The sequence below is a fragment of the Nyctereutes procyonoides genome, unplaced genomic scaffold (assembly GCF_905146905.1).
Source record: "Nyctereutes procyonoides isolate TBG_1078 unplaced genomic scaffold, NYPRO_anot_genome, whole genome shotgun sequence".
Lineage (NCBI taxonomy): Eukaryota > Metazoa > Chordata > Mammalia > Carnivora > Canidae > Nyctereutes > Nyctereutes procyonoides.
This window is the reverse complement of record NW_026575029.1, coordinates 3,837,345-4,125,702: the sequence shown is the minus strand read 5'-3', so window position 1 is coordinate 4,125,702 and position 288,358 is coordinate 3,837,345. Positions and strand designations below refer to the sequence as shown.

The window sequence follows — 288,358 nt, the reverse complement described above, 5'->3', positions numbered from 1 at the left end:
AAGGAAGGAAGGAAGGAAGGAAGGAAGGAAGGAAGGAAGGAAGGAAGAAAGAAAGAAAGAAAGAAAGAAAGAAAGAAAGAAAGAAAGAAAGAGACTTAATCAAGGTCATGGAGTTATCAAGTGGAAGTCCAAACTACAACTCTTGTCACCCAAGTTACCTGAAAACCCAGTCCAGGAGCTTTTACCCCACACCACCAGGTAATTCATATGATCATCCTATCTGACAGATGAGCTGGACAGCAATTAATCAGTGAATTTAAGAAGAAATTAGAAAAACAGCCTTTACCATTAAAGGAAATAACGCATGTAAAGTTCTTAGCATGATTTGGGCACATTTTAAATACTTGTTAAATGGAACTACTCTTGCTATAATATAATTCAGAGCTGCAATGTGGAGTAGTAGAAAGCCTGTGAATTTTCAAATCAGAGGGTCCTGGGTTTAACTGGCAGTGTTCACTCATGGGCTTATGTAATCTGGGCAAGTTACTTAAACTATCTATACATCAGTTTTCTCACAAGCGAAATGGGAATAATAAAGAGATAAGGCATGTCAAATATCAGATAAGTAGAGGTATTTGTTAATATTAATAATGAAGTTACGGTCTGTTATTTGGTAACCTGAATCAAGAATATAAAGAATTAAAAGAGCTGTCTCCTGTCATTAATGCACCCACCTAAAATCGAAGGGAGTAGGCCAGGCTCACATCAACTCTATCTTCAGTACCCCTCTACCTCGTTTGTTGGCCACCTCACACTGCCACCTCACCCCATTGGTCTGGCACTGATGACTCAGCCTAAGAGCCCTCATGCTGCTGCTGCCCTCTGGGCATTCAGGAAACCCCCCTGCTGCTGTTTCTATTTCTCAATAGGCTCCCCTATTTTTAATAACTCTCCTGTCCTTCACTTCATTCTCTCAAACATCTGATCCTGACTTTATAAGGTAAAGAATACTTAGTAAGATTAACTTATCTAACTAAGGCACCACTCCCAAATCATTTTCTGTGGAACACTAGCCTCTAAGATGCCTCTTGAATAAGTTAGAGCAATGCTATAGACTAAATTCCACTACAGCAGATGCCTACTTTTGGATAAGGCCTACCAGTATCTCCTCAGCACTCGTGGTTCCCTTTTACACTGAGGGCTTTCTAGTGCAAGCACCTCTGACTCAGCCAGAGGACATTCTGACCGGAAGCTTACTCTGGCGGCTTCGGTGCACAGCCAGAGTGTTTACAAAGCCAAGAGTAGCACTCAACCAATGGCAGGGGGGAGCTGATGGGTAGGTCTACCCTAGCTTCCTTGTCCTCAACTGGCACAGCCTTGAGATGGGTTCTATGCAGTTTTCCAGAGGTCCTTGTCAGGAGAACATCCAGATGCCCACACCAATAACTCGCTCATTAATGTGTCACATCTATATTGGCTTTCTCCTCTTCTCTGGCTCATTTCCCTGATACCTCACCAGTATTTCATGGGACCATCTTTGAAATAAACTGCTTGTTTTAGGATCTGTTTTTCTTTCTTCGAAGTTTGTGACACATGCTAGCAATACTAAAGGCTATGTGAAATCTTTTGGGAAAAGAATTTATTTAGCCATATTTAATCAGAAACTTTATTTAATAAGTTTCTCAAACTTATTTGGCCATGGGAACCTTTTTAAGGGTAAGAGTTCTAATCCAATGAAACCAGTGTTCCTCTCAGAGATATACTTTAGGAAATACTAAATAGGGCAGCCCTGGTGGTGCAGTGGTTTAGCACCGCCTGCAGCCCGGGGTGTGATCCTGGAGACCCGGGACTGAGTCCCACATGGGGTTCCCTGCATGGGGCCTGCTTCTCCCTCTACCTGTGTCTCTGCCTCTCTCTCTATATATATATATATATCTATGAATAAATAAATAAAATCTTAAAAAAAAGGAAATACTAAATGAAGCATTAATGACTGACAAAGTATTATCCTTCTCAGTGATATCAGTATCTTAACAGCTTCTGCAAATCAGTACTTTCTGACTCAAAGAACTGGGTGCCTTTAGATGAGAAATTCAGGCTCTAAGATAGATGTGATGGAAAATAATTTTGGAAGGGTGTGTCTTGTCAAGCCCTTCAAACCAAATCAGATTGGTAATGGTCTACTCTGTAATTAAGAACTAAAAGGAAATTATGGATGGGTGTCTTGGTTCAAGAGTATAGTCCTGAGACTTGGAGGACAGAGGACGCTACAGGCAGGAGGTATATGGGATAAAGGCAGTTATTTCTTAAAATTGCTCTGGAGAAAATAAGTATCATTAGAAATAAGGAGTCCACTTTTCAGTGGTCACAGCTCAAAACATCAGATGCCTAGGACTGCAATATCCTTTAAGATATTTCAGGAACAAAACAGTCAATATTGATCAAAATTTTAAATACTTAAGACTTGAACTACTCTGTAAACTCCATAAAAAGAGGTTCCATTACAGAGAAATACAGATTGGGAATGTTCTGGAAAGTGGTCTTGCTCTGACTTTAGCACAACCACTGGCAACAGCCACGTACTCACTCTACTGTCCAGGATGTACCCCACTGGAAGGAAGTGGTAAGAAGCCTTGTGAATGGATAGTACTTGGGAGGTAAGTGAGGAGGTAAAAGGCCAGTGTGTGCGGGAGCATTTCAGCACGAATTGGGGTAGTTCCTCTCCATAGTCTGACTTCTGCCACTCACAGCAGCTTTCTTCCCAACTTTGCAACATGATTTATAGTCTCTTTGTCATTTCAGTCACACTACCCCCTATCATGGCCATTTTCCAGATGTTGAGATATTAAATATTTTTAAATGACCTGCCATGGATCGACATTAAAACATGTCACTTTTTTTGGTCAACACTGTTAGGCCGAAAATCCCTCTCGCTTATAAAACATGAATAAGTGAGCTACAGATCAATAAAGAGAAATTTCAAATAATCTTAATTCTCCTAGGGCTCCATTCCCTGTACTGAAAAAACAAAACAAAACAAACAAAAAAACAAACAAACCAAGAAGAGACTACTGCACAGCGAGAAAATGTGGAAAAGGAGTCCCAAGAGTCCAAGATGGCCACGCACCAGAGGTGTCTGACATTTCCATCTTCATCAAGGGCGTTTCTGTCAAGTAGCAACTCAGACTCTTCACCAGTAATCTCCAGACCAAACCTGAAATGAACAGCAGTTAGCATCAGTCACCCCCGAGTTCACATCTGGGTCACCCGCACCCACAATACCCGAAGCATATGGCTGCCATTACCGCTTTGTTACTGCTGCAGTCCTCAAGATCAAGAGCACCACGTGAATATCAGAGGTTAATCAGGGTGTTGATCGCCTCAGCCTTCTCAAAGAAAGAGATTCTAGCACAGAATCCCCGCATTGGTGGTGCACAGAAATAGAAATACCGGCATGTGGAATTGTGTGTGATTGTCCTCTATAAAAAGTTATTCATTACGCTAAAACACTGGTATTGCTTCAACAAGTTAACTCTGAAAGGCCTTTCAATTGGACTGCTTAGCATGAAAGAAAAGGTAGAGAAAAAAAAGTGCCTTTCGAAAAACAGCTTCCTAATGCTCTTGCAAAGCATTCCATAATGGCTTTAAAGACATTTTGCATACAAATATTTAAAAAGTGGCAGTGTTTATTCATCAGCAAGAAAGTGTTTTCATCTCTCAAGAACAATCAAAACATAATCCTTGAATTACTGGCATAAATAAGAATGACTTAAGCAATAATAATGAACAAGGCATTCATTCATCATTTTGCAAAGCTGATAAGACCCAGCTGACTTTTGGAAAAGAGGGGGAATAGATTTGCTTTCAGCAATGCAATGAAAGAATAACACAAGAAAGGGGTTCCCCCTCCCATTTTCATGATTACTTCCTTGAGAATTATAAAACAAAACGTATACACCATGAAGAATAAAACAAAAATCACTTTTCCATAGGGTACAAAGAAGGAAGTTATCACATATGTGTGTTTCAAGAGTACTTGAATGTGAATAGTGCCTCAGAGGCTTTGCAGTTGGATGTCCTTTTTTCATTTGCATAAAATTAGGAAAAAAGGAATGGAATCAATTATTTAATGAGACATCTAACACTTTTTCTCTTCTTCCCTGTTATTCTCTTTTCTTTTTCATTTCCTAGTAATGAAGTTATCAGTACTAATGAATAAATCTTTGGCGTTTTCCTGAGAAGTTAAAACTAATTCTCAGGTTTTATTTGCACTCAAATCCTTAAACACAGAACTTAAAAAAAAATAAACAGGTTTTTTCCAGGCATACTGGAAAAAATGCCAGACAAAAAGTCAAGAGAATTGGTATATCTACCATTATACAGCTATGTAATCACAGTACAATCATTTGTCAGATTTCAGTTTTCTCAATTCTCAAGGGGTCTATATAAGTTCTCTGCATCTTACATAGTAGTCACAGGATTATGAGAGAATGAAAATAAAAGTGCCTTGAAAAACAGGAGAATATCATAAAAATATCATGTATTGTGAAAAAAATATTGTCTATTGTGTATCAATATAGAATACAGTTTCAAAAATCCTCAATAAAAGGGCTCCTTGGGGCAGCCCCAGTGGCTCAGCGGTTTAGTGCCGCCTTCAGCCCAGGGCATGATCCTGGAGACCCGGGATCAAGTCCCATGTCAGGCTCCCTGCATGGAGACCGTTTCTCCCTCTGCCTGTGTCTGTGCCTCTCTCTGTGTGTCTCTCATGAGTAAATAAATAAAATCTTTTTAAAAAGGGAGGTGGTGGGGTCCTCGGTGGTGCAGTTGGTTAACCATCCAACTCTTGATTTTGGCTGAGGTCTTGAGATCAAGCTCTGCATGGGGCTCTGTGCTCAGTGAGGAGTCTGCTTAATGTTCTCTCTCCCTCTGCTGTTCATACTCTCTCTCTAAAATAAATAAATCTTTTTAAAAAATCTTCAAAAAATACTTGAATTTATTGCTTAAACCTAACAGTGACAAGTAGCCATTTTTCTCCAGAGGCCTTCTGAGAAGAATATGACATTATTGGGTGCCTGAGTTACTCAGACGGTTAAGCGTCTGCCTTTGGCTTGGGTCATGGTCCTGGGATTGAGCTCCACATCAGGGTCTCTGCTCAGCCGGGACCCTGCTTCTCCCTCTCCTCTGCCTCTCCCCCTGCTTATGCTGAATAAATAAAATCTTTAAAAAATTAAAAAAGAAAAAAAGAATATGACATTGTGGAGAAAGCATGGGTTTAGGATTAACTGGACCAACATTTGAATCCCAGCTCTGCCACTAAGCTGTATGTAGCCTTGGGCAAGTTACTTAATTCCCAGGGCCTCAGTTGCTCTATCCATAAAAAGAAAGGATATGAAGAAAGTTTTTAAAGTTAATATATATAATATGCACATACTCTCTTTAAAGATTTTATTTGACAGAGAGAAAGAGAACGAGAGCACAAGGAGGGGGAGTGGCAGGCAGAGGGAGAAGGAGAAGTGGACTCCCCATGGAGCAGGGAGCCTAATGCAGGTCATGATCCCAGGGTCCTGGGATCCCCAGAGACAGACACCTAACCAGCTGAGTCACCCAAGTACCTCATAATACCCTCTTTAATGGTAAATGTATTTGGGGGGGGGGTGTATTTTCTTAACAGTTAAACTACCCTCCTTTCATTGATGGATGAAATGAGGCTTTCTCTAACCACTTTACTTCACTCTCCCTTCAGTGAGCTAGTTACTATCATATCATGTTATTTTTATTATTATTTTCCTTATCACTGGAAATTATTCTTATTGCTTTATTGACTTCCAGGTATTGTTTGCCTTATGTCTGCACTTCTCATGTAAACTACATGAAAATAGGTACCTTACCTGTCATGCTCACCGCTGTATCCCTTGAACTTATAACAATGACCAGAAAGTGCTCAACATTTAATATATGAATAACTCATGACTCCTATAAGATGATATTTATTCATAGAAAGAAGAACCTTTAAAAGCTACTATTCCATTATCCATTCTAATAGAAGGTAGCTTGGTGACCCACTACAGTGAAAAATTAAAGTCAGACATGTTTGCCTTGGAAAACGTTTTACACTTCTAATTAAGTGTGGATATCCTATACTCGCAAATTTAACCAGATTTCTAATAAAATAACAAATCTATATTTATTCATCCTCTGGTTATTCAACAAATACTTAGGGACCACCTACTATGTATTAGGCAGTATATTAAATGCTTGGAATATAGGGATAAGACATACCTTCCAATAGAGCAAGGAAGACAACAAACAATTGCAATAAAATGTGAAGAATATTATGATAGAAGAAATATAGGATTTTAAGAGAGCTTTTAACAATATGATCTAACTCAGACTAAAGGTGAGAAAAGGCCTCCTAAGAATGACCTGCAAGGTAGCTAGGTAGAGAAGAAAAGAGAAAGAACATTATAGGTAGAGCTTAGGTACATTCCAGAAATGAAAGGATCTCAATCTCCCTAAAGCACAGGAAGATGAACACCAAGTTGTACAGGCATTACAGTAGCCCTCTCTTATCTCTAGGGGATGCACTCTAAGATCACCAGTGGATGCCTTAAATGGCAGACAGTACTGAACCCTAGATACACGGTGTTTTTTCCATACGTACATCCCTATGATAAAGTTCAACTTACATATTAGGCATAGTGAGAGATTAACAATAATATAATAAAATAGAACAATTATAACAATATGCTGTAATAAACGTTCTGTGATATTTTGCTCTCAAAATATCTTATTGTACTGTTCTCACCCTTCTACTTCTTGTGATGCTGTGAGGTAAGATGCCTATGTGATGAGAGGAAGTGAGGTGAAGGATGTAAGCACTGGGACATAGTGTTAGGCTACTACAGACCTTCTGACATAGGACCATGGCTGACACCTGGTAATTGAAACCAGGGAAAATGAAACCACAGATAAGGCGGGACTACTGTCCGTGCAGCCACTATTAAGTATGGGCTTTATTTGAAAGGTGTGAAAAACTATTTGTGATGGCCTTTTCAATGTGTCAACTTGGGTAGGCTAATAGTCCCCAGTTATTCAATTAAACACTAAGCGTTGCCATGAAGGTATTTTGCAAATATAACTAACGTCCATAATCAGTTGACTTTAAGATTACCCCAGATAGTCTGGCTGGACTTGATTCAATCAGTTGAAAACCCTTAAAAGCAGAACCAACTACTCCCTGAAGAAGAAATTCTACCTATATACAGCAACGTCAGCCCATACCCAAGAATTCCAGCCAGCCCTTCCTGAGAGCCTGCCCTTATGGCATTTAGACTTGCCTCAACCAGCGTAAACCAATTCTTTGCAACAAATCTCTTGGTACATATCTATGGGCCTGTTTCTCTGATTGAACCCTAACTAAAATACTATTAAAGGATTTAAAGCTTACAGTAACAACCAAATTTGTGTTTTTAAAAGCACACTTTCTGAAGTGAGAGGGATTTGACAGAGAGCAGTATTTAGATCCTTCAGAAGGAGGCTGTTGAAATAATTCACTTTAGAGAGCTGGTAGTTTGATTAAGACAATAAAAGTATGAATGAGAGAAACAATGGGTTGGGGTTGGGGGTAGTTTGGAAGTAAAAGATACAAGACTTGATTTTTTTAGTTGGATATAGAAAGTGAGAGAGAAGTCAAGGATAATTTCTAGATTTCTGGCTTGGAAGTAGAAAGTGAGGGAGAAGTCAAGGATAATTTCTAGATTTCTGGCTTGGGTAGCTAATTGAGATGAAGGAACCCTGGAAGAGAAATAGGTTGTGCTGGTGCAAGTGAAGATTATGAGTTCAGTTTTAAACATGTTGAGTTTGGGCTGTAGACATCCAAGAGGTGTCCAATAGGCAGTTAGAGATATGGGTCCGAAGCTCAGGAGAGCCTCTGGCTGTAAATCTAAATGCGGGAGTCACTGCTATATAAAGGTGATATGAAATTATAGGATCAGATGAGATTAAAAAGGAAAATACATACAGTGAGTTGAGAAGAGGACACAGGACAGAGACCCTACTTAAGAAATGAACAGGAAGAGGTGCTAGCAAGATAACCTAAGAAGTCATGAAAAAAATGGCAGAAAGGAAGTCAAGAACACAGAGGGCTGTGAAAAGGGGGCAACGGTCAGTCATTTCAAAGCTGCCAAGAGGTCAAGCAAACTGTGCATTTCTACTGCATTTAGAAATAAAAAGCCAAAGACCCTTGTGAGAGCAGTTCTAGTAGAGTGATGGGGTCCACAGCCTTATTGTAGTGGGTTGAAGAGTGAGTGGAACTTGAGGGAAGAGACACAGAATATACATCTCCTTCAAGAACCTTAGATAGGAAGGGAAAAGGAAAAGAAAGCAAACAGGTAGGAAAAGGTGAATTCAAGGGAGCTTTTTTTTTTTTAAGATGAGTAATATGAGCACTGTTAAATACTGACGGGGCAGTATCAAGGCAGAGGTTGAAATCAGAGAAAGAGAGGAAATTACTGATAGATCCTATGAAAGAAAGATCAAGGGGCACTTGGGTGGCACAACTGATTGGATGTCTCACTCTTGGTTTTGACTAGGGTCATGATTAGGGTCATGAGACTGAGACCCACATCAGGCTTTAGGCTCAGCATGAAGTCTTTCAGATTCTCTCTCCCACTTGCTCTGCCCCTTCTACTAGTGCATATGCATTTACCCTCTCTCTCTCTCTCTCTCTCATAAATAAATCAGAAGGAAGGAAGGAAGGCCGGCCAACTGACCATAGGTAGACAGGACAAAGAATACCGCTTTCACTGAAACAGGAGGAAATAAGGAAACAATGGGTTTATAGGATTTGAAATATCAGGAGCTCCCCCTTATCTAATTTGACTTTGAAGATGCAAGTCTATTTTACTAAGAGTGGGGCAAGGAGGAAGGTAAGTGAGAGGGCATGTGTTTGAAGACATTGGGGAAGCTTTGAAATATGCAGAGTGGAGATGGGATACCGAGTTGACCGAGAGAACACAGTAGGGAGTGAAAGAGAAAGCTGAGAGCCCACCTGAGGTTGGTGACAATGAATTCATAATGATGCAAATCTACTCAGCAGTCTGATTTTCCCCAGTAACCTGGTACAGGTAAAGATAAGATGGACAGTTGGACTCATCTATGTCTGGGAATCTGCAGATGTGACTGGATGTGAATGAAAGAAAACAAGACAGTTTATGATCTTGGCAAGAAAACGTCAAACATGTGGGAGAACAGAGTCTAAGCTGTGCTCTAGCTCAGAGAAGGAGGAAAGCCAATGGACTAGAACAGATAGAAGATACTAGTCGGAGGCCAAAAGTATGATTTCATAGGCGTAGTCATTTCAGATGATGACACACACTTTTGGGAGAGTCGGGTAGACATAGAGTAAATAATATTTACTGAGAGTTTAATATGTAGCACTGTGCTGAGCATTTTACATGCAATGTCCCTGTATATTCCCGACAACTATCAATTAAATATCACAATCACCCGCATCGTTCTGATGTATCAGTGAGACCTCTGAGGTGCCTGAAGAAGACAGGAGGGAAATGGTCTGGAAATGACACTGAAGAGTGAGGACAATGAGCTCCTGAAAGGGCTTCTGGGGAAGCAGTGTCCTCAGTGGAGAACCAGACTTGGTTAAACTAGATTGTAACGTTTCGAAGAAGTCAAGAACATAGTAGGGTTAATGCCTCCTGCATTGGAAATCCTGCCAGGCACAGTGGGAGGATGTCAGAAGGAGAGGAGTGAGAGTCTGGAAGAAGGAAGAAGCCCAGATAAACATTAGGATAGGAGAGCACTGAAAGGGTACATAGGTTAGACAGTGGAGGGGTTTACATTATGGGTAGTATAATAAAGAAAATGGGTATGAGCCACATGGGTTTCTAGTAGAAACCTGCAAACATAACCATCCAGTCCCTGTTTTTTAAGATTTTATTTTTAAGTAATCCCTACACCTAACGTGGAGCTTGAACTCACAGCCTTGAGATCAGGAGTCACATGCTCTACCGACTGAGCTGGCCAGGTACCCCTACAGTCTCTATTTTCCTTTCATCATTCACTCATTCTGTTCCTACAGGCAATAGGTAAATAGCTTAAACTCTCAGACAGTAGTAGCCAATATTTATTGACCAATTGCTACATGTCAGAAGTTACATGTATGAATTTCTTTCATCTTAATACTATTATCATCTCCATTGTACAATGAACCCTTACATCATTAGTATCTGGTAGAACTTGAACTTGAGCCAGGCTAGCTGACTCTGGAGCCCTAAAGCTGGCCATTTAGCTATTCTTACCATTTGATAGGGCTGTCCTTTCTCTCCCTACAATCATCTTTCCCACATTGTACACTTTCTCTAGCAGAAAAAGGTCCCCCCACGATCCTTCCAGAGAAACTTAAGTGCTAATGTTTAATAAGATGATGATAATGTCAGTACATCCATAGCCAACCTTTAACACTATGCTCCATAAGTGGATCTTGAAATAAGGACAGTTCATCTTGGACTTTATCCAAGAGAACTCACATTCTTAAGTACCCAAAAGACCTCCTTTACCTAGAAGTTAGTCCTGGGACACCTGGGTGACTCAGTCCATTAAGCATCTGACTCTTGGTTTCAGCTGCTGTGAGACTCAGCCTGGCATCTGGCTCTGTGCTCAGGACGGAGTCTACTGGAGATTGTCTCCCATTTCCTCTTCCTCTCCCTCCCGCCTCCCCTGCACCCCCCTCCCCCCACATGTGTGCCCACAAACTCTCTCTCTCTAAAGTAAATAAGTAAAATACTTAAAAAAGAAGGTAGTCTTAAGGCATATAGCCCAAAGATAGTATTTTAGTACCAAACTACTGTTTAAAAAAAAAAATCTTTTGTCACACAGTAACTTTATTTGGTCCTCAGGATGGAAACCAATCTCTGATATTTCTCCTTGAGGACAAAAAAAAAAAAAAAAAAAGTTACTGTCAGGCTTATTTTTTTAAAAGATTTATTTATTTATTTATTTATTTATTTATTTATTTATTTATTTATTTATTTATTTATTTATGATAGAGAGAGAGAGAGAGAGAGATAGAGACAGGAGGAGGAAGAAGCAGGCTCCATGCAGGGAGCCTGACGTGGGACTCGATCCCGGGACTCCAGGATCGCACCCTGGGCCAAAGGCAGGCGCTAAACCACTGAGCCACCCAGGGATTCCCTACTGTCAGGCTTATTACTTTCAATTCCATAACAGACAATATCTCAGGTATTCTTTTAGCTCCATACATTTTTTTCTGTATATAATACAGAAACAAGTAACGTGATTTTCCTACATATAAAGCAAGCAGAAATCCCATTTTGGAAATTCCCCCTTTCTGCTACTTAATGGTTTTAAAATATCAAAGCACAGTGTTTGTATATAGAATGCAAGAAGTAACAAAAAATAGAAACACAGCAAAGAGAAAAACCATAGCTGGATTCTATTTTAATACTGATTTAGCAATCAGATTTTTCTTTTAATGGGCAATAGTTCCAAAACATCCAAAAGAATTAGAAAAAAAAAAAAAGATGTGGTATAAGGCCTCACTTGTAATGAAGGTCTTTTATTTATTCCAACAGGAAACTACAATGAGAAAGCTTAAAGTTGAAGTGTTTATATATTAATTATTTTTTAGCTCTTCACTAAGGACTTCGTAAATGGCATTCTTCAGAAACAAAAAAATACAATGTATATTAACTAAATACTGTTTCAAAACAGAGATAATACTATGTCTGCTATAATAAATTTGGGTCTGTTTCATTAAATTTTAGTACTGATTCTTCAGCCAAATCCCTGGAGATAGGACCATATATTTTCCTGATCAATCTATGTTTAGCTGGATACTTAGATTATTTTAATGTGTTATTAAATCATATTAAACATTCAAAAAGTGTTTAAGAATGATCTCTTTTCTCTAAAGAAGTATTTGGGGCTTGTTTTAAGACTTTCTTTAATATCCTGTATTAAGCTTTTTTCCCAACTAGACCACTTTATTTTTAAAATATAGACGAGGATATACAGTGCAGGCTAAACACTATTTTTCATCACCTCTGTTCGCTTCATTATTGTAGAAATCTTTACTACTATGCTCTCTCAGAAAACATCTGGGTACTATCAGAAAATAAATTCTCAGGCTCGGAAAAAAGGGGTTTTCTGCCTTTATTTCGGAATAGAGAAATAATTGAAGCTAATGTTTCAGGACTGTACATTTCTAACATCATTAGATGTTAAAAACAAAGAACAATGCCAAAAAACAAAAACAAAAAAACACTGATCAAACCCAAGATGATGGAAAACCCACTAACCCAGATCACATTTGTCAGATCTCTCGGCAGATGACAAACCTGTGACCTCTCCTGAGTAACACGTCTTGTCTTCATCCTGGGCTCCAAAGTCAGGCAGAAATTACCCTAGGAGATCCATAGGCTTGGGTTTGGAGGGTCCCAAAGGGGCCAGCTGGAGCCAAACCCAAGAAGGGAGAACTACAGTGTAACCCTGGTGAACCAGAGAGTAGTCCAGGGTTACTCCAGACTCCCAGCTGCCTTTTGGACCATATCGCCTGGAGATATCTGTACACATATACACATATGAGATAAATATATACATATATATGTACACACACATAGAGATACATACCCACACATATGTAAATATATGTGCATATAGGGCATCTTTGTTGTTTTATTTATTTTTTAATTAGTTACCCTTAAAAAGAGAAGGATATTATAGGGTAGTCATTCCCTTATGCTAACCAAAATGCACTCAAGCAAAAGGCTTTGAATAACAGTGGTGTTTGTTTGTTTGTTTGTTTGTTTTAAGAAATTCTTAGCATGAGTAAAAAATGGGAGGTCCTGGGTTTGAGTCCTCACTTCTGCCACAAGTCTTAAGATATAAAACTTAAGCAAGTCTCTTAAATCTCTCACAGATGGTTTCTTCATCTGTAAAACCAGCAAGATATCACACTTCACCTACCAAGCTACAGGATTATTTTTAGGGTTGAGGTGCTTAATAAACATATGAACTATTACATATAAATTCTAAGGCAGTCTCTTCATGTCAGGTGTTAGTAATATTAACAACACAATTGGGTAAAGTTTGCATTCACATCAACGTTAACTGAAAAAAAAAAAAAGTGGGTGGCTCGCTTCCTCACACTCCCTTTGCATTTTGTTCCTCCAGGCGTAGTAAATTAAGTTTCTGCAGACTATGATTAAATTTGTTAGTGGGAAACAAAGCAATTAGACAATGAATAATAGCCCAGAGAGGATACAGCTGAAGATTTGTGCAAAAGACTCATGAGGGCAGGTTTGATGCTGAGCAGGTGTTCTCTCTAATTGTCTAACGTGAGGTTGATTGACTTTGGGGAACTACAGCTTATTCCCAGGTGGGTGAGACTTAGGGCCATTGGTTATTCGAGATTTGGAAGGACGCAGGAGATCTGTGGGAGGAGGGTAGGGAGATTTTCCAAGCATTAAGGTAGAGAGCTTACCTTGAATAAGTCTTATTCCTGCACACAAGCCCCTTCCTTATCCCCGCTAGGGGATGCCAGCCTGCGCTGGAGCAGCCCGAGATGGTGAACCGACAGCCCCCGGGAGAGCCTGCTGTAGGTGTGGCAGCGGGGCGTGCCAGGATGGGGAGGGGCGTGCCAGGTGGAGGGGGGCGTGCCGGGGCGGGGAGGGGCGTACACGGTGTGGAGGGGGGCGTTCCCGGGTCGGAGGGGGTGTGCCCGTGGTGGAGAGGGGTGCCGGGTGGAGAGGGGTGTGCCCGGGCTGGAGGTGGCCGTGCTCGGGGCGGAGGGGGCGTGCCCGGGGCGGAGGGGGCGTGTCCGGGCTGGAGGGGGCGTGTCCGGGGCGGAGTGGGGCGTGCCCGGGCTGGAGGGGGCGTGTCTAGGCTGGAGGGGGCGTGTCTGGGGGCGGAGTGGGGCGTGCCCGGGCTGGAGGGGGCGTGTCTGGGGCGGAGTGGGGCGTGTCCGGGCTGGAGGGGGCGTGTCCGGCTGGAGGGGCGTGTCCTGGGCGGAGCAGGGCATGCTGGGAAGCCCCATGGCAGGCCCGGCGGCGGGCGCGTGGCGGTTTCCGAGGAGGAAGGTGGCGCCGGGTGCCGCGTTGAGCTCTCCGGGAAGTGGCCTTGCCCGCTGGTGTCCACTGTGGAGCTGTTCCTACGCGACAGGGCAGCTTGGTCGTTTACAACCGGCATCTCTCCTCCAAAGAGGCGTTTCCTGGTTGGTGGCCGGGGCCTGCGCGACCTGGGCCGCCCCCGGCGCCTGGCCCTGAGCCGCCCCTGCTGGGCCCCAGCTCAGCGCGGCGGGGACGGAGCCCCGAAGATTTACTTCTCTCCCCCTGGCGTAACGACCGGCCCGCACCAGTGCCGAGGCGTGTCTCCAATCCCCGTGTTAACGGCGTTTCCTCTCCGACCAGTCCGAGGGATGCTTGCCTTGACACCAGGCCTCAGCCCCGCGTGAGCGGATCATGGATGAAGTCCTGGAAAACACACTCGGACCCGGCCGCAGCACGCAGATTGGAACCTAGCTTCCGTCGTCTCCCACAACAAAGGATTTACGCTTTTTCTTCTCTTTTTGATGTGACTGGCTGGGATTTGACGCTGCACTATTTAGATTCTTGGTCGGATTTCACACTGGAGGTTTTCCCAAATGATAAGTGGAAAAATCTCCTAACTCCCAGGTGGAATGATCATTCCTGTGCATTTCATATGTAACCTGATCCCGCTAGGCTCAAAATTGAGGGCAAGTAGGTCCATCTGTGCAAACTGTTACTTCCAAACCCTGCTATTTTCTGAAGGTCTGATTTTAAATATTCGGTGAAGTGCATTTCAGTGTATTTGTGAAATTTTCTTGTTCTCCCTATTTTGTGATCCTCTCGTGGGAAGGACCGTCGGTAAATCAAAAGCAATTGGGAGTTGCCTCATGAGATTCACGAAATAGAAGAGCTGAAGGGAAGGATTCCAGTTACTCAAAAGAAAATACTTAATCGTTGGAAAAATACTACATCGATAGCCAAGGAATGTTGTTATTGTGGATCACGTTTAGTGTTCTAGGTCAGAGCAAATACAGTACAAAATTCAGAACCCGTTTATGACCAAAATCATCACCTGTTAAGGGTGTCTACTTGTGTCATTTTAAGCTAACGAACATTTTTAAATGAAATTAAGACTTTTGCTTTGGGAATCACTTCATAAAGATAGAGCTACAGACACAGGTACAGATATAGACACACTTCTGTGTCGATTACTTCAATGCTACGTTTCAATGCAGAGAAATAAATTTTTCTTTTTTCAACTTTATTGTATCTACTTGACAATATAACTCATTTCCATCCTTGTTATTGACTCTTTTTCCTTAAAACACAATGGAAATTATATGAGTTTTACCAAAAAAAATGTGTTGAATAACATAAAAATGTGTAATAGAAATCATAACCCCCTTCCACAATGACTGCTCCCTCCATCCCCCCAAAATAACTACCTTTGGCTGCTTGATGCTTCATCCTTTAGATTTTTTTCATATATGCATACACTAACATGTATTATTATTTTACAATAAAGGGACATTTGAAAAGTTATTCTGTCATTTTATTTTTTCACTAAGTTGATCTTAGATATGCTGTGCTAATATTTGTGTACTTAATTCTTTTTAAAAAGCTATATGAAAAAAAAAAAGAAAAAAGCTGTCTGGTAGTCCACCGTGTGGATGTACCACCATTCACATAACCAACCCTTACTAATGTGTATATTGGTTTTGTCCAATTTCTCTTTACAGTTTTGCTTCTTGAACTCTTGAACTTTTTTCCCCCCTTTTCATTGCCTCTCTACCACTACCAATTTGGTGTTTTCTAGTGACCCAGGGCCACTTTACTCCTTTTTCATTTAGCCTATTTTCCAAAATGCTTTTCTGACTTTTAAGTCTTGTCCTTTCCTTTTGAATCTTGTCTTTTCATACTCTTTATTCCCCCCCCCCCCCATAAAGGACAAAGGTCCTCTTACACAAAATCTCTCCTCTCTGGTACAAGTGTGAGCTCCTCACCCTCTTTCCAACCCCAGCGGTGAAGAGAAAGAGGCAGGGAGTATTACATTTCTGATAAGAAACAAGAGGAGAGGCTGCTACTGGCAGGGAGCCTTGTCAAGATCTCCCTCATTCTGAGCACTCCATTCCCACGTGAACAACAATGAATGGAGATTTCACCCGCCCACCCCACATTGTTCAAGCTGTCCTTTGCCCTTTCTGTCAAATCTTGGCACCCAGGAGACAGCAGAACATGTTCTGAATTCAACCCTGGGGAGCCACCGATCAATATCACTTGACTCTTCTTACCCATTAGTTGTTCTCTTTCTATGCCTGACGTGGAGTGATGCCTAAGCTATTCTTTGTCATGGCCCCTGCTCAGTTGGCCCAGCTAACCTCTATAGGGTGGGATGGCCCTCTCCATCCCCTAGGCAGAGTGCCACAGGCGGGGAGTAGAGCATGGACAAAGTCTTAGGACATAGGTTCTCTTACTGCTTCAGCTGAAGGCTCAGGGGCTGTGGAGAGTTACTATATTTTACCTCTTTCTGATCTTAATTACCAAATACCAAGAATATTAACTGTCCACTTAACTAATGGAATACTATAAAAATGAAAATTTATAAAAGCTTTGGAAGTCAGATTCTGCAGCCCCCCCCCCAAAAAATGAGGACCTGTCTGCATCCTCACAAGAAAAAAAAGTTTACTATTTTACATGTCTCCGCTCCTTTTTTTGATACATATATTACAATTGATTTCCCTTTTCTTCCCTTTCCTCCATTCTGTTTTTCTCCGTCACCTACCTATTCCTTCCCATGAATTAGTTCTAATTTATGGAGCACATACAATATATGTATACTTGTCTCCAATGAGACCTTCTTACGGCAGAGTTGTTTTTTGTTTGTTTGTTTGTTTGAGGGGGTGGGGTGGGTTCAGAGAGGAAGAAAGACAGGACTGCTGTCATTTTTTTTAAATCCTAATTTTTTTTTTAAGTTGCTCAAATTTCTTTTGTACCTGAAACATTCTCTGGAATGTTTTTTATGATTATCAAGGCCTTCATTCTAAGCGGCAACATTCAAATAAGCAGAAAAATCCAAAGGGAGACTTAATTAATTCCTGTCTTATTTTAAGTACTTAGAAAATTACTTTCTTCTGAGCCATAGATAACTTGGCAAGGAAACCAAATGAAATCCCTAAACCAACTCAGTGTTTGATTGACTCTGACCAATGTCTTTATTTCTCTATATTTGAATCTTCCAACTTTACTATTCATGGAACTTTGATGCCAAATGCCCATTATCTTCTAATAATTAGATAGCAGATTATAGGTTGACCAAAACAAATCTGACCATGTCACTGAACTCCTCAAGAGAAAGGTGTTTTAGATATTTTCGAGTTTAAAGCTAAGAAATATTTTAGGAGCTTAAATAGGTCAAAATTTCAGAAAATTGCCGATCTCATCTCCTGTCATAGTTCATGGCAAAAGAAAAGCATGAGAAATTCTATTTTAATGGTTGTGAAGATATATTTTTCAATTATAAAAAGAGCCTTGGCCTATGTATAGAAGTTTTTTTTTTCCTTGGTTGAAAATGGCCCATCTCTAAGCACGTATTACTGTCTCTTCCTCTCCAGTTTAGTTCTTCCTTCCCAAATGCATTTTAATACCATACCTGTGAATTCCAAAATTAGGTTACTGTTTTGGCCCTTGGTTCTTGAAGAAGGAGAAAAAAAGGCAAATTTCTCTTTTTATTAATTAGTGCATAACTTCAAACAGATTGTATACAATCTCATAACTCATGTCAGCCTGAATATTCAACATCATTTGGATTTTCAAATACAACACATAACTGAAATGAAAGAAAGTCTGAAGACTCAGAATTCAGTAGAATTATACAATGGTGGGCATCATATTGCTGATTAAAGTGATATAATTTAATGATCTCACTGGGCATTTCATCTTTGCTGCACAAAGGACAGAGATTCAGGCCACCAAGTAGAAGGAAAGACCTTAGAATATGTAACTAGTAATGTGAGACTGCCAATGTCCCAAGTTTACAGCTTAACTTAACTAAAGGCACTTCACGCCCGCCAAGTTGAAACATAACAGATGGCTTTAATGACGAGATCTGACATAAGTAGTAACAACAAAAGTATTGGTTAAATATAAAATTATAGAACAAGGCTTCGCATCATTGAGATTTGAGGAAGTCACTGTAACATTTTTTAACAAAAAGAGGATCTTATAAAATGCTGGCAGAGCCATTCGGTAAACCAAATTGTCTGCTAATTGTTAGATTATCTGATTTGTATTTATGTTGGTCCAATTTGGCTTGATTACCCTAGACCCTCTATAAAGTTACTCTGTATAAGGGATTGGGAACGGAAAGTGTGAACAGCCACTGCCAAAATAAGCCCCAGACCTAATCTCTTTCCTCCATGCCCTTCCCCTAGCCCCTGCTCTCTCCACAACCTGCCAAAAATCTATATTCAATATATCTAAAATTGATGAATCCAGAATATGTACAGAGAATTAATGAAGAGCATGAATTTTAGAGTTAGCTTGGAAGCCCACCTCAGCTGCTTACTAGCTATGTCATCTTGGTCAAGATATTTAATTTCTCTGAATCTCACTTTCTTCATCTGAATATCTAAGTAATGAGGACAAAAATATCTGCTTCACAGTCACAGTGAGGATTAGTTATCTTTCGCCCAGGGTCTGAATGTAGCAGCCAAAAGAAAGTACCAGTAGTAGTACCGTTAAGTTTCTTAACTAGTCTCTACATGTCTGCTATGTCAAGAAAAAACAAAATAGAAGATAGAGTTAATACCTAATTCTCAGAAAATATCCACCCCTCCCACCAAAGAAGGACTTTGTGGATGATGACATTTGAGATACTGTGTAAAATTACTAGTAATACCACCTTACTTAATTTGAGAAAAAGGCTTTGAAAGTGGACACATTCTCAAAACTCATCAGTTGCCAGTTGGATAGCATATGTAGAATTTTGGGATGGCAGCAAAACAGCCATAAAAATAGTTGGGGTTCACAACACAATTTAAAATGTGTTCTTCTCAGTTTCATGAAAATTAAAACTTCTACTTTTCAAAAGGTATCATTAAGAAATGAAAACGCAGGGGTGCCTGGGTGGCTCAGTTGGCTAAGTGTCCGATTCTTGATTTCGGCTCAGATCACCATCTCAGGGTTAGGGGATCAAGCCCATGTTAGGCTCCCCACTCAGTGGGGAGTCTGTTTGAGATTCTTTCCCCTCTGTCCTGCCCCCTGCTCACACACTCTCTCACTCTTAAATAAATCTTAAAAAGAAAAAAAAAGAAAAAGAAAAAGCAAGCCGCAAACATACATGTTTGCAAAAGGACTTATATTAAAAATACATAAAGAAGTCTTATACCTCAATAAGAAGATAGACAATCCAATTAAAAATGGGCAAAGAGTTTATCAGATTCACAAAAGAAGACAGCTGAATGGCCAATAAACTTGTGAAAAGACTTCAGCTTCCTAAATCATTAGGGAAATGCAAATTAAAAACACAATGAGTAATGACTCTACACAACCATTAAAGTGGCTAAAATTGGAAAGATTGGCAATAACAAGTGTTGGAGAGGCCGCAAAGCTATGGATTCTCATACACTGCTGGTAGGAATGCAAAATATCACAACCATTCTGGAAAACAGCTTGGCAGTTTCTTTTAAGTCTCATCCAATCCAACAATTCTACTCTTAGGTTATTTATCCAGAAGACAGGAAAATACATGTCTACACAGAGATCTATATACAGAAAGACCAGCAGATCTGTCCACAACAACTCTACACTGAAAACAACCCAAATGTTCATTAGCAGGTGAATGGATAGACAAATTATGGCCTATGCATAAAGCGAAATAGTATCCAGCCCCAACAAACTACTGACACGCTATGGGTAAATCTTAGGAACATGCCGAGTGAAAGAAGACAGACACCAAATAAAACATACTGTATGTTTCCATATACACGTATGAAATGCTAACAACAGGAAATCAGCTGGAGCATAGAGGGAATTGATGACAAGGGAACATGAAAGAACTTTCTAGAGAGAAGGAAATGTCCTCTATCCTGACTGAGATGGTAGTTACACTGATGTACACATTTGTCAAAATTCAATGAACTCTATACTTCAAATGGGTGGCTTTTATTGTATATATGTGTATCCTGTAGTAAAGAATTTAACTTCACCCAAAAAGGGGTCTAGCCTTGTCCTTCTGTTTCTGGGAGGTAACCTCTAAGCCCTTGGAATGTCACATGTGATAGGTGTGTCTTTGTTTACCTGGGGGCCTTGGATTATGTTCGTAGTCTAACAATGTGATATAGGGTTAGAGCTGGCCACATCACATAGTATTTAAGGTGGATGCTGATCACACACAGAAAGACCAACAATTTGAAGTAGGGTGGGAGTTTGGGTTACACAGTATCAGTTTTAGGGGATGGAACCTAGAGAATGAAATTAGCACACGGGCAACCAATCATGCCTACCAAATGGAATCTCAATAAAATTCTGAACCCGGAGGCACAGGTGAACTTCTCTAGTGGTCAATATTCCATGTTTTAGACACAGATAGAGGAAAAAGAACACATCTAAGACTCCATGGGAGAAAACATTGAAAGTTCCATATTTAGTTCTTTTCCTGGGTTCTGCTCTGTGCAATTCTTCCCTTGGCTGATTGTAATCCGTATCCTTTCCCATAATAGAGGGTAGCTATGAGTAGAATAACGTTCAGTGTGTTCTGTGAGTCTGCTAGTAAATTATCAAACCTCCAGATAGTTTGGGGAAGCCCTTGAACACGCAACTGGTATCAGAAGTGAGGGTGGTCTTATAGAGTAACAGTGTTCCCATTAACTTTGCAGTTTCCTAAACTCCTTGAGACTTAGCTCCAAACTTTAGCAATATCATATCTCAATAAATATAATTTTTAACAAATGTATATGTGTGTGTCTGTACACACACATCCCCAGTGAAACACTGCTTTAAATGCTAGGAAAGAAAGAATCTCTTAAAAATTTTGAAGGTGCTTTAATATTTTGTGCCCCAAATTTTAAAGAAATAGATCTTTATAGGTTTAGGAAAAAACATGAAAGAATGGGCCTCAACTCACAGAAGTTATCTGGCCAAAGTGGGAAGAGACAAGCAAACCAGGGGTTATCATTTATTATTCTCTATAAGCATTACTCAGGTGGCACAATTAAGGGTCACTTTTTTCAAAAAATTTAATTTTTTTTTAATTTATTCATGAAAGACACAGAGAGGCAGAGACATAGGCAGAGGGAGAAGCAGGCTCCCTGTGGGATACAGGACTCAATCCCAGGACCGGGGGATCACAACCTGAGCCACCCAGGTGCCCCAAGGGTCATTTTTATCTCTTAACATTTTTCAGGATTTTTCAAATTATTGAAAAAAATAAATGTATACTGGGCAAATTTAAAAATATATACTAATATATGTAAGAAATTCAGAAATTTCAAAATATGACAGAGCCTTATGGTCACTGGAAATACAAAACATCTGACTTCATTTATACACAGACTTTTGTTGCAGAGAAGAAGAATAATGTGGTCAAAGCTTTTAAGCGTAAAACATCTTATATTAATATAAAATTCTGTAGAGGAAATAAAATGGAAAATAAGATGTAATGGAGAAAAAAGGAGTGATGTAAAGTATCCAATGTAAAAGATGAGCTGGTTTTGGAATTTTTAAAAATAGATGATGTTTGTTATCAAAGCCCTTCGGTGTTTTGCATTCAATTAGATTCGTTTAGAAGTGAGATAATTTTATTTTAAAATTTCGCTATTTATAGTATGCCAGAAGTTACATCTCTTCGATTACTTTCGTTGAATAATTTATACATAAACTTAGGAGTTTGTGGCTCATGCGTATATTTTCAAAATTATTTTAGGGGTACATGAGTAAAAGGTTTAAGGGTGACCCGCATTAGCTGTAAACTCCATTTGGCAATCAGTGGAAAAATGTAATATTCCATCTAAGCCAAGGACACTCTGCCACCTGGTGGTTTAGAAATTTTCATGGTCACTAAGCAGAAATAAAAGACTGTTCTTAAATGAGGCGTGATGATGAACTAATTCATAATATATAGAATCAAGGATGTGAATTACTTGATTACAAGACATATGGATACAAAGAAATAAAATGGTTAATTCTGAATATTATCATTGCAAATCCAGGAAATTATCATTGGTACTTTTTACAGGGTAGGAAAAATATCTAAAATTCCTCACCTAAGATCAATTAATTTCAGAAATTCTTAAAATGATAGAAATGTAGTTTTCTTTCTGAATTTATATAAAAGCAGCTTTTAGTTGGCATTTTATTGTGGAAAAAAAGAAAAAAATTGATAGACTAGGTGCACTGTATAAAAGTGAAATCACCAAAGATTCCATCATGCATAGTACTTTATTGAAAAGGTGTAATATGTAAATCCTTATTATCTGTTTTCAATACCTGTTTGAAATTCCTGTTGGCTAATGATTTTTTTTTAAATTTATCAAACTTTCTGTCAAAAAATAAGAAAATGTGGACCTTGTCATAGTAAGCCTGGTAGCTATATTTCTAACTTACTGAAAATCATTCAACAACTCCTCAAACTTACAAGTAATAGAACTTAAAAACAGTCCCATTTCTAGGATGTGTGATTTGAACTTATATGTGTATTCTCTTACCACATTCTCTAGATAACTTGGAAAAAAAGGAGGAGAAAACATATTTTCAGGATGCAGCTTCACAAGCTTCAGAGTTATTGATAACCTACAGATCAAACTGCAGACAACTTCAAAACTCTCGGTCCCTTTCATAGAAGCGCCAATGGAAGTTATTTCTCTCATATCCCTGTCCAAAAACATTTTCAGTTTAATTGTTACCGTAACCAATGGCTGGTTTTGTAATTCCCTTAAGAGGAGAAAGTACCCAATAGAGAAATAAAGATAAAAACAAAAGTGGAACACCCACCTTGATTAAAGTCTTACTTGAAAGTGGTCAAAGGTAAGAGAAAATCAAATTGAAATAAATTTGCCAATTTGACTTCCATTCCAATTAAAATGGAACTGATTCTTCTCTAAACACAAATCTATTTTAAAAATGTAACATAAAATTATCATCATGTCTTAGGTTGAAAAGTGGACATGGTGTCAGGAATTCAGTGTCAGCTTTTTTCTCTGTTACTCTTAATTTAAAACCTTGTGCTTTTTTTGTTTGTTTGTTTGTTTTCTTGTTTGTTTCCTTGCTTTACTTTGATTAGTTTTCCCACTGTTTGGATTTCTTTTTTTTTTATTTTTTTATTTTTTTATTTTATTTTTTTTTACCTTTTGGATTTCTTAATGAAAACAAGAACTCTCTTCTAGAAGTTGGAGGGGTTCTTTTGTTTGGTTGGTTGGTTTTGTTTTTGGCTTCTATTATGGATGATCCTTAAAAGAAAAGGCCCAATTTATTTACATATATTATGTTAAAATGACATATGAATGTATGCGTATATGGGAGTAAGGGGGTGTATCCCCCTTACTGCATCCAGAGCAGGGCTCATGTTGATATTAGCCACTCTGAGCATCAGCTATTAGACAGCCTACCCAAGGAAGGTATCATATCTTTTTTCTTTTGTTGTTCTTACTAAGCCTGTCACCACACCTTGAATTCAGTAGATACTCAATAAACAAATATACTTAATAAAATGAATAAACAAGATTATGCCCAAACTAGCTGAAGAAGTTATTATATTTCATTTTGTTTGCCCTTGGTAATATTGCATTATCCAACAAAATTTTAAATATAGCTTTTTCTGAGCTGTCTTGCTTTATAGTGTAGAGACCGAGAAAAATCAAGGCCATCCCACCTAAAGTTTAGCATTAGCACAAGTACAGCCATCTTAGGCCCCTGTGAATAAGAGCTGAACTTTACAGGAAAAACTGCAGAATGTCCTCGGCAGGGAATCCGATATCAGAAAGAAAACAGAGCTCAGAATTGCCCTAGGCAGAGAATCCTATATCAGAAAGACAACAGAGCCCACTCCTGTGGTAGAAAGTCCCATATTAGAATGAGAACAGAGCTCAATGCCCTTGAAAGCCCCATATCAGAATGTAAAGAGAACTTGAGAAATTCCTCCACCCCTTCTGAAAATCCCCTAGACAAGCCTATAAAAAACCCAGCTGTGACCCACTTCTGGGGTCCAAGTCCCTGCTCCGCTGTGTTGGGTATACTTGGACCCAAGCTCCAGCTTGCTAATAAACCCTCGTGTCCTTGGTGGTTTCTCGGATTTGCAATCTTGGGCACAACAATAGCTAGCTATTTTGCTTATCATTTGGTTTAGTCAACTGAAAATAATAGTCTACAGTAAAAATATATACAATAATTTAAATATAATAATTTTTAATGGTGACATATTAGGTTAATTCAGAGCCCACACTCATAACCTATGGGTGGCATCTGGCCTGCAGATATGTTTAATATTAACCTTTTTTTAATAAACAGATGCGGGTCCTTTTTAATGAACTTTTTTTTTTAAGGTTTTATTTACTTATTCATGAAAGACACAGAGAAAGGCAGAGACACAGGGAGGGGGAGAAGTAGGAAGTAGTGGGGAGCCTGGTTTGAGACTCGATCCCAGGACCCCAGGATCACGCCTTGAGCTGAAGGCAAACACTCAATCATTGAGCCACCCAGGTGCTTCCATGAACTCTTTTCTTAAGTATAATAGGCAAGTTCTGGATGTCAGCAAAATTGGAGTGATGTCTTCAGTTAGTCACAAATTGAGTGTGGCTTTGACCAAGAACTTAATTTTACCGATTAAAAAAACTGAAAGAGAATGATGAAGAGTCAGGTGAGAATCCTAAAGGGCTCTTCCCCATAACAAAAACAAAACCAAACCCTCCTCAAAAACTTTTATTAATATTAACATTGTAAATAAGAAAATTTCATATAAAATCTGGTTTCCTAGTTCTTCTGTAAAAGTCAAAAGATGTGTCAATATCTATAAATCCTTAGTAACAACAAAATTGGCTATGGCTGCATGGCCACTGCTCTCTTTAAAAGAAACATATTTGTCATGATCCACACTATTCTTTCCCTGAAACTGAGGCCAGTTTTCAGGTGCCACTTACCATCCACTTAGTAGTAGAGAAATATTTCTCTGTTGCCATTTTTCTATCAAAAGAAATTAAAAGGACCGCATAGTTCAAGAAAAAGAAAATACATGAAAGATTATTTCTTTGTGGAAATTAAGAATGTTCCTACCTGTTTAATCTTCGGACTATAGCCTGCTTTGTTTACAGGACTTGCCTGGCCTATGTGGGCATTTGAAATTGTGACCCCCTGTGATAGCTAATAAAAGGAATGTTGTCAACTGTCAAGCACATAATTCTAGATAAATGTATATGTGTGTTTAAATATGAATATAAACAAGCTTCTAAGGCATAGTTCAGCTCTAAATGGGGCTCACATTTCACAAATACACCTGCAAAAACAACTAAGCAAGTTTTGAAGAGTAGTAAAGATGACTAGCCCCTCCGCATAGGGAAACAAAATTACAGTAATTAAAAGTATCAAATTGGGTATTATACTATATGCTGATGAATTAAATTTAAATAAAAATTTTTTTAAAGTGCCATACTTCACGCAACTAGCCACCTTAGCAACTCCAGAAATAGAGCGCAGGACATGTGGAATTTAGAGTATGATAAAGTTGGCCTTGTTGAGTGAAAAGAGCAAAGTGCAAAAAAAATGTATTAGCACATATCCATTTGTGTATGTGCTGCTATATATAGGGGATATTTTTAAATTATGGGTGGGTTTTTCTTTTTTGGGTTTCTGAGTGCAAGGCTTGAGCACTTAAGGCATCAATCTGCCGAAGGAGAAAGACTGGAATGTGTTTCATGTGGTAGATGCTATCGCTGACTCAGTCAACAACCCTTACTGTTCCATGGCGGCAGATATTCCCACCAAAGATGCTGGGGAAATGCCTGACACCTTGTTTCCTTGTCTTCCTTCCAGCTGTGGCTATCCATGTGACACGGGTATGGATAAAGTGAAAACCAGACTCCTAAAGAGAGTCTGGGTTGGCTCCTGAAGAGATTTCTCACCCTGATACAAAGGACAGAGACCCAAAGAGATGTCTCTCCACCCCGAAATCTCCCCTTCGGGGTGAGCCTTTGAACAAGGCTGTCTGATGAAGTGAGGCCCAGAGCAGCGGTGACCCTGAGGTGAAGAGACAGAATGACAAGTCTTCCTACAAATGGCAGAGCGCAAGGGTCTGGGCCCCTGGTGGCATTATGGTGTTGCCAAAACAACTCTGGAGCCCTTCACTCCCAGAGTTGTTATCTTGCAAAAACATCAAATGCCCTTATTGCTTAAGCCACATTTCGTTAGGTATCATCACCAGGACCCCAAATCATTCTAGCTGCTACATTACAGAAAGAATGTCTAAAGGAGGGCGGAGGTAATGTTGGGGTGCCTGGGTAGCTCAATGGTTGAGCCTCTGCCTTCGGCTGAGGGTGCAATCCTGGGGTCCTAGGGTCGAGTCCCACACCAGGCTCCCCACAGGGTGCCTGCTTCTCCCTCTGCCTGTGTCTCACCTCTGTCTCTGTGTCTCTCATGAATAGATAAATATTAAAAAAAAAGAACAGTATTATCGAGAAAAGGATTATTCTAACCCCTGTGCGTCCCTTGAATTTATCAGCATCCAAGCCAGAGAACCCACGCTCACTGGGTTCCCTCATGGAGTAGAGAAGATGGCAACCTTGTGAGTGACAATCAGCCATGTTGTATTTGTCTTTCAATACATGACAGCTGGTGGGGGTGCAGGTGGCTGAGGGCTTTTGGAGAAGTGGACCCCCTTCTGCAGCTGCTCTGTCTGGGTTCTGGGCGGGTGACCTCTCAGGGGGAGTCCCAGTACGGGTAGGATAAGCAGGTATGCACCGTGGTCAGCTGGAAGATCTAACCCAGCTTTAGCTCTCGGCAGCCACATGTGCTGGGCTCCTGTTGACAGGCCCCAGAAGTAACTAAGAGCCCTGGCGAGCTCTTCACCAGAGGCAGCTGCATGGCAAGGGCAAACTGGCTCTGTGGAGAACGACCCCCTGGGCAGGGTTAACTGGGCATTTCAGCCAAATTCTGAAGGGTGACAGGGCCATCAGACGCCAGGCTGAGGTCACGTCAGTCAGGGAGAACCACCAGGAGCGTTGCACTAACAACGCACCACTGGCCCTCCACACTCAATTTGTGCACCAGAGGTCTGCAGGGCATCCATGACCTGACGGATGAAGAGTATTGCCCAGAGGCCGGTGGAGCCAGAGGGTAGCAGATGCACACCAAGTGGGCCTAAGAATTGTGGCTCAAGGTCACATAAACTGCACTCCTTCCCTCCCTCTGTTATTGAAAGGAGAGAGGCGAAGGACAGCATCTGTGGGAGACTGACCCTCTCATCCAAGTCAGCCTGAGTCCCGTCCCAAGAGACAACTGAACCTACCAGGTAGACTGAGGTTTATTTTATTTTATTTTTAATTTATTTTTAATTTTTTTTTCAGACTGAGGTTTAAACGAGACTGGAAACTGGATTAAAATTTTTTTAAAGATAATTAATAATTGTTTCTTTTTTTAAGATTTTATTTATTTATTTTAGAGAGAGTGTGCAGCCTGCTTCTCCCTCTGCCTGTGTCTCTGCCTCTGTGTCTCTCGTGAATAAATAAAAAATTGGTAGGTAGGAGAAACAAATCTAAAAGGGTGAGGTAATGAGCTGGTTACACAGGTGAGTCCTGACACCAGACTGGTTTGAATCCCAGTTGCCACTTACTAGCTGGTGAGTTCAGGGAAGTTACGTAGCCTCTCTTTGCCTCAATTTCCTCATATCAGTCGAGAAGGTTTTCGTAAAGATTCAATGTAAACACTCAGAATTGTTCCTGGTATACAGTAAGCACTCAGCTATGACTTATTTCTGGAATTAACTGAAAGAAAAAAAGGCACTCAGTCTTTCGAGTTCTAAGCTCAGAGAACCACCATCTCTTGGAACCAGCCACCACCCCAAAGAGGCCAGTCTACACAACAGGCATAGACGCTCTCCTCTTTCCTCAACTCTGGCCCCAGTCAATATGGCAGAACTTGATCAAGAAAAGCATAGTGTTCGCAAAGAAAGGCTATCCCTGTCACTCATCTCTCCTACCCTGCAGACAAGGGGCAGTGGCATGGGTGGGTGGCCAGGAAAATAACATGTCAAGCTGCGGAGGTCCAGAAGCAGGGGATCCTGACATCTCATTTCCTGGCGAGACAGCTGCTTGGCCCTGGAACTTGCGAGTGAAGGGAAGAGATGACGTGGTGGGACAATTTGGGAAAGGGAGCAGGACACACATTTCCCGGCTCTGTGGAATGAAAGATAGGTTCTGCTCATGCCTCCAGACCCCATACCTAGGAGCTATAGAAAGTATGTAAAATTAGGAGCGTAATCACCCTATGCACCCTGATGAATATGAAACACTAATTGGAAAAATTAAAGAAAAATGTGTAAATCCAATATGAACACACCAGGCCAAAAATGCATTGTCTTTGAGGAGTGTATAATTCAAACACAGTTATAATGAGCTATATGACGGGTTTTATGAGAGAACTACAAGAACACAGAGGAGGCGATCTAAATCAGATAGGAGGAGCCAAAAAGGCTTCCTGGAGGAGGTGACACTTCAACTGAAGTTAAAAAATTAATATTAACTAACTAGAAAAAAAGGGGATGGGGAAAGTTATTTCAAGAACAGCACATGAAGAGAGGTGGAGGTAAGAAATCTTGGAACTTACCCATGCTGTGGAGTGGCCGAGACAGACGTGGATGTGGGGAGTGACAGCAGGTGAGGCAAGAGAGGAAGGCCATATGCAGATAATGCAAGACCTGGCCTGCAAAAACTACAAGGATTTAACTTTAAGTTGGGGGGGGGGGATGACAGATTGTACACAGGAGAGCGACATGATGACCTCCGCAGATTAGAAGGGCCATCCATGCAGCCGTGTGTGCGGGTCCAGGGAGAGGCGGGCAGCCTGGAGGCAGGTAGGCCAGCTTGGAGGACCTGCCACAGGCTGGGCGAGGGGAAACTGCCCTGTCAAAGGCACAGAGGATGGCGGGAGCAGATGGGAGAGACGATCAACAAGTAGCCTCTACACTCCTCGGTGACCGACTAAGTCTGAGATGAGAAAGAATGGGAGTCTGGGACGCTCTTTGGTTATCTGATTTGGACAGAGGCTGAGAGATAGCAGACCTAGGAGGTGGAGCAGATGTTCAATATGGTAAGTTTGAGGTGGAGCATATAGCAGCACATGGATGCATCTGATGCTCAAGCCAAAGAGGTCCAAGTTAGATAGGTAGATGTGAGAGTCATCCCCCCGGAGATGATAGGGAAGCTGTGGGTGTGCAGGAACGTGACCCTAAGACCTACAAATGAGAATAGCATCTGGGCAGTGTTGGCACATAAGGAGTAAGACACAAAGAACCCACCAAGGAACCCATCAAGGAGCAGCCAGAGAGAAGAGTGGAAAAGCAAACGAATGTGACATCATACAATAAAGCCAAGAATAAATACAGATTTAGGAAGCAGTGGGTGTTGGGTAGAGGTAAATGTTCCAGAGAAGTCAGATAAGCCAAGGACTGGAGAACGTGCATTTCGTTGGTTCCATGAAGGTCCCGAGAGGCCTCAGCAAGAGGAACTCCAAAGGCAAGGAGAGCCAGCCAGCGGACTGCCCTGGGAACGAGCCAGTGGGAAGAGGAAAGGGCACTTCAGAAAGAGTTTGCCAGAAGTAGAAAGATGCCAGAAAAGAACATGTTTGCAGGCGAGGTTTTTGCAATGTTTACCCAGAACCCTGGCACATAAGCAAACACAGCAGGGTGCAACCACAGAAGCAAATTGTGCTGAAGTTGACTTCTGAATTAAAATCGAGAGTTAGACAGTAAGTGCCGGCCAAGGCTCTCCCTCCTTTGAGGTCACCAATCAGAGCTCTGTGACCACTCATTTGTCTTCCGGGGACACTTATTAAAAGGGCCTTAGTCATTCGCTTCCTGTCCTCTTGCTCACCCACTGTAACTTGGTGGGTTGATTTTTCACTGAGTGTGCCAGACTGGGACACTGGGTTTCCCAGTCTCCACGTTGTAAGTGAGAAGTCTGTGTCAGCTTTTACCTCTGGAGAGAGGACAGTCCGGCAAACAGGGACCTGATGGGTACCTAATGCAGTTTGGAATCCATCCGATGACCCCAAGACTGAGAAGCACAGGACTTCTGATCATCAACATTTTGGGAAGCAACACAGAAAATTTCCGCCCAATGGAGAAGAATTTTAGGTGATTCTGAACCTACATCTGTTGAGGGATTGTGGAAGGTGACAGGGACCCCGCAGCACTGAGGCCTGTCTCTGGCTTGCATTACTTTAAGTACCTGGATCCATAGCACTAGCTACAGTATACATTTCCTGAAGATAATTTACATAAATGTAAACACATTCCACATTACTATGCATGCTCTGCATCCTAGTATTGGGGTATTTGTTGTTGTTGTTCAAAGAATAGTATTACTTGGGCTCTTGAAATGCTATAGAATAAAGCATCCTAATGATATAGTTTTTTCCTACATTCCGGAGAAATGCAATTATTTACTTATACATGTATTCACTAAGCTTCACATCCATAATATAAACTTATAAAAAGTCATAAAGTAGTACAAAGTGCTAAGCATCCTACCATATAGTAAAAACAAAGTTATTTTCACAGTGTTTTAGAATACTCTGAGGGCGAATTACAGTAAAGTATTTGGGAGTCTCTTTCCTCGCAAATCCTAACATAAAATGGGGTGTTTATGTTAGAAGGACTCCCAAAATGTACTGCAACCTCACACTTGGACACAAGCGACCTCCTATCTTCCAGTCATAAACAAAACCAAAAGCACCAAGCAAAAGATCCCTCCCTCCCTAAAAGCAGGTTTTTAGTCATTGTTTCCCATAAACCAAGGCACATACATTGTATATCACAGGGCGGCCCAGTCTCAGCTGGGGTTTGGAATTTCCTTTCTTGGTACTACCTATTGGAGGGAAGAAAAATAATCCCTTCAATGTCAGAACACACTGTCAAGCCATTCTAAATCACTAAGGGCTAGAAATCTCCCTAGTTTTCTCCTCATGATTCAACACCAGTGCAGATATTCAGACAAGGCTGAAAATCATGTTGACAATTTGGAAAAAAGAATAAAATGTTAATAAAGAGCAAGCTGAGCAAGAGTCTCTGTGTCCTTCTTCAAAGCAAGCCTGCATAGGATCCAGGAGGTTTGTGATGTCCTCGTTGGCCCGGAGGTCAGAAGCAGGCATCCCAAATTCCAGTTTGACTCTAGCTGTTTGACTCTGGGTCCCTCTCTGAGCTTTGGTCTCTCACATATAAAATGAGGGGATGTGACTACAGGATTGCTAAGAACCCTCCCTCTTAGCTTTGAAAATCCCTGATTCTTAATTTTTTTTTCCCAATCAGAAAATATGTGTCTCCACATAACAACAAGGCACATAGTGGACTCATAATACATTTGAACTAATTGTAATTAACTAGTTTGGACACTGAGAACAAGAGGACCTTCTTTAGTGATTATTTGATAAGCTGTAGCTTATGAGATCTCTTTCAGAGTAGAAGGAGAGAAAGTTACAGCAGGACTAAAATAATTCTGATTCTTTCCTGGTGACTCCAGCCCTGTTAGATTTGCATGGCTCAAAAGTCAAAATCCTTCCAAAACCTAAGGAATCGTTTTATTCTCAATTCCAACAGGATCCCCATGCCCAGAATGCAAAATCTGGACTACCTGGGGAATGCATTTTACAGCCCAAATTGCATAAGTGCAATCCCTAACAAAAAGAACCACAGTGTACCTTCTGAACCAGAAATAACCTAGGCAGATGATTTTCATTTCAGATATGCAACGGAAAATAGGAAATAAAATAATATTTGAACAGATAACGTTGAGCAGAAAATAAAAGCATAGCACGTGCTGTAAATTGTGTGAGAGAAACATTGACTTCTATTACTTATTTTTATATTTGTGCAGCCCATTTTCACCATTATTAAACCTTTCACCTTGGACAAGTTAATTTTCTATTTTTGGCGTTCTCATCTAGAGGAAAAGTTGGGGGTGGGGAAAATTGGTCCAGATAAATTCTAGAGTCATCCCTAGCTCTTATGATTCTAAATAATACTCCTTTTCTAGTTAGAGAGGTCACAGAGTTCATATCACAAATTTGTTTTAACACAGATGAACCTCGAGGACATTACACTAAGCCAAAGAAGCCAGTCACCAAAGAACAAATACTGTATGATTCCTCTCATATGAAGTATCTAAAATCATAGCAACAAAAAGTAGAAAAGTGATCACCAAGGGTGGTGGAAAGGGGCGAGAGAATTAGTGCTCAGTGGTTATAGAGTTTTGGTTTTGCAAGATGAAAATGTTCTAGAGATTGGTAGCACGGCAATACAAACATACTTAACACTACCAAGTTGTACACTGAAAAATCGTTAAGATGGCAAATTTTAGGTTATGCATTTTTTTCCACAATAAAGAAAAATTTTGCCTTAGTATGAAACAGAAGAACAAATATAAAACCATCCCCAATTCAACCACTTAGAGAAAATTTCTATTAACTGGCTGATACTTGTGGGCCAGATATGTTCACTATTTATGTTTCAACAGTTGATGAGTACCTACCCCATGATGCTGTCTGCTGGGAACAAAATAATGGACGTGACATAGACCTGGCTCTCATGGGTAAGGAAAGTAGCAATTAGGTCAAAGGGCAGTAAGTTCTAGAAGAAGGGGACACACAGAGAGTCATGGAAGCATAGAGAAGGAGCAAGCAAGGCAGGGTAGGGATGAGGAAGAGCTTCCCATCTGAGATGTAAAGGATGACAAGATATCAAGGCAAAGAGAAGGTAACAGCATTCTAGTCAGAAAGCACCAGAGGTGGAAGTCCTGTCAGCGCCAAGAACAGTGCCTCAGACGGGGAAGAGGCCACCAGAGAGGAGGTGCTGAAGAGCACCAGTGGCAGGATTACCAAGGGCGCTGGACCCTGTGTTCATGAGCTGGAGCATTTTCTAGAGACTGTTGCCCCCCTCGTTGGTGAGCGTTAAGTGTGGAATGGACAAGAGTAGATTTGAATTTTGAAAAGACCTCTCTAGCTTTGATGAGGAGGACGGACTGCAGGGGTCACGCCTAGATGAGGGAGCCCACTGGGGGAGCTGTCGAGCAAGCATGGTGACACAAAGGCACAGCCACCATCTCCATTTGTAGTTTGGGGCTTAAGTTTTCCTCACTTAATATTCCATAATTAGCATTTTCCCATTTCAATAAAAAATCTGAGCAATCCTTTCAACTGGCTGCATGGCATTTCATTGTATGGAAAGTCCATGACTGGCCAATTGGTCTTCTATTTTTGAACGCTGTTTCCAAGCTTTTGTTATTCTAAGAAAATCGAGATGATTCTTTTGGTACAAGATCCTTACCCACATTTTAAAAATATTTTCATAAAGGGGCACCTGGGTGGCCCAGTCAGTTGAGTGTCTGACACTTGATTTCAGCTCAGGTCACGATCTCAGGGTCCTGCGATGAGGTCCTGGGTTGGACTCCATGCTCAGTGAGGAGTCTGCTTCTCTCTCCCTCCCTCCCCTGCTGCCCCTCCTCCTACTTGCACACACACACTCTCTCTCAATCTCTCTCTCTCTCTTTATATTTGATAAAGAAATCTTTAAGAAAATATCTTTATAAATGTTGATTATATTAATCTTTTATAGCAGATGGCAGAAGAGACACAAACGAAATGACTATAATCCAGGCATGCAAGGCAATGTTACGAAAGGGTGCGTGTGTGTGTGTGTGTGTGTGTGTGTGTGTGTGTACAGCTTCACTTTGTCCTAAAAGACCATTCAGGATTGCAGTCTTCCAAAGAAGGTATAATCTAACATCCCTTGTGTTGCACAGGACAGGGAAGGCTGTGGGTTTGAGCTCCTGAGTACACTGCTCTATCCCGGCAAAAGGTCAAGTGCTGCAGAAGGCCAGAGCTAAAAATAAAGTGTGGCAGTGGGAACATTAAGGAGTTGTTTGGAACATAAAGGGGGAAGTGAGTCATACCAAATTAGAACTTCAGTATGCTCCCAAGACGCTGGGTAACCTCCTCAGCCAGGGAAGGTAGACCAATTCTTATATGAAAGTTTTTATTTTATTTTATTATTTTATTTTTTAAAAGATTTTATTTATTTTTTCATGAAAGACACACACACACACACACACACAGAGAGAGGGCAGAGACGCAGGCAGAGGGAGAAGCAGAATCCATGCAGTAAGCCCGACGCGGGACTTGATCCCAGGACTCCAGGATCACATCCTGGGCCGAAGACAGGGGCTAAACCGCTAAGCCACCCAGGAATCCCTATATGAAAGTAATTTTAATAATAATTGTAATAATTTTATTAATCACACAGAGGAGTTTCATTCCTGTAGCACCTTTGTTGCCAAAGGCCAAGTTCTCACGGACCACGTATGAATCAGGCTGCCCCACGTCCATTGACACAGGTCTCCAGGGAGGCACAGCACCAGGAGGTGGGGAATCTGAGGAGGAATCTGAGTCTGCCTGCAAGTTTATCAGTGGTTAGTGGATTCGAATATCATAGCCACGTGGAGGGTCTGTACAGCCTGTGCATGGACCTGGAGAGGATTTTGTACACAGTCCCCTCGTCATTGCAATCCTGGAAGTTTCTCAGGAAATCCAAATAATTAATACCAGTTGGACTGCTTATGAGATTGCATCTCTTCAGGAAATCACCAAAAGATTCCTCCTCCAGGGGCACCGAGGTGGCTCAGTTGGTTAAGCTGTTGGGCGTCGGGGTCTAGATTTCGACTCAGGCCTTGATCTCTGGGTGGTCAGACTGAGTTTCAAGTTGGGCTCTGTGCTGAGCGTGGAGCCTGCTTAAGATTCTCTCTCTTTCTCCCTCTGCCCCTCCATCCCACTGCTTCAGTGCACACACTCCCTTCTCTAGTGCTCACTCTCTCTCTCATTCCTCATTCTCTCTCTCTCTCTTAAAAAAAAAAAAAAGTAAAAGAGGGACACACCCGGTGGGTGGCTCAGGGCTCAGTGGTCGAGCGTCTGCCTTCAGCTCAGGGCATGATCCTGGGCTCCTGGGATGGAGTCCTGCATCAGGCTCCCTGCAGGTAGCCTGCTTCTCCCTCCGCCAGTGTCTCTGCCTCTCTCTGTGTCTCTCATGAATAAATAAATAAATAAAATCTTTAAAAAATTTATTCATAAAATGATAAAAGAATTTATAAAAACAAATGTTTCACATCTAGATCAAGTATCTTTTCTAATTAGATAACTTGATAGGTTCATTCTCAGTCTTCATTACCTCAGCTGATTCATCCCTTTGGCAGAACCAAAAACCAAAGTGAATTAGGTTGACTTTGTATTTTGCCTACACTATGTCCCCACCTTGTCTAGATATACTGGGATTTTTAGGAATCCGTGAAATGCTTTTCAAGGACTCATAGCAAAAGAAGAAAAAAAAGCAGAAAGCCTTGATAAACTGCAAACTGGGTAATTTCAGTCAGGGAATTACTTACATGAATGATAGCTACGTCCCTAACAAATTTCAAGATTAAGAAAAACGACTTTAAAAAGTATTTTGGTAATAAGAATTTTAACCAGGCAAAGCTAATAGAACCTATTGGCCTCTTTGTCTTCAAGTTGGTTTAAAAAATGCAATTCAAAAATAATTATTTCCTAAATGTCAACTATGGTTTCCCAGTGGGGCTTACAAAGATTAGTAAAACAAGGGCCCTAACTTCAAGAACTGCTATCTAGTAGGGAAAAACAGACATCCCAACACAGGTCAAATGACACAAGATCATTTACAAACATTCAGTTGATTTTTAAAACCATCAAGATTTATAAACCCAAGTGTTGCTAAGTATTAGAGGCTGAACTGTGTCCCCCAAAATTCATATATTGATGTTGTAAGCCCCAGGACCTCAGAATATAACTGTATTTGGAAATAGGACCTTTAAAAGGGTAATTAAGGTGGGATGCCTGGGTGGCTCGGCAGTTGTGTTTGCCTTCGTCTCAGGGCATGATCCCAGGGTACTGAGATCAAGTCCCACATCAGACTCTCCGTCTGTGTTTCTGCCTCTCTCTCTCTCTCTGTCTCTCATGAATAAATAAATAAAATCTTAAAAAATAAATAAATAAAGGTAATTAAGCTAAAATGAGGTCCCATGAATGGGCTCTAATCCAGTAAGACTAGTGTCCCTATAAGAAGAGATCAGGACACAGACACAGAGGCAAGACCATGTGAGGAGACGGGGAGAAGATGGTTCTCTATCAGCCAGGGAGAGAGGCCTCAGAAGAAACCAACCTACCAACACTTTGATCTTGAACTTCTAGTCTTCAGAATTATGAGAACATAAATTTCTGTTGTTTAGGCCACCCAGTCTGTTACTCAGCAAAGGCAGTCCTAGCAAGTTCATAGCAAAAATATTGGCACCACAGAAAATGCTCAACATTGCTGGCCAGTAGACTGCCATGACCATTTTGGAGAGGCATGAGCACCGGTAGCCAACAACATCACTTGAGGTGTCTACTCTAGAGAAATATGCCCAAGAAAACATGTAGAAGGCTGTTCAGTGTAGCATTACCTTTAATTGAGAAGAACTTGAAACCAAATAACCGTTTTTCATAGGAAAAGAAACTGGTTTATTTCATTCCTACAATGGAATGCTACAGAGGAGTTAAGCTGAATTAATGTATGTGTATCTATCAACATGGAGAAAGCTTGAAGCCAGTGTTCAGTGAAAAAAAGAAAATTGCCAAATTATTTGTATGTATATCATTTGTGTCTAATTTTAAAACATCATATATATTGTTTAGGGATACATACATATGTTTAAAGTACAAATATGTACATGGGCATAAGAGGCATATGAGATAAGATTATGGTTAAGAACATGGATTGTGGGACTCCCTTGCTTGCCAGTTATATAACCTTTGATAACTTCAATTGCCCTGTGCCTCAGTTTCCTCATCTGTAAAATGAGGTTAATAATAGTGCCTGCCTTATTGAGTTGTTGGGAAGACTACATGGGAAAATGTATATAAAATGCTTAGCTCGGTGCCCAGCTCATAGAAATGCTCAATATGTATTAGCTTACCAGATAAAATATTAACTTAGTAAACAAACACACGTTCAACTATACAGGTAACCAAATATAAACAAAGCAAAATAAAACTGAATGGTTACTTTTGGTCAAGCTTTATCTTGAAATGAAAACACTACATAAGGCAATATGCTGTGATAGGCAGTCTCTAGATCTTGGTATGGATGCCCTTGAATAATCCCCTCCTCCTGAGTGTGGCCTGCACCTGCTGTAATAAAAAGAATATGGCAACATGATGGGACTTACTTTCAAAATGAAGTTATAGGGGCACCTGGGTGGCTCAGTCTGTTAAGCAACCAATTCTTGATCTCGACTCAAGTCTTGATCTCAGAGTCATGAGTTGAAGCCCCACACTGGGCTCCACATTGGGCTTGGAGCCTACTTTAAAAAAAAAAAAGAAAAAAGAAGTTATAAAAGACCGAGGCTTCCTTCTCGGGTACTCTCTTTCCCTTGCTTACTTGCTCTGAGGGAAACCAGCTGCTTGCTATGTGGTGAACTGCCCTATTAAGTGGCCCATATGACAAGGAACAAATGTGTCTGGCCACCAGCCAGTGAGTGAACTTGGAAGTGGATCCTCCTCAAGTTGACCCTTGATTCATCAGTCCTGGCCAACAGCTGAACTGCAGTCTCACGAGAACCCCTAAGTCAGAAACACCCAGCTCAGATCCCTGACCAGCAGAAACTGTGAGACAATATATGTTCATTGTTTTCAGCTGACAAATTTTAAGGGCTACTTTATTAACCTGTAATAGATAAGTAATATGCCCAATGTAGGCCAGGGTGAAAACTAATGCTATGTATATATATAGTGTTAGTGATATAGTGAATTGGTATAAATTTCTTGAGAGAAATTTTGGCAATATTCCTGAAGATATTTTAAAAATTTTTCACCCTAGGAAAAAAAGTACACAAAAAATTGAGATGTATTCTTTAAAGTATTAAATAACAAATATAATAGTGAATAACTGGTAACAACTTAACACTGATTAGGAAATTGTGATATTGTGATATAATAAGAAATACATTAATTTTAGTCTTTAACCTTGGCTCCTGGCCAGAGTTCCTAAAGCCTTTAGAATTTCCTAAGTAATAAAGATTCTAGGAGAATCTTCTGATATTTGGTCTTTGACTCCAGTTCCTGATATAGAGCTTCACAATCCTTTAAAATTTCCTGAGTGATACAAGAGTTTCTTGTTCTAATGAGGCAAATCTTGGTGGGCTCCTGGAGCTTCAGGTCACTAGAAAGAACAAGCCATGGTTAGAAGCTTGGAATGTTCAGCCCCACCTCCTATCCTTAGGCTTGGGCCTGGAGATTAAGTTAATAATCTATCACACCTGTATGATGAAGCCTCCATAGAATTCCTAAAGTATGGGGTTTGGAGAGCCTCTGAGTTGGTAAACACGGGGAGGTGCTGGGGGAGGTGGCACGTGCTCAGACAGAGCATGGAAGCTCTGAATCCCTTCTCCCCATTCCTTGTCTTGTGCATTTCTTCCATCTGCCTGTTCCTGAGTCATATCCTTTTATAATAAACCAGTAAACTGGCAAGTAAACTGTTTTCCTGAGGCCTGTGAGCCATTCTAGCAATTACTAAACCCAAGAAGGGATCGTGAAAACCCAAGTTATAGCTGGTTGATCAGAAGCACGGGTGACAACCTGTGATTGGGGTCTGAAGCTGGGGGATTAGTCTTGGGAGACTGAGGCCTTAACCTGTGGGACCTGATGTTAACGCCAATTATATGTGAATTAAATGGTAGGACACCCAGTTGGTGGTGCCCAAAGAGAATTAGATAATTGTTTGATATGGGAAAAAACCCATATGCATTCACACAGAAAGTGAAATATCGAGTGGAGAGTGTTGAGAGTAAAGCAGAAAAAAAATGAAACTTTTTCCTTTCAGGGATGGTTAAATAAATTATGGTGTATCATTTGATAAAATCTTAAGCAGACATTAAAATTCATGTTAAAGTTCTAGTTAATTATTTGTTGAAATATTCACAATATAATTACAATTATATATAGAAAATAAAAATAATTGAGGATGACCTTATAAATTTTTATTGTTTAATTTTTAAAAGACTAGATAGAACTATACCAACATGATCATAGTAATGATCTCCAAGTGATTTTTCAGTGATTTACATTTTCTCAGGTATATTTTTCTATGGGTTCTAATTTTTATATAATGAATATGTATTACTTTTTATTTTGAAAAATCTTTAAGTATAAAATAATTAAATGTGGGCCTGCTAGATTCTTTTTGGAGAGAGAGAGAAAAAAAAAGAGAGAGAGAGAACAGGCATGTGCAAGAGGTGGGGAGGGGCAGAGGAGAGGAAGAGAATCCTAATCCCATTTAAAATTGCACCCAAAAATAAATAAGTAAATAAAATTGCACCAAAAAGAATGAAATATCTGGGAATTGGTTTAAACAAGGAGGAGGTAAAAGACCTGTACCCAGAAAACTATAAAACACTGATCAAAGAAATGAAGCTGACACAAACAAATGGGAAGATATACCATGCTCATGGATTGGATGAATTCATATTGTTAAAATGTCCATACTACTCAAAGCAATCTACAGATTCAATGCAATCTCTATTAAAATGTCAATAGTATTTTCCACAGAACTAGAACAAACAATCCAAAAATGTATATGGAACCACAAAAGACCCCGGATAACCAAGCCACCTTGAGAAAGAAAACAAAGATGGAGGTACTACAATTCCAGATTTCAAGATATGCTATAAAGCTTTTGTAAGCAAAACAGTATTGCACTGGCACACAGACACATAAATCAAGAAAACAGAATAGTGAGCCCAGAAATGAACCCATGTATATATGGTCAATTAATCTACAGCAAAGGAGGCAAGAATATACAACAGGAAAAAGACAATCTCATGATACACAAAAATAAACTTTAAATGGACTGAAGACCTAACTGTGAAGCCTGAAACCATAAAACTCCTAAAAGAAAATACAGGCAGTAATCTCTTGGACATTGGCCTAAGCAACCTATTTATGCATCTGTCTCCTTAGGCAAGGGAAACAAAGGCAAAAACAAACTATTGGGACACACCAAAATAAAAAGCTTTTGCACAGTGAAGGAAACCATGACCACAATGAAAAGGCAACCTAGTGAATGGGAAAAGATAATTTGCCAATATCAGATATATCCAATAAGGAGTTAATATTCAAAGTATATTTTACAACACCAAAAAAATATTTGTTAAAGATAAGCAGAGCACCTGAGTGGACATTTTTCCAATGAAGACATACAGATGGCCAACAAACACATGAGAAAACACCCAACATCACTAACCATCAGGAAACCGCAAATCAAAACCACAGTAAGATACAACCACACACCAGTCAGAATGGCTACATCAAAAAGACAAAAAGTAACAGGTGTTGGTAAGAATGTGGAGAAAAAGGAACCCTTGTGCACTATCTGTGGGAATGTAAATTGGTGCAATCAGTGTGGAAACAGTATGGAGGCCCTCAAAAAATTAAAAATAGAAATATCATATGATCCGGTAATTTCACTACTGTGTATTTTGCCACGGAAATTGAAAACATTGATTTAAAAAGATATATGCACCCCGATGTTTATTGCAGCATTAATGTACAATGGCCAAGATAAGGAAGCAACCCAAGTGTCCATTCATAGATGAGTGGGTAAAGAAGAGGTAGTGTGTGTGTATATATATATGTATATATATGAATATTACTCAGCCATAAAAAAGAATGAACTCTTGCCATTTGCAACAACATGTATCAACCTAGAAAGTATTAAACTAGGTGAAATAAAAATAAGTAAGACAGAGAAAGACAAATATCGTATGATTTCACTTATATGTGGAATCTAAAAAACAAAACAAGTGAACAAACAAACAAATAGACACTTAAATACAGAGAAGGAATTGCTGGTTGCCAGAAAGGAAGGGAGTGGGGGGATGGGCATATAGGTGAAGGGAATTAAGAGGTATAAGCTTCTAGTCATAAAATAAGTAAGTCACAAAAAAAAATAAGTAAGTCACTAAGATAAAAAGTACAGCATAAGGGATATAGTCCATAACCTTGTAATAATGTTGTATGGTGACAGATGGTAATTAAACTTATCAAGAGAACAGTGAGTAATGTACAGAATTGTCCAATCACTACGTTGTGTATCTGAAACTAATATAACATTGCATACTTCAATATACAATACTTCAATAGTAAATGTTTTCAATTATATAAAATCTCAAAAAAGGTAATTAGGATTGACTCTTTCCATAGAGTATCATTTTACTTTAGGAAATCAAGATTTAAGCTTACATAAAAATCCAAGATGAGGGCAGCCCAGGTGGCTCAGCAGTTTAGCACCGCCTTCAGCCCAGGGCGTGATCCTGGAGACCCAGGATCGAGTCCCACATCAGGCTCCCCTCTGCCTGTGTCTCTGCCTCTCTCTCTGTGTGTGTCTCTATGAATAAATAAATAAATAAATAAATAAATCTTTAAAAAAAAATCCAAGTTGCATTTATTTAGGTCAGAATCTTTTAACCCAGGGTCCATGAACATCTGAGGCTCACAAATGTATTTCGAGTTGCAATTCATGAAATTGTATGCAACATATCAAGTGTATGTGGATATTCCTAAAGAAAGAGTTCACAGTTAAATTAGGTTCCCATTTGGGTCTGTAATTAGGGTCACAACCATTCTGGCTCACCCAGTACTGTTCTTTTTAGCACAGAAAGCCCTGAGTCCTGGGAACTCCTCCATCCCAAAAAACTGGGATATGTGCTCACTCTTTCTTCAATCCAAGAAAGATCAATGAAAAATAATTCAAAAAGTTAATTGAAACTCAATTGAAGGTATAAGTAAAAATTAGAAGATTACCTCTTAAGTCGTAGGATGCTGCTATTTCTTCTTATTTAACCTATGTCTTGAGAATTATTTTCTATATAAACCAAAACTAATGGTATCTTTCCTAGTGTCTCGGCTAACTGCAATTTGTAAATGATTCTCTCGTTACAGTGAACGTTTACCTTTTGTCATGTGTATTTGGTGGCTGTTGCATTACTAGACTGAGATGTGACCACCCCAGCAAGAGGACTCCTCATATCAGTCCAACAGGGAGGACGCATGTCACCCCGTAAGAATCCTGATTTGTGGTATGATAGGGAACTCAGGTGTTCTCACTTGGCTTTGGTGTCAGCGAGGGGACTTCCAAATGGTGTGCATTGAACTAATTTCTGCCCTCACTAGAGCAGGCTAGAAGTTAGAACAGCTGCAGGAGAGGCCTCTCCATTTTCCCAACATTCCGTGTGGAGAAGAATGAGGCCTGTGCACTCCCGGGAGAAGCCCTATCTCCTAAGGCACGCTCGAATTATGGTATGTCATTTGATTTCTATTTTTTAATCCCCTGGCCTTTGGTAAGGACTTGAAAAGCCTACTTTGTCTCAGCGGTGCCACAGAGCCTCGCAGGAGGACATTTAGGCCACCACTGGTGAGCAGTCCTCATGCTGGGTGTGGTGGTGGCAGCAAGAATTCATGAGGCTCCAAGGCAAAAGTGCATCTCAGGGGAACAGAGAGGAAGGAAAAGGGGAAACATCGAGACATATTCAATATACTAATAGAAGATCATAGTTCTATTCCAGCAAACATAACAACCAGATTCCCTTCCCAAAATGTTTACCCTTTTTAGCTCAGATATTATGTTTTAGCTTTTAAGATGTTGTTTTGGGGTCACCTGGGTGGCTCAGTGGTTGAGCATCTGCCTTCGGCTCAGGTTGTGATCCTGGAGTCCTGGGATCGAGTCCCATGTTGGGCGTCCTGCTCAGTGGGGAACCTGCTTCTCCCTCTGCCCCTCCCTGCTCGTGCTCTCTCTCTCTCTCTAAAATAAAACAATAAAATCTAAAAAAAAAAAAAAAGTCTTGAATTTTACAATTTTATTCTGGTGGATGTGGAAGAGAATTAGTAATTTAAATTAAAATGTAAAGTGAAGACACCAGACTTTGAAACAAAGATTACCAGTCATTAAGTAACTTCTTCATAAACATATGTTGTGTGTATTTGGAAAAGAGAGGAGAGAGAGAGAGAGAGAGAGACAGGGGACCAATTGTAACGCTGCTCGTCTATATGGCAGGGTTGGGGTTTGTGTTGTACTGTGGTAGGAGTCAGATTGTAGAAGACAGAAAGACAGATTGACAGCAGGGAAGCATTCCTGATTCCTCTGACACCTGTGCTGCCAGCGGAGCCCTGTCCCACCTGCACAGCCCTCAGCCCTCGCTTCCTTCGCTCTGACTCCGTGTGGACTCAATACCAGGCCCCATGTCAGGTGACACACCTGTGCAGGGGTTGTTGACGCTGCTTGAGACAGATATATTTTCTCATAACTTTACACATCACCATGAGAAGCGTGGAATTTAAGGAGCCATGGGAACAAAAGATATGGTGACAAGGAAAGAAGAATGGGGGGCACCTGAGGGGCTCAATAAGTTAAGCATCTGCCTGGCTCAGGTCATGATCCTGGGGTTCTGAGATAGAGCCCCATGTTTGGCTCAGTGGGGAGTCTGCTTCTCCCTCTCTCCTCCTGCCTGCTGCTCCCCGTGCTTGTGCTCTCTCTCTCTCTCTCCATGTGTGTCAAATAAATAAATAAAATCTTTAAAAGAGAGAGAGAAAAGAAGAGTGGTTGGCATTATTGATCATTGATGGTACTGGGATTTATTTCCATCATAGAAATGGCATGACCTTCCACCTTTGTCATCTTTCCCCCATCTTCTCCTTCTGGATCCTGTTTAATTAATTCACAAATTCAATAAAAATTGTACTGAGGAGCACTTACCAAACACTGGGATCCAAAGGTCATGAAGACATGGTCTCTGCTACCACAAATGTTGGTCTAGCTGGGGACAGAAGTAAATCATGATTAGTGCTGAGAGCAGGGTACAGAAGCTAGAAGGACCGAAAACAGCCACTTGAATCAGGATGAAGGCTTAGGGAAGGAATGTGTGTCAGAGAAGATTACCCAGAAAAGACAATGCTTGGGGTGAATTTTGAAGGATGAACAGCAGTTGAGTGGGCAAAAAGTGTGTGGGTGTGAGTGTGGGTGTGTATGTTTGTGGGGGTGGGGGTGACCAGGAGGTGGGGAGTTGGACAGAAGCCATGTAAGGAAACAGCTGAAAAAGAAGGTGAGAGAAAGCTAGATGTGTGCTGGGGTGGGGGGTGCAGGTGGATCATAGGGCTGCGTGGCCAATGTGTGGAGGTGTGGGGAGACCCTGGAAAGACAGCAGGCCAGAGAGGTGAGTGGGGTCAGGCTGCTAGAGCCCTTAAGTAGCAGCTTCAGGAACAGAAACAGGTAAGGAACCACTTTGCACCCCAAGGGCTGTAGAGCACCACGGGAGGACTGTAAGCAGAGGAGAAGCCAAGTCACACTGATGTATGGGACGTGGCTTGGGTGGCAGGGAAGTCACTGGCCCAGCACAGGGCCAGGCTGGAGGCAGGGTAAAGAGCTGAGAGTTCTTGATGGAATCTGGGTGAGGGCTGACAAGTGGTGGTGTAGACAGGAGGGGACAGGCAGGGCCAAGTAAAAATGTTTAAGGATTCCTCTCCACCCTCTTCACAGAGCCACCTCCAGCCCCGTCCAGGAGCTCTGGCCCTCTTGGAGTCTGAGAAACACACTCTGCAAACGGAGCGGAGCCAGGTCCCCTAAACCCTTGAGTGTGACTTCAACTCCTGACTGTTTTTGCTGGTTTGCTGCTTTTATTTATTTATTTATTTTTTATGATCAACATTAAATTCAGGTTTCCGACCCTCCCCCTCCACCCCTCCACTAATCTCAGGAGGTTGGTCATCTTTCCTGGCATAAGAGCCAGGAGGACCTAGTCTGAGTTTGTTTGTTTGTTTTTTTTAAAAGATTTTATTTATTTATTCATGAGAGACCCAGAGAGAGAGGCAGAGACACAGGCAGAGAGAGAAGCAGGCTCCCTGCAGGGAGCCCGATGCGGGACTGGATCCCAGGACCCTGGGGTCACGCCCTGAGCCCAAGGCAGGCGCTTAACTGATGAGCCCCCCAGGTGCCCCACCTGGTCTGAGTTTTGATGCTCTGAGTACCCCCTGGGAGTATCAGCAGGACGCTGCAAGAGACAGGTCCCAGCCCTTTATGCTGTATATGATTTTGGAAGCTATTTCCTCTTAGCCAGGCCTGGACACAATAGGTAATCCTTACAGATAAAAGTTAAAATTTTAAAAATAAAAACCAATTCAATTAAAAGTCAAAGAAAAAAGTAATTAATATAATTATGCTGCCCAAAGATAATCGCTGCTAACATTCTGGTGTTCGGTGTTCATGTTCTTTTCCTGTGTGTATTATTAACATAGCTGAGATTATTATTATATAGTTCTATACAGATAGATCCTAATATCTTGTCCTTTTCACCTAACCTTATTATATGCATATTTCTCATGGTATTACAAACTTTTGGGGACGGGTTATTTTACCAACTGTGTGATATTTCCTCATGTGAAAGTTCCACACTGCATTATCTACTTAGCCATTTCCCTCATGGTGGTTATTAGAGTCATTCCAGGTTCTATTATGAATAACTCTGTAAAGAAGAATTTTATGCAGCCAGCTTCTCTCCATATTTTCAATGATTTTCTTAATGTAACTTTCCATTAGTAGAATAATTGAGTCAAAGAAAATCAATATTTAATGTCGATAGAATTACCTTTACCAGGTCTACCAATGGGTACTCTCTCCATCAATGTGGAAGAGTGTCAAGGGGCGCCTGGGGGGCTCAGACCGTGAGGTGTCTGCCTTCTGCTCGGGTCATGATCTCAGGGTCCTGGGATCGAGCCCTGTGTTAGGGCTGCCTGCTCATGGGGGGGTTCTGCTTCTCCCTCTCCCTCTGCTCATGCTCTCTCTCTCTCTCACTTTCTCTCTCTCTCTCTCAGATACATAAATACAATCTTTTTTTTTTAAGATTTTATTTATTTATTCATGAGAGACAAAGAGGGAGAGAGTCAGAGGGAGAAGCAGGGAGAAGCAGGCTCCATGCAGGGAGCCCGACGGGGGATTCGATCCTGGGTCTCCAGGATTAGGCCCTGGGCTGAAGACAGTGCTAAACTGCTGAGCCACCCAGGCTGCCCAATACAATCTTTTTTTTTTTTTTTTTTTTTTTTAAAGGGTGCCAAGATGCGAGTTTGAAGCTAATGCTGCCTCTTATTGACTGAATTATTTGGGGCAAGTGATGATTTAACCTCGCTGAGTCTCAGCTGTGTTATCTGTAAAATGGAGATGGCTACCTCCCAGAATTATGAGATTTAAAGGATGAAGCATGTAACTTGGCACAAGTTCTGGTGCATGCTAAGTGTTCCACCTCAATATTAGTTCCCTCTTCCCTTCCGCTATTCTTTTTTCCACTGGTGAGTAAAAAGGAAATCAACTTCAGGATTGTTCCAGTTCCTACTTGTCAGGCATTTAGATCACGGTTGAAACATCTTAACCACAAGGCACGCGAAGCAGATAACCGCGCAGTACAGGCCCGTTGCTTGTACTTGGCCTACAGAGCTCACTAGATAACACGTCATTGAATTGGTAGTAAATATTTGGTGCTTTTGTTACCGTTTTGCTGCACTAACACAGAGTTAGTGTTATATATTTTTTTAAGATTTTATTTATTTATTCATGAGAGACCCAGAGAGAGGCAGAGACACAGGCAGAGGGAGAAGCAGGCTCCATGCAGGGAGCCCAACGTGGGACTTGATCCTGGGTCCCCAGGATCACATCCTGAGCCAAAGGCGGTGCTAAACCACTGAGCCACCCGGGCTGCCCAAACAGAGTTAGAGTTTTGTATATTTTTCTATTTTATCCTTATGCAAATTGTTTACCAACTCTGCTCTCGGCTTCCCCATCAGAAAAAAAATAAGGATAATACCTGTCCTATCTTTTTGTGTAATGAAAGCATTTCTTGCAAACTGTCAAGCGTTTTCCTCACAGACTAGCTACCTACGTACCGAGCAACATATAGCGAGAATTAGCCACACATGTCAGAGAGACATGGAAGGGAAGAGAAAAGAAGAAACTAGCCTTTACCCAAAGCCTCTATTTTACACACATTAATTACACACACACACGTGCACACACAATCGTCAGAGGTGCTTCACAGGTACTCAGATTTTACAGACAGGGAAACAAATTCAGCAAGCCTCAGCAGCTTCGTCCAGTTGCCAAGACACAACACGAAACCATATCCTGAAATGGAGAAGGACACTCTTCTGTTTTATTGGCTTAGTCATTATTAGCACTGTTGGGGAGTTGAACAATTAATTGTTTTACTAACTTGCACTCTGTTGCTTAGAGAGAAAAGCACAAGGTAATTTCATCTAGGAAATTTATTTTATTAGTTCTGCTCAAAGGATCTCATTAAAGGATACTGCATTGAGCGTGCCTGGGTGGCTCAGTCGGTTGAGTGTCTGCCCTCAGTTCAGTTTATGATCCCAGGGTCCTGGAATCGAGTCCCGCAACCTGCTTCCTGCACAGTGGGGAGTCTACTCCTCTCCCTGTTCCTATACACCTCCCCCCTACTCATTTTCTCTCTCTCTCTTTCAAATAAATACAATCTTAAAAAAAAAAGGAAGCTGCATTGATAACTATCATAAATCAATGAACCCAGAAGAATTGTGATATGTGTGTGGTGAGGGGCAGGAAGAGTTAAAGAGATTTCATGATCCCTTAGTTCCATTTGTTTTCAGATTATAAAATATCTGAGCAAACTCCATTGGAAAACAGGTCAATGAATATGCTAAGGGCTGAGTATGATCTCTGGGCAGGCAACATGTCCCTGTGACCGTGTGTAGCCAACACGAATCTCCTGCTGAGATGACAGTCGTGTGCAATTCTTGGACAGGAGAGGCACAGAAGGTAAAGGCTTCTTGTGTCACCGAGAGCTCCCTCGCAGAAATATTCTTAGGACCAGTCAGAATACCCCCCACCCCACTCCCCAAAAGAAATAAAGATGCAGGCAAAAAATTGGCCAAGAGTGTAAACCAAAAAACTATTCTTTCTATTAGGTGAAACTACACAAAATTGCAGTTTTGTAGGCCCGAATCAGCCAATATCATTTTCATTCGTTTCAACAATATGTGCGACACGGTTCCGTAAGTCGAGAGAGCTGTTTCTGGGAACTGACTTCTAAAGTGCCCCTTGGTAGTTAGGGTTTTGGTGAGCTAGTGCCTTTAAATTATAGCCATCACTTTTTAAATGGAACTCGGAAATATTTTGACAGATATTTCAAACTCCGCAAAAGAAAAATAACTTAATTACAACTGAATCTGTCTTCCAAGTCCCATGCCTCTTTCATGTCCCAACCTAAAAAAAATAACATGTATAATAGGTAGAGGGGCTCTGCGTCTATTTTGGTGGCCAAATCTGTAATCCTGTATAGGAATATCTTCCTTACTCCAGCTATGGGAGAGAGCATTAACAGAAGGGGCTGGAAGCCCTGCAGCCTACTGATCGTATGCAAAGCTTGGGCAAAGCTGCTCGCCCTATCTGGACTTCACTTTACATCTACCTAAAACAAAGATAATAACTTGCCTCATGGGATAATTTGTGAGCATGACAGGAAATGTAATAAAGTGAGAGACCTTTATAATTATGAAGTGTCACAAAATTATAAATGGTGACTGTATGTCAATAAAGAATAATGCTGTGGATCACTGAGCATTATATCTCTGGTTCGAAAGAAGCTTAGATTGTTTTCAGTTCCCTTTGCAGGGTAAGGGGAGAGCCACCTACAAAGACAGGCTTCTCTTGATCCCCAACACCACCCCAAGGGCGATGAGTCTGTGCTCCTGTTGACCAACGTGGTTGCTGTCACAGGCTATCTCCCAGCTGGGGCCCTGTAAGATTATTCTGTGGGCCTAAATGATGCAAATAGGCTTCACACAGGGATCGGATTGATCGGGTGATTACGAAGTGCCCATTTTATGATTCCAGTTGAGGGGACAAACAGCTGAAAATCGGCTAGTTTCCTAGATTTTACCTATTTGCACATTCGGTGCACTCTGGCAATGCCACTTGAGCAAGTAGCAAGCAATCTCAGGTGATGTCCCTGCGCACAGCCCCAGGCCAAAGACGTGGCCACTGCCTTCCGGGGCCTGCCCCCCTGCACCTGGGCACCAGCCAGGTGACTTACAATGCCGTGGTAGACAGCAGAGAAGACTAGAAAGGCTGCAGGGAAAGGGTGTAGGGAGAGACCAACCCCAGCAGAGGCAGTTTATCAGGAAGCTTTGTTGAGAAGGAGGAACTAAGTAAAACTGGGTGGCTAGGAAGGAAAAATGTTCAAGTAGATGGACTGGTTGATGCAAGAAACCAGGAGTCCAGGTACAGTTCCGTGGAAGCTAAAGGGGGAAAGTGACTGGAGAAAGGAAGGAGTGAGAGAGCTCTGAAAGCCAGCCAGGAACTGGGGCTGTGGAGTTTATTCTGCAGGAAGCAGGGAGACACCCTAAAGGCTGCCAGGCGGGAAGCAACACAAACCTGGAGGGAGGTCAGCTCTCTAATGCAAGGGCAGGTGGGGAGACTGAGGAACTTTCACTTCACAGTGACACTGGACAGCCCTAAAAGGAGACAATGTGACCCAAACTGTAAGTTCTTTGAAGGGAGGAAGGGCCTCAGTCATTTCCTTTTTTTTTTTTTTTGAAATATTTAATTAATTAATTAATTAATTTTTTTATTTATTCATGAGAGACAGAGAGAGAGGCAGAGACACAGGCAGAGGGAGAAGCAGGCTCCATGCAGGGAGCCCGACGTGGAACTCGATCCCAGGACCCCAGGATCATGACCTGAACCTGAGCCAGAGGCAGATGCTCAACCCCTGAGCCATCCAGGGGCCCATGTTAGTTTCCTTGCTGTCAAGCACTATGCCTGGTGATTATAAAAGAAAAGACAGGGAGGAGGGAGGGCGAGAGGAAGAAAATGTGCTGAATGAATGAATTCTCCCAGAGGTAGGAGTGGTGGCGCTTTCAAAAGCTGCTCTCCTGAGTGGGCTGAGGCCGCCCCAGCTGGGAGGAGTCAGACCCAGCCAGGGCCTCCTACCAGCCTCTCAAAATACGGAGGGGACATGGTGGGATGGGCACTGGGTGTTATACTATATGTTGGCAAATTGAATTTAAATAAAATATTGTTTAAAATAAATTAAAATCTTTAAAAAACAATAAAAAAATAGGGGCGGGGGCAGACCTGGGTCCTACAGGGAGGTAGGAATGAAGGGGCCCCGAAGGCCGGAGGGCGCTGGGTTTAGTGAGGAGGCAGGGAAGCAGGACCAGCCCCCCAGGCCCCCACTGCGCCCAGGCCCCCCAGCCCCAGGCCACCCAGTCCTCCAGCCCCCGACCCCCAAGCCCCCCCAGGGCTCCCAGCCTCCCAGCCCCCTCAGGCCCCCCAGTTCCCCCAGGGCTCCCAGGCCGCCAGCACCCCCAGGCCCCCCAGACCCCCAGCCCCCAGTCCTCCAGCAGCCCCCCCGCATTGCCCCAGGCCCTCCAGCCCCCCAGGCCCCCCCAGGCCCCCAGCCCCCCAGGGCTCCCAGCCCTCCAGCCCCCCAGGCCCCCCAGTCCTCCAGCCCCCCCCCGCATCCCCCAGGCCCTCCAGCCCCCCAGCCCCCCCAGGCCCCCAGGCCCCCAGGTCCCCCCACCCGGCCCCAGCGCACCCCGCGCCCTGTTCCCGGGTTCCTGCGGCGGCGGGGTGGGGGGCGCGGCCGACAAGGGGCACCGAGGCTGCCGAGCGCGGCGGTCAGAGCTCCCCCCCCCGCCCCTGCTCACTCCGGCGGCCGCGGCCTCGCCTCTGTCCCCGCAGCCCCCCTTCGCGGCCCGGGGGAGGCGCGTCCCGCTCGAGCCCGAGCCCCGGGCACAGCAGGCCCTCCCCACGGCGCCTCTCCGGGACCCGCGGGGACAGCCGGGGACACCCACCTCAGCCGCACCCGGGGCGCCGCTGCCACCCCAGGGCCCGAGCTGCCCCCGGAGGCGGGGGGGGGGTGCAGAGTGCGAGCCGGGGCCTGCGGGCGCGGGGATCCGTGGCGCAGCGCGGTCGGTGGCCGGGGTTGGAGACTGCGCCCGAGGCCGCGGTCCCCTGAACCCCAGGAATGGGCCTCGCTGGAGAAGGTAACTGCAAGAAAGGAATGAATCTGAAGGTTGCTCCATTCTTGTTCCTTCTGTATTAAGCAGATCATCCCGCTGCGCTCCGGGTAAATCAGAAAACAACCAGGATTCACGGCGTTCGGCGGCAGGTCCTGCTTCAAACACCCTAGAACCTGCCTCCCTCGGTGCTTGCTCAGAACAGCCGCTCCTACACAGTTGTACCTGTGCACCTCGCTACGCAGCCTCTCGGGGAAGCGGGAGTCCTTGAGCAGGTCTCCTTACCGGGGCGTTCCACGAGCATTCCGTGTTCTTTGCATTTCCGCATCAACCTTAGAATCAGTTTGTCAATTCCTAGCCACCCCCCCCCCTGCCCCAAAAGAACTTGCAGAGATTTTGGACAGGGTTGCCTTGAATCTATTTTGTCAAATTTGTTCCTTAGTGTTTCATTTTTTTGATGCTATTGTAAAAGCAATTTCTCTCTCTCTCTTTTTTTAAAGATTTTATTTATTAATTTAGACAGACTCCCAGATTTCCAGACTGAGCTGGAGCAGGACCATGAGATCAGGACCTGAGGGGCGTCAAGAGGCTGTCCTTTAACCAGTGAGCCACCCAGGTGCCCCGTAAGCGTTATTTCTTAATTCAATTTCCCAGTGTTTAATAATAGTATTTAGAAATACAATTGATTTTTTGTACATTGATCTCTTATTCTACTAAGTCTTGACATTGGATTTCTAGCTCCCAGAACTGGGAGAGAATAAAGTTTGGCCCTGTTAAACCACACATTTTGTGGAAATTTGTTACAGCAGCCCTTAGGAAATGAATACAAAGACACTGCAATCCCTAACTGTAATTGTGGATTTGTCTCTTTCTCCTGGCAATTATGTCAAATTTTTGCGTCATGTATCTTAGAGCTCTGTTTTTAGATGAATAAACATATAGGATTGCCATGTCCTCTTGAGAAACCAACTCCTTTCTCTTTATGAAATGCCCTTCTTCACCCCTAATAACATTCTGTTAGAGCTTTTTTTTTTTTTAGTTTTTATTTTTAGAGCTTTTTCTATATTTTTACTTTTAACCTATATGTGTCCTTTGTTTATTTTTTTAATTTTTAATTATTTATGATAGTCACACACAGCGAGAGAGAGAGAGGCAGAGACAGGCAGAGGGAGAAGCAGGCTCCATGCACCGGGAGCCCGACGTGGGATTCGATCCCGGGTCTCCAGGATCGCGCCCTGGGCCAAAGGCAGGCGCCAAACCCCTGCGCCACCCAGGGATCCTGTGTCCTTTGTTTAAAGAGCATTTCTGGTGGCAGGCATGTCTTGCTTTCATATGACAGTCACTGCTTTGACTTCATTATTTTTGTCTAGTATTTTGAGGCTTCACTTGTATGTCTTTTTAAAAGTAAGGGGCTTTTTTCCCCCCTTAGTTTCATATCCTACTGACAGGTTTTTAGTAAAAATCAGAGACCCAGCATAGCTACATATGATCTCCCTCTAGTGGCCACGGTGAAGAATATTACGAAACTCAATTCCTCTAGAGCACAACTTCTCCGTGGCAAACTGTGGCTACCGGACAGTTGTGTCACCTCTTATTAATTTGGCTTTAGTGTTGCCGGCAACAGTGAATAAACTCCTCATGGTCCCAAGAGATGCCTGGTGCTTAAACAGGCCAAGAAGAAAACTTGGCAATTTTGAAAACTGATAGTATTATAGCCACGCAAAATAATTAATTAATAGCCATTATGATGCTATTAACACCTTAACAAGTAATCAGAAAATATATAATGGTTGACATAGGGTAGTCATGGAAAATAAGGAATGAAAATGATGACTTTCAAAAACAGAAGGCAAATGGAAGGCATAAAATGAAGGGACAGAAATCAACATTTTAAATATATGTAGTAATTCCTTTGTAACTTCCTTTGAGTCTACAACTATTTCCACATAAAATTTAAAACATATCAGTGATCACAATAAGTGGAAATGGATTTAAACTCTCTAGATAAAAGAATAAAAGTATCAACTTTTTAAAAAAAGATAAAATATATATAAGTTTACAGGGAGCATACATAAAACATAGAGAATGGTTAAAAGTAGAAAGTTATAAAAAGATAAACTAGGAGAATACAGACCAAGTGACGGTAGGTCCTCTGTTCCCTTAGGGGAAAAGACTTTAAGGTGAAAGCATTACTGCAGATTAAGAAGACCACGATTTAAGAATTAAAAGTCAGAGGAACCTGGGTGGCTTAGTGGTTGAGAATCTGCCTTTGGCTCAGGTCGTAATCCGAGGTCCTGGGATCCAGTCCCACATCAGAGTCTGTGTCTCTGCCTCTCTCCGTGTCTCTTGGGAATAAATAAATAAAATCTTTTAAAAAATAATTAAAAGTTAAAATTACCAAGAAGGCATAACCATTCAAATCATATATGCCTTTAAAATTAAAGCCCTAGGGATCCCTGGGTGGCGCAGCGGTTTGGCGCCTGCCTTTGGCCCAGGGCGCGATCCTGGAGACCCAGGATCGAATCCCACGTCGGGCTCCCGGTGCATGGAGCCTGCTTCTCCCTCTGCCTGTGTCTCTGCCTCTCTCTCTCTCTCTCTCTCTCTCTCTCTCTTACTGTGTGCCTATCATAAATAAATAAAAAATAAAATAAAAAATAAAATTAAAGCCCTAAAACATGTAAAGGAAAAGTTGACAGAGCTGCAAGTAGAGATTGAGAAACCAACCATTAACGTGGCTACAATTCTATTGCTGCTAGTATAATTACTCCTACTTTATGTGATGAAATTCCAGATTTCATCCTGCTCCACCAAACCTATGCTGGGTTACTTGCGCTCCACTACTGGAAAGAGCTGAGAACTATCGCACTAGAAATCGAGGCACGGGGATCCCTGGGTGGCGCAGGGGTTTGGCGCCTGCCTTTGGCCCAGGGCGCGATCCTGGAGACTCGGGATCGAATCCCACGTCAGGCTCCCGGTGCATGGAGCCTGCTTCTCCCTCTGCCTATGTCTCTGCCTCTCTCTCTCTCTCTCTCTCTGTGTGTGTGATTATCATAAAAAAAAAAGAAATCGAAGCACGTTATTTCCTATTGATTCAGCAGCATTTACTACTGACTATTATGTTTAAGATATCATGGTATCTTTTATATGCTAAAAGATGAAGTTGCTGTACTTATTTATTTTATTTATTGTATTTTTTTTGTACTTATTTATTTTAGCCATTTAAAAAATGCCTAAGCTGGGGGCTCCTGGGCGGCCGAGTCAGTTAAAGCAGTTAAGCATCCATCTCTTGATTTTGGCTCAGGTGGTGCAGCTCGGTGCTGAGGGTAGAGCCTGCTTAGGGTTCCGGCTCCCTCTGGTCTGCCCCCCCCAACCCCTCCAGCTCCTGCTCTCTTTCTCTCTCTCTCTCTCTCTCTCTCTCTCTCCAACAACAACAAAACAAAACAAAAAGACAAACCATAAGCTGGAATTTCATAGAGCACTATAGGGAAAATGATAGTTTTCTGTAACTTTACTTATAGCCCTGAAGTCCCTCCCTCCTCCATCTCTCATTGTCAAGTAAGTCTGTGTCTCCTTCTTAAATAAATAAATGTGCTTGATGGAACAACCAACAGCAAAGAATTTCCAAAATTATGATATGTCTTTGGCATGTATATATTTTAAGACTAAGAAAATGCTATAGCAAGTACAGATATTGGCCCAGAAATTCTACTGGGCGAGGCAACTTAATTTCCATTGAGAGACTTCCTTCTGCCACGTGGTGAAGATAATTTGGGTCCCTTTTCCTCTTTCTTTTTGGCAATGGTTTACGTATAAATTCCAGGGATTTCTCTAGTACTATGAATGGGAAGGGGCCTATGGTCTGGATCTTCATCTATCCATGCTGGCATCAGCTTGAGGTCCTAACCGAACCCTTCTGGTCTCCATCAAGGCCATTCTGGACACTTGCCTCATTTCCAACCATGAGGCTCCTCAGGTCTGGCTTGTTTTCAGCCAACTTGGTTGTCCTTGGATACAAAATTCTCTTCTGCTGCTCCTACGCCATGCTGGGGGCCCGAGAAACTAATGGGGGCTCCCCAGGGTCCTTCACACCGGTGGACTAACCTATAGATACTGGACTTTGTCCTCCTGCTCCCTTATTAGACTGGGGTGGGTTCTGGAAGGCTGTCTCTGACCTGTGCACTAAAACATCACCTAGTCACTGACCTCCTGGCCTCCCGCTGCCTCCCTGAGCTGGGAGAGAGTACACACCCCCTGTTTCTCAAGGATCCACACTAACATCTCACTCCTCGCTTTTCCCGAACATACTTCCTTTCTCCCCAGTTTCGGAAAACTTGATGTAATCTTTGGAAATATGGGGTGGGCAGGAAAATTCGCTTTCCTTCAGGTACTCTACTAAATCTACTGTTGATCCTCGAAATCTTTCTCTTCTGGAAATTCTCATGCCAGGAATAGTTTTTTTTTTTTAATTTTCTCTACTTTCTGAATGTTTTCTTTTTCTGAAGCAATGACAGAGAATGTCTCTAAGGCATGAGAAAAGGGTCATGGGATAAAGGTAAGCATATAGGGGAAAACCTCATGCATTAAGATAGCAAAATATTGTTATCTAATAGCATAGAGGAGCAAAGATGGTCTCACTGGTAACATTTATTAAACATTGATTTTAATAGTTAACAGGGATTATCCTGTTGATGAAATGAAAGCAGAGGAGCCCCTGAATCATAAAAAAGGTGGTGTGGGGTTTTAGTATACAGGTCAGAGACAGATTTACAGCATTCATTGAAGTGTTTTTGAAAATGACTGGTAGGGGCACCTGGGTGGCCCAGTGGCCTTTGGCTCAGGTCATGATCCCAGGGTCCTGGGATGGATTCCCCCATCAGGCTCCTCACATGGAGCCTGCTTCTCCCTCTGCCTATGTCTTTGCCTCTCTCTGTGTGTCTCTCATGAATAAATAAATAAATAATTTGTTTAAAAAATAAAAATGATTGATAGGGGGCTACCTGGCTGGCTCAGTTGAAAGAGCAGGTGACTCTTAATCCTGGGTCATGAGTTCAAGCCCCACATTGGGTGTAGAGATTACTTAAATAGAACTTAAAAAAATTTGCTGGTAAGTTGTATGACGCACTAAATACTAGCGAAGTCAGTTCAAAAGATACTTAAAAATCAATCAAGTCAACTCCGGTGATTAATGGCTTCATTCACAGAGAATGCAAGTCAGAGACCAGAAGTGTCAACATGGAAGGTAGATAGTTAAAAAAAAAAAAAAGGAAGATAGATAGTTCTAGTCGGAGGCATTCTTACTACCCATAAAATTAAACTTAATTATGCAACAAAATACTGAATATGCTTGTTGAAGTCTTGGATAAAGTAAAGAGGAGATGCTAATATTATGAATGGCAGAGAAGTTATGAACTCTCTTCAGCAAGAGGGGGTCTACCTGGGTTAATTGGGGGCGGTTTGTAGGGGCTGGAGAGTGCCCTGGCTACCTTGCTCCAGCCACCACTGAGCCAATGTCTCCAGGGATCAGAGCCTTTCAAAAGAAGTCTGACTTTCTTTCTTTCTTTCTTTCTTTCTTTCTTTCTTTCTTTCTTTCTTTCTTTCTTTCTTTCTTTCTTTCTTTTTCTTTCTTTTCTTTCTTTCTTCTTTCTTTCTTTCTTTCTTTCTTTTTCTTTCTTTCTATGATTCAGGGGCTCCTTGGCCCCCAGAAATCACAGCCTTTAAATAAGTGACTAAAATCTTTCCAACAAAACTTTGTTTCGTAAGCATGCATAAAATGTTAAAAATACAAACTCTCACTGACGTAACACACCTAAAGCCATTCACCTGGGAGTACAACCGGAGCCCCAGTTGGACCCTGTCACACACACTGCACCAGGATAGCCATGTAGACACCAGAAGCAGGTGTGTTCCTACATAAGCATCTCTAGGATGATAATCTTACCTTTCTGATCTTCCTATCACCAGTACCCTATGAAGTTTTCAGTGTCTAAACTGTGGATCCAATAATGCTTGTTGAAAGATGAAAAAGAAAAAAGTGAATGAATGAATGAATGAATGAATTGGGTATTAGTGGTTCAGATAATTTCTGTTTCAGTATGGAAAAGTAGGAGGAAAATGCATACCAAAGTAGCAGATCACTAAAGGTGAGAAGGGTCTAAAATGAACAATGGGTTTTTTTTAAAAAGACACATTTTGTAGTTTCATAGTTTTGCTTGGAATTAGCTAAAATACGAACCAGTAGTTGGAGCATTTTGAAGGAATACTCCTGACTTCTAAAGGTATGTGGTGTGGATGTGCACTTTTCTATATATCCTGGCACCTGATTATAAAGAATTTGTTATTAAGGTATTGTTCTTATTAGTAAGCTACTCTGAGCAAGGACTACGGAGAAGAGAAATACTGCATTTATTTTGTTTCACCGTTTTGAAAGCAATGCATCAATGTGAAGGTGTCTATTAATACCTTTGAATGAAATTCAGAAATTCATATGTGGTCTTGCGTGATCAAAAAATTAATGAAATTTTCAACCACTGGATGGCTCAGGGGTTAAGCGTTTGCCTTCAGCTCAGGGCATGATCCCAGGTTCCAGCTTCTTCCTCTGCCTATGTCTGCTTCTCTCTCTCTCTCCCCCCCCCCCCTCTCTCTCTCCTCTGTGTGTGTCTCTCATGAAAAAATAAATAAAATTTTTTTAAAAATTTCAGAATTCATTCCTCTTCGCTTAATGATGAAATTTAACCATGTGAACAAATAGTAATGGTATGTTCTAATTAGGAACAGTTTTAGGTCTATACCTATACACATTATCACCACTTTCAACAAATCCTTAAGTGGTTTTTTTTAATTATTATTTCTTGTGTCTTTTACTCTTTTGCAGATCCTGTTTTCTATTCTCAACTTGGTAAGAGATTTAGATTGTGTAAAAGTTTCTACTAAAAATAAAAAAAAGTTAGCTCAATACCCTCCTCTCATTTCTAGATAGCCCTCACCCCCCCACCCCACGCCCCAGCCTGCAGGATGCCATGCCACATCTGAAAGCAGAGTTTTCTCTCTGGGTTCCCAGATGCCTTGTCCATTCTCATGCTGGCAGGATGCCACTGAGTGCTGGGCACATGTAGACACTGTTCTGCTGAGCGCCATTCTCTCCCCTGCCTGTGTAATTGATACCTGGATCTTGTGATCACAGGCAGCTCATGCTCCGGAGGGCATCTGAGGTCTCTTTTCTGAGAAAGTCCTTGGAGGGAGACGACTATGTATAGATTTCCGTGGAAAACCTCTTGTCAAGGATTCCAGCTATAGGGTGCCCTACGTGACAGGATAATTGGACAGAAGCCAAGGAGAAATATGATATCATCCATTTAGAACATTTTATTTTATTTTATTTTTATAATTTTTATTTATTTATGATAGTCACAGAGAGAGAGAGAGGCAGAGACACAGGCAGAGGGAGAAGCAGGCTCCATGCACCGGGAGCCCGATGTGGGATTTGATCCCGGGTCTCCAGGATCGCGCCCTGGGCCAAAGGCAGGCGCCAAACCGCTGCGCCACCCAGGGATCCCCATTTAGAACATTTTAAAAAATTGTGACTAGTAAAATCAAGTGCAACAAAGATGATAACACTTCCTGGATTAATATGTTGATATTTAGTTTAATTTTAATATCTGTTCAAAAAATCTTCTAGTGACATTTAACTAATTGGGCAACTTGATAGTGAAAACAAATCCAGATGTTGAAGCAGACAAAACTTCTTGTTTTTTAAAGTAATTATAGAATCACATGTAAGTTATCCTTTTTTTAAAGATCAATGATCAAATAAATGAGTCATGGTATGGTGATTTCATTAATTAAAGCTATTATAAGAACTTAAAAATGACAAACTGGAATTAGGAATCCAAGACAAATAGCAGAGAAAAGAAAATATCTACTTAAGAATTAGAGTTGGGGGGTGTCTGGGTGGCTCGGTAGGTTAAGCATCCAACTCTTGGTTTTGGCTCAGATCATGAGTTTGGGGTCGTGAAATTGAGCCCTGCATTGGGCTCAGCACAAAGTGTATTTCAGATTCTCTCTCCCCCTACTCTGGTCTTCCCCCAATTCAAGCATGTGCGGGCACACTCTCTCTGTCAAATAAATAAATAAATAAAAACTAAAAAAAAAAAAAAGAATTAGTGTTAGGATACCTGAAAATGGTGTGGTATGAAATTAGATCAAAAGAAGTAGAAGGAAATAGGCTAGTAGGGCAAATGGACCATTATATCTACAAAAGGGATACATTTACATCAGAACATGGAGTATAGCATCATATGGATCTGTTCATATGTAAATAAGTTACACTGTTAGAACAATGTGATAACAGTATCAAAAGAAAAATAACAAAATGACTGTATCCTTTGTGCAAAAGCTTCTTATCTTGAAGTCCTAATAGTTCATTTTTGCTTTTGTTTCCTTTGCCTTTGTGGATGTATCTTGCAAGAAGTTACTGTGGCAGAGTTCAAAAAGGGTGTTGCCTGTGTTCTCCTCTAGGATTTTGATGGAGTCTTGTCTCACATTTAGATCTTTCATCCATTTTGAGTTTATCTTTGTGTATGGTGCAAGAGAGTGGTCTAGTTTCATTCTTCTGCGTGTGGATGTCCAATTTTCCCAGCACCATTTATTGAAGAGACTGTCTTTTTTTCCAGTGGGTAGTCTTTCCTCCTTTGTCGAATATTAGTTGACCATAGAGTTGAGGGTCCACTTCTGGATTCTCTATTCTGTTCCATTGATCTATGTGTCTGTTTTTGTGCCAGGACCACACTGTTTTGATGGCCACAGCTTTGTAGTACAACCCGAAATCTGGCATTGTGATGCCCCCAGATATGGTTTTCTTTTTTAAAATTCCCCTGGCTATTCGGGGTCTTTTCTGATTCCACACAAATCTTAAAATAATTTGTTCTAACTCTCTGAAGAAAGTCCATGGTATTTTGATAGGGATTGCATTAAACGTGTAAATTGCCCTGGGTAACATTGACATTTTCACAATATTAATTCTCCCAATCCATGAGCATGGAATATTTTTCCATCCCTTTGTGACTTCCTCAATTTCTTTCAGGAAGACACAAAAACTGTGTGGAGGTTCCTCAAAGAGTTAAAAATAGACCTGCCCTACGACCCAGTACTGTTGGGGATTTACCCCAAAGATACAGATGCAATGAAACGCCGAGACACCTGCACCCCGATGTTTCCAGCAGCAATGTCCACAATAGCCAAACTGGAAGGAGCCTCGGTGTCGATCGAAAGATGAATGGATAAAGAAGATGTGGATTATGTATACAATGGAATATTACTCAGCCATCAGAAATGACAAATACCCACCATTTGCTTCGACGTGGATGGAATTGGAGAGTATTATGCTGAGTGAAGTCAATCGGAGAAGGACAAACATTATATGGTCCCATTCATTTGGGGAATATAAATAATAGTGAAAGGGAATAGAAGGGAAGGGAGAAGAAATGTGCGGGAAATATCAGAAAGGGAGACAGAACATAAAGACTCCTAACTCTGGGAAACGAACTAGGGGTGGTGGAGGGGGAGGAGGGCAGGGGGTGGGGGTGACTGGGTGACGGGCACTGAGGGGGGCACTTGACAGGATGAGCACTGGGTATTATTCTGTATGTTGGCAAATTGAACACCAATAAAAAATAAATTTATTATTAAAATAATAAATCTTACCCCCCCCAAAAAAAGAAAAATAACAAAATGAAAGTGCCTAACACCTACTTATTGCTCTAAACATATACAGAATTATAAATATTCTGCTTTCACAGCATAGGTAGTTAAGGAAGATTAAAAATTTATAACAAAAGAAAACCCTGACAAACTAAATTGAATTGTATGAGATACATGCAGTTTGATAGCAATGAAAGAGGTGCAAATTAGAATTCATAAAACGACACAAATAACTAAAAGATGCTTTTTTTTTTAAGACAGTGTTGGAGGAGGATCTATAGCCCATTTTACTGCTGGTGGGCTGCGTTATTTCTGAAGAGCAACTTCTCAGTGTGTAGCAAGAGCTAAAACGTCTTTAAAACATTTAATCTACCCTTTCCACTTTACAAAAGAGAAAAGAGAAGGAAACGTCAAAAAAGGGAAAAATGAAATTTATGCAAAGTATGTAGCAGCATTGTTTTTTTTGCAGTAGAAATATGAAACATCTCTAATGCACAAAAGAGAACGGCTTAGGGAACTGCTCAATATTAACAGAATGGAATACAGCGCACAATTATGTGGATTAGGTTAACCCATGAAAATCTATATGTGAAGCTGTAATAAATAAAGCTGAATAAGTGACGCATATGTCCACCGCTAAACTGAGTTTCTTGGGAGACTGAACCATCTTTTATTCATACTGAATCTGCAGGGCCAAACTTTGTTCCTGGTACACAACAAATGCTCAGAGTCCTTGTTCAATGAAAGCACAAATGGCTTTTCTTTTCTTTTTTTTTTTTTTTAAGATTTTATTTATCTACTCATGAGAGACACAGAGAGAGGCTGAGACACAGAGGGAGAAGCAGGCTCCATGCAGGGAGCCTGACTCTCGGGACTCGATCCAGGGTCCCCAGGATCACACCCTGGGCCGAAGGTGGCGCCAAACCGCTGAGCCACCCAGGCTGCCCACAAATGGCTTTGCTATTCATGCTGAATTCCTGACCTCCTGCCTGCTATGACCTTGGTAAACTTGCATTTGCTAGCTTTCACACTGCTCACCTAGATTTCCGGACTCTGGCCTGCCCAACCTCAGATAAACGCATACCATTTGTGGTCCTGGCACCCGACTGACTAGTGACCTCTACTCTACTGAAGTCTCCATACCCAGGGCTGCAGAAGGCTGCAGTTCAATCAACACCTAACACGAAGTCTGCATTCATCAGCAGGCTTGTGAATAAGACGCATAAACTGTCAAACGTACAAAATTGGGAAGAAACTTGAGTGAAGGGTTTGGAGTTAAAAACTACTTGCAGTCATTCTAGGGCATGGAACAGCTGTATTTGAAAACCTGCATGACTGTGTGAACTGCCTACAAAAAAAAAAAAAGGTAAGGAAAAGCAAAGTTCATAGGAATGCATAAAACAAAAACAAAACCAATGCAGAGTTGCAATCACTTCCCTAAGAGTAGAGAGCATACGTCACCCCCATGCCCAGTGCCTATTAAAAAGAGGCAAATACAGACAAGGATTTGACCTTCCCTTGCTTGTAATCCCCGTCACCCAGCTCCTCCGATGGGAAAGCTAACAGTAACAGCACTGACCCTCCAGAAGCCGCCAGCTGCCAGAGAACATTCTGCCCAGAATATGCCCTGAGATTCCGCGGACGACAGAGCAGCACATGAAGCCCTTAAGGGGTTTGCAAAAGAAGTGTCCTAGGGACACCTGGGTGGCTCAGTGGGTTGAGCTGGTGACTTCAGCTCAGGTGCTGAGCCCGGGGTCCTGGGATGCAGCCTGCATTAGGCTCCCTGCTCAGCCGAGAGCCTGCTTCTCCGTCTCCCTCTGCCACTTTCCTGCTTGCAGGCGTGCTCTCTTCCTAAAATTAAAAAAAAAAAGGCCCCTATTGTTAGAGTCCCCTCTGCCCTCGAGCTCCCCCCTTTCCCGGTTGCACTGAACGCCAGCCACAGAGGCATCTCAGGGTAGAATAACGACTGAATGGAGGGAAGAGGAGGGGGAGGGGGTGGGGGTGGGGGGATTCGGCAGGTTGCCAGATGATGACGTAATCGCAGCATCCAGTGACGTTAGCATTTATTCTGGAGGATCTTCGTTTATTTGCGGAGAGCGCGCAACTCCGAAGAGGCCCCAGTCAATCCCAGCGGCGAGCGCGGTGAGGGACGCCGTTACACGGAGGGCGATGGAAAAAAAAAAAAAAATCCCCAAACCCAAGCGGAACCCCACGCACGGCCTGGGGCGGGCCCGGCGGGCCCGAGGGTGAAGCCAGCCCCGCTCGAGGCGTCGGCCCCGGGTCGGCCCCGGCCTCACCCTCCTTGTGCTATAAATACCGCGGCCCACATGCCGCGGAGACACCGTGTTCCCTCCGCTCGCCCGGACCGATAACACGCATTTGCCCTTTAAACGTCCCAAGGCGCGGGCACAGCCCCCGGCCCACCCCGGCCTCCCGGAAGCGCCCTCGCCCCGGGTGCCCTCTGCCGCGGAGGGGGCGGGGCGGCGACGGGGTAGGGGCGGGCCCCCGGCCCAGCCAATGCGCGCGGCGCGCGCGGCCCCGGGGCCCCGCCCCCTCTCGCGAGAGGCCGCGCGGGGCATATAAGGAGGGCTGCGGGGCGAGCCGAGCGGCCCCTTCGCGTCGCGCAGGGACGGAGAGCGGGTGGCCGAGCCTGGCCGCGCGGAGGCTGTGTGCGCCCGGCTGTCACCATGAGCGATCACGCCTTGAGCTTCCTGAAGGATTTCCTGGCCGGCGGCGTCGCCGCTGCCGTGTCCAAGACCGCGGTCGCCCCCATCGAGAGGGTGAAACTGCTGCTGCAGGTGAGGGCGGGGCGCGGGCGGCGCGGGCGCGGGCGGCGGGGGCGCGGGCGGCGGGGGCGCGGGCGGGGCGCGCGGGGGCGCGCGGGGGCGGCCCGGGCCGCGGCGGCTCGGTGCTGCGGGCCCCAGGCCCCGGGCGGCCTGCGCGAGCGGGAAGGTGCCCTCTGCGGAGAGGCAGGTCGAGCGTCAGTAGCGGATTCCTGGTGTCGGGTGGCGCCCTGCGTGCGGGTGTCTATATATGGAAACCCACCCCGAGTGGGGCGCAGCCAGCCAGGTCCTGCTCCCGGGACGCCTCCGAGGTCGGCCTCACCTTCCGGCCGTCGGGCCCCCCGCGCCCCGCGCCCCCGCGCCCCCTGGGCCGGTGCACACCCCCGGAGTCTCGCCGGCCGGGTGTCGCGCGCCGGGCAGTCGGCCCACCTGCACCTGCCTCCGCACAGCCTCTGTAAGACAGCGGCGTTATTCCCCCGGTTTGACAGCCCATCAACACCGGTTTTGAGAGATTAAGACACAGTTCTCGGAATAGAGTCCGACGGTCTTGCCGCGTGTGTCCCCCGCATCTTTAACCCTGCAGTCGGCTCTCTGGCTTGTCATCATCATCATCATCATCATCGGCGTCCCGTTTTTCCCTCTGCTTGCTCCCAAAAGGCAAGGGCCCCTCAGTGAGAAACGGGGCCTCCTCACTTTGGGAGTCAAGATTATCATAAAGGAAAACCCCAACATATTGCTCGCTCACAGCAACAAACCCCCAATAATCAATTACTTGGATAATCTACTTGAACATTTTCAGGCCCTAATACCTAGTGGATTTATTCTCCTCCTCCTGTGAGAGTATCTACTCCGCAGAGATCCTGGTCTCCAGAAATCGCGATCTCCTGCCTGCCCATCGGGTCTGTTAAATCAGAGCAGGTGCTTTAGGACGGGGCTCTCCCAACATTTCTACCTCCCGCTAAGCCCCTCGTGTAGTTCTGGCACCTACGGAAAAGGCAATGCATAAATGCCTCTTTGCAATGCAGCCTTTTCAGTTTATCTTTGGAAGAACCTTTTCTCTCAAGTGCCCTGATAATTGAGGCAAAGTGGAAGGTTTTTTTTGCCTTCGTTATCCAAGTAGCCAACATACTTATTTAGATTTAGTCAATATCTGCTTGATATCCCATATAAATATATAAATAAATTATTATTATTATTATTTTTTTAAGAAAGAAAACAAAGGAGTTGTAGAGGTGCATTTGCTCCCGTCCTCTTTCGTCCTCTTTTCTTCTCCCTCTGCTGCCGCCATCCTCACCAATTCCTCCCCCCCCTCCTCCCCCCACAGGTCCAGCATGCCAGCAAACAGATCAGTGCCGAGAAGCAGTACAAAGGGATCATTGATTGTGTGGTGAGAATCCCCAAGGAGCAGGGCTTTCTCTCCTTCTGGAGGGGTAACCTGGCCAACGTGATCCGTTACTTCCCCACCCAAGCTCTCAACTTCGCCTTCAAGGACAAATACAAGCAGATCTTCCTGGGGGGCGTGGACCGGCATAAGCAATTCTGGCGTTACTTTGCCGGTAACCTGGCTTCCGGTGGGGCAGCTGGGGCCACCTCTCTCTGCTTTGTCTACCCGCTGGACTTTGCTAGGACCAGGTTGGCTGCCGATGTGGGCAAGGGTGCCGCCCAGCGTGAGTTCAGTGGTCTGGGTGACTGTCTCACCAAGATCTTCAAGTCTGATGGCCTGAGGGGTCTCTACCAGGGATTCAGCGTCTCTGTCCAGGGCATCATTATCTACAGAGCTGCCTACTTTGGAGTCTATGATACTGCCAAGGGTGAGAGGGGCCTCAGGGGGTGTGGAGTGGGGAGGGGGAAGGTCCCCGGGGGTCTGTAACTCACCAAGGACCTTCTCTTTATTAATCTTGGTTTTGTTCCTAGTCCCTGGGCTAACCTGATGCTTCGGAATGAGGAGGTGGTATGATGTAGATAAATAGCTACAGGGCCCTCCTTGCCCCCTACTGAAATAAGCTCTGGCCTTGAGTTACTGAGAGAGGAGGAAGGGGGCCCCTCCCACCCCCCATTGCCACAGCTCTGGCAGGGACTGAGCTGAACTTGGAGCCACTCCAACAGGCCCTGTGTCCTGGGCACAGCTCTGGCTTCCCTGGATCTAGACAGCAGCTCCCAGCCTTGGTTGGTTGCCTGGTTATTTGTGAGGCACCCACAGGGGGCAGGTCCTTTGGGGGGGGGGGAGGAGAAGGGCAGGGCCTGGAGTTGCAGGGATGGTAGCCTCTTTGCCATGCCTACTTTAAAAGCTCCCGGCTGAGCTGCTGGGAGAAATCACTTCACAGCCACTTGGCTTCTTGCCTCTGCTCACAGGGATGTTGCCTGACCCCAAGAATGTGCACATTATTGTGAGCTGGATGATTGCCCAAAGCGTGACAGCGGTTGCAGGGCTGGTGTCCTACCCTTTTGACACTGTCCGCCGTAGGATGATGATGCAGTCTGGCCGGAAAGGGGGTAAGCCTGACACCTGCTGATCTCCGATCCCTCTGCCCAAGGAGAACATTGTTCAGCGCTCTTTCTAGTCTTCACTGTTAAAAATTATGTGGTAAGAACTTAGGAAAGACTTTACGGTCAGCCCCCCAACACTATCAGCTGTTCCTTTAGAGAAAGGAATGTGTTTCTATCAGAGATAAGAACATCAAAAATGAGATCTTTAGAGGTGAACTTAATATAGAGGCTGTAGGTCCTTTTCCCCTAGAGTCTAGGTACAGAAATACAGGAAACAAATTAGCTAATTTACTTAAAAATAATTCTTGCTTTTGTTATCTAGCTCTTACTACAAGTGTTAGTGGGAGAGGGTGCTTTTGTTGGGTGACATGGCCCGAAACTGTCTTGGTTTCTGTAGGTTGAAACATGAAATTGCCATTTTTTACCATCAAAAAGTCAAATATTCTGTATGTTTCAACCTAATAGTTGTATCTCTTTTAACTGTGTTATCTTGGGCAGTATAATTTGAGACTCTGCCCATAAATTTTTTTATTCTCTAGAAAAAGGGGGAATAACCCAGCTTATTAGTACTTCCGCTCCGCCCCATCCCCTCCTGTTTCACAGTTTGACCATGTGTGTGAGAGTTAGCTGGTTAACTGCCCAAGTTCTTCACCTGATCTTGGGTGGAAGGAGTAGGATTGACAAGAGACGCTGCCTGACAGTTATGCAAGGAAGGTTTGTGTCTAGGTGGATCCCACATAGAGGTTGGGCTCAGCTCAAGTGACTGACTTTCTAACAGTGTGGAGAGGTCTTTCAGAGGAAAAGCCTCTCCTCCAGAATTACAGAGCTCTTAACCAACATTTGTTTCCACAGCTGATATTATGTACACGGGGACGGTGGACTGCTGGAGGAAGATTGCAAAAGATGAAGGAGCCAAGGCTTTCTTCAAAGGTGCCTGGTCCAATGTGTTGAGAGGCATGGGTGGAGCTTTTGTACTGGTGTTATATGATGAGATCAAAAAATACGTCTAATGTAGTTAAAACTCAAGATCATTGGCTCCAGATCCATTGTGTGGTTTAATAGACTTTTCCTATGGGAAGTAAAAAGAAAGATCTGGGATAAAACCAGACTGAAAGGAATACCTCAGAAAAAAAAGCTTCACTGAGTGTTCATTAAACCACAAATGTATTTTGTATTTATTTTACATTTAAATTCCCACGTCAGACATAAAATAACTTATCATACTTGTACAATTAACTGAACTGATAATGAAGATAACCGAATGTGAAATCTCAATAAAGACCACTTAATGCACCATGTTTTTTTGAATTCTTACTGCTACGTGGATTTAAACGTAAGACCAGAAATGCACGTTTTCAGGCAGGACTCATTTATAACTCACTGGCCCAGCTTCTGAATGTCAGATACTCTACTTTATATCATAGGAGTACCTACAATGCTTAAAGTCTTGGTTTTCAAACTCTGCAGCTTTTACCCATTTGTTTTTATCTTACCTCATGCCCTGGTGCTGGGGGCTCCAAAGTGGTGGCTTAGATCAACGCTTTCATAATCCCACCTGATTTTATGCACTTTCATGCAATCTTGAGGAACTCTTGAGATTCCACTAAAGATTCAGGAGTTTTGTGAGATTAGGAAATGTTCTGTTTTAGTGCCTGTAGAGAATTGATACTTAGAATTTTATGACAAGTGGGCAGTTTTCATTGACAGTCGGCCAGCAAGCTAGTATTTGGTACCTGTTAGGCTCTGTGGAAGTTACAGACAGGAACCCATTCTGAAAGCTTGCATGTGGTTAGGAGAGAGGACTGAAATGGCCATTATTATATAATGTAATGTCTAATATAATCTTGGTTGAGTAGGACTAGAAGGGGGACATGAAATGTAGGCAGTGGTAGGAGGTAGACCTCAAAGAATAGCTAAAATTAGACACATAGGCATAGAAAGTATCTGCCAGCACTTCTTTTTAGTAACAATTTATCCAAACCTAGAGGCAAAGTTAGTTTGGGATTTAACTCTCATAAATTAGTAAGAGAAGAGTAATTACAGTTTCTAGTTGGAAACTACTTTTGGTCCAGAAGATCAAACAGTTCATGTAGCACAAGCCTGTTACGTGATTTGGGGGAAACCAGTCCCTAGACCCCAGGCAAAGCTTAAAAGGCACATGTGTGTTACGTTTTTCCTGATGGGTGGTTTGAGGGGCACAGTGCCTCTGTGCCTCCTGTTCTGTACCCTCCTTCCCGAGCTCTTTCACTGACTCACTCTTACCTTCCCAGTAAAAAGATGGGCTGCTTTGTTTTACCACAATAACCAGAGTTCCCTCTGTCCTGGTGTAGAGGAGGTCTATGCCAATGGAAAAGGTTAAGGCGCTAAAAGTTTCTCCATCCCGCGGCAAGGCCAGGTCCCAAACATGTCCTGTTAGGGGCCTCCTGGATACATCATCCTCATGCTGCTTTCCATCCCCAGGATGATATGGATGGTCCAAATTCTGTTGCTGGTGGGGAGGAAAGACAAGCAGGGCAGACCAGGAGGGCAGATAATTTCGTGGAGCGGATCTTAAAGGCCAGCAGCCCGGTCAGGGTTTTGAAACCTAAGAGGTGAGGGAGGAGCCACGCAAAGCAGCTGGGAACTGAAAGCATGAATGGACCGTGGGTTCTTCCAGCCCAACCAAGAACCAGAACTGTCTTCCAGTCTTTGACTGGGTCCTCGGTGGCTGGAACAGGAAATGGTGACGTCAACACTCATTAAATAGCACACATTATCTGCCTTGTGCGCATGACCCAGAGGTCAGCCTCCCCGCTCTGCTAGGGTTACCTCGACCACACTGGGGAAAGGGCCCCGCTGACTCAGCTCCTCGCCACCTACTTCATTCACCAGCAGCTCCGACACCTAAGCCTCTGTCAGGGAGCCGTCATCTGGCCAGGGACATCCTATCTTTACATCCTGTCTTTCACGCGGGTGAGAGGCCATACACGTGTGACATCTGCCACAAGGCCTTCCAGAGGCAAGGTCATCTGCAGGATCACAGGCATACCCATTCCAAAGAAGAACCGCTCGAATGTCAGGAGTGTGGGAAAGGATTTTGTCCGTCCAGAACTCTAGCGGTTCACAAAACTTTCCAAATGCAGACATCGAGCCCTATAGCCGGCAGTGTGGCAAAGTGTTCAGGCCAAACTGGGACCTGCGGCAGCACAGCCTGACTCCCTTCTAGAGAAGCCCAGGATGCGTCCTGTGCTGCCCCTGGTTCCCTCCCCAGACGCCGCTCCATGCCTCCCACCCAGGGTCGCACCCCCAACACCTTACTGACCACAGCCTCCCTGCTGCAGCCACACCTGCAGCTCCAGGGAGTTAACTCTTCTTGAGAACCGAGAACTGTAGAAGGACACACAAGTATATCCCTTCACAAAGAGCTTACATATGCTGGTTTCTGGTAGATATTCACAGCTCATTTTAGAGCTCTACATGTCGTGGGTCTGTTTTGTTGCTTTTGTATCTTGTTGGATGCACCTTAGGGAAAATGGAAGCCAAATTTATCTTTAAAGAGTATTTTCAAAATAAAACTTTTTGTTTTGAAAAAAAAAAAAAACAGCTGTCACATTTGAAGGTCTGGGAAGATGGAAAAAGTTTACATAAAAACAACTGAGGACTGAGCAAGCATTCTGCCCTCAGGAATCTCTTACCAGCCCCCTCTCCTGGAAAGCCCTCTCCCTAAGTGCAGCCCTCCTCTTACCATGTCAATCCCCTACCCCCCCAAAAAAAGTCTTTTCATTTTTTATGTTTTTCTCCCTTAAAGCCTCACCTAGAAGTTTCTTCTTTTTTTAGCTATCTTATATTTTGAGTCTATGAGGAAAACCATGGAGAATGAGAGGTTAGTCCAGAATGGGAACTGAGCATTAAAACTGGTTTCAACTGCTTGTGTTTAAATCTTAACTATTTCCTTTCTATTTTACTTTGTGTACAATACATGATATGGCTCGTGTGGAGGCAAAATTACAAACATCTACAAAGTGCAAGGCTGTGAAGTAAGGGAAGCTCTCGAGGGCAGTGGTTCTTATTTGTCACTGCCGTGTGCCTGGAGCCCAGAACGGTGACTAGGACACAGGCAGGGTTTAATGTTTACTGAATCAAGAATAAGTGGGGAAAAAAACGTTCACGCACAACCCAGAGACAGAACCAGGAGGATATTTGGGGAAAGGCAAGTCCTCTAGTTTGGTGGAACCTTGAACATACAAAGGGTATTGAGTACTGAGGGAACAAGCATGTTGGGGCACAGAACGTAATGGATGAACATTTTTGGCTGCTTTACATTCAAGTCTTTAAAAAGACAATTTTACAAAATCTATCATGCCATGAATTCCTTCTAGTTTTCTGCTTCTCTTGAATTACCAATTTTTCATCAATCCATGATGAAGCGGACCCTCACTGGCAGATTGCGTATTTGCAAACTGGGCTCCTCTTTAAGATTTTATTTCTAACCCCTTTGTGTTCGTTCTTGAGTATGCGCAGAGTGGTGAAAAAAGTTGCCTGATATACCACCTGAGGTCAAGCAAGGCCAGGCAGGATCTGCCCCCTTGTATCAGCTGTCATACTCTAAAAAAGAGGCCTTCAACTTTTTGTTGGTGGTTTCAGGGTTTAAAATGGCACCCCCCCAGCACAGTGCTGAAGTGATGTCTAGGGTGCCTAAATGCAAGAAGGCAATGATGGGCCCTACGGAGAAAATATGTGTTAGATAAGCTTCCTTCAGGCATGAGATGCATACAACAACCTATATAAAGAGCTGCTGAAGGGGGGTACCTGGTGGCTCCATGGGTAGAGCATATGACTCAACCTCAGGGTTGTAAGTTCAGGCCTCATGTTGGCCGTGGAGCCTACTTAAAGAGTCACTGAACTTTTTAAGCAGGGAAATGTCATGATCAAATTCCCATTTTAGCACTTTGGTAGCAGTGTGGAGAATGGACTGCGGGCAAGGAGATAAGAGTAGAAACAGCAGTAGCAGCAGGACCACTTGAGAACTAAGGGACTTGGAGTGGGGTTAAAAGGGGCAGGAGACCAGGCTTACTCTCAGGCTTCTGTCTTTGGTGTGAAAAGACAAACGGATCACGTTAATCACCATCCCCAAACCTGGTAAGGACACAGTGGGGAAGAGAAAATTGGGTGGCTCCACTTGACAGCTGCCCAAACATGTACAGGTTCAAGATGAGCACAACTCATTTGGCAGTTTCACTGTAAGATCTAGGAATTCTCGTCAAAAACAAAGTGTATTTGTGGTTTATAAAGCATTTCCATATTGGCAGACTAGGTAATGCAAACCAATGCTCCCCCTGAAAACAGCTAGGAAAGGGGTTCAAACTATTTAAAAAGAAATCTGCTTGAAGGCACTGGGAAGCTAATAAGGCATGTGAAATTAAGGGGCCAAGGCTACGATTTGGAGGAAGACAACTCTGAGAAGTAAGCCTAGTATTTGAGGGTCAGTTTTCCCCATGAGGTATCTTCAATATGTGGAAAATACAGCAGCACAGCTGAGAAAGTAGAAACAGTGTGAAAACCTCTTGGGGAAGATGTGACAAAAAAACAGAATCCAGGGCCTTTCAAGGAAGGGGAGCCCTGGTAAGCATCCGTGTGTGGACTGGGACCCCAAAGGGCAACCCAAGGGTAACAATAAGAGAGAAGTGGAAATATAGTCCTTGTGGTCACTGATGCGCACTCAATCTGTTTTCATACAATTTGAGACTCCAAGCACCCTCACTGCCTGCTAGAAGCAAAAGTAAATCCTTTCTGGAAGAAAACACTATCCACGGCAGGGGTGAACAAACTCCTTCTCCGAAGGACAAGACGGTAAATATTTTAGGCTTTGTTGGCCAGATGGTCTTTGACACAACACAGCTTTGCCATATTGCAAAAGCAGCCTTGGACAAGAAAAATGAAGGAGGCATGGCTGTTTTTGTAAAACATGTACAAACACTGAAATGCGAATTTCGTTCTATAGTCACATGTCACAAATATTTCTTCTGATTTAAAAAAAAAAACATTTAAAGAGATAAAAGCCACAAAACAGACAGTAGCTCACGGGCTGTAAACTCCTAGAGTTTTAAGTTTTTTTCTGCAATTTTTCATATAAACCAAAACACAATCATAACTTTAAAACATTCTTTTTTTTAAGATTTTATTTATTTAGAGAGAGAGAGAGAGAGAGAGAGAGAGAGAGAGAGAGAGAGAGAGAGAGGCAGAGACAGAAGAAGCAGGCTCCATGCAGGGAGCCCGACATGGGACTCGATCCCGGGTCTCCAGGATCACACCTCAGGCTGCAGGTGGCGCTAAACCGCTGCACCACAGGGGCTGCCCACTTTAAAACATTCTATTAACAATATATTCTAGGAGCGCCTGGCTGGCTCAGTCAGTTACACATCTAACTCAATTTCAGCTCAGGTCATGATTTTAGGGTTGTGTGATTGAGCCTCCTGTTGGGCTCCGCACTGAGCGTGATGGAACCTTAAAATTCTCCCTCTCCTTGTCCCCACCTCCATCCATCTCCACCATGCTCACGGGCATGCTCTCTCTTAAGTATATATATTTTAAAGAGTCCATGGGTTAAAAGTAGAAATCATAGTGGAAACTTGAAAATATTTTGCACTTAATGAAAATAAAAATACCATGCTATTCAAACTGTGGGAAACAGCTAAAGCTATGCTCAGAAGAAATTTACAGCCTTCAATGCATCTACTGGAAAAGGAGAAAGGTTGGGGTCTGGGTGACGGGAGAGCATGCAACTCTCAATCTTGGGGTTGTGAGCTTGAGCCTCACATTGGGCACAGAGTTTACTTTAAAAAAAGCTCAAAATCAGTAAACTGCACATCTATTTCAAGGAATTAGAAAAGCAATAGCAAATTAAGTCCGAAGAATAAAGCTGGAAGCCAGTAATTTAGGTAATGGCATCATTCATGAAAAAGAGACAATCAATAATGCCAAGTGAATGGCCTAACTAAATATGAAAGACAAAACTTCTGGAAAATAGCATAAAAGAATATCATCATGCAAAAAAAAAAAAAAAGAATATCATCATGCACTTTGTAAATGAAAATTTCATAAAATCCAATATTAGGGCAGCCCTGGTGGCTCAGCGATTTAGCGCCGCCTTCAGCCCAGGGCGTGATCCTGGAGACCCAGGATCGAGTCCCATGTTGGGTTCCCTGTATGGAGCCTGCTTCTCCCTCTGTGTCTCTGCCTCTCTCTGTGTGTGTCTCTTGTGAATAAATAAATAAAATCTTTAAAAAAGTACTATGATAATATTGATAAAGTAGACTAAAGTAAAATTAAGCATTTCTGTTCACAGACATCATTTATAGTGAAAAAGCAAGCCAGACTGGGAGAAAATATTTCTAACATAACTCACACTGGGATTGTACTATATCCATAACATGTACATGTTCCCACACGTACAAATCAATAAGAAAAGGACAGTCAACCCATAGGAAAATAGGCAAAAAGCTTGCAAAGGCACTTCCACAAAAGATATCCCAATGGCCAATAAACATGAAAAGGTGTTTAATCTCATTATTCATCAGAGGAGTGTGACTAAATCACGAGATAACACGGTGCACCCACCCAAATGGTTAACCTGAAACGACCAACACTGTTAATGAGGACATGGAGCAACAGGAACTAGTTAGTACACTTCTGTTGGGAGAGTACTCGTACACTTGTGCTGGAAAACTCTAACTACATGAACTCTATAACCCAACAATTCCATTCCTAAGTACGTGCCAACCAAATGCACGTACACGTAATTAAGACACATCTACAGAAAATCTTCATGTTAGCATTACTTGTAATAACCAAAAACCTGGAAACCGCCTCAAAGGTCCATCAACCACAGAATGGATAAATACTGGTATAGTCATACGCTAGAATATTATACAGAAATGAGAGCAAATGAATTACAGCTACATGCAACACTTGAAAGAATGTCAGAAACAAGTATGTTCAGCAAAAGCAGGCAAACACAATTCTATTTGTATGACAATAAAAAACAGGCAAAACTACACAAGGGTATTAGAAGTTTAGATAGTAGTTACCTTTTGGCAGACAAAAAGCATTATGATGAGGAGGGAGTCCCCAGGGATCTTGTGAGTCCTGGCAATATTCCAACTCTGGATCTGGTTAGTGGTGACGCAGATGTTTGCTTTGTAACAATATATGAAGTGTACATTTATCTTTGGAAGGCCATTCTCATTTCCCTCTCACATTCCCCAAAATAAAATTAAATCTTCTCAAGTTAATGGTGGATTTAGGTTTTTCTAGTCAGTATACATAACTACATGCAAAGAAGATATATTTACTTAGTACTAGGTATTTACCTCATGAAATAAAACATTCTAAGAATGAAATAAAGAAAAAAACCCACAAAGCATACTTCAAACTTGGAGTTCAGTTATAATTTCCAATACATGAAATAAATGTGATTTTTGGTGAAGGCCATCATTGTAATAATATAAATTAGTGGAAGAATTTGGAACCATGGTTTTCAATAGTTTTTTGGGGACTATCTTAATTTTTTTAATAGCAGATGTGAAACTAGGTTCCTAGGAAAAAACCCCATGTCTCGTTAAAGTAAACTAATGACATGTTACCTCTTAAGTTTTACTTTGTAAAATAGTAAATAAAACCTTAAAAACATCATCTAGAACAAATAGTGCAACTTACCCAAACTTACAAAGCAAACTTTGAAAGAAGCTCAGAATATGAAGACTGTATCATCCCAAAAATATCTCCCAGTGTCTTAAAAAATAGTCACCAGAATTTTAAAATTCAATAAAACTTTCTGCTATGATGTAATCTTATTTGCTATAAGCACCCTTGAAGTTCGAAGTTGGGAGTTCAATATACTACTGCTGGAACTACTCAGTGATTTACTTCAATGGCATCATTATTAAACCCTCATCAAAAAATTTTCTAAACTGATGTTTAGCACAGAGTTTTAAAAAGGGTATTTCTTATCACTCATGATGCATATGAAATGCTCATGTGGACACTTGGAAAAAAAAAACATTCCATGAGGCTGTAAGAGTATCCAACGCACCATCAAAGCAGGTTTAGAGAACAAATTAGATGGATATGGTTTGAAGAGATGATGACCAACAATGTAATTATAAGCAAACTCTTTCCCATATAAATGTCATACTTTCAAAGATATAAATAGCTAATATCCTCCTTCCAACTTCATTCTAATTCTTAGGCTTGTGAGGCACATAAAATTATTATTCTAATTTTTAAAATGGGAAAAAGAAAATGCATTTGACACTTACGGGATAATAAAGGAAAATTCATTTGAGAGATGGGGTATAGTATCAAAACTAAGTTATCTTTAATTCTTTTATTTCTTTCTTCACTATGTCAAGCTAATTCTTCAGGCCTAAAATACATAACATATTGGGAAATTAAAAAAAAAGATGTGGATTTTTAAGTTTACTACTAATTTTATTCATGGAAATAAAGTAGCCATTACCATTATAAACATTTTTTAGGATGGTATACAATAAGGCATAGCTTAAGATTTTTGGCATTTAAAATAGTAAACATTTAATGAATTTAATTAAAATGTAATAAATTCAACTTGTATCTCCAACTTTATATTGGTCATACTTTTCATAGTGTGCAGTATTTGAATCTGAAGATGAGAAGCACACAAGCATCACAATGACCTCTTTTTAAAGTTGTCTAGATATCCACTTTTTAGACATTGGGGTTAATGGTTTGAAAACAACTGCGTTACACTACATTTAAAAGCAGACCAGAAAAATTTTATTTGTAGTAGCCAAGAATGCAGTTTTTTAATGGAGATTGAAAAAAGTAGGGAAAGTGTGAGATAACAGTTATCCCTTAGGAAATAATAGTTCAAAATCCTTCATAACATCTTATTAAAATGGAGGCAACATTAGTTTAGCATTTGACAGATACGAAAATAATTCTCAATAAGAATCTTGCCTAATAATTTTAGATCTTGGATTAGTATAATTTCTAGTTGCAGACGTAAATCTTCAAAGTATATCCATTAGGTCCAAGTGAACTAAATATATAGTAGTGCTAGATGATCCTTTACCTTTTTAAAGTTCTTGAAAATGAAAACAGTATACTTATGATTCCTTCATAAAAGCATCCCTTAAACCGTTAACAACTTCCAAGTACCTTGACTTAATCAGAGAATAGCATATTCAACTCCTATTCTTCTATTTTTACTTACCATATAGAGTAATAATTACAACAGAATTGTAAATTTTGCTTTGAAAAGAGTATTGTTGTTCTTCCCAAGTTGAATCCCTGCTATCAGCAATACTTAGATGAAACCCCCACCTCCCCGCCCTGGTCAAAGCTGTAAAAACTAAAGGCATTAAATTAGTATCTAAAATCAAAGTATAGCTTTATCTATAAAATTATGTGTTATACACTGACATAGGACAGCAAAGGCTGTATAAAATATATTAAGAGACTAATGTCATTATGAACATAAAAGGTTCTCAAGTTTTCATATATATATATATATTTCCCTAACAACTTAAAACTCAATTTTTAAAAACTGGCTTACAGTATCAGGCAGATGTCCAAATGCTGAGTTTTAAATTCAGCATTATCTTATCTCTTCTTAAAGATAAGCTATATTATACAAACATCAAAAGTGCAGTAAGCTAAAAACACAACCAAACAAAATACCCTTGGGTTTAGTATAACTAATGTTAATAAATAAAGCAGAGCACTAAAAGATCTAAGAACTTGGTCACAAGAACAGAGCATCAAATAACAATGAATGAACATCACAGCATAAAGAAAGCAGCAAAAAAAAAAAAAAAACCCTCATAGCCAGGCTGTGTTCACATGAGTTTTCTTTAACAGCACTGTTCCCACACTTTACAGGCCCTATCCTAGACAAAATCTATCAATATCAACTTAAGACCAAGAAATTCTGAACTGATAGTTAGCAAAATGCAGTTTGGTTTACTGCCCAAGGTGGTGAGAAAGGTAAGTTCAGCAAACATGCAATAACGCTTGAGCTAATCTGGAAAAATAAAACAACAAATATTGTGGCTACTGATCAAGAATTCCTATTAAAAAAAGATTCAGCATTTAATATGGAAACTTTCTGATACATTCTAAAGGTACAATGAAAAGGCCGTAATGAACAAGTGATGACTAAGACAACAGAAGCAATCACAACTGAGATACACTTTGTTGTACGAAATGACAGCCCAGAGACTGACAGAAAAATACTCTAATTTCAGAAGTCAACTCTGACACCCTATTCACCATTACTAATCCCATGAAGATTAATTACTAGGATTTCAAAAATGGGATTGGCAAAAATGGTACTTCCAAGATTCAACCCAAAACCCCAAACCAAACAATAAAATTAGATGACATTTAAAGTAGCCTCCACAAATGTGTAATATTTCTCCCTTTACCATTCATATTTTGTTTCTTCCTCAGCCCTTAAAAACAGTAGTTGGAATTTCTAAAGCTTCAAGACCATTTCTTTCTTATTTATCTTCTCTCTTAATACAGTAAACACTAAACATAACACAACTGTTAACAGTATCACTTAAAACACTGTTCTGACATAAATCAGGATTTGCTTCTTGGCTTTTCAAACTGGTGATGTTATTTTGCTCAACAAATATTTGCTTTTGCTTACGGTGATCTGGTCCTTGGCCAACCTATTTATAATGTAGTGGACTATAGCTCCAAAGTCTACCTCATTTCTCAGAATCATTAGTGGTATTTTACCTGAATGTGTAAGAATATGAAAGAGGGTCTTCCTAGTTGAACTTTCAAATACTCACAGTCTGAAATGGTCTGGAATGGCTGATCACATTTTTAAGATCTAACTCAGCACACTTATACAGAGGTAGTACATGCCTTTGGTGAATCACAAGGACTGCCCTAGTACAAGCTTCTTTCAATCTGCTCAACAAATCTAAATCAGTTCCACCAATGAAAACAAATTTCAAGTTTTGTTTCATAATAAGAAAGTGTATGATCAAGTCTTACAATCAAATTATGAGTTATACCACCTAAATTCTAGAGCAAAGTGAAAACAAAGTCAAATTTAGGAGCTATGCTCATGGTTTAAAGCTTATAAAAAAAACACATAAAACAAGAATATAGTTAACTTCTTGGGTCCAAAGTGCAGTGATATTATCACAACTGTTTTGTCAGGATAAGAGCTGAGTCAATTTCTATGCTGAGAAAATATACATGTATACTACCATTTCTCTATCAAATACATATATACCTCACAGAAATACATCCTCATAGGAAACACTGATTTTACATTAAATTGCCTTTTTGAAAACAATTTTGCACTGAATTACAATAAAATTACAAGTCGTTTTAGATCTTAAATTAGAGATGTTTACACAGAGAATTATAGTAATATACAAGAGCACTTCAATAAGAACTGGATGAACAATGCTTAAAGTAAAAAGTTTTTATAACCAAGCCGTACGAACATTAGGGGGCTTAGGTCTTAGCAACAGGCCACTGGATGTGTCAAAAACTGGTCGCTCACTCTTACAACTGAGACCACTGGTAGCACTGGATGTTCTAGAAGCTCCTCCTGAAAAGATATGAAGAAATAACTTTATTTAAACTAAATACATACATCATCACCTGATAAACATCCTCTCCTAAAGTCCAGGATAAAATTTTCTCCCCTATCTCACATGCATTTTTACTAGTCTAATGTAATTCTCAACCAGGAATGCACCTCAGAATTCCTTGTGGAAATTAAAAATATTTTAATAAACATGCCCAGACCCTATAGTAGGGGATTTTGATTCAACAGGTTTGGGATGAGAATAAAGGTTTTAAAAAGCTGTTCAAATGATTCAAGTGAAAAAACAAAAAGAAAACTCTGTATAAATTTATAAATTTATTATACATTTATAAATTTATTATACATTTATAAATTTATTCAACAAATAATTTACCACATTCAAGGCATAGTGCTAATAAGTATGAATTACTGGAACAAGACCATATCTTAGCCACTAACTATACCAAGGAAGTGATGCTTGAAGAATGAAATGAATGAATGGAATTACCAGTCACATGAGCATGTAAGACTCACATGAGCACTGGGAAGTTGGGACATTTTAAGTGGCTCCAACTTTCCTCTAATATTGGCTTCTCTTTTTTGTAGTTTAGAATGCACACATGAAGTGGCAGCACAGACTTCTGTACATAAGAATGTCTCGCCTTTCTGTGTGTCCCATACCCTAGCACTCAGTGGCCACTGCATATTACATTCTTTGGGATACATCACCAGCTGGGTGTGTGCTGATCAGAGATCAAATGTTAAGAGGGATTATATCTGAGAACGCAACAGATGAATTCCTGTTTTAGTTATCCAGTGAGGAAGACAAAGTACATATAAGGGCTGGAAGATACTACCAATAATCTTAACTGGTTGGGGAAATGTTTCAACAACTTTTAAACAGCATTATCTACTCATTTCTTCCTTTAATAAATGTAATGAAATTAAGTCTCTCCATTATTGAAGACACTACTGATATTTTCAATAGTTTTATCTCCTTCTTTCCTAAGCGGCCATTATAAGCTGTAAGTGAAGACTGAAATTAAGTGAACAAGACAAAGCATGCCAATGAAAAATAACAGAATGCATTCCAGAAGTCATCTATTTTAAACTCTGTCCAAAACACAAACATAAGTACAAAATAATTCTGAATATGCTTACTCAAGGGGCTATACTGGCCAAGAGTTGATCTCACTCTTCTTGAGGACGGTAATGAACTGAGATAACCCATATTGCGATGATAGTCCATCAGCTGTTCAGAGCGTTTCATACCAACTGTTGGTTTCACAGCTTCAAGCCTTTTCAATAAAGCCTTCATTTAAAGACAATCAATTTGAAAGTCAATGTTAGGTAAGTATCAATAAACAGTAAGTTATAGTAATAACTTAGTAAAATAGCAGCAGTAAGTTTTTAAAAAGGCAAATACTTTTTTAAAAAATTTAATTCCTGTATAGTTAATACAGTGTTCTATTAGTTTCAGGTGTACAATATAGTGATTCATCAATTTTATACGTTATTCATGTGCTCATCATGATAAATGTACTCTTAATCTCCTCTTCACCTATTTCATCCATCTCCCCACCTCCCTTCTGGTAGCCATCTGTTTTTTTGGTTCTTTTTTTTTTTTTTAAGATTTTATTTATATATTCATGAGAGAGAGAGAGAGAGAGGCAGAGACACAGGCAGAGCGAGAAGCAGGCTCCATGCAAGGAGCCTGATGTGGGACTCGATCCCCAGACTCAAGGATCACTCCCTGAGCCGAAGGCTGGCACCAAACCGCTGAGCCACCCAGGGATCCTGCCATCTGTTTTTTTTCTTGTCTTTTTTTCCTTTGTTTATTTTCTTTATTAAATTCCACATATGACTGAAATCATATAGTATTTGTCTTTCTGACTTCACTTAGCAATATACTCTCTAGATCCATCTACATTGTTGCAAATGGCAAGATTTCATTCCTTTTAATGGCTGAATAATATTCCACTATATATACACCACATCTTTTTTATCCATTCAACTAACAGTGGACACTTGGGCTACTTCTATAGTTTAGTTACTATAAATAATACTGTGATAAACATTAAGAGTGCATACAGATATCCCTCCAAATTAGTGTTAAATAGGCAAATACTTGATATAATTTGAAATTTATGAAATAAGGATTTTAAATCACTTTCTTAATACCATATGAAAACATATAAAGTAATTATGATCAAAATCACTTTTGAAATAATGTGACAATAAGGCAAAGAATAAACCCATTCTGTTGTCCTGATATGTCAGTACCCAAGTTTATATACAGAAACTTGGAAATAAGAGAGGTATCAATGCTACCCAAACCACATGAAACATATCATGTTATGTATCAGTTTGTGTGTCTCCTAGGACTGTAACAAGCTAAGCAAAAGCTAAGAGATGATGTCAAGTAGAAATAGCTCTTGCTTATAGACTATCAAAATATGAAGTACTGATTATAGTATAAACCTTAAAATAAATCAACATTTTCAGGATGCCTGGGTGGCTCAGTGGTTGAGCATCTGCCTTTAGCCCAAGGTGTGATCCTGGAGTCCTGGGATAGAGTCCCACTTCGGTTCCTTGCATGGGGCCTGCTTCTCTCTGCCTATGTCTCTGCCCTCTCTCTCTCTCTCTCTCTCTCTCATGAATAAATAGAATCTTAAAGAAAAAAAAAACACATTTAAATTGAGTCAATAGTTAAGAACTTCTAGGTAAAACTTAAAAATGACAGTTCAAATATTTTAACACTTGTACTAGAGTGACCAAAAATGTAAGTTATCTGGTCAGAAAGACCTGGATTTAAACCTTGGCTCTGCCAGTGATTAGAGACAACATGACTTGATATGGATATTAACAACGAAATAATCTTCAAGCGTTAGTTTTAAGCAGTAAGTGAGATAATACATATAGATTGTTCACAGTATCTGGCACACGGTTATTAAATACTGATGCTATCATTAAAACTGTTTTATAAAAAGAAAACTGTTTTGGGATCCCTGGGTGGCGCAGCGGTTTAGCGCCTGCCTTTGGCCCAGGGTGCGATCCTGGAGACCCGGGATCGAATCCCACGTCGGGCTCCCGGTGCATGGAGCCTGCTTCTCCCTCTGCCTGTGTCTCTGCCTCTCTCTCTCTGTGTGACTATCATAAATAAATAAAAATTAAAAAAAAAAAATTAAAAAAAAAAAAAGAAAACTGTTTTGTATATTTTCCAGTTGATATGCAATAGAATTACCTTCCTAGCTAAATTTATAAATTATATGACAGAGCAATATTTTATATATATTTTTATATTCTTTCCAGCATCTTTACATAGTTCATAGTAGACATTAAACAAATATCTCATCAATTGAGAAATGGTAAGAATGGTTACTTATATTCCAATTTGTGGCTTACAAAATCTTAGAACTGCTACTCAAATAAGATTCTAACAATGAATCCCAAAATACTTTATCCGAATATTTCCTTTCTATTTGAGAAGTATTCTTTTTGGAAAGAAAGCTAACACAGCTTAAATCCTGTCCTCTTTGGAAATAGAAAAGTTAAGGCAAATGAATGAATAATATGTTATTTCTGCAGTGGTCAACAGAGGAGAGGTGCTTTATTGTTTCTGAAGTGATAAAGCAAAGACCCTGAAGGACATTAAAGAGTAACAAGCCTTCTACAGTCAGGGAAAACCAGGACTGTTCTTATTTTTCTACAACTAAAGTCCTACTTAGTTATCATTAGCTTTTCCTCTATGAAAGGAGACACACACAATAACCAGAGAAGGAGGAAAACCAGACTGAGTGAACTAGAAATGATTTCAAGATCTTAGAGCTAAAGTACTGATTAATGAACACACACACCTGAATCCTTACAATAGAGATGGGATATACTATAAATTTTCATCTTTTTGTGACAACATATCACTCTCCCTTTAAATTTTTTTTAATTTATTTATTTATGATAGTCACAGAGAGAGAGAGAGAGAGAGAGAGAGAGAGAGAGGCAGAGACACAGGCAGAGGGAGAAGCAGGCTCCATGCACCAGGAGCCCGACATGGGACTCGATCCCGGGTCTCCAGGATCGCGCCCTGGGCCAAAGGCAGGCGCCAAACCGCTGCGCCACCCAGGGATCCCTCACTCTCCCTTTAAATTGCTTTCTATTTAAGAAGTCTCAAGTTCCTCTTCTGGACTAGCAAAGAACAAAAGATGGAAGGGGGATTTTTTCATTTAATGTTTTTAAGAATGGTCTGAATTGGGCAGCCCCAGTGGCTCAGCGGTTTAGTGCCACCTTGGGCCCAGGGTATGATCCTGGAGACCCAGGATTGAGTCCCACGTCAGGCTCCCTGCATGGAGCCTGCTTCTCCCTCTGCCTGTGTCTCTGTCTCTCTCTCCTGTCTCTCATGAATAAATAAATAAAATCTTTAAAAAAAAAAAAAAGAATGGTCTGATTCTTCTCAATTTATATATGCATTACTTTTATTTTTTAAAAGATTTATTTATTTATTCATGAGAGAGAGAGAGAGAGAGGGAGGGAGAGAGAGAGAGAGGCAGAGACACAGGAGGAGGGAGAAGCAGGCTCCATGCCGGGAGCCCGACGCGGGACTCGATCCCGGGACTCCAGGATCGCCCGCCCTGGGTCAAAGGCAGGCGCCAAACCACTGAGCCACCCAGGGATCCCCCATTACTTTTATTTTAAAAATATTAAAAAATATATATATTTTAACAGAGGAACTCCTGAGTGGAAAGATTATGTTCTACTTTATTGTCTACATATTTTTATTTCTCTGAATTTAAAATTGACAAATTACATACATGTAATATGTGTATATGCATATATATTTTCAGAAAGTAAAAAAAAAAATTAAAACATTAGCTCCATTTGAACTCTAGACTCTAAACAGATTCCTTCAGGAATCTTATGTCTCTTCCTGATCTTGCTTCAATTACTCTTCACTCTCTTCTTTCACAGCTCAGGAAACTGATGTACATTTAAAATAACTGAAATAATCTCATTTCGTTTAGACAGTAAAGTGAAATATAAACTAACTACCCTCACTGACCTGACCCCCTTGCCTTCTGCGAAGATTATTCTGGTGCTCTTTCATGAAAATAAGATTCATATTATATTGAAGTGAAGATAAGGAAGTATGCTTTAACAAGAATATTTCAAAATTCATGAATTAAAGAATGAGTCCTCCTTCTGGAAATTAACAAGTTCTGAGTCTTTATGTAGCAAGCACGCCCTCTATTGGATAAAACTTATTCTTTATTCCTTATTTATTTCCCTTGTGAATGAGAAGGAAAGGTAATTATTTGCCTCTTGAAACATATAATGAAGATTGTGAACCTTGGGCAGCCCCGGTGGCTCAGTGGTTTAGCGCCACCTTCAGCCGAGGGCCTGGTCCTGGAGATCCAGGATCGAGTCCCACATCAGGCTCCCTGCATGGAGCCTGCTTCTCCCTCTGCCTGTGTCTCTGCCTCTCTCTCTCTCTCTGTATCTATCATGAATAAAAATAAAAAATAAAAAAAAAATAAAAAAAAAGATTGTGAACCTTACCAGAAAAAGCACAGCACATTCACTTCTTTACAGTATCTCTGCTCTCCTTTTCTACCTACCAATCATAGAACTATTTCTTTGTCTTGAGTTGTCATCTAAACAGCCCCTGGATAGCTTGTTAGCTATTGTTAGTACTGAAACAGAACTGCTTTAGTCATCATGCCTGTCAGCCATCTGCACTGGTCTCTATCACTAGAGATGGAGTAAATGAAGGAATACAAATCATAAACATTTAAAGGAATGGACCCTGCTTGTACAGCACATCTGACACATAAAAAAATGCTTGTGTGTGTGTACGTGTGTGTGCATGCATGGGTAAGTTTATGAACAGGTCAGTACACATTAAAAAGAGTATCAGGGATGCCTGGGTGGCTCAGCAGTTGAGTATCTGCCTTTGGCTCAGGTCATGATCCCAGGATCTGGGATCGAATCCCACAACAGGCTACCTGCATGGAGTCTGCTTCTCCCTCTGCCTACGTCTCTGCTTCTCTGTGTCTCTCATGAATAAATAAAATCTTAAAAAAAAATAAAAAAATAAAAGAGTATCAGCTCATACAGAGGAGCTATTTGAGTTAATGTGGATCTAAATAAGGATTTGGTAGGTTGACCTTCTTAATATGACTACCAGAAAATTATAAATCACACACGTGGGCTCACATTATATTTCTACTGGTCTCAAGTACACCAATTAAGATCTTACTATCAAATGGGAAAAATTATTGCTCACACATACAAACTACTAAGCATGCAAAGTAAAAAGAATAAAACAGTAGTAATTTTCCACTGTTTATTTAAAGAGCTGAAATGTACACCTGATTTGAGGGATGACAGTAGCTGTAAACAGAAGCTGCTAACAGGTTTCATTCTAGTCATATAGGATAGCCACTATATATTAATGGTTTCAACTGTTCAAAAATAAACCCAGTTTCCTCAAAAAGACAAACACAGAATTACCATATGATCTGGCAATTTCACTCTTAGGTATGCACTCACAGGAACTGAAAGCAGGGACTTGAACAGATACTTATACATCAGTGTTCACTACAAAATTACTCACAAGTAGCCAAAAGGTGGAAATCACTCAAGTGTCCATCGACAGATGAATGCATGTTCAAAATATGGTGCATACATATAATGGAATATTATTCAGCCAGAAAAAGGAATGAGGCTCGGATACGGGCTACAACATGAATGAACTGTTAAAACATTACGCTATGTGAAATAAGCCCAACATAAAACAACAAATATTGTTATTATTCCATTTATATGAAACCTAGAATAGGCAAATTCATAGACACAGAAAGCACAGGTTACTTGAGGGGAAGGGGGGAAAAGAGAGTTATTATTAATAGGTACAGGGTTTCCATATGGGTGATGAAAAGAGTTTTAGAAATACTGATGGTGCTGAACTGACTGACTTACATAAGTTAAAATAGCAAATTTTACAAATTTTACAATTTTTATACGTTTTACTATAACTTAAGATTACACCAGAACCCACTGAATTTTATACCTTCCGTGGTTACAGTATGTGTATTAGATCTCAAAAAGCTGTTAAATAACAACAAAAAAATAACCCCAAAGCTAGGTTACTTGCATATGCTTCTGCTACCTGCTAGTTGTCTGACCTTGAACAAGACCCTGTGTCCCACTCAGTGTCTCATTTTCTCCTCCATTACAACAATAACTATGTTTTTTTTTTTTAAACATTCTTTTTTTTTTAATTTTTTTTATTTATTTACGATAGTCATACAGAGAGAGAGAGAGAGGCAGAGACACAGGCAGAGGGAGAGCAGGCTCCATGCACCGGGAGCCTGACGTGGGATTCGATCCCGGGTCTCCAGGATCGCGCCCCGGGCCAAAGGCAGGCGCCAAACCGCTGCGCCACCCAGGGATCCCAACAATAACTATGTTATCAGATTGCTATGAGGATTAAATGACCTAAAATTTGTAAACTAGTATATACTATATAATTGCTTATTAAATAAAATAGGCTCCAGAGTCCTGTGGAAGAGTAAAAGTAGACAAGGTAAACCCAAATGTTTATGACATAATTTCAAATTTTCAAAAACATGAATGAATTTTGAAAAAACTGCTATAGTCATAATATGCAGAAAGCTAGCCTGCTGCTCACTACCCACCAACCTCATTTCAACTTGCCTTGCTGTTTCCTACTCGTTCCCACATGCAGGGTAACCCTCCTGAAGGTTTAAGACTTTACTGTTTTTTTGTAAATAGGCCTTCCAGCTTCCCACCTCTTGAAATAGTGATGGTGATAACAACTTTTACAAGAGTTGGTGCAAGCTGGAGTAGGCACATGGTCAAACAGGACTGTACTAGTGATGAGAATGATGGGGATGAATTCTGGACACTGTTTCAGTCATCTTAATAACAGTTTTACCAATTATTTCAGCTCTGAATTTATGTGTTTATTAGGGTCTGATATTTATTTTTAAGATTTTATTTATTTATTCATGAGAGACAGAGTCAGAGAGAGAGAAGCAGAGACACAACACAGGCAGAGGGAGAAGCAAACTCCATGCAGGAAGCCCGATGTGGGACTCGATCCCGGGTCTCCAGGATCATGCCCTGGGCTGCAGGCAGCACTAAACCGCTGAGCCACCGGTGCTGCCCATAGGGTCTGATTTTAATCTAAGGCACTACCACCTGTGTTTATTTTATTTTATTTTTTTTTTAAATGTGAGTTTTTTTTTTTTTAATTTTTATTTATTTATGATAGTCACACAGAGAAAGAGAGAGAGGCAGAGACATAGGCAGAGGGAGAAGCAGGCTCCATGCACCGGGAGCCCAACGTGGGATTCGATCCCGGGTCTCCAGGATCGCGCCCTGGGCCAAAGGCAGGCGCCAAACCGCTGCGCCACCCAGGGATCCCCCCACCTGTGTTTAAAGTCTTGGCTCAGCCCTTTACTCATGAGCTCTGTGTCCCTGGGCTCATTACCTCTCCCCTTCAGTCTGTTACTCCCTCAGGAAGACAGGGAAGAACAGCACCCATCAGAAAGAAGTACTGTCAGGATTCAGTAAGCTAATATTTGGAGATGCTCAGGACAATGGCATTTAGTTTAGAGCCCAGTAAACACCAGCAATTATTATGAATGCAATTTTATGAAGAAAATGATATACTATGAAGAATAGTTCTTAATGTAAAGATTTTCAACAGTCTATATATCCCTTAGAAAACTGAAGAGTAGCTTTATGATTTTTAATAATCAATGTCTTTCATACATTCAAGTAGCAGACCAACAAGGATACAATACAGTGAAACAGATTAGCTAGTGACTGAATACCTCACAGAAGATACACATACCTGACCCTTGGCATTTCCTATACTATTGTCTGACTTAACACACCTAGCCAAATAAGAGAGTTTTCAGTGTCTTTATCTAATGTTCCCCTAAAATATAGTTTGATGATGAAAAAGGGCACATACTGTACTTCCAGCTCATAGCTCATTATGTATTTATTCCATACCATACTTATCTATACTTACTTTTAAATAATTAAATTTGAAAAAATGACTGTATCTGGTTTCCTAGAAGTTGGCCTTACAAATCATTACAGTTCATTTTTTTTGATGACTAAAAAATTTTAGTTACTTACCAAATTTTCTCTTTCAATCCTTTGTTGTTCCCTCTGTCTGTTGAGGGCACTATGATATAACTTAGGGGGATGAACAATAGATCTTCTAGGAATCGTACTTTTGCTTCCTGATTTTTCAGCCTGTCTTGAGAGTTCTTTCAAAAGCCTCTGATTTTCCCTATCAATCTGTCTCACCTCCTCTCTTGTGAAAGAGTAGTTTTTCCTTGGTGCTACTGAAGGCTGATCAAAGTGATGTTTTTGTGGTCCTTTTTTATCTAATTGCAGAAAAGCTAAGAAGAGAACAAGAAAAGGAAAAATGACTAAATAAGAAACACAGCAAAATGATGCTATGTGCTGACACTTAACTCTTAAAAACAGTATTAGTTCATGAAAAGGTATATATGCAATAGTGTTAATGGCATCCAGACTACAACTATGTAAAGAGAAAATCAGAGGCAGCTTAGAGTTTTATGTTCTGTCAGCTTCTTTGGGAAAAAAAGCTATATACTAAACAGTGAAAATATTTTAATAACAGATGTAGATGATACAAGTTCTAAAACAGGTATAATTTGTGGAAAATGTCCTTGTCACGTCCATTTTGTTTCCCTGAGGCAGCTTAGTAGTTGGGGAGGTTAGAAACCTCTGGTTGAGTGCATAAATACATTAATTCTTCAATTTAGATAGTTTTTGTTAGTTGGAAGGCATACCTAAAATATAAAATGTCCTCAACAATGACTGATGGAAACAAGGGTTAAAAACTGGCAAAAACAAATCTGGAATATTCTGAAACTTTCAACCTAATCTGAAAATACTTTATGGTCTTAGTATTAACATGAAAACAAATACTTCTACAGTAAAGGTAAAATATTTTATTCCTAATTAAACATAAGCCAAAATGAATACATCATATAAAAATTTAAAAAACAATATTTTGCACATGATTATCAAATGAAATTTCATTAACATGCTTAATTTTTAAAGTTCTGTAATAATTTTTAGTAAGTCACAATTATTACTAAGCATTTGCTAAAAGTTTCTATAAATATTAATTAAGCCTGCTCAATGTTTCAGCTTAACTCTGTACTAAAGATGAGTACATAATATCAGATTAACTGACTAGAACATTTGTTTTTGACATATTTTTTAAAGTAACTGTTACTTGTTTTTACCTGAGCATCTTTAATTCTTTTACTTGTTTAGTGTTTTATGCTGTTAAAAGCACAGTGGTATAAGGGGAAGAGACATTTTTAACCACAATTTTAAAATGTAACTGGTGTAGAAAAGTTAAATCATTTGAACAAGGTTTAAAAGACTATCAAAGATAACAGAAACTTAAAAAAAAAATTAAAAGAGTTGCTGATAGGAAAAGTGAGGGAATTAATGGCTAGTAATTTGTTGAAAATCATACCAGTTAATGGTGAAACCTGAAGAACACCATTTAGAAAGATAGAGGTGACCTGTACAAAATTATCTTGCTTCCAAGAAATGCACATTTTATAGACTTCAGTAAAGTTTCTAGATTAAATTTAGTCGCAAATGAAAGCCTTTAAAACTAAATTTTAAAGGGAATTCAAAACTATTTTCCTAATGGTATTTTTTTTAATTTTTTTTTATTTATGATAGTCACATAGAGAGAGAGAGAGAGAGAGGCAGAGACATAGGCAGAGGGAGAAGCAGGCTCCATGCACTGGGAGCCCGACGTGGGACTCGATCCCGGGTCTCCAGGATCGTGCCCTGGGCCAAAGGCAGGCGCTAAACCGCTGTGCCACCCAGGGATCCCCCCTAATGGTATTTTTTTTTTCCTAATGGTATTTTTAACAAAGTTTTTAGAAGTAAAATAAGGCAACAGCAAAGAAATAAAGGAAGTTCAATCTAATTCATTTAAAAAAAAAAGGATTCTCCAAATCGAACTCCAATAGAAAAATATACCATAAAAAAAAAAAAAAGCTCTCTAACTTTCCATGACGTAAAAAGTATATGGAGGGCTTATATACTGATACCAAACATTGCTTTGCTTTGCTTCTAAAGTATGCTTTAGGGCAGCCTGGGTGGCTCAGCGGTTTAAGCGCCTGCCTTCCGCCCAGGGCGTGATCCTGGAGTCTCAGGATGGAGTCTCATGTCAGACTCCCTGCATGGAGCCTGCTCCTCCCTCTGCCTGTGTCTCTGACTCTCTATCATGAATAAATAGATAAAATCTTAAAAAAAAAAAAAAAGTTTGCTTTAATATGAGGCAACCTCAAATACTTGATCTTTTAGTATTTGATCTAAAAGATCTAAAAAAAATTTTTCACTTAAGATCTAAAAAAATTTTTAACTTGAGAAAACTTTCAGGAATACAAACATTTATATAAATACATACGTATACATTTAAATTCACATATTTAAGAAACATTGTTTTTCCTAATTTTCTTTAATGAAACAATTTTGTCCCAACTATTTACAGTATTTCCGAGTCATGCCCATCATCACTAGAGCCACTTACTGAATCAGTCATCTAACACAAATCATTAGAGGTATCAGCCTTACTTTCACCTAGGCTAGTGAGACAGACAGTATTTTAAACATTTACATGTTATGTTATCACAGGAAATTTTATTCCAGGCCATATTATGTCCTTATATTACGTCTCATATAATATTAGTTCTTTTAATAAAATCCATCCTGTAGGCATATTCATGATCCCTGTATATTAAAAAAAACAAACAAAAATCAATGGGATCAGTTATTTTTTAAAGGTTTAAAGAAAAAAATCCAACATTTGTAGTTGAGAGGCTACAATTCAAGGAATAACAATCAAATTTACTAGATTTCTTTTCCTTCTTTATAAACGACCTATCAGATGAGAAATTCTGTGCCATTGTTCTGGACCCCTTTCTTTGCATCTGGGCAGGTTTGTGACTGTGTGGACCAAAATGACACAGCCAGAAGTGTGATTTTCTAGGCTGGGCAAAGGAGGAGATGCAGCCGCCCCCCACCGTCCCACCTGGTTTGCTGGAGGACTTGTGCTTGGGGCCCTGAGCCATCCTCTGTATTGGACTAGCTAGAGGCTGCCACACCGTGAGATCAAACCACATAAATGCCACGCCGTGAGGAGATCAAACCACATAAAAGGGCCATGTGTAGCAGGCATTACGATCCTAGTCTTCTGAGTAATCCTAGTTTGCTGCTTTACAAATCTTTACAAAGTTTTATATTTTGTTATCGGAGGAATAGTAACTAATACAAAATCTGGTACCAGGAGTTAGGGTACTACTGTAACAAAAATCTAAAATACATGGTACTAGCTTTGAGACCAGGTGGCAGCAGAACTGGAAGGGTCTGGAGGAAACTATTGATATAGAGGATGAAATGGCAGCATTTTAGCAAAACTGTTAGCTGTGGTGACAAGGAAAATGGGAAAAACACCTGCCACCGGTAGATTTGGCTAAATAGATATCCATGCAGAATGCTGAAAGGATCAATGGCTTATTTTATCTATAATAAAGAAAGAGGAGAGCAATAAGCTTTAAAAAAAGGGAACTGATTAGTCAAAATATAGAGAACATAAAAGAACTAGGGCTTACATGGCTCAAAAATATATTACTCCTTCCTAACCTCTCCTTGCAGAAAACCATCCAAATACTCAAAGAGGTATGACTGAGAAACCATGAGTGAAGAGGTCCAGCTGCACCTGGACCTGGTTTAGACCCTGGACAGCAAGGTTGGGTGGGGCAGGGCCAGGCTGGCAATGGGATCTTTGGAAAGGGGGACTGTTTTTGCCTCTGAAGGAATGTAAATCAATGTGTGGTCACAGGTTGAAGAAGTTGTGAAACCTATCCATAAACTACGTGACAGTCCTTCTATTAGGATGGAGGATATGTGTCCCTCCTTCTTAAGTCTGGGAAGGTTTATCAACTGTTTAAACTAATATACTATGGAAGAAATGATGCTATGTGACTGACATGTCACATTCTGAGGCTAGGTCATAAAAGGTGATGAGGTTTCTACCTTGTTTCCTTGAACACTGTACTTGGAGCCCTGGGCCATCCTGTTAAGAAATCTGGCTAAGGCAGCCATATGTGAAGAAGCCACAACACATGGAGAAGCCACACATGGGCCCTCTGCTTAGCAGTCCTGGTCTTTAAGTCACAATCCCAGACATCTGACATGACAATAAACCAGCACTCAGGTGACTCCAGTCCATGCTGTCAAGTCAGCCCTGTCTGAGTCTCTCCATACCCCAAATGTTGGGGTAATTTGTTTTGGAGGAACAGTAACTGGCATTTCATCACTAAAAAAAATATTGTGTTAACAGACAAAATCACCTATGGACCATGCATAGGCAGTTAATTTTGGTGTGTTTAATGTAATTATTGATCAGTTTTCTAGTGATTATGGCTTTACCCATTTCATGATCTAGTTCTGTTTTGCTTTTTATCACACATTTCAAATCAATGGCTGTTCATTTTGGTCAGCTTATTAAAGTAAAACAATTCTCTGTTCCTTTTGTGTTTTTCACATGTTGAATTCTACTTTGATACTTCTATTTTCTCCTTGTTATTACCTGCATTGCTTATCTTTTTTCAAGCCTTTATTTTTGTTCTTCCTATACTATTTAAAATGTCTTTTAAATTGATTTGATTTACATTCTTACAAAGATGCTCTGATAATATCATCTAATAGGTTAAAACCATCTACTTATACTGTTTGACCTCTTTCTACAATTTTCCTTTTTTTAAATTTTTTTTTGTTATTTTTTCCCATTTTTACTCCTTTAGAAAGACTGACGTTATTAAACTTTTTATTTCTAATACACTGCAAATGAAATATTCTAATTCTACTCTCCTAGAAGTTCTTACATTTCTTGGTCTCAGGACCCTTTTTGTACATACCTAAAGATTACTGAGGACCCCAAAGAATGTTTATGTGAGTTACATTTATCAGTATTTACCACGTTAGAAATTAAAAGTAAAAAAAATTTAAAGATATTGGGCAGCCCTGGTGGCTCAGCAGTTTAGCGCCGCCTTTGGCCCAGGACATGATCCTGGAGACCCGGGATCAAATCCCACATCAGATTCCCTGCATGGAACCTGCTTCTCCCTCTACCTGTGTCTCTGCCTCTTTCTTTCTCTGTGTCTCTCATGAATAAATAAATAAAATCTTTTTTAAAAAAATTTAAAGATATTAATTCGTCTGAAAATAATAGACCGATATGTTAACATCTTTTTTTATAAAAAAACAAAAAATTAGAATAATGGCAGAGTTTAGTACTTTTTCAAGTATTTAATGCCTGGCTTAATAGAAGACTGCTGGATCCTCACATCTGCTTCTGAATTCACTGTAGTGTGCTGTCATTGTAGTGCAGCCTCTGGAAAATCCACTATGCACATGTGACAGGAGAATGTAAGAGGCAAATCATGCCTTAGTTTTATCAGTGGAAATAATGTTGTCCTTGCAGCTCCTCTCTAAAATCACTGAGTCCTATTTCAAGATTAAGTTCTTTATCTGTAAGTCTGGTGCCTCTGTTGATTTTAGCTTTTCTCAAAAGTTGAGTAACACATTAGTAGTGAGTTGAGGATATCTGAGATTTCCTACTCACCTAATCGAATCCTGTTTGCTGTAGCCTGCCAGTAAAAAGGATAGGATGTGCTGCTAGGAAGGATAGGGTAGGAGCCAAACTCAGGAAGGCAGCCTCTTCTTTATGGAGTGGAACAGGGTCCATACCCTCCCCTCGAATTAGGCACTTCGCTTCATGCCCTCCTGTATTGGTGGTGTCAGGTTAGTAGTTAAGTTTAATCACTTTCTTTACTCATCAGTGCTTCCTTAATCTCATTTCTTTCTCATATTAGTTTTTCTTCTCAGAATATGTCTCTAATGATGTGTCTATTTCATACAGAATCAAGGTTGTAAAATTTTAGGGGGTACATTTCTAAAATGCATCTATTTTGCCCTCTAGATTCTTCCTAAACTGACTTAATCGTACCTATACAATGAATGAGACATACCTTCAAATCTAGTCATGTCAATTTATTTCTCCAAATATGAGACTCATGACATAATCCAAGTAAAGTTTTGTTTACTCCACTACTCCATTTTTAAAACATCCTCTCTGCTTGCCTATTCAGTGCTTTACAGCCCAAGGCTAAAGCACTAATTCTAACCACATCTTTTCAACATTTATATAGCAAAGGCAGGCTTGGGGTGAGGGTGGGAAGTCCCCCAAATCAGCAATCTTATTGAGCTAAAAGAGGCTACAATACTTAGAAATTCTACTAAACTTTCAAGATCTACTTGAAAGTCAGATATCAGATAAAGTTAAATACCTAATAATGTTAGTTTACACTAATCTTCAGACAATTTTCACAGAAGCCCAGAACTCTGAGTTTAGAATATACTTTAGCAACCTATTATCAGCTGCCTCATCCTACAGATGAAGAAACTGGGGCACAAAAGAGTTACTGTTTGTCTACAGTCACATGGATAGCAACTAGAAGCCAAAAGTCTTCTGATTCCACTTCTTGAATTTTCTTCAACTTACTATGTAAGTAACCAAATTCAATAATCTGGCCTATAATTGGGATACCTGATTTTACATTCTTTGATTAACCTTTGTTTCAAAGGCTTAATGTTTTATAGTTCAAATTTACAAACTTGTTAACAAGTTATCTTAAACTGATAAATAACATTAACATTGTTAGCTGTACAACCATCCCTCACCATCTGAATTCTGGCCCAATACTTGGCTCTAATAACTAATTTTTTTTTTACTCAAAACAATAAACTGTTCTAATGTATCTTTGCACTTAATATGGTAACAGTGTTTAAGCTGAGAGGGTGTAGAGTATGCTGTATTCCTACCTTAGCTGTTTTCTGATAGGATCACATCTCCTGCTTATAATTTTTAAGATGTGTTACGCACTATCACCACTGTCTTCTTCACGTTGTGGAAAAGGTTGTGAAGAGATTAGTTGAGCCATAGAGGCCTACAACGGCCCATAGAGAAGAAGTTGAAAGTGATAAAGTGTACTGAGAAATGAATGCAAAAAAGGAATGGCTTGGCCAAGCACCCATCTCCCTCTCACCAGGTCCAGTGGTTTAATTTTTGGGGGAAAACAATGAAAACTTACGAAAATATTCTTTGATTTGAAAAACAGTGGGTCAATCAAGCAAGAACAATTTTGAAAAACTAAACAAAGAAATGCTTTATGCAATAAACCAATAGCTATAATTAGTGTTTAAAATCTTTTGCTGTTATAAAGAAATTTTTATGGATTGTTATATTAAGGACTTCAGTAACAGATGTACTACCAAGTAGCAAAATGCCACCTTTGTTCCTATGCCTTTAAAAGCTCTGAGAAAAAAAAAAAAAACAAGCTCTGAGCAGTACTTACAATCAGGTCACTCAGATCAGATCAGGGCTCCCTAGTGTGCAGAAGTACGAATAAATTTTCCTTCTATATTTGGCTTGGTTTGTGTTGAAACAGTATTTCAGTGCTTCAATTAGACTTGGACAAACTGTTTAGGGATTTTTGGATGGGAAAAATATTTAGGCTTTCCATATCCAACTAATTTTCAAAAATGAATTAGGATAATGAGGGATACCTGTATTTATTTTCAGTCAAACAAAATAGATATTTAGTGTCTTGAAACTCAACACTATGGTTCTTGAATCAGCATTAGTATCACCACCGGGCTGACTAGAAATGTAGCTCCTAGAGCTCTGGATTTAATGAAGTAGAATCTGCATTTTAAGAGGCTAAGCGACTTGTATGCAATTTTTTTTTTTTTTTGGAAAGAGAGGGAAATGGACATAGAGTATCTTAAGCAGGCTCCTTGCTCAGCACAGAGCTAGATGTGGGGCTTGATGACATGACCGAGATCCTGACCTGACCCAAAATTGAGTCTTATGCTTAACAACCAACTGAGCCACCTAGGTGTTCCTATATGCAATGCAGTTGAGAAACTCTGGCCTAGTAGACAAAGTTGGTTGCTCAATTAACATACATTTCTACTTTCCTCCTTCCTATTTCTTAACAAATCTCCCCACTCTCTTTTAAAAACACCTACTTATCTCTTTCCCATGAAGCCCTGTCCTTAAGGGGAAGCTGACCTCCCTTCTCCTGATTTCCACCTCTAACTTCAGGGTGAGTCTGACTGGTCCATAATAATCCTATTCTTCTTGCACTGAGCATCATACAAGTAGGAATATTACTCAATTCTGGGCAATGAGACATACGGGAGTCAGTTGAGAGTGCTTCTTCAAAGTTTCCTCCATTCTGAGAGAGCCAAGGGAAGAGATGGTTTCCCTTTCTCTGGACATTCTCATGTCTGGATGTGAATACTAAAAATTGCTGCAGCCATCTCCTACTGGCATAAGAATGACATCAACACCACAGCTGGGGGAACACAGTGGTAGAACCTGGGTCCCTGAGGATATTTTTGAGCCATTGAAGTGGTCAGCCCTCAAGCCTGGTCTACCTCTGGAATTCTTGTTAGGTGAGAAACATTGTTTCATTAGGAATGCATCCAAAATCATCCTAATCCAAAGAGATGATCATTAATAGTCCTAAACAAAAAACTCAGATATCACAAACTATTTTCCATTAGATGGCTTTTTAAAATCTGACAATTCCAAAAGAGTCAGGTGTTCTCTTCCTAAAAGAAGCTTTTTATTGGATGTGTCCCCTCACACTCATTCCTAGGATAGAGTGGCCCTTATAATGGAATCAAAAAGTACTTACAAAAATAAAAAACGGAGGGTGGACCCTTAAATGCAAATTATAATTTAGTCAAATAGTATTAAAAAAAACACAAAACTTGCAAGTCTTATTATGCATTTTCATTAATTTTCTGTATATTTTTCAATATCCATTTGTACTTGCTTTCAACCTAATTTTGAAGAAAAAAATTTTTAAAGATTTTAATTTATTTATTTGAGAGAGAGAGCTCACGTGCACACGTGGGGGTGGGGTGGGTAGGAGCAGAGAAAAGGACAAGCAGACTCCACACCGAGGGCTCCAAATCATTCATAACCTTGAGATGGTACCTGGAACCAAAATCAAGAAGCTAATGCTTAATAAACTGAGCCACCTAGGTGCACCCTTAAAGAAAATCTTATGATATTTAATATGTCAAATGTTAGACTGCTACTTTTATTTTTATTTTATTTTTTTATTTTTTAAAGATTTTATTTATTTATTCATGAGAAACAGGGGGAGAGAGAGGCAGAGACACAGGCAGAGGCAGAAACAGGCTCTATGCAGGGAGCCCAACGTGGGACTTGGTCCGGGGTCTCCAGGATCACATCCTGGGCTGAAGGCGGCGCTAAACCACTGAGCCACCCGGGCTGCCCAGGCTGCTACTTTTAAACATGTATAAATCATATTAGAAATTAAGAACAATGAAGCACTAGAAATAACACAGAAGGAAAAAAGCAAATATATTAAGATGTACATTATTAATATAAAGCATTAGTCTGCACTATCTCATCAGATAAATTTTCATGATTTAATTTCAAATACTTTGCAATTTTGTATTACAAATATAATTTTTAAAAACAATTCTGTCAGGGTGTCTGGCTGGCTCAGTTTATAGAGCTGTGACTCTTGATCTCAGGGTTGTGAGTTCAAGTTCCACATTGGGTAGAGAGATTCCTTTAAAAATTAAAAAAATAAAATTAATCATTTCTGTCAATTTCAAGGAAAACAACTGACAGTATTTTTGGTGATAATAAAATCTGAGTGTTTTAGTAAAAATTTTAAGTTTTGGAAAACTTGAGTTTGAAAGCTCAAAAGCCTTCTGATGAGACTGGTAATGATATTAACAACTATAATTTCTATATAATGTATTATGAAATACATCATTTGTAAGCTCAATGGACCAGTATTTTCCAAATAACCTACACATCCTGTTACAAAACCATACAAGAGTAAAAGACACATTCAAAATGTAAGATTAGAGACACCTGGGTGGTGCAGCGGTTGAGAGTCCACCTTTGGCTCCCGGCATGATCCCGGGGTCTGAGATCGAGTCCCACATCAGGCTCCTGGCAGGTAGCCTGCTTCTCCCTCTGCCTGTGTCTCTACCTCTCTCTCAATCTGTGTCTCTCATGAATAAATAAATAAAATCTTAAAAAAAATCAGTTATAAAATAAATCAAGTTATAAAATAATAGACTATGAATCAATTAGTCTCAAATTTCACATTGTAACTAACATTTAAGAAACTAATACCTGTGGAATCTTGGTGTGGCATCAAAGAATATCTAAAATTAACTGAAAAGGGCATAAAATACTCCTCCATTTTCTAAACATATCTGTGTGAGGCCGGTTTTTCTTCATGTACTTTAACCAAAATAACAAATCACAACAGTTGTATGTAGAAGCTGATATAAGAATCCAGCTATCTTCTAGTGCCAGGCCTTACCCCGGGATGCCTGGGTGACCCAGTGATTGAGTGTCTGCCTTCAGCTCAGCGCATGATCCCAAGATCCGGGATCAAGTCCCACATTGGGCTCCTTGCAGGAAGCCTGCTTCTCCCTCTGCCTGTGTCTCTGCCATTCTCTCTCTTGAATAAATAAAATCTTAAAAAAAAAAAAAGGAAAAACTATCTCTCAGGAGGTGATATATAAACCAAGACTTGAGAAACAGAAGCTGCCTATGAAAAGAAAAAGAGCAGAGCAAATGGAAATGTACAGTCACTGGAGCAAGGTAATAAGAGATTAAAAAAAAATGGAGATGCAGGCAATATCCACATGATGTAGAGTAATGGTTTTCATCAACTTTATAGCCTATTAAATTAACTGTACCAATATTCTTGTGCAGCCCAGGCATCAATATTTGTTTTGTATTTATAATTTAATAGTCTTCCAGGTGACACTAATATACTGCCTTATATGGCATCATTGATTGAGTTTGTTAGACTACAATAAGGAATTTGGTTTTTATTTTTAACATAAGAATAAACTCACTGAAGAGTTAAGAAGGCAACCAGTAAGGTTGATTTTTTTTAAAAGATCACTCTGGTTGTTAGGAGAAGCAACAAAGGGGCAAGAATAAAAAAACTCAATCCTATAAGTTTTAAGAGACTGAATGGAAGGTTAACAACCAGATGGTGATGGCCAATTCCAAGAACCTGATTTTTCAGACACACTAAACAATCAATGGGTACAATTAGAGCAAAGAAAAAATCTACAAAAAGGGGACAAGTGCAAACTCCTCGAAAATATTTTATCCATCTGTGAATCATCTGATTACACAAGGGATTTGTCCTTACTCCTACATTACCACCATATGTAAATTATGTACCTAAAGACTTATTCTTTCAATTGCATTTCATACAAAGAATACTATTTAAAGTCTAAAAATGTTATCTTCAACTGCCCTAACCTGCAAACCTAGCATTTACAATTATATTAACTAGTGTAAAGTTTCAAGTTGTTTTTATTTCATCTGGAAAAAATAGTTTCTTTCTCACTAAATAATAAATTGATATGTCAAAAATAATAAGTTGATATGGAAATACAGCAATAAAGATTTTTTCTAATTAAAAAAATTATATGACAAGATATGTGATGTTCATGGATTAGAAGATTAATATTCTTAAAATGTCATACTACCCAAAATAATCTATAGATTCAGTGCACTCCCCATCAAAATACCAATGACATTTTTCACAGAGCTGGAACAAAGCATCCTAAAATTTGTATGAAATAACAAAAGGCCCCAAATAGCAAAAACAATATTGAGAAAGAATTTTAAAAATGAGGTATTACACTTCCCATTTCAAACTATACTACAAAGCTATAGTAATCAAAACAGTATGGACTGGCACAAAAACAGACACACAGATCAAGGGAATAGAACAGAGAGCCCAGAAATAAGCACATACCTACGACAAAGAACACAAGATTATACAATGGGGTAAAGACAGTCTCTTCAATAGTGTTAGAAACACTGGACAGCTACATGCAAAAAAATGAAACTGGACCATCTCAAACCACATCCAAAAATAAACTCAAAATGGATTAAAGATTTGAATGTAAGATCTGAAACTATAAACTCCTAGAAGAAAACATAGGAATAAGCTCTCTGACATCAGTCTTTGCAATAGTTTTTGGACAAGTCACCTCAGGGAAGGGTAATAAAAGCTAAAATAAACAAATAGGATTATATCAAACTAAGAAGCTTTTGCAGTGGAGAAAATCATCAACAAAATGAAAAGGCAATCTACTGAATGGGAGAAGGTATTTGAATCATACATCTGATAAGGAGTTAATATCCAACATACATAAAGAACTTATACTCTCAAAAACTATCAAAAAATAACCTGATTAATAAATGGGCAGCAGACCTAAGCAGATCACAATGAAATATTATACCTCATACCTGTCAGAATGGCAAAAATCAAAAAGACAAGAAATAACAAGTGTTGGTGAGGACGTGGAGAAAAAGAACCCCTCATGCAGTGTTGACAGGGATGCAAACTGGTGTAGCCAATGTAGGAAACAGTAGGAGGTTCCTCAAAAAATTAAAAATAGAAATAGCATATAATCTAGTAATTCCACTACTAAGTATTTATCAAAGAAATAAAAAAACACGAATTCATGGGGCGCCTGGGTGGCTCAGTCAGTTAAACTTCCAAATCTTGATCTCAGCTCAGGTCTTTTTTTTTTTTTAAGATTTTTTTTATTTATTATTCCCACAGGGAGCCTGATCCTGGACCTGATCCAAGGACCCTGGAATCACAACCTGAGCCAAGGGCAGACACTCAACCACTGAGCCATCCAAGTGCCCCTCAGCTCAGGTCTTGATCTCAGTCAGGGTCATGAGTTCAAGCCCAGCATTGGGCTCCATGCTGGGTGTGGAATCTACTTAAAAACAAACAAACACACACTAATTTGAAAAGATACATGCACCCCTATGTTTACTGATTATTTACAGCAACCCAAGTGCCCATAAATAGATGAAAAAGAAGATGTGCCATATATGTACAATGGAATATTACTCAGCCATAAAAACAAATGAGATCTTGTCATTTGCAACAACTTGGATGGACCTAGAGGATATAATGATAAGAAATAAGTCAGAGAAAGACAAACGTATGGTTTCTAAAATTCCACATGAGTGAAATCAAACAAGACAAAAGAGACCAACAACAACAACAAAAGGAGTCTTAAATACAGAGTACAAACTGGTGGTTGCCAGAGGGGAGGTGGGTAGGGGGATGAGTGAAATAACTAAACGGGATTAAGAATACACTTGTCATGAAGAGCACTGAGTACTGTATAGAATTGCTGAATCATGGGCAGCCTGGGTGGCTCAGTGGTTTAGCACCTGCCTTCGGCCCAGGGCCTGATCCTGGGGATCCAGGATCGAGTCCCACGTTGGGCTCCCTGTGGGGGGCCTGCTTCTCCCTCTGCCTGTGTCTCTGCCCCTCTCTCTCTCTATCTCATGAATAAATAAATAAAATCTTAAAAAAAAAAGAATTGTTGAATCATTACATTGTACACTGAAACTAGTAACAGTTATTAGTACTTTAATTAAAAACAAAGGCAGAGACCTGAATAGACATTTTTCTGAAGTTGACCAAACAAAGATGACCAACAGGTACATTAAAAGATGCTTAACATAATCCTCAGGGAAACACAAATCAAAACACAAAGAAGTATCACCTCACACCTACTGAATGGCTAATATGAACAACACAAAAAAACAGCAGGTATTGGTGAGGATATAGAAAAAAAGGGAATCTTCTTATACTGTTGGGAATGTAAATGGTGCAGCCACTACAGAAAATAGAATGAAAGTTCCTCAAAAAATTAAAAACAGGAATGCCATATGATCCAGCAATCTACTTTTGGGTATTTATCCAAAGAAAATGAAAACACCAATTAGAAGAGATACATGCACCCCTAAGTTCACTGCAGCATTATTTACCATAATCAAGATATGGAAGCAATCTAAGTATCCATCAACAGATGAATGCATAAAGATGTGGTGTATATATACAATGGAATATTATTCAGTCATCAAAAAGATCTTATCATTTGTGGCAACATGGACCTAGAGGGTATGATGCTAAGTGAAATAAGTAAGATGCAGACAAACATACCATATTTGTCTTTCCCTCATATCTGGAACCTACCTAAAAATCAAAACAAATGAACAAACAAAACAGACTCACAGATATAGGAAACAAACTGCTGTTGACCAGAGGGGGGGGAAGGGTGATGAAATAGGTGAAGGGGATTAAGAGGTACAAAGTTCGAGTTATAAAATAAATTAAGTCACAGGGATGTAATGTACAGCACAAGGAATACAGTCAATATTGTAATAATTTTGTATGGTGACAGATGTTAACTAGCCTTATCATGGGGATCTTTTAATTATATATAAAAGTATCAAATCACTGTTATATATACCTGAAACCAACAGAATACTCTGTCAATTACACTTCAAAAACAACTGTATCTTGAAGAAACTGAGACTTGAATTCTGTTATTTCATAGCTTGGTAATTATTTTCAAGTAATCCTCTTTAACCTTTAACTTTCCCTAGAATTTATTCTGAAATTTCATTTGCCAGCATTCTTGCCACTTTCTCTAATATGAAGACAACAGTTCAGGTTATTTTTAACTTTAGTCTGTTGCCTTTCTTAAAGAAGTAAGTAAAATATATCTTATACCCACATCTTTCATATGTGAAAAACATTTGGCTCTACTTCTCTCATTTATGTTATCTGGTCCCTCTAGACTTTATGATTTTGTAAGACACTAAAATAAAATTATGGTGAAGTAGTTTCTAGTCCTAGTTAATTAGCTTTTCAATATTATAAGTAACGATATTCCAGATATTTTTAAGGTAAAATAGGGTATCTGGTAAAGTTACTACATCAATTATCTCAAACAATAAAATACAGCTAATAGAAAAATCAATCCAAACTCATAGCATTTGATATTTAAGCTCAATATACCATAGAGTTGAATATTTAAGTTCAAATATATACAGCTTTTAAAAAGAAAAGAAAATTACCTTTCAAAAGATGATTGAGGTCCATCGTGTCATGTAAGGCTTTTTGTTTATATCTGTGGTCTAAATTGGAATCTAACACTGAAGATTTTGAAGTGAGATCAGGCCCATGTTTTTCTTGCCCTTTTTTGGTTGATTTCAAAGATTTTGAATTATTTTTTAAATCTTCAACATTTCCATATACTTCTTGACTCACGTTTTCTTGCCTTTTAACTTTTACTTTTTGATCATTTGATGTTCCCAGTTCAAAAGACTGAACCGGGCTGATGTCTGGAGTTGACAGAGGAGTGACATCTGTCACAGTATCTTCAGATTCCTCAGGGTAGTCACTGACTTTTGGTTTAGTACTTGAAGGCTGTGTTCCTGTCGATTTCATTCCTGTTTTGTATTTCTGTTTTGGTGACAAGTGGGTTACACCGGATAGATGTTTCTTTATTGATGGAGATGAATCAGAAATACAGATATCAGACCCTGCATCTGAACAATCTGTACCTGAACTTGAAGATGAGGAGGACAAAGAGGAAGAGGAGGAGGATGAATTACTTTTGGAATACTTTTTACCTATGTTTTTTTTAAAGTTATTAGATGGTTTAGCAGACTTGGATCTGATGTGATTTTTCCCATCATCACTGCTTTCCTCTCCATCTGTATAATAATCATCTTCACCTTCTTTTATAATTTTGGGAATTCTACTTGGAGTGGGCAAGTGTATTTTATGCCCTATTGTAGCATCCCACAATTTTTTTGATCTTGAAGTGGTCAACGATAAAGAATTTCTGGTTTGTGTATTATCATCTTCTATAGGGTGTTCTTCTGGGAGAATTTTCTCCTTTATTTCGTTTTCCTTTCTTTGTATTCCGAATTTCAAGTTTTCATTTTCTGTAGCTTTATCTATTCTCTCTTCTTGCTCATCATTTTGCTTATCAAAAACTGACTTACTTTCACATTTCTTTGTTTCCTCAAAGTCACTATCAAAGAAGGAATGGTCCACTTCACCTTCTGATATATCTCCAAACCGATCCATGATGGTAAAAATATTATCTGAAAAAGAGGCCAGTGTTACCGTCAAACTAAAGAATAATTTCCCAATACTTCTCACTTTTTACAGTAATTGCATATCCCAAACTGAGAAGTTTGATTATAGAGAAACATGTAATAATAAATTGTATCAGTGATTTGAAACATATCTAATAGTTCAACTCACAAGAGTACTCAAGGCAAGCATACCACAAATGTCTATCTAATTAAATATGCATACACCTAGGTGAACCCTAAGGAAAATCTGCCTTCTATAAGTACAATTAGGATTTAGAATAAGAAGAAATAATGTTAAAACATCCCCAAATCAGTTAAGCCATCCTGAATTTAGAATTTGACCTTTAATACTATTCTCCACAAAGAAAAAAAAACAACAATCAAAAAAACATAATGACTTGGAAGGCAGCTGATTCTATTTCTGGAGGTAAAGAAAAACAAGGGCCTAAGGTATCTTACTGTTACCAGAAGGCACAATATTCAAATATGCTTGATATAGTGGTAATACAACAAAGGCCCCAATTTAAAGGGGCTTCCACCATACAAGTCAGACAATTTAGTACTGGAAAACAAAACACACAAAATATACTTAAAAATGAAAAAGTACTTCTGTGGAAAGCTATTAGTCCATAATGATATTCAAGAGGGCAAATAATATGAGATACGTTAAAGGAATTTCTAAAAATGTATAGCCAACAATCCAATTATGCACTCAGTACATTCAAATTATAATTAATTCTATTATATCAAACCAAACAATAAAAGATTAAGTAATCTGTATTCTAAATCAATCATGATACTCTGGAGCCTTTAATTGATAAAGTGATCCTGCAACCTATAAAAACAAGTACAAACGTGATTTAAAAACCAACCAAACTTATACTATTAACACTAATGCAACAGATTAATAAGATGGATTAGAAATAAGGGTGGTAATACATTTTATTATCACTGGGTAGCTTTTTTGCCTTTAAAGAATTTAAGAGATTCTGACATATTAAACATAAAAATTTAACTATTCAGGGATCCCTGGGTGGCGCAGCGGTTTGGCGCCTGCCTTTGGCCCAGGGCGCGATCCTGGAGACCCGGGATCGAATCCCACGTCGGGCTCCCGGTGCATGGAGCCTGCTTCTCCCTCTGCCTGTGTCTCTGCCTCTCTCTCTCTCTGTGTGACTATCATAAATAAATTTAAAAAAAAAATTAAAAAAAAAATTTAACTATTCACAATCAACTTTTAAATGCTTAAGGGAGGGCAGCCCAGGTGGCTTGGTGGTTTAGTGCTGCCTTCAGTCCAGGGCGTGATCCCGGAGACCTGGGATCAAGTCCCACGTCAGGCTCCCTGCATGGAGCCTGCTTCTCCCTCTGCCTGTGTCTCTGCCTCTCTTTCTCTCTCTCATGAATAAATAAATAAAATCTTTAAAAAACATAAAAATAAATAAATGCTTAAGGGAATCTGGTTAATGAAATTAGTAAGACTAGATTTATTAAAAATGTCTAAGTGCTAAGTTAGACTTCTTTTATTAGATACGTGTATTCCTTGTCAGGTATTCAAGGCATTTAAGAAAATCAAATATGCTAAAATTGTAATTGTGCTGTTAATTACAAATTACATTTGCAAGTCTGCAAATGGTATACAATATTCAGGGAAATTTAAGCTAAGTGAAGATTAATCAAAGAACAAATGGGTTTCAAAATTCAAACACTTTTTTTTAAAGAATTAATTAATTAATTTATTTATTTATTTATTTATTTGACACACAGAGAGAGAGAGAGAGAGGCAGAGACACAGGCAGAGGGAGAAGCAGGCTCCATGCAGGGAGCCCGATGTGGGACTCGATCCTGGGTCTCCAGGATCAGGCTCTGGGCTGAAGGCAGGCACTAAACCACTGAGCCACCCGGGCTGCCCTGAAAAAACTTTTTAATAGAATAATATTATGAGTCTATTAAAATAATTATTTATATCAGGGGTTACCAAAAACTGTGCATGAGCCAAATTTGGCTACCATTTATTCTTATAAATAAAGTTTTACTGGAATATAGCCACAGGTTTAGGTATCGTCACTGACAGCTATTACACTGTAGCTGCAGAATTGAGTAGCTGTGACAGGGATCATACAGCCCACAGAGCCTAAAATATTTAACCACTGACCCTTTACTGAAAAAGTCTGTGGACCCCGATTCAGGTGCTATGTCAGCATGAAAACTGCACAGTACAAAACTGTTATCCATACTGGATTAATAATACAATGTACACATTTAAACAAAAACTATGGGGGAAAAGAGCAAAATTAAGTTGACCTGTTAGAAGAAAACCAATGGTCCCACTGCATTTTTTGATATTTCCATTACTGTTATTATAATAGCTTCCTGCAAATAAATTAAGCAAGTAAGTGATAACTGGGAGGATGCACAATGGAAAAGAATGAACAGAGTCCGATACACTCAGGCTCAAACTCGGTTCTGCCATTTCCCAATTATGTTTCTGGGCACATACACAGGGATGTTCATCACAGCACTACTGTTTGTAACAGCAATGAGTTAGGAAAAAATTCAACACCTAGCAAGAGGAAAATGGATAAGCAAAATGTTGCATAGGATACATCAAAAAGGATAAGCTGAGATCTACAAAAATGTTTACTAAAAGAGCAGAATTAAGTGAACAACTACATGAAACTTAAAATACATGCTACTGAATTCCTCATGGGCACAGAGTTAACATAGCATGGACTGGAAGGACACCATTAAACAACTAAGAGTACAAGTCTGTGAGGGGAGAGGAGGAATGAGGCTGAGGAAGCCCACAAGGGGGCAAAATAAAGCTGAATATCGAGAGGGCAGAGACCTGTATCAGGGGTCATCACAGACTTAGAGTATGACTGAGGGGCACCTGGTTGGCTCAACACGTAGGGCATGTGACTCTTGATCTCAGGGTTGTCGAGTTGGAGCCCCACATTGGACCTAGTTTCTTCAAATTTTAAAAACAAATGGTTTCACGGCACAGCCCAGAGCATAAATTTCCCTAGTCGGTTTAAAAAATAACTCTTTCAGAGATGCCTGGGTGGCTCAGCGGTTGAGCATCTGCCTTTGGCTCAGGGCGTGATCCTGGAGTCCCGGGATAGAGTCCCCCATCAGGCTCCCTTCATGGAGCCTGCCTCTCCCTCTGCCTATGTCTCCTGCCTCTTTCTGTGTCCCTCATGAATAAATAAAATCTTAAAAACAAAACACCTCTTTCAAAACATCCTAATCACGTTATTAATCACTGCTTCAAAGTAAAGTCCTTAATTAACATCTGGTTTTTTTGAAGTCACTGCTGTGATACCCATACATTGTTGTGATATCTATAATTTATCTGATAGTAAACTGTCAGCGAGATAACAAGATCTCATCATTGGGATTTTTAAAGGAGAATGGGACCTGTTTAGCAGTATGTTTAGCAGAACTGTTTTAGGAACAGGTCTTTGCAAAAAGATCAACAGTTAAAATTAGATAGAAACGCTAGTGAATGCCAAATATGCTGGGATTTATCTACTATGTAGCAGTTTTTCTCTAACAAATTAATTTGGAAGAAACCTCACTGGCATCACAAATTAAATAAACCAGGGGCCCTTAGTAAATTAAAAAGCGTTAACCTAGGTAGCAAGAATTCGGAACTTTTTTTTAATATTTTTTTATTTATTTATAATAGACAGAGAGAGAGAGAGAGAGAGGCAGAGACACAGGCAGAGGGAGAAGCAGGCTACCCAGGGATCCCCAAGAATTCTGAACTTTGAATTAACTTACGACCTTCTCCATCCTGAGCTGTGTCTGTGACCAAAACCCCTTTCCAAAGGGAGCAGTGAATTCCAAAGATATTTCTGACACGGAGAGTAACAACTCTGGAAGTCACTAAACTTGAAATGTTTCCAGCATGACTCCTCTTTATTTGGCATATCAAGGCAAATTTTGTGATCCCTGATAACCTTGAGTGAGATCTATGTAAAGTTCCCTATGATAGTGCAGGCAAAATAATGCAAGTGAGAGCTAATACCCTTCCCATACCATCACAATTCCCCAACAATCCTCAAAGGAAAAATCTTACACCCTTACATTAGGGTTAAGACCAGCAATTTAATGGCTTGACAAAGTAGTTTACATCAAGTATGCCCCTTATGACTTCAAGCTTTAACAAATTTGTGAATTAAAAAAAAAAAAACAAGATGGACAGTTTAAAATAAGAATTCAAAAGGTTCTGGATAAATGGAAAAGCAGCTAACATTCATATAGATTTTATTATGTGCCAAGCACTTTTCTAAGCACTTCTTCACTGATCAACTCATTTACTGGTAACAACTTTGAAGTTAGAGACAAAGAAACTGAAGCAGAGGTTAACTATGTTCACGGCCACATGGCTAGAAAGCAGTAGAGTCAGGATTTGAATCCAGTCAGCAAGCAGTCTGATTACCCTATATTGAAACAAGCAGAGGAAGATATGCCAAGAACCTAAAAGGGGAGATATACTCTGAAAAAGCTAAATAATAATACAATAATAGTGCAGACATGGAATGAGGGAAAGTGAGGAGGGAAGGTGCACTGAGGATCCCGCTTAAAAGAAGGTTCACTGAAAAAAGACTCAGGGCTTACCAAGTAGCAAAAGCATGACTTAAAAATCAAAAGATTAAAATGCTCTTAAGTCACACCAGGATAGCAATATGCTGTCTTAAGGTAACATCAGCTTAGTCAAACTACTTCTTGAATGAAGCATTTAGTTCTAGGTGTTACAGTGAAGAGTCCAGAATCTAAGTCATGACCAATGGTTTACAGAACAAGGGATTCATTTATAGAACCAAGAGATTCGAGGCATTCATAGCAAAAGTAATGGCTAAAAAAAGGGTGTACTCAAATATTCAAAGGATTGTGATACAAAAAAAAAAAAAATTAGAACTGTTATTTGTATTTCCAGAGGTAGAACTTGCATCAACAGATACAACATATATGAAGGCTGTTCTTAAATTAACATGAGAATTGAACAAAATGGAATGGGGCTACTTTCTCATGAGCCATAAGTCACTAGATAATGTTGGGGCAAAAACTGAATGTCCACTTGCTGGGATGCTAGAGAGGGAGTTCACGCATTAGGAGGATAAGATTTCCCAAGCATAACATTCTACAAACTAGGTCTAAATCCCTGTTGGGATCTGACTATTTGTAAACCAAATGATTTCACATCCTTTCTTTGAAATCCATTTTTCAGAGTTAACGGTTTTGTGCCTAATCTCCTCACCAACTGGAACTCCTGGGATCTTGCTCATCTTCATATCCCCAGTGCCTAAAGTAGGATCTGACAAATACTAGACACTCAAAGAATGTTTACCTGATGCAGGAGTTTGGAGTTCAGAGAGACTGAACTCTAGTTCTACTCTTTGTGCTATGTAAGCAGAAAAATCACTGCTTTTCCCTGAGCTAGTTTCCTTGACAGCTTCCCACAACTGTCCCAAACCGACCCCCCACTCCCACCCTCACCAGAATTAGCTATCCCCTTATCTGTATTTACATGGTTTGTGTAGTTCTCAACAGTTGTTAAGGACCCGCTTCTCCTGTGGTGCCTAACACCTGGGAGACGTTTCAGGCATACCATCCAACAGACAGGGTTATTCTAAATATTTATGCACCCCAGTGCTTTAACCCAACTTAGGAAAAAATTATCCAACGATCCCATCCACTAAAGCAACCCTTCTGATAATTATTTCAAAGTCAGTGAGATCCAATTCACACTGGAAAATAAAAATAGGGACTTAATAAAAGCGTAAAGATTCTCTTCACAACCTATTGAGAAAGGGTAAACATTAAGCGGTAGTTCCTTTAAGAACCCTTCTGGGGGCTCAACGAAAACGGGTATTTGTCAAAGCTGCCCCGGCGGCCCTTGGACACTCACCGTTTGGAGAGCTCCTGCACAGCCAGCAGCAGAAATACTAACGCTTTTTTATGATACACCGGGGGAAACACACAAATAAGACTCTGGCATTTTTTTTTTTTAAACTGTCAGTCCATTACAGTGACACTGCATCACTTCTGCAATCAGGCGCATAATACGGTTCGAACAAGGTAACTGGTTGGGTACCCGGAAATCTCGGCCCAAAATACACGTTTTCTCAGGAACTTGAGTCGAGGGTCGGTCCACCACCTCGTCCCCCTTCCTCGTCCCCATCACCACCCCCAGCTACACACACACACACACACACACACACACACACACACGAGGGTCAGTCCACCACCTCGTCCTGCCGTCGTCCCCCTTCCTCGTCGCCATCACCACCCCCCAGTTACACACACACACGAGGGTTACACATACAACCCCCCAGTCCACCACCTCGTCCTGTCCTCGTCCCCATCACCACCCCCAGCTACACACACACACACCCGGGGTCGAGGTCACGAGTCAAGTCCGCGGACGCGGCGGCGCCACCACCTCCTAACCCCGGCCCGACCCGGCCGCAGGCCCTGCGGGAACGCATCCCGGGGGTAGGCCGGGCGGGTCCCGCGGCGGCCGGCAGGGGCTGCGGGCGGCCCCACGGCCCGGGACCGCACCCTCGGCCGCGGGCTCCGCCGTCTCCGGGGGTCACACCCGCCCCCACTCCCCGCCGCCCCCGCCGCGCTGACTGGGCCTCACAGCGGGCGGAGCAAGGGGCTGGGGTCCCGCCCGCCTCCCTCACCTCCCGCGCGGGCTTCCTCATACCGACCCCGAGTGCCCGCCGCGGCTGGGCTCCGGAGACGGGGAAACGGATCCCGAAGCGAGGCGAGGGTGGCGGCGGGCGCGGCGCGGGCGGGCGGGCTCCGGGGGGTTGCTCGCGCGCCGCTTACCTGGGCGCAGTGGCCGCCGCCGCCGCCGCCGCCGACGCCCCGCGCGCCGCCCGCAGCGTTCCAGGCGCACGCGCAGGCGCAGGCGCAGGCGCAGGCGCACTCAGTCTCTGCACGCGGCTCCCAGCGGCGTCGGGCTCGGGCTTCCGGGGGCGGGGAGAGCGGAGCGGGAGAGCCGGGCGCAGAGGGCGCGGGGGCCTGGCGCGCCGGCTCCGTGCGGCTCCGTGCGGCTCCGCGCGGCTCCGTGCGGCTCCGCGGGCTCCGCGCGGCGGGCGTCATAGAGCGCGGCGGGGCTGCCGGCGGCCTGGAGAGCCTGCGGCGGGCCGGGAGCGGAAGGCGGAGGCCGGCGACGCCGGGGCGGGTGGGGTCGCGCGGAGAAGCGGGCCCCCGGGCCCTCGGATGCCCAGGGCACCGTCCACGCCTTCCTGCGACGGTCCCCGCCACTAGGGCAGTGACGGGGGCCCGGGACACTGGCGTTCAGTAGCTGGTGATTCCTTCCCCCAAACCACGACAGTAGTGGGCGGGGCGGCTGTGACTGTGGTTCTGCCGGCAAAGATCGGATCCACGGGCCGGTCACACCCCAGTCCTCCGACCCCTGGCGAAGGAGGTGGGTGGTTAAGGCCAGAAAGTGAACGTTAATGCTGGAGATGTGAGAAGGCTCTGGGCGGGGGCGCGGCGCCTGGGTGGCTCGGCCGGTTAAGCACCCTCCTCTCCCCTCCCCCCCTCCCCTCCCCCATCCCCCCCCCCCCCCCCCCGCGACTCAGGACTTGGTCTCAGGTCAGGATCGCAGGGTCATGAGATGGAGCCCCGGGGAGGCTCTGTGCGCCGAGAGTGGAAGCCTCCACTTAAGATTCTCTCTTCTTCCTCCTCCTCCCTCTGCCCCTCTCTCACTTTCTCTCTCTCTTTCAAAAAAACAAAAAACAAACCCCAAAACCAAAAGTTCCCAGCACTAGGGGAAAAATGTAACTGTAAGGTGATGGACGTTCATTAGACTTACTGTGGTGTACATGTTAGGTTTACATAGATCATGTACATCCTAAATTTATATGCTGTTATATAGAAATCAATAAAGCTGTAGATTTTTTTAAATTTTTTAATTAAAAAAAGCAAGAGGTCAGAGTGATACAAGACGCCCTGAGCCAAGGACAGCAGGACAGCAGGTGCCTTTGAAAGCCGACAAAGGCGAGAAAAGGTATTCTCCCTTGAAGCCTCCAGGAGAAATGGCAGCCCTGTCCATACCTTAGTTTTAGACTTCTGACCTCCAGAACAGAGAATAAGTTTGTGTTGTTTTAAACCACTGAGTTTGTAGTAATCTGTTACAGCAGCAATGGAAAACTAGTACAATGGGTACTCAATACAGTTTTTACATGAAAGTACAAAGAAAGATAGGAACTAAGGGTTATCCATATCCTAGGGAGTGTCACTAAGGAATTGACTTTTTTGTTCTTGACAATATATTGTGTACTTTTTGCTTGTAACTACCAACAGGTACTCAGAATCATTTTCTTCTTTTTGTAGGCTAAAAGGATTTTACTAGATTCTGCTTAATGAAACTGCTGGCACCATTTCCCAGGGATGATTGTCTACTCTGTGGTCGAAAGTTTCTTGTATGGGGACTCCCTGGGTGGCTCAGCAGTTCAGCATCTGCCTTTGGCCCAGGGCGTGATCCTGGAGACCCTGGATCGAGTCCCACATCAGGCTCCCTGCATGGAGCCTGCTTCTTCCTCTGCCTGTGTCTCTGCCTCTCTCTCCTCTGGGTCTTTCATGAATAAATAAGTAAAATCTTAAAAAAAAAAAAAGTTGGTTATATGAAGGGTCTCAATAGACATTTCTTCAAAGAATATATGCAAATAGCCAAGAGATGTATGAAAAGATGCTCAACATTACTAATCATTAGGGAGATGCAAACAAATGAGACCACTTTACACACATTAAGATGGCTATAATAAAAAGAAAATAAAAAGATTGGGAAAAATGTGGAGAGATTGGAAACCTTGTGTATTGCTCGTGGGAATGTGAAATGGTACTGCTTCTGTGGAAAACTATAGCAGTTCCTCAAACTGAACACAGAACTACCATATGACCCAGCAATTTCACTTCCGGGTATGTACCCAAAAGAATTGAAAGCAAAGTGTCAAACAGGTATTTGTACACTCATGTTAGTAGTAGCATTATTTGCCAAAGCCAAAAGATGGAAACAACTCAAATGTCTATCAACAGATGGACAAAGAAAATGTATATTCATACAGGAATATTATTTAGCCATAAACAGGAATGAAGTTCTGATACATCATGCTACAGCATGGATGAATCTTGAAAACATTATGCTAAGTGAAATAAGCCAGGCAAAAAAGGACAAATAGGAGTTGATAAATAAGTACCTAAAACAGACAAGTCATAGTAACAGAAGCTAAAAGTGTGGTGCCAGACTAGGTCAGCTGGAGGAATATGCAACTTTGATTTCAGGGTTGTGAGTTTGAGCCCGGCCTTGGGTGTAGAGATGGCTTAAAAGTAAAATCCTTAAAAAAAAAAAAGAAAAGAACAGAGGTTACCATGGGCTGGGGGATGGAGAAGAAAGGGGGAGTTCTTGTTTAATGCATACAGAGTTTTGGTATAGGTTGATGAAAACGATCTGGATATGGATATTGGTGATGGATATACACAATGTGAATGTACCTAATGCCACTGAACTGTACACTTAATTTTTCTTAAAGATTTTATTATTATTCATAGAGAGAGAGAGGCAGAGACACAACACAGGCAGAGGGAGAAGCAGGCTCCATGCAGGGAGCCCGACATGGGACTCCAACCTGGGTCTCCAGGATCACACCCCAGGCTGCAGGTGGCGCTAAACCGCTGCACCACCGGGGCTGCCCTGAACTGTACACTTAAAATGCTTAAAATATTAAATTTTGTGTATGTTTTATAATGATAAAAATAAAATAATCTTATATTTTAAACCTTAATTTTGTTTTTTTCCTGGACTATGAATATGTGAAAATTTGCCTTTTCCCTGACTTTCTTTTCCTGCAGAGAACACATCCTCAGTAGTCTATATTGAATAAATGACTCAATGAACATATGAAATGGATTGTAAATAAGCTTCTTCAGAGATTTAGAGATTTTATTTGCTTTGTGCCTCTTCATAATTCTAGTCATAGAGGGTCATCAAAAGTGAAAAAGCTTTTTCCCAAATTCATTGAATATGGACTCTTTTATCAGAAAAGATGAAAATAATATCCCCTGGGTCCTTTTTAAAAATTGTTTCTCGCTTATCATAAACCTCTTGAAACAGAACGTAGGCTTGACTATTTCTGCAGAGAGCTATTAAAGACCTTTGCATAATAGCTGGAGGTTTTTTCATCTATGCTAAACTATGTTATGAGCAAATGGATTTTTCTTTTAATTTAGGAATTAAGTTTTGAAGGATGAAATCTTGACTGGGTTGAAGTTTATAAAACCAAATTTAAATTAAGTGTAGTTAGGTTTCATATTTTTTTAAGTACCGAAGGGTGGGGGGGGGTACTTCAAAATACCTAAATGCTGTTAGTGGAAATTGAGAAAGCAAAATGACTTAGACTCACATTTGAATTTCCTGAACTTCCATCAAGCAGGATTGGTAGCTCTCTTCTTGTTACCATTGAGCTTTGTAATACCTTACTAACATATATTACATTGCATTATGCTTCCCCCACACCCCAGTTAGAATATGAACTCTTCAAGGACAGAGACCATATATATTTTTTAAAGATAGGTTTATTTGTTTGAGAGAGACAGAAGGGGCAGAGGGAAAGAGAATCTCAAGCAGATCTCGCTGAAGGGGCAGCCTGATGTGGGGCTCATTCCCACAACCCTGAGATCATGACATGAGCTGAAATCACAAGTCAGAGGCTTAACTGACTGAGCCACCCAGGTGCCCCCAGAGACTATATTTTATATTGGTTTCTAACAAAGTACCTAACTAACATCTTTGGACTGAAAGAATGAATAGAAGTCACACAATATCTTCCAGAAGATTATATCTATTTAAAAGCTGGATGGATGCTATTATAATTGTATTAGTTTTGTAAGGACATTATTTGTATAATACAGCAGTTTGTTCTTTGACATTACTTTTAACTATTTTTTTTGAAAGATGGTATCACGGAGGCGGATCCTAGAATTTAGGTCCGCCACCTACTAGCTGTGTGATTTTGAGCAAGTCATTTAACTTCACTGAGACTGTTTCCTAATCTGGAAAATGGGATTGTAATACTTACCTTATGTTCTTTATAGCGTTATAATGAGGAACTATGTTTTTAAAAGGATTTCCAGAAATTGAAGTTTCCATTAAATTATGAGATTATTTTTATTACTTTTTTGGTCAATTCAGTTCTTCTAGATATAGTATCATGGAAGACTATCAGCTTTATTATTCAAAAGTATTTACTAAGGACCTACTCTGTGCAACCCTGTTCAGGACTCATTAATACTCTATTACTAATTTTTTACTTTCCATAGGTATGGTCTCTTTCCTAGAGAGAATAAATGTCAAATGAGAAACATTGGCGTTTTTTTTTTTAAAGATTTTATTTATTCATGAGAGAGAGAGAGAGATAGAGAAGCAGGCTCCATGCAGGGAACCCAATATGGGACTCAATTCCGGGTCCCCAGGATCATGCCCTGGGCCAAAGTTTGCGCTAAACCACTGAGCCACCCAGGCTGCCCCAAACACTGGCTTGGGGTAGTATATAAAAGCTTTATATAATACTAAACATGTAATGTTAATCTGAAAATATTCAAGATCCTTTCCTAACTTATGCAAGTACGCTTAATCAGTATTGTGCCCTGCCTACTTTATATTTTACTCTGCTCATAATATATATCATGAAACAACAGCACATAGAGCAGTTCAAAAAGTTTTTTGGCCCACGTGCATCTTGGAGAAATTAGATAAGAAGTAAACACAATTTATCTTCTTTACAATCTGTTGCCCAATAATAACTGGATATCAAATCTAAGAGAGTATAGAATTTTTTCACTGTTTCATAACTTGAAAATAAAGTTAGATGATACAGCTTTATCACCAAACTCCTTACTGACAAACATAGCTGTGTACTGTCTTCCTTCCCTCATCCTTCCCTAGGTCCTTTTGTTCATTTTATAGATAAATAGGATTAGATCATGAAGAACTACCAATTCTAGGAACAACAAATAGGAACTTGAACATCTTTGCAGTGAGAAGTCATTGGATACCACTGATTTGGGTGAGCTGTCAGATGATCCACAAAAAACTGATTAGTGTACTATGTCAAAGCAAATTGTGGTAGGTTGTCGAAATAACACAACCAATGAAGTATACCTCCCTCTATTTAAGCCCATTCTAGACCCCCTCCCTGTTTAATTACCCCTTGGGCCACATGATTTGCCTTAGCCAGTGGGACATTAGCGAATGTAATGTAAGCAAAAGCGTAGAAAGAACTTGTACATGGCATCCCTGAGACTGTCATGTGAAGAAGGCCAAGCTGACCTTTTGGAGTGTGAGTACACAGGGAGCAGAGACAAGCCATCTCAACAGAGACTCCATAGATCAAACAGCCCCAGCCTATGCATCAGGAGACCATAGTTTCATTAGTGACCCCAGGCAAGGAGAGCAAAATTGCCCAACTGACCCCAGTCCAAATTGCTGACCCACAAAATCATAAGCAAATAAAATGGTTATGACTTGGTGGTAACTTGTTATGCAACAACAGATGATTGACACATCATATTTCCAGTATGTCTTCTTTTGGATAATAACCTTTTGGCTAATACTTCACTGTTTTTTTTTGTTGTTGTTGTTGTTGATTTTTAAGATTTTATTTATTTATTTGAGAGAGAGAGAGCACAAGTAGGGTGGAAGGGCAGAGGCAGAGGGAGAAGCAGACGCCCCACTGAGCAGAGATCCCAATGAGGTTGGATCCCAGGACCCCGAGATCATGACCCCAGCGGAAGGCAGAGGCTCAACCGACTGGGCCATCCAGGCACCCCAATACTTAAGTTTTAAAAGAATAACTAACTGGAATTTAAATAAAAACTTGAAACAAGCAAAAATAAGTATCTGTCAGATAAAAAATCAAATTGCAAGGCTCATTGTAAATCATTCTTCATGAAGCAATTACAGAAAAGAGAATTTAAAATAATAAAAATCAAGAAAATAAATATCCAACAAATATTTTACCTCACGTTGTATTTTTTTGTTGTTGAAATAATGACACAGATGATTTCCTCTAGAAAAACAGTATAGTCATAGTAATTTGAAAATACATTTTAATGCTTACTTTTATTCACCATGCTCCCTGGGAAGCAGGACATAACTCATTTTATTGGACAACAACAGTGCTGTTAAACTGTTGAAATTCCTCAGGATTGCTACGCAAAGAGAGTTCTGAGACTTTCCTTTTGCTTCCCGCAGTATCCTTCACTTCTGTTTCTCTCATCTACTCACTTCTTACCTTTCTTCTTTCTATTCCGACTGGCCCTATCACCCAGCCTTTTTAAATCATTAATCTCTTTAGAATTCCTTCATTTCCGTTTACAATTCTTTTCATCTATTAGAGATACAGCTGCTGCTTTATTGGTGTTGGTAGTAATTACTAGTATTTAGCATATTAGCATCCTTTCAGTGAACAGTATCCGTATATTAATGATAGGATCATGATAGAACAGGAAAATACGTCCTCTGAAAACTATTCGGACCACTTTCCCTTGCGTAGGTGATAACATCTGTACTGATAACAACAATACAGGGACTTGGAGCCCCAGTGATGGTGGCAGCTGTGGACACCCGCTGGCACTAGGCCGACTCTTGGGGCCTTTCCCTAACTAGCAACCGCAGGCTTCATTACACTTCCACGTCGGTCGGATTCCTTCCCCGAGGCGTCTGGCTGGGGGAAAAAGGAAGGTCATTGCGGGGAAACTGTAGGAAAAGTGAGGATCGGTAAGGGTTTGCCTATTGTACCTAAGCAGCAGGTGACAGCAAAGCTGAAATTTGGGGAGCCCTAAGCGCGGGAGGCGGTGGCTCGTCGGCGAAGAGCCGAGGGCGAAGATTAAGGGATCACCTGAGCCGGAGAATTACAAACGCTTGACACCTGCGGCAAAATTTTCCACCCAGGGACGGTCCCCCGGGGGCGGGGGGGGCGGAGCGCAGGACCGAGCAGCGTCCCGGCGATTGGTGGCGCCCCCTCCCCGTGTGTCCCCTCCCCCGCGGGTGGGCGCCTCCCACCTGCCACTCAGCGGGCCGCCCCCGCCCCCGCCCCCCCCCCCGCCCGCCGCGCACCCCGGCCGCCCCCGCCCCCGCCCCGCCCCGCCCCGCCCCGCCCCGCCCGGGGCTTCCGCGGCTTAAGTCACCGCAGGGTCCGGCCACCTGGGCGCGCCGGGCCGGCCGGCTGCGGGGCGGGCGCCGGGTGGCGGCGTTCGGGGCTCGCTCGGAGGAGCTCGGCGGCGTCTGTTGGAGCCGTTCCTCGGGGGCCGCCGGCGAGGGCATGAGCGCCGGCTGCCCGTGCCTCCGGGGCGGCGGCGGCGGCGGCGGCGGCGGGAGCGGCGAGGGGAGGAGGCGCCGCGCGGAGGCCGCCGTCCAGGGCAGCGCCGGGGGGCAGCAGGGCGGGAGATGTGCGTGTCCTTAGCGGCGCAGCGAGCAGCATGCACCCCGATGCCACCGACAGCAGCGGCGCCGGCCTCCACCGCGCGCCGGCCGCGGCCACTGGCGGCCGCTCCGCCCCGGGCGCCCGGGCGCCCCGGGCCAGCGGCGGCCGGACCCCCGGGAGGACGCGGAGGCGGCGGCGGCGGCGGCGGCGGCGGGGGCCCCCGGCGGCGGGGGCTGGCGAGTGCCGGGGGCCGTGGCCGCCCTCGCCGCCGTGTGCCTCTCCTGCCTGGGGCCCGGCTGCTGGCTGGCGGCGGGAGGCGCGGGGCCGTGCACCGTCCTGCTCGGGCTCAGCCTGCACCTGGGCTGCGCCGCGGCCGCCTTCCTCCTGGGGACCCTGTTCTCTCTGCTCTGCCGGAGCCGGCGAGCCCCGCCGCCCGACTTCGTCGCCGCCTGGAGTCGGCTGGCCGCCCGCCGCGGGCCGGGGGTGAGTACGGGGCTCCCCGCCGCCTCGCACGCCCGGGGCCTCGGCCCGCCCCGCTTCCGGGGCCCGCCGCCAGCTCTCGGAGCCCGGTTGGCGGCGGCGTGGCCCGTCCTCTCCGCCGCGGCTGCCCGGGAGGAAGGGACTGCGGTCGGCCGGCCCGGCGGGTGGCTGCGAGCGGTCCCCGGGCGCCCCCGGGGGGGGGAGGGGGGCGGCGGGCGGGCTCCGGGCTCCTCCGGGCTTGCGGGGTGCTCGCCGAGATGCACGCTTGGGGGGGGGCTGTGTGGTTGCTCCCCGGGCGCCCCGGGGGGGAGGTGGGGTGGCGGGCGGGCTCCTCCGGGCTTGCGAGGAGCTCGCCGAGATGCACGTTTCGGGGGGCTGTGCGCTTGCCCCCCGGGCACCCCCTTGATGGCTGAATGATCCTTGCAGATCGTGGATGTTGCTCCGCAGCCGGCGAGGGGAGCGCTCCCTGCACGCACGCGCTGCGCCCTGCATCGGTCATTGTATTTCTAACCGTTGTCTGGGGGAGGTAACTTCGTGACCTTTTACATGACCTTTTACAAGACCTTTCCGGGCGGAAACTTGCCCGGAGAGGCTCGCTGGGCTGGGCTCAGCCTGCCCGCACCTCTTCCTTCCCCCACGCTGGGTTCGCTGCTTCACCGCACGGTCCTGCCCATCCACCGCGTGGGTCGGTAACGCAGCCTCAGCTGGTTTCTGTGATTTAGGAAAGGGATGTCAGGAATCACTTCGGTTTGCAACAGAAGGAAAAAGGAACCCTGCCTGGGGGTGTGGGGCAGCAGGGAGGTGGTTAGGGCAGGTAGGAAATGAGAGTATCGTGAATGAGCTCCTCGCTTCCCTAATGCCAAACCGCTACTTGCTCGACCCCCCCCCCCCCCCCCCCCGGCTTCCTCTCGTGGCCCTCAAGTGAAACTTGAGTCTTTTGTAGCTTGTGAGCTTGTTTTGTTCGGAGCATGTTATGCTGAGCCTGAGATTAGTTTCTGCCAGTAATTTATTTAACACGAGTTTACTAAGGGAATGATGATTTATATTTATAAGCCGGTAGGATACAGGGTAATAATGTCTCTGCACAAGCTAGTGAAGAAATAACATCCTCCACGAACCAGTGACAGATGGATATACACCGTTGTTCCAGGCAATGGGGAAATAAAGTCAAGATTTATTTAAGGAGTACCTCGCTAGGAATGGATTCTTGGCAGAGTCTGCTTTCAACCAAAAGCTGGGTACTAGCTGCTGGGACCCACAGCTCGTGGACGATGGCACTGCTGTTGGCAGGCAAGACGAGCTGCTTGGAAGGGTAGTACTTTAGGGACAGTTACAGAGCTTGCCCCACTGCCTGTGAGAAATAGCCTCCCCAAGGCAGGAACACATGTCCCTTCCTCTTCTGAGACTGCTGCCCGAGCTTAACACCCTGCTGATCAAGAGTTATCTGACCACAGCAGGAGCAAATGTCTCAAGATCTACAGAGAGCTCAGATCAGCAATGAGTAGCTTTGCCCAGACTGAACACTCTGGGTAAGTCCACACAAATTACTAGTATTTAAAGTTTGTCCATTACATCATACTTATTTTTGCATATATTCAGATGGATAAGCTACTCAAGAGCAGAACAGTTCTGCAGATCTCATCTTGACTTTGCCTCTCAAATTCCCCCTCCGATCAAAACACTTAATTCAAAAACATGTGGATTTGAAATCATAGCCAATACACAGCATAATTTGGCACTCACTGCTTGACTGCATGATATTGTCGTTAAACCGAAATTGCCTAATAAGCACTTTAGGTTAAGGGGACTGGCAGTGGTTCGACTTCATAAAAATATTTGTTAGAGGCACAATTGCCCCCTGGGTTTTGTATTTGCTTATGATATGGTCTGCTTACTCTTTTGTAAAAATCATCACACTCTTCACCAAAATTACCCTGTCTTGAGTCTGTCGCTTCTGAATGCAGCTCTGACCTGAGATAATGGCTGGAGGGTTGTAGGTAAGAGAGTCAGTCATCCTCACTCTGTAAATTAAGATTTCAGTATATTAAGGAATAGGACCTTCTGTTGTCCTAGGTAGTCTAAAAAATTAGTAATGTTCATTTCTTTTAAAAGCCTTTATGTGACAGTCCATTTTATTTCATATCTAGTTTAGCAAGAGTTGGTGGACAGGTGTATTTTTCCTCTTGAATTTTCTTTACAATGTAGAAAATACAGACCCTGATTTTACTAGCTGGTTTATTGATTTACAAATGATGTTCCAATTCTTTTTTTTTTTTTAAGATTTTATTTATGAGAGACAGAGAAAGAGAGGCAGAGACATAGGCAGAGGGAGAAGCAGGCTCCCTGCAGGGAGCCCGATGCAGGACTTAATCCCAGGACCCTGGGATCACGACCTGAGCCAAATGTAGCACTCAAGCTCTGAGCCACCCAGGCATCGCTGATATTCCAATTCTTCAGAGTATTGCTAAAAATTACAATTCAGTCAGTATGTGTTTATCAAGTGTTTTATATGAACAAGGTATTATTCTGGAAGCTGGGGTTGAATCAGTGAGACACACAAGAGCTGTACTCTCGGGAGATTATATTCTTATGGGAGATCAGGCCATAAACAAATGAGATATTTTAGATAGTGATAAGTGCTTATGAAACAAAAAATAAGAGTTAAATGATTAAGAGTGCCTAGTAAGTGGGAGTAGGAGGTTTAGATGATGAGGTCAGGGTCAAATGCTGAATATTATATTTTGCCTCTGAAGGCCTAGAAGCATCATGTTGTAGATCACCACCCTATTTCCTGGAAAATACATTTCTCCTATCCACTCCCCCCAGCTTCATTTATACCTCTAGGCAGATAGAACTTGGATTAGCATCCACAAAGATGGTGCCAGAAGTAGCATATGTAATCCTTCAAATATTCCACTGGAAGATTTCAGGATATAGAAGAAGTGAAGTATAATCTTGAGGAAAGTAGATTATTGGTAGTTTTTTGGAACTTGGGTTCTTATAATAGTCTTAAATGAGAAAATAACATTACGAAAATGTAGTTTCTAAGTTCTATATTGTAATTGAGATGCATATTTTTCACACAAAATTTTTTTTAACAGTACTGGTGTTATTTATTCAAGCTTTTAGTTGTGCTGCAATGTTTGTTTATTTTACCCTTTCCCCTGCTTGTGCTGTGTTTCTAATTTGTACTTAAGGTTTTTTTTTTTTTAATGTTCTATTCTTTATGAATGGAAGCATAAGCGTGTGGTATAGTATAAAATATGTCAGTTCTGTGGGGGTAGGAGCTGGACCACACAGGTCACCTAACATATGTGGAGGGGGAGGCTGTTTAGTAGTGAACCAAATGGTGCCTCTTGAGATACGGTTACTACTTCACTACAGAAATTTTGATTCAGCACGAAGAAAAGAATCCTCATTGGTTCTTAACACATTTTGGATTCTTCTAGTGTCAACTAGACCAGTCAGATGCTGGGATCTATCCTTGTAACTGTCCATCCTTCCTCTTTTTGTTTTTTTTTTTTTTCTTGGTCTCCTTCCATAGAGAAAAAAAAATGTATATACTGTTGAAAGTAAACAACCTCAAAGAAGCCTACACTAAAAGTGAAAAGGGGTTTTTGCATCTAGGAGTGTTTAAAATGCTTCTGCATGCATCACAGTGTCTTATTGGCTGTAAATTCCATGTGATTAGGACCCATGATTGACACTTTTTGTTATGCCATGTACCTAGCAGAAGCTCAAGGAGCATTTGCAGATGTTGATAAAGAAGATTATTCTCTCATGCTTTCCCTCTTATTAATCCAGTATTAGTATTTATTGGGCATCTCCTATGTACAGGGATTTTTATTTGGGTGGGAATTACTATTTTTTTTAAGATTTTTTTTTTATTTATTTATTTGAGAGAGAGGGAGAGAGCACATGAGCTCAGGCAGGTGAGGGCCTGGGGGAGAGGCAGAGGAAGAAGCAGACTGCCCCCTGAGCAGGGAGCCCAATATGGGACTTGATCCTGGGATCATGACTTGAGCTGAAGGGAGACGCTTAACTGATGGAGCCACCCAGGTCCCCTGGATGGGATTACTAATGATGAAAGTAGTAAAAGTAATTTTCAACTCAAATAGAAATAATACCCAGTGATATTAATATAAGTGGAAAGCTTTTCTGTAAGGTCAGGGAAGTCTTAACAGTTGATATTTGAGTCCCACTTCAGAAAAACTTGGACTTTGTTACAGGCCAGCAGATTGGAGCTGTGATGCTCTGGGGCTGCCCTGCCCCTGGAGTAAGAGTTGTTAGTCTAGCTTTGCTGAGCAGGCTGTCATAGTAGTACAGTCTCGTGCCAGGCCAGTTAACTTACTTGGCCCAAGAGCCTCAGATTCACTGGCCATGCTTACTTGACCCTAGCACATCATCTAACCAAGGCAACAGAAAGAGAAATATGGCAAAAATGAATCAATAGTTTAGAAAACATATTTTCATTATTAGACCAGCAATACAAAGTACATCTTCATGTAATGGAAAAAAGGAAAATAATTTTCACATTTTGATGGTAGGAAGGTAAGAGAATAGTTTTTCTTTGGCTGTCAGTTATTCATCTAGTCTATGGATTGATTTTTCTCTTTTATGTTGTAACTTATTAGATGTTTCTTGACTTATGGTCCATAAATTCAAAAATAAATCATGATGATCAGAAGTCTGATACAAGAAAAGCTACAAAAGTGAAGTGCTTAGTAGCATATGGGAAACCATAGTCCACTGCTCTGTGAAGGATACATTAACAAAAGACTTTTCAAAGTTCAAGCAGATAGGAAAGTTCAAGTGGTTTATCAAATCCAATAAGCAAGCATTTACTGAATATCTGCTACATATCTGCTATTATGATCTTACTAGACCACTTTTTGCCTAGTTAGTTGCTGGGTGCCTGTGCCCAGCACATAGTAGGCTCTCACTAGATCAACTTTGCCTGAGTAAATGGATTATTGTTTGAGACATGAGACAAGAACAAACTTAAGTCTCCTGCTGATATTTTTTTTTTTTAAAGATTTTATTTATTCATGAGAGAGACAGAGAGAAGCAGAGACACAGGCAGGGGGAGAAACAGGTTCCATGTTTTAGAGCCTGATGTGGGACTCGATCCAGGGACTTCAGGATCACACCCTGGACCAAAAGCAGGCACTAAACCTCTGAGCCACCCAGGGATCCCTCCTGCTGACATCTTTAATTGAAATTTTAACCCCAGCATCCTAGAGGAGGGTCAGAGCCTTGCAGTAGGTGTCACCAAGAGCTTGGGAAATCGTTCTCTGGAAATGCAGGGCAATGTTCTTAGTGTTGGGGAGGATTCAAAGATGAACAAGAATCTCCCTGTCCATGCCCTCTCAGGCTGAGTAGATGGGAATGATAGAGAAGACTGGATGGGAGGCCAGATGTTTATAGAGACAGTAAAATATTCACACAGCCATCCATGGTGCCAGTTGGCTTGGGTAGGACTTCTAGAATTCCTAAATGAGTTCTTTTATGAATACAAAAGTTCTTTGAGTAAAACAAACTTAATTTAGTTACTTGAGGGGGGAAAAAGAAAGAAACAAGGATTAGGGAGACTATATACAACCTCTTTGTGACTTTCCTTTATTATGCTAATGTGATAAACTAATCCTCAATAATTTGATAATGGTCAATAGCATAATATACTTACTGTCTTCAGAATATTTGTTTGCATTTTAACTAGGATTTAAGTCATGGTGGCTAGTGGGGAAAAAACGTTCTTGAGGAAGATGGCTTTTTGAGAACCCCTTAAATCAAAGGATCCTCCCTAGGTCCCTTTGTGGTCTAAAGGTTGTTTTCCTTTAAATTCACACTATTCATAATTTTTAAATATAATTTTTAATATAATTTTTATGCAGATTATAAGTTCATATGTTTTTTTTTAAAGCATATAAAGGAGTATACAGTGAAATTCTCTTCCCTATAGGTAATTATCATTGATGGTTTATTTTTCCAGATATGTTATACAAGCAAATACAAATATGTATTCAAAGGGAGAAGTTTTTGATACTTGTAATTTCTTGATATAAAAACAAAGATTACACATAAAGGACAGTTATTTTGTATATCTTCATTATGCAAGACATAATTCCTTAAGTTTAAAAAAACACAAGAAATTATGTATGAATGACTTTAAAGTAGTAAGATACATGGTTATACCTGGAACATAAAAAAAAAGTGCTCATCCAAAACAGGACATGTATGCTAAGAAATACAGAAAGTGTGATTTGAATTTAGCAGAACTGTCTAAAGGAAGCAATATTTATTTTCATAATTTGTACAAAAAATAAGCCAAGCAAACTGCTGACAGAGCACACATACCATTTAGGATTGGAGTTGTCACTGAGTATATGAGATGAATCACAGGAGCTAGGATTGGAAGGTAGTTTGGGCTGCATAGTGAACGTCTTCAGTAGAGAGAATAGAATTGGATTTTAGTGTGTAGGCTTGGCAGCTACTGACTAAGGAGGAGAAATACCAAGTTAAGTGTAGTGATAAAAAGTGAGAGTTAATGAAGCTGTGTGAATGGAGACAAAGAGACAATCAATTCAGGAGTGAGATTTTTCCCTGATGTTTAAATGTCATTAGTTATCATTACAGATAGGTTTAAGAATCTTTTCTGGAGAGTGTTCCAACATTCTCTTTAAACAATAAATTCAGCCCCAAAACAAAGGGTCCTCCCGTTCACAAAATGAAAAGCACAGTTTCCAAGCTTGAATGTTTGTTCTATTTGAGCCCAAATTTTGGTCATTTCCCAGGAGGTTTATTTCTCTCTTAAATCGCAAGCTGTTTTGTTTTTGATGTCACCTTTGTAATTGAATGGTACCTTTTTGGAATTATCTTAGGTTTCATTTCCCAACCTTATTTTGGGGGTGAGGAGTACCCACAAGTTCCTGAAAATGTGAGTTCTTGTAGTCAGAATTGTACTAAAAAGGTGACTCAGCAAGTTTGGTGTGGAAGCCTTAGGCTTTAGAAAATGAATATTGCCTGTGGAAGGCTTTAAGTATTAAAATGATAGCATACAAACTAGTGTTTTGTTTTGTTTTGTTTTTTTAAGATTTATTTATTCATGAGAGACAGACAGGCAGAGATACAGGCAGAGGGAGAAGCAGGCTCCTCACAGGGAGCCTGAGGCGGGACTCGATCCTGGATCCCAGGATCATGACCTGAGCCACAGGCAGGCACCCAACCGCTGAGCCACCCAGGCATCCCCAAACTTGTGGTTTAAAAAAAAAAAAATGTACCTTTGCTTTCAGAAGAAAAAAATTGCAAACTTTGAAACTTATGTTTTAGTTTTCCAAACCAGGGTTGGATAGGTGGGTGGGAATGATAGGAGTGATGATCATCAGCCCTTCTGAAAGGTGCTTCTGGATACCCTGAGCCCAGGACCAGGGCCTGCGTCCAGTTCCTCATTTCTACATCTGTGTTAGTCCTGGGGTGTGTGCTTATATAGTTTCTCCATACATAGTGGAGCTTTCCAGAAATCCCAGTGGGTTTGGTTGTATTTTGATGGATTTCCCAGCTCAGGTCCTGCTTTGGGAGAATGCACTTAGGTGTGTTAGAAAGTGTGCTTGCTCTGTGCCTGGGGCTGACCTGTGCTGGTAAGCCACTGCAGGCACTGGCCAGTCCTGGTGCATTTGTCACCCAGCCTGCAGTTTCCATTGTCTGAATAGCCACGAGCCGGATATGAAGAAAAATGTCTATTATAATTCCAGATAAAATGTTCCTGGGCCGAGGAGGAAAAAGAATGAATTGTGCATTTTTAGGATAAGAAACATGAACTTGTTTGGGCCCCTAGGATCTCTTGAATAAGCTTTCAGTTTCAGTGTAGACTACTCTTGGAAAAGTAGGTGCGTTTTTACAAATACTTATTTCTAAAGTAAGCTGCATTTCTGTAGTTTCAACCATATGTTTGTGTGAGTGACTTTACATTGATGATAGTACCTAAAATTTTATAGGCATTTGCTCCTGTCTGCTCATGCAGAACCGTGGTCTGCAGTGACCCTCACTGCCCCTTCCCGGTATTTCTGAGTCTGTAGGCAGTGTCTTCTGTATTTGTGAATAAGCTCATTTTACATTCTTCCATTCCTGGTGCCTGCAAAGCATTTGTGAGTGGCTCTTCTGCCATTGCCGCTGGCAACGTGTGAAAGGCACATTTCTTGTTGGCCTACTAGTGTCTCAATCCCCCCAAAGCTGCATATCCAGGTGTATTTAGTCCTTTTTTCTTTTTTTCTTTTTTCCTGAGCTAAAACTACATTATGTACTTTATAGCATCTGAGGATGTAGGCCTGTTTCTTTCCGATATGCCTTTATTTTTTATTTATTTTTATTTTATTTTATAAATTAATTTTTATTGGTGTTCAATTTACCAACATACAGAATAACACCCAGTGCTCATCCCGTCAAAAGCCCGATATGCCTTTAAAATTTTTTTCACCCTCCTAGAAGCTGGGGAGCTTATGCCCCTGTTTGCATTTCTTGTGAAGATAGCCCCTTCCCCTTTGTCCATCTGACCAGGAGCAGCCCTGGAGTCCAGCTAGAGCTTTCTCTATTTCCACCCTGGAACCCATACAAACAAGCCATCTCCCAAAAGACCTCTTTACCCTGTGCACATCAGCTCTTACAAATACCTGAGGGCTGCACGCAGCCTTTGCCAATTTGTTAGATGTGAAATTGACATCTTAAGTATTCCAGAAATTTCATTGTTTTTTTTTTCCTGAGGCAGTTAATCTTTTTCCTTCTGATCCCCCCCCCCCCCCCCGTTTCACTAAACCTTTCTGAAATTAAAATCTCTAGATAAACTCAGGAAGTTGCTTTGTTTTCCAGATTTGAATTATGGTTGTTCTTAAAGTCTCTTTTTTGGTTTCTCACTCTTAGTCTTATCCTTGAACCCCCTGTAATAACCATCTTTACACTCAGGATTAGAGATCTATTCCTCCTTTTGGGCCTCAGTCTCATTTATTCAACTGCTTGACTTGACATTTCTACTTGGCATTTGCAGTGGTGCCTGAAATTCAACTAGTCCAAGTGTCCCCAACCCTCTTCCGTTGTCTTTTATGTCCATGACTAGCACCTCCTAAAGTCCAATCCCACAGCCAGAAGCCTTTGAGTTCCCTGGACATCTCCTTCTCCTCACTTTTCATATGCCATCTATCATCAAGTCCTGCTTTCTTACCTCTTGAGTATCTTCAACCCATCCACTTCTTTCCACCTCTCCTGCTTTGTCCCACCTGCCATCATGTCCCACTTAGATGACCGCAATAGCCTCTAAACTGGTCTGTCTCCTTGTTGGCGTTTTAAAATGCAAATGTAATCCAGTGTATCTTCAGCAACATGTTTGATTGAAATCCACCAGTAGCTTCCTGTTCTTCCCAGCTCTTCTAGCCTCATCTGTCTTCACTACCTTCATCCTAACGTTCCATCCTTAGTCCTCAAAGGGCTGTGCTTCCTCTATTACTGGTGACTTTCTATACTGCTTCCTCTGCCTGGAGCAGCCCACTACTACCTTACCTGGTTAAACTTCTTTCCCCCAGACCTCAGCCATCACTTCTGCAGAGATGGTCTATCTCCTGTGTATATTCTCATGGCACCACATACCTTTTCTTTGTTGTACCTACCACAATTGCAATTTTATACTCACTCAGATGATTCTTTATCTTTCTTGATCTCCATAAAGGCAGAAACTCCCTTGTATCTTTAACATTCAGCATAATTTAATAGGTAAGCAGTAAATCTTTCTTGAGTGAGTCACTGGGACTTAACAGAGCATTGGCAATAAGATAATGGTTTTGGAACAAGTCATCTGAATTTGAATCATGGCTCTGCCCTAATAACTGTAACTATGGGCAACCAGCTTAAGATTTCTAGACCCCAGTCTTTTTATCTGAGAAATGGAGATAATAAATAATTACAAGGGTTTGTTGGGAATAATGTAATAATATTATACAAATACTAGAATTTGTATTTTTTGACTGGTTTTTATTTTTAAGATTTTATTTATTCATGAGAGATACCCACAGAGAGAGGCAGAGACACAGGCAGAGGGAGAAGCAGGCTCCATGCAGGGAGCCCGGCATGGGACTCGATCCTGGGATCATGCTCTGGGCCAAAGGCGGTGCTAAACCGCTGGGCCACTGGGGCTGCCCTAGAATTTGTATTTTCAAGGTGCCTTGAATATAGGAAGTGTTAAATAGTAGACTGTACACAATTACTTTTGAAAAGAACTTTTTATTATAAAAAGTGCAGATCCCAAAAATCATGCAAAATAAATGTATAGTTGGATGAATGATCATAAAGAGAATATCCCTTGTAACCTCCAAAAACTCCAAAAGCCCCTCTGTATCTCCATCTCCTGTCATCCCATTTTCTTGCACAGAAGTAACTGTCTTGACTTTATAGGTATCACTTCCTTACATGTCATTATAGTTTTATCTCAAATGTATATCAGTGAACATTATAGTTTTTTCTTGCTCATTTAAAAAAAATAGTTTCCCCTCTATCCTTTTCTTTCATTTACAATTTATCTGTGAAGAACCTGGTGCATCTGTCCTATGGTATGTCCTATAGTCTGAGTTTTGCTGATTGTGTATGAATAACGCAGGGTAGCATGTTCCTCTCCTTTGTATGTCCTGCAAATTGACAGCTGGATGCAGAGGCTTGATCAAACTTGTGTTCGATCTCCTATGGCAGACTAGGTGGCAGAGTGACCTTGCATCAGGAGACACATAACATGTCTTTCTTTTTGTTATATTAGTAGCTGTTGATGCCTGATACCTAGATCCACTAATTTGTAGGGGGTGACAAAATGGTAATGTTTTAATTCTGTCATGGAGTCTGTCTGCAGTAGAAGCTACCGGAACCTGTTCTACTTCTGAGCATGGAGGAGCAATTTGCCTGGGTGGATATCCAAGTTCGAGGGAAGGGAGGTGATCATGTGGCATAGATTTACGCAATCTGCCAGCCTATTTCCAAATCCCTGGTGACCTATTATCAGAAATATGTGGATGAAGCTTCCAAGAAAATCATTTTCATTTTAATTTCATCCTTTAGTTTTCATTTATTGGTTTGAACACTTTTTTAGAAGAAACCTGTTTCCCTCATCTATTTGGTTACACAGTAATACATCCACAAAGAAAAGCAAGGTAAATGCTAGATATTTCCCCCCTATTATTAGTTTCTGAAACAATGAGTTGATTCCCCATCATCCTCTGAAGGTCATCAATTAGTTTTGTGTTTTGAAAAAAAAAATTACACACTTTCGGATTTGAACATAAAAGGTAGGTTTCAATCAGTTGTAATTAATCTTTTTTGAAGCTTATATAACTCCATCTTTGGCTAGTGGGAGCTTTTTGAAATTGGTTCCTGAGACCTTTCAATAGGACCCTACCTTTTGATATGACCCTAATTAGTTTTTGAGAGTTTTCTTACTATCTGGTATAAAGGGGTATTTCAGGTTCATCTTGAGCATTTTTTGCTCACACCTAGAATTAGTCATTTCTCCAGAAACCCTGATTTCTTTTAGTGGGAATGGTATTTCAAGAACCCATTCTGGCTCAGCTCTGAGCAGCACAGCCAGACCCAGATCTAGCTGTTGAGACTTCATTTATTTGTTTATAGGGTGACCAATGGACCTGATTTGCTTAGAACTGTCTTGATTTTAGCACTGAAAGTTCTGTGCCCTAGGAGAAAAAAATAAAGCCAAAAAACTCATTCTAGGAGTTAGGGAGGCTCATTGCTATTGGTTTCATCGTTTCTTGGCTTTTTCTATGGAAAGATCTTGAAAAATATGTGAGGTTTGTCTTTGGCAGAGAATTCACCCCATTGTTAGATTTATATATTCTGTATGTCTTGTTAAAGGCAGATAATAAAAAAAAATAAATAAAGGCAGATAATACTTATTTTGAACAGTGCTTTGTAATTTTTGCTATTTGCTTATCGTAGCCTATATTGGCATTGTCATGGGTTCAGGGAAATAGTTTCTACGGTCTCCATTTAATTCATTGCACTACAATCCATGGTTGTGAATACATTTATTGCACTTACTTTATGCAGGTGGATGTATGTATTACCACATTTAATTTTTATACCTATAATGTGAGGTAGGACTGTTAATCTCATTTTGCAAATGGGAAAACAGGTTTAGGGTAGCTGACTAATGTATTCAGGCTATGTAGCAAGTGGAGAAACTGAGTTAAACCCAGGTCTCTCTTACTCTGGAGTCTATACATTTAACCACTTTATTGCCCTTTTAATTATTAAGGATTTGTGTCACCTAATTCAGATTTAAAAAAAAAACTTAATTCTTTGGGATGGTTCTAACATCTGTTTAAGAATAAGTGTCATTTTAGAGGTCTCAAGATGAATAGGATGAAGTCCCAACTGCCCCTTCTATGCTCATGATGATCATTACTAATCAAGTAAGACTTTTTTTTTTCCCCTGTTGGATCTGGATAAGGTCTCAGAATCCCTTTTAATATAGTATTCCAGACAACCACTAAATATTTACTAGAGTTGGCGCATAATGTGAAACCCATCTGCCATTCAGACTGAGAACTTCTTAGAAGGGGAGTGACTCCTTTGGATTCCCATAGCACATTTCTGTGTCTATTACTGTCATCACTGTACTGTATCATAATGGTCAGTCATACAGTCTTCTCATCTGCTCTTGTAAAAGCCAGTTCTCTAAACTATGATCCATAAATACTTAATTCTGGGAGATGCTTTTAGGTACATTGCAAAAACAAGAGGCAGGATGAGAGGCTTTTTTTGGTTACATAAATTTGAAAACCTAAGATCTCGAAGCTCTATGACTTGCATTATTGTGTTAACCTTCTCAGAAATCCTATAGTAAAGGAATCTGTTAAACTGTGTTTTCTACACATGATGGATCCCTCTATCCCCCTCTTGTTTTTTTTTTTTTTAAACAATAAAGAGATATGTTAAGAAATAACATAATCTAGAGGCAGGGCAAGCCCCTTATGGGAACTGGCAAGCCTCCAGCACCATTTCTTTGTATTTTTCTGCCCTCCTTTGAGACATAAACTCTAAGACTAGTGGCCAGATGACTTTTACAGGCTCATGTACCACAGCCATACAAGATGATAACCAGAGGAAGAAAGTCCCTTTTTAGAACAAAGAAAAAATTATTAGAAATGAATCTGGCAATGTTCCTTCACATCTTGTTGGCTGGATTTGGGCAGGTATTCATTCCTAATGAATTGTTGGCAAGGGGGACAGGATTTCTGTGCATGACCTGAGTGGATCCCTTAGGAAGGAAAGAAGTAATAGAGTCAAAACAATGAGCTCTTTACTTTGCCTCACAGGTCTTCATGACTAGGGCTACCCTCTCTATGTAGCTTTTCTTCCACTTATTCTTTAGTTAAAGACACCTGCTCCTGAATTTACCTTTGTGTGGTGTATGTGTGAGCACCCACATGCCCCTGGGAAGTCCACTGCCCCTATTTCTACATGTTCACTTCTGCTTTTGTTAAAGGTCCACCTTAATTGCCCTTCCATCAAGTCAACTTTCCCTGCCCTTTGGATCTATCCAGTAAACATTTATTGCAAGAAGGAGAGGGAAAAGTCTAGGTTAATTCCAGGGTCTGGCATGGAAGGATGAATGGCTTCAAGGGGCTGTTTGTACAGGTTTGGAGTAGTGAAGGGTAATGCGATTTTGCCATGTAGATCTTGAGAGGCCCATAGATACGTTGAGTCTGCGGTTGGGTATGAAGGCCTGCAATTCGAGGGAGAGGCCAGGATGAAGCAAGTAGTTTTAGCTACAAGGCTGGTCAAGGTAGCCTGTTTTGGTTGAAACAAGGGAGCCAAAGTGTGGGCGGTAGAGCTGATTACTGAGGTGTGAGAGGAAATATTCTGGGACAGTGAGCAGAAGAGAAAAGCCCAGAGAAGCAGAGAATCAATGGCAAAAAGCATCAGGTGTAACAGAAGTCCAGAAGGAAGACCAAGAGGTGTCCACTGGCTTTGGCAACTGAGAGGTCTTTGGAGACTTATGTCGGTGACACTTGGGGGAGCAAAGGTGGATGGAGCAGAAATGATATTCTTGTGGGTAAAGAGTGAGCAGGAAGTGAGAAAGGAGAGACAGTATGTGAACTGTGCTCTCTATAAGCTTGGTTGGGTAGGAAAGGAGAAGGCAGCATTTATAGGATAGTGTGTGTGTGTTTGGGGAACTTTTTGTTGAGTGGAGAGATGTAAACACTTTTCAGGTTAAAGGAGAATCTGGAAAAGTAGAGACGAAGGGCCTGAAAGTCTCAGAGCTAGAAGAGGATGGATAGGACGATGTCCAGGCAGACCAGGACCAGAGCACAGGTGATGGGTAAGAGGGTGACACATGGAGAGGGTAATTTTAAGGGAGGTGGTAAAGGTTTGGGTGAGAAAAAAAACCTATTGGAGAAAATAACAGCAAAAGCATGTGTTGAGCCCTTACTGTTGTACCAGGCCCAATACTATGTACATTCTCATTCAGCCCTCACAGTGACCTCATGAGATAGTTACTGTCATAGCCATGTTATGGATCAGGAAACCATTTTTAAAGAGATTAGATGACTTGCCGAAGGTGTCAGGCTGTGAACCAGGGATCTAGGCTTTTTTCTGTTACTGGAGCCAGCCTCTCAATTTTATGCTCTACTGCCACACAGGGGAGAGGAAGCCTAGCAAAAATAAGTGGGCATATTGTTTTAGAATTAAGGGCAAGGTGTGGGTTGGAGGCCAGGAGAATGTGGTGACATCCATTGGCATGGTTGTGATAATTTTGTAGGAGGACCGCTCAGCTCCTGCGGTGGAGCCAAGGAGCCAGGCAGCAGGACAGGGCAGGGTACGGGATTCCTTGGTGAGAGTTCCTCACGTGTCAGCTAAGCCAACGAAGGAACTGGGGTCAGGAGGGAGCTTAGAGAAAGGGGAAGAGTCAGAGAGATTGTAAATGTCCAAAGGGTCATGCCAGAACCTTCCGTATGGCCACAAGGGAAGGGGAGTGGAGAGGAGGGTCCTGGAGCTGAGAAGCCAAGGTACTGTTGTGGATGTGATGTCCCTGGATGTTTCACTTTGTTCATCTTTCTGTTTCTTGTGACTGAAGGAATTGCCTTCAGAAGCTCTCTGAAATGTTGTCTGAGAAGAAACATTATACGTTATGAAGTCAGAGACAACGGGGGAGCCTAAGGGTGGGGAGAGGGAATTGCTGTCTCTTGATTGTTTTTCCCCCAAGTCCAGCTTTGGCAATACCAGTGTCCTTGATGGCATTTGCTTGGAGCTATATTTTGGCGATTTTACCAATTACATGCAATAGAAGTTAGGTATTAATAGAATTGTTGTTTGTTTTTTAGAGGAATATATTTTAGCCAAGTTAAATTTCCAAGAATGGTTTCATTCAGTGCCTCTACTCCGTGTAGGCCATTCTAGGAATACAAATAATTTTTGAGGGATTCCCTGGGTGGCGCAGCAGTTTAGTGCCTGCCTTTGGCCCAGGGCACGATCCTGGAGACCCGGGATCGAATCCCATGTCGGGCTCCCGGTGCATGGAGCCTGCTTCTCCCTCTGCCTATGTCTCTGCCTCTCTCTCTCTCTGTGTGTGTGACTATCATAAATAAATAAAAATTAAAAAAAATAAGTTTTGATTCAAGCAGTGCATTTAAAACTACCTCTTGGGGATCCCTGGGTGGCTCAGTGGTTTAGCACCTGCCTTTGGCTCTGATCCTGGAGTCCCGGGATCAAGTCCCATGTCAGGCTTCTGCATGGAGCCTGCTTCTCCCTCTGTCTGTGTCTCTGCCTCTCTCTCTCATGAATAAACATACAAAACCCAAAAAAACAACAATTTCTTATTTATTTAACTGATTTTTCTTGTCTCAAAGTGATTAATGGTTTATTAATATTGTGGAAGAAATTCTTTGGAGAAAGAATTCTTTATGAGAATGCAAATTAAATATTATAATATTTAAATTAACTGAGCAAAATTGAAGGTAGGAGTAAATCTTTTGTGATTCTGCCCCCAATTAATGTAAAGTCATTGCTAAACTCTTACATTAAAATCATTTGAATAGTAAAACATGTCTCAGTTTTTTTTCAGGGGTCATAACTTCTGTTCTCACGATCATTTAGCCTTTCTCAAAGTGTGGTTGAAGGGTCCATAAGTAATTTAGGATTTTTTGTTAAAAATATTGTACTTATTTCAAGGACACACACTTTCTGAATTAAGAATCTTAGGGGATGGGATCTAGAAATCTGCATTTGAGCAAATTCCCCAAGTGAAAACTGAGTTGGTATGTTTTTAAGCAATGGATAGTGGCTTCTGGGTGTCCAGGAGCAAAGGAAACTCAGAGCTATTCATATATGTTGGTGTAGCCACATGCACTGGCATGTCCCTCTTCTGAGAGATGGAATGGCTGCTGCACAAAGGCCTATCTTTAATACTATGTTTCCTTTCAGAAGAAGTTTTATTCTCTGAATTTCAACATTTTAGATAGAAATGGAAGGAATAATTTGTATGATGTAGATCTAGGCTGGGATAGTTAACTTTTTACTCATCCATTAGAAGGGATGTAAAGTCAGCCTCTGAGCAGTTTCCATTTAATTGTGTTTTTAATTTTATACAGCCAGTATTTTTTTATGGCAATAATTCATCTCCTACCTTTCAATATCTTGTATATGTGTGTTATCTCAGCTGCTCAACATGGAGCTTAGCCTTTTGCTTTAAGGCAACTTTGGAAATAGAGCTCCTACTGAATCAAATTACCAGTGTGGTATTTTTCTAACTAGGTATGTACTAAATATTTAATCATCGGTTTTTATTTAAAAGCTAGCCAACAAATTAATAATGGTATTATGGCATTTCAGGGCAGTAATGGAATATTTAAAAAAAAACTGATTGCTTTCATTATTAAAGGTCTCTGTGAAAAAAGCTATTCTATGTGACTCATGTATTTGTTGAGTTACATGAAAGCCTTGAAGCAGAGGTAACCACTCTGGCTCCTTTGTCATTTGTACTGAAAGAGAGCTCTGATGAGATGAGAGTAATTCTTGTAATATACTTCAATATGTATGAACTTCAAAATTCTTATGAAATGATCTTCTAGGTTGATTGTATGTTCAGTAACTTTTCTTCCATGACCTGGGCTAGAGAGCAAAATGTAGAGAAGATAGATACCAGCCTAGGAAGAATATTAGAATTCCTCAGCGCAGCCTTCCTCTTTAAAAACAGTTTCCTGATCTATAAAACGGGGATACCAGTAACTATATCATGGGGTTACTGTGAAGCCTGATGAGGATATACTTAGTATAGGGCCCAGAGAACAACAGTAAGGGCCCAATAAGTGTTTTTGCTGTTATTTTCTCTAATAGTTTTTCCCTCCATACGTTTTGCCATTTCTCTTATTTGATTATGAACTTGCACCAAGAATAGATTAAGGCCCATGAGCCCAGAGAATGTAATTTTCTTTACCTGTGTCTCTGCAGTACTCAACTAAGTGGCAGCAGACACATAGAATCCTCAGTAAATGTTAGATGATTGAGTGAATGGCTGGAAATGTGATTCATATCATGGAACCCAGTGATTTCCCTCATGAACTCTAAATTACAATGGAAGCCAGCGATAAAATGGTTACAGAAATTTTATTACACGAACCTTTTCAGGAATGCACAAAACTAATGTCAGTTTTCAATTACCCTTCCTAAGCCAATTTGCTTTTCCTCATTTTCCTTCCAGCCCTAGTATCTGTTCTACACTTGCCATTTTAGGCAAACTGCTGTGTGTGTGTGTGTGTGTGTGTGTGTGTGTGTGTGTGTACTTTCAAGTGCATGTTAGGATTTCAGTTTCCAAATCTGTATCTGATTTGAAAAATGCTTACATTTCTCTTAAAATCAAGTGAAGTGTGTTTTCTAAGGATCTTCAGATTTGAGTCCTTGACATTAGAAATGAAACACATTTTTCTTCCCATTAGTCTAATTCTTCCAACTGAGTGGAAAAACAATCCTAAGTATATTAACCTACCTCATAATCTACCTCTTTTGACCAGTTAATAGAGAAATACTCATTTCTTTCCTGGAAAGCAGATTATTAACCAAGAAATCTGGTTGGGATAGTATATGTGAAAGCATGAAAAGTAGTAATACTAATGATGTGTACTAGAACTCATAATTATTTTTGGGAGAAGGAAATTAACATAGTAAAAATATTAGACCGTGACTCTTAGAACCATAATAACCTGTATTTGTAAACTGCTTGATGATTCTTAAAGCACTTTCACATGCATTATCCTTCTTGAAATACAGACTAGTCCTTTAATAGAAGTAGAGCAGAATTATTTAAATTGAAGTGAATCTCAGGTGGATATGTTCACTATAACTCAGCAAGAAAATGGCAAAGAACCAACTACGGCCTCCGTTTTCTGGATCTTAATTTAGTGCTCTTGCCACTATAATGTAATGTCATATACTTTTGCCATAGTAGTAATAGGGGGATTGTGTCCCAGCATACAACACACTTGAATTTCATATTTGTTCAGGGAAAAGACCTGATTTTGTACACCTTCGTTGGATCTAGTCTCAGTTCTATCCTAACTGAAGATCTTTGATTATAGAAATATAGACAGAACCCCTATTCCTACATTTGATGCATGCAGGCAGGATTGGCCTTTGGCCTGACACCATAATATTTTGACAAATGCTGTAATAAGCTACAGAAGCTACTGGTAATCTAATCTACCCTTCATCTCTTGCCAAGTTCATTTTAGGTAAAATCATGATAGAAATTTATATTTCTGGAGGCCAAGTTGGCTTTACTGCCTAAGTATTCCTCAGGCTGGAGAAGCCCCTGACCTGCTTCTGTCTCTGTGTCTGTTACTCATTTCCCTGTCTGGAAGTGCCCTGCAGCATTGGGCTTTCAAGGTACATTGTTTAGGGTTGGCTGAAGAGGCTGGAAAGGGATATTTCCAGTTTGCCTTTGCATACTTTGTGCTTCAGAACATTCCCTACACCCTCCCACTGTGCCTTGTTGTTTGTTCAGTGATAAAAGGCTCTCCCTGAAGCACAAAATCAGTGTCCAAATCCAATTATATATTTAATAGACACTTAGTATTTTTTTTAGAATGTTTTTCTTGGTGCTAAGATCAATAGCGTAGAAATGAAAATATTTTTTTCATGTAAAATAGGAAGAAAATGGGGACAAAGTAAGTAAATAAGAGTAGTTACATTGTAGTATGTCATTGAAAACAATATATTCCAAATCTTTTATTTCATCGAAGATGGTCATAATATATTGAGTAGGAAAAGCTAGTTGCAGAGCTGTGTGAATACTACGATCCTAATTTCTTTTAAAAAGTATGAGTGAAGAAAGTACCAATAATAATGTGTAATTATTATTGTGTTACCAGGCACTGTTGTGCTTCATGCGTGTATTAACTCATTTAATGCTCTCATCAACCCGAAGAGTACTCTTGTTATCTTTATTTTAGAGATGAAGAAATTGAGGTACAGAAAAGTAAGTTGCCCAATGTTACATATGAAGTTTGGGAGTCACCCACTAAGTGAAAATACACCAGAACATCATTAATGATTATCTCTGGATTAATGTTGTTATAGGTCGACTTAATTCTTTATATCTCCAATGCATGTCTCTGCTCTTTATATTATTGGAAATGGCACTTAAAAAAGAAATGAAAGTATGTTTGGGATCTAGAAAAACAGTGAGAACATTTGTAGGTTTGAATTTCAAGGATGCTTTTTCCCCCCCTTATATCTGAAATAGAAATTATACTTTATTAAGAGGGGGAAAAGACACAAATACCACCACTTTCTATCAGTACACTCTCCCTGAATGATAACCTAGGAGTATATGTGTTTAACAATTTTCTTTTATCAATAAAGAAAATGAGACTTTTTTAGTTAATAATTAAACACAACAAAGCCCAATCCAGGAAACTGGCTTCTGATCAGACCTGGTTTTGTTTGAATACTCAAATCCTTCACTGGTAATAGAGAGTGTAAAGGCACATACACAGTAGAACATCTCCAGGAGATGTACACTTTCCTCCCTGGCAAATAGAGCCTCAAAGGCAAAAATATTTCAAGAACAATATATTTTATTATGTTGTATATTATTTTCTGGTTACTTAACTTTTCAGCCCTTCTTTCTTGCTTTCATTTCTGCTCCATCTTTCCCTTCAAAAAACAACCAACCAGCTATGCAACCAACCCACTGATTAGCTTCAATTTGTTGAAAGTTGGTAACATTTTTAGTTTTATTAGTGATAATAGCTCTACTTTGGCTCCTAGGTGGCAGGCACTCTGCTAAGAGCTTTCTGTGAGCCAGCTATTACAGAGCAGAGGCCCATGGTCCTCATGTGGCTCATGGTTTGGTCGAAACAGTGTAATTCCACAGTGTTTGGAATAAGATTGAATTACTTGGAGATAAGATCAGAAAATTTTGATTTCCATTTTTTTTTTGTTGTTGTTGAAAAGAATTGGAATACGTCACAGCACAGCACTGGTAACCCCCTTAATTATATTCCTTACCAGGCTCCTGTTGTCTTTTTTCATTATGGACCTCTGATATTAGTTATGTAATCTTCTGAGGTATTGAAAGCCCACTTAGGGGCACCTGGGTGGCTCAGTGGTTGAGTGTCTGCCTTTGGCTCAGGTCATGATCCAGGGGGCCTGGGATCGAGTCCTGCAAAGGGCTCCCCATGGGGAGCCTGCTTCTCCCTCTGCCTGTGTCTCTGCCTCTCTCTCTCTCTCTCTCATGAATAAATAAATAAAATCTTAAAAAAAAAAAAAAGTCTGTTTAAGCTAGAGAGAGAAGTGGCTGGATCAAAGATCTACCATTAGTAAAAAGCACTGTTGGATGGACATCAGCATCGCTGTTAGGCACAAATTTTATTGTTCATGCCATGATCTTTTGTCAGCATCTTAGCCAAATGAGATGGATTTTTAAGTTTTTTAGTCCCTTATCTTCTGAGGAAGGCTCTGTCTGGTACCTGCATTTCTTTGGAAATTTGGAGAAATTTCTGCCTCTTGAGGCTGAGGCAGAAAATGATTGGCTTGAAAGGAGCCATGGTTTTGAGAATAACGTAGTTTGAGAGTGAGAATATCCGTTATGGGATCTCAGTGGTTGTCAGATGCTGAGAGTACTTGGGAAGTCTCAGCCATGTTACTGTTCTATGTGGTTAATGGTATGGTAATGAGCAGGGGTCTGTGTTTGTTCTGCTAAGATAAGTCACTATTTCAGGACTTTTTTTTTTTTTTTAATGTATTTCAGGACTTTTAGAAGTAAGAAATTCTACCCATTACTCTTTCAACTCTTTGCAACTGTTTTCCTTTTTAAAATAGACCAAAATACATTAATTTTTTTTCCCCCACTGTATAAACATATACTAAAGAACAAGGAGGGTGGCCCTTGTTTATTTGAGCAGTCCAGGTAGTGGGCGTGAAAGCATTTCCGAGTCATGGGCTGGCAAGGCCTGGCCTCATTTGTGCTCCCACGGGAAGCAACACAGTAAGCAATGTTGTGCTTATAAACAACAGACAGTGAGGTACACGTCTTGGCTGGATTCCAGGTGGTTTCTGGTTGTTTAGTTGCTAATGATGTCAGAGTACCTAGGTCTCTCCACATGCATGCATCCTCTCTGGATGTTGCTTCCTCAGGAGAGGGTGTGTCTTGTAGCTCTGACACAAAGACAATTTGAGTGTATTTTGGCTATAGACCAAAAGCTGATATTCAGAAGTGAACAAAAAGCCAATATGTACTCAACAAAGGGTTTATTGATATGGTATCTGCTCCTTGATGCTTGAAGATTTAGTTACATATACTAGAGAAAAGCTTTCTGGTTTTTCCCTGTCTTTGGAAAACATTTTCAAAATGAGCAATTATGTTGGGCCTCATTTTTCTCTCCATAGAACTCACCAAGTGATTAAAAATGATCTCCAGTCGGTTTTAAACTAAAAATAAGGTATATTTTTCCTTTTTTTTTTTTTTAACATGATGGGGATACTGGTTAACCAAAAGCTTTTATGAGTTGGTAGTGTCATAAGGATACAGAAGACTTTAATGAGAATTGAGTTGTCAGACTACATTCAAAGTCCTAATTTCTGGATTTAAAATCTTGCTGAAGATTTCTAGTACTTACCCTTCGTTACAGTGGGAAATGCATAGATGGTTTAAATTTTCTTTTTCCTAATATTGGCATTTTAGGCAAGTGGCTATTAGGAAGAGGTATGCTTTCCTTGAGGAACAAGGCCTGTGCCAGAGCAGATAGGGCAAGTTAGGATTTGCCTTAATAAGTCTTTTGGGGAATGTGTCTGCCATGTGGAGTTTGTTTTTTCGGACCTATAAATAGAAGGGAAACGAAGACAATTTTGGCTCAACTGTCCTCTGAGCCACAGGAATTTATTCAAATTTTGTGTTTGTTGCAGCTAGCTAGCTTTCTCTCTTCCCCTTCCCTTTCTGTCTTTTATTTGCTTCCTTTCTTTTTTCCACCTTGGGATAAGGATGAGTAAATTCCATCTTTGTGATCTAAAAGAGAGTATATGTGATAGTGTGACTCACTTGTGTAGTAATATAAAGATGAGATTCTGGCTCCATAAATATTAAATACTTAAAGAATTTTCATGCATGGTTCCCCAGTTATTTTGAGTCCATGATGGCTTTTTTGTTTTGTTTTTAAATCTTCTTGTTCCTCTTACTTAGAGATTCTCCATCAGGCTGCAGGATGGCATAGGGATGAAGAAGTTTTTTCTTTCCAGTAAGGGGCAGTGACCCCTGGAGGATGGGGTGTGGGGAAATCCAGAATCCCAGATTGGAAAAAATAGATTGAGAAAATAATAGAGCTTTTACCTAAAGAGTCAAAATAGAGAACATTATTCTCATAAGCTTTTTAAATTAAAGAAAGTAAGGACTTTCTCAGATTACAGTCAGTAGTGACCAACATCTTTATATACATATTACATCTAAGTATGAAGCAGAGAGAGAAGAGTATGTGGACAGATGGCAGGAAGTAGTAAAGCCATAATTACGGACAAAAGAGAGTAAAGGAAAGAAAGAAAAGAAATTAAGTTTTGGAGGAATTCGTAAAGCTAGACACATAGCACAGAATATGCTTAAATATGTGTGTGCTGCCTCACTCACGTTCATACCTGCTTCTCTCCCAGCTCTTAAAGATCATTTCTGTTTTAAGAACCTAGATTTAGAAAAAACAAAACAAAACCCAGATTTAGGAACGTCTGAAATAAGTGTTGCTTGGCTTTGGTTTTATCATCCAACTAGTATTATGTACTAAAACTACCATACCTATACTTGGGAAGCCAAAGGTTTGAGAAATTAGGATTAAAATGATTTATTAGAATAGTGCTCTAAAAGTGTTAACTCAAAAATGCTGTCCCAAGAAATGTGTAAGTTCTTAAATATCTGATGTTTTAAGAATTGCTAGAATATAAAAATTCCTTTTGTTTCCTCATTTTTTCCCACAAACTGAAATAAATTTAAAAATTACAATAAAGTATACTTACATTTAATTTTATAGCAAGCTACTGAGAGACTAAAAAATAGTTTTAAGTGAGTATATTTCTTTTGTACAATAATGGCTTCTGTCTATAAAATTATTTAAGGTTTCGTTTTTTTAAATTTCTTGGAGTATTGAATGTTATGTAAATTTGTAGCACAAAACGATTCTTCTTTCATCAGTGTAACACATGAATTTTTTTAGGTTTTTTTTTTTTATTATTTCAGAGAGAGAAGGAGGGAGGAAGGGAGAAAGTGAGAGCAGAGGGAGAGGCAGAGCAAGAAGAAAAGCAGACTCGCCACTCAGCACAGAGCCTCAGGCTTCATCTCTTGACCTAGACAGCAGGACCTGAGGCAAAACCAGAAGTCAGAGGCTCACCTGACTGAGCCACCTAGGCCCCCCTCATGAGTGCAACACATACATCTTAAGGCTTTTAAAATAGTGCCACTAAGGAATCTTAAAACTGTGGCTCTTTGTTTTAGTAACAACAAAAATGATGACACTCTTGGCACTTGACCCCAGATAGTGTGAAACTAAGCCAAGGAGTAGAAGTTCTCTACTTTCAGGTTGAGTGGCCTAGGGCCATTGGGTTGATTGTAGTTGTGTTGGGGTGGCCTGCCTTGAGAACAAAGTGGTTTCCTCGCGCTTGTTTGTTGGTTGAGCTTGATAGTTGCTCTTAGCCACTTGGATCTCCTTGGGATCTCCTTGGTGATGTGGTGATGCTCCTCAAGCACTTGTAATATTTCCCATGCATAGAGAAGTATTTTGCATTTTACTAAACTTTTTTTTTTATCCTCCAAAACCAGTAAGTGGTCCTAATCACATATACATGTTTTCAATCACTTTGATATGTGACCAGTTAAAAAAATTTCCTCTTTAATAAAGTCTTACTAGCCAGATAGTAGGAATTTAATTCTTTACGTTGTTACCCCTCTCCCCCTTTTTTGGCCACGTGGTTTCTTTGTACAGTGAAAAATTTTCAAGCTTACATTAAAATCTTATGCCTCTCTCTAGAGGAAACTACTTTTAAAAGTTTGATGTATATGCTCCCAAGCATTTCCCATCATGGAAGACTTTCCATGAAGGTACATGCATTCCTAATTCTTTTTTTTTTTTTTTTAATAGAATGCTTCACAGATTTGCCAGTCATTCTTGTACAGGGGCCATGCTAATCTTTTCTGTATCATTTCAGCTAATTCATTGTTTTTCATGCCTATATTATTATTCTAAAATATGGCTGTACCATAATTGAATTCTGACTATTGATATTTGGGTTTTTTTTCTGATTTTTTGCCCTTAAAGTTAATAGTCAGATTCTTTGTATATATAGTTTTTGGTATATGTGCAAGTAATCCATTTGGTTGGATTCCTAGGAGTAGAATTGCTAAATGAAATTGTAGCTCATAGAAGTAGACATTTCCCCCAAGGATGTATGAAAATGAGCATTTTTCTATGTATCTTTGTCAATATTAGACGTATGCATCTTTTCCCCTGGTTTGGCTGTTTGATGATACCTCATTGCTCTAATTGGTATATCTCCAACTAAAGTGGAGGTTGCATATTTTTTCATATATTTATTGGTATTTTTTTTATCTTTTATGATTGCCCTTTTAGTATCTTTTCTAATGGCTTTTAGTTACTTTTCTGAGGAGCTCTGTATATGTTAAGTAATAGTCCTTTGTTATATATGTTGCAGATATTATCTCCTACTCTATCATTTATATTTCTTGGTATCTTTTGCCAAACGGTTTTCTCAATAACATGAAGTTATTCCAACACCATTTATTCAATAGTCAGATTTTCTTATATTCTTAATTCTCATATGTAGATGCATTTGTTTTTGTACTTCTTATCATTCTCTCGATGAGTTTATTCCTATTCTGGCATCATGTTTTGATATCTGGTAGGGAAAGTCCTTCCTTTCTTCTTTTTCGAAAATTTCTTAACCAACCTCAAGCATTTATTTATTTTTCCAGAAGAACTTTATAATCTATTAAGCAAAATCTTAATGCTTATTTAAATGGTATTTCATGCTTTGGTTTTATTTTAATATATGATTTATTCATTCAGTAATCTGTATCTTTCTTTCTTCCTTTTTTTTTATTTTTTTTTTACATTTCAGAGTCCTGTGTATGGAAACTCACATGAGTCAGTTCAGTCTAGAAGGGTAGTAATTTCTCATAATATGGACAAAGCTCTGAAAGAAGGTAAGGATTAAATGAGAGCATGTAATTACCATGTAAAACAATTCATTATGTTCTAATGGGAAAATTGTAATCTCTAACAAATTTATATATCCTTCTTGTCTGTGTGTAGCATTAGGAATTTTTACGATGACTGAATAAATACATCTGTTTTAGTTGAGTAGATGGGATTAAAATATTTAAGTAGAATTTCCAGAATTTTTTTAAAAAATTTTATTTATTTATGATAGTCAGAGAGAGAGAGAGAGAGAGAGAGAGAGAGAGAGAGAGAGAGAGAGAGGAGAGAGGCGCAGAGACATAGGCAGAGGGAGAAGCAGGCTCCATGCACCGGGAGCCCGATGTGGGACTTGATCCCGGGTCTCCAGGATCGCGCCCTGGGCCAAAGGCAGGCGCCAAACCGCTGCGCCACCCAGGGATCCCGAATTTCCAGAATTTTATTTTTTCAATGTTATCGTTGAGCAGAAATTTTTAATTTTGATGACATTTAATTTACTAATTGTTTTTACTTTCTGTTCTCTAGATAGGATACTTTTTTTTATCAAGTTCGCTGACTGTTTTTTCCGTCATTTTTAATCTGTAGTTAAGTGTATCCAGGTAATTTTCTAAGTTTCAAATATTGTACATCTTCTGTCTAGAATTTCTAGGGATCCCTGGGTGGCGCAGCGGTTTGGCGCCTGCCTTTGGCCCAGGGCACGGTCCTGGAGACCCGGGATCGAATCCCATGTCGGGCTCCCGGTGCATGGAGCCTGCTTCTCCCTCTGCCTGTGTCTCTGCCTCTCTCTCTCTCATTCTATGTGACTATCATAAATAAATAAAAATTAAAAAAAATTAGAATTTCTATTTGGCTCTCTGCTGAGATTTCTCCATTTGTCATTTATTATGGCCATCTTTATCTTTAATTTCTTGAACATATTTAATATAGTTGCTTTAAAGTCTCTGTATGCAAAGTCCAAAATCTAGGCCATCTTGGAGTTGGTTTCTCTCCATTGATTTTTCTCTGAAGTATGAGTTATTTTTGTTTGTTTCTTCTCAGGTCTTCCTGTTTTTGAGTGTATCCTGAACAATGTGGATGCTACTTTCTAGACATTCTAGTTTCTGTTACATTCCTCTGAAGAGTGTTGATTTTTGGTCTAGTATGCAGCTTAATTTTTCACTGTTCACCTTGAGGGTACTTGGTTTTCCACATATTTTTCAGGCAGGTCTGCTTGGATTTTTGTCCTTAGTCTAAGGTGAATCCTTCAATCCTGGGACATTGGCTTAAGTCATCTGGTTCCCTTACACAATTTCAATGGGAAGTCCATGGTTACACCTCTAAGTGGACAAGACTCCAGCTCCAGACTCTGGCTCTCCGTGTTGGACAGCAATCAAAGTATCTGCACAGCTCTAAGTTTTCTAGCTCTTGTTCTGAACTGGTCTCCTTGCAGTCTTACCTCCATACATGTGTAGGGCAGAGTCAGCAACGGATTTGAAAGTTTGTAATCCAGGTGTTTTGGCTCCATCTTTTTTTGTATTTCCTGCCTTTATTTTCAGCTGCTTTGGCAGTTCCTAACTCTGTTTTCTGACATCTTAGGTTAAAAAAAGCAACAGATGTTCAGTCTTAAGTTTGAACTGCCTTGTGCATCTAGGACTGTTGAGAGCTTCTGGGGAAAGTTAAATAAACATTTATACCAGCACTAGTCCCTTCTATCAAGGGTGGATTTTCCCTTCAGTTTCTCTAACTTTGCTCTCCAGTGCCTTCAAATAGTTAATTAATTTTTTTTTCTAGAATTCTTAATGGTTTTATGTAGGAAGGTTAGTCTGATATAAGCTATTCCACCATCCCTGGAATTGGAACTCTTTCTTTTAGTTGTGGTAAAATACACATAATGTAAAATTTACTATCTTAACCATTTTTAAGTATATCATTCAGTAGTTTAAGTACATTTATGTTGCTGTGTAAAGTCTGTAGAACTCTTTACATCTTACAAGACTGAAACTCTACCTATTAAGCTACAATACCCTCTCCACTCTTCCCCAGATCCTAGTAATCACCATTCTACTTCCTGTCTCCATGAATTTGACTGTAGGTGCTACATATAGGTTAAGTCCTATAGTATTTGTCCTTCTGTGTTTAGCATATTTACTTAGCATAGTATTCTCAAGGTTAATCCATGTTTACAGGATATATCAGAGTTTCCTTCCTTTTTAAGGTTGAATAACATTCCATTTTGTGTATAGAACTACATCTAAAAAATTTTTTTATTTTTTGAAGTAATCTCTCCATCCAACATGGGGCTTCAACTTAAGACTGTGATCAAGAGTCCCATGCTCTACTGACTGAGCCAGCCAGGCCCCCTCATAACCACATTTTCTTTATCCATGCATTCATCAACGGATATCTGGGTTGCTTCCATCTTTTGGCTATAGTGAATGTGTTGCCATGAACATGGGTATCTTTTAATTTTTTAAGACTGTGAAGTTTCTCTGCAATTGAGATAGCATGTTTATCTTCCATAGACCAATTTGTTTCAGAAATTGGCGGGCGGGGGGGGGTGGGGGTGGGAAGACAAGAGTTGAGGCCTGGTTGACAAAAACCAAAACAGAACAAAACCAAAAAACCTCCAAGTACGTTATCCTCAGGCTGTAAGGATCTGTGCAATCTTTTATTTTGAAAGAATAGTATTAGCCAAAGCCTTTGGGTAAGAGCTTTGGTTAATTATACTTTGGTACAATTATATTTTTTATTTATTTTTCCCCTCTATATTCTTAATGTTTACAATTTCCTCTCCTTTTGTTTTAAGCAAAATGATTTTCAGTGAAGTTGAACATTATATCATCTACCAAAAGAAGAGCTAAAGGCTGCTATAAAGTTGGTTATGAGGGACGCCTGGGTAGCTCAGCAGTAGGGCGTCTGCCTTTTGCTCAGGGCGTGATCCCACCGTGCTGGAATCATCAAGTCCCACATCCGGCTCCCTGCATGGAGCCTGCTTTTCTCCCTCTGCCTCTGTCTCTGTCTCTGTCTCTTGCCTCTCTCTCTGTGTCTCTCATGGATGAATGAATAAAATCTTTAAAAATATATATAAAAAAATAAAGTTGGTTATGAGAGTAAACTGTATGCATCTGGCAGTTGTTAAAAACAACAATAAACTAAAACCAAAATTGTCTTCCAAAAAGTTTTGGACATTTTATTTAATGAAGAATTAGAATCTAGAAATACATATTGAGAAAGTTAAGAGGTTGCATAAATATTTAGAAAACTTGTAGTGATTATAATATGCATCTCTGGAGTATTTTAATTTGCATTTCTAAGCCCTGGCACCAGAATATTTAATTGAAATTCTGAATGTTATTAGCTAGCTATGGTAGACTTGTGTTGATAAAATTGAGAGTCTCTTGGTATGCTTGCAAAATGTAATAGCAGGTACACTTGTTAAGTAAGGCTGCAGTAACTTGAGTTCAGTTGATATGAAGTACTTATGAACTATTTAATGATTTCCCACTAAAGTTAGTTTGAAGTACATAACATAATTATTCCATTTTACCTTTATGTATTTGTTTTACTCTCTTCAGAATATGAATTTTAAAAATAAATTTATTCAATGAGTTGACTAAAATACAAGGTGTGTATGTATATGCATGTATAAATGTTTGTGTGTGGATTTTTTTTGTTGTTACTAATGTATTCTTGTGTTTTGGTTAAATATGAATAATGATTTGTCCTAAATCTTTACAGATTGAATTACAAAGAAAAAAAGAGTAATATTTAAAAGTGCAGATTAAAATAATAGTTTGGCTTTCTGTGGAACAGTAAGAATTATTACTATTATTATTTTTTAAAGATTTTATTTAGTCATGAGAGACAGAGAGGCAGAGACAGAGAGGGAACCTGATGGGAGTCTCCATCCCAGGACCCCAGGGTCACGATCTGAGCCAAAGGCAAACACTCAACCACTAAGCCACCCTGGTGCCCCAGTAATAAGAATTATTAAAGCTGCACGTTGTGCCTGGCTGGCTCAGTTGGTGGAGCATGTGACTTTTGGTCTCGGGATTGTGAGGTCAAGCCCCACATTGTATGTAGAGGTTACTTAAAAATTTTCCAAAAAAAAAAAAAAAATTACTGTTACAAATGCTGGAAGTTAAATGGCATACCCAGGGAAGATGATTGAAGTATATTATTGCTGTGCTTTGTTAGCCAATTTCAAATGTAGAAACTGTATTTTAGGGGTTCAGATATAGTATGAATGAACCATGTTTGAGAAGTCAGAACAGGCACCTTTCTATACTACATGCTCTCAAAATTTTTTCCAAGTTATATTCCCAAGAAGACTGACAGGAGATAGAAAAAAAGACTTTAGAAAATCTTTATGAGAATTAAATCTCAGATATTATAGCCTAGTTTTTTACTAACCTACCCTGAATTACCTCACTAATGTGGACCAGAGAATATAGTTTAGTAATGAGTACCTGCTATTTGCTCAGGAGAACTTTCAATTTAAATTCTTGAATTGAAAATACAGTTCTTTGTAAGATCTTATACTTTTCAAAGCAGTGAGGATACTGACCTCTGCACTTTGACTTGTAAAATGCTGTTCAAATGTCTTATAAATACTATTACTTCTATTACTTTTTGGGATGTCTTCACAAATGCAATTAATTTTATATGTACATTTCCAAATGAACATATTTCTGTTACTTTTGATTGGCTTTAAATACTTTTTCTGAATTTCAAGGGTAAATGTGTCTATAAAACAAAGTGTCCAGGTTATACAAAAGGCCATAACTTGAGCAATCATGATAACAGAAGATATTACAAGGTCATTGTCCAAGTATAACAGAGCTTTCAGTTTCTTTGGACCTTGCCCCAGATAAGGTGAACCTGATGTGGTGATCTCTTTTACTAGGTGCTCTGTGGCCATTTCCAGAGGATGCTAGACTGTAAGAATTAGATGGTGACACAGGAAGCAGAGCCTGCACTTGAAAGACCGTGACTCTCCTACCTTCCCCTCACACCTCTAGCCTCTGTTAGGCTCAACCCTTCTAGTTGATGACTCTACCCAGTGGTGTGAAATACGTATACATTTATTATTGAATAAATGAACACATCAATCAGTGACATACACTAATAACCCCCAATTTCCCCAGAAGTTGGCTTTCCTTCCACACGCAGATAGTAATTACTAATTGTATTTTGCAAACTGTAGAGTGCCATCTATATGAATGATGGAATTATTGTTATCCTTACTACCATTAGGCCAACTCCTGGTTGAATGAGCACTCTTTTCTTTGTTCCAAGGGGCTCAGGTCATGGATGTTTATGACCCAAAGGGCCTTATCTCTTGAGCAGGGAAGAGACTATCTTAAATTGCTCTGGGGTAAAGGTGGAGGCAGAAAAATAGCTCTCATGGAACTCTCTCACACTATTTCCTTAGTTTGAGTCCTTCTTTGTTCTGAAAATTTATAGGTAGGGATTACCTAATATCACATTATCTAGACTAACATAGTAACCTTTTTTTTTTTTTTAGGATTTTATTTATTTATTCATGAGAGACACAGAGACAGAGAGAGAGGCAGAGACACAGGCAGAAGGAGAAGGCAGCTCCACGTAGGGATCCCAACATGGGACTTGATCCCGGGTCTCCAGGATCATGCCCTGGGCCGAAGGCGGCGGTAAACCGCTGAACCAGCCGGGCTGCCCTCATGGTAGCCTTTTTAACTGGTCTTCTCACTTCCAGTTCTTCCCTCCTTTGTGACCCTAAATCCTCTTTTTGCATTAATCTAGAATTAAAGTTCTAAACATGTTCCATTCTCTGTAATCTTCAGTGATTCCTTTTTACCTGCTTGTTTCTTTGAGAGCAGTCTAGAAAATAGATGTGATAATAGCACTTGAATTTTAGTTGGCTGCTGTAATGTGTTTAGAAGAAAGTCTTTGCTTGCCAGTGAGGATAAGTGTTCTTTCATTTCTCATTGTGGTTTGTTTTATTATTTATGCTTGTTTCTTAGAAGAGATCATAAGATAATTTTATCATGAATTTCTTTGACTCTTCAAGTTGACCCATTGGGTATATTTTAAATATTTTGTTCATATGTATACTTGTATATAAATGAGTACATGTAGCCACATAATATATACTTAGAATCAAGGCTTTGTTTCATGCTTTTCTTCTCCCCCACCCCCCAACATGGGGCTCAAACTCATGACCCGAGATCAAGAGTCACATGCTTTATGGACTGGGCCAGCCATGTGGCCCTGTTTCATACTGTATATATTTGTTACATTTTAATAATGCTTAAAGGTGTACTGATAAGCTATTGACAGATTTGTTAGTCCCAGGTGTATTTTCTGTTACTGAGTTGAGACTTACCAGTATTCATTTTTATCAATTCCTAACTAAAATATAGTATCAGAAGAGTATTTTAGAGCTGTATTAATTAGCATATGCAGAGTGGTTAACAAATGTAATGGGAAATTATGTAGATGACTATGCCCTTACATAAATCCTTTAGCATGCTAAGAAGATTTTAAAGATATTAAGTCTCTTATAATTCATTTTGATTTCCCTCCATAATTTGAAACTAAATTTTAACAAAAGGAAAAATGCTTCTACTTCCCAAAGGTTTTGGGTTGTAGATTTATTTGCTACTAGTTAAAAATTCCGTGGTATGAAAACTTTGCTTAATAAAAGAGTAAGGGAGAAAGAATTGCAAATGAATGATCAGCAGTGCTCTGTTGTAAGGGTGGCTCTTACCAGAAGAAGGATATAAAAGCCTTGCAGACAAGGGTCTGTGGAAATTATGATTCAGCCCCCATCTCAGGAAGTAATTTTTTTCTATGTCATCCTTGTCCATAGAATATTCAGCTTGTTAAAAGTTTCTTATGATGGAATATTCACTATCTACTGTGAATCTTGAATAGCTTTAATGTTTTTATTCAGTTCCTCCTAATGTTAAACAGAAAATACAGTTTCTTATGATTTCTACCCATTGGTCCTATTATTGCCTTCTAGGGTAATTTTTTAAAGTACAACCATTTGCATATATTTTTTCTTTTTTTTTTTAAGATTTTATTTATCTATTCATGAGAGACACAGAAGAGAGAGAGACAGATATATAGGCAGAGGGAGAAGCACGCTCCCTGTGGGGAGTCTGATGCGGGACTTGATCCCGGGACCCCAGGATCATGACCTGAGCTGAAGGCAGAAGCTCAACTGCTGAGCCACCCAGGTGCCCCTTGCATATATTTTTTATCCTTTAAATATGTTTTAAACAAGCTGGATGTGTAATGGACAAGGACGGTTTTTCAGATTTCTCATGTCTTTCATTCATGTGACTTGATTAGTTCAACCTCCGTGCAGGACTACTGTGTGCTGAGTCGGAAGAGCCTTTGGCTGGCAGATATACCTATTTGACTTTGAGCAAGTTATTTCACTTCTTGGAGCCTCTATTTGTTGAGAGAATATAACTCAATTACTGTGTAAGAACCATGGTCTATTTGTTGCCAACAAGTGAGATTATGGAATTAGCATATTCCTGTTTTTGTCCTTATTTCTTAAACATCCAGGTCAGAAACCACTTCTGCTTTCTCCTAAATGGAATAGTTCAATTAGGAATGAGATGTGGCTACTTTTTGTAAAATCTAGAGAATATAACAACCATTTATTTGTTCAAATTAATATCTGGGGCAGCCCCAGTGGCTCAGCGGTTTAGAACCGCCTTCAGCCCAGGGTGTGGGCCTGGAGACACGGGATCGAGTCCCACATCAGGCTCCCTGCATGGAGCCTGCTTCTTCTCCCTCTGCCTGTGTCTCTGCCTCTCTTTATGTCTCTCATGCATAAATAAATAAAATCTTCAAAAAAAAACCTTGCAAATTTAAAAAAACAAAAAAACAAATTAATATCTGGAAATGAGCAGAAGATAGCCAAAAGGTTTAGGAGATGATTTACTTGCTGGTTTTGCTTTTGTTGTGCCTTTGTGTGTGTGTGTGTGTGTGTGTGTGTGTGTGTCTAGTGGATATGTATTCTGCATTACATACTGGAAGCCTTACATATCAGAATTAAATGCTGCTTTAATGAAAAATGAAAGATTAAGGTAGTATTTTTTTTTTTTTTTTTTTGCCTTTTCAATGCCTGCCCCTTAGTCTTTGGCAAGTAATGGTTCTCTACTATAAGGCTTAGCTGTCTTAAGTGTCTTATCCCACTATGGAGTGGAATCACTCTGAAGATTTAGCTAAACCTTTGCACATATGTGTCTGTGAACAAAATTCTTGATACTCTGTTTTTGATCTATGGGATTTAAGATGCCGTTTTTTGAATTATTATAAAGCTGCAGTGCAGAAATTATAGAAATGTGGAAAAACATTGGATACACTTTCACACTTGATATTCTGAGGAAAAAAAAATCGCAGAATATCAGAACAAGAATGGTGCTATCTTTGACTTGTGGGCTTTTGTGCATGTATGGAATCCTCACATAGGATGAATACTAACCCTGAGCTGGAGGTTCCATTTGCCATTCAATTTTCTAAGAAATATGATCTCCCTCCACCACCTCTCCAACCCCCCCCCCACCAAACCCATTTAAAATTGATGTGTAGTAGTCAAGGTGAATAAAATGAGCACCAAATCCTAGACTGCAGAATTATTTGAGAATTATGGGTTAGACATTTATGGACCAGGTGTGCAGTAATTCAGGATCCCAAGTTAATTTTGTTCCACAAGATTCCTGGGGACAAGGCAAAGCAAGAGGATAAACTATGATCTGAGGCGATATATGATTATATCAAAATTAAGCCAAATCTAGTGGTCTTTGAAGAAGGAAAGAAAAAACCTTGAGAAATAAGCAGTGATTAAAAAATACTATAGATATCCTTGCGCTGAAACACAGTGATGGGGAGATGAGTGTTTTGTTTTGTTTTCCCCTGGGGGGGAATCACTACTTAAGTCCAGTAACATTTTCATTTTTCAGTGTTTATTTTCTATATGGTTTGAACTGCCCTGAGCAACTTGGTAACTACTATGTATAAGTGGCGATTGAGTAATGTGTCTACCCAAATTAAGATGTGCTGAAGTGTAAAATACATACCAGGTTGTGAAGACTTAGCATGGAAAAAGAATTTCAGTAATTGATAGTATTGATTATGTTTTGAAATAATAATATTCTGGATATATTAGTTGAAATAGATTATTAAAATTTAACCTCCTTTTTCCTATTATAAGGTGGCTACTAGACACTTAAAATCACATATGTGGCTCTCATATTTCTGTTGGATAGCACTGGCCTAGAGCTAAGGGTTTTTCATTTCCAGGGCATAAAATTGATCTAGAATTAAGAAATATTAGAAATCTGCCAAAGAAGGTTGTCAGCCACAGATAATGTGCCTGGTATGATATCTAACTTGTGGGATTCTTCCCACATTGATTGGGGTCTTTTTTTTTTTTTAATTTTTATTTATTTATGATAGTCACAGAGAGAGAGAGAGGGGCAGAGACACAGGCAGAGGGAGAAGCAGGCTCCATGCACCGGGAGCCCGATGTGGGATTTGATCCCGGGTCTCCAGGATCGCGCCCTGGGCCAAAGGCAGGCGCCAAACCACTGCGCCACCCAGGGATCCCTGTTTGGGGTCTTTTTTTAAGAGACACAAATCACCTCGTACTTGAACAGGAAAGTTTAATATAAATAATTCTTAACTTGTAAAGGGACTTAACTACTGAGGAATAAAGAGAACTGCAAAAAATATAGGAAAAGCAGACAGTAGGAGCAATCACTACTCCTGGGGCCAAGGCAGAGTACTGTAAGGAGGGATATGTCTGGGAGAGGGTTCCTTCTTCACCCAGAGCTGAGATTCAGGCCTCACTGGAGAGGGCACATCCATGGCCCACGTGGTGGTGGCGAAGTCTGGGGAAATACCACAGGCTGTGGGAAGCTACTCCCAGAGTACTAGCAGAATTCTCTGGGAAGTTGCCCTTTGAGTGCCATCCGGTGCCCCACATGCTGGTGTCTGCTGCACGTTGCAGAAGCAATGAGAGAAGAGCACACAGGAACCAGGAGAAGTCCCTCTAGCATCCTGTCCCGACAGACCCTAAATGATATGAGTTGGCAAAGAAATGCTAACAGGTCCATCTCCAGTATCATAAAGCAGGGCAAAAAGGGGTGAATTTGGGGGTGAGAGGCAATAAATTGATTGGCAGACTCCATAAGTGTGTAGCCACTGTGTAAGATGCTTTTTTTGAGAAATTTTAGATAGTCTGACCCCAGGATAGAATATTTAAAAATCAGGCTGTCCACAAAAATTTAGGACATATGGTCCTCACACTTCCAGAATTTTAGTTGGATGTGAATCTTTTATTTTGAGATATTTTAAGAAATATCATGTCTTGTTTTATTACCTACTTTCTTTATACTTTATTTTTTTTATTTTTTATTTTTTATTTATTTATGATAGTCCGAGAGAGAGAGAGGCGGAGACACAGGCAGAGGGAGAAGCAGGCTCCATGCACCGGGAGCCCGACGTGGGATTCGATCCCGGGTCTCCAGGATCGCGCCCTGGGCCAAAGGCAGGCGCCAAACCACTGCGCCACCCAGGGATCCCTCTTTATACTTTAAACAGTGAATATTAAATAGGTCATCCGCTTCCAGTAGAAATGCAGTCTTGATGTATGCTTGTTCCATCTAAGTTTTACTCACTGCTTTGTTTATTCCTGGTAGTGTTTGACTACAGTTACAGAGATTATGTTCTGTCCTGGTATGGAAATCTCAGCAGAGATGAGGGACAGCTTTACCATCTGCTCTTGGAAGACTTTTGGGAAATTGCCAGACAGCTGCGTCACAGACTGAGCCATGTGGATATAGTTAAAGTCGTCTGCAATGATGTTGTAAGAACTTTACTCACTCATTTCTGTGACCTGAAAGCTGCGAATGCCAGGTAACTGCCCTAACACAAACAACCTCCCCTTTTTCTTTTCCCCCACATTAAAATATTTTTCTTCTATAGAAAGAGGTCAAAGTCAAGATAAAACTCTAGAATTGTCTGCCTCTTGCTGGCAGTTGGCTTGAAATGTAGATATATTGGGGGGGGGGACAATTATAGTGTTCTGGTAGAGTAGTTTTGTTTTTTTTTTAAATACCTTTAATAGAAAACCCCTTTATCGACTTCTTTAATTATGTGGAAAAACTTAAACAATGAAATGAGTTTTACTGAGTCAGCACTATTATGAACTTATTTGTAGAATCATGAGTACCTAGAAGCAGAAAACTTAAACATAATGTTTTGTAGTGTGAAGAGTGTCTGTGAACTTACAGCTTTTAGAAGGGTTTAGAATTCATGTTTCTTTTCGTGAGTCTCGTGTTGGGAGCTCTGTTACAACACAATCTCCTGAAAATTGACTTTTAGAAGAAACTCAATATTGGAGTTTGTGGGCTGTAATTAGGAATGTTTCAATGTGAAAATTGTGAATATTTAGGCTTGTTAGCTCCTTGTACTGTTCCGTTGACAAGATGTGTGCCTATGCGGTGACTCTGCCTTTGGAAGGAAGACTTCAAGGCCATAGCTGTGCTTATAACAAATCCTTACTTTCAGAGGTTTGCTGTTTGGGATCTTAATTGTATGTCCTCCTCTGAGTGAATGTGAGAACGCCGAATTACACAGCACTCCTAACCTTTGCACATAGGAGTTGTCTTACTGAAAGAAAGGAGTGACCTTCTGTCTGCTTGGAGATGGACTCAGTAGGAAGGGGGCTCCTTATGGTTAACGTAGCCTATTCTCACTAATGCTCTTCTACCTCTCAGAAGAGAGAGGGGGTATCAGAAAAATACAAATGAGGACAAAAATACATTGGCATCCTTTAGGCAGGTGGTAACTCTCCTTTTCTTCTAAGAAGCCCTGCCATGGGAGTTTATCATTGAGCATTCTCTCTTCTGCACTGTGCTATTATTGTTCAGTGGGGGCTACTTGCTAAATGGCATTGTGCAGTAGCATTTCCCAGTTCTCCCAGTATTGCCTCTTGCCATGAGTCGTTCTCTCTCCCAGAGTCTGTGTAGCACAGTCTTATGAGATCAAAATTTACAGAGCCATCACGTGGCTGATGTTTTCCAGCTTGCTCCCCCCAGTATTTTGCAATTTTTAAAAACTGTGACCCATAATAAGAAATACATTTTATATTGTGACCCAATTCATAAAATAATACCTTATTACCTGTGATAACTGATATTTTTGTGTTAACTTTTTTTTAATTGTGTTTGAGACAAATAAAATTTTATTTTATTCCTTGTGGGTCAGAACCCATGATTTGAAAAAAATTACTGTGGAGTAGTGGTTTTCAGATTTATTTTGGTTTCAGGGATCCCTCTATACTCTTAAAAGTTACTGAAAACCTAGAAGCACTTTTAAAGATTATATTTTGAAGTAATCTCTATGCCCAATATGGGGCTCAAACTCATAAACCTGAGATCAAGAGATGGATATTTTTCTGACTGACACAGCCAGGCACCCCCAAAAGCACTTTGTTTATGTGGGTTCCATCTTGTGGGGTGCTGGAGCTTGTACTGGCTCGTGAGCTGGCTGTGCACATATCTTCCCTACTTTGAATCAGTGGTATCACTTTGCTAGCTTGTAATTGGCCATGGTGGGAGTATTTACAGTGTACAATGGCCAAATGCTGTAAATCAGAGCTGTTTTTCCCTTGGGGAGCCAGTTATTAAACATATACCACCCCATTTCTTCTTATACTATGGATATTTACCATGTCAGCTATTAAAACTAAGAGATTTTTTTAAAGTGCACGAATACACATTACATTTCCCATTAGCCAGTAGAGTGATGGTGTCAGCACACATCAGGTAGCCTCTGGAAACTCCACTGTGCTTGTGAGGAGAGGTGTGAAAAAGACAAGTATCATTTTGTATTACATAGGGGTCCCTGGGCCTCCCTTTGAAGACTGCTGTTGGTAGAGAAAGCAACTTCCAGGAAGGGAATATGTGAACTAATAAGGAAAGTGAAAGGATGAGGACTCTAGGGTTATACCCCTGGTCTCTCAAGAGCTCCAACTGCTCCTTTCAAGTGTTCAGCAACTCCTGGGAGCTCCTTCTGGTTTGCTGTGGTATCTGTTGTCTAAAGTGCTCCTTACTTCTCTGCCTGCCAGATACTGTCCAAGACTTGTTTAAACTCAGTGGAAGCTCATTTTAAAATGTTTAAACCATGGTTCAATAAAGGACAGTATTTTTAAAATCCATGTTTTATTCCAGTGAGAAGACTGATGGATTTAGGTTTGGGAGAAAAGCAAGTGGTTAGAGAAATTTAGTATTTTTATGATTATCTAATTTGAACCTGAGCACATATTTTTCATGGAGACATTTACCAGCTTCTGAAATTACTGCTTTTGTGACTATATAAAGATATTATGGGTGAAGCATCACAATAATAGAAACAGAGAATTGATTCCATTTTAGAAATGTCTTCTCCCTGGGCTTCTAGTTTTCTTATACCAACGGTAGATTTATTTTGCTGATATCTGGGCTATGCCCAGGAGCTCTAGTTGATGATTCTTATTAAAGAAAAAAATCTACCACTGTACTCTGGGATTATAGATATTTGACAAAGTGCCAGTAGGTCACTGGTATTTTGCATAGAGATGATTATGCCCTAGAAGTGAACCCTAGAGAACTAATATCTGATTATGCATTATCTTCTACAAATCACACAATGAGACTGGCAGACAATGTGTCTAGGTTTGGTGGCTGTCTCTGCCCTTGCCTGCCCCAGGTAAACAGAGAGCCCGTGTCCTAGAAATCTCCATTGGTGTGCAGATATCTATTGGCTGCAAAATGACTCTGGCAGCCTGGGAAGCACCCAATTGAATTGGCTACTGTCAGACAAGAGAATAATAAATTGCATTAATAAAAGCAACACATACACTGGTTGACTGTTGGGCAATTGTGTGAGGCAGCTTTCCAGTCTGCTCGTGTTTATCCCCAGGCCGACATTCTGTTGCTGCTTTAAACACTCCAGATCATATTTAAGTCTTGCTTCTGCTTCCTGTTCCTTTGTCCCATCTGTCTTGTTCTAGCATGTCTCAGGAAAATCTAAAACTGATTCCTTTTATGCTGTTTAATCAGTAGCATCTTTAATTTCATAGTCGTCTTCTTAAAATCTCTTTGTGTTTGATTTACTAGTCAAGCTCAGGCATGCTGTTTAAAGGGAAAAATAATGTTTTTATTCATGTTGTCCACCTTTATCTCTGAATCCTCCCCCCCTCATCTTTGCAGTCTTTGATTTGGAGCAGTGTAGAAAGTCTGGACTTTGAGAGTCAGGTAGACCATGGGAGTTATTTCTACTGTTTATTACCTCTGACTTTGGACTCTTTGCATAACCACTCAGATCTTCAGTGTTTTCATGCATGAAACGCCAGTGATGATATCTGCTTCTCGGTGTCGGTGGGAAGATTAAAGTCATGTTGTACATGTGAAATTTACAAGAGGTGAATGTCCTTTCGCTCATTAAGGAATGAGGACCCAGATGCAAACAGTAGGAATTGCAGTAAACAAATGACCTATCCACACTGGCAGAAGGAGGATGCTACCTAGACATAGGCACATGGACATCTCCTGACCCAGAAGCAGCCATATGCCTCAAGATCTTTTCTTGGGTTCTGAAGTAATACTTGATGCCCACTAACTAGAGGGCATCCTGGGAATATCCTGTTTGGAGTAAGCAGAGGGATTCGAGGGAAGCATTGGCCTCTCTTTTTTTCTTTAGATCGAGCTTGTTTGGCCAGCTATCTGGCCTTTTATGCTCACTCAGAAAAATTTCCCCTAACTCAGTTCTAGGAGGGAGATGAACTTGTCTGACTCCCAAGCTCCTTCTATTATCTGCCTTCCATTGGAACAGAGAAGGGATTGTGTATACAATGAGAGGGATTTTGATAGTATAGAAAAAAGCTTCCTGTTATTTTGGAGCCAACTTACATCAATAATTGTTAACCAAATACATATTCTAAAGTAAAGCTTTTATCCTTAAAAGTGCTTGATGTGACAAAAGTAGCATCTAGATCTTAAATATTAAAAGATCATCTCAAGCTGGCAGCATAGAACCTAAAATAGTTGAAGATGCCATTTTAAGTTTATTATTTTTTTAAGTAAACTCTACCACCAGTGGCTTGAACTTATACCCCCAAAATCAAAAGTCCCGTGTTCTACTAAGTGAGCCAGCCAGGCGCCTCTGAAAAAAGATGCTATTTTAAAATGTCAGCATATAGCAGTATATATGTAAAGGCTTATTCTTAAAATCTGTTTATTTTGTTGGCTTTGCACATTAGTATTGAATCTTTCCTGCTTGTCGTAGAAGACAAGAAATCCCCCTTTTTTAGAGTACCTACCCTGGAAACTAATCTTCATTCTCTAGTCCAAAAATAAATTGCAAGAAACACTTCAGAGGTGCTAGTTCTAAGAGGCACCAGTATGCCTTTGTTTCATTCCTATATAGTCCCTAGTATGATTCCTCTCACTCTGTGTAGTGTCCTCTTTACCCCCAATATTGGCCACTAATTACTATAAGAGGTTCATAAATTTTGCTTCTTATCTGGAAGATATTAAAAAAAAAAACTATCTCCCAGTCTTTCTTGAGCTGCTACTATCAAGGTACTGTGGGCAAAAGGGGTATAGAAAGTTCTACTTTCTACTCCTCTTCACTCAGATCCACCAAATTAATGGCCATGGGATAAGGATAGGGTCAGTGCTTATAGGGAAGCCTGTGAACATGGTACTTGGGAACCTCCCAGAAGGCAGCTTGCCACCAATTTATGTAGCATCAAGTTGTGGACCCTCTCCTCAGTAGAAAACCCATAGAATATTTTTATCCCATAAGTACGTAGTCAGGAAAGCTGACTAGTGACTCCGGTTATGCTTTCTTTGACTTTTTAAAAAAAAACCCAATACTTTGCTGTATTGTTGCTGTGATTTGGGAGTTATGTGTAATTGTTGATGCTACTTAAGGTTTGACATCCTGAAAGGGCACATATTAGCATTTTTCTAAATTAGTCTGTGATTGAGAAAATGATTGGCTGTTGATGTTTTTGAGGAGTGGACACAGTTATTAAAACTGATGTATTGTCCATTTGAGATATTTTATAATTAATGATACGTAACCAAATTGTTTCTAGAAATTTCTTTCCTTACTCTTCCTTCTCTTCATTAATTTCTTTTAGACATGAAGAACAACCAAGGCCTTTTGTGTTACATGCATGCTTGAGGAACTCATATGATGAAGTGAGATTCCTACAAATGTGTTCTCGGGTTCTGGTGTTTTGTCTCCTTCCCTCAAAGGATGTCCAGTCTCTCAGCTTACGTATAATGCTTGCAGAAATTCTCACAACAAAAGGTAGACTTTTATAAATGATTCATATTACTAATGTGATGATTATACAAATAAATGTATACATACTACTGTGATAACACTTGATATACACCTATGCCAACCTTGCATATTGTGGGACATGTGGGAGCTAAGATACTTTCAGATTTACAAACTTGAAGTGTCATTCAGAGATGGCATTATTTGGCCACCCATGATAAACAAGTTTTGTTTTTTTTTTTTAAAGATTTATTTATTTATTCATTCAGAGAGAGCAAGAGAGAGGCAGAGACACAGGCAGAGGGAGAAGCAGGCCCCATGCAGGAAGCCCAATGCGGGACTCGATCCCGGGTCTTCAGGATCACACCCCAGGCTGCAGGCGGCACTAAACCGCTGTGCCACCAGGGCTGCCCGATAAACAAGTTCTTTATGTAACATGATCCATTGTTATTTTGACACAGGATAATCCATCCTTACGTTCTTCACAGGGAAACATCCATTTAGGATAGCTTGTGAATTATCCAGGTCAATAACATATACATCAATGACAGAATATCTGTACTCAAACTCCAGTGTGCATTTACCTAAGATACTTTTAAGATAGAGGATTCAAAAAAAATATTTAAAAAAAGAGGATTCATTGATAATGCCTATACATAATTTTGTGAACCTGTAATAAATAAAAAGGAATAGTACTGCAATATAATTACTAGAGGAAGTATAATGAGGAGGAAGGTTGGCCAGAATAAGATAATTGGAAGAAACTATGACCTAAGAAAAATTCCTCTTACCTCAGAATCTCAAATAACATTATATTTGATACTCATTGATTGACTCTCATTTGTTATCTTTGGTCATTAGCAGATACCAATCACAGAGAAAAGGGAATTTTTAAATTTATTTTTGGACTTGACTACCCTGAGATCAACACCTGAGCTGAGATGAAGAGTTGGGACACCTAAACAACTGAGCCATTATTTATTTATTTTAGAGTGTATGAGCATATAGTGTGCTAGTGGTGGTGGAGTGGGGAGGAGCAGAGGGAAAAGGAGAGAATCCTCAAGCTGACTGGATGCTGGACTCTATCCCAGGATCCTGAGATCATGACCTGAGCCAAAATCGAGTCCAGTACTTAACTGACTGAGCCACTCAGGCACTCCTGAAAAGGGAATTCTTTTTTTTTTTTTTTGGCAACTTATTTTATTTTAATGAAGATTTGTGGGTTTTTTTGTATATATTTTTTTGGAGTTCGATTTGCCAACATATAGCATAACACCCAGTGCTCATCCTGTCCAGTGCCCCCCCACCAGTGCCCGTCACCCAGTCACCCTGTCCCCCTGCCCACCTCCATTTCCACCACCCCTTGTTCGTTTCCCAGAGTTAGGAGTCTCTCATGTTCTGTCTCTCTTACTTTCTCTCCTTTCCCTTTATTCCCTTTCACTATTTTTTATATTCCCCAAATGAATGAGACCATATAATGTTTGTCCTTCTCCGATTGACTTACTTCACTCAGCATAATACCCTCCAGTTCCATCCACGTTGAAGCAAATGGTGGGTATTTGTCGTTTCTAATGTCTGAGTAATATTCCATTGTATGCATAAACCACATCTTCTTTATCCATCATCTTTTGATGGACACCGAGGCTCCTTCCCCAGTTTGGCTATTGTGGACATTGCTGCTATAAACATTGCGGTGCAGGTGTTGAAAAGGGAATTATTTAACGCAAAAGTTAGTAGGATGAATTTATAGTAGTATCGTTGACTTTAATAATTTCTCCCCTGAGATCTGCTTTCACCAGTTGGAAGAACGTTCACTTTCATCTTTTGGCAGACCAAACGTATTGAGCCTTATGAAAGAAATAAAAGAAAAAAATCAGTGTGCTTAATTTTGGTATCTTTGTTAGGAACTTGGGTTCCAAGTGACTTTCTTTCATTATTCCTTTAAACTTAACTCGTTAAAACAGGGATCCCTGGGTGGCGCAGCGGTTTGGCGCCTGCCTTTGGCCCAGGGCGCGATCCTGGAGACCCGGGATCGAATCCCACATCGGGCTCCCGGTGCATGGAGCCTGCTTCTCCATCTGCCTATGTCTCTGCCTCTCTCTCTTTCTCTCTCTCTGACTATCATAAATAAATAAAAATTAAAAAAAAATTAAAAAAAAAAACTTGTTAAAACAACCACTCGATCGTAGGCATAGTTGCTAACATACCCAGCACGAGCTGTTTGTACATGCATACGTATTTTTGAATATTTGAGTTGTTTCTATTTTCCCCATTTGGGTAGTTTAAAAACGTATCCCAAGTGTGGTTTTAATTCTGTAGAAGAAAAACAATTTCTTCAAAGGACAATACCTTTTTCAGTAGTACTTTCTTTTTCTTCCCACAGTCTTGAAGCCAGTAGTGGAATTACTTAGTAATCCAGATTACATTAACCAGATGCTACTTGCCCAGTTGGAGCGCAGAGAACAGATGAATGAACATCACAAGAGAGCCTACACCTATGCTCCTTCTTATGAAGAGTTCATCAAGCTTATTAACAGCAACTCTGATGTTGAGTTCTTGAAGCAACTAAGGTATTTGATCTTTAATTATAGCATGACAGTAGTTACTAATTAGGTACAAAAAAACTCTGCCTAGTTAGGTACAAAAAAATGTGGTTGTCAGGGAGGCAGAAATAAAGGAAGTCTGTAAATCTTACTATTCAGTGACTACTATATTTATCCAGCTTCTCCTTTAGCAGGGGAATTAGTTCTTTTTTTTTTTTCCTCCAAAGTACCATGTTTTTCAAGTAATTAGGTTATAATAGATTGAAAGCTGTTTACTTAAACCAGTAACTGCTTAGCCACTCAGATGCTTACCTTAAAAACATGAAAAGGAAATGATGTGTTTTTAAAATTATGTAACAGAACATTGCATCAATTTTCATTTTTCTTAGAAAATGCAGGCCCAGGTTTGGGAATCATGGGTTCTTGACTAATTATTTTGAGAAAATACATCCCAGGAGTCTCTTTGATAGGGGACATCAATCTTCATTATTGTTCTTGAAATGTCTTAGGGGTGAGTGTGTCTGTTTTTGTAGATTTATTTTTTATTTCCATAGTATATGCATATACAGAATGATTTTATAGCAATGTATAATTTCTGGATTTTCTAGGCTTCTGGGTTTTTTTTTAAATTTCAATTTTAATTTATTATATTTATTTATTTATTTATTTATTTATTAGGCTTCTGTTTCTGTAGTTCTTGTTTTAGTATCCCCAAGCAATAATACATGGGGAAGACAGGCAACTCTGATATGTCAGTTTTACTTCTGATAAGTAATTTTGGTAAATTGTAGATGGAAAATAAAATGTTAGCTTAAAGGGTCTTTGAATTCTTTGAAGATTTTAGATTTGTCACATTTGCCTCTGAACTAGAGTCAACATTAAGGTGAGTTGTGCTGCACTAGCTTTTTAATCTGAATATATAAGAGGTATACATTCTAGAGGGTACCATGTTCTTGTAAACTTTGTTGTATATTAATTTAGGTCCTGTAAATGTATAATGATGGCTTCAATTGTATGATTGTGTTTACAGATAATTTAATTCTTAGGGGATATAATCTCTGGAGATTTATTTGTGCTTCTCTTTCCAATGCATAATCTTGAATAAACTATCTTTGGTACTCATTTATTATAGATTTGTAATCATTTTTGTCTGAATCTAAAAATTTGTTTTTGATAATTGTGACACTTGAGCTGATTAGATAACCTAAGGACCCATGTCCCAGTTTTGTTATGTGAGGTGTACAAGTTATAGCCACTCAAAGGTCATCCTCGTCATTACTTCCTTTGAAATTTAAAAGGAGTTAAAAAAAAAAAAAAAGGAGTTTAAAGTGTTATTCCAGGGACACCTGGGTGGCTCAGTGGTTGAACATCTGCCTTTGGCTCAGATCATGATCCTGGGGTCCTGAGATCAAGACCCGCATTGGGCTCCCTGTAGGGAGCCTGCCTCTCCCTCTGCCTGTGTCTCTGCTTCTCTCTCTCTCTGTCTCTCATGAATAAATAAATAAAATCTTAAAAAAAATAAAGTATCATTCCATAGAAAGTAAAAGAGCTCACAATGACAGAGCACCCCATTGCCTCCTCTTCCCCTTAAAACTGCCATCACACATCCCAAGTACTGGTTCTAGAGATGCTGTTCAAACCTATACTCCAATATTGCTCTGCCAGGGTACTCTTATACCTGTTGATCCCGGATATACTGCATGTGGTGTGACCAGAGTAATGTGATAACCACCCTCTGTGGAATTACTATTTTCTCTTAAGACATAGTTTGTGAACAGATGGTACCTCATGTTGATAAACTGTGGAGGCACTGCATTCCTAAGTACTCTTTCCCTTTTAAGCAGTGTTTCCACAATACAGTCAGAAGTAGACCATTTGGTAACTTCAAGGAAGTTTAAGATAACAATTTACAATCAATAGTGGCAGATACTTAACTGTATCAGTATTCATTCTGTTTTTTTTTTTTTTAAAGATTTTTATTTACTTATTCGTGAGAGATACAGAGAGAGGCAGAGACATAGGCAGAGGGAGAAGCAGGTTCCCTGTAAGAAGCCCGATTCAGGACTCGATCCCAGGACTCAAGGATCACGACCTGAGCCAAAGGCAGATGCTCAACAACTGAGCCACCCAGGCGTCCCTCATTCTATCTCCAGACTTATGAATGAGTATTCTGTTTTGCATACCAAACAAAGGACCCCAGCACTGCCCACATGTTGACATAGATAATGGTGTAACAAAAAGGTACCAAAAGACTTTTTTCAACATCAGAAGTCATTATTTTGAGTGCTCAACCATTGGTTCTCTAAGCACAGTTCTGTAGTATGAGATGAATGAATCTTGATTAGAATTAATGGTTTATCTTTCTCTCTTTTTTAAAAGTTTTTATTATTTATTTGACAGAGAGCGTACACAAGTAGGGGCGGGGGAGCTGCAGGCAGAGGGAGGGAGAAGCAGGGCTCCCCTCTGAGCAGGGAGCCCAACTTGGGGCTCCATCCCAGGACCCTGGGATCATGACCTGAGCTGAAGGCAGATGTTTAATCAACTGAGCCCACCTACGTGAGCCTGGTTTCCTTTTTCAAAAGGTACTAGTCAAAGGCTCAGGACTATTTGAAGTTCTATAATTATCTTAATGTTAGCAGCTCATCATCTAGTAGGTAAAGAAGTAACTCAGTAAGACTTGACCTTTAGAAAACAAAAGCCCCAGGATGATTGGACAACCTGCTTTTGTCACAGTAGGAGCATTTTGGATTGCCTTTACCTGAGTGACTAAAGATTACACTAGGAATTCTGATTTGATATTTTCCCTTTAGAATGTGATGAAACAAAAATGGTATGAGCATTTAAATCTTTCTGTAAGAGTACTTCCTCTTAATGTCACGAATAGGGTGGTACTGAAGGATGCCTGGTGTCCTAAGAGGAAGACCCCCTGTTGAGCATGGAGAGAGGCTCAAGGAGCAGGAGAAATGCTGAATTAAAGAGTATTTTTTTTTAACATTGAGATAACCCATTAAATCCACCAATTTAAAATGTATGATTCAGTGCTTTTAGTATATTCAGACTGCAGCCATTACTTCTAATTCCAGAATATTTTCATCATGTTAAAAAGAAGCCATGTGACCATTAGCAGTCACTCCCCATCGCTTCTCCCTCCAGCCCTTGGCAACCACTAATTTACTTTCTGTCTCTGGGGGTTTGCCTGTTGTGGACATTTCATATAAATGGAATCATGCAATGTGTGGCCTCTGTGTCTGGCTTCTTATATTCAGAATAATATTTTCAAGGGTCATCCACGTTGTGGTGCATATCCATACTTCCATTTCTTTTTTTTTTTTTTTTGGCTGAACAATATTGCTTTGTATGAATATACCACATTTTGTTTATTCTTTTGTCAGTCGATGGACAGTTTGAATTGTTTGCATTTTAAAGAATACCTTTTGACTATCTTTAGTAGTATTATCAGTGACTTGATAAATCGAGTAAAATAAAATGTTGTGGATTCCTAATCTCTTCGTACCACCATCTCTCTGCGCAGTATATGTGCCACCAATAAGAAGTGATGGAATAGGATGCTTAGGCGGCTCAGTGGTTGAGTGTCTGCCTTTGGCTCAGGGTGTCGCTATATATGGAAGACCCCTTCCTGGTGTCTTATATCCCATCAGTTCTTGTTTATTTGTTTTTTTTTTTTAAGATTTTACTTATTTGTTCATGAGAGGCTGAGATACAGGCAGAGGGAGAAGCAGCTCCCTGCGGGGAGTCGGATGCGGGACTCGGTCCCAGGACCGTGGGATCATGCCCTGAGCCAAAGGCTCAACCACTGAACCACCCAGGCATCCTCCCAAGCATTCCCCCAAATATACTCCTATTCCCTATATTTCTGTTATCTTTTGTGTTCTTCATCTTACTCTTGGATTTTGTTTCCAACAAAGTTCATAGAGTCCATGGGGAAGATACTTGGAGGTACTTTGGTGATTAGATGATTAAACTCTTAAAATGCCCACTCTATTAGAAATAGAAAGAATACATTGCAGATTTAGTCAAGTTGATGTAATGATTGAGTGTAACCAAAGTGGTCTATTTCTCTGATATTTTTATAAGTTCTTGTTTCTTCATGTAAATCATGGGAATTATGGTGATAACTTCCTTTGGAAGAGCTGCATATTTCTCTTATAACAAGGAGTGTAAACTTTCTGGAAGCATCATGTGCATTAGCAACATCAGCTATGGGATCATGGTAGTCCTGAAGAATACATAGTCCCCTCAACAGTTTGGCAAAGAACCTTGGGAGAAAATACTGTGGAGGGCATTTTTCTCAATGATAGATATGCACATCCAGACTTAGTTTCTGAATACTCTTGTAAATATTGCATTATCCTGAGGCATCTTCCCCGGATCTATGACTATGAGGCAATTCCTTGGGCTTTGCTGTATGATAAAATTTCAGGCAGTTCTGTTGATGCAGTACTGGTATATCTTTTATCCTGGGATGGGGGCAGTGTCCTATTCATTGTATCTCAGGGTAACCTAAGGGCTAACCTTTATTCTCTGCTGCTCGCACTGATTGAACTAGAGAGGCTGCCGGAACAACTCTGCAGTGGCAGAGGTTGATTTTTTTTTTTTTCCTCAAAAAGGTGATGTTGCATAAATTATCTGGTTGCTGGGCTACTTATTGTTTATCTGATAGAAAAATTGCTCTCTATTTAAGGGTCAGGTCTACTTACTATTATTGACAGGCAAAATTGCTTTTTTTATCAGACTCCTGTCTAAAGCCAGCATCGACGAAGCTTATCAGCTGCCTCACACTAATGGAACTGCTTTTTTCAATCATAGTCTGAACTATTTTGTTTTTCTCGTACAATTAGAGTACTCTGCTTTCTGACTTTATTAGTATTTTAGGTCACTATCTTCAAATTGCTCTTAGTAAGATTTTGAGGGATACGCTGCCTAGGGCAGGGAATGTGTCTTGTTTAAACTAAGCAGTTGATGAAACCATCCGCTTTTATTTCATACGTATTTGGGAGCTAGATGCTTATTTTCTAAAGGAAAAAATGTCATTAAACTCTCCTGGGTTTGAATGCATTAAAAACAAACAACCAAACCAAAAAACCCTTGAAGGTCATATTTGTAGTTGATTTTTTTTTCCCAAGTCAGCATGAGCTGCTTTTTACAGTAGGATTATAGAGCTAGAAGCACTCCCTTCGAGTACACTAAACCAGTGGTTTTTTGACCTTGGCTATTTATTAGAATCACTCAGGCTTTAAAAAAATCACAGCTGGATATTTCACTGTGCTTTGTAGCTACTTCCTTTTTCTTCTTTTCTGGCATCCAAGGTGTCAAAGTGAGAATGTGGCGGCTGGACTGGTATAGCATTTTGAATTTTCCAGCATCTTCCAGTGGAAGCAGTGATCCACCTCAGAAATCTGAAGGTCCTGTTGATACAAGATATTAAAGGATTTCCACCACCCTTCTGGGTGGTGAGATGATGACCACAGTCAAGGAAGGGGAAGCCAGAGGTCAGAGCAAAAGCACATCCGTTGGTGAAACTCAACAATTACAGCCATACTAGAGAAAGCGCTGTGTGTTCCTTTATTTTGAAGATAAAGAGGGAGTTGGAGTAAACATTAAACAGAGGAAATGAAAGGCTCTGCCCTTCCGGAACCTCCTAGAAAGGAGCAGACCGATTGTGGCTGGGAACATCCTCTGTTGCCTGTGTTGTGTAATTCCTCAGTGTGTTTGTAAAAAGTGCTCTATGAACGTGTTTTGCTCTTCCATGAGAAATAGAGTTGCCCAGGCCTCACCCCCCCACCCCCCCCAGGAATTTTTATATAACTGGCCTGAAGTGGAACCTGGGCATCAGTGTGTTTTAAAGCCCTCCAGGTGATTATAATACATGCAACTAGAACTGAGAATCTTTTTTAAATGGAACATTCTTGCTATGAATCTGAAGTCTTGGCTAGATGTCTTATAATTCTTGTATCCTAATTCTTTGAAAACTATCACTGAGAGAGATAGTAACTATTGAGAAGAATATTGATTAATCCCAACACCTCATTCTTTTACCATGTTTATTGTAATGAATAAAAGGCATTTTATCATTGGTGTTCCTGAGGGATGTCTTTAAGTCAAGGTTTCTCAACCTTAGTAAAAATGGCATTTTGGCCCAGATTATTCTTTGTTGTAGGGGTGGTTCTATTTGTTGTAGAATATTAGCAGCATCACTAGCCTCACCCACTGGATGCCAGTGGTAACCCCTTAGTTGTGACAACCAAACATGTCACCCAGACCTTCCAGATGTCCTCTGGAGGACAGAATTGCCCCTGATTAAAAACTATTACTTGAATCCCATGAAAAGATTGGAGATACTTCTATTAGGATGAGATTTAGATAAAGATGGTAGAAAACCCACAGAATAATGATTACTTACCAGAGTGCAGAGGGTTTTTTTCTTTCTTATATGAAAAAAATCTGTAAGAGTCAGTCCAGGACTAGTAGGAGGTCTCTATCATCCCCATGGATCCAGGCTCCTTCCAGCTCACTGCTCTGCCATCCTAGGAATGTTCCAGAGTCCTTATGGTTCAGGATGTAGTCTAGAATGCTATTCATCATATCCTAATTCCAGGAATCAGAATGAAGGCAAGGAAAGATGTGGCAAAGGGTCATGCATTGGGTGTCTTTTAGAGAAATACCTGGAAGCTACTCATGACATTTCTGCTTATATTTTTTTCTGTCAGATATAATAGGTAGTCTTATTCTGGGAGGCCTTCGATTCAGTTAAAAATGGTGGATTATATCACTAAGGGAAAAAACATAGATACAGACAGAATGGGCACATAGCCATTTTTGCTACAGTACTGCATGTCCTATAGTTACGGCAAAGCAAGATAGCACTACTTCCCACACAGACATTGGACAAATACTACTTTCCTGGACTGGACATTTGCTAAAATTAGAGATGCTAAGCAAATGCCCAAGAAGGGGAAGTTCTTTGTTTTTAAGAAACCATTTGTTGAATAATGTTCATTAAGTGTAAGGAAGTGTCCAGTTCATACCATCTGATCATTTTAAGAACTATGTGAATTAAGTATTACTATTCTCATTGTGTAGTTGAGGAAGGTAGAGTGACTTGCCCTGGATCACTTAGCTAATATATAACAGCTGAGATTTGAACCCCTGTCTATCTGACTTAAAATCCCACATATGAAGGTGGGTAACCGTCTAGCCAGGTGGGCAGAAAAGAGCAGTGACACAGGGGCTCAACCATGTGGGATTTCCTGCAAGTGTCAAGAGAAGATTCTACTGTCTGGGAGCCTTTGCAGGCACTAATCCTTGCATAGAGAACAGTACTGCCAGAAGTACCATCATCTGTTAGTGAGATAGGGATAGGCTGCCAGAGAAACAAGTCGTAAATAAAGAACATCAGGGCAGCCTGTCACTGCTGTAATTTCATTTGCTGCCAGTCTCATCTTTATTAGATTTTTCAGTTCTGGATATGTTTATTTCTGACCCTTGTTTAAAGAGTGGCATGGAGAATCTAAAAATAGTAGAGAGTAAATTCTAATAATGAATAAAAGATTTAAAATGAAAAAGATTAAGTATTATTTAGCTTGGAGAAATGAAGGAAACCTTTTATCCAGTGTGGCCTGAGATCGATGTGTTTTCTGTTTTACTAGGATAAAGCAGTAGGGAATGGGTATAATGAATAGGTTAATTTAAGAGGTCATAATGAACGGTGGAGTGGGTTACTGAGGGAGTTTGCTAAATAGTTTTTCTTCAGATATTAAGGGGATGGATTTCATCTCTAAATTAGCTTAGTGCATTTGCACATGAAGATTAATGCACTAAAAATATTAACATTCCTGAAATCTCATGCCTCTTTGTAGAAGAATTTAAATATTTGGTGTTTTGAACAGTGATTCTGAAGATGCATTGTGAATCATGAGCAGTAAAATTGGGTTGTGTTATAGAGGAACATGAGAAAAGAAATGGAGCATACCTTCAGACAAACTGCTACACCATATCCGAAATCAGTAAGCATGTATAAACTGCGAAGGAAAGGTTAGCGTGGGTGGGCAAGGAGATGAGAAATCATGAAGTGTAAAACAAAGAGAAGCCTGGCAAATTTTTATGAAAAGAATAAATGAATATAAATTTAGTTTAAAAGTGCATTAAAATGCAAGGCTGCTTATGGAAAACGTTCAAAAAGATCTTTCAGTTTTATAAAAAGTAAAAGTACATTGACTTCAGAATTTAATTCCTTCCCTTGGTGTCTGAGAAATAGCAGAGGGCACAGAGGTTAGAGTTCAACATATTGGAGAAAACAAAATATCTACATTTAGGAGGAAAGATAAGTATCGATAGCAATGGAAAATTTGATCTAAGAAGGCAAAGTGTTTGGGATAAAGGGGTTTATGATCTCTCTAAAATTAAATAATTCATGATGCGCTTGTAATTGAAGCACCACTGGTACTGTGGGTAAGATGTATTTGCTTTATGAATGACTATGAGAACCAGCCCAGGATCTGCATGTTCCTAGTTGTTAGCAAATACTGTTGTTGTTATGATCATCAGACCTAGGATTGCAAATAGATACAATTTCATCATGAACATTCATCAGTTAGTTGTGGCCCACTAGAATGCAATGCAGCATTTTATTTGGGGGTTTGAGGACACCCAATAAATAACAATGCTCCTCTCTCAAGCCTGAGGTCTGAACCACGTTAGGCCTAAGAAATAAGCCAAGGGAAGACCAAAAATTTTGCTCTTATTACAGATAGATGATGGAGAATGCAGTTTATATATGCAAACAGTGACTCTATAAATAAACGGAGTCTCAGAATCAGACATTCTTTCCCACCTGGCTTTGTCCCTGATTCTCCCTCTCTCCTCATATTTCTGTCAGGTGCCAAGTCCATGTGCTGGATGGCCTTGGAGGCAGAGAGCACATTTTTTTTTTAAGATTTTATTTATTTATTCATGAGAGACAGAGAGGCAGAGACCTAGGTAGAGGGTAAAGCAGGCTCCCTGCAGGGAGCCTGATGTGGAACTCGATCCCAGGACCCTGGGATTGTGACCTAAGCTGAAGAGAGATGCTCAACCACTGAGCCACCCTGGTGTCCTGTGAGAACACATGTTCTTAAGTGGAGAACAGAAGGGCTGTGTTTCACATGCCCAGTTCCTCCTCCACTGTGGTCAGATTAAAGACCTCTTCTTTCTCTAGGGCATAGAGGAAAGGATGAAAGAGAGCTAGAGAGAGGCCAGGGATGGAGCCTCTTATTCTTAGAATGAAACATCAAGAGGAGGTGGTGGGGTGGATGGGTAGTGCTCTTTAAAACAAACAAAAGTTGTGGTGCCTGTGTCCCTACTCAACAGAAAATAATTTTATGATTCACAAGATCCACAGAAGGAATGGTAGTGAAGAGTGTAGAAGTGGTGTGCTGGTAATTTTTAAAAACTGGCTTTTGCCAGGAGGGGTAAGAAACCCTGACTTGTAGCATTTGCTGGTTTCTGTGGTGTTCATACTAAGCCGCCAGGATGACATCCTTGAACGGGAAGTTGGGAAGAGATTTGCAGTAGCACACTACCATTTTATACCTGGTATCTCCACCATGCTGATAAACAATAGATGTGAATAACCTTGAACATAGATGATAATGAAATAAAATTATTAGGAAATAATGGGTTTTAAGTACTTTCGCCTTTAAAAAGCACAATTTAATAGTAAGTTTGTACAATTTTAATAATGGTAGGATTTTTTTTTAAGATTTTATTTATTTATTCACGAGAGACACAGGCAGAGGGAGAAGCAGGCTCCATGCAGGGAGCCCAACATGGGACTCGATCCCGGGACTCCAGGATCATGCCCTGGACCGAAGGCAGGCGCTAAACCGCTGAGCCACCCAGGGATCCCCAATAGGTTTTAATTCCTGAACAGTTAACAGCCAGCTCTCATAAGCCGACATAAGCCTTGTGAGGGGGCTCTAGTACAGTAGTTAGTGGCTCCACGTGCTCTGCCTTTTGATGACCCTGCACTAGACAGAAATGCAATTCTTCCGGAAGTAGATGAGGGTTAACAACATAATGGGGCATCTGGATGGCTCAGTGGTTAAGCATCTGCCTTTGGTTCAGGTCATGATCCTGTGGTCCTGGAATTGAGTCCTGCATCAGGCTTCCCACAGGGAATAAATAAGTAAAATCTTTAAAAAAGAAAAACAACAACAGCAACAAAACCCAAAAAACAACATAAGTCACCCTACAGCGACTAGTCTAGCATCTAAAGTACACTCTACCCACAGCCCTGGGCTCGAGTCAGGCCTGGATTTCACAAACCTGGCTTGTACTTGGCTCCCCTGCTTACAGGCGGTGTGGCCTTGGCGAGTCACATAAACTCTGAGCCTCTGTTTTAACTGTAAAATGGAGAAAATAGTTCCTATTTCATAAGGCTATTGAGATAATTAAATGAGATGATGCATCAAAACAGTTCTGAGGACAGACATGCTAGGCTCCCAATAAAGAGCTAAAAATATACCGTGAGCAGTGGAAGGCAACAGAATTCTCAGATCCTGACTTGAATAGGGTTAGTGGATGAGATGAGGCAACACAATCTCTTACGTTAGAAAAATTTCACTTAAAGTGTATAAGAAAGTCATTGGGACATTTTCAATACAGAACATAAAACCAGGCAACTAAAGATGATATTCAGTAAACATTCTGAATGAAAATGCTTTAGGCGAGAATGGAGAATGGAATGTAACAGCATTGGTGGTACATATTGGCCTATAAATAAATAGTATATGGTGATAATAATAGCTGATATAAAAATATGAGGAACACTAATAAAAATGAGGTGCAGGTAGCAGAGAGGAAAAATTTTGGCTTTCTTGAGGTTAGCTGAAGGACACTAGCTAGCTAGTGGTGACATAGCTTTGATTGCTTTTGTAACATGTAATTTCCACGGACTTCTGGGAACTAGAAAATGAATATATGGTAACATGTTATTTTAGGAAAACTTAAAGATATAAACAAGATGGAGAAAATAGAAGACACATGGCAACTATTAATACTTAGAATTTTCCAGGTTATTTTTTATATAAATAGCATGGTTGTATATGTGAGTGTATGTAAGTTCGGTGTACCTCAGGCTGCTCTGGTCCAGAACTTACTGGTGTGACTCAAATATAGTGTAAAGATAGAGGCTTCCTCAGCCCTCTAGGTGGTTGGGTAGGACCTGGGATCTGATTACGTGTTCTGTTCAAATATATCATTTGCAATATGTGCCAGAAATGGAAAATGTTAGGAAGCCTGTGGAATCAGGTGCCTTCTATACACTAGAGAACTGGAACATTGGTCTAAAAGCCCTGTTGGTGGACAGAACCTCTGATGACTCTGAGTCCTGACAGAATGATTCCCTGGTTTGTGCTACAGCTCCCTGGCACTTCCTGCTTAATAGCATTAAACACACCCCGTAAGAAGATAGCTTAGAACCTTGTTGTTATCCTCAGTAATACTCAAACATAAAAACTAAAATGAAGGACTTTTTTTGGTCTACAATATTGGTGAAGATTAAAAATTTGATACCCAGGGTTGGCAAGGATGTAGGAAAACAGTCAACTTCATGTCCTGCTGGGAGGGGTATGAATTACTGCCTTTCTGTAGCACAGATTGATAATATGGAGAGCAGAGCTCAAAATGTGCCTTCTTTTTGATAGTTATTATTCATAAGAGTTTATTTTAAGGAAATAATCATGAACATGTGAAGATTTCTCCACGAATGTTTCTTGCAATTTTATTTAAGATAGAGACAAACTTGGGGATCCCTGGGTGCCTCAGCAGTTTGGCACCTGCCTTTGGCCCAGGGCGCAATCCTGAAGTCCCAGGATCGAGTCCCACATCGGGCTCCCTGCATGGAGCCTGCTTCTCCCTCTGCCTGTGTCTCTGCCTGTCTCTCTCTTTCTCTGTGTCTATCATGAATAAATAAATAAAAATCTTTAAAAATATATATAAAATAGAGACAAGCTTGAAATATTGGAATGGCTAACAATTAGGGTTTAGTGAAAAAAAAGTTGACACATCTGTACAATGGGGTGACACTTAACAATCGTGTTACATCAGAGTATTTAATAATACTGGAAGATGGTATACATTGAAAAGACTCTAAGGCCTTTTATAGCATAAATCTAGTCTTATGAAACAACAAAAAAAAATTTGAAGATAAGTCTGGGGATCCCTGGGTGACTCAGCGGTTTAGTGCCTGCCTTCGGCCCAGTGCATGATCCTGGAGTCCCAGGATCGAATTCCATATCAGACTCCTTGCACAGAGCCTGCTTCTCCCTCTGCCTGTGTCTCTGCTTCCCTCCCTCTCTCTGTGTCTCTCAGGAATAAATAAATAAAAATATTTTTAAAAAGTCTGTAAATACTTACCAAAAGTTAATTGTGATTGACTTTGAATGTCATGCTGTGTGTATTTTCCCATTTTCTTCAAAGAATGTAAGTTACTTTAGAGAAAGTAAAAATGGGTTCAGTCTGAGAAAATCTGCCCAGCCACTTATCAGGTTAGAATAACAGATAGTAAAGCCAGCTACAAAGTTAACAGGAAACTTTTTTTCTAAGTATACATAGCAGCTTTAAAATGTCATAATGATAGCCTTCTTTGAATGACTACTGCGTTCTTACTAACAAACTTTGCCTTCTAACATCTTAGGTTTTGCTCTTTGAAATTATGTTGTTAAAAGTGACATATCCTATTTCTTGCCTCGAGGGTTTCAATCACTTTGACACAGAGAAGCATCCTCTTTTCTAAGTTAGATGTAGAGCTACAGATAACAGTATTCTGGACTAACCATTCCATGTTTATCGTAAGTTTGTACTTTCCAGGAAAATGAGACCCTGGATCTATGGGAAATTGACAGTTTACACAGCTCTGCTTTGAACCTGTCACCATGCTGCTTCATTTAAATTTCATCTACACTCCACTCTTCCCCAGAATCCCATAGGAACTGTCTTTTCCTTTGGAGAGATAACCCATGTTTCTTCATGCTTATTTAAATGAGTCAATAAGCCTGATTTTGTTGGACTTCAGTGACCTTGGTGGCCTTAGATTGGTTAGTTTGAGACACTTTTACAATCGGGAGAGAAGTAAGTCTACTTTAAAATTTTGCATATATATTTACAAACACGCATACACATGATCTCATTAAGTGCTGCATATCTAAAGGGTCAACCAACAGCGGTGTTGAGACAAATATGAGTTAATATTTATTAAACTCTCACTGGATCAGGCACTATTCCAATTTTGAAGGTGCTATCTCATTTAATCTTCCTGGCAATCCTATGTAGAAAGACACTGTTACTCTTCTTTTTACAAATGAGGACTCTGGAGTTTTAGAAAGCTTAAGTAATTTTTTCAGGATGACACAGTAAGTGTTGGAAGCGGGATTTAAACACAGGCCCACTTGGTGTCAGAGCCCGCATGCCTAACTACTCTGCTACACTTAGCTGGGAAACAGCTTTAGTGTACCCAGCTGAAATCACCATGACTTTATTTCTTTTCAAATGCTGTAACTAAAGTCCCTCTAAATGAAAACATTATCCCTAACCTAGCGCACTGAAGGCTGTAGCCACTTTGAAACCATTAGTTTTAAGTTTTAAATTTTTTAAAAACCTTTTTTATGTATGTGGTATTCTAATCTGTAATATGTTATTACTAATTTTATTTATTTTTTAGAGAGTGTGTGTGAGTGGAGGAGGGACAGAGGGAGAGAGAGAGAATCTCAAACACACTCTGTGCTGGATGTGGAGCCTCATGTGGAGCCACTTGATATCATGACCGGGAGATCATGACCTGAGCCAAAATCAAGAGTCAGGACACTTAACCTACTGAGCCACTCAGGCATCCCTATAATTGCTAATTTTAGTATAAAACCTATATTAAAACATTTACCATATTGTACACTTAAGACTAGGATTTATTCAGCTTTTGACTCTCCTAAGACATTCCAGCATGTGCACACCCAAGGCCAGCTCTAAGATAGTAATTTTTAAAAAAAATTTTTTTGTTTATTCATGAGAGACACAGAGAGAGGCAGAGACATAGGTAGAGGAAAAAGTAGGCTTCCCACAGGGAACTCAATGTGAAACTTGATCCCAGGACCCTGGGATCACACCCTGAGCCGAAGGCAGACGCTAAACCACTGAGCCACCCAGGTACCCCTAAAATAGTAATTTTTAAAGAATTTGTGTAAGGTGTGTCTAGTGAAATGAGGCTAATATTTGGGGGTGTTTATATAAATAACTTAGAAGTCAATTCTAACAGAATTCCATATTGTTCTGAACAGTTGACAGTAAAAGGCGATAAATGTATTTCTGAGGTGATTATTTTGAAGACTAATTTTGTGGCATTTCAGGTGAGTTTGAGATAGTGGGAAGAATTCCAAAGTAAAAACCTGCTCTGAGTTTTTATTAACATAGTTAAGTGTTGAGAACTAAAGAGAGGTGAGGTGGTAACTTGTGCAAGAGACAATTATCTTCATGTGACCTTGCCCTGGGATAAGAGCTACTGGCAGTAAGATCTTGCCATAGCTGGAAAATAGGCAAATTCTTGTTAGTGGCTTCCTCTTAATATTGGAGTTTACATTATCATTTTGGAAGAACACATGTTATACCTGTTCACAAACATCAGTCCTTCAGGTTCTTAAACCAAACTCAGCACCAGAAATACCATGCACTCCTCTGGATGAAGAAAGCCGAGTGAGTGCTGATTATCCTTGAAGAGCTGGCTTCTGGAGGACTAGCAAGCTTGCCACCAAGGATAACCAGCATTTAGATGTACAGTCAACCTGATGAAAAACATTGGGTTGGGATGCTAATTCCCCATGCCGTCAGAAATCCGCTTATAACTTAAACTCCCCTAAAACTTAATTATTAATGGCCTACTATTGACTGGCAGCTTTACCAATAGCTTCTACAGTTAACATATATTTTGTACGTGATATGTATTACGTACCATATTCTTACAAATGAGCTAAAGAGAAGAAAATATTAAAGTGATAAGGAAAAGAAAACACATTTATACTGTATCAAAAAAGATCTCCATACAGTTGGACCCACATAATTCAAACCCATTTTATTCAAAGGTCAGCTGTATGTTGTGAACTTTTATTGAGAATTAAAGTTGCTCATTTCCCACGTTGTCTTTTGGTATCAAGCAAAGTTGAATTTTACAGATTCAATTATCATCTTCAGATGCCTATTCTGTGCAAAGCACCATGAGAAGGGCTTGCATATGTAAAGATGAATTGGTGTGGGCACTTTAGATTTACTCTGCTGTCAAGGTAGTCCAACATGGGAGACTCATGTGGGTATAAATCGCTAAGTATGAAGCAAGAGATTAAGATCAGAAGTGGAGTGCAGATTGCTAAAGAAGTAGGTAGGAGCAAATACTTTATTTTGTAGAAGAGTGGAATCTGAGAACCCTGAGAGAGGAATGCTATGAACTAAGTATTTAGGAGTAAATACTATTTCAGCAGATAAGGGGCAGAGATTGTGTGTAAGAGGGAGAAGAAATAGAGCAGAGGCTGGGGGTCAGGAAAGAGCTGAGTGTGTGTTGGGGTATTGGTGTTGGGGTATTGCATGTAGTCTGGTTTGGCAGGAAAATGGTATCCAAGAGGGATATAGAAGGCTGTGAGACTACAAAGATGATCTGGCATTGGCCATGCTTGTATCCTTGGAAGGGCCTGAGACAAGATAAACATTAATTCATATTGACTTTTTAGGGTAGCTGGAAAGTGTTTAAGAGCATGAACTTTAGAATCCAGCAGCCGAGGTTAGCATTTTGGCTCAAGTACTTAAAAGCAGTGGGACTTTGTATAGATTTCTTAATCCACCTGGATAATTTCTTCTGTAATGTGGGGATAATTACAATACCTATTATGAGGATTAAATGAGAGAAAGTATCTAGACAGTTACCTGGTACTGAGTGAGAGGAATCTGTATAAATGTTAACTGGGTATTTCATAATAATTTTTTGGATTCATTTAAGAAATTTAACCCTTCATTCGAATAGCGTGCTTCTTTAGTACCATTAATGACTCATTTGTTTCGAGATCATGGATCACTAAGAGTATCAAAAGAACAGATTGTTCAGAGTATTATTTGTACCTGTTTAGTTTTACAGATGTTCTTGTATATTAAGTTAGCTTCTTGTCTTAGTTCAGGCCATACTACAGGCTGGGTGGCTTAAACAACAGAGGTTTATTACTCACGGTTCTGGAGGCTGACAAGTTCAAGACAAAGGAATTGGCTATTGGGTGTATGGTGAGGGCCCACTTCCTGGTTTATAGAAGGCCTCCTTCTTGCTGTAACCTCACAAAATGGAAAGAGCTCTCTGAGGTCTGTATTTTTAAAGGCAGTCTTATCATTTTAAGGGCACTACCCACAAGGGCTAATCACCTTCCCAAGGTCTCACCTCCAAATATCATCGCATTGGGGATTAGGCTTCAACATTCAGTCCATAGTACTGAGTGCCCGTTACATGTTTAGTGCCAGTCTAGATCCTGTAGGAGAATATAAGACACCATCCCAGTCTTCAAGAGGCTCATGATTTAGTTGGGTACAAAAAAGGTAGCATATCTTTCTATGGACAAAGCCACAAGCTTCTCTTAGGCTCAGGTGTTATTTCTTAGAGAAGTTTAGACCCTGAAAGGACTGGACATACCATTTCACAAGTGCACAGCACTCTGTGGAAATGTGACTCTTTAAAACAGCAATATAAAATAGTAGATAAATAGGTACTGTTGTGGAGCAGAAGTAATTTAGGATTTCAGAGAAGAGAAATATTAATGTGAACTAGAAGGAAGAAGTACTATATATAAGACCTCATTAGGTGGACAAGTAGGGAGATTGTTTCCAGAGGGAAACAGCATGAGCAAAAGCCTAAAAAGTGGCTGTAGTTTTGGGAGGGGAGTATAGAAACTGTCCTGGTTGAATGGATAAAATTAACCCAGGAAACAACAGGTGTTGGCCAAGATGCAGAGAAAGGAAACTCTCTTTTACACTGCTGCAAACTGGTACAGCCACTATAGAAAACAGTATGGAGGTTCCTCAAAAAGTTAAAAATAGAACTACCCTATGACCTAGCAATTGCACTACTAGGTATTTACCCAAAGGATACAAAAATACAGGGACATAAGCCCCTCGATGTTAGTAGCATCATTATCTACATTATCTACAATAACCAAAATATGGTAAGAGTCCAAATGTCCATTGACTGATGAGTGGATAAATATATCCATATAACATATACATATATAATGGAATATTACTCAGCCATTAAAAAGAATGAAATCTTGTCATTCACAACCATGTGGATGGAGCTAGAGGGTATTATGCTAAGCAAAATAAGTCAGAGAAAGACAAATACCATATGATTTCAATTTTATGTGTAATTTATGAAACAAAACAAGTGAACATAGCAGGGGAAGAGAGAGGCAAACCAAGAAAACAGACTCTTAACTATAGAAAATAAACTAATAGCTACTGGAGGGGCAGTGGTTGGGTGGGGATGGTTAAATAGGTGATGGAGATTAAGGAGGGTACCTATTGTGTTAAGCATCAGGTGTTGTATGTAAGTGATTATTCTATACCTGAAATTCTGCACTTGATACTAATATTACACTGTATGTTAACTAAGTGGAATTTAAATAAAAACTTAGAGTGAGGGATCCCTGGGTGGCGCAGCGGTTTGGCGCCTGCCTTTGGCCCAGGGCGCGATCCTGGAGACCCGGAATCGAATCCCACGTCGGGCTCCCGGTGCGTGGAGCCTGCTTCTCCCTCTCCCTGTGTCTCTGCCTCTCTCTCTCTCTCTGTGTGTGTGTGACTATCATAAATAAATAAAAATTAAAAAAAAAAAACTTAGAGTGGGGGAAAGAAACTGACCTGGTTCAGTCCATGTTTATATGGAGGAGAAAAAGAAGTTGGGTTGGATAAGAGGGATGGTGCCAAGTTGCAGAGTTGACTGCAGGCTGGAATATAGAGTCATTGGTTTGGGGAGGTCACTGGAAGTGTTGAGCAATGGAGAGAGGAGATGACTGTGGTCTTTTAGGAATGTTTTGACAGGCATGCTCCTGGTGGTTTGGGAGGAAGGATTAAAGTCCAGAAGGCAATTAGGCTATCTAGCTAGTGCAGTGGCCCACATGTGAAAAGGTTTGGTGACAAATGCAAGGGTAAGAAAGGAACTTATTTAGAGATTCAAAGGACAAGTCAATAGAGCTTTGAGACTGATATTTACTGTTAGGGAAGATCTCTGAGATAGGATTTTGAGCCTAGAAGAACAGAGGCTGGTGCATAAATGGCGAGGTAAAGAAATCGTATGGTGCGTTGCACAAGGTAGGTTTAGTTTGGACAGGTAGAGATAGGTAGGCAGGCATGGAGGTAGATACATAGAAACAGTTTGGAAAATGTTTTAAAATGACTCCTAATTCTACCCTTTTAATATGGTTGCCCTTCATTTTCCTTTGTCTCTATTTTGCACTGTAGCCCTGGTTCCTTTACCTACATATTTACATATCTGAAATCACGAGTGTACATACCATTTTGCATCTTAAAATCTGTCATTAAAATCTATATTTATGTAGTTTTTATAATGATAAATATTATTGACTGTTTCCCCCTTAGTCTTCTGTATCCCCAGTGCTTTCTGAAAGCAGAGACCATTTTAGTGCTGTTCATTCCTAAGCATCTAGAACATAGGAAATGATTAACAAACATTTCATGAAAGCATATTGATCACATAGATTATTGCTTTTCTTGGTAGAAGTTGCTATAATAAGCATGTATAAGTTTTTTTGTTGTTTCTATTAAACCTTATGATAAGTTCCTAGGATGGGGATTGCTGCATGAAAAGACATTGTTTATTTGTAGTTCATCCCAATGGCAATGGCAATGACAAGGATGAGTTTGGAGACAGACATGTGCTGCACTTGAATGAAAAGTCAGTACTTTCTGCTTATAGAACTGAATTCCAGGGTTAAATTTAAGACTCAGGGAGAATTAGACTTTGATGGTCCCAGGTTTGTGTATGCTTCTTATAAGCTGTTCCCTCATCCATTCAGTAATGAAAGAAAAAGCACCTAGGAAGCTATTGTTGTCCTTTACCATTATTTGGAGGAATGAAGGCAGTTTCATCAGAAATCTTTATCGATCATATAATGTCGTAGCTAGATTCCCATTTGGAAAACATTGCTGAAGGTGTATTTAGCCATTTTTGATGTATAGAGTCTTCAGGGAGCTATCAGTTGGGATGGCACTTGGCCATGAGAAAAGTTGACTTACAATGTGTTAAACAAAGTTAGGGATTGATTTTCCTCATGTAATGAGACATCATAGGGTAGGTAGCCTGGGGCTGTTATGATGGTTCAGTGATGTCACTGGAGATTTAAACTCCTGTCTACTAATGTCACCATCTTTGCTTGTGGCTTTCATCCTCTTGGCTGCTGTGACTTCATCCTGTTTCATGCAGGAAAATGGAGGAAAGGCAAGGACAAGAGATTGAAAGGGCTTTTCTGTGGAGCCTATCCCTTTAGAATGCTTTCCCGGAATCCACAGCCAGCAATTCTGCTCTTTTCTCATTAGCTAGAACTACAATTGACCCTTGAACAACACAGATCTGAACTGTTGCAGGTTTTTTCGATTGGTACAATACTGTAAATGTATTTTCTCTTCCTTATGATTTGCTTAACATTTTCTTTTCTCTAGCTTTACTATAAGAATACAGCATATAATACAGTGTATGTGTCCCTCAACTGCTTATGTCATTATTAAGGCTGCTTGTCCACAGTAGGCTATTAGTAGTGAAGTTTTTGAGGAGTCAAAGTTATATATGGATTTTCAAGGGCTTGAGGACACGGGCACCTCTAACCCTCACATTTTTCAAGGGTCAAATGTTTATCAGGTTATCCCTAACTGCTAGGGAGAAGGTTAGCATTTTTAGCTGGGTGTGTTGCTTTCCCTGATAAAAATGATTTGGTTTGTGAGGGAGAAAGAGAAGAAGAATGTTGGCAACCAGCAATATTGGCCACAATCTCCAGGTGACATGCTGACAATGCTTCTAACAGCCTTTTCTTTGAGGTGGTGAGAGGGGAGCATTGATATTTTTTTCATACAAGTAGATGAATAAAAAGATGTGAATTTGTGAGGAGTCCATGAATAGCTACGACTATGATGAATTTATGTCTGTCCATCTGGGTTTTAGTTGAAAAGCAAAATAATGTATCAAGCCAGCCAAATATGGCATTAAACCTTAGGATGCTACAAAGTTCATGTTTAGCAGAGTATGAATTAATATTGAATAGCTTTATCATGGGGCAGACTCTTAGTCAATATAATGAAGGGCTAAGAAACATTCAGGCTAGAGGATTTTGATTAGGGCAATACTTAATAACCATTGTATGGCTCTTAAGAACTTGGGTTTATAAAGCCCAGCTCAAAATAGCCATAACTCTAGGATTATACCCAGTACTTAGAATGTACACTTTTATTTTTCCTGACTCAGAGGTGGGTTTCTTATCTTTAAAGATTTTAATTTATTCATTTGACAGAGAGAACGAGCAGGGGAGGGGCAGAAGGAGAGGAAGAAGCAGACTCCCTGATGTGGGGCTCAGTTCCAGGACTCTGGGATCATGACCTGAACCAAAGGCAGACACTTAGACACTGAGCCACCCAGCCACCCCCCTCAGAGATGTTTTCAGTTACACATACATATACGTGGTACTCTACTCCAGTGGGTTTTTTTTTCTCATATTAAACTTTTGTTTTAATGACTCTCAAAATTCTGTGACAGATTTTTGGTCAAATTGTTTCTTCTAAAAAGTACTGATGTTAAGAACTAATAACTTAAAACTGCCACACGCACACACACACAAAGACAAATGGTCCACAAAACATTTTCCTTTCCTTCTGAAGGTTTTATGATGCATTGTTATTATTAACCAGTCTTTTACTATTAAATGACCAATTGACACATAGTTCTGAGACCAATTCTTCCACTGCAGATTAAGACTGGAGTGACAGGTATTAGGGATAATAATCATTTGGCCTTTGAGTTTTCTGGGCAGACTTGGTGACCTTGCCAGCTCCACCTGCCACCTTGTCCATTGCTTTTTTTAAAAAAAGATTTTATTTATTCATAAGAGACACACACAGAGAGGCAGAGACACAGGCAGAGAGAGAAGCAGGCTCCATGCAGGGACCCCGACGTGGGACTCGATTCCGGGTCTCCAGGATCACGCCCTGGGCTGAAGGTGGCGCTAAACTGCTGAGCCACCCGGGCCGCCCTTGTCCATTGCTTTGATGACACCCACAGCAACTGTCTCATGCCATGAACAGCAAAATGACCCAGAGGAGGATAGTTAGAGAAGCTCTCAACACACACAGGCTTGCCAGGAACCATATCAACAGCAGCATCACCAGATTTCAAGAACTTGGGACCATCTTCCAGCTTTTATCCAGAACAATGACCTATCTTCTCCTTCAGCTCAGCAGACTTGGAAGCAATGTGAGCTGGATGACAATCCAGCACAGGTGCATATCCAGCACTGATTTGGCCTGTGTGGTTCAGGATAATCACCTGAGCTGTGATTCCATTGATAGGTCATTTTTGCTGTCACCTGCCATGTTGCCACAATGAACATCTTTGACAGATACGTTCTTGACATGGAAGTCCACATTGTCCCCAGGAAGGACCTCACTCAAAGCTTCATGGTGCACTTCGACAGACTTCACTTCAGTTGTAGCATTGACTGGAGCAGGGTGACCACCATGCCGCATTTAAGAACACCAGTCTTGACTCTGCCCACAGGGATGGTAACCAATACCACCAATTTTGTAGATGTCCTGGAGAGGCAGACACATGGGCTTATTATTTGGACAAGATGGTGGCAGGATGCAATCCAGAGCTTCAAGCAGTGGGGTTCCACTACAGTTTCATCTTTACAGGTGACTTTCCATCCCTTGAACCAAGACATGTCAGCACTTGGCTCCAGCATGTTGTCACCATTCCAACTAGAAATTGGCACAAATGGTACTGTGTTGGGGTTGTAGCCAGCTTTCTTAATGTAGGTGCTGACTTCCTTAATGATTTCCTCATATCTCTTCTGGCTGTAGGGTGGCTCAGTGGACTCCATTTGGCTAACACCAAAAGTTAGTTGTTTTCACCCAGTGTGTAAGCCAGAAGGGCATGCTCACAGGTCTGCCCATTCTTGGAGATACCTGCCTCAAATTCACCAATACCAGCAGCAACAATCAGGACAGCACAGTCAACCTGAGATGTGTCTGGAATCATGTTTTTGATAAAGTCTGTGTGTCCTGGGGGCATCAATGATGGTCACATACTTGCTGGTCTTGAATTTCCACAGGGAGATATCAGTGGTGATACCACATTCATGTTCAGCTTTCAGTTTAGCCAGACCCAGGCATCCTGGAAAGAGCCCTTTCCCATCTCAGTTGCCTCCTTCTCAAATCTCTCAATAGTTCTTTTGTCGATCCCACCACATTTGTAGATCAGATGACCAGTAGTGGGAGACCAGCCTGAACCTGCATGTTCAGCGATGACCATGTTGATTGAGTCTTTTCCTTTCCCATTTTGGTATAGATTTAGCAGTGGTTTTCACACCTGTGTTCTGGCAGCAAACCCGTTGCAAAAAAACCTCTACTCCAGTGGTTCTTAACTCTTTCTGTGGATGGACAGTACCATCCAACAGAACTTTCTGCAAGGATGAAAGTGTTCTGTTTGCACTGGTCAGTATGGTTTGTGAAGTGCATCTGGCCACTGAGCACTTCAAATGTGGGTAGTATACCTGAGGATCTAAAATTTTAGTTAGGTAGCTACATGTGGCTCAAGGTCACTCTTCCAGACAGTCCAGATTTAGAAGGTAGAATCAACAGGCTGCAGTTATCATGCAGGGAGAGGAGGGTGGTGGTGGTGGTGGGGGTGAAAGAGGAGGAAGAGTTGAGTGTAACCTTCAAGTTTTCTGTCTTCAGAGAGGGAGCAGGTGGTGATGGTTCTGGTATAAGGGACAGAGTGGGGGTGAGTTCATGGTTTTATATGAAGGCCTCAGCCCATGGCACAGCACCTGGCCTGTTGGAGGTACTTAATCCATGATAGATGGCTTTAATAATACTTGGGCAGGATTTATAGTTCCTGTGTTTTATTTGATTAGTACAATATGCAATCTAAAAGGTATCACTGAAAATAGTATTTTCTAACTATTCGATCTTTTCTTCTCTCTCTTTCAATATCAGGTATCAAATTGTAGTAGAAATAATCCAAGCAACTACAATTAGCAGTTTTCCCCAGCTGAAGAGGCACAAAGGTAAGAACCGATTTGTTTTCTTCACATACGTTCTAGAGATTCTGAGTCTGTCCTCAGTCAGTGTGTTAGCAAGTACGAGCATTCTTCTGGCTTATATTTAAATATTTTCATTTTATTAAACTAATAGTATAACAGCAGCATTAGAGAAAGTAAACATAAGTTCATGCTAACAAAAACCTTTGTGTTTCTGTGTTTCTTTAAACTTTATTCATCTGTAGTCATAATTTTTCAAAGACTGAAATCATTGGGTACATAGTGCTGCTGTTTTTAAAGTAAGCATGATTTTACAGTTTTTTTCCTCATTAAAATTTAATTGTAATATTCATTAATATTTCTAACTTGAAACATCTTGATAAAGGACTCCAATTGAATCAATGTTTCATAATCTTCTTAACCTTTCCCTTTAGTTAAGATTTGTGTTGTGAATAACTTCTTTCCTCCTTCTACATTAAAAAAAAAGTTATATTTTCCCCCCCGTTTGGTTCCTTCATTTTTTGTAAAAGATTTTATTTATTTAATTGACAGAAAAAAATAATTGACAGAGCATGCACATGCACACGTAGAGTGGCAGGGAGGAGAAGCAGGCTCCCCACTGAGCAGGGAGCCCAACAGAAGGCTTGATCCCAGGATCCTGGGATCACAACCTGAGCCAAAGGCAGATGCTTAACCAACTGAGCCACCCAGGCACCCCCATCTGTTACTCTTAAATTAAGACTTTTAACCAGGCATGATAATGAGGAATAATTAAGGTGTGAAGCTGCTCTCAACACCCTCATAGTTGGCCTGGAGCTAGCATATATATCCCCCTCTCATATATGAAGTTGAAGGCCATATCATAGTCTAGATTGCAGGTCTTGCTTCTTAGCTGAGAGGCAGTAAACACCCCCTACCCTGTAGACTAGCCTTTCCATGAAAATCTCCAGGCCCATTCAAGTCCCGTCAGAGTGTTAAAAAAAAGGAAGAGTTGGGCTAGAGCCTCAAAATGTATTCCCAGATTTCTAAATGATGTGAAGGCAAGAGGAAGCTTGGCCTGGGGACTATTCCTTGTATCTGAATCACTGACTGAGGTAGGAGCTGGGTATAAAGGAGGTGAAGGTACAGACTAGGGAGAGACACTAATTCTTAATCTCTGCCCAGTAAGGAAGATTGTACAAATTTGTTCATTAAAAAAATGGTCACTCAACACTGATGAGGTGATGATGATACAGGACTGGACAAAACAAAATCTCTGCATTCATCAAGCCCCTAAATGAGATTGGGAGGCAATCAGACAAAGAGCAAATCAAATAAACATTTTAGATGGTGTTATGTACCCTGAAGAAAAACAAAACTGTGAGATATGAGGAAGGGACAGCTGGCTCACTGGAGGGGGAGGAAGATTTGCATTCAGATAGGGCCATTGGAGAAGACCTCACCTACGTGGTGACCTGGGGCTTGATGTAAGGTGACCTGGGGCAAGACCTAGGGGCTTGAGGGTGTTTGTGGAAGGACAGGTGTAAAACTCCAGGACAGAAGCATGCGGAGTTTGCTTGAGTTCCCTGTGTGGCTGGAAAGGGGTGAAATGGGGGAGATCAGAGGTGGCACAGGACCCCATTCTGAAGGGCCTTACTGGTACAGCTGGGACTTTGGCTTTTAGTCAGCATAAGGAAGGAAGTAACTTCAGAGGCTTTTGAGCAAAGGAGGTGTGATCTTATTGATTCCTGCAAGACTGTGGGCTCTGTTCTCTCCTTTTTTCTTACTCTTCCTGCAGAGAAGATGCTTCATTTTAGACATTTTAAAGAGGATATTAGAGAATTCTAGTTGCCACCATTATCTTTCCTCAGTGTTCTTCCTTGTTACGTGAGTTTAGTCAGAGATCCCTTTCCTTATTTGTGGTGTATTAGTTCACTAGGGCTGTGATAACAAAGTAGCACAGACTAAGTGGCTTAGACAATAGAACTTTATTTTCACACAATTCTGGAGCCTGGAAGTCTGAGATCAAGGTGTCCAAGGTGTTGGCAGGGTTGGTCCCTCCTGAGGACTGTGAGTGAGGGGTCTGTTTCAGCTTCTTTCCTTGGCTTATAGTTGGCCTTCTCTCTATGTCTTCATATTGTCTTCCCACTGCCCAGGTCTTTGTCTAAATCTCCTGTTCTTGCAAGGACACCAGTCATATTGGATGAGGGTCCACACTAATGGCCCCATTTTATTTATTTTTTAATTAAAAGTTTTTTTTAGAGATTTATTTATTTACTTCAGAGAAAGTGCATGCATGAGAGAGAGAGGCGGACAGGGAGAGGCCAACTCCCTGGTGAACAAAGAACCCAATGTGGGGCTTGATCACAGGACCCTGAGATCATGCCCTGAGCCCAAGGCAGATGCTTAACTGAACCACCCAGGTGCCCCTAATGTCTCCATTTTAAATTAATCACCTCTGTAAAGACCCCGTCTCTAAGTACAGTCATTCCAAGGTACTGGGGGTTAGGACTTCATGAATTTGAGAATGGGAGGTGAGCTCAGATAAGCCCATATGTTGTTATTAAACATTGTCAGTTACACTTCTTCCTTTCATGCTTCCATTTGCCATTTGAGCTGCTCTCAACTGTCTTGAGTTTCCTGGCCTCCTCCTCCCAAGCATTGGAAAAAAGGCAGACAAGCTGAGCTCACTTGGAGCCTTGGCGCTATTTTGCCTTGGGACAGAAAACAGAGGAGACTGATTTCCTTCTCTGAGGTCACTGGTTAGCAGTGATTATCATCATGTCCACAGAGTATAATACTGAAATGCATTTTAGTCTTCTGGCTTTTTGCAAAGATAAACTGTTAAGATTAGTATTATTACATACTTGGTGTTTAACATTAACATTTAACACAAGAATGTATGCATGTTTTAGGCATATAATGAGAAATTAACTGCTAAGAATGTTTATTAATTTGATGTATTCTGGTTGCATTTTGATTATAACTTAAGTATTTAGATTATATTATATGTATTAGTTTCCTAGGGTTTCCATAGCAAGGTGTACCGCAAACTGGCTGGCTTAAATAAAAAAAGATGCATCTGTCACAGTTCTGGAGGCTAGAAGTCCCAAGTCAAGGTGTCACCAGGGCCATGCTCTCTCTGAATGCTCTAGGGAAGAAGCTCTCCCACTTTGTTCTCTTAGCTCTTGGTATTGTCAGCAGTCCTTGGGCTTGAAGACAGACATGTCACTCCAGTCCCTGCCTCTATCATTACATGGCATTCTCCCTGTGTCAGTGTCTCTTTTTTCTCATAAAGATACCAGTCATATTGGATTAAGGCCCACCTTAATTAAATGAGCTCATCAGGGGCACAAAGGTGAGTGTCTGCCTTTGGCTCAGGTCTTTATCCCAAGGTCCTGGGATCAAGTCCTGCATTGGGGACTTGCGGAGCCTGCTTTTCCCTCTGCCTGTCTCTGTGTCTCTCATGAATAAATAACTAAAATCTTTAAAAAAATAAAAATAAAATGAGCTCATCTAAACTTGAGTACATCTGCCAACACCCTATTTCCAAATAAGGCCACATTCACAGGTACCAGGGCTTAGGACTTCCAACATATCTTTTGGGGGGACACAATTCAGCCCACAGCAGCATAACTGACATGTTCAAGATAGCATTGTAGTGACTTTTTTGTGAAAATGCTAGAAACTTTTATTTTCCATAAGCTCTCTGGCCACATTAAGGTTTGCTGCACTACTCCTCTTTTGAGTTAATTCTGGTACCAGTAGTTAGCTTTTCTAAAGTAGTCTCTTTGGGCACCTGAGTGGCTCAGTTGGTGGAGCATCTTGGACTCTTGATTTCAGTTCAGTCATGATCTCAGGGTCATGAGATAGAGCCCCCCATCAGGATCCATGCTCAGCAGGGAGTTTGCTTGAGATTCTCTCTCTCCTTCTCCCTCTGCCCACCCCCCTTTCTTTCTCTCTCTCTCCCTCTCCCTAAAATACATCTTAAAAAAATAGTCTCTTTTAAGTTTATAATAGGGCTCAAAGAAATAAAATCTCAGCAGAAAGTAGGATAGCTGAAACCATTAGGTGATTTTAGCCACAGTGTGTCTTCATGTCCACAACAGAGAGGTTCCATGGAATCAGCACTCTGGCAAAATGTGTGAGTCTGTATAAGAATGAAGGAAAGCATAGTAGGGGGAGGAGAGAGGTAAATTGGATTTCATCAAAAGTTAAAAACTTGTATGTATTATAAGAAAGTAAAGACTGAATGGGAGAATATATTTTCAAATCATATATCTGATTGTATCCAGAATCCAGAATATGTAAGGAACTCCTACAACTCAGTGATCAAAAGACCATGCAATTGAAAAATGGGCCAAGGATTTGCATAGACGTCTCCTCAAAGAACATATTCAAATGGCGAATAAGCACATGAAAATATGCCCTCCACCATTCGATACTAGGGAAATGCAAATTAAAGCCAATGGGAGATACCAGTTTACACCCACTAGAGTGACTAACATAAAAAACTGATAATATGTGTTGGTAAGTATGTGGAGAAATTAGAACTTGTATATGCTGCTGGAGGAGATGAAGACAGTCTGGTAGGTCTCCAAAATGTTAAACATAGAATTACCAGGAGACCTAGGGTTTCCACTCCTAAGTACATACCTAAGAGAAATGAAAACCTGCATCCACAATGCTTGAATGTTTATAGTAGCATTATTTATAATAGCCCAAAAGTAGAAACAACTCAAATGGCCATGAACAAAAAGGTGGTAATATCTGTACAATGAAATATCATTCAGCAATAAAAAGGAATTGATTCAGGGATGCCTGGGTGGCTCAGCGGTTGAGCATCTGCCTTTGGTCCCGGGCATGATCCCGGGATCCAGTGAGTCCCACTTCAGGCTCCTTGCATGGAGCCTGCTTCTCCCTCAGCCTATGTCTCTGCCTCTCTCTCTCTCTCTCTCACTGTGTCTCTCATGAATAAATAAATAAATATCTTTTAAAAAAGGAATTGATTCATAAAATACATCGAAAAGTATTAATACCTGCTACAGCATAGATGAACCTTGAAAACATTATGGTAAGTGCAAGAAGCCAGTTTAAAAGGCCACATACTCTGTGATTCCCTTTATATGAAATGCTCAAAACAGGGAGATCTATACTGACAAAGTAGATTATTGGTCACCTGGGCCATCAGCATAGAATGAGATGAGTTGGCATGGGAAATGAGTACAGGTTGGAGTCCAAGGGCTAGTGGGCACAAGTTTTCTGTTGGGAGTGATGTAAATGTTCTTCTACATTTTGATTGTGGTGATGGTTGTACAACGCTGAATATCCTAAAACCATTGAATTGTATGGGGTAGATGGGTGAAGTTTATAGTGTGTGAATTGTATCTTAGTAAAGCTATTTTTTAAAAAAGGAATGAGAAGGTAGGGACTAAAAATTCAGCTCATGGCAAAACTAGTTTAAGTGTAATGGATAAAGAAGATGTGGTTTATGTACACAATGGAATATTACTCAGCCATTAGAAACGACAAATACCCACCATTTGCTTCAACGTGGATGGAACTGGAGGGTATTATGCTGAGTGAAGTAAGTCAATCGGAGAAGGACAAACAGTGTATGTTCTCATTCATTTGGGGAATATGAATAATAGTGAAGGGGAATATAAGGGAAGGGAGAAGAAATGTGTGGGAGATATCAGAAAGGGAGACAGAACATAAAGACTTCTAACTCTGGGAAATGAACTAGGGGTGGTGGAAGGGGAGGAGGGCGGGGGGTGGGGGTGAATGGGTGACGGGCACGGAGGGGGACACTTGACGGGATGAGCACTGGGTGTTATTCTGTATGTTGGTAAATTGAACACCAATAAAAAATAATTTATTAAAAAAAAAACTAGTTTAAGTGTGTGGCTGCCATGCTAGACACTACAGGAAGTAATCAGGAATTTCTGGGAATTTTTAGCATTACTCAGTAACTGAATGAAGCTGCATGTTCAAGTGTCTAGGCTGGTCTCTGGCAGGTAAGTGCTTAATAAAATTGAACCCAAATAATAAGTAAAGTTTTATATTTTTAAAAAAGATTTTCATTAATTTGACAGGGGGTAGGGAGAGAGAGGGAGAGAGCAAGCACAAGCCAGGGGGAGCAACAGAGAGAGAGAGAAGGCTCCCGGCTGAGCTGGGAGACCAATGTGGAGCTCGATCCCAGGACCCTGGGATCATGACCTGAGCTAAATGCAGATGCTTACCCACTGAACCACCCAGGCACCACATAAAGTCTTATTTTATAAGAGCACTTTGATCAAATATAGTTCTTTTTTTTAATTTAAATTCAATTTGCTAACATATAATTTAATACCCAGTGCTCATCATATACATGCCCTCCTTAAGTTACCCCCCCTCACTCACTTCCCCTTCTGCACCTGTTTGTTATTTTTTTCCCAGAGTTAGGAGTCTCTCATGGTTTTCTTTCTAATTTTTTCCCCACTCAGTTCCCTCCCTTCCCCATACTCCTCTGCACTATTTCTTATATTGCACATATGAGTGAAACCATATGATAATTGTATTTCTTTGATGGACTTATTTCACTCAGCATAGTACCCTTAAATTCCATCCACATTGATATAAATGGTAGATATTCATCCTTTCTGATGGCTGAGTACTATTCCATTTTATATGTAAAGCACATCTTTATCCATTCATCTGTTGAAGGACATCGTGGCTCCCTCCACAGTTTGGCTATTGTGGACTTTGCTGCTATGAACATTGGGGTGCAGGTGTCCTGTCATTTCACTACATCTCTATCTTTGGGGTAAATATACCTAGTAGTGCAATTGCTGGGTCATAGGGTAGCTCTGTTTTTAACTTCTTGAGGAACGAACACACACCCTTTTCCAGAGTGGCTGTACCAGCTTGCATTCCTACCCACAGTGTAAGAGGGTTCCTCTTTCTCCACATTCTCACCAATATTTGTTGTTTCTTATTTTGTTAATTTTAGCCATTCTCACCAGTGAAAGTGTATCTCATTGAGGTTTTGATTTGTATTTCCCTGATGACAAATGATGTGGAGCATTTTTTCATGTGTCTGGTGGCCATTTGTATGTTTTCTTTGGAGAAACGTCTTTTCATGTCTTCTGCCTATTTCTTGACTAGATTGTTGTTTTTTGGGTGTTGAGTTTGATGAGTTGTTTATAGATCTTGGATACTAGTCCTTTATCTGACATGCCATTTGCAAATATCTTCTCCCATTCTGTGGGTTGCCTTTTAGTTTTGTTGACTGTTTCCTTTGCTGTGCAGAAGCTTTTTATCTTGATGAAGTCCCGGTAGTTCATTTTTGCTTTTGTTTCCTTTGCCTTTATAGACATGTCTTTCAAGAAGCTGCTGTGGCCAAGTTCAAAAAGGTTGTTGCCTGTCTTCTCCCCTAGGGTTTTGATGGATTCCTGTCTCACATTTAGATCTTTCATCCATTTTGAATTTATCTTTGTGTATGGTCTAAGAGAGGTGGTCCAGTTTCATTCTTCTGTGTGTGGCTGTCCAATTTTCCCAACACCCATTTATTGAAGAGATTGTCTTTTTTTCTATTGGATATTCTTTCCTGCTTTGTTGAAAATTAGTTGACTATAGAGTTGAGAGTTCATTTCTGGATTTTCTATTTTGTTACATTTATCTGTGTGTCTGTTTTTGTGCTAGTACCATACTGTCTAGATGATCACAGCTTTGTAATAATAGAGCTTGACCTCAGGTTTTGTGATGCCTCTAGCATTGGTTTTCTTTTTCAACGTATCTTTGGCTATTTGGGGTCTTTTTTGGTTCCATAGAAATCTTAGGATTACTTGTTCCAATTCTTCGAAGAAAGTCCATGGTATTTTGATAGGGATTGCACTGAATGTATAAATTGCTCTAGGTAGCATATACATTTTCACAATATTTGTTCTTCTAATCCATGAACATGAAATATTTTTCCATTTCTTTGTGTGTTCCTACAATTTCTTTTATGAGTATTCCACTGTTTTCTGAGTACAGATCTTTTCCCTCTTTGGTTAGGTTTATTCCTAGGTATCTTAGAAGTTTTGGTGCAGTTGCAAATGGGATCGATTCCTTAAATTCTCTTTCTTTAGTCTCATTGTTAGTGTATAGAAATGCAACTTATTTCTGTGCATTGACTTTATATCCTGTCACATTGCTGAATTGCTGTATGAGTTCTAGCAATTTTGGAATGGAGTCTTTGGGTTCTCCACATGTCATCTGCGAAGAGTGAGAGTTTGACTTCTTTTTTGCCAACTTGTTCTTTTTTTTCTCTGATGGCTGAGGGTAGGACTTCTAGTACTGTGTTGAACAACAGTGGTGAGAGTGGGCATCCCTTTCGTGTTCCTGACCTTAGGGGAAAGGCTGTCTCAGTTTTTCACATTGAGAATGATATTCACTGTGGGCTTTTTCGTAGATGGCTTTTGTGATATTGAGGTATGTTCCCTCTGTCCCTGCACTTTGAGAGTTTTAATCAAGAAAAGATGCTGTATTTTGTCAAATGCTTTCTGTATATCAATTGAGAGGATCGGGGATCCCTGGGTGGCGCAGCGGTTTGGCGCCTGCCTTTGGCCCAGGGCGCGATCTTTGGCCCAGGGCGCGATCCTGGAGACCCGGGATCGAGTCCCACGTCAGGCTCCCGGTGCATGGAGCCTGCTTCTCCCTCTGCCTGTGTCTCTGCCTCTCTCTCTCTCTCATTCTATGTGACTATCATAAATGAATAAAAATTTAAAAAAAAAATTGAGAGGATCATATGGTCCTTGTCTCTTATTAATGTGATCTATCATATCGATTGATTTATGAATGTTGAACCACCCTTGCATCCCAGGGATAAATCCCACTTAGTTGTGGTGAATAATTTTTTTAACGTACTGTTGGATCCTCTTGGCTAGTAGCGTCCTGGTGAATATTTTGACATCCATGTTAATCAGGAATACAGGTCTGTAATTCTCCTTTTTGTTGGGGTCTTTGTCTGGTTTTGGGATCAAAGTAATGCTGGCCTCATAGAATGAGTTTGGAGGTTTTCATTTCTATTTTGATCAGATGTATTTCTGTTTAAGTTTATTCTAAGTTCTAATTGGATAGTTATGGTTTATCTGGTTTCACGTTAAGCCAGAGAATCTCTTCCTTTCTCAAAGTCTAGGACTCTGCTTCTTGTGTATGCAAAACTAGCCTGAGACAACTTTATAGGCTGAGTTTGGGAGAAGTGATCTCCGTACGAGGGACATTTCACGTTGGTCTCAGAGGACAGAATGTATACCGGAGAACTTAGTGGGGAGAACCAACTTTGATATTGCTTCACAAAGCAAATTTTTACACTTATGTACCCGCATGTAGCATATAAATGGTGAAGTCAGTGTGACCAAAACAAAGATTTTTATAATTAATTTTTCAGTTTATATTCTGTATATCCCTAGAGTGTTTTGGTAGAATATTTACATTATATTTTTATGGGCTAATTCTACTAAAAAAGAGTGCTCAATATTTTTATAAGTTACTTGAATTATTACATTTTCTAAATCATAAAAAAATTAATTTTTGATTATATAATTAAACATTTTCTTCCTAATTTTATTCAGGTTATGGTAAACGACATGGTTAATAATTCAAGTCTATTTATGTTTGTATTTTTATAATACAACATTTCAGTGTTAGTGCCACTGGACATTATAGCCCTAGCATGATTAGAGAAACCATATAATGCACAAATGAAAGTTGAAATGAAAAATGAAAGTTGATTATATATGAAATATTTTTTAAAGATTTTATTTATTAATTTTGAGAGAGAGAGAGCATGCGCCCAGGCAGGGGAAGGAGCAGAGAGAGAAAGAAAGAGAGAGAGAGAATTTCAAGCAGACTCCATACTGAGCTCTGAGCCTGACTTGGGCCTCAATCCCACGACCTCAAGATCATGATCTGAGCCAAAACCAAGAGCCAGATGCTCAACCTACCGAGCCACCCAGGAGCCCCTATTTATGAAATCTTTAAAAAGTATTTTTGGAATATTCCGACAAGGAGGGTGATGCAATGTCTGGGAATGAGGTATTCTAGTTTGGGACCCAGATAATTGCAGTACAGGGATAGGATTGGTAAGGAAGATTATGAAGGAACAATAGCCTACGTGGTGACTGATTGGATATGAGGAAGAATCAGATAGATGGGACATTATCATGCTAGTACAACCTGCTGACTTTACACACGGGGAAACAGCTATCTGGAGAAGTTGGAGATCTAACTTTACTCTGCAGCTGTTTCTATACCGTCCCATTGCCTCAGGTTGGTGAGGTGTCAGGGTAGAGGAGAAACAGTACTAGGGCAGCAGTTAGGAGACCTTGTTCAAGTGAGCTTCTGTTGCTAGCTTCCTGATGAAACTTCAACACATCCTTCTATTCCTCTAGGACTTCATTGTTTCCGTCTTTAGATTGAGTGCTCTCAGATGGTCGTTCAGGGTTTCTCAGTGAAGACATTGAAAGAGGGAATGTGTATAGTGGACTGGTCTTGGATGTTCTGGATTTGCAGGACAGGAGGATAGAAAAGTACCTGTTTGGTTGACTTCACTTAGCATCAGTGAGAGAAAGACTAATATCATGATTTCACTCATATGTGGAATTTAAGAAACAAAACAGATGAACATAGGGGAAGGGAAAAAAAGTAAAATAAGAAGAAACCAGAGAGGGAGACAAACCATGTGACTCTTAACTCTAGGGAACAAATTGAGGGTCACTGGAGGGGAGAGTGGGGAAACGGGGTAACTGGGTGATTGGCATTAAAGGAGGGCATGTGAGCACTGGGTGTTAAATGCAAGGAATGAGTCCTTGACCTCTACCACTGAAGCCAATGATATGTTAATTAATTGATTTTAAGTAAATAAAAAAATAAAAAGTACCCGGTTGACATTTCTAAACCAGGATTCATGCTGTGGAGAAAGAATGCAACCCTGCAGAGAAATATTTGCATGTTACAGTGTGGAGATAATAATCTTCTATTTATGCTGTCTCCAAGTCAAGTATATTTGCTGAACTGATGCTATGTTCTCCATTATTGGAGAACAATGTATACCAGTCTGAAGTGACTTCTTCTAACTCATAATATCATCTGCTGTCTCACTGTAGGTGGCTTCCATTTTAAATAATTAGGTTGTTAAATTTAAGTGCTCATACTTTTTTATAAAAGAGGAAGATCAAATTTAGCATTCCCCATTGTCCTTACTTTTTCTTTTAATTGAATATTCAGTAACATATATTGAGTCTTACAGAAGTAGTTATTTGTGAGATTTGGGGTTTTGATGTGTGGCTGGCAAATAAAAGGTGACTTTAAAAATTAGTTCTAGATAGCTACTATATCCTTCCTCAAATGGATTTTTTTTCAAACAAATGTGTCTGTTTATTTTTCTCCCTGTAAAAGTCATCAAGGAAAGTTAAGTTTTTATCATTAAAGGCTCCCCCAAACACAAATGTTGAGTTGTTTTTAGAGATCTCTGAATTTTAGGCATAGTGTGTTCTAGTGAAAATACTCTTTAGGCAAAGAATCAGGGAAAAGCCTCTTTATTTTAAATAGTCTTGCTACAAGCCCCACCTGTCTGCATTGGTTTCCTTAAACCTAGAAAATCAGGCTGTGCTCATTTATCTCAGAGTGACCATGTAGCAGCGCTACCTACCAGGTTGTGTTGTGCGATTATAAGCACTTTCATTTCCAGCACTGCTTCTCTTTATTTCCACATTATTTTTGTGAGTGGGAAACTGAAGAAGTTTTTAAAAAGAATGAACAGATGGAAGATCCTCAGAATATTTTAGGATTCAACCTAGAGATGGGGACTTTATTTATGAATGTAGTGATATATATGTACTATAAATATAGTTTTGTTGTTACATATAAAGATGTTTCTGGCAAGTAGTTTTTTTTTTTTTTTTTAAGATTTACTTATTTTAGAGAGAGAGAGAGCATGAGTGGGAGGGGTAGAGGGAGCAAGAATCTCAAGCAGATGTCACGCTGAGCATGGAGCTCAACACAGGGCTCCATCTCATGATCCTGAGATCATGACCTGAGCCAAAACCAAGAGTCAGACACCCAATCGACTTGCCACCCAGGTGCACTGTCCCCTTTTTAAAAATTTATTTATTTGAGAGAGAGAGAGAGAGAGCAAGCAAGCCAGGGGGAGGGCAGAGGGAGAGAGAGAATCCTGAAGCAGACTCTCTATTGACCATGAGGCCTGACTCAGAGATTGATCCCAAGATTCCAAGATCTATGACCTGAGTTGAAATCAAGAGGTGGCTGCTTAACCAACTGAGCCACCAGGTGCCCCAAGTCTTTTTCAGTCAAAGTCATTGACAACTAAGAAATGTTATACAATCGTGAAAATAGTAGATTTAAGAAAAAATGTATATAACAGGTTGGGAGAAATTACCTAAGTGTGTGCCCTCTGAGACCTTAGAGAACAACCAGTTAACTCAGGATGACAGAGGAGGGCCTGGGGATATTCAGGAAAGGTTAAAATAAGGCTTTTTGAGGCTTCAGCAAACTGTAGCAAATCCCCATAAAACTCTTCATGTGTTTTAGATTCACTGTAGATTAATGTATCATAAATGAGGGAACAAATTACTCTCCCTAACAAGGCAGAAATTTTAATTTGATTTTTGATGGCTTTTTGGGGGTGAGATTTTTATCTTTTCAAGAAATAAGATATCAGATAATTTTTGACATCTTTACAGAATTTCAGTGGTTTATTTTTTTCCTTTTTAAAAAGTTTAAATTCAATTTTTTAAATTAAAGAAATTTAATTTTTTTTTAATTTTTAAAATTCAATTAATATAAAGTATATTATTATTTTCAGAGGTAGAGTTCAGTGATTCATCAGTTGTATGTAACACCCAGTGCTCATTACATCACATAACTTCCTTAATGCCCATCGCCCACTTAACCCATCTCCCCCACACCTCTCCCCTCCAACAACCCTCAGTTTGTTTCCTATGATTAGAACTAAAGTGGTTTAATTGCCGATACGATTCTAGAGGAAATATAGTCCTAGAAAAAAAATCACATTATCAAACTCGTCTCCTTGTCTTACGAGTAAGAGAATTAGGTATAATTAGGGGAAAAGGTCTTAGAGAAAACTTATAAATACTAAACAGTTTGAAACAATTAGTTTTAGGAGGTTTAGTTCTCAAAACTTTCTTGCCTCTGACCTTATTTTATCATTCCTCTTGTCCAAATATATTGATTAAGACCTGAATTTTAACCACTGATAGCCTCAGCTGCTGTTGGTCATGAAATTTGGGAGGTTTAGTCAAATTCATCTAACTAATTTCAGTGAACTTTTTTTCATTCTTCATCTTCTTTGACCATTCGGTTTACTTGACATTGTTGACTATCCTGGCTAACATTCTGGCTCATTCGTGTTTGTTTTTCTGCTTGCTTATTCTTTTCTGTTCAGCCTTTCAATGATGGAGTTCCTCAGATTTTGTTTCTAACTTTCTCATACCTATGTGATCCAATATAAGAGCTATTAATCACATATGGCTATTTAAATTTAAATTAATTAAAGGTAAATAGAAATTTAAAAGTGAGTTCTTCAGTCATATCAGCCACATTTCAGTTGTTCAGCAACCATATGTGCCCACCATATTGGATAGCACAGAATGAACATTTCCATCACCATGGAAGGTTTTTTTAAGGTAGCGCTGCCTCTGTCCTTTCCCTGGCTAGTTTTCTCTTCCCCTTATCTGTATGCTGATAAGTCTCCAAATTTTTATCTACAGAACCTCTATGCTCTACTTTTTATTTACTGCTGTTACTTAGTGTTGTGTGTGTGTGTGTGTGTGTTTTAAATATTTTCTTTATTCATGAGAGACACAGAGAGGCACAGACACAGGCAAAGGGAGAAGCAGGCTCCATGCAGGGAGCCCGATGTGGGACTCGATCCCGGGACCCCAGGATCACACCCCGGGCCTAAGGCAGGCGCTAAACCACTGAGCCACCTGGGCTGCCCTTACTCAGTATTTTTATTTGAATATCATAAAGGGACCTCCAAGTGAAAATGTCCAAATCATAGTACCACATAACTGATCACACTCTGTTTCTTAATCTGTTGAATAGGATCATCATCCATTCAAATGTCGTAAACTAGGAGTCATTTCTGTTCATTCCTTCTACATCATGTACTATATTTAGTCCATTATTGTCACACAGATTGACCTCCTAAATACATCTCAACTCGTTCTTTCTCTACATGACCATCTTCTACTACCAGTCTCTTGACCTATGGTATAGCTCCTTCACTGAAGGAGTTCAGTCTACTCCTGCCCCTATATTTTTCATACTGAAGTCACAATGATTAAAAAAATACAGATGTGCAGATGTCATCATGTTGTCTCCATGCTTAAAACCCTTCATTGTCTTCCCATTGTTCTTAGACATGAAACCTACAAGGTCCTGCTTACTCTGGCCTCTGTTTCTGTCTTCAGCTTCATCTCTTGCCATTCTACTCCTTTTTTCCACACTAATATTTCTTTTTCCTCAACTCACTGTGATTCATCCTGCCTCATATTCCTTGCCCATTTTGCTGCTGCTTCTTAGAATGCTAACCTACTCTCAATCTCACTCTAGGTAATTCCTACTTATCTTTATATTTTATTTCAAATGTCTCTTCTTTTATCACAACCCCACTTCCCCTGATTCTGAGTGGCTGAGAAAGTTCTTGAGTTTTTAGGACCCCTCATATCAGTAGAGGATAATATACTCTGGAGGAAGTCTTAATCACCAGAAGTAGGTCTTTAGTCATTCAACACTTTTTGGAGTGCCATTATATGTTAGGTATAGCTGTACAGTGAAAAAAAACAAAAACAAAAACAAAAACAAAAACCTGTCTCTGACCTTAAGGAGATCATAGTTTAACAAGAAGACAGGGAGACACCCCTACCAAATTCTAATATAGTTTGAAAATGTAGTGAGAGTTGCATGTTTATGATTTAGTAGTGGAACAGATGTGTGGAGCACTCACCTCTACCCAGAACAGAGGTCAAGAAAGACTTTTTCTTCAGAGTAGCAGAGTTGAGTTGGAAAGATTGAATGGCCCTCATTTCCTTCTGGGCTTATCAGGTGGATATGGATAGATGGTACCACATGTCCACAAAGAAGATAGCTGTGGAATGGCCTCCTGTGTATAGCTGTCAGGTGAGGCACTGTGCTGGTGCCTGGCATGTAATGAAAAGATAAAGTTTGATAGGAAGACAGGGGCTGGTACTACAGAGACTTATAAGCTATCCTAAGAACTTTGGATTTAATTCTGTAGAGCAGAGGTTTTCAAACTATAGTGTGCATCATGATCACCTGGAGGGCTTGTTACAATGCAGATTCCTAGACCCTGCCCCAAAGTTTCTGATTCTGTAGATCTGGAGTGGGCCCCCTAAGACTTTGCATTACTTACAGGTTCCCCGGCAATGCTGATGCTACTCATCCAGGAACCACACTTTGAGAGCTACTATTATATATAGTGAAGAGCCATTAATGTATTAGTGTTTGTATTTTAGTAGCCAACTCCTTTGCTTTTTATTTACAATTCGAACAGCCAGAGTAGTTGAGCCATAGTCTATTGAAATAAGCTGACTGCTATGGTCTGAACGTTCATGTCTCCCGAAATTCTTACATTGAAATCCTAACACCTAAACAGGATGGTATTGGGTGGTGAGGCCTTTGGAAGGTACTTAAGTCATGAGAGTGGAGCTCTCATGAATGGGACTAGTGCTTTTATCAAAGAGGCTCCAGAGAGATCCCTACCTGCATCTAGCATGTAGACATGGCAAAAAGGTGGCCATCTGCACCATGGAAGAGGGCTTTCACCAGAACCTGATCATGCTGGCACCCTAATCTTGAATTTCCAGTCTCCAGGACTATGAGAAATGAATTCCTGTTGTTTATAGCCACCCAGTCTGTGGTAATAGGCATCGGAGTGAACTAAGACACTGGCCAAGAATTCATAGGAATTCTAAGTATGTACTGGGACATAGGCTAAATTGTCCCTGTGGTTTGGTGGGAATAAGTCCAGTATTTTAGCTCCCTTTTTAAAGCCTTCCTTTCTGTTCTGAATCCTGAAATGTTATTAAGAATAGTTAAGGTGATTCAAGAGAAACATTTATTCAGCTGACTACAAAGGACATGATGTTGATTTGAATCTGCTAGAAACTGCAAAGTATAAATAGTACACCCTGGGGAGTAACATGCTCATAGTATTGATGGGGAGGCTTTGGTCAAGTTGTGCATCTTCTTTAGAGTATAAGTAAGCAGCTCTGGAGTTGAATATATCAAGTAGAAGTGAAGAGAATTTCAGAAAATATTACATATGTATATGGACACAGTTGCTGATAAGAACCATAATGATTTCCATTAGGAATTATTTTAGTAAAGATAATATGTAGCTTCTTTGTCTGATCTGGTAAAGTTGTCCCTGCCTGAAAGAAAGGAGCTAATCTATAGACTCTAGTGGGCTTCTCAGGGTCCTTCCTTGTGCTTTGATGTGATCTGAGTTTCCAGCATTGCTGTAAACTGATACAAACAGTTCCTAATTTATGAATCACCTAAACTTAGAAGGCACTCCAGCCCATGGCCACAGGGGCCTTCCTAGGGTTTCTCTCTGCCCAGCCCTCCTGCTGTGAGGACAGCAGCTTCTGGCACCTGCTAGCTCTTCTCTGACATCCTACCTGGCTCCCTGGTCCCCATCTGTCCTCTGCCTTGAAGGCACTAAAGGCTCAAGGCACTTCCACTATTCTCTGTATAAGTGCTTAACATTATAGCCAGTCTTCCTCCCACCCCAGTACCCCAAGAAAACTTTAATCATCATACATTCTAACAAACACTTGCACTTACAGAAATGACGGTCTAGTCCAGAGATGTTAAGTAATATGCCTGTTGTAACTAGAACTAGTCAATCACACACAGATCTAGAATTTGAACCCAGGTCTGATTTTTAGTCTTGCTCTCTTTGCACTGCACTGCTCATTCACGTGGGTAGATGTTATGAGAAACTCTTGTTCAAAATTTACAAATTATTGGGCCAGATCTACGTTCTAAGTGTGTCTCATGCCTGTTCAGCTCATGGTTCCAGTTTGGGAGCAGGAGTCTCCTGGTAATTTATTGTGTGGATTTAGTTGATATGATATTATTACTTTAAAAATATATTGCAAGAAAAAAAAATATATTGCAAGCATGTTGGAGGGCCTTAAACCAGAGGAAGTGCTAAAAGTTTCAGTACTTGAGACATTTAAAGGAAGGAAGAAAAAGTGTGTCATAAGCATACCTGATCAGGCTAAGCAAGGTCAAACTACAAGATATCTGTAGTCTTCTCCATTGTAACATGAGTGCTTCCGCCATTAACTCCTGCTGTGATTTCTGCTTATTCCTCAAGTATGCTTTCTACTAAAGTGGAGTGACACTTTAGACTCTGAAATTCAGGTGTTTGATGTGGTAAGAAAATTCCATTTTTTCTTTTTGAAGAAAGAACATACTGGCCTCCAGTTGAAAAACAAGATAAATAAATATATATATATTTTAATTCCTGGGCAACTTTTGAGGTGATCTTCAGATAATTTTGAAGAAATGTGTGATAATGGGAATTGCTCTCAGTTTCACGTTGAGAAGTCAAGCACCATTTCTCATTTTGAAACTTGACCACTCCCTAGGTAAATACATACCCCATTCCTTGAACCCTCCTCTCAAGGGGGGTTTATTAAAACTTCTATTTGCATGTACAAGAAAGATTCAAAGGATTGTTAGTCTGTCGCTGTGAAGGCCCAACGTTCTCCAATGAGAAACTCCTTTAATTCCATACCTTGTGGGCTGGGCGGGTGCAAGAGAAAGCCTTGCATTCTATGGAGGAAAGCCACATGTTGGGGAGTCAGGGGAAGGGGGCACGTGTGCAGCCCATCTCTTTAACTATCACAGAGTTTGTGGGGTGGGAGTACAGGGCACAGTTTTGCTCCCCTAGGGTGCCTGGGTGTTTGAGGAAGTCCAGAAACCTTATTGGTTGTCCCATCTGGGGGAAGGGATGCTACTGGCATCTAGTGGTAGAGGCCAGGAGCGCTGCTCAGCATCCCCATACCCAGGACAAGCCCCTACAAGAAAAATGTATCCAGCCCAAAATGTCAGTAGTGCTGAGGATGAGAATCCCTGCTCTGTTATCTATTGACTCCCCCAATCAGCCTGCCGAGAGTGCTGCTGTTAGGGGATGTCTTGGGATTTGGTAATGTGCTATGAGAGAAGAAAAAATACTCTGCTGGTGGCATTTTCTAGGACCTGAAAAAGAAAGTGGTGGCATGTTAACCACTTGTGCTCTTTCTGGAGTCCTTAGTTTACACTGTAAATAACTTCACCCTCATTTGCCTCATTAGAAGTAGTACCCAACACTTCACCCTGGCGTTTGTATTTTACTGCAAGACACCTCACTTGCTTGGGGGAGAACTGTATCATGGGCAGAAGTTTTAAAGCAAAAAGCAGTGCCATGATGTTGTCCCTGGGTCTACTGTAATGACTTTATAGTAAAAAGCGTTCACCCAGAGTCTAATCTGAATTTCTTTTTTCAGCAGAGGAACCCAGTGAACCCATTTTCTTTTGTTCCGATCTCAGTAGAATGTGGACTATCCAGAAGGAAGAACAGTAAATATTTGTAATTAATTGCTCTAGAATATTCTATCACTTTGTGTGTTCATCTTGGCACCAGTTTCAAGAGCCACTGCCATCCAGTGTTTCACCTAGCACTGTTTATCTTCTTGGCCTTTGTTTTTTATAGCTAGGTCAGACCGTTTGTGTGATTAACCAGTTTGTAACAACACACACTGTTACCTAAAGCTCTGCCTAGAAACAGCCATTCGAGTCTGGCCTGAGCTGGGCCACCGTGTGTTGTCACGTACCCAGTTGCCCATACTTCTCTTGGCATGAATATTTCCTGACCAAATGAGTTTTTAGGTCACAAAGCATATTCGTCTGCACTGCCAGATTTGGAAGGATTTTGGCACAACAGGACATAGGCTGCATGAGTTCCATGTTAGTCACTTAGCACTGAACATGGTATTAGTTTTCTGAGACAAAAATAAACAGAATTGCCTAAGCAACAAGCTGCTGTTGAGTTCGTTAGCAACAGGCTTTGTGATCAGACAATGGCATTGTATTGCCCTTTAACAAACAGAATGTATTCACGTGAGCAGGCGACGACATCCAAGTGGAACACGAGAATATTCTTCTCGGCCCTGCAGCTGGGTTTTAGATGAAGGTTTATTCTCTTCCTTCTTTTTAGAATTTGCTTCTAGTTTTTGTGCTTTTAGAAAAGGCTTTTACTCTTTCTTGAGAGAAGAATTTGGTTGTTGATCAATGTGTGTCAATTTCTTCCTATATGTATCTCTTTATTTTTAACCCCACATTAAAACTATTACCTAGAAAGAAAAAAAAAAACTATTACCTAGATTTATTCTATAAAAAGGCAATTCTTTTGTTCCCAAAATTGAGAGTATTTTAAATATGCATAAAATTTAGATTTTAAAGCTATGTTTTAAAAATGAAACTTTTTTTTCCCCTGAAAAATTAGCTGTTACAAGCATGTATTTCTTTAGGTACACACACAAAGCACCCCAGTTTGGGAAAGACTAATTTGGAGGCAGATTTACCTTTACCTTCCCTCGAAGGGGACTCTGAAATACTATTTTTCCTCTTGAGATTATCATCATCATTATTATTATTAACATGGAGTTAATGAACTCTTTGGTCAAGGCCTATCAGCCAAGGATAGGACAAGTTGGAAACTATTATCGAGGTCAAATGGAAGCATCTCTTCAGCACACATAGAGAAAAGTCATCCTCTAACATCTGACTGACCCCCTGGAACATGGCTGTCTGTCTGTTAGCCTGAAGTCTACCTGTTACCCTCTGTGCTAAGTACCAGAAAGAAAACACTTTTGAAAGATAGTGTTTTGTGGTGCTCACCTAAGTTTTTTCAGTTACTCTGTTAAGCCTGCCTAGATGCTGTTTTAAGGCATTTATACAAGTTGACTAAGTGGAACATGAGCGAGGTAAGGATCATCCTAGGGAAGTGGTTGAGTTCTATAAAACATTGCTTAGGCTCCACCTTGAGGGGCCCCTTCTTTCATTATGGGTAGTTCTTACCTAAGCTGAGCACATTCTGACTCACCCCCAGAAGGTGTGATCTACCTGCATAGGTATATTCATATTTATTGGGTGGTCACCTAGGCCCTGGACATTGCCTGAAACAATCTTACTGTTTCTGAAGTGAGCTTGCTCTTCTGCTTTCCATAGAGGATTTCCCACTTTAAGGAGAATTGTATGGTCTATGAAGAGTATCTCAGTAAAGCTGTTATTTAAAAAAAAAAAGAAAGAGCCCATAAGGAAACCCATGTGGCTACTGTGGAGAGTCGGAGGAGATGAAGCTGGAGTATGTAGGGCCTTCTGGCTCCTTAAAAGAGCCCTGCAATTTGCCATGAGTGAAATGGGGGTATTGGGGAGAGTTTTAAGCAAAGGAATGATGTGATTGGGTCGATGTGTTAATGGGTTAGCTTTGGCTGCCACGCTGACAAAAACCAAAGGGGAGGCAAAGGTGAAAGCTGGTGACCAGTTAGGTTTGCAGTAGAACACACGATATGGTGTTGCTGAAATTCTTTCTTTGGCTTCTCTGTAAACTATACTCTCACATTCACCTTCTACCTCTCCCTCACTGTCTCCTTTGCCAGCTTCTCTTCTTTCTCACCATTAAATGTGGAATTTATTTAGATTCTATACTGGGACCATTTTATCTCTTCCTGGGTTGTATCAGCTACTCCTGTGACTTGAGTTACCATCAAGTGCTCAACATTTTTCAACTCCACACCTTGTATCTCTGCTCAGGGAAATGCCCTCCAACTCAGTTTGCCTGTTCTTTTGCTGTGTAACAAACCACCCTAAAATTCAGTGTCTTAAACAGTCCTTTCTTTTGCACACAAATTGGCAGTTTGAGCAGGCAAAAATGACTCTTCTCTGCTTGACTGTGGCTGGACGCTTCACCTTCAAGGTGGTGTTTGCACATGGTGCCAAGTTGGTGCTGAATGTGGACTGAGGTCCCAGTCAGGTCTGTGGTCTGGGAGTACTTTCCGTGTAGATCTCTCCAGTGATTGCTTAGGCCTCCTTAAAGCATGGAGGCCTCGTGGCTAATAGAGACTTACCAGGTGGCTCAGGGCTCCAAGTCTGTGGCCTTTTACGATTTGGCTTTAGAAGTCATGGCATCACTTCCTCCATTATTACAAACTCACCTGGATTAAAAAAAAAAAAAAAACACATACCCTACTTCTCAGGGGGAGATTGTCAAAAGTGACATTGACAACAAGAGCAGTTGAACCGAGAGATCTTCTTGGGACCACCTTTGGCAAATATCATTTACTATATTGTCCACAGTTGAACTCAAGATCTTTCATAAACCTGCTTCTGTAATAATGTTCCCTGGTTTATAATTGGCCCCGCCACCTCCATGGCTGCTCATGGCAGAAACTTGAGAGCATCTTGGATACTTCTGTTTTCTCTATATTCCTCAGCCATCTATCTTCTCCCCTGTCTGGTCAGTCACAGGGTCCTGTTGGTTCTCTTTATAAGTTACTGTCAGATCCTTCCAGTCTTCTTTCCTGCCATTGCCACAGAGCTGGTTTAGGCCACCATCTGCCTCCTCAGTTACCGCAGTGGTCTTCAACAGGTCTCTTTACTTGCAGTCTTTTGCTTTCCAATTGCTTATTTTATCCTTCCTGTATAATTTTTAAAAATAGAAATTCAGGGGTGCCTGGGTGGCTCAGTTTGTTAAGTGTCTGCCTTCAGCTCGGGTCATGATCCTGGGGTCCTGGGATCGAGCCCCACGTAGGGCTCCTTGCTGAGGGGGGAGGTTGCTTCTCCCTCTTCCTCTGCCTGCCACTCCCCCTGGTTTGTGTTTTCTCTCTCTCTCTCTCTCAAGTAAAAACAAAACCAAACCACAAATCCATTTATGACATGCTGCTGCTTAAAACCCATTAGAAGCTTCTTAGTGCTATTGAGCTAAAGACCCAATGGACTAAACGGCTTTGTGTCTTCTGGCTCCTGCCTTCTCGTCATCCACTTTGGATCACTAGCTCCCCCATTACATCTGCTGCCCTGGCTCTTCCAGGCCCTCCCAAGCTCTCTCCTTCCTGCCTCCAGGCTTTCACTTTCATACTTGTTGCTCTCTCTGTGTGTCACATCCCACTCCTCCTTCATTTCGTTCGAGTGTAATTTGCTCAGGGAAACCTGGGTCAGAAACACTGGTCAAGCTGCTCGAGGGTACCTGTACATTTTCATTATAGCCTGTATTATGTTCATAATTGCTAATACTATCTTTGGATTTCTCCCGTGCTAGACTTTAAGTCCCATGAGATTTAACAATTGGTCTTGAGTCCAAATGCCTAGTGCATGCCTGACACACAGTGAGAACTCACTGCATGCTTAGGAATGCCTCTGCATACATGACGTGTACATACGAAGATATTTAAGTACACATATACACATGCACATCAATTGTGAGTATATGTGTGCAGAGGAGGTTTTTAAAAATGTTTTACACCTGAGTAGGATTTTTTAGTGGTTTATTTAGAAATTAATGGTACTTCTGTTTGAGAGGTGTGTTTAGCATGAATTCTCTTCTTTAGTACCCACTGTTCAGAATGCACCACATTAGACATCAGTCTCATTCAGAGTTGTTACGTTCCCCTTTTTGTACCTTGTCCTCTGACTGGGTCCTGTCCATCCATCCCACTCAAGGTAAAGAAACTGCTGCAATGAAAGCTGATCTCCTAAGGGCCAGGAATATGAAAAGGTACATTAACCAACTGACTGTGGCAAAGAAGCAGTGTGAGAAGAGAATCCGAATCCTGGGAGGCCCTGCCTATGACCAGCAAGAGGACGGGGCCTTGGATGAGGGAGAAGGGCCTCCAAGCCAGAAGGTAGAACTTTGTGGTTTCTTGTTTTGACCATTTCATGTTCATTATAAACGCTCACATAATCTCCCATCCATCTTTTAACTTTTTGGTATTTAACATAAGACATATATTCCAGAACAGAGACCCTCATGTTTGCTTTCATGGGTCAAAGAGCTGTATTACTTGGTATCCCTGACTTCTATGAATGGTAATAGGTAGGATGGATCAGCACAGGGTATATGTACGTGTACATGTATGTGCCCGTGTGTATCTTCCCATCCCACACACCCTGAGGCACACACTTAGTTTACAAGGGCCCAGTCGAGTTATGCACTACAAGTTGAATAGAACAAACCACCCATGGAATAGAAGGTATCTTGTAAGTTATTTTACTTAGCTCTCACCACAATTCAGTGAAATTTGAATTTCTTGATATTTCCATTTTAAGGTGAAGAAACAGAGTTGGTGTTACCAACTTGTAAGTTATTTTACTTAGCTCCCACTACAATTCAATGAAATTTGAATTTCTCGATATTTCCATTTTAAGGTGAAGAAACAGGTTTGGTGTTAGTAAATTACCTAAGGCAGGTGGGAAGAGGCAAAACTAGATAAAAACCGAGATCTAGTTGCTTCACAATCTGAGTGCTTTCTTACGAAGCCATAATATGTCAGCGCCTGTTTTTACAACAAAATTTTGGACTCTCTGATACTGGGTCCTGAAATCAGGGAGCTTAGGGAAGTGTCCTAGCCCTACCTCAGTACCTGCTCTTATTCTCAAGGATTCAAGTGTGTCTTCCAAGACCCAGTGAATGCGAAGACTGAGGGAAACAGCAGCAGCACTCCCTGAGGAGCTTGTTTGTACCACTTGGGAACAGGACTTCAAGGCAGTCTCCAAACTTCTCTTTTGTAAGATGGCATTTATTTACAATGAGGCTACCAAGAGTATAATTTGACTCTGGCTACAGCCCCTAACCTTACCTATTTGGATGTTTAGTTTCTTGATGTTTTCTCATTCAGTTCCTGGTTTGACTTCAGATGCCTGTGACTTTTCCCTTCCTCCTCATTCCGGTGATGAACTTTGATCTATTTTCTTGTTTGTGGCCCAGTCTCCATGAGAGCCTCTTCAGCATAGTTTATGCTTGACCTTGGACCAACTCTAACACTAGCCAGAGTTGTTCTTCTGCAAACATCTTGTACAAGTGGCTCAAATGCTGCCCCGAGTAGCTCTTGTTTTATAGAGGGGTCCCCTTGCCGCTGGAGATCTGTTTATTTTGCTATTAGATCTGCAATTTTAACTTTGTGGTCCAAAGTGAACATTTTACCTTTTGGTGAATGGTGGAGAATGGTTTTGGCAGGCTGTATATTGTCCTCCTTACTCTTTCTTCTCAGCCTCTGGACTCTTAAATAGCTTTTCAGCCACATTTGTCATAGAAAAAGTTCTCTCCTTGTGTCCCATGTATTCATTCATTCAGTCAACAGACATTTAACGAAGGTCCATAATCTCTCAGTTACAGTGCAAGGTACTAGAATACAAAAGGAATAAGAGGAGTCTTTGCTCTGAAAGAGTCCCATGTAATTATAAAATAGAAAAGTAAGTGATCCAGTAGAGATGGGAGATAAATAAATACCTGGAAGACACACCCGATGGCTTATTGCCTAGTCAAAAGATGATGTGGTTTTAGATATTATGGTAGAAGAAAATCTTAGGAAACATAGAAGAAGATAATTTTAGAACTCAGTGTGATTTCAGTATGTTATCTGGCAGTATTTACTAGAAGTAGCCTTAATCTGGTTTTTGCTCCATTTCAACTTGTTTCTCCAGATATTTAGGAAAGGAGCAACCCATTGCTGTTCCAACAGTTTAACCTCAGAGTAAAATCATTTCCGTTAGGCTTCAGGCCAAAAGCCTCAGATAATACTACAGATTTCTAATGTCTATGGTGGTTTGCTAGACTAAAGGTAAGACTTTGGTTAGTTTGGGGCCATAAATGGGTAGTTTTGCTGTAGCCTAATCATATTTGATCCAGAGGAATCACCAACAAATTTTACTTCAGAACCTAGTCTTCAAAATTAGTTGAATCCCCCTGATTCAAAGAAAGAGATTGAATAAATAAAAAGAAATAATTATATGCTCTCTATAAGAAACTAATATGATGGCACAGATTGGTTGAAAGTGAAAGGAGGGGAAAAGGCATGCTATGTAAACACAAAGCAGAGAAATCTAAAGTAGTTAATATTAACATTAGGTGAAATAGACACCAGAACAAGGAATGTAACCAGGGATGAAAACCATTTCATTATGATAAAGGGGTCAGTTCATGAAGAAGGCATGATAATCCTAAATATGTATGTGATCAAGGAGACCTTTAAGATACGTGAAGCAGAGTGCCTGGGTGGCTCAGTTGGTTAAGCAACTGACTCTTGATTTTAGCTCAGGTCATGATCTCAGGGTCATGAGATGGAGCTCCATGCTGGGTGTGGAGCCTGCTTAAGATTCTCATTCTCTCTCTCTCTCTCTCTCTCTCTCTCTCTCTCTCTCTCTCTCTCTCCCTGCATCCCCCTCCTTAACCACCTCCCGCTCACTGTGCTCTCGCTTGCGCTCTCTCTCTCTCTCTCTCAAAATAAATAAATAACTAAAATAAATGAAGCAAAAACTGACAGAACTGAAAGGAGAAAAAAAAAGATCCACACTTAAAATTGGAAATGTTAACACCTTTCTCTCAGTAATTGATAGAAGAAATAAAGCAGGATACAGAAGACATGAACAACAGTAACAACTAATGGGAACTAATGGACATTTGTAGACAGTTCCACCTAGCACCAACAGAATACACATTCTTCTCAAGTGTACATTGAACATTTGCCAAGAAAGAGTATATTTCTGGGCAATAAAACAAATTCCAACCAATTTAAAAGGTTTAAACACATATTATGTTCTCTGACCACATGGAATTGGAAAGCAATAATAAAAAGATCTGGAAAATTCTCAAATATTTCAAAGTTAAGCAACATATCTAAATAAGGCTTGAGTCAAGAAATTATAAGAAATTAGAAACTAGTTTGAATGGGCTGAAAATGAAAATACACATTAATTTTTGTGGGATTACAGTTAAAGCAGTACTTAGAAGGAAACACTTTTTTTTTTTTTAAAGATTTACTTTGAGAGAGAGCATGAAAGAGAGCTAGCACGAGCAGGGGAAAGGGGGGGAAAGACAGAGGATAGGGAGAAGCAGACTCCCCACTGAGTGGAGAGCCTCATGTGGGGCTCAATCCCAGGACCCAGGGATCATGACCTGAGATAAAGGCAAATGCTTAACTGACTGAGCCACCCAGATTCCCTAGAAGGAAACACCCTTTAATGCTTATTTTTTTTTTAAAAAAGAAAGGTCTAAAATCAGTGATCTTCCTCCTTAAGAACCTACAAATGAAAACTGAAATAACTAGAAAGGCAGAAATAATATAACAGAAATCAGTGGAGTAGAGAACAGAAAAACAGTAGAGAAAAATCAATGAAAGCAAAAGATAGTTCTTGGAAAAGATCGATTATACACTCTAGTTAGACTGATGAAAAGAAGAGAGAAGGCACAGTTACCATTGTTAGGAATGAGAGAGGGCATCATTGTAGATCCTCTGTACATTAAAAGGAGAATAAAGAAGTATTGTGAACAATTTGAAGCCAATAAATTTCACAATATAAATAAAATAGAGAAATTCCTTTGGAAATACAAATTACCAGAACTGACTCAAAAAGAAATAGAAAATCTGAGTAGCCTTAGAGGTATTAAAGAAAACAAATTTATCGTTTAAAACCTTCCCACAAAGAAACCTTTAGGCTCAGATTATTTCACTGGTGAAATCTATTAAACATTCAAGACAAGGATAAGATCAGTCTTAACCATATTATTTCAAAAAATGGAAGAGAAGGGTACTCTTCAACTCCTCATAGGAAACCAGCATAACTCTGATACTAAACCAGAGAAAACCATTTAGAAAAGTGAAAACTATTCACCAATATTCATTATGAACCTAAACAAAAATTTCCTTAACAGAATATTAGTAAACCACATCTAGCAATCTATAAATAGAAAAATTACTCCAATATGTGTTCTCCTGGCAGTGGGCCTTTCATATAAAGATCATGTATGTCATTATCTGCAGTTCCATTGTCAAGGCTTATTGTTTCTTAAACAGCTTTATTAAGGCATAATGACATATAATACACTGCACATATTTAAAGTATACAATTTGATAGTTTGACTCATGAAACCATCATCACCGTAATCAAGATAGTAATCATATTCATTATCAACAGAAATTTTCTCAGCCCCTTTGTAGTCTCCATCTTAACACCAGTTGATGCCTACTGGTCCAGTCCTTTAATCCATGTTTAATCATCTAGTAAGTGACTTTTTAACTATCCTGATTTTTAGCACCTGTCTTTTCTTTCTTCTTGCCTGTCTTTCTTTCTTTCCCTCCCTCCCTCCCTCCCTCCCTCCCTCCCTCCCTCCCTCCCTCCCTCCCTCCCTCCCTCCCTTCCTTCCTTCCTTCCTTCCTTCCTTCCTTCCTTCCTTCCTTCCTTCCTTCCTTCCTTCCTTCCTTGTATTTTATTTGTTTACTCATGAGAGACACGGAGGCAGGCTCCCTGTGGGGAGCCAGATGCAGGACTCAATCCCAGGATCAGGACTTGAGTGGAAGGCAGAAGCTCAACCACTGAGCCACCCAGGAACACTTTGTCTTTTCTTTCTTTGCCAATATCTTGATTCAGACTCTTCTGATGTGTTTTTATTGTCTGTTGTCATTGACAACAGCTATGATAAGTCTCACAATAACCCATAAAGTAGGTGGTACTATCACCAATCTATAGAAGAAGAAACTGAGGCTCAGAGTATTGGAGCCAGGATTCCAACCTAGGTATGTCCAGCTCCAAAGCCTGAACTATTTTACCTGCATGTATTGCCTTGCTATTTGGCTTTGCTTTCATCTGGATATGGAAACACAAAATCTGTATTGCTTTTGCACAGTGGTAACCTACTTCTTAAATGGCCCCCAAAATGGAAAGATGGAAGGAAGAATTTAAGAAAAATAATAGAAAAAATAAAGGGAGAAGAGGAAATGAAAATATAAGGGGTGTGAAAATGATGGCACTAAGTGTCTGACCTCTTCTGTAAAGTCAGGGTTTTTTTTTAAGTTTTAATTCCAGTTAGTTAACATACAGTGTTGGTTTCAGGTCTATAATATACTGATTTTGTGATTCTACACATCACTGGGTGCTCATCATCTATTTAACACATCCCTACACCTCCCTTCCTTGTGGTAGCCCTTAGTTCTGTGTAATTAAGAGCCTGTGTTTTGGTCTCTCTCTCCTTTTTTGTTTCTTCCCATTGCTCATTTTGTTTCTTAAATTCCACAAAGGAGTGAAATCATACGTATTTGTCTTTCTTTGACTTCACTTAGCGTAACACTCTCTAGCACTATCCACGTCCTTGCAAATGGTAAAATTTCATTCTTCTTTATGGCTGAATAATATTCCATTACACACGCGTGTGCACACACACATATTCCTTTATCCATTCATCAGTCGATAGACAGTTGGACTACTTTCATATTTTGACTATTTTAAGTAATGCTGCTATAAACATTGGGGTGCATGTACCCCTTTGAATTAGTGTTCTTAAAGTATCCAATAGTGCAATTGCTGGATTCTAAGGTAATTCTGTTTTTAACTTTTTGAGGAGTTTTCAAAATGTTTCCACAGTTAACATTCCCAACAACAGTGCAGGAGGATTGCTTTTTTCCCCACATCCTCACCAACACCTGTTGTTTCTTGTATTTTTGATTTTAGCCAATCTGACAGATGTGAGGTGATGTCTCATTGTAGTTTTGATTTGCATTTCCCTGATGATAAGTGATGATAAGCGTCTTTTCATGTGTTTGTTGGTCATCTGGATGTCTTCTTTGGAGAAATGTCTTTTCATGTTTTCTGCCCATTTTTAGTTGCATCATTTGGTTTTTGGGTGTTGAGTTGTATAAGCTCTTTATATATTTTAAATACTAACCCTTTATCAGATATGTCATTTGTAAATACTTTCCTCCATTCTGTAGATTGCCTTTTAGTTTTGTTGATGATTTCTTTTGCTGTGCAGAAGCTTTTTATTTTTTTTTATTTGTAAGAAGCTTTTTATTTTGATGTAGTCCCAGTAGTTTATTTTTTATTCTGTTTCCCTTACTACAGGAGACATATCTAGAAAGAAGTTGCTATAATTGATGTCAATGGAATTATAGCTGGTGTTCTCTTCTAGGATTTTTATGGTTTTGGGCCTCATATTTAGATCTTTATTCCATTTTGAATTTAATTTAATGCATGGCATAAGAAAGTGATCCAGTTCTTTTGCATGTTGCTGTCCAGTTTTTCCAACACCATTTGTTGAAGACATTAGACTGCCTTTTCCTATTGGATATTCTTTCCTGCTTTGACCATATAGTTGTGGGTTCATTTCTGGGTTTTCTACTTTGTTCCATTGATCGTAATCTAACTTGGAGTCCAGAATTATGATGCCTCCAGGTTTGCTTTTCTATTTCAAGATTGTTTTGGCTATTTTGAAGTCTTTTGTGGCTCTCTACAAATTTTAGGATTGTTCTAGTTCTGTAAAAAAATGCTGTTGGTATTTTGATAGGGATTGCATTAAATATGTAGATTTAGATTGCTTTGGGTAGTATAGACATTTTAACAATATTCTTCCAATCTATGAGCATGAAATGTCTTTCAGTTTCTTTGTGTGATCTTAATTTCTTTCATCACTGTTTTATAATTTTCAGAGTACAGGTCTTTCACCTCTTTGGTTAGATTTGTACCTAGATATCTTACTATTTTTGGTGCAATTGTAAGTGGGATTGTTTTCTTAATTGCTCTTTCTGCTGCTTCATTATTGGTATATAGAAATGCAGCAGATTTCTGCACATTGATTTTGTATCCTGTAACTTAACTGAATTCATTTATCAGTTCCAGCAGTGTTTTGGTGGAGTCTTTTGGGTTTTCTGTGTATAGTATGTCATCTGCAAATAGTGAAGGTTTTACTTCTTCCTTACTGATTTGAACATCTTTTATTTGTTTTTGTTTTCTGATTGCTGTAGCTAGAACTTCAAGTACGATGTCAAATTAAAGTGGTGAGAATGGGTTTCCTTTTCTTGTTCCTGACTTTAGGAAAACTGAGAGCTTTTCCTTATTAAGGATGATGTTAGCTGTGGATTTTTCATATATGGCCTTTATTATGTTGAGATATATTCCTTCTAAATCTACTATGTTGAGGGTTTTTATAATGAATGGTTGTTGTACTTTGTCAAATGCTTTTTCTGCATCTACTGAAATGATCATACGGTTTTTATCCTTTTTCTATTGAAGTGGTGTATCATATTGATTGATTTGTGAGTATCGATTTGTGAGTATCAAACCATTCTTGCAACTCAGGAAGAAATCCCATTTGATCATTTAGTGTTGTCTTTATCTAATTTTGGTGTCAGGGTAATGCTGGCCTCATAAAATGAATTTGGAATTTTCCTTCTCTATTTTTTGGAACCCTTTGAAAAGAATAGGTATTAACTCTTCTTTAAATGTTTGGTAGAATTCACCTGTGATGCCATCAGGCCTTGGACTTTGTTTTTGGGGAGCTTTTTTCATTACTGATTTAATCTCTTCGCTGGTCATTGGCCTGTTCAAATTTTCTAACTCTTCCTGTTTCGGTTTTGGTAGTTTGTATGTTTCTAGGAATTTATCCAATTCTTCTAGGTTGTCCAATTTGTTGGCATATAGTTTTCATAATATACCCTTGTAATTATTTATATTTCTGTGATGTTGGTTGTTATTTTTTTTCTCTCATTTGTGATTTTGAGTCCTTTCTCTTTTTTCCTTGTTAAGTCTAGGTAGAAGTTTGTCAATTTCATAGATTTTTTTTTTTTCAAAGAAGTAGATCCTGATTTTATTCAACTGTTCTATTGGTTTTGTTTGTGTTTTGGTTTTATTTGTTTGTTTTAAAATTTTAAAATTTACATTCAATTTGCCAATATATAGTATAACACCCAGTGCTCATCCCACTGAGTGCCCTCCTTAGTGCCCACCACCCAGTTACCCTATCCCCCAACCCACCTCCCCTTCTGCTACCCTTTGTTTGTTTCCCAGAGTTGGTTTCTGTATAATTTATTTCTGCTCTAGTCTTTTTTATTTTCTTATTCTGGTTTTAGGTTTCATTTGTTGTTCTTTTTCTAGGTTCTTTAGATGTAAGTTTAGGTTGTTTATTTGAGACTTTTCTTGGTTCTTGAGGTAGGCTTATGTTGCTATATACTTCCCTCTTAGAACTGTTTTTGTTGCATCCCAAAGTTTTGGGCCATTGTGTTTTCATTTTCATTTATTTCCATATATTTTTTAATTTCTTCTTTGATTTCCTGGTTGACTCATTCATTGTTTAGTAGCATGTTATTTAACCTCCATGTAATTTTGATCTTAACAGATTTTTTCTTGTGGTTGATTTCTAGTTTTATAGCATTGTGGCCAGAAAGGATGCATGGTATGACTTTGATCTTTTTTTTAATTTATTGAGACCAATAAATGAGACCAATATATATGATCTGTTCTGGAAGATGTTCCATGTGCTCCTGAAAAGAATGTGTATTCTGCTGGTTTAGGATAAAATGTTTCAAATATATCTATTGAACCCACCCGGTTCAGTGTGTCACTCAAAGCCATTGTTTTCTTGTTGATTTTACGATTGGATGACCTGTTCCTTGGTATAGGTAGGGTGTTAAAGTCCCCTACTATTATAGTATTATCATCAGTTCCTTTATGTTTGATATTAACTGTTTATATATTTGAGTGCTCCCCTGTTGGGTGCATTAAATATTTATAATTGTTGTATCTTCTTTTTGGGTTGTCTCCTTTATTTATTATATAGTGTCCTTTCTTGTCTCTTGTTACAATTTTTGTTTTAAAGTCTAGTTTCCCTGTCACTCACCCTTGTCTGTGACCCTGGCTCCCTCCTCATTGCAGCACTGGGATCCATTTCTCCCAAACCACATGTCCACACTTCCTGCCTTCATCAGTGTGGCTTCTTCTCTGTCTTTAGTTGTGGAGTGTGTTCTGACAATCTTCAAGGCAGTTTCTGGGGCATTTAGGATGATTTGATAGTTGTCTAGTTTTGTTTGTGGGACAAGGCAAGCCTGTGGTCCTCCTACTCGGCTGCCATCTTCCAACCCACTGTAAGATCAATTTTCTTATCAATTTATATTTGATCTGAGACTCAAAATGCACACCATCAAATGTAGCCCAGGACTCTGCACTTGGATATGAAAAGATTCTCTGACTTTTTGTTTCTGCTGGAGTTCTTGTAGAGCATCTTTTTAAAATGCATCTTTCCTTTCTGAGTTCCATACTATTTATAGTTTGCTACAAACGCAAAGCAGTAATTTCTTAAGGAGAGGAACTGTTTAATTATGGTTAAGAAGCTGTGCTACAGAGTCGGAAAGCCTAGCTTCCAATCCCATATCTACTGGGATTATCTTTGGACAAGTTAACGTCTATGTACTCTATTTGTAAAATTGAGTTAATTGTATGTACCTTTTGGGTGTCATCCATTAAATAATGCACATAATGGGATGAGTACACCACTTGGTATATGAGCGCTCAATAAATATATGTTATTACTGGCATAGATTATTATTTTTAGTGATACAGATGTAAGAAAAATCCAATTGTAATTCTCAAAATCCTAATTCTACATATTGTTATGCTGGAGACAGTCTCATGAGTATATTGGGTATGTTTTGTAACTAGAGAATCCTATCACTCTTGGTAACAAGTTGGGTATATTAGGAACACATTTGTTCCTCTAAGACCCTGAGGTACTTTTTTTTTTTTTTTTTTTTCCTGAGGTACTTTTGAGTGCTTTTTCTCTTCCTGGAGAAAAATGAACTAGCTGGGTAAGAAGTAATTCACACAAAAGATAAAACTAAGTTTACAAAATAAGCATCATGAAACCAGATCCAGTGGGACTGGAAAAGACTGAAACTGCTGTAAATAAAAATCCCTGAAGAGGAATAGAGAATGATCTGCCTTCCAGCCTGAAATGCTTCTTGGCCTTTAGCACATGTAGCTTCTACTAGGTCAGTTTTTTGTCTCCTACCATGAGATCATTGATTGTGGTAGCCCTCCCCACAAAATTTCCAGGGGTCTTAGGACAGAAACAAAAGAGCTGACCCAACAAATAAATTAAGAGCACAGTGTTTGCTGTATGGGATCCCTTAGTGAATGTTAATTGTTGTTACATCATCTATAGTTTTTTTAAAAATGATTGTTTTAATAGTGGTCAACCTTGATCTACCCACCCTTCTCTTTGCACTTTCACACAAAAATCTCAGAATTAAAATTAGTTGGGATCCCTGGGTGGCTTAGTGGTTTAGCTTCTGCCTTCAGCCCAGGGTGTGATCCTGGAGACTTGGGATCGAGTCCCACATCAGGCTCCCTGCATGGAGCCTGCTTCTCCCTCTGCCTGTGTCTCTGCCCCCCCCCTCTCTGTGTGTGTGTGTGTGTGTGTGTGTGTGTGTCTCATGAATAAATAAATAAAATATTTAAAAAAATAAAAATAACATAAAGTAAAATTACTTAATCTCAGGTGAATTAGAATTAATTAATCTCAGATGAGTACATTTGACTCTGAAGTATACTATCTACTCATCCTGTTTACCCAAACCCATACCATTAGTGTAGATGTTACACAGTGAAATGCTCTTCTCTCTTCAAGAGAAGAAAAAAAAAATAAATGGAGCAGAGAATTTGGTTAATCCATCAGTCAAAGAGATATATCAGATGTTTGATTATACTTGAGATGTATTTGCTGTCATTTATTTATATATATCTGCACTTTTGGAGCTGAACATAGAATATTCATAAATCAATAAAAATCCAAAAATGGCTAATATTTTAGAAGACATTTTGAACTTGGTTTTGCAGATATGTGAATTTGTATCTAACTTGGAATTCACTTCGATCCAAGGAAAATCACACAGGGAAGAGTTCATTAGATTTCTTTGAATACTCTTTCTGCTCAGCTTCTCCCTATACTAAAAATCGGTAGCTGTCTGAGTGATCTTTATGCTGATCCAAAGTTGATGTGGATTCCTACAAACGTCTGTGGACAATATACAGACAGAACTTATACTTTAAGATACTTTACTGGTAGGGTTTACATAGAGATACATGCTATGATCTTCCAAAGTTAGTTAACGAACTACGAATTGTCTGAAATACTTACGGACTCTACTTGTTAGTGATCCGTAGCATGGGATGACTGTCTCCTTTAATTAGTTACCAGAAGTTGTTAGAAAAATGCCTGCTCCTTTCTGCTCGCAAAACCTATTGAGGACCCACTGTCAGCAAAAGAATTGAATTTATGCTGATCATATGCACTTGATTTTAGAAAGATCTTACCAGTAAAGTTTCCAAAAATTTCTAATTGCCATAATTAAAATTTTTTAAATCTTGAATGATAAGTTCTTCTGTTAATTGCATTTGAATTATACTTACATGTCTTTTTTTTTTAACCTAAGAGCTAAGGATATGGGGTTTCAATTCCTTCTGAATTAATTTGAGGCATTTCCCCTAATTAATTGAGTTATGAATAATTATGAAGGTGATCTGCTTTCTTCTACTATGGCAGCCTTTGCTCTAGGTTGTGCCCATTGTGTCTCCAGATACGGTTTTTCTTTTCTTGTAAGCATGCAATATAGTAAACAAAGGAGTAATTTTGATACACTCATACAGTGTAATATTATGAACCAATTAAAATGATATTTACAAAAGATTTTTTGAATATGATACTGTAAACTAAAGAACAAGATATAAAATCAATTTTCCTCAGCTGTATAAAAGCAGAATGGAAGACAAAAATGAGGGATCCCTGGGTGGCGCAGTGGTTTAGCGCCTGCCTTTGGCCCAGGGCGCGATCCTGGAGACCCGGGATCAAATCCCATGTCGGGCTCCCAGTGCATGGAGTCGGCCTCTCCCTCTGCCTATGTCTCTGCCTGCCTCTCTCTCTCTCTCTCTCTCTCTCTCTCTCTCATAAATAAAAAAAAATAAAAAAAAAAGGAAGACAAAAATGACTCTAGCCTCCTGGTCTTTTATGCATTTCTCTTTGATTTTTCTATTAGCATCTGTTGCTTTTAGCAGTATATCCCACAGGGCAGGGATTTCTGTCCATTTCATTTCCTAGAAATGTGCCTGAGACAGAGTAGATGCTAAGTAGATCTTTTGCTCAATACGTGGATGAATAATTGAAAATTGGTATTTTTTGAATATGTACATTTTGAATCTTAAACTTTTTCCATTTAATATTTCAGAAGTAGAGAGAAATACCATATTACACTATGATCTTAAAAAATGAGACTTTTTTCCCTTCCTGAATGTAGAAACTAATCCATTAGAATTTAAAGGAAACTGATAATTAAAATTTGATTTTTAACTTCTTTCTTAATTTTTTGTCTTAAATTTCCTTAATAGATTCTTCAGTTTGAAGATATCTTGGCCAGTACTTCCTACCGAGAGCACTTTCGAATATACATGGAAAGGATGGACAAGAGAGCTCTGATTAGTTTTTGGGAGTCTGTGGAGTATTTAAAGAGTGCTAACAAGGTGTAGTATATACAGCATCAAAGGAATTTTAATCACTAGCTGATGAAAACTTGCGTGTTAGGCAGTGTGTGTGTTTCTCAGTGAAGCTTTAAGAGAAGTATACATTAAAGGACTATTTAAAACCAAAAATAGGGGATCCCTGGGTGGCTCAGCGGTTTAGGGCCTGCCTTCGGCTCAGGGCGTGATCCTGGAGTCCCAGGATCGAGTCCCACATGGGGCTCCCTTCATGGAGCCTGCTTCTCCCTCTGCCTATGTCTCTGTGCCTCTCTCTCTCTCTCTCTCTCTCTCATGAATAAATAAATAAAATCTTAAAAAGTTTACAGTTTCATAATTTTCAACAGTCTCTACTAATATTACCAAGGAAATGGAATAAAGAAAGTGAACATTAAAAAAAAAAATAATAATAATAATAATGGGATTATGTTCCAGCCTGTAATAGTTAATAAAATTAGATTTTATTTTTACAAAAAGATGCTTTTGAATGTGTAGTCAAGGGAAAAAATGACTTATAAATGTACCAAAATATTGAATTTGCCTACAGGCATTAATTTTTTTAATGCATTATAAAAAGGCTTAAATATATCCACATTGCTGTTACAATGAATTGATCTTCTCATTTACACTTTAGTCTCATAACCTTATTATTGTAATATTATCATGTGCAAATATTATACTACCATTCTTCTTTTATTTCATTTAAAATATGATTTAATTAAAGGGGCACCTGGGTGGCCTAGTCATGTAGTAGCTGGCTTAGGTCTTGATCTTAGGGTCCTGGGATCAAGCCCCATGTGGGGCTCAGCACTCAGTGGAGCGTCTGCTCGTGGATTCTCTTTCCCTCTCCCTCTGCCCCACCCCCAGCGCGCTCTCTCTCTCTCAAATAAAAAAAATAAATACATCTTTTTAAAAATAAGGGATCCCTGGGTCGCGCAGTGGTTTGGCGCCTGCCTTTGGCCCAGGGCGCGATCCTGGAGTCCCGGGATCGAGTCCCACATCGGGCTCCCGGTGCATGGAGCCTGCTTCTCCTTCTGCCTGTGTCTCTGCCTCTCTCTCTCTCTCTCTCTGTGACTATCATAAATAAATAAAAAAAAAAATTAAAAATAAATAAATAAAAATAAAAATAAATACATAAAATATGAATTGAGAAACACAAAAGAACATTTTTGGTTATAGATGCCTCTTACAGTGAAACCCCCAACAATAACCATTGTGTTTTGCACTTGGCAAGTTCTCAGTTTGTTTAATATGAATTATATATGTTGATATGTGTCTATAACTATACATAACAATATTTATAACATATATAAGGCATATATTTTGAGAAGCTTATTAAAATAAGCACAAAGAACAGTGAGTACATTAAATTATTATGTGCACTTTAGAACTGAACTTTAGAACTTTAAAATACATCATAAATTACATTGGTTAAGGAGTGAAATTCATTCTCATAGTATTTTTAAATCTTAGAAATGCCTTTCTTTGTTAATTTGTAAGCCAGCAATTAACCTCATTTTACCAAATACTGTTTTTCCCCACTTTATTATATATTTTATTTATTTACTAGACTTGATTCTGAGTGACTTTTGGCTGCTCTCGAGGGAATGTTGCAAGAGCAATCTAAAGAATTTTCCTAAACTACTGAAGACAATTTGAAAGATTTCAGTGGAATAAGAGCATGTAGCTTCGTCAAATGCAACACTAGCTATTTTGACCTACCAACACTGATTTGGATGTAAAACGTTCTGGGATGTTCAGTGAATTCACAGCCTTCATTCATGGAGCTTGTTTGTCTTTTTTTTCAAAGATGTTATTTACTTACTTTAGAGAAAGAGAGCTGAGCAGCAGGGAGGAGCAGAGATGGAGAAGGAGATAATATCCAGCAGATTCCACTGGAGTGGCATAGCCATGTGACCCCAAAGATCTCCCCCTAAACCGAAACCAAGAGTTGGACACTCAATCAACTGAGCCAGCCAGGCGCCTCTGTCTTCGTTTTTTGTTGAAGACTTTGTATAACATTCCTAGAGTTAATGAGATGTGTCTAGAGGAAATATAAATATTATGTTAACCAGAAGAGATTTGCATTTGCGAAGGCGACTGGCTGTGACCTAAGTATAATGTTTAAGACTAAACTGTCTAATATAAGCTTGATTATAATGTAATAAATCATCATTCTGAAAAATTTTTTTCTTGTTTTCTTAAATTACACAATATTGACTTTTTTTTCTGGAGCGAGAAATGGCACTGCCAATTACTTATATTAGATTTTAAAAAGCCAAATCGAATTTAGCTGATATTTGAGCTGTGGAATTCAGATTTACAAGGAGTCCATTGCAAGAAGAGAGCTGTTGTCATTTTTCTCTTCCTGGCATTTAAAAGAAATTACATTTGTTAATTATTCAAAAGTGTTCATTTTAAGGAGGCCATGTCTTTTCAGGATCTGACTCTTGACTCTTGATTCTTAACGTGCTACACAAAAGCCAAAGAGCCACACTGGTACTAGTGTACATTCCAAGTGTCTTGCTTCCAGTTTTAAAATGTAGAGAATTCAGAAGCTAATCCTTTTTGTCAGAGATGAGATTTCATGCCTTTTTTGTTCTTCATCTTCCTCTCTTTTCAGAATGAAATTCCGCAATTAGTTGGTGAAATTTACCAGAATTTCTTTGTGGAAAGCAAAGAAATATCTGTGGAAAAATCACTTTACAAAGAAATCCAGCAGTGTCTTGTAGGAAATAAAGGTATTGAAGTGTTCTACAAAATCCAGGGAGATGTTTATGAGACCCTAAAAGATAGGTATTACCCATCATTTATTGTCAGTGACCTGTATGAGAAACTGATGATAAAAGAGGAAGAGAAACATGTCTCACAGTTGATTTCCAGCAAGGATGAACTGGTGAGTCACATTTAATTTTTTCCGCCCTTCTCAGTGGTTAAGCTTCAAAAATATGACTAGATGGGCCATTGTATAAGCTGAATTTGATTTGCTTCTTGATCCGTTAAGTATAGGACTTTAAGTAGAACTTACACGCTTCTTCCCTTGTTCTTATGGACAACTGACTACCACCACCTTGTGTTGAGTCCGAGACCTCACCACCCCCTCTCTACCTGAGACACACCCTGAAAACACAAAGGCAGAAAGTCTGCAGGGTGGGACATTTGTGGCTTAGGCCAGGTAAGAGAATCAGTAGGATTTAGAGCAGCATGAGAATAGACAAAGGATGGGGAAGTGAGAGAGGAAGAATGTGGAAGGAGTTACAGAAATATTTTGAAATTGAAAAAAATCAAATATAAGTAAGATGTTTCCAAAGAAAACCTTGCTCAACTACACCTGAAGTCTAGTTTTCTTAAGTGCACGGTCATTTAATTGGAGAGCCTTAGTTGCCACCTATCATTTACTATTAATGATTTATATGAATTTTAAGATTTGTGAAGGTGCAAAGAAAAATGTGTTTTATAGTTTCCCTACTTGGAAAGATTATAATTTATCTTGGATTTTTTTCCGCCCAGTTATATCTCAAGCTCTGAGGAATCAAGTGCTTGTTCTTTTTTTTTTATTGGAGTTCAATTTGCCAACATATAGCATATCACCCAGTGCTCATCCCATCAAGTGCCTCCCCTCAGTGCCCGTCACCCAGTCACCCCAACCCCCCATCCACCTCCCCTTCCACTAGCCCAGAGTTAGGAGTCTCTCATGTTCTGTCTCCCTCACTGATATTTCCCACTCATTTTCTCTCCTTTCCCCTTTATTCCCTTTCACTATTTTTTATATTCCCCAAATAAATTAGACCATATGTTTGTCCTTCTCCAATTGACTTATTTCACTCAGCATAATACCCCTCCAGTTCCATCCTCAAGTGCTTTTCTTAATAGTGTTAGAAGTCAGTAACTCTGAAATTCATTCCTTCAGACTTTTAAAAATACTTATTACCTAGTTCTTTACACTTCAGTGTATAACACCACCAAAGTGGCCCAAAAGTCATTAACTCGTTGCATCTGATTTTTAAGATACGTCAATTTTTAAAATATTTTTAATTTTTTTGGTCAGTTTAACTGTGTTATCTCTCTACCTCAAAAATTAAAATGGTTAATTTGCAAATGCTATAAAGAGGTTATTCAAATTAATTGAAATTGTCGGTACCCAACAGATAAATTGAATAAGGTCTTAAACTGATAGTTAATATGAATGGTAATAGTAAACCTGAAGAATTTTCCAATTTCACCTAGGACTCAAGGGAAATATGTATCATTGACCTTTTGAAAACTCCTACTCTTTGTAACGTAATCCCACTTCTAGAAATTTAAGATCATAACTAAAGGGTAGAAAAGCTTTTGTATAATGGAATTGGTTTTGGTCCTTTTGGGATTCCAAGTCCACAGAATCAACCCAGAACAGGAAGAGTAGTAGGAGTATGCCTCAGTGTACTGTCAACTCGTAGGATACTAGATAGCCAAAAATTATAATTTTGAGGACTGTAATTAATACCCTCAAAATATGTGGCATCATAAATTATATGGAAAAAACAGAATACCTGTCTGCGTACACAAGGTGTAGAATTACGTCATGCTATGTAAACTCACGGACAAGGATTTAAAAGACCCTACAAAAATAAAAACAGCTTGGTTTTCTAGAATTATTAATACTTCGCTTGTTTGGAAAAAATTATATTGTACTGTTTGTTACAATTAACTAAAAATTGGAGGAAAAAATTCTGGAAGAATGTGCAAGAGTATAAACACAGGAGAAGCCTGTTCTCAGCAGTTCTTTACAGTACCCCGTATAAATCTATTCTATACGCTGTTGGTGATCTCTTCCAGATTTTTCAGTGACACAGTTCTTTATGAATATTGTTGCTTTGAAATACTACCATTTTACTTGTAAAATGATCTGTTGATTTCTAAAATACATCTTCAAGAGAAGGACTGAACAAAGTGTATACTGGAAATACATTCACTAATGGGAATTTGGAAATTTTATTTTAAAAGGACTTGTATGAGTTTTCTATAATATTCTTTGCTGGAAAGGAAACCATAGTACCTCAGCGTCTTTGTCCCAGATTGGGCCCAGAACATTCGAGTTGAGCTGGGCAGAGAATTCAGTTGCCTTCCCTTGTTCTAAGCAGATTCCCTTGGGTACCGTTTGGAAGAGAGTGGTATAGAATCCACCTCCCCACCCCACACATCTCCACTTAAAAAGGCTATTAAATGTTTATTTTTTCAGGCTATTAAATATTTATTTTCAGGCTATTACATGTTTATTTTTTCGCTGCAATCCTGAACACCAGTTACTTTGGTTCCAAATAACTTTGGTTTGTTACTTTTCTGAGGAAAAGCAGTGCTCCTGGGCTTTCTGCCATAGAGCCTTTCCTTAGTGGAATCCAGTACTTGGGGCACAGTGTGGTGTAATGATAGAGAACCTACACGCTAGGTAATGATCGCTGAACAGTCCAACGTTAGAAGATAGTGTGATTCATGTGACTTTGTCCCCCAGGGCCCGGCAGGCGAGACTGGCGAGGAAGCTGTAGATGAAGGCACCAGTCGGATTAATGAACAAGCCAGCTTTGCTGTAAACAAACTACGAGAACTAAATGAGAAACTTGAATATAAAAGGCAAGCTCTAAATTCTATTCAAAACGCACCAAAACCTGACAAGAAGGTAACTCTTTTGCTTTCAAGGTTGTCTTTGAAAGTTTCCATTTTTCTGATTTGATGAAATAGTTTTCAGTTTATGTTGCAAAGCATCACGATTTCCCTAAAAAGAATTTTAAGCTGTGAGTTCCATTGTTACTTTTTTTTGCTTCTAGTATGGAATGAGAAAAACACTCGTCATTAATCTTCCATCTGGGGTTTTCCCCCAGTCATCAGTGGTGAGTGGTTCTGTGTCTTCTCACCTGGCTCCCTGCAGGCCTTTTGCAGAAAAGGGCAAAGCATTTCTTTTTTTTGCCAGACTCATTTCTGGAAGTAAATTAACTCTGCGAGGACAATCTTTTTAATTTTATTTTTCTTTCAAGTACTGTGAATCACAGTTTAGAGAACCTCACAGAATTACGCAAGAAATAAATTGGCTAAAAGCCAACAGAATTGGAAAGTTTAAAAATGTAAACAGCATCTCCCTAACTGGCATTTTGCAAACCCAAGCAGTGGTGTGGCTTTTTGCTTTGTGGTTATGCCTCTTCAGAGTCCAACAGGGAATGTCTCTAATATTGGCACAGCTGATGCTCTTCAGTCTGCCAAACTGAGCTCGTCTGGTAAATTCTGAGTGTATGTTCAGCAACATAAGTGATGAGTAAATGTATGATGCTGTGCGGGTCACTGTGGGGAATCAGTGAAACACAGAGCCTGACGTGCCTTTAGGGAGCAAACATGCTGTGGTCAAACCAAAGCCTGCTCACATGGAAATGAAGCAGATAGTTTACAGCCCTGGCTGATGATGAAATGCAGGACATGGTTTAGGCTGGGAGGGCTTCCTGTAGGCTTTTTGAGCAAGGAAAGAGTCCTTGTAGCCTGCATGTTCAGCAGAGTTTGGGGGCAAAGCTTCTGCCCTCAAACCACAGAATTACATATCCTTATGGGTTTTCTCATGAAAGAGATCCAAGGGAATGATGAGCATAGCTTCTTTTTTTTTAATAAAATTACTTATTTTTTAAAAAAAACTGGCAAAATATACATAACATAAAAGTTAACCATTGTAGGTGTAGAGTTCAGTGTCTGTATATTCACACTGTTATGACGGTTCACCGTCACTACCATCCGTCTATAGAACTCCTTTCATATGGCAAAACTGAACCCCTATACCCAGGAAGTAGTATTTCCCATTCCTCCCTCCCCAGCCCCCTAGGAACCACCATTCTACTTTCTATCTCATATGGCTTTAGCTCCTCTGAAATACATCATGAGTGGAGTCATACAGTATTCATCCTTTTGTGACTGGCTTTTTTCACTTAGCATAATGTCTTCAAGGTTCATTCATATACCGTGTGTCAAAATTTCCTTCCTTTTTAAGGCTGAGTAATTTTCCATTGTATGTATATACAGCATTGTGTTCATCCATTCACTCGTCAGTGGAAATTTGGTTTGCTTCCACCCTTTAAGTATTGTGAATAATGCTGCCTCAAACATGAGGGTGCAAATAGCTTTTCAAGATGTTGTTTTCAGCTCTTTTGAATATGTACCCAGAAGTGAATTGCTGGGTCATATGGTAATTCTGTTTTTAATTCTTAGAGGAGGGCGCCTGGTGGTGGCTCAGTGGTTGAGCCTCTTGCCTTTGGCTCAGGTCGTGATCCTGGGTTCCTGGGATTGAGTCCCACATTGGGCTCCCTACGGGGAGCCTGCTTCTCCCTCTGCCTATGTCTCTGCGTCTCTCTCTGAGTCTCTCATGAATAAATAACTTTTTAAAATCTTTAAAAAAAACATTCGTAGAGGAATCTCCATACTATTTTCTGTAATGGTGGCACCACTCTAAACCTTCTCACCAATAGTGCATACAGTTTCTAATTTCTGTATGTTTTCACCAGTAATTGTTGTTTTTCACTTTTTTGATAGTAACCACCCTAATGGGTGTATCGTGGTATCTCATTGTGGTTTTGATTTGCATTTCACTAGTGATTAGTTATGTTGAGTATCTTTTCATGCACTTTTTGGCCATTTATATATATTTTTTGGAGAAATGCTATTCAAGTCCTTTGCCCATTTTTGAATCAGACTATTTGGTTTTTAAGTTTTAAGAGTTCTCTATATATTCTGGATGTTAATACCCTATCAGATACACGATTTGCAAATATTTTCTCCTATCCTGTGGGTTGCCTTTTTACTGTGTTGATAGTATTCTTTGCACAAAAGTTTTAAATTTTTATGAAGTCCAATTTTTCTATATTTTGCTGTCTGTGCCTTTGGTGTCATAGCCAAGAAACTTTTCCGCTGTTTTCTTCTAAGAATTTATAGTTTTAGCTCTTACGTTTAGGTTTTTTATCCAATTTGAGTTGAATTATTGTCTAGGATGTTAGGTAAGGATCCAACTTCATTATTTTGCATGTGGATATCCAGTTTTCTCGGTACTATTTGTTGAAGAGATCGTACTTTTCCCATTGTATGGTGATGGCACCCCTATGAAAAAACCCTTTGACCATATATGCAAAGGTTTATTTCTTGGCTGTCAATTCTGTTCCATTGGTCTACATGTCTGTCTTTATCCCACTACCATACATTTTGATTAGTGTAGCTTTGTAGTAAGTATTGACATCAAGAAGTGTGAGTCCTCCAACTTTGTTCTTTTTCAAGATTGTTTTTGGCTATTCTGTCTCCCTTGAGAGGCCATATATATTTTACAATGGATTTTTCTATTTTTGCAAAAACACACTGGATTTTTTAGAGATTGTGTTCAATCAGTAGGTTGCTTTGTGTAGTACTGACATCTTAGCAATGTTTGTCTTATAATCCATGAACATTTGGAGATCATTCCATACACATATTTCTTCTTTAATTTCTTTCATCAGTGTTTTGTAGTTTTCACTATAGAAGTTTTTCACTTCCTTATTTAATTTCTAAGTATTTTATTATTTTTAGGCTATTGTAAATGGAATTGTTTTCTTAATTTCCTTTTTGGATTGTCCATTGTTAGTATATAGAAATGCAGCTGATTTTTGCCTGTTGATTTTATATCCTGCTACTTTGCTGAATTGTGTAGCATTTTAAGTGGTTTTATAATTCTCAGGATGTTTTTACTTTGGCAGATTGTTTTCAAGTTGAAGGAGGAAATAATTCTAATAGAGAAAGAACGTACAGACCTACAGCTACACATGGCAAGAACAGATTGGTGGTGTGAGAACCTTGGGATGTGGAAAGCCTCCATCACCAGTGGAGAGGTAGGTCTGACTGCTTTTCCTCCCCATTTATTTTAAGAGTATGACTTTATAAGAGAAGATTCTGTCCCAGAGAATTAAGGTTGAGGGTAGGACACCTATGTTTGTTCTCATAGACTACATTTATTCTCTTTCCTTCTCCACTGTTTTCACTGTCTCACCCATGACTGCGGACTTGGGGTAGATCTGATCTCACTCCACTTCAGGTTGTCCTTATTCACTAGAATTGTAAGCAACTTTCACAGAGAGACAGTTAATGCCTCTGAATTGCCATTTTATTTTTCCATTGAGGGCTAAAATAAAATGGAAGGCACTACTTGAAATTTGGTGGTGAAAAATTAAAAATTTAAGTGTTTCTAATTGTTCCATTCTCCTGACTTCATTTACAAGTCTCAGTTGCTCTAAGATCTTTAATGATGAATATTTTTTCCTTTGAATTAGAAAATATTTTGCTATTCTTTGAGGGAGATGGGTAACAGTTTTCAGAATATACTAGATCTCTTTTGTCTGTAAAAATAATTTCTTTTCAAGGAAAGATGCATATGGGCATTTACGTTGTTAATGTTTACAACTTCTTTATTACCACTTGGCCTACTCTGCTTCCTGTGGAAATCTGGAGATGAAGGTCAGGTCCACACGAATGACAAGATCACGAGTAACATAGAGTTAATGTCATACTATTTTTTTAAATTTAATTACCCAACATATAGTAAATCATTAGTTTCAGATGTAGTTTTCAATAATTCATCCGTTGTATATAACACCCCGTGCTCACGTTCACACTCTTACTGTGGTATGGGGAGGGCTTGGAATTCACAGTCGTAATAAGTTCACCTCTAGATTAGATAGCAGACAAAGCACATTCTCCAAGAGCTCCCATGAAAGCATCCATATTACGTGAGTGCTGAACCAAGTAATTCACCATGGCTTTAATACTTGTTAGCACTGCTATTAAGGTAAGCTGCCAGAGTTTGTTGTGACACCTTGGTCACAGAAAAGATCGTGGACATGGACATGGAGGAGTCCCCCGACTACCAGGGTTCACAAGGCAATCCCACAGGGGAATGTGTAGAAGAGGTGTCTGCATCATGCCAGATTCTCCTGAGTTCTGATCCTGGCTGACTCCCTTACTAGATGTGTGATCCTAGGATAACCCAGGGACCCTGTGCATGCCCTCACCTCCTGCATCCTCACAGTGGGACAATGGTCCTACCTCACAGGGCTCTGTGCATACTCCGGGAGCCTTGTGTATCTCCTTTTCTTTCTTACTCTTTGTGTTTAATTCGATTTATGATGCTAGTTAAAGCTTAAATTCATATACGCATGTATTTTCTTTTTGCTTCTTCTCTTAATCTGTTAGTGTATAATAATGGTCTCTCCTGAATTGTGATACTGTGTGTATATGTGTATGTCTTAAGGAATTATAAGGTAGAGGGAAAAAAGTGTTTCAATGTAAAATTTCATGAAAATTGAAATCATGGTTTGGGGTTTTTTGTATAGTTTTTTATTGGAGTTCAATTTGCCAACATTATAGCATAACACCCAGTGCTCATCATGCCCCTCAGTGCCCGTCGCCGAGTCACCCCAACCCCCCACCCACCTCCTCTTCCACTACCCTTAGTTCGTTTCTCAGAGTTAGGAGTCTCTTGTGTTCTGTCTTCCCCTCTGATATTTCCCACTCATTTTCTCTCCTTTCCTCTTAAATCATAGTTTGTTGACTCCAGAAATTAAACTGGAGAAGGCTTTATCCTTTTCTGAGACAGGTTTTGGCATATCTTAGATCTGTTTGCTTGCTGTTAATTTGTTTCTTCAAAGAAAAACACATGATGTTAAGTCGGCTATATTAGTTTTCTTTTGACGTGTAACCATTTACCACAAATTTCATGGCTTAAAACATACCCACTTATTAGGTCACAGTTCTGTAGGTTGAAAATCCAGCACTGCATGCCTGTGTCCTCTACACATTGTATCATTAGACTGAAGTCAACATACTGGCCAGACTGAGTTCCTATCTGGAGACTGGGGAAAAATCCACTTCTAGGCTCATCCAGGTTGTCAGAAAAATTCAGTCCCATGTGTTTCTAGAACCATCTCTGTTCTCTTTTGCTGTCGGTGGAAGCACTGTGGCATCCTTCCACGCGCCCCCCTCCTCCTTCACGCTAGCACCACGTGTGGAATCTTTCTCGCACTTTGGGCCTTGGTGACTTCCTCTCCTCTTGCTACTAGCTGCTGCCAGCCCTTAGAGTCTCTGCTCTTAACGGGCTTGTGTGATTGGGTCAAGCCTTACCCGTGGAATCCCACTGTTTTAAGGTCAGCCGTCAAAAAACATAACCTGGGATCCCTGGGTGGCGCAGCGTTTTAGCTCCTGCCTTTGGCTCAGGGCACGATCCTGGAGACCCCAGATCGAATCCCACGTCGGGCTCCCAGTGCATGGAGCCTGCTTTTCCCTCTGCCTGTGTCTCTGCCTCTCTCTCTCTCTGTGTGACTATCATAAATAAATAAAAAATTAAAAAAAAACATATAACCTAATTGTGGGAATAGATTCCATTATATTCACTGTCCCAGGGATTATGCAGGACATGTACACTAGGTAGTAGGAAATCTTGGGGGATACTTAAAAATCTTGCCTACCACACATGCTCACCATGCTTTTTGTTGTTGTTTTTGTTTTTTCCAAGGTTACAGAAGAGAACGGTGAGCAAATGCCCTGTTACTTCGTCATGGTAAGCTTACAAGAAGTTGGAGGAGTTGAAACTAAGAACTGGACCGTCCCCAGAAGGCTTAGCGAGTTCCAGAATTTACACAGGAAACTTAGTGAGGTACGAATACTCATAAACACAAGGTGTAGTTACTAAGCAAGAAGATGCTTAAGAGCTCATTTCAATTTTTACATATAAGGAAACTGATTAACCTTTCTCCTTTGCCGTGGATACTGGCAAAGTGGCATTTTCAGCTTGACATTTGGAAATTAACTCATAGACGAAACCATTTAGTGTAAATCCTTCAGGATAAAGAATTGTCTGATCTCTGTTGAGCCTCATAAAACTCCAGAGCTGAAAGAGAGCTAGGGATCATCTAGGGCCACTGATTTTTGTTTTTTTGTTTTTGTTTTTAAGATCTTATTTATTTATTCATGAGAGAGAGAGAGAGAGAGGCAGAGAGAGAGAGAGGCAGAGATACAGGCAGAGGGAGAAGCAGGCTCCAGGCAGGGAGCCCAATGTGGGGCTCGATCCCTGGTCTCCAGGATCATGCCCTGGCCTGAAGGCAGCGCTAAACTGCTGGGCCACCGGGGCTGCCCTAGGGCCACTGATTTTTGAAGCTGCCAGTTGTGACTCTTTAGTGGGAAGCAAAATCAATTAATGATGGCAGCGATGGAAAGAACACTGAGTAGGTTGGATTTCAGCACAAGGAAAAAGGCAGTCATAAAGTGTGGTTGAAAGTACAGACTCAGGAGCCAGACTGCTTGAGTTGGGATCCTAGCTGTGCTGTTTAGTAGCTGTATGACCTGGGACTTGTCACTGCATCTCTTTCTCTCTCTCCTTCATCAATAAAATACAAATATTGTCTATGGCCATACCACCCTGAATGCGCCCGATCTTGTCTAAAATACAAATATTGATGGCACCTAAGTCTCTCTCACAGAGTTGGTGAGAATTAAGGGAATAAACGTATTCAAAGCGTTCATTGTTTCATAGAACTTCTTAGTTTTATATGTGGGTTATGTTCTATATGTGGAAATGCATATATGCATGAGCGGACTGCAACATAGCATGCATTTCCTCTGTGAGTTTTAGTTAAAAATGTCAGCTTCTAATCTAGGTCAGTTGTTTTAAGATGAGAGGAACTGACCCCAGAGAGTTTGATTGATTTATCACAGGATATGCTCATAGTGGCCCAACCAGGATTGGAATCCAGGTCATCTTATTTTCCATTCCATCTTTTTATTCTTCCATCTTTCTCCCGAATAGCGTCTTCTCTAACTCTCCTCCTGCTGGAGATGACAGCCCTCTTCCCCAGCAACTGTGAAAAGCTCTGGTCACTTCTACTTTTGTTTCTGTTTATTCTCTGGCTCAGAATGAACGGACACTGGTATAATCCTGTGGTCACCTATCAGACTGCTGTTCTGCAAATGAAATATGTCTATTTCCTCTAACATTTTCTCCTAAGGGGATTTAAAAAAAAACCCTTTTAATAATAAAAAAACCCTTTTAATCACTAACTTATGAATGCTAATAACTTCTTCAAGTGCTTTTAAAAGGATGGTGGCCAAAACTGAGTGTCCTACTATAGTTAACCTCTCAGATGGACTATGGTCACCCTGGCAGTGTGGAAAGCAAAATACCTATCTTAATAAGAAGACTACATTTTCCCCAAAATGTGTGAGTAAAACTGACCCTGCAGAAAAGTGTGTCATTTGCCCCGTGACAAATCATTGTGAAGCCAAAGTTCAGTATCCGTCCAGTTGCTCATCAAAACAGAAGGAAGGAGAAAAGGGAATTTAGAGGAGATTTTGAAAATAAAATGTGGAAAATGGTCTTTGAAAATCCAAAACAAGTAGCCTGACGCCTTAGAGGAAAAAAAAACTTATAAAATTCCATGTCTGTCCTTTTGTCTCGTTGTCTCATTTTCCTTATCTGTAGCTGATCACTGAGGTTCTTTTCTTACCCTTAGAATTTACTATCGTGTGACTTCATTTTTGTGTGTGAACCCTTCATGTTGACAGCTGGGACAGGAAGCACCTTTTCAGGTCCCTGGTGAATTTTAATCTTCCCTTCTGACTCTCACTACCTGTTTCATTTCTTGAAAATTATACCCCAAATTTGAGCCCTGACTTATCCTTGAGTACATGCCATTGTACTCCTGGTTCGTTAGCGGGCTGTGTGGGAAGGGCTAGTTTTTTCCTTTTCCAGCACCCAAAGCACTTGCATGCACTTGTTGTGATGGGTCCCATGCCTTCTCTTGCCATGGCCAACCCCTTGGGGCACTACTGTGACCCTTCTGTGCATGGATGATGACAAGGGCAGTAGAAACCGTGTCAGGCAAAGTCTGTGCTCACTGACTTTTCAATGCCAGTTGATTTTATTAAATGTATTCATACGGCCCTAGTGCCTTCATAAAGGGCCAGTGTTTGGAAATGGAGGCAGAGTCTAGAGCATTTGGAACCTGCTGCCCCCTTGGTGTCTGAGGGGCAGACTGGCAAGTCTGCATAAATCAGCATAAAGAACACAGACTTTGTGGTCAGATGGATCTGGGTTTTAATCCTGACCTTTGTCTCATATGTGAAATAGGAATGATGATCGTTGCCAACTCTTGGAGCTGTCGTTACACGTGCCGTGCTCCTAGCACGATGTCTGGGAGAATGTAGGACTCAGTTCACAAGGTGGCTCTTATTATTAACATATCTTATTATGATTAATGTACTTCCACCGTGCAGTTTGCCACTGAAAGGCAGTAATAACGCGACAAGCCAAGTGACTCTTTCTTTCCGTTGTTTTCTTTTGTCAACTTGGATCACTTCTCATGGAGACATTGTAAACAAAGTACAGTAGGAAGACCTTCTTCCTGGAAGCCAGGTGTCACGCCGAGAGCGTGGTGCTTCGTGGAGATCGCATGGATCCATGTGTGAGCCTGGCCTCAGGATTGCCCAGCCCAGGCAGTCATGGGCCTAGGGACGAGCTGTAGCTTTTCTCATCACATGTCCTGTTTCTCTCGATCCCCTGAGCCTGATTAGAACAGGCAGGTTTTCAAGGTCTTAAACCTAAAAAAAAAAAAAAAAAAAAGTGCAGGAGGAAGGTACTTGGTTTGTTTTGATTATAATGGTAAACTTTTTTTAAAAAAAAAAAACATGAAAATGTGATTCAAGATGTTAACATTTAATGTTTTCTTCCACAGTGTTTCCCTTCTTTAAAAAAAGTCCAGTTGCCTTCTCTTAGCAAGCTGCCTTTCAAATCTATAGATCACAAGTTTATGGAAAAGTCAAAGAATCAACTAAATAAATTTTTACAGGTAAGCAATTGAAAAGTTTTGGATATGAGAGGAAAATTTAGTTATTTGGGGTTAAACTGTCGTCATCCTAAGAGCTTGCTTGTTCACTTCCCGTTCTCATACGTCATACCAGGTCCTCACAATATCGTTGTGGTTTGTTTATGATTAAATATACCCCCCCACACACAAAATGTAAAGTATAAAAAATATGAAATACGTACAGTACAGCTATCTTGTGTGCAGCTTTATCCTTTTCCCCTGAGCACACCCTGTAACTAGCACCCAGGCCAGGAAACAGTATCATCAGTACCGTCCCGCCACCTTCCCATCATTGCCCCCGGGCCCAGGGGCGGTCACGATCCTGACAACTAGCCACACAGACGGACTTGTGTTTGAACTTCATATAAATGGAATCATGCAGTGTGGACTCCTTTGTGCCTGACGGCCTTCACTCAGCAGCTGCGTTCAGAGGATCCGTCCATAGAGCTTGTTCTGGTTGTAGATGATTTGTCTTCACTACTGTGTAGGTTTGTCACTGTGCGGATACACTACAGTCCATTCATCCCATTGTTGAGCGTCTGGACTGTTTCCAGGTGGGGCCATCAGGGGCAGGCTGCTAGAAGCTTCCAGCATTTGTCTTTTGGTGAATATATGCTGTGTGATACTTATAGGTCTGGGTTTCTTAGTTTGTCCAAGTGGTTGTAGCTGGTTTTTCACTGTCACCACAGCGTGGAAGGGTTCCGATTGCTCCCCATGCTCACCTCCACTTCTTTCCTGCCGGTTTCTTAGTCATCCTGGCGGGTCTGTGTGCTTGCTGGTCCTTCCCTGATGGCTTAGGAAGTAGGGCACCAGCCTGGGTTGTGTTGGCCACATGGATGTTTCTCTTTGTGAAGTGTTTGCTCAGGTTGAGTCTGCACCTCCGTTCCGTTGCCTGTCTCTTCCACAGTGCTTTGTGGGAGTTCTGCGTGTGATCCGGATGGGAGTCTCTCGTCAGACCACTTCTGGGGCAAATAGCTTCTCCCTTTCTGTGGATGGCCTTTTCACTCTCATGATTTCTTTTCGTGAACAGACGTTCTCAGTTTTAATTTAGCCCAACATATCAATTTTATCTTTTATGGTTATGCCTTAGAGCTTGATGAGAAATCTTTGCCTGCTCTGAGGCCCTAAAGATATTCTCCTAATTTCCTCTAAATGCTTTATTGTTTGCCTTCAGTCTATTTTAGATAATAAGGCCAAAGGTGTATTATCCTTCATAGCAACCACTATTTATTTTTCCTTAGTGGGGCCCTCTGTATTCAGAGCCTAGTTAAATTACTCAGACCACAGACCCCAAAGCCCTTATGGTTTTTGGAGGCATGGAACTTGGCCTCCTGAGACACTTTCTGCCTATGTAGTAGTAGCTAGAAGGCTTGGGATTTTAAATAATGGCTGTTGCCAAATTCTTAGTAAAGGCTTTATTAAAACGTAGTTGTTCCATCAGAAGTGTGGATCTTTGTTAAAGTAGGTATGCTTAGGTCAGAGTTGCTTTGAAAGCATTAGTTTCTTTTTTTCCATGTATTCCTATCTTCCTCTGTCTTTATATATATATAGTTTTTTTTATTTTTATTTATTTATGATAGTCACACACACACACAGAGGCAGAGACATAGGCAGAGGAAGAAGCAGGCTCCATGCACCGGGAGCCCGACGTGGGATTCGATCCTGGGGTCTCCAGGATCGCCCCTGGGCCAAAGGCAGGCGCCAAACCGCTGCACCACCCAGGGATCCCTATATCTATAGTTTTATAAATATCTTATATACATTATATATTTATATATGATATTTATTTAAATAAATATAAATATAATATGAATATTAATATAAATAATATATTTATATATAAATATATAGATATACATATTTGTATGTATATATGTTTGTATGTATGTATATATGTATCCTAAAGTTTTTCTAAGGTGCAAATTATTTCCTGAGGGAAACTTTTATGATATCATAAAATATAAATGTGTGTGTATATAATGTTTAATGTAATATAATGTAAATTTCCCTGAGGAAATAAAATAATTTACACCTTACAAAAACTCTGTGAGTTTAATTATGGCAGAACTGTTTGGAGAATCATCAGTGTTTAAGTGCTCTTACAAGAGCATTTGAAACTGAAATACTCCCATTTTAATGCTGATTCAGAATGTCTAGGAAATAAACCCACTCCAACACAGTACCTGATTAAGTCATTCGGACGAACTGAAGATCTTGTGTGTGAAACAGACGTGTGTTATTCAAAATCCGCTTTTTAAGCTTCAAGTGTGTAGCTTGGGAACGCTCTAGTTGACTCTCTTGTTGCCTTCCAGCCTCTGCTGTTGGGAGGGCCTCCGTTTGTTTGGCCTTCCCTGCTGTGCTGCAGACCCCATGCTCTGTGCCTGCGCTTTCGGGGGTGCAGAGGGGGCGCACACGTGCCCTTACTGGATTGTTGGTGATGGAAGTGGCTTAGCGAGTTCTGCTGCTGTGCCAAGAGAAACTGCAATCTGAGGCCCTGCTGTTAGGTCGTGGGGACCATAGCAAGGTGAACTAAGCCAGATGAAACTAGTGGTTTCTAGGGACCTTCTGTCTTTTAATCAAGAGGATTTTAAGTCAGAAAGTAATGTTTTGGACTATTTTTCATTTCCTCAGAGACAGTTTAATAAAGTCCTAACCATCGAATAGATTTAGGTCCTACAGCAGACTGTAGTTTCAAAGTGTTATCCCACCAGCCACAAACAGGAAAAGTAAGGCACAGAATGTTTACTTAGTCTTTTATTGGGTGCACAGGACCTTCCAGGAAAAGGAATTCCACTGAGTGTATGTTTACTTGCATGTCTATTTATGAAAAATGGTTCCCTGGTGAAGCATACTCATTGCACAGATATTTAATAATCTAGCTCTAATATTTAATAATTCCTGGCCATACCACCGCTAGGTCTGTCTTCATTCCTGCTGCCACCTTCCCCTGTCCTACTCACAGACATGCACTCCCCTCCAGTGGCGCCCTGCCCTGCTGCTGGGTATGCGCGTGCTGTGCACTTGGCCTGGAACGCCTTACCCCTTTCCCCATCACCCACTCAGTGGTCATCTGAGATCTTCACTAGAATGGAATAACATCTTGTAAGTGGGGGAAACGAGTTGGGAATGGCTTGCCATCCCCAGAGAGCTTGAAAAGGATAAGACCCCAATTACACCTTGCCCCACCAACGTCGGTGAGAATTTAAGTTTTCCTATGTACTTAAATTATTTTCCTTCATAATAGAATACAATTTAGGCCAAAGTCTTATCACCCTTAATGATTTCTTTATTTATGTTGATTTTATTAAGTTTGAGACTTATCATTTCGTACTATTTTATGAAATAGTGCTGGAGTATAAATTAGCTAAAGGTAATCAAGTTAGAGAATATCTCATGCCTTCTAATCCATCTGTATATACGACTGAACCCTTTATACTCCTCAAAAGGAATAAAGACCTATTTATTGGGCTCTGGGGCCAGGGAAGGCAGTAGTGACACCAGCTCCGCTTCCCCTGTAACCTTCGCTCCATCTGAGGCAGAGCTCGCCCATTTCCAGACCAGCCTTCCGCAGGACAAAGGAAGCTAACAACCAGGGAATGTTGGTCGTCCCCCTCCCCTGTCCCGAGTGTGGCAGAGTGGGATGTTCTACAGGTGCGTGCCTATGCCAGGAAAGGTCGTAGAGTTGATTGGATTTCATCCTTCGCCTGAACAAACGTAATATGACTGTCCTGGACCAAATCCTCCGAGATTAGATCATAACCTCTCCTGCCACCCCAGGCTCTGACATCAGAGGTGCTGTGTGCTCCAGTGTCCCTCTCTCCCAAGGGGATTATGTAAATGGGGCACTATTTCCCACTGGTCTTGTTATTCCTAAATCCTGTATTTTTCTTTTTTCTTCAAGTTTTAATTTAAGTTCCAGTAGCTAACGTGCACTGTCCTATTGGTTTCTGGCGTACAGTGTAATGACTCAACACTCCCATACGACGCCCAGCGCTCATCACAGCAGGTGCACCCCTTCATCCCTATTCACCTATTCCATCCATCCCCCGACCCCTCCCCTCTGGGAGCCACCAGCTGTCTAGAGCTAAGAGGCAGTTTTTTGGTTTGCCGCTGTCTTTTTATCCCATTGCTTGTTTGTTTTGTTTCTTAAGTTCCACATAGGAGTGAACTCACATTAAACCCTGACTCTTTTAATACTAGACATTTAGACATTCCTGTGGTCACATTGTTAATCTCCCTGTCCTGTCAGTAGCACTTGCTTGTACATAAACTTAATTTTATGTTCTTTCCTATCTCCAAAGGCTGGACAAGCACATAAAGAACTTCAGGAAGTTTCTAGTTCAAGGGCTAATAAAAGCAGTTATGTAATTATGTAAACAAGGACTGCTTGGAAGATGGCAGCACAGTGAGAAAAGTCCTGCCTAGCAGACAGTGCCATGTGACAACTCACAGTGCTCTTTTTCAGCTGATGTACAAAGTCTGAACACAGCCATGGGAGGGTGGTTGAGTGGGATCCTTGTCAAATATGTAAACAGTGTCAAATATATAAACTGCTCCAACACCCCAGTGTCCCTGGGTCTGCGAGCTGTGTGCAAAGCGGGAGTTGTTTGTTGCACTGAGCAGTGCAAACCGCAGTGAGTTCTGTTGTCCACATGGCATCTCCTGCCTGCAGGATGATTAGGGTGCTCCAGCTAACCTGGAGAGGGTTGCTTGCAATTAAGATCATTGGAATTAGTCTGATGTGTTCTGTTTCAGGGGCAGAGGGAAATGGTTTGGGGTTCGGCATTATGAAAATAAACCCCCATTACAGTCATTTGCGCCTTGCTTGCCTTTATTGGTGGTGGTTTCCAGCAGCACACATCTATTCCTCCATAAGAGTAATGGACCCTCTTTCCTCCGCAGAATCTGCTTTCAGATGAAAGACTGTGTCAGAGTGAAGCACTTTATGCCTTTTTGAGCCCTTCTCCTGACTACCTCAAGGTGATTGATGTGCAGGGGAAAAAACCCACTTTTTCATTATCCTCATTTTTGGAAAGACTTCCTCGCGACTTCTTCTCCCATCAAGAGGTGAGCTGTCGGGATGCCTGGGTGGCTCAATCGGTTAATTGTCTGCCTTTAGTTCTCATGATGCTAGGGTTCTGGGATTGAGTCCCATGTCAGGCTCCCAGCTCAGTGGGGACTCTGCTTCTCCCTCTGTCCACTGCTTAGGTGCCCTATCTCTCGCTATCTCTTGCTCTCTCAAATAAATAAATAAAATCTTTAAAAAAAGAGGTGAGCTGCCGAAACATTGTGCCATTTTTGCAGCAGATTTAGGGGAATGTCTTTTTGAAGGTTTTTTGAAGTACCGAATATTTGTTGAAAGCATGCTATTTAATGAGGGAAAAGGCAAATACATTCATTGTCAGTTACTATCGCTGTTATGTTTTGGGGACACCCGCTTGTGCTCCCTTACAAGCTACTTGCAAGAGTTAAGATACAGAGAAGAGCAATAACAAGGCTGGTAAGTGAAATGTGGCTGGGAAGTTGTAGGGGAGCCCCTGTAAAAGCAGTAGGCCAGCAGTCCAGAGGTGGGGTCACCATGAGAGGCAGCTGGAGGTCGTATTGAAGGTCGGGATAGAGGGACAGTCAGGGGGTCGTTGGACTGGAAAGGAAGGCTTCTGGAGTGGGCTGATGGGATATTCTGAAGCAAGATGAGTTTGGAGTGACATACATGGGTAGAGAAGCGAGCAGAGGGAAAGACTGCAGACATTTGGCGATTCTGTGTTCTGGACCTCAGGCTTCCCTGCAGGGTAAGCTCCTCACTCAAGTTTGGGCCATTGAAGCCCCTTCTTGTGGCTCTTCAGCAAATTGCACAAGACCATCCTGGAAATTGGCGTCTTTTTATGGAGACATTCATTGCCTCCTTGGTGCTGGTTGCTAAAGGCCACTGCCTCTTCAGCAGGATTGGTTTAATGAATTTGGACAGAAGGAGCTGATGATGGAAAAGAATGTGCTGCTTCCCTGCCTTCTGAGCCGGGAGAAATCTGTGCACAGCGCAGAGCGCATCTGCACAGTGCTCAGGTCTCTGTGTGCAAACCTGCTTCCCTCACCAGCATCTCTCCCGCCTGGGCCCTTTGGCGGCCGTATTTGCTGGGTCTGGCGACACCCGCTTAGCTTGCCCGCATGACCTCTCCATTTATTCCTGAGCCTCTGGGAGTTTACATGTGGCTCAATCAGTCTATGAGATTGGTGTCTGAAGGTGAGTGCGGGGGCCACGTCCAGTGGCTTCCTCTCCCGTTTACCCTCCATCCACCTGTCGCAGCATCCGATGTTGCCGTGAGATGACTTCCCAGCTCTCTGTGACTTCTCTGCCCTCTCCTCTGCTCATCTAGTCCCCACAGTGCTGTCATTAGCCCTCTGCTTGGGCCCCAGCTTCAGCTGTTGCCTCTCTGCCAACATCAGGAGGAACCTGCTTGGCCTTGCTTCTGTTTGCTCCTCCGTGACATGAGCCTGGTCCTTGGCATAGAATGAGTTTTGGATTGAAACTTGCTGATATGCAGATCAGGAAATGAGAAGAGCTGAGATACAGAATCAGAGCTTGGGTCAGAGCTTTAACATAATGACATTCCTTTGAAATATACATGTGTTTAAAAAACAGTGAATTTATTTATTTATTTTTAAAGATTTTATTAATTCACAAGAAACAGAGATGTAGGCAGAGGGAGAAGCAGGCTGATGTGGAACTCGATCCCAGGACCCTGGGGTCATGACCTGAGCCAAAGGCAGAGTCTCAACCACTGAGCCACCCAGGTGTCCGTAAAAAATAGTGAATGTAAAATCCGGCACCTGGGTGGCTTAGTTGGTTAAGTGTCCGACTCTTGATTTCAGGTCAGGTCATGATCTCGGTTTCCTGAGGTCGAGCCCTGTGTTGGGCGCTGTGTTCAGTGGGGAGTGTGCTTGAGGATTCTCTCTCTCTCTCTCTCTCTCTCCCTCTCCTCACACACTTATGCACACTGTCCATAGATAAATCTTTTTTAAAAAATTTAAAGGTCTTTTAAAATTCAGTGGCTAGAACACTATTCTGTTACCTACTAATTCACTCCTTATTAATACAATGATAGAGGTTTTTAAAACTTATTTTAAACCTTGAATAAAGTTTTAACATCAAGCTTTCCCCTGAGGTTAGATACACATTTTGCCCTGCTGTTGAGAATGCACAGATTTCTGCATGTGGGAAAGTCGAAAGAGTTTTTAAGGTTGAAATGTGAGCACACAGTTTGGAATTTACCCTTGAGAGAAAAGAACGGCTCTACCGACTTTCTTGCGTAAATGATCTGTTTCCTTTGACCTCCCTGTACCCGCAGGAGGAGGCAGAGGAGGACAGTGACCTGTCGGATTATGGTGATGATGTGGATGGGAGGAAAGACGCCTTGGCTGAACCGTGTTTCATGTTGATTGGGGAGATCTTTGAGCTTCGAGGAAGTAAGCTTCTTTGTTATTATTTAATGGTAGTTGCTGTTAAGTGGTTCCACACACCCACTCGTAATATCCCTTTATTCCCGAGTCAGATGTGTATTTATATCCATCCACTCGTCAGCAGGTACTTTTAAGAGCCAACCAGCTACCACAGTAGAGTCTGAGGCCACAACCTGAAGACGTGATCATCTCTGTCCTTGTGGAATTTGGGGTCCGAGCTACCCTAGACCATGTTCCTCTGAATACAGATGAACAAATTCATCTTTGAATTTCCTTTGTGTGATTTAGCATAGCCTCATTGCTTTATCACCAAAATGTATACAAAAAATAATTCTGCATAGCCAAGGAAGGAGCCATGATGCTCAAGGTGAGGCTCTGGTGCTGTTAGGGCGCAACGCACTCTGGCCAGGGACACAGGCATGCCTCAACCCTGCCCTTCAGCTACCTTTGTTCCCATAGAGGAGTGGTTATCGCTGGAAGGGTGAGGGGATTTTGTCCCTCAGGGGACCTTTGGTGATACCTGGAAACATGTTTGGTTGTTACAGCTTGGGGGAGTGGTGCTACTGGCACCTTGTGGATAGGGACCAGAGATGCTGCTCAGCTTCCTACCTGCGCAGATGAGCCACCCGCAGCAGAGCTGGCCTGTGCAAGAGTTAGCGCCAAGGTCGAGAAGTGTTTCCAAGGTCGAGAAGTGTTTCCCTAGTAGTACTTGAAGGGGATGTCCTTAGAAGAAACAAGAGCATGAAGGGGATTAAAATACTCTTGTTAAGGGAAGCCCTGATGGCCCAGCAGTTTACCACGGCCTGCATCCTGGCGTGTGATCCTGGAGACCCCAGATCGAATCCCACGTTGGGCTCCCTGCATGGAGCTTGCTTCTCCCTCTGCCTGTGTCTCTGCCTCCCTCTCTCTCTGTGTCTGTCGTGAATAAATGAATAAAATCTTAAAAAAAAAATATCTTGTTTCGATCCACACAGGTGCTTCTCCCCCAAAGTGGTACTTGGGTAAGAGGTCAAATTGTGCTGCTTGGCCAAGTCTCAGAGTCTTGAATAGGAGCCTCTGCCCACACACACGTTCCACAGCCCCCCAACACTCTAAACCAGGAGGCCAGTGTACTCCATGTACCTGGAGCCCCAGGCTGGCTAGAGATAGGACAGGTGCCTATAGGCACCCCTGACGGCCTAGGAAAGGGCACACATGAGAGGAGTAAGGGTTAGTAAGGCACAGCCATGCCACCAACCAGGAATGTTGCCCTGGGACTGTTCTATGCTGTGTGTGCTCAAATTAGCATCTTTTTCCATGGGGTGAGGAAGGTAGGCTGGGAGTTTTAAGTGCCAGAATTAATTATTTTGGTCATGAATAAGCCACAGCTAAAACAGTCAGCTAACACTTCGGGAGCATATGCTTTAGATATCACTCTGTAGCAGAAACAGAGGTACAGGAGACGTAGATGCTTCCTCCAGTGAATTTACAACACAGGGCTTCCAAAAATGTAATTCACGTTAAGCAGTGGACTCACTTCTAAACTACAGGCAGAGATTGATACGTAAGGATGTTCATTTTAGCATAATTTCATTAACGAAAAATTAGGAGTAAGCTGAGCTTTAGAAATGAGGGGAAAGGTAGATTAAGAGCTGTCCATGATAGACTACCATCCGAATGAAAAAAACATCCCCGTTCCATATTTTAGACGCTCTCAGATGTATACAGACGTTTAACTTGGTTCACTGTAGGCAGAAACAACTAGCTCTCCACCCCGACTTTGGGTGAAACCTGGCCCATTGAACCCTGAGGCCTCTCTGTTTCCCACAGAGGTGATAGGAATGAGGAAGCACCACATTAGCCTTTGGGCACAGGTGCAGTCTTAGTGACACAGAGAGATGGAGAGACGCGGTGGATGGGAGCAGGGCTCAAAGTCTTGTCTTTGCAGCGTGGATATCCTCCATCATACGCCTGCTCTTGGAAGCAAATTTGGTTTTGCTAGTGACATTTCAGAGGGGAATAAATAGAACATCACTTATAATGAGATGAGATATACTTGCCATCAGCAAAATCCTAGTGTCGCTGCAGCTGCTCTGTCTCTGAACAAATGAGTCCTTGAAGGAATACCAGGACTGTTTCCTGTGTGGCGTGGGGACGGGCGGCCGGGACAGGCTAGGAGGAAAGTGGTAAAGGCCCAAATCCGTGACGGGAGAGAATTTGCACCAAAGACATTTTTTTTGGGGGGGGGGGGGCCTCCTGCTCTATTCAGTGTACAAAAGGGCATAAGATAGTCTTTAAAAATTTTATACCTGTCACTTGTCCATCAGGAATTCTTCTGAGACCTGCCCCTGTCCTCAGACCCTCTGTGTGTGAGCTGCCTCTCGCCTGCCCTAGAAAGCCAGGGTGAAGCTATCATCCCTGGCAGGCACGCTCCTCCCGGCCTAAATCCCAGCCTAACGAACAAGTCTGCATGCTCTCAGCGTGCTCTGAGGTCCATAAAAAATTAAAGGCACTTTGGAAGCAGAGTTCTGATTCCAGGACTTGTCTCTCACTTGAAAGATGAACGACGCTACTTTAAATGGACACACTTAGATCCATCTAAAAAGTCAGAGATGACTTTAGAATGTTTTAAAGTCCAATGCCAAGTCCGTGTTAACTGTTGATTTTGCCTGGGTGCTCTCCCTTGTACAGAGGTGCTTGTGAGTTTAGTCCTTTTAGGATTCTCTACTGGGGCAGGAGCCCTGAACTCTTACACCCAAGTCCGAATTTCTCATTTGCTTATGTGTGAGTAGCTAAACATTTCAACGAAGGGATGTGAATTTATACAGATGGAAAATTTGGTTTAGATTCCAATTTGTAGACCTAAGATATCCTCATAGTATTCCTTTGCCTTCTTTTGGCTTATATTCATATCCTGTACCTATAAAAATGTGTCTCCATGTTCGTAATAAAAATTTAGATCTGTAGAACCTTTCACAACACTCATGTAAGATATCAACAAGATCCTTAAAGCAGAAAATCACACATTACTCTTGTTCTTGAACAGAGAGGAGGTGAGGCTCAGGGCTCACCAGATCCTCATCTCACTCAGGGTCCTGGCTCTTTGCAGGTCACCTTTCTCCCAGAGGCATAAAATATATAAAAATATGAAGTGATCTACAAACTACTATCCAAATGGGAAGATCAACCCACCAATTCATTAATATTTCAAAATATTTGTCAATATTTGACTACAGATGTTTCTCATTCAGAGCAGTGTGTGAGAAAATTGGGTTCGACAAGCCAGAGAGAAATCTAAAATAGGCATTGCACTGTCTGTTAGCAGAAAACAGACATGTAAGTAGCCTGGGGACGTGTAAAATGAAGTCTTATTTCTACTTGCCAGCTCAGCTGCTGTTCAGGCATTGAAAAGCTATAAAAATGAGGCTTTATCTCATCAGTTACTGTGTAGAAAGCGAAAGCTTAGGGAGAATTTTTGGACAGAAGCTTGCTAGCCTAGACCCAAATTCTGCAGATACCATAGTCGTCTTGACTTGGTGTCAGGACTCAAGAGATTTGAGTCAAATGGTATGATTTATGCTTTTTGCAGCTGTAAAAATGCCATAATTGTGATATGCTCTGCTAATTCCTTTCCTCTGATTTCTATTTTAGTGTTTAAATGGGTGAGAAGAACATTAATTGCTCTTGTTCAGGTCACTTTTGGAAGAACTATCAACAAGTAAGTTGCTTGAAATTAGTATTTGAATTCATGCCTTACTCTTCGCCCTAAAAGTCAATTTCCTATACTTGTGGTGTAGTAGCCAGTGATCTCTCTAGCTGAAGATATTATTGTATTTTCTCATTTTTGTTTCTGCGGTGATTCTTTTTCTTTTTTTTTTTTTTCTGCTGTGATTCTAAGACTGGATAGGAAGACAGGTTTCTGAAAGAATTTCTTTCACAGAATGCACGGTGAGCTAAATGATCAAAGCTTAAGTTAGCTTCAGCGTTCTGGCTGTAAGGGTCAGAAAATGCTGTTCTGTGGGGGCAGCTGGCTGCTCCATTGGTGGAACGTGAGACTCTTGATCTCGGGGTTGTGTGAGTTCGAGCCCCATGTTGGGTGTATAGAGATTACTTAAAAGCATAAATCTGAAAAACAAAGGTGAAAACTGAAAAGTTCTGTAAAGTTCTCTTTGGATCATGATGTCCAGTTTGAATATCTTGGGTATAGCGTTTTTATGTTTAAGGCTTAGACTCTAAACCAAAATGAAAGTAGGATGAGCATCACATGGCAGGTATTTATTTGGAGGGAAAAGCAAATGATGTTTGTTTTTTTTTCTCAGTTGGGATAAATATTAAAATGGTCATTGCTCTTACTAGTTACTATCCACCCATTGAGATATAGGTGTGTAGCCTGTAACACTGTTGGAAGCCATGTGTATTTCCTAAGCTATATCCATTATCCAGATACATAAGAGTTTAACTCCAGCTCTATATCTGGAACTCTTCAAGAGATCAACATTGTGACTTCCTGCACAATAAAAATGTTGAGTCACTTGCTAAAAGACAAGGGGAAGAAATCACTTTTTTTGTAGAGCAAAATACGTTTCCAGATGAAATGATCAGATGGTCCCAAGTGATCAGATGGTAGTTGTTAAAACCATCATAGTAATCTTGTACTTATGTTTATCATGTAAATCATAAATATGTAAGGAAGCATAATGGAGAACAGGTTGTCTTCTTATTCTTTCACAAATAGAATATATTTTCCTTGTAGTCATAAGGAAAAGTTTCCTTCGATTTCTGAGATTTTTAAAGAATGATATTAGTGGCTTATGTCATTGACTTAGTGTCCTAGGCTTTTGTTTTAATCAGAAACACGGCCTGCATAACTTACCATTTCAGTCTAATGCAAATCCTTTAACTATTATGTAGACAGGCCTTAGATAAAAAAAATTCTACAATGGCCCTATATTTCTCGGTACTCCAGACTTGCTAATTTATTTTCTTTTTCCGTTTCAGCAAATCATGCATACTTTCCTTGCTCCTACCTGCAATACTGGCTCTCACTTAAAAGATGAGCAGCTGTGGTTTGTGAGCCACGAATACATTTGGCAGTTATTTTTGTGGGGCTTGGAGGAGAAGCATCATGTAGAGGGTTTTCAGGCTGTTCATTTCAATGGGCTTCTTATCAGGTAGACAAATGATGGAGCACCTGGCCCTTTGCTATTTTTGCCTTTAGCAGAGATGACACATCAGAAAATTAAGCAGCAGTACAATATGTGCCTTGTACCAGCTATAATTTCACATACCAGAATTGATTCAGAAGCTTCCTATGGTTTTGGCTAATTGAGAGTCAGATTTAAATTGATAGAAAAATCCTAGGCGATGGCCTTTGGTAAGAGTCACTTACCTGATTTTAAATTGCAAATTGAAATTTTCTTACTTAATTTCTTCATGTGGTTCCAGTGAGTAACTCAAAACAAGACTACAGAAAAAACAAGGTGTCTGCAGTTACATGTAGATCTTTTTAGGCAGGCAGGTTGGTAGTTCTCTCTTAAAGCAGAAGTCCCATTAAATTAATAAAATTATTCGGTCTAGATATGAATTGCCCATTTTTTTTTAAGATTTTCATTTATTCATTAGAGTGAGAGAGCCAGAGCATGAGCAGAGGGAAGAGCAGAGGGAGAGGAGACTCTGTGCTAAGCAGGGAGCCTGACATGAGGCTCGATTCCAGGACCCTGAGATCATGACCTGAGCTGAAGGCAGACGCTTAACCCACTGAGCCACCAAGGGGCCCCCGAACTGCTCAGTTCTAAGCAGTATGGGGAAGTATCCTGGGAGACATGTAGTTATAAACAGAATTAACATATTTTGACCCATGATAGTTTAGACATCAGTTGTAATTGATTCCTGGGCAAAGTACTCAGGCTTGAAACCTCTATTTCAGATAGTTTCTGAAAATCTTCTATCATCCCTTTACATGGTTGGAAAATCAAATTCTTGAAGGGCTTTTTGACTTACTATTATTCATGAATCGAGTTTGAAATTTCAGGTCTTTCTGGCACCGTCAAGATGATTTTTACCCCCCTTTCCCCTCCCAATCTCACAACTGCTCTTAGGCCTTCGAACTGTGGGCATCCTGGAATGGGGTGGGCTGTTACTGCTGCCTAATGAGATAGGGTTATGTGGAAGAGCTGGACGACCAGAGGAAAGCCATTTATTTGTAACCTGTGCAAGTCAAATGTCTGCCCAACTTTCATTCCCAGGGAAATGCGGAACACTCTAGATAGCAGCGTATCTTTCCCAAGGCCTCCACTCGAGGGTGGCAGGTAGCACCTTTCTTTCCTCTTGCCTAGTGAGCACGTGAGATGCTTCAGCCTGGGTCACAGCACCCTGCCCAGCGTGCTTGCCGCAGCAACCCCAAGAGACAGCTAGTGAAAGAGCCAGAGTCTTCCCCCTAAGACCGGGAGCTCAGGGAAGCTTTCCAGACTGCTTTTAACAGTGCAAAAGTCCATATATGTTTTCCGTCTACATCACTTCATGGAGAAGTCAGTGTGTCACGTACTGTGCACAGAGTAGCTGTAAGCTTCACACATGTGGATCTCCTCGAGGTTCTTGTCTTTACAGATTGCAGGGTGCTGCCCGGCAGACATATGGAGAGGTCAGTACCAGTGGAGATGTGAGCTCCAGGAGTGGATGGATGGTCAGCCAGCACCACCAAAATAAAAAATATCTTTCGGAGCCAGAGTTTAAAAATCCAATTCCTAGTTTATGCATCAGACATTTAGATCAGGCCTGTATCTTAACCCACCCGTTGATAAATGCCTTTTGAGAATAAACAATTCTTAAAAACCTCATCCAAGAAGTTTTTTCTGTTTTTTGTTTTGTTTTGTTTTGTTTTTTTTAAAGACAAATCCGGGACACAGTGAGCTGGATTTTCAGTGAGCAAATGTTGGTTTACTACATCAATGTTTTCCGGGATGCTTTTTGGCCAAATGGGAAATTGGCACCACCGACCACAATCAGAAGCAAAGAACGAAGTCAGGAAACAAAACAGAGGGCACGGCAGAAGCTTCTTGAAAACATTCCAGGTGAGGCCTGGCTTCTGGTCCTGAAAAGCACACGGATAAAGAGGGAATGTTAACCCCACTTACCTCTCTCAGGAAACTTTATTACAGCAAGAAGAATGATCACACTTTTTCGTTTCTTTTAAAGCATGTCCTTTGCTAAGAAATTATACTGAGAATCTTAATAAGAACAGTAGTGGTTATAATGCTCTCTTTTAATTAAAAAAATGTTTTAGGACAGATAATAAATTTTGTGCCTTAAAGTCCTGCTAACGTACACTGTTTAGAGAGGTTAATTTTTGGTTGGGTAGCTGTGTATTATGTTTGTAGTTTGTATAAACGCCTTCTGAAAAATTCTAAACTTATTTTCTGTTTACACATTTGAAAAAACTGATTGTTCTTGTGCCTTACGCCCCACCGCCTTTCTTTGTTGCGTATACATCATGTACTGTCTCCTTCACTGAATATGAATGGATTGTGCACTTTATCAGTAACAGCATAGAATGTAAACTTAATTTTTCAGATACGCTTCAGAGCCTTGTTGGACAGCAAAATGCCCGTCACGGTATAATAAAAATATTCAATGCGCTGCAAGAAACAAGAGCCAATAAGCATCTATTATATGTGAGTAATTTAAAGCCAACCAGAGGATCTATTGTCAATTCAATTTTACATTTCTGTTCACATACAGGAGCGATTTTAACCCTTCACATATTTAATTATTCCTGTTACCCGTTCTGAATCCATTTATTTTTACTCTGATTCACTTTTATCTGACTGTTCAGTTGTTCAGTTTGGTAAAAGAAAAAGAAAAAGAGTGCCTCTAGTGTGTATGGCTTTCTCGTGCTCTCAGACCAGGTGTCCCTCCTGCCTTGATGCATATAACAGTTTTGCATGACTGCTTAATTTTCTTATTTCAGGAAAGCAGTCTCTTTCCCAGTCATCTGGTTATAATTAGCAATACTAAATATTGTCAGTGGTGTGATGATGGCAGGGAGACCCTGAAACAAATCAATCTGATACTAAATGGAGTTTATATTAGTTCTAATCATTCAAGAATAACTTACTCACGGAGAATCAACTCAGACCTAAAATTAGACTTTTCTCATAGACATCAATACTTTGAGTCAAGCCTTAGAGGGAAAAAAAACCACACAAAACACCACTTTTTTCTACTTTTTTTCTTCTCTCTTGGTTCAGGTGCTGATGGAACTGCTGCTAATTGAGTTGTGTCCTGAGCTGAGAAGTCATTTAGATCAACTGAAAACTGGTCAAGTTTGAGACTGCACAAATAAACCACCCGAGAAATGTCTGTGTAACAATAGACATGAAATATTTTCCTCTTTTCCACAGAGGGCTTGATTGAGAACCATATTGATTTGTATGTTAGTTACCTCCCTCTAGTTTCGTGTGAAGTGAGCAGAGTTGGGGTGGGGCAGAGCTTAATGCTGTCATAGGCAACAGAAAAACACATTTCTCTTATTGTTTTTATTTTAATAATAATATAAATAAAGTTCAACACACTGATTGAAATACAAATGTTAATATGTGATAAGAACCTAGGAAATATTTTAAATATTTATGAAGACAGTTTTGTTTTAAAATGAAGAACTACAACTATTGTACAGTTAACTCTCCTCACTGAGGACTCTGAACATTCCTGTATTATTTCATGTGTATTGAAGAACATTGTTGTGCAATGCTTTGTGGAAAGTTATTGTGAAAATTTTATTGTCTTTATTTTTACCAAAGATTTCCCATAGTTTGAAGCATTTGAAGCAATAAAATACAAAAAAATGAATCACTGAGCTCTATGATGTTTAAGGTACTTATACCTCAAAAAATGAGGTTGAAACACTTTGAGCAGTTCGAATATTTATCAAATACCTTTTTTTTTTTTTTTTTTTGTAGAAAGCACCATGCACATAAGTAAGTACTTCTGCAAGGAAATACAAAGTTGGCTGCCTTTCTCCAGACAGAGAATGAATATGTGAAAAATAGGATTTTTAGGGTGAATGAGAAGAGCCAAATTCGTGCTTGAAATGATGTGTTAGGGAGAGAGAGATAGGAGCCGAACTTTGAAGAATGGGCAGCAGTGGGGGAGACAGGGAATCCGAGGTGGGAATTTACTTCAGGGACGTGGGGGACATGATTTATCATCAAGTCTTGCAGACTTGTCAGGACGTTAGGTGAAATCCAGGGTAAGGTGTTTTGTTATTAATAGCAGGGCCATGAACAAGTCATTTATCAGTTTTCACCCCTATTATGCAGTGATAATAAAACACTTTTCCTTCTATAACTGACCCCCTACCTGGGAGCGTTGAAAGCAAAATGATTAATAGGCAAAAATTCAGTCTGAATTCCATGAAAGAACAATACTGTTTCTATACTAAAGTGGTATTGATTATGGCATTGCTAGGTCCTACCTGCCAAGTTCTTGATATGAAATATAAGTTCTGAAAGATAAATGATTAAAAATTAGTGAACCAAATTTTATCTTTGGGATTCTTTTCATCACAGCTCTTTGATCCTTTTTTCAAACCAAGCTGATATTTGACAGTTCAGAAAAAGATAAAAAACCTGAAGTTGGCTGTTTATATGAATAAGAATTATCCTTCACAGGGTTGCAGAAAAGACGGATGCAGAAAAGACACATTCAAATAAGAGAAGCAATGTGAGATCACCAAACCCCGGGAACTCCTCATAACATAGTTACTGGTAATGCCCACCTTATGCATAATTAAGCCATAGCTGTTAAAAGTTTATACTGCAAATGAGCAAAATAACCATTTTGAGTCCTCAGTCTTTCCTTAACATAAATTTTAGCTTTTTTTCATAACAGCTATAAGGAATCTTAGAAGTTTTGATTTTAAGGTTAATAATCTGAAAACCTCAATTCACTTGAGTTAAAGACTGCTTGACCACTCACAGGGAGGGGGTCTGCTATGGTCTGCAGCAGTCGTAGTGTGCAAGGGCTCCCCCGTGCCAGAAGTACCAGCTGTAGGGTAGCTACAGTAAACTGAAATTTTGCATTTTATATCAATTCACTGAAGACATTTAAGGGTAGCATATCACCACATACGACACATGTCAAGTTCCTACATTTGGGATGCCTCAGACCTTGTTTTAATGTTTCAGTTAAAAAAGTGGCCTTGACTTTGGGATGAAAAACAATAGCTAATCTATTAAGTGTGCAGTTAAAGCGAACAAGCGCTGCCTTATTACATTTCTATTTTAGGATTCTTAAAGGCTTAAGGGACTGGATTAAGTGAGGAGAAAAGACTGGTTGGGAATTTAGATCTTCACATGGTTGAAGGAATATTACACATGATGGTATTAAGAGAACAAATACGAAGCAAGTGGGCTTATATATTGTAGAAAGAGATTTAAGCGAGGTATTACAAAATATTATCGTGGACTTGATATATTGAAACATATTACTGGGGGAAGATAGAGAGTCTTAAGTAGAGGTTTTAAAAGAAAAGGATTAGTTTTCAGGGATGGTTTAAGTTTATCTGTCTTCAGAGATTTAAGGGAGAAGTATGTGATCCTTTGAGGGTATCACACAGGCCTGAGTCTATGGAAATTGCTTTCTTTTATATAGAGACAAAACAAAGTTCACGTAATACGGAAAAACCAGAGTGTAAAACAAGAACAAGTAATTTCCTCCCATATGATACTTCTTTAGTGACTGCGTATTAGTTATACTAATATGAGATCTTGGTTAGATCCACTTTCAGAAAGGATGATTGTGATTTATAAAATAAAGTCACATCAGTCTAGTATGTTTACAGAGAAAGCATCATGAAGGTATCTTTACGACATTGTTTTCAGAGTATGTTTCACAGATGCACACCACTATACCATCTTCTCCATCTGGATCCCGCGGTTTTTATTATCAACTTTTGTCTTCATAGACTTCATTAATATAAGAAAAGCCTGCTGCTAATTTAAATTTTTAGCATATTTAATTGCAGTTCTTATATTGATAGATGATTTGAGACTCATATTTACTTGCTTTGACATACACTTAAGGTTTTTTTAATTCTAAAAAATTAGTCTAAGCACAAAGAAACATCTTACTTATAGCCAATTATCAGAAATATAGCCATTATTTTACTCATTTAGATCTTTAAGGGAGATGTGGAGAGGCCAGATTCTAAGCAATTTCTTAAACTTTTTTTGAAGTTTATAATAACCAATTATTTATAAGAATCTTTTTTAAGAATACAAGATATCCCGAAAGACTTAGTGCAGTTGTAACTTTAATTTCTTCAGAAGTATGCTACACAAATTTATTTAACAACATCATTTGAAAGTTTCTTTAAATTTCTTTTTATTTCTTATTAGTTTTGTGAATCTCAAATTAAAAATTTTAAATGACAACAAATTAAAATTAATAATCTATCCAGAATTCACAAAACTAAGGATCAAAGAAATTTAAGGAATTAAACTTTCAAATGGTGTTTTTTTTTTTTTAATGTTTGTTGGCATTTATATTTCTGAAGGAATTACAGCTAAGACTGCACTAAGTCTTTTGGATGCTCTATTTAAAAGAAAAAGGTATTTGCTTTATGGAATGGTTTTCTGTATTTGATGTGACATAGGCCAGTCTGTAGGCCTAAGAGCTGAATCTTCCTTCGGGCCTCTCTTGGTAATTTGATCCTATAGCTGGGTTTTGAGTTGCAAAATTACAGATTTAAGAATGAAGGTAGCATGTCATCAGCTTAAAATACCCAGGGTAATGTAACTTGGGCTGCAGAATATAACCAAACACAGCTCCTATGAAAATACACACATTCTAAGGTGTTAGGATTGATGATCTTTGTTGAAATGCGTCATGGTCTAAATCCTTTGACGAATAAGTAAACAGTGAAGTTCCTCTGCCAGTGCAGGGTTCAGACGACAAGCCTTAAAAATCAAAGATAAAGCATCAGTTATTTAGATATATTTTGAAGCGTTGTATCTTATTAAAACTTAAGAAATGTTTTTGGTTTGTTTTTAATAACTATAGTGAATTTCAGGGGAATTTCTTAGTTGAGATACATTTCTATTTTGATTTCCTGGTAAAGGAGGTTCATATTAGTCTATGCAAAAAAGATGACACTAAAGAATAACTATGCTGCTGTGACTTGAAAGAGAAAATTTTATCAGTGCCGAGAATAAAGGCAATTTACACACTGATGATAGCATTCTGTGTTACAAATTATTAAAATAACATGGAAAGCATTAACATTTAGCCTCAAACTTGCTATTATCTTTTTTTTTTTTTAAGATTTTATTTATTTATTCATGAGAGAGAGAGAGAGGGAGACAGAGACACAGGCAGAGGGAGAAGCAGGCTCCATGCAGGAGCCCAACATGTGACTCGATCCCAGGTTTCCAGGATCACACCCTGGACTGACGGCGGCGCTAAACTGCTGAGCCACCGGGGCTGCCCACACTTGCTACTATCTTATATGAATAGCAGCATCTATGATAATCTTACTTTAAAATAACATTTTATTATGATAAAGTAAAAAGCGAGCAGTAATAATGCATGTAAAATGGCCTAGAACGTCAAGAATTTGGAAGAGACATCAGAGGTTAGACACAGATCAGATCCAGATCAGATCCAGACACTTGGTCACTGGATACCTGCTTGGTTGCTAAGACACGTCTTCTAGGAAAAACTTTTGTTTCTTGAGCAGTTGTATTAGAAGATTTTTCTTTACACTAAGCTAAAATTTTCCTCCATATACTTTAGCTTCGGTGAAGAGGTCCTAGGAGAATATACGAAGCTGGTTTCATGGAGACCCAGAGAGGCAAAGTTGCTGGCAGTCACCTATCCTGTTGGTGGCAGAGCTGAGAGCAGGCCTGGGTCTCCCGACCTTACACACAGTCTCTGCACCCCCGGGACCTTACCTTTTTCACACTTAACACCTGCCTTTGGCTATGGTTCTGCTCCCTCCCCGGCTGTTCCTTTTCTGTAGGACAGCCTTTCAGTCTGGTGAAGACCACTGTCCACACCCTCTCCTGTCCTTTTTTTTCTGAATATAATACTCAGTTTCTCTTATCACAGCTCATATGACAGGATTCCAGACCCTTCCCTGGCCTGCTACTCTTGAATTTTCTCCATTTTTAAAAGCATCTTCTGTAAAATACAGTAGTCAAAATTGAGTAATGGGGATCTTATCTCCCACCATGTGGAAAATAGTTTTAAGACTGCAGTCTGTTTGCTCTACTGTTGTATTTGGAATGAATATATACACATTTCAGGATATATTTGGCCCAGATTTTTCTCTGCTTGCATTTATTTAGAAAGGACATGATGGATGGCACAGAACCTGAAACTGACTTGGTTTGGAAATTGGTATAATTCAGAGAGCTTTTCGATTTTTTTTAAAAGTTAAAGACAACTATTTTTCTTACTAACAGGATGGTGTAGTGGTAAATATCTCAAACATCAGTTGTATTTGTGTACTGAGTTCCTATATTTATGTGTTGATGTGGACTTAATGCTCTGGAAATTCTAATCTCAAACAAAATAATGTAGGGTTTCCAAAGTTGCCGCACATTGGAGCTCCCCTGAAAAGCTCGTGATTCATTTGTTCTGAAATAAGGTCTGGGCTTTGGAATTTTTAAAAGATACCCAGGTGATTTTAAGATGGAGACAAGCTTGGGAACCACTGCTGTACTATAGTCAGATTCAGGCAAAGGATTTAGGAAATGGTTCTTTCTCTTGTTCCCTGCTCCAGCTAAACAACTTGTGCACCCCACAAATTGCTTTATAAATTTTAAGAAGATAATAATTCTAGTTTGGACTTCAGGGATGTCATGGACCTAACTAAGGCATGTACAGTTTTTATCATATTCATTTTTTAAAAACCATACTTGCACTTATTCATAATGACTCCTCGGGTCCCCAACCCCCTTCCCACTTTTTTAGTTGCTTGATTTTAGACATGAAATCCATTTGGGGTCTAAAGCACATGAATTGAAACATGAAAAGATTTATTTCCACTGATTAACTCAAACTCATGCATACTCCTCTGAAGTGTGGCAGATGTCATACATGACATTTTAAAACACTAGATTTCAAAAAAATAAAATAAAAATACAACACTAGATTTCATTAAGGTACTAGAATGAGAATAGATTCACACTTCCTGGTGGAAGAAGGCATCAGCATTCTGGCCTTAAGGTCTTGGTGCTGGGCCTGAGGCTGCAGAGTAGCAGGGTGCTGAGATAATAATTTGCATCAAAATGGGATTTTTATATCATCTGAGTTTGTAAGAATCTGGCCAAATTGTCTGCAGACAATCCCTGTGTCTGACAACCCCTCCCACACTGGTGATCTGCACAACAGTTCAGTAGGAAAAAGATGCTAACCCATAAAGGTGTTCAAGGCTTAACTAAAAGCTCAGAAATTTTCTATTTGGGTCGATTTATATATGTTCTTAGGCTTACTTACTTTAGAATAGTAGAGTTTAGCTGTTGCTTCATCCTTTGTGACACCCAAGCCAAGCTGAAGGCAGCGGGCATGGTAGAAGGATGCCATGGCCATGCCCCTGATGATGAATTCCGGGAGACAGTCTGTGACCTGGGCTATCATGGGGATGTCGTGAACCTCATCGTAGTCAGCAATCCTGTTGTGATGGTTAATTGTGAAGTTAAAAAGGACATGTTCAGAAATTGTCCTTGTACCCCAGTGATATCCCTTATTTCTCCCCGTTTGAGAACTGAGTTGTTTATTATGTGGTGAAGGGTAAATATAAAGTTAAAAACCAGGGGAAGAGGAACCACCAGAGTGGTTATATCACAGCCTCTCTGATACTACTTATCGGGCTTAACAACCACTGAAAAAGATGTATTTCTTTTTTTCTTTTAACATTAATATTTTTTTATTTATTTATTTTTTTAACATTAATATTTTAAACTTAATATCACTTTGCAGATTTAAACAATGGGGGAAAGGCATTTTCTTTTCTTTGGGTCATTTATTCAAACATTGGCCTTAAATTTGGACTTTGGTCACATAGGATCAGAAAACATACTGTAACTCACACATCTATCTTTGTCAAAAATGGGTAAGAAAAAAAAGTCCTCCTTTTTCACCCTGACACAAGTTTGGAGAGTTGTGTGAGAATGAAATCTACTCAACCCCGTGTCACCCATGATATTATGGGGAATAGGAATGTGGACAATGATGGAAAGTCTGAAAGATTTTAAGAACAATTTAAAGTCTTGGTGTTAACTTGAAGATTTGGGACTTTGGGGATCATACTCTTAAGTGGCCCACTGCCTGGAAGCCATGATACTGGGGGATAGAGGGTAGAACCAGCTCTTCCATCCTGTGTTGCAGATGGCTGCCCCACCCTGGGCTAGGGAAGAGGGGGACCTGGCAGCTCTGTGAGGCATTATTGGGAGGGAAACATCAGCAGGGCCTTATAGTGTCTCTCTTAGAGGACATCAGGTTTGCTTTTCTTGGTACATTGCTTTTTTAAGTTATGAGCAAATAAATGTAGGAAAGTACATGGGCTCAGAGAAATCTCCATGTTATTTTATGAAATGTTAATGTTGACATCTTTTATTTTTTTTTGTTGTTTTTTTTGTTGACGTCTTTTAACCATTATTCTCATTTTACAATCTTTATCAAGCTATCTTGCAATTGTGCAGTGATAGAACTTGTGCCTAAAGAGTCTAGGAAGAAACTAAAACATTTAATAAGCATTTCTGTTATGCTAAACTATGTTAAGTACTTTATATACACCATTTTTATAATTCTGTAGAAGCATTTTCTTCTTTATAAAAAAGGAAATTGATGTCCCAAAAAAAGTTAAACTAGATTAAGATCGCTCAGCTGGTATATCGAGCAAATAGCACTGAAATCCTGAAGACTAATGGCATAGAATTATACTATTCAATATGGCAGCTACTAAATACAGATGGCTATTTAAATTAATTAAAATCCAATGAAATGTAACAGTTCGGCCCTCAGAGGCACTAGCCCCATTTCAAGTGCTCAGTAGCCATCTTTTCTAATATTGCGGCAAGTTCTACGAACAGACCTGGGTGCAGAACATCTAGTAGGAGGTGTTATAAATGCTTCCATGGAGCTTATTTACCTTTTGGAAAATGTAACACACTTAGTAAAAAATTTCATCTTATAGTAGTATTCCACAAGATTCCCTTGAGCATAGACATTTCCACGTTCTGCTGCTTCCCTTAAGCACTCCAGGGCAGCTTCAGTATCCTGGCGGATGCCTTGTCCATAAAAATACATTAGTCCAAGTGCACCCTGGGACTCCAGATTTCCATTGCCACATGCCTCCGAGTGCCAATAAAATGCCTAAGAAAAAACACAATTTCAACTTATTCACCAGGGGAAATTGTAAGGGAATACTGGAAAGAAAGATCTGTAATTAAAAGATGGTACAATTAATTAATGTCTAGGACACTGTTCTAGCACCTTGAGTGTGTTTCAGGTTAGCACTAGTTTCACATACCTAGGAGAGAATGCTAAGGTGAGCCCATCTGTTTTCAACCCACAGTGTAGGTTAGGTCACAGTCTAGACAGTGCAGCTGTCTTAGGATTCAAGAATTTCACATTTCTCTGGAGGAAGGATCAGGAAGGTAGGAAGTAGGAACTAAGTGTCTGCTAGGCTTTGAGACACACCTGCAACGAGGCACAGCAGAGAGAGCAGAGCTGAGGCTGAGGGACAGTCAGAGCTCCAGGTGGATCTCAGAGATGGTGCCCACTGAGATCAGAGGCAACCAAAATAAAAGCTGCAGGTGGTCGTGAGCACATTTGCCCAATATGCAGCTACAATGAATATGAATTAGTTAAAAAAATTATTTCCAAGTGGCTGTTCAGTTATCTGAAGAGGGTCTTGGTTGCTATGTGTTTCTTATACGTTTGTCCTTAATGCCTTTTACAGTAGGACTTGGCTCTACATTTCCTTCTCCCCATAGGATTTCTTAGAAAATGTTTGCCATTAATGAATAAAGAGATTGTATTTCTGTAAAAACCTTACATGGATTTAATTTTTAGCTAGGGGTTTTTGGTGTATTTTACTTCTTAGCATCATTACTTTCTCAGAACAAATTAATTTTAATTTATTCACATGTGAAGGATTTGGGCTATATTTCAGGACTCTCTTAGCTTTCATGGTATTTTGTTTTTATTATTTTGTTTGTGTGACTTTTTATAGCATAGGAAATGCTCTCACGTCTGTGGACTCCTTTGGTAGAAGTGAGGATGAATAAAGGGTGAAATGAGCTTTGAGATGCTAAAATGTAAACTTTCTTTACATTTTAAAGAACTATAAGAAATCTTTAAAACTGAACATTCAGTCTTCACCACCCACCGTTCAAAAAAGAAATAGTGAAATAAATACTAATCTACATGTGCTAACATTAAAAACAAATAGATCAGTGTTACCTTTTCTAAGTCTTTAGGCTCTTTTGTTGAATAATACAATCCTAGGATACTTTGAGCCTTCACACTAGCTTTTGGATTTCCATTGTCTGCAGCAAAAAGCCACAGTCTAAAAGAGAAAGGCAAGGCAAGTTATTCTTTGTGTCAGCATTTGATTAAAAAAAAAAAATAATCTTGTTCTCAGCTAAAAACTACCTTTCAGCTTCCTCATCTGATCGTTTGACGCCTTTCCCTTCATAATAAGCTCTTCCAAGGTTGTAGGCAGCTGCAAATTTTAAGTGTCTTGCTTTGGGACATGGAGAATCAACAATTTTCTTCATATATTCCACTCCTTTTTCCTTCCACAAAGGAAAAGAACAACAACAACAAAAACCCTAGTTTTTAGTTTTACCTGGACTAAATTCTTTCTCCCAATAATATTGTAGTCTTCACCCTCTGACATGATGTTTGATGTCATGACTCTGTGCCCAGACAGGATGGTTGTGCTTTAGTCTGCAGAGCTGGAAATGATGGAGAGAGGTGAGGGAGGAGGGGAGGATACATCTCCCAAGTAGGCATTTCCAGAGCTCCGGGATATAAGGCATTTCCCTCATTTTATAGCTTCCAGATTTGCTATATGTTTCAATATGATTTTTTTCTCTCCTCCCTCCCACTTTAGATCCTTTATTCTGCATGGGTACATCTTTTAGAATTTATCAAAATACAAGAATAGCTGTAACCTCTTCCACATTTATAATTAGAGTACACTTGTGAGCCCCAAACACTGTCTTTTCCCTTCAAGCACAGTAAGTGTGCTCAGTGATAATTTACATCCGATATGCTAATCTTCATATGACATCTGCATAGTCACAAGGAGCTCACAGAAGACACTGCCCCCTCCAAAAAAATCTGTCGACACAACTTTCAAACATCACTCCAAATAAGAGCACACACGTTTTCTATGCACTACATTCTAGCTTTTATCCTTCACAGCTCTCTCCAAGTTCTGTTGCTGGCTGAATACCTCAGTAATAGCAGATAAAGGTGTTTGCCTTCTAGTGAGTCCCAATTTATAAGGATTTATTTTTGTGAATGTGTGACATGGGTCTCTGCCTTTTTCTTCCCAAACCTAATAGTAAGAGGGAGTTTACTGGTAGTCAAGTGATGTGATTGTATAAATCCTTCCACAGATAGCTAAATCTGGAGCAATTTTTTCGTTTGTTTGTTTGTTTGTTTTTTAAGTAGGCTACAAAAAACTCCCCAACTTTCTCGAGATGCTGGAAAACTTATCAGAGCCAAACAAGATGGAGGAGAGATTACTCTTAAAAACTGCAAATGAAAGGGATCCATGAAGTTCAGTGAACACCGGTCTGGATAAACACAAAGTAGCTTTCCTAGGCATACATCATAGTCAAACTGCTGAAAGCCAAAGAAATCTTCAAAGCAGCCAAGAGAAAAATGACACATTAAATGCAGGAGAACAACCATATGATTAGTACTTCAGAAGAATGAAGTCATACTGTGCATCTTTTCTGACTACAACAGTATGAAACTAGAAAGAACAAAAGAAAAGGCAGGGGGAACCACATGGAGGCTAAACAACATGATAATGAACAACCATGAGTGAACAAAGCAAAGAGAAATCAACAAAATACATGGAGACAAATGAAAATGGAAACACAACATTCCCAAATATTGGGACATAGCAAAGGCAGTTCTAAGAGGGATATATATAGCAATAAGGCCTACCTCAAGAAACAATAAAAAGCTCAAACAATCTAACCTTACATCTAAAGGAAACAGAAAAAGAAGAACAAAGCCCAAGGTATGTAGAAGGAAGAAATAATAGAGATCAGAGCAGAAATAAATGACAACTGGAAAAAAAAAAGTCAATGAAACCAAGAACTAGTTCTTTGAAAAGATAAACATATGCCCACAAATTGGACAACTTTAAAGAAAGTGATAAATTTTTAGAAGCATACAATCTTCTGAAACTCAGTCAAGAAGAAATAAAAAAATGATCAGATTGATTACTAGTAATGAAACAGAATCAATAATAAAAAAAAAAACTAACAAAAAAGTCAAGGAACAGATGTCTTCATAGGTAAATTCTACCAAACATTTAAAGAAAAGTTAAAACCTATTTTCCTCAAACTATAACAAAAAATAGAAGAAGGAAGGTTTCCATATACATTTAATGAGGCCAGCATTAACCTGATGTCAACACCAAAGACACCACAGAAACAGAAAACTGCAGGCTAATATTCCTGATGAACACAGATGCAAAAATCCTCAACAAAATATTAGCAAACCAAATCCACCAGTACATTAAAAGCATCATTCACCATAATCAAGTGGGATTTATTCCAGGGATGCAAGGATGGTTCAGTATTCACAATCAGTGAGATACACCACATCAGCAAAACAAAGGATACAAATCATATGATCATCTCAATAGATGCAGAAAAAAAAATCTGATAAAATTCAACATCCATTCATGATAAAAACTCAACAAAATATGCTTAGAGAAAGCATACCTCAACACAATAAAGGCCATATATGAAAAACCCACGGCTAATATCTTACCAGTAAAAAATGGAGAACTTTTCCCCTAAGATCTGGAACAAGACAAAGATGTCCACTCTTAACTACTTTTATTCAACATAATCCTGGAAGTCCTAACCACAGCAATCAGACAAGAAAAAGAAGTATTCATTTTTATAAATAGGTTAAATGGTGACTGTTTACAGATGACATAATACTATATGTAGAAAATCCTAAAGACTCCACAAAAAACTACTGGAAGTAGTAAATGAAGTCAGTAAAATTGAAGGATACAAAATTAATACTCAGAAATTAGTAGTATGTCTACACATTAACAAAAAAGTAGTAGAAAGAAATTAAGAGACTCCATTTACATGGGGCACTGTGTGGTTAAGCGTCTGCTTTCAGCTCAGGTCATGATCTCAGGGTCCTGGGGATAGAGTCCTGTGTCAGGCTCCCTGTTTAGTGGGAAGTTTTCTATTCTCTCTCCCTCTGCCCCTCTCCCATTCATTCTCTCTCTCTCTCTAATAAAATCTTTAAAACAACAACAACAACAACAAACCTCCATTTACAGTTGCACCAAACAGAATAAAATACCTAGGAATAAACTTAACCAAAGAGTTGAAAGACCCATACTGTGAAAACTATAAAACACTGATGAAGGAAATTGAAGATGACACAAACAAATGGAAAGATATTCCATACTCCTGGATTGGAAGAATTACATTGTTAAAATGTCTGTATTACCCAAAGCAATGTACAGATTCAGTATAACCCCTATCAAAATACCAACAGCATTTTTCACAACAGGAGAACAAATATTACTGAAATTAGCTTGGAACCACAAAAGACTCTGAGTAGGCAAAGTAATCTTGGTAAAGAACAAAGCAAGAGGTATCACAATTCTAGATTTCAAGGTATACTATAAAGCTGTAGTAATAAAAAACAGTATGGTCCTGGCACAAAAGCAATAGATGACTGGAACAGAAGAGAAAGCCCAGAAATAAACCCAAAATTATATATAATCATGATGTATGTATGACCAAGGAGGCAAAAATATACAATGAGAGGAAGACAGTCTTTTCCAGCATAAATGGTGCTGGAAAAACTGGGCAGCTACATGTAAAAGAATGAAACTGGACCAGTTTCTAATACCAGACACAAAAATAAACTCAAAAGGGACTAAAGACTTAAATGTGAGACCTGAAACCATAAAATTCCTAAAAAACAGGTAGTGTTTCTCTGACATTAGCCATAGCAACATTTTTCTAGATGTGTCTCCTAAGGCAAGGGAAGCAAAAGCCAAAATAAACTATTCAGACTACATCAAAAGTTTTTTGCAGCACAGTGAAGAAAACCACCACCAAAAGAAAAAGGCCAAAAACTGAGTGGGAGAAGATATTTGCAAATGATATATTTGATAAGCAGTTAATATCCAAAATATATAAATAACTTACTCAACTCCCTCTCACACACAAATAATCCAATTTAAAAATGGGCAGGAGACCTGAATACCCATTTTACCAAAGAACACCTACAGATGGCCAACAGACACATGGAAAGATATTCAACATCCCTTATCAGGGAAATGCAAATCAAAACCACAATGAGATATCACTTCATACCTGTCAGAATGGCTAAAATAAAAAAGACAAGAAATAACAAGTGTTGGGTGAGATATAGAGAAAATGGAACCTTTGTGCACTGTTGGTGGGAATGCAAACTGGTACAACCACTGCGAAAAACAGTATGGAAGTTCCTCAAAAAATTAAGAAATGAACTACCACATATGATCCAGTAATTCCACTACTGGGTATTTACTCAAAGATAATGAAAATTGATAGATGAATGGATAAGGACGATGTGGTGTATATGTATGCACATGTACCTTAAATTAATATAGCATTATATGTTTATTATATCTCAATAAAACCGGCTTGGGCGGGGAACAATAGAAGAAGTAGTGACTGGCTTCTCATGGGAATTAATGAAGGCCAGAAGATTTGGGAATAGCATTTTTAAAATGTGGAAAAGAAAAACTCAACCAGCAAAACAATTCATCAAAAATGAAGGCAGATTAAAGACATTTTTAAATGATCAAAATCAGAAGGAATTCATCATCTGCAAACTGTACTGTAAGAAATACCCTTCAAAGGAAATTCTTCAGGTTGAAAGGAAATGAATATGGTGCCAGGTGGCTACTCAAGTTGATAGGAAGGAATGAAGAGTTCCAGAAATGGTAAGTATATAACAAATAGAAAAGGATATACATATATATATACCTGTGTGCATAATTGTTTTCCTCTTAGTTTCTTCAAAAGATATGACTAAAGCAAAAATTAAGCGGTCTTCTATTTGGGGATTTATAATGTAAATTTAAGAAGTATAGTATGACAGCACTAAAGATTGGGGATGGGCAGGTAAATGAAAGCACACCATTCAAGGTTCCTAGATTTCACCTGAAGTAATTCATAAACTCCATGTAAATTATGCTAAGTTAAAAGTGCATATTGTTATTTCTAGAGCAACTATTTAAAAAGGTATATATAACTAGAAAATAAAAAGGTAATCAAATTGTTCTACCACCACTTCTAACAGACTTAAAATAGCAATTTTATGATACGCTAAATACCCACATATCTATGTACATCTGTTTCTGGACTCTTGTTCTTTTGATCTTTGCCTTATTCCTGAACAAAAACCACATTGCTTTAAGTACTACAAATGTATATTTGGCTCCTTGCTCTTTCATATGAATTTTTATTTTTATGTTTTTTTTAATTTAAAAAAATATTTTGTTTATTTGACAGAGATAGAGAACACAAGTGGGGGGAGTAGCAGGCTGAGGGAGAGGGAGAAGCAGGCTCCCCTCAGACCAGGGAGCTCAACGCAAGATACCTGGACCCTGGGATCATGACCTGAGCCAAAGTCAGCTGCTTAACCGACTGAGCCACCCAGGTGCCTTCATGTGGATTTTTAATCAGTTGGCCACATGCCATAAAATATCTTACAGGAAATTGGATTCTGATTGCATGTAATTTATGAATTTATGAAGTTAAATCTGGGGAGTGGTTAGAGGTACGATGTAGAAAAATAGTGTCTCTGGAAAACAGAAGCCCCGCTGCCTGATGAGCCACAGACCATGAATTTCATAAGGTCAAATCTCCTGCTGTCTGGCACTAAATTACACTCAAATGTTTATTGCCTTATCCTAAAGAAAGTGTTTAAAAACCCTTTTTAGGAGTCTATGAGATAGGGAAAGAAAAGTTAAAACAGGTGAACTTGTCCTCACCACAATTTTGTCTCAGTCAAAATTTAGTGGCTTTACTCATTTTTTTCTCCAAGCACTATTTCCAGTTTCCATTTGTAGCTTCCCCAGATGTTGGGGCTCACGTGTGATTGTTATCTCTGTGGGGTAATAATGACCTTTGCATGCTCCCTGAAGAACACAGGTTCAAGTCTACCACACAAAGCATCATGGTTCAACCAGACTCTAAATGAAATTAGTATCAAGAACTTAGCAAAAGTTCTTTTTTCTAAAAGAAAGTGATAAAACTTAAGAGTTGGATCTTTGCCCCTGTACTGTGGGTTAAGAGTATGATGAAGCTAACACTGTAATTCTAGGTAAGGGGGTGGCCTGCAGAGGCGATCTTCTTCATGCTCCTCCGGCCTCCGTATGTAATTACATTCAAGCCATTCTATTATGGGGTTGCCATATGCCAGCCCTTGAATCTGCCAGTCTTCTTCATGTTTTAAATTCCCATACTTTCAGCTTATCCTGTATCTGTGACCATACTCATTTCTTTGTTCCTCTTTCCCTCTTTGGTACTCATTTATCTGGCAAATAAACCATTTCTCTGCCTACCTGGCTGCATTCAAGAACACAGCAGTGGTAGCAGGTCCTTCTTTAAATCTGTGATCACAGATTCCAGAGTGAGCGCTCAGCCCTGGCAAACAACACTACCAATTTGTCTCATCAATTCTCCCTCCCACTTGCCTGGTAGAGAAGATACTATTTTAGACCTTATTCTTCCTCTTCACGCTTCTACTGCTCGCTGTCCTGGCCCTCATTCTCAGCTCATGGCTTCACCTTTTTGAAATTTCTATTTATGTTTTTATATTAAAAAAAAAAGTGGTTCATGACTTTTGTGTGTCATCCTTGTACACAAGAACTAAGCTAATTTTCTGTCATTCCAGTTTTAGTATACGTACTGCTGATGTAAGCACATGGCTTCACTTTTATTTCACTGAGAAAAAGAGAAAATCAAAAGAAACAAATCTGTGAATTTACTCAATTCAGCATTTTTTCCCTCTGGACTAGATCTTGTGCATCGACTTACAAATATACTGTGGTATCTCTGATCTGGGGAGGAACCCCCCTCGAGTCTATGATCCCCTCGTTATTGCACACGTATTTGTTCTGCTTTGTGACAAAACTCAGTGCTTACATCCACCTCTTCACGTCCATACTACTCCTCAGTCCACCCTGACATTGGTCCCTTAGCACTCCACCACTGAGAACGCTTGTCAGAGTCTCCAGTGAGATTCATCTAGTGTGCCTACTAGTAAGTGCTCAGTTTTCATGATACTCACTTCAGCAGAATTTTTTTTTTATGATAGTCACACACACACATACAGAGAGAGAGAGAGAGGCAGAGACACAGGCAGAGGGAGAAGCAGGCTCCATACACCGGGAGCCCGATGTGGGATTCGATCCCGGGTCTCCAGGATCGTGCCCTGGGCCAAAGGCAGGCGCTAAACCGCTGCGCCACCCAGGGATCCCCCAGCAGAATTTGAGATGATTGATCACTCCCTCTTGAACCAGTTTTATCATCTGACTTCCCCTTCACCACACACTCCTGATCTCCCTCCTTTCTCCCTGGTGGCTCCTCCCTATTCTCCTTTGCTAGCTGTCCTTTCCCTTCTGTCTCCATCTTCACCTTTTCCTCTTCTCTACGTCCACTCGTTCAGCAACCATATCCAGTCTGGTGCCCTAACTGCCCCTGCTCAGATAGCTCCCTGCTGAGTTGACCAGTCCTAACAGCATCACTGATCTCCAGACTCTATTTGACATCTCTGTACAGGCGACTTCAGAGGTAACGTGGAAACAAACATTTACGTTTTCTTGTTACTTCCAAACCTGCTCCTCCCTCAGTTATCCCTTTGTTGTTAAATGCCAACATCTTTCTTGATTCCTTCCCTTATTTATTATTATTTATTATTCCTACCACTCTCCTAGTCCACCAGAAGACCTGTATCCTCTTAAAAGTATATCCTGGGATACCTGGGTGGCTCAGTGGTTGAGTGTCTGCTTTCGGCTCAGGGCATGATTCCGGGGTCCTGGGATTGAGTCCCACATCAGGCTTCCCACGGGGAGCCTGCTTCTCTCTCTGCCTGTATCTCTCATTAATAAATAAATAAAATCTTAAAAAAAAGAAAAACATATCCTAAATCTGTCCCCTTTTCTCTATTTCCATGATGGTACTTTAGTTTAAGTGGTTTTATCTGAACTGCAGTGGCTTCCCAACTAGCTTCCTGCTTCTACTCCTGCCTCCATTCTATCCATTCTCCACACAACAGACAAAATGATTTTTTAAAATAGAAATCCTATGAATTTGACTGTCTTTCAGTGTTTTCACACTACACTGATAACATAAGCCAAACTCTTGGCCCTAGTTTACCAAGTCCCTTGTGGCTTGACCCTGTCTCTCTGGTGTGACAATATTCCAGTTGTACCTTCCTTCTTTCTCAGACCATAACATATTTCCTTTACCTGGAATGTGATTCCCCAGATCTACATACAAGAGAGGTTTCTCCCTCTTGTTGCTTGGTTCTTAGTTCAAATATCAGATAAAATGATGATGGAACAACACACAGAGGAAAAGTATAAGCCCAAAATCAAAGTATTCAACTTAATGTTTAGAGAATGACCAATGACTAGGAAATGGACAGAACCGGGAAAGTTAAGTTGATATGGATTTCGAAGTTGGTTCTTTGTGCATGGGGCGGAGGAGAGATAATAGCTGGAAAATGAAGTGGGGGATGAAAATGATGCCAGTTTCGCCTTTGAGCGCTGTGGTACGTAGCAATGTGGCAGGAGAGCCTCGACTTACAGAGGGGTGGATGTGGGACAGCTAACTTTCTGATAAGGCAAGGAGGTGGATGAAATAGTCTGAGAAAAGGCTGAGGATTTGCCAGCTGGAATGTTTAGGAGGGAGAGCAGCTGTGAGAAAAGGGGAGGAAGCAGAATGCAATACGGAGTCAAGAATGTGTGAGTTAACAAATGACCAGAAAGATATACAATGCGTGTGGTGGCCAAAGATGATACAGCTGTGAGGCCTAGTGGGACCAAGTGAAGTTAGGGTTCTGAATGGAATTCTGATACAGGTTCAGGTACAGTCACAGTGGGTTAGCCTCATGATACCTGGTAGGGACCCCTGTGGGCAGCAATCTGACAGATTCAGCAAACTTGGGACTAGTGTGAGAATTTACAGTGGGAATTATTTACCAAGACTTTGAATTTGAATTTGAATTAACCAAGTAAATGTTACTTTATGTGGCCTCTTGGTGGCCAGCTGGCTGTCCATGGGAACACTCCAAATCATGCCCTTTTATTGATGTTCAGCATTGAAGCTTTTGAAAGATGGACAGGATGTCATCAGATTTGGATTTTGGAAAGATAACTTCAGTGGCAGTTTAAATAATGAATTTGGGACAAGGGCAAGAAGTTGGGGATCTGTTTCTGAAATAACCCAGATAAGGGGTACTGTGAGGCTGAACTGGAAAAGAAGGAGTGGGCATAAAGGACTGGGGACAGATCTCAAAGATATTCAAGAGACGGTAGGAGTAGGTGCATGTGACCAATGGAAAAAAGACTCCCTAGTTTGGGCTTTGGCCACTCCTAAGTTATAAGGAAACACACTTCCTAGTACTGTTTTTTAAAAGTTTTCATTATGAGAAGTTCTGAGGTTTATGAAATGCTTTTTCAATACATGTTGTCTTTTATTCAAGCTACTAAAGTGGTATATTCATAGATTTCCTTATATTGAATTGTTAAATGTCTGGGCTAAATTTTGCTTGGTTATGATACCTCATTCTTCTAATGTATTATTGATTTTGTTTGTAACCATGGCAAATATTTTATCACCTTAACAGCTGCCACCATAATTTTTCTTAGATAGGATCTTTCTCTAGGAAAGTTCTCTGGAAAGGCCAAAGAGATTAGGTGGCAACTGCCTCAAAGAGTATGGTTAAATGGATGTAGAATTGGCATTGAGATTACTGTGCTGGCCCAAGTTTCTATATGGAGAACTTTTAAGTACCTGGCTGCCTATGTCTATAGAGCATGGGTCATGGGTAGTTGTGCCAAGACTAGTTGGGTTAGTAAACGTGCGAAGGGCTGGCTGAGGAAGTCAGGTCCAGGTTCCTGAATGAGGTGTCCTACCATTGCTCCCTGCATCCATCTGCCATTCCTTACCTTACATGCTGTGCTTCCTTCTGAGAGTCAGTACATGGCAGCTGCTCTGTGAAGACTCCCCTGGCCTTGGCTCTGTGCCTAATACTGCATCTGCCCCAGCCGTGGACCCACAACTGCACTCACAGTCATTCTCAAGACTATGCCTTCCTTTTTACACTCATCTTTGCTTCTTCGGCACCTCAGACTATTCTGCCTCGTAAACGTTTGTGAAATGAAAGAGTGAGTGAATAAGACAATGAATCAAAATAAACCAGAGCTGGATAAGTCACAAGAGTAGCACGCACCTCGGGAACTGTAGAGGAGGTGCTCACACTGCATAAACACCACTTTTGTGCCCTTTAAGGCAATTCCAAGGATGACGATGACCTCTGTGAATGGTACCAGGGCACAAAGAAACTCCACTGCCTTAAACAGGATTTGTGTGTGTTTCAAGCAACAGATTTATAGGTTAACTAGATGTGGACTCAGAGAGACCAGGAGATGCTTACTAAACTATCTAGGGAGAGACAGGCAGTTGGCTGTATAGACCTCAGCATGAGGTTTTGGGGTGAAGACAATAATTTGGAAGTCTTTTAAAAGTACAGGTAATGAGGGGGGCCTGGGTGGTTCAGTCAGCTAAGTGTCTGTCTTCAGCTCAGGTCACGATCTCACGGTCCTGGGATGGAGCCCCATGTTGGACTCTGCTCAGCAGGGAGCCTGCTTCTCCCTCTGCCCCTCCCCTCACTTGTGTGTGTACACTCTCTCTCAAGTAAAGTCTTTTTAAAAAAAGGTATAGGTAGTGTTAGCCATGGGACTGGTTGAGCTTAGAACAAGAGAGAAAGTAAAGGACAGCGGGGACTCAGGTTCTGACACACTTCAACACTTAGAAGCAGCTAGCAAAGGGCAGGGAGTGGCTATGAAGAGGTGAACAGGGAAAATTGTATCACAAACACATAGAAGATGGTGCAAAGAGGTATACAAAGCATGGGAGAGAATCTTAGAGGAAGATGTTTCAAGAAGGATGTGGTCAATTGTGTTCAATTCATAGGAGGGGCAATGTAGTCATGGATCTCACATGTTACTATGCTTTTAACAGGTTAAACTATAAATAGGTTAAAATAAAACATTTAATGGAAATATTAATTTTTTTAACCATTTACTTATTTCACATGCTATGATTATAAAAAAGTAAAAGTGAAGAATATCAGGAATTAAAGAACAGTCCTCATTGTTGACTCTATACAACATAAAGTCTGGAAAGAAAACACTGGATACTTACTACCTGTGTCTTACGTTATTTTACATGTGGTTCAATCTCATTAACAACTATGTGAGGTTAATGGGTTTTATTTTGTATGCTGCCTCCAGTGGATTGAATTGGTAATGTAACCTTAAAGCTTTGTATTGATTAAAATTCTGAGGCTATGTCTGGATTCAGCTAGAAAGGGGGCTCTGATCAATTACCCAGGATGGCCATGGCCAGGGGTGTAGGGAAATGGCAGATGTATCTCTAACTTAGGTTCATTTATCCTTATTTTACAAATGAGGAAACTACAGACCAGAAATAATTTCCCTAAGATCGTACTTCTTGTAAGTAGTGAAGAGAGGATTTGAAAGCATATGATTTTTCACAAATTTTTAATAGACCATTATGTAGAGAAGAGCTTAGCTAGTGAACACAGAGAAACAAACTTCTGAATATCTTTGAAATTTTTTAAAGTAAATTCCTAATTTTTATTTGATAGTGTATGAAATTTCCCTGTAAAATGAGACCAAAAAGAAAAACTAAAAAATAAAGCCCATAAGGAAGAGAGAAAACTGTAATACTGCTCTCCAAAACCTCAAAGCTTAGTTTATTCTTTTCTTTAACTTTAAACATGCACAAGCAAATGAAGCCTAGAAATATTATCGATACATATTAATTATGTAGGTATTAAAATGATAATAGATTCTATTTATTGACAAGGAGAAAGATATTCAAAATTGTTAGGTGAAAAGGGATATTTAAAAACATTATGTATGGTATCGTCGTCCTACATTGAAAAAATGTACACACACTCAATATATGTATATAGTGAAGACAAATGACCAGAAAGATGTACAATATATAAAATTATATATATAATATATAATTATATATATATATATATATATATATATATATATATATAATTTTTTGCCTGGTGTGATACATTGAAGAATATACTGTAGAATAATAACCAGATTCACATTTGATAGTAGAATTTGGTGATCCTATTTTTGCTCATTTTCTAACTTTTCTCCAGGTAGTTTTTTTTTTTTTTTTAATTTTTATTTATTTATGATAGTCACAGAGAGAGAGAAAGAGAGGCAGAGACATAGGCAGAGGGAGAAGCAGGCTCCATGCACCAGGAGCCCAACGTGGGATTCGATCCCGGGTCTCCAGGATCGCGCCCTGGGCCAAAGGCAGGCGCCAAACCGCTGCGCCACCCAGGGATCCCTCCAGGTAGTTTTGGAATAACTTTTAAAAATAAAGGAAAATGTTTTAAAATAGAAGTGTTATTGACAGAGGTAGTGAGGAAGGGGCAAAAAGAAATTTTGTTTTTTCACATAAATGTAAAAGTGAATACTGCTATCCTTGAAATGCTAAAAGGGTAGATATTAAAATTAAGCACAGAAATATATTATTAAAATATAAATAATTATATCAAATAATCCACTAACAATGAAATCTTAAACATTGAACGAAACAGCAACTTACAGCGTCTATAGGTGTCCCCAGCCCATCGTAATACATTACTCCTAGCTGGTAAGTTGCTTGATGGTCTTTTTCCTTGATTTCTTCAAACTGTTCTAATGCTTCTTCATACCATCCCTAGAAGCTCAGGAAATATTGACTTATTTTTACTATTACCTTAAAGTAATCCCAAATATTTAACTCCCACCCAAATCTAGCTAAAAGAACCAAATATAACAAAAGACAGCAATTAATTTATGGAATTTGCAAGTATGGCATCGACACCAGTAAACATGCTATTAAATCAATTAAAGAGACCTGGATATGGCACCTGGGGGAAGTGCCCAGGAAAAATTGGGGCAAGACTCTCTTTTGCTTATACTGGTACTTTTGGATATTGCCAAACTTCTCTCAAAATGGCAGCGAGCCCTCTGCTCAATCCATCTTGCCATGTCCCCCACCACTCCTGGAGTTTAAGAAACTTCAGAGCTGGGACCAGAGAGTCAAGGGAAAATGTGAACATCAGGATATATCCACTATTATGAGATATCCACTATTACTATGGCTCATGTCCTCCAGTACTGCAGTTCTCCAGTTAGGGAGAAGACATGGAAAAACAAATGTGATTCTCTAAAATTATCATTCTCCCATACTTCCTAAGAAACCTACATGTTTTAAGATTCCTTGGCAGTTATCTGATACTGAGGTGTGAGGAACTAATAGGGCTTATATCGTAATCCACCAAGGAAAATGCCTTACACTAAAGAATGAATCACGTGTAATTGTGGAAAGAAAGTGTGTTACTGAATTAGATGGCTATTACTTAGGTAGAGAAGACCAGAGAAAGACAACTTCTGGAAGATACAAAAACAACTGAATTCCTTTTTTTATAAACTATAATTAGTCAACAAATTAATAAAACTAATAAAAACTGTATTAAAATATGAACAGATACTAATTTTAAAGAACACATTATAATGAGTCAATGACCTAGTTGTTAAGACTCTTTCTCCTTTCTCCAATGTTTGGCTTAGATGGGAGAGAGCTGGAAAAGTGAGAATACTCAATAGGAAGGAAAAGAAAGGAGGCCGTGTTAGTTTTTTATGATTTTCAATGCCATCTACATGCTGGAAAATCTCAGATATATACTTTGAATCCAGACTTCTCCTTTGAGATTTAGACTCTTAACATGTAAGTTTCTACTTTGAAACCTGTCTATGTGGATAACTAATGGACGTCAGAAACACAGTGTATATAAAACCTGAACCCTTGATCGCCCTCTCAAAATTCACCCTCCTCACTTCTGTATTTTTCGGTCAATGATATATTTATTTGTGTCTCCAAAATAAATCCAGGACCTAGCTTCCACTGCTGCCACTCTGGTCAAGACCACTATCCTCTGTTGCCGGGAGTAGTATAATTTCCCCCTAAACTGGTTCCATGCTTGACTTCTAATCTGTTCTCATTAACAGATTCAAAACACTCCAATGTCTTCTGACTACAATTTACACGAAGCTCATCTAGAGTCATACTTTGCCTTGCTGATTACCACGTTGGTCTCAATTCCCAGAGCTCACAGAGCCCCCTCTCATCCCTGAAACAAAACACTGCATTTTCTCACCTCCACCTGGAATGCACTTCCACTTGGCTATTTGCGCTGCTCATTTCCTTTTCTTCAAATTAGTGTCAACCACGGTGTCTTTCCACCCTATTTCTAAATTATTCTCTATCATGGTACCCAGTTAACTGCTCTTATAGTACTCCTCCTTATTTCTTCACTTATTTTCTTCCCCTGGTAGACTAAGTTTTATGAAATGGGGACCATTCTGGTTCCCTTGTCACCATATGGTCTTAGTTTAGCATAATAATAGTAAACACCTATAAAGCACTTATTCTGTTAGTAAATACTTTTACAATGAATACAATCTTCACAATAGTTCTAGGAAATGCACATTATTACCCCCCTTTTACAGATGAAAAAACTGAGACTCCATGAGGTTAAGTATTTGTGCCCAAGGCTACACAGTTTACAAGTAGTAGGAATCATACCCTAATGATACCCAAAGCTAAGATATCTTGCTCTTAACCTATGCTGTCCTCATGGTTGACAGGTGCATGATGAATCCTCAACAAATATTTGTTGCCAGAAGGAATGATGGAGCCATCAGATTTAAGAGTAAGTAGGATATAGGTTAAAAGCTGCCCAAATATTCAGTGAGTGGTCAGGGATTGGGGACACCTGGTGGTCCATTTCACATCACCCCGCAGGGGTCAATGAAGGACTGATGCTATATTATGGAAATTTAAGTGATGGTTTTGCACAGTTCCTCCTACATCTACTCCTTAGGATGCTTCAGCATAATGTGGAGAAAGAAGGCACTTCCCTCCTACCTCTAGAAAGGAACCTATAAAGCCTCTAAGTACTAGATAAGAAACAGGGTCTTTAGTTATTCATATGAAAAGACTTTGTAAATGATATTAATTATTTGGGGCAAAAGTAAAAATTATATTTTTAATTTTTAGTATGAGAATGGATTTTATACTAGAATGACTCCAAAAACGACTTGCATTAGAATGGCTTTTATGGAGGAAGGTCAAATATCTCCTTAACGGTGTACTTAAAGCCACAACCATAACCTATGGTATTTGCCAGAAATCCCTCTGCATAACAACCTAAGGAACTCTATGGGAAATTTTGCTATGAGGATCCAACAATAGCATTATATGAAATGAAAACAGGAAAAAATAAAATGAAAACAGATAAGGAGGCAAACCATAAGAGACTCTTAACTCTAGGGAACAAACTGAGGGTGGCTATAGGGGAGAGGGGTGGGGGGATGGGGTAACTGGGTGATGGGCATTAAGGGAGGGTACATGATGGAGTGAGCACTGGGTGTTATACACAACTGATGAATCACTAAATTCTGCCCCTGAAACGAATAGTACAGTAGTTAACAATGTTAACTAAACTGAATTTAAATACATTTTTAAAAAAGAAAATAGGAAATGATACCTCTTCAAAATATAGTTGGCCTCGGAGGAAATATGCCAGGGCATCCCCTCTTCTTATTCTTTCCTTCAAGAGCTGCAATGCCTTATCCACCAAATTTGCATGGCTGTAATGATCTGGTTTTTAAAAGGTAAAGAATTCCATCTTTATCCATACGAAATGAATTTACTCTCTTGAAGTCATGAATTATATAGAACTCATCTGGCACTGTTTATACTAGTTTTTTTTTTTTAAAGAGTTATTTATTTATTCATGAGAGACAAAGAGAGAGAGGCAGAGACACAGGCAGAGGGAGAAGCAGGCTCTATGCAGAGAGCCCGATGCAGGACTTGATTCCAGATTCCGGGATCACAACCTGAGCTGAAGGCAGGTGCCCAACTGCTGAGCCACCCAGGTGACCCATTTATACTAGTTTCCTTCCTAGTTCTCATTCATAAAACTGGCCTCCTTAGCTCAAGGGAAAAGCATCACAGCACCTAACCCCGTTCCTTGTAAAATCAAGTATGTGTTGATTGGTTTCCAAACTCACCCAATTTACTAGTAGGCAGGAGCTCTAGCAATGCTGTGTGTAGTTCTTTAGGCAAAGCTACCTGTGGATGAGTGAAATTCTTAATTTGAGCTTTAATTTGGACTACTCTAACCAAATGAGCTAGTAACCATCCTCAATTTAATCTTAGTATGTCTACAGAAACAAAATGGCAGCTTTCAATGACAATTGGAAGTATGGCAATGTTTTCTTTAATAAAAGTGACATCTGGCTTTTCTTTTCCAGAAGGGTGTCCTAAAATCCTAAGAGTAAAACCAGGATTGGAATCTAATTATGAGACTTCTCCACTGATGATTTGGTACCAGATAAGCAGCAATTTCTCAGATTCTTACAGGAAAGCTAAAAAGAACAGTAAAGTTAACCACTTCCTTGACAGCAGTGAGACTCCTATGTCTTGTCTTTTTTGCTCTGGTGTACAGAATGGACTTTTAGTGAGAATATTATCAGAATTTGTACCAGTCTTTTCCTTCCTCCATTGGAAGAATTTTGGGTTCTTAGCTCCGTTTTGGGATAGAGAGGTATAAAAGGGGTTCTTGGGCAACTTTTCACTGGTCAACTTCATCCTGTTTCCACAATGTGTATCCTGTAAACAAGAATAAAAAACAAGATGGTAAAAATATTTTCATCCAGAAAAGTGCAAAAAGACTCCACTCTCATTTGGCATTCATTATAAAAAGCAACCTCCCTGCATTAGCCTAGGGATAGGGCAGCAAACTACCAGCTCTGGGAGGTGCATATTCTTTCTGGGAAACCAGAACCTTCCATAGGTACAAGAGGCACAACCATCCTCCATGTCTGTTTCCACGGCGAGGGATTCATGATGAGAGCCCTTTGCAAGTCCTCTCTGGCTGAGAGTTCACAACTGCAGTGCCTTGTGTCACCCACCACGCCTGCCACTAGTAGGAACTGGTGACACTGCCCATAGATAAGAGTTCTGGTGCCCTGGTACTTTGCCTTGCAACTCAAGCTCGTGACACTTACTCATTTCAAATTAAAGCATTCGTCTATTTTACCTGGGAATACACTTTATTTTAGCTGTATTGTTCAGTTTTATCTTCCCATCTGTATTGGATTGCCATGTTAGAAGATGGATCACAGTTGAATGGAAAATCAAAGCCTTCATATAAAATGTAGAGGCCACCTCATTTGGGATGAAGGAGTCCAGGCTGGCCCAGGCTGAGAGTAGTGAGACAGCAAATTCAGTTGTTGCTATGCTTTTTTGTTTATTCCTTGGCATTCTACTGTTACAGCGACTTTAACCAATCAGGAACAAGCTTCCAGTAAAGATTCCAGATTGGTGGCGAGCAGAACAACTCAGGAGACCTTTAGTGTGATTGGAAAGCTGCATTTATACTATTATGTCAAACTATTTTGGACAATAGATTGCTTCCTTAATAAGAATGAAGTGCAGAAAAGGGAGATAATTCAGTATATTAGGGAAAAGAAACCCACTGCAATATCTTTGTCATTTTGGAAGAGGTATTTAATTTTTTGAAAAGTCAATTTCTTGAATTGTAGTGTGGACTGACTATAGGTAATTTGAACTAGAGGATTTCCAAATGTCTGTTGCTAGATATATAAAATTTTTTGATTATATGATTCCAAAAAACTTTTGTTTATGTTAGGGTAAAAGTCTCCAATGAGCTTTGAGGTGAAGAAATAATAGGTAAATCATTTAGACAAAACCCAATTCAGATAGGATGATATAGATAGCATTGTCAATTTACTGAGAAACTGGTTATAGAAGTTTTTATTTTACTGAAGACATTAACCTGTGTGCTATCATATCCAAGAGGGCTAAGAAAAAACTTGGCATATTCAGGAACAGCATCGGAAATGAAGCAAGTCAAAACACAATACCTCTTTTGAACTCATGTTACTCTCTGTGGTTACAATGCTGCACCTGGTTTTTGTTGTAGCTTGAAAGAAGCATTGGAGAGGGTCTAGAAAACATAAGCAAAGATTGATTGAGCTCTTAAATGCCAGGTATTGTTCTTTGTTCTAAGTGCTCAGGCAGTAGCTCCTCCAAAACTTTATGAAATAGGAGCTATTATAAGGCCCCTTTAACATATGGGAACACTGAGGGGGTTAAGTAACTTGCCTCAAGTTATAGCGCTAGGATGTGGGACAACTGGGACATCCCAGCACCTCTGCATCTCATCATTATTCTATACTGTTCTCCAAAAATTGAGACTAATATGATTTTTCTAAATGGCAGGACTTCTGTTAGAGAATAAACCAAAATTTAGTACTTTTTAATTTCAGAAAATGAGATATAATAAGAATTTAGAAGGAAAGTATGAACTTATTTCTGTCAGATCTTGGGATTAGATATAAAATTATTCGAAACAACAACTTGCATAATATACTGGAAATTTAGAAAATTATCTAATAAAAATTATAGACATTAACTGATGATATAGAACCTGAAAGGAATCCACAATTTTAAAGGGAACTGTGGGTGTAGTGGACACTGATGGTGCCCTTCCCAGATCCTCTATACTAGTTAGCACCCAATTTCCAGCTGCTTTGTTAACTAAAAATGCCTTCCTTCTTGCCTGGTTCCCCTGCCAAACATGAGTCCTCTGACCCCTGACTCGCTCCCTCCTTCTTAGAGGCAGGTCACTGGCATGAGGGCTTGGAAGGCCAGTTCCTATTGAGAGACACAATTGGCCATGAGTCTTGAACATTCTGGCCCATCCTTGCTGGGTACCTCATGAACACAGGCCATGAATGCTTTTTACATGGGCCGTTTCTCAAGGTCGTTTGCAATGAGTTAACCTTTAGGGCTGGGGTAATATCTCCCCATAGATAAAGAATAGGCTTGTGTTTATAAGAAAGGACTGAATCCTTCCCCCTCTCCCAATTTGCAGTTCTGTTGTCTTATAATGCAGCCTACTGAATAAACAGGCATCCATCATGGGCCCTTTGTATGACTTCTGTGGGAAGTAGAGGTTAGTAGTGAACCAGCGTCAGCATCATGCTGACACTCTAGCTATTGCTCTTGCTGTGGGTGATAAGGTCATTGCTCTCTGACCCAAGAGTTTTGTGTGTTAAGCCAACATCCATGAAACAGGCCAGCTTGTCAGTTGAAAGTGGGGTAAATCCTCAGACCCTGCAGAGTCCTTGTTACCCCTTTGCCTCAAGGTGAGATGAACTCAGATATGTTCTCCGTGAGGTCAGAACGAGGCCAGTTGCCATCTGAGCCCACATTCCTACTTAGCATTACCTCCTTGCTAGATTGTTCCTTTTTCATTTCCCTTCTCTGGAGAGTACCCCCCTCCCCGGCACATTACCTGAATAAAAATCCCTGGCTCAGACGATGCTTCTAGGGAATCCAACCCGATACAACAGAGATGTACAGAGGAAGAGGTATTTTATTCCTATTTTTCTAAAGTTTTCATAATAAAGGATAACTTCCTTTCTAATGAATGTTAGACACAGTGTACTATGGATAGTATGTACAGTTACAGCATGTGAACTTTTTGATAAAATAATGCGTCATTGGTGAGAGGACTAAAATTAACCTAAAGATGAATAATAGCCTAATTGAAAATGCTGAATGATGGGAGGAGAGGAGGCTTTGACAGTAGGGGAAGTCTACAGAGACTGGAGATGTGAGTTACAGCCACTTCTCTAACAGCGAGCCAAGTCGTGCCAGACAGAACTGCAGGCCAGAGCTGCCTCCTGAGGACAAGATGAAGCTCAACGACCATTTCTTTAACAGTCAGGCGAGCTGGAACTCCTCCACGGTTATGCCCTGGCAGGGATTTGAATCAAAGTGGAAATAAAAAGAAATGATAAACGTGAAAAACCAGGGAAAAGAGGCAAGTGTCTATAACAGACTAGATTGTAGTACTACAAGTGAGAAATCATTAAGTAGGTCTGATTATAGTGCCAAAAGACTTAATTTTTAAAAATTTAAAACCTAAAAAATTGAATAGATACGAAATAACTTTTGGATATATGTGTAAGGAATGAAGAAAAACAATAAAACTAACATCCATTGCCTGCCATTTAATATTTAAAAATTACATTTCCTTTAAATCTCCTGTAGGCTCATTTTAGACTTCATCCTTCCTCCCACCTTCCACCTGCCTTACCCCAAAACACTCCCTATTCTCCCCTTAAGCTCCTTTTTCATGTTTCTTAGCTATTCATGTTTTTCTCTTCTGTTAAGTATCTGCCTTTGTGTTGTCTTGTGGAGTTGTAGTCGTCCTATGTCAGGCATGTCTCTTATAAATAGGATATATTTAGATTTGTTGATTCTTTTTTATACCCAGGCTGATAATTTTTTATTATTACTGGTACATTTAGTTCTTTTACATTTATTTTAATCACTATTGAACTGGAATCATTTTGTACTTTCAATCCATCTGCTTTATTCTTGCTTCTTTTCCCTTTTATTGCCTGCTGTTGGGTTTATTGAAGTGACTAGGTATTTATTTTGCTTTGGGAATGTTGTACTTCCTGAGTCTTGGGTTGGTGTCTTTTAATAATTCTAAAAAATTCTCAGACATAATGTATTTGTGTTAGTTTCAGTTTCCTAAAGCTGTTTTACAAATTGCCACAAACTTTGTGGCTCAACAAAAATTTATTCTTCCATAGCTCTGGAGACCAGTCCAGGAGGAATGTGTTGTCAGGGAAATGGTTCCTTTGGTTTAGGGAAGAAACCATCCCAAGTTTATTTTCTAGCTTCTGGTGGTTGCTGGCACTCTTTGGGGATCCTAGGCTTGTAAGCTGTGTCACTCCAATCTTTGCTTCTTTTTAAAAAAATATTCATTTGAAAGAGAGAGCATGTGCAAGAGAGTGACTGAGTGAGCACAGGAGCAGAGAAAGAGGGAGAAGGAGAAGCAGGGCTTGATCCAGACTCAGGATCATAACCTGAACCGACAGCAGATGCTTAACTGACTGAGCCACCCAAGCACTCCTCTGCCTCTGTCTTCACATGGCCTTCTCTATGTTTCTCCTCTGTCCCTGTGTGTCCTCTTATAAAGACACCAGCCACTGGATTTGGGGCCCACCCTAATCCAATATGACCTCAACTTCACTTGATTTTTCCATAAAGATCTTATTTTCAAATAAGATTACCTTCACAGCAATCAGGTTTTAAGACTTTGAATATATCTTTTTGGAGAACACAGTTCAACCCATTATATTCTTCAAATATGGCTTCTGCCCCATTCTCTCTTCTCTTTTTGGCATTCCAGAAATTAGACCTTCCTCCCATGTGTCTTATTCTGTTTTTCACATTTCCATCTAGTTTATTTCTTTTTGCCACATTCTAAGTAATCTCTTCAGCACTCTCTCCCATTTTATTAATCCTTTCTTTAGCCACAACGAGTTTGCTGTTAATATTTAAAACTTTAATATTAAAATTTAAAAACTTTTTATTGAGGTGTAATATATAGAAATGTATATGTAAGTTTACAGTTTGATGAATTTTCACTCAGATCAAGAAAGAGAAAATTAGCAGCACCCCAGAAGCCTCTCTAGCACTCCCTTGTAGTTACTACATAAACATAAATGTAAATACAAATATTCGGTAGGTGATTTTTGCATGCTTTGCACACCATGGAAATGGCATTTTAGTAGTTGTTAGGCAGAAGATGCCTATGTGACCAGCTTCCAATAAAAACATTGGGTCCTGAGTCTGTAATGGGCTTCCTTACGCAGGAACATTGCACATATGATCCTGCATTATTTACGGCTGGAGAAAGGAGCACACTTATTTAAATTCTTTTAAAATGGAGGTACAACACTGAAGTTCCTGTCATACTAAATAAACAATGTTACTGGTACTCATGAAAATAGATTTAAATAAGTGTCCTGGGCAAAAATGCAAATTCATTACTGTTCATTACTGTTGTGTAAGAGTCATTAAAAGAATAGTAGTGTTCATATATTAACTGGAAGCATAATCTGTACATATGGAAATTTAGAAAAGAGTTTTATAAATACTACTGAGATCTCAAGAGGCAATACTGAACCAGGCAGTGGACTTATGTTCTTTTTTTCCTTTATTACCCTTCCAGTTAGGTCTATTTGCTTATTTAAAACAAAAGTGCTTTTTCTCTATGCCCTTTCTTTTCATGCCCTGAAATGAGGGGGAAAAAATGTGGGAAAAGACAGGATGTCTTTTACTACCAGATAAGCACTGGGTGGGAGAGCCTAGGAGCTTTTTAATTTTTCTCCAATTTACCATGTCTTCTGTGAGCAAATAAACCAGTCCAGGAGAGATAGATTTGTTAAAAATCTTGGTAATTACCTGGGATTCACACGCCTCACCTGTCTTGTTCCCACTGTGTGGAAACCTTTTTTGGCCAGTTAGGTCTACCAGGGCCTTTCCTTAGGGGATTCACTCAACATCAAAAGGTAAATGAGGGGGCCTGTTATAATGAGCTCTGGGTGTTATATGTAAGTGATGAATCACTAAATTTTAAACTACATGTTAACTAACTAGAATTTAGATAAAAATTTGAAAAAATAGAATGCGTTCTATTCAGCCACTCTATATTCCTTAAATCAAAGAAATAGTTTGGTTAATTAAATAAGAATCGATGTAGAAATTAATAAAGAGTATACAATCATGTCATATACATTTTATCTTAGAACATGTAATGATTAGTAAGAACTTTCTAATCTTTTTATCTAGGGTCAGAAGCTATTTCCTCAAAAAGAGGTTGAAGGTTGAATGTGGGAACTTAGAGTTGTCTTTCATAAACCATAGGCATATGAATTCCATTTTGTTTCTTTCAAATGAAGTAGGAGTTTAAAAATGCCCATGGACAGTTTGAATGCAGAGCTAGTTCTCCTCTTTTACTGTTAATTTATCCTTATATAAGGAAAGCATTTTTGAGACTTGATGATTTTGAAAGCACTGGGTTTAGTTTTCTTAGAAATTATAACTATCACTGCTATTTTACATTGTATGATACTTAATATTATTAGATATTAAAATAATCTTTATAGGTGTGGAAGGAAAATTTAAAGTGATGTAAGGCTAAGTAACTGAACATTCTAGAAACTGCCTGGTACGACCTCCTGGTGATCAATGCAATCCATGGGCAGTGGGTTTTGCAGAGCAACTGAAGTATATTGGTCAATCAGAACAAAAAACTAAGAAGTAACTGGTTTGGAATACTTTGTGAGATTTTTTGTTCCTTGTTTAAAACTAGCTTCACAAGGTTTTAGGTATCTTCTGTCATTACTGTATTTGGAAAGAGAGTTACTTAAAATTGAAACTAAATATTTGTATGAAAACAAAAACATAATAGCCCTGGTCTACAGAAAGAAATAGAATACGTAATAGGTTAAGTTGCCATAAGTCCTTTTCCTAAAATAAACTTTGTATTTTAGAATAACTTGAGATTTGCAGAAAATTGCAAAGATAGTACAGAGAATTGCCCCACTCAATTTTCACTTTTTTGTTTTTTTGCCAAATTTTTCTTTTATTTGAATATAGTTGATCTTATGTTAGTTTCAGGTGTACCACTTAGTGATTCAACTTCACTCAATGTTCCATTGAATGAAAGAGTTGTTTTTCTATGGATTGTAATAGTATCCTCTAAGGACTTTTTTTTTGCATTAAAGAAGCCAATCTTAGTAACTTCAAAGCTACCAATGATGGCCAAAATTCTTTAAAATTTAGTTGTAGGAATGGGGTATCTGGAGTCAAAGGGTCGGAGTTCCAGCTCCACTTCTTAATAATGGCAGTACCTTAGAGAAGTTATTGAACCTCCCTAAGCCTCAATTTCCTTTCCTGTAACATGGAGATGGAGCAGATAATAATACCTACCTATATTAATCTTGGGGCATAGCAAGTACTCAATGTCAGTTTATCAAAATAAACTGGAGGAGACATCATTTAATATAATTTCTTATTTATAAATCTTTATTTTACATCGCTGCTCTATATGTATCATATTCTGCATCCAGACTAGATTACACACAGTTTTTTTCTTTTCTTTTTTTTTTTCCCCACATAGTTCTCTTAACACTGGAAGGTATTTTATACTCCTTAGCAATACTCTTCCCTTCACGGACTACCTGGCAAACTTCTATTCACACTTCAAGACTCAGTTCACATTATCTTTCATTCATTTGGTCAGTCATCATCCAACATTTTTTTTTTTTTTAAAACATTCACTCTAAATAGCATCCTCCTTCTGGAGATACATCTACCAGCAAATTAAACATAAATAGAATTAACACTGCTGGGGATCCCTGGGTGGCGCAGCGGTTTGGCGCCTGCCTTTGGCCCAGGGCGCGATCCTGGAGACCCGGGATCGAGTCCCACGTCGGGCTCCCGGTGCATGGAGCCTGCTTCTCCCTCTGCCTATCTCTCTGCCTCTCTCTCTCTCTCTTTGTGACTATCATAAATAAATTAAAATTAAAAAATAAAAAAAAAAAAAAAAAGAATTAACACTGCTTAGAAGACTGCCCGTTGAATATGCATCTTAGATCATTTTCCTCTTTAGAAAATTTCCCACATGCTACATGTTCAGTAATAACTCCAGCTGCTTGCTCATAAGATAGTATTTCTTCCCCAAATGTAATACTTCTATTTTTGTGCTCCACCAGTTTTGTTGTTTTTAGAAAGCTTTTAGGCCCATTACTAAGAGTAAACCAGATACTTAGCTGAGACATAATTTTTCTGAAACATTTGAGCAATGGACAAGCAGGAAGTGATTAAAAGGAGAAAAGCTTTAACAACTACTCGCAAAATTCCCTTTCCTTGTAAAACTTACATATATAACAAGAAGTCAACAGTAATTACCAGACTTAACACCTGCTGCATAGAATCTTGTTTTAAATAAATTTGTAATATGGAGGCAGATTCACTGCACCAATATCCCATTGCACACGTTAACTGCAATATATGCTTAGAATTCTAATTTCTCTGATAATACCTTGCATCATTTAAGAATTCCTAAAGATGAGTTCTAAAATTCAATTTCATCTGTGCAAACCTGAAAATTTCATTATATGCTTTTTAAAAAACAGTGCTTACCTAACTGATACATAAAAGGGAAACTGGCCATGTGATCATGTGTTCTCACTTATCTCTGACATTCTGCAAATACCATAAAAGTTTTTTGAATAGTTTCAACATAAAAAAAAACCTGAACACAAGCATGATTCTGTGTTTGAACCTAAATACACACACATACACTTATGTTCAGATATGCATACGAATAAGAATGTTGAAAACTACCCCTTGTACTTGAGGGGATGATCACTGGGTGTTATATGATGTTGGCAAACCGAAGTCAAAAAAAATAATAAATGAGTGGGAAAAATCAGAGAGGGTGACAAACCATGAGAGACTCCTAACTTTAGGAAAGGAACTAGGGGTGGTGGAAGGGGAGGTGGGCGGGGGGTGGGGGTGACTGGGTGACGGCACTGAGGGGGGCACTTGGCGGGATGAGCACTGGGTGTTATGCTATATGTTTGCAAATTGAATGCCAATTAAAAAATATACATTAAAAAATAAAATAAAAAATAGATGACTAAGAAAAAAAGAAAACTTGTTTTATGGCTTAATACGACATAAGCAAGATCCTGTAAGCAAAATTAGAACTAAAGGGCCAGTCTCCCAGCTTGTCCCCTAAAAGCATAATAGACACCCTCTCTTTATCAGCCCTGCTCTCAAAGGTATCAGTAGTCAGAAGTAAAGCACTGACGACGTTTAAATAAAGGTTGGAGCTTTTGGTTTTTTTTCGGCGGGATTAATCCGAAAAAAGCGTTTAGGCAAGGGCAGTGCAGAAGTGATGGATGCCGTGGACGCTGCGGCCTGAAGTGGTCCAGAA

At 40.0% G+C, this 288,358-nt stretch overlaps 4 protein-coding genes and 1 non-coding gene across 8 annotated transcripts; 2 read left to right on the top strand and 3 right to left on the bottom strand.

The window, feature by feature from the left end:
* The first annotated feature begins 63,627 nt into the window (after positions 1-63,627).
* SLC25A4 (solute carrier family 25 member 4) lies at positions 63,628-67,591 on the top strand. Its single transcript, XM_055315753.1, has 4 exons — positions 63,628-63,823; positions 65,133-65,619; positions 66,161-66,301; positions 67,148-67,591. The coding sequence occupies exons 1-4, from the start codon at positions 63,713-63,715 to the stop codon at positions 67,303-67,305; spliced, it is 897 nt and encodes a 298-aa protein (XP_055171728.1). The 5' UTR covers positions 63,628-63,712; the 3' UTR covers positions 67,306-67,591.
* Positions 67,592-74,268: 6,677 nt separating this feature from the next.
* Positions 74,269-110,965, bottom strand: CFAP97 (cilia and flagella associated protein 97). 4 transcript variants are annotated; one of them, XM_055315735.1, is made up of 5 exons: positions 110,902-110,965; positions 103,033-104,070; positions 88,044-88,312; positions 80,034-80,184; positions 74,269-78,893 (listed from the first exon to the last, which is right to left on the bottom strand). In XM_055315735.1, exons 2-5 carry the CDS (start codon positions 104,051-104,053, stop codon positions 78,766-78,768), a joined length of 1,569 nt encoding a protein of 522 aa, XP_055171710.1. In that variant the 5' UTR covers positions 104,054-104,070; positions 110,902-110,965; the 3' UTR covers positions 74,269-78,765. The 4 variants fall into 4 exon arrangements, with proteins under 4 accessions (XP_055171710.1, XP_055171709.1, XP_055171711.1 ...); XM_055315734.1 differs by lacking the exon at positions 110,902-110,965 and adding an exon at positions 110,754-110,890; XM_055315736.1 differs by lacking the exon at positions 110,902-110,965 and adding an exon at positions 110,777-110,890.
* Positions 110,966-118,286: 7,321 nt separating this feature from the next.
* On the top strand, positions 118,287-253,675 carry SNX25 (sorting nexin 25). The gene is given in 20 exon segments (XM_055315707.1): positions 118,287-118,653; positions 118,656-118,985; positions 144,636-144,720; positions 155,398-155,614; positions 160,890-161,062; positions 163,419-163,605; positions 186,865-186,935; positions 209,688-209,869; positions 222,387-222,518; positions 225,136-225,408; positions 228,004-228,168; positions 231,242-231,373; positions 234,049-234,189; positions 237,263-237,376; positions 242,297-242,461; positions 244,738-244,855; positions 248,480-248,546; positions 251,717-251,898; positions 252,398-252,498; positions 253,075-253,675. Coding segments are annotated over 20 exon segments (3,012 nt in total). The 5' UTR covers positions 118,287-118,557; the 3' UTR covers positions 253,156-253,675.
* On the bottom strand, positions 143,634-143,745 carry LOC129503592 (U6 spliceosomal RNA). The gene has a single exon (XR_008663203.1). It is a non-coding gene; the product is annotated as a U6 spliceosomal RNA (small nuclear RNA).
* A 2,748-nt stretch (positions 253,676-256,423) lies between the features above and the next one.
* Positions 256,424-280,492, bottom strand: LRP2BP (LRP2 binding protein). Its single transcript, XM_055315708.1, has 9 exons — positions 280,407-280,492; positions 279,003-279,129; positions 278,003-278,115; positions 275,014-275,127; positions 262,490-262,632; positions 262,298-262,403; positions 260,982-261,205; positions 259,328-259,502; positions 256,424-256,785 (listed from the first exon to the last, which is right to left on the bottom strand). Exons 1-9 carry the CDS (start codon positions 280,419-280,421, stop codon positions 256,720-256,722), a joined length of 1,083 nt encoding a protein of 360 aa, XP_055171683.1. The 5' UTR covers positions 280,422-280,492; the 3' UTR covers positions 256,424-256,719.
* Between the last annotated feature and the right edge of the window lie 7,866 nt (positions 280,493-288,358).

Excerpts from the sequence above, each read along its gene's own strand:
- SLC25A4 (XM_055315753.1), top strand. The coding sequence starts at position 63,713 with ATGAGCGATCACGCCTTGAGCTTCCTGAAGGATTTCCTGGCCGGCGGC. Across the intron at positions 63,824-65,132 it reads GGGTGAAACTGCTGCTGCAG|GTCCAGCATGCCAGCAAACA; the intron begins GTGAGGGCGGGG and ends CTCCCCCCACAG. Across the intron at positions 65,620-66,160 it reads AGTCTATGATACTGCCAAGG|GGATGTTGCCTGACCCCAAG; the intron begins GTGAGAGGGGCC and ends CTCTGCTCACAG.
- CFAP97 (XM_055315735.1), bottom strand. The coding sequence starts at position 104,053 with ATGGATCGGTTTGGAGATATATCAGAAGGTGAAGTGGACCATTCCTTC. Across the intron at positions 88,313-103,032 it reads CCTCAATCATCTTTTGAAAG|CTTTTCTGCAATTAGATAAA; the intron begins GTAATTTTCTTT and ends TTCTCTTCTTAG. Across the intron at positions 78,894-80,033 it reads TGGCCAGTATAGCCCCTTGA|GAGGAGCTTCTAGAACATCC; the intron begins GTAAGCATATTC and ends ATATCTTTTCAG.
- LRP2BP (XM_055315708.1), bottom strand. Across the intron at positions 261,206-262,297 it reads AGCCTAAAGACTTAGAAAAG|GCATTTTATTGGCACTCGGA; the intron begins GTAACACTGATC and ends GTTTTTTCTTAG. Across the intron at positions 259,503-260,981 it reads TGTGTTACATTTTCCAAAAG|GATTGCTGACTACGATGAGG; the intron begins GTAAATAAGCTC and ends CCATCACAACAG.